The sequence below is a fragment of the Schistocerca piceifrons genome, chromosome 8 (genome assembly GCF_021461385.2).
Source record: "Schistocerca piceifrons isolate TAMUIC-IGC-003096 chromosome 8, iqSchPice1.1, whole genome shotgun sequence".
Lineage (NCBI taxonomy): Eukaryota > Metazoa > Arthropoda > Insecta > Orthoptera > Acrididae > Schistocerca > Schistocerca piceifrons.
Window position 1 is genome coordinate 390,936,350 of NC_060145.1, and position 288,358 is coordinate 391,224,707.

Here is a 288,358-nt window from a genome sequence, read left to right on the forward strand (position 1 = left end):
AATACTAGGCGGGTGCACCAGTTTCTTTAGCTTATCGGTGTATATTGCTGTATGCCTCTCTTTCTCTGAATATTATTGTATTTTTCCTTACATTGATCAATTGAAGTATTTCTTCTGTTACCCATAGTTTCTTTGAGTTATCTTCGATGCATCTATGTCTAGTTGTGCATCATCTGTGATTGTCCTTTCTAGAGATGTCTAATTCTCCAACTGAAGTGCTTACTGTGGTGTTCTTTATCACAGTATCCACGTCCATAGCTAACTACAAACGCATCTCGTCGTTCCGCAGGACTTAAGTATCCCACTTCTTTCCTCACTGATTCTTCCAAGTGATTCTCTTAAACTTTCTTCTACTCTTCATCATTACTAAAGTATGATCTAAGTCTATAACTGCTCCTGGGTATGCCTCACAATCCAGTATCTGATATCAGAATCTCTGTCTGACCATGAAGTAATCCAGGTAGAACGTTTTTTTAATTTTTTTATTTATCATTTTTTATTGGCTGCCTTAACATATCTGTACAGCAATCACAACGCTGGAAACGTTATACCTGGTTTATATGAAATAGAGAATGAGGGAGAAAGGGAATGGATGGGTGGGAAATTGAGTGACTTCCTGTAGTGGCAACTTCAGCCACCGAATGTAACTGCAACACCAGATGTAGCGGGAAGGGGTAATAGGCACCATATTAAGATTCGTCCGAGCTTTCCAAGTGATTTATTGTTTCCAACTACAGTGCCCCTGTTCTTCTCGTTCTGAACCACTGGGTTCCACAATGCTGAGGACACCACTTTGCTGTCTGCGAAACGGCTTGGTGCAGAATGGCTGCCTCACTGACCCATGCAAGCACTGCTGTGTGTCGGCCTTGTGCGGCAATGGAGTTGCGGCGTCATCAGGATGCTGGCAGTTTACTCAGCGGTCTGCGTCCCTGCCGACTCAGCACTGGTCGGTGCGAGCTGTAGGTGGCCAGATGCGTGCTTCTCGCCGGTGTGGCTAAGACCACAGCAACAACAAGCACCCGCGATCTGGAGTCCTAATATGCAGCCCTCGCCTCAGGATGCCTCCGGCGTGTGTTGGAAGCCAAGACAACTGCCTGCGGTTGCGAGCCGTGGAGTGCCCCACCACTGGCTGGCTACGGACCCCACGTCAGACTCAAGAGGGTCAAACCAGCAACCCGCCGTGGACTGGAACGCTGGCGCCCCATCTGCTGCTGCACGTAGCTGGAAGTGTGATACCCCCACCATCCAGAAGAGCTGCCACACTTGAATGAATCTCGTTAGAAACCAGCACCTATTTATATGTGGCTGTGCGCCTCTGTTTTGCCATACGTGCTGCTTCGCATCACGTACTCATGACATGCTAGGTTGGCCAGTGGGCCCCTTCTGCCTGTGATTTGCAACATTTAAAACCGCTATGTATACTCTTTCAGAAATTTGACAGCCCTGTGGCCTCTATTCTACTTCGTAACTGTTGGTATGCGTAACTCACTGCAATCCGGCCCACACCTGGCTGTAACTTGCGCTCAGAATATTGCACAAAACCAACTTTCCCTATCCTAAACGATGGTGCCGCTACACTTCCAGTCACAGACGGCATTGTGATAAGGCTATGGCGAAAATAAAAATTTGTTCTGTACCAGGACTCAAACCCAGATTTACCACTTGTGATGTGCAGTTGCCTTTAATGCTTAGGCCATCCAGGATGGCCCCCTGATCGACTCAAGTTTCCAGCTTAACACATGCTGCAATGCAGTGTGCCTCATTTATTAAGCTCCTGCTTGCACATTATTGATTCTCCTATGGGTTTGGACGATATTAGTGCATCCGCACTGAAACAAACATCAAGGAGCCAAGGCGCAAGTAGTTTCTACTCCGTCAGTCATTGCTGCTGCACTGCAGCGTGTGATAAGCTGAAAACTTGAGTTACTCGGGAAGTGTGTCCTAACAGCTGAAGCTGCTATGGCAACTGCTCATGAGGAATGATAAATCCGGGTTCGGGCCCTGGTACGATACAAATTTTCAACTTTTGCCATTATGCATTATGTTACTACAATGCCCTGTGTGGATGGAAGTCACAAATTAAATTCCCACCCATGCCTTCTCTTTCTTTCCCATTCTCTGGATGCACCAGTCATGTCATCATGAGTGGTGTCTGTCCTCTCGGGCGTGTCCAAAGGAACAGGTACCACGCAAATACATACATTTGTTGTACTACACTTTGTTTTGACAACTTAGACTGTACATTAGTTTAAGTCATACCCTGGTACGAAGTTACAAAGGCTTAACAAAGGACAAATTGCGACATGAAACAAATTTTACATCCACATTACACTGAAATGAGTAAACAAGAAAAACATAACAAAGGCTACACAGACGTAATGTGCTATATATCTGTAACCTCCTGGTGCCACCCAGTGTTTCCAACTGTACCTCCCCCTCTTCTGATTCATGAACAGGTTATTCGTTGTTACCATCTGAAATTCATTGCAGAACACAATTAGTCTTTATCTTCTCTCATTTCCACTGAAAGTTCATATCCATGCCATGTTCCTTTCTTCTGTTCCTCCTCCTATAACCGCATTCCCATCCCCCATGTCTATTAGATTTTCATCTCCCTTTACACACTGAATTAACTATTCAGTATCATCATTTCCTTACTTTATCTCTTCATCTGCTGCTTGAAACGTTGGAATGTATGCATGACCTTTCACGATCGACGTTGGTTTTCTGTCAGATCTGATGAGAACAACTGTATCGCTGGGCTGTTTACAATAACACACACACTGCTCTACCTTCCCATTCATAACGAAGCCTGCTTCCACTATGCCATTTTCCTTCTGCTGTTGATATTACACTGTATTCGTCTGACCAGAAATCCGTATCTTCTTTCCATTTCACTTGACTGACTCCCACTATATCTAGATTGGGCGTCTGCATTTCCCTTTTCTGTTTCTCTTTGCTACTACGTTCAAATTTCTGACGTTCCATGCTCCGACTCGTAAAGTGTTATCTCTTTGTTGATTATCCCATCTTTTTCTCACAATCACTTCCACTTGTAAGGCCCCTCCCGGAGATCCGAAAGGGAGATTATTCCAGCAGCTTCTGTCAATTGAGAGACAATCATGACACTTTTTCAATTGCAGGCCATATGTCCTATGAATACACATTACGTGTCTTTAACACAGTGGTTTCCATTGCTTTCTGCATCCTTATGCTGTTGATCACTGCTGATTGTATGGAATAAATTATCTTTATTATCTTACTGGGTATTTTCTTTGAACCAATAAAACAGAAAATAAGCACAGTTTCCCTCCCCAAGGGCAAGAGAGCGTCGTGAACCTCTGTCCACTCCTCCGCTCACTTTGACAAGGACGTTGGCAGAGCGAAGGTGACTTCTTATGCTAATAGTCTTCGGCCACCATTGCTGGTGATTTTCACTTGGAATTTAAGCAGTGACTGAGCTAGAGCCCAGAACCCATGACATTTTCATCGCTATCTAAGACGCTGTCCCTACACCACGGCAGTAAAAGACAGAGAGTAAAACATATACACAACTTATACAGAAGCCAGACAACACTTATAATAGAGTCGAAGGGCATGAAAGGGAAACGGCGGCTAAGGGGAGAATAAAATACGGTTGTAGCCTATCCCCGCCATTATTCAACATTCACATTGAGAAAGGAGAAAAAGAAACCAAACAAAAATTTGGAGACGTATCTGTGGTTCAGGAAGAAGTAAAAACTTCGAGGTTTGTCGATGACATTTTAATTGTGTCCGAGACAGAAATGGACTTAAAAGCAGTTGAACGAAACGGACAGTTCCCCGAAAGGTTTAAATAAGACGAACATCAACAAAGTAAAAAAGGGTAATGGGATTTAGTCGAATTAAATCAGGCGATGCCAAGGGAATTAGGTCAGGAAATGAGACGTTAAAAGTAGTACATGAGCTCTGTTATTTGGACAGTAAAATAACTGACGATTGCCGAAATACGGAGGATATAAAATGCAGACTGGAAACAGAAAGAAAGCGTTTTCGAATAAGAGAAATTTATTAACATTGAATATAGAATTAAGAGTTAGGAAGTCTGTTCTGAAGCTATTTGTCTGGAGCGTAGACTTTAGGTAAGCGGTCAGACAAGAAGAGACTCTATAAAGGCAAATTTTCATGCCGAGCGTGAGTTTCCGCGGAAACGCGAAATACTAATTAAATAAATGATCAGTGACAAATAAATAAAGCCTATGGCACACAACTGCAGCGCTGTGTCGCTGATAAAACAAAAGCACAATTACGTTACTCTTATGTTTGATTAAAAAAGGAGAGCTCTGGTAGAAGTGGTGCGAGAAGCACGTATTTTATTTTATTGTCTGGCACACCGCCATATTTCATGTTATAGAAGAATACTGCGAGTTGCAACCACACTAGGCACTCGATTCTGTAAAGAATTTATATTTATAAAAGTAAGTAGGATTATGAACTGTAGGCTTATTCATTGAATATATCTGATTTAACTAACTGTGTAACTTTTTTATGTTTAGTAGACAATCACCTCTGTACGACGTATTGGCATGGCTGGCAAATTATTGTAATATTGAGATTTAGATTATGAGTCCGCACCTACCGCAGCAGTCTTTGGAAACGATTTAATTACGAAGTCCGATTATTCAGTTTTATTTCACGGTCAACTACGAGTAACATTGCCTTTACGAAAAAGCCATTGTCAAGCGTCTGATACCGAATAATTAAACGTCCACGTTCCAGATAAGCAAATACAATTGCAATCACAATCACCATCATACAGATAGAATAATTAATATTTAAATAACAATATATTTTTTTATTTATTTTATATTGGCGACCGTGACAGGACTTGTTATTTTGTCATTTGTTACACTGTTCTCTTTGTTTCATGTAAAAAATCAACTTTCTGGACCTGGACGTCAATGTATGAGAGATAACAAAATCTGAAGATATTTTCCAATTCTGAAATTTTGCCGGAAGACGCAAAGAAGCTTCCAGCAAAATAAGGTAAGACGCAACATCTTTGCATTGGTAGGCTTGACCAGACGTATAATTCAGTGTATTAGCTTTTCAGTAAATTCTGTAGTGTTTCTTTTCTGCATAACAGTTTCAGTGATAAATTTCATTCTCAGTACTTTTCCCTAAACAATAACGTATGCAACAATACCAATACACGAGTGTACAATATGGCCGACTTCTGTACGATATCATGTAACATGGCCAGCAGCCATTACCAATAATCTCAAATTCAGTTTATATTTTTAAATTAACAGACAGCCATTGTTGCTACGAGCGATTCATACTCAACTACATTTTATTTTAAAATCAGTGTCAAAAATTTTCTTGAAACATATATCACGTGTGGCATGGTAATAACTAGAAAACAATACGCAAAAATGGAACAGCAAGGACGTACTATTCAGACGCAATCCGACTCGGACGTGAGACAAGTGTTAGAAAATGACTTTACGACAGCAACCGGTAGTGACGATTCATCAAACATTGACGCAAGTGTTGACGAAAATTTTGACGATAGGCCGTCCACTACAAAAATTTCAAAATCTCAATCAGAGCCCATGTTAATGCATGACGTCACGTCTAATGACGCGGCGGGGGCAGAGACCTTGCAAACGGTAAACATTGCCGACATGTTACAAATGCTAATGAAACAAAACGCCGAAAACATGGCAACCTTAAAGGCACAATTAGAGACACAAAATGAACAGTTAAAAACACAAAATGGCGAAATCAAATCTGATCTCATAGCAATCAAGATAGGTAATGACACTTTATGTAAGCGTGTGGAACTTATAGACGCCACACTGACCAAACAGATGACCGAACTCAGTACTAAATTTTCCCAGCTCAATACGAGACAAGAAAAGACTACAACTGACGTAGCACTTTTACAGACACAAGTAAAAAACCTTAATGTCACGTGTGAAGTTCTTACTGAACAAATTCAAACATATCCTTCAGTACATGACAACCTTGAAAAACGAATTACTGACGTACAGAATAAATTTGACAATGTTGAACAACACCTGACTGACATCTTACAATCAGATGCCACAGCTCATTTTCAAAATATTAATAAAGAATTTCATGATTGGGTTGAGAACAAAGACAAACATTTTGATAGATGCTTACGTGAAAATTCACCAACAATTGTGCACGACTCCGTAGCGCAATACATTACTAATAACAAACAGCTGATCAGTGACGCAGTACAATCCGTCACTGCACCCATGAGACAATTCACCAATCAACTACAGTCTGAATGTAACGAAAATATCGGTCAAAATGTACAGTTCAGAAACCAATATACATTCGAGTATGATACACACATTCCGCACACGACAAATACACAAGAACAAAACACACCACGACTACAACACATACCACGATGTGGAAACACAAACACAAGCTATTATCATGGTAAACCACAGCAACATTATCGTAATTACTCGCCAGCTGAACATACCAGTAATTACAGTGGAACAAATCCATATCACAATGCGAAGGAAGATGAAAGCTTAATGAAACACAGGCAATTTCAGATTTTTATCCCAGAAAAACGAACCATTCATCCGGTGATTTTTCTTAAATCTTTTAGTAACGCATTTCCACGCACTTGGAGTGACCGGAAAAAGATTTCATATATTGTCGGTTACATCCAAGGCGATGCAGCTGTCTGGGCATACAGTCAAGCTGACGTATGTACCACGTACAGTGAGTTTGAGCGTGCTTTTCTGAACAAATTCTGGTCGCAATCCGTCAAGGAGCGACTCAGAAGACAAATTTTAGAACCTGAAACTTTTAACAGTAAAAATGGTAACTTACGCAGATATTTTGAAAAATACTTGAACATGGGACATTTTTTAGACGAACCAGTCGCAACGCGTGATATACTCCGAGCGTTGAAGGCCAAATTGCCTTTCAACATTAAGGAAAAACTTCTACATACCCCGGATGACGATTCAGATTATTTTTTAACAGCCTTAGATTCGGTTGACATGTTACTTGAAGATCAGCGCTTCGCGCGGCAAAACAGCAGCCACAATGTTTACACTAGTGGTATGCAAAACATGCAGGCTTGCCAACACAATTCTGGCGCGCCCACAGTTGGATACGCGGTACAACAAAAACAGCAAACTCACATGCCGTCTCAGTACGGAAATCAAAATCAACACGCGTATTCCAATACAAACAATAGTTACAACAGTAATAACATTTCATGCGGCAATCCATACAAAAGGCACCGCGGTAATAACTACAACGGTAACAACGGATACAAAGGTAATAACAAAAACACAAACAGAAATAGAAATAATAGTAACTACGAGCCAAGACAGCATCAAGGTTGGACTCGTAACGATCAGTACTTTCATTCAAACTCTGCTTTACCACAGCAGCCACCAGGACAAAATTGGAGCATACCTTACGACCGACAGGTAAGTTATAATGCGCAACAGCAACAACAACCGCAAAAGTTTGGAGATCATAATAGGCTATATCCGAATGTGAATATAATAGAAATGACACCTGATGCACAACCTCAATCTGTGTCAGTACCTAGTACAAATGATAATCCAACAAACTAGAAACAGTCACTACTTTGCCCCAGGTCGTGGCTGAAGAATTCTTGGGGGGCGACTTCAATGTTAATCAGTTATTTGACACCACACTTGAACAACAGAATAATGATATGCCGAGTAATTCTAAACAAAAAACTACCTGTTTTATTTATAAGGTACAACCACAATAATAATATATCAGATGAACTTTTACAAGACAGTACACAATGTCGTTTAAACACAAATGAAATTGTTTTAGCATCTACTACTGGTGTAGTAGGTGGGATTCCAACTACTATTATCCTAGATACAGGCGCAGCTGTGAGCGTTTTGTCTTTTAATTTCTATAAAAAGATGTGTGAATTGGAACCTGTGCCTGAGTTTCCTGCCCAAAACTGTAAAATAACTACTGCACTAGGTAATAAGTCATGTAGGGTTACGAAGCAAGTTTTTGTAAACGTTAAAATAGGTAATGGAACCGTACAATGGCCATTCCTGGTTGTACAAAACCTTGTGACAAATTGCATATTAGGAATAGATATTATGAGCGAGAAGGACTGCATTATAGACTTCTCCAAAGGTAAATGTATTTTAAATGATAAAGGCAGTGTAATTATTATTGATTTGGACAGGAGAACTCTAAAGCATGACAAACACTGTACAGGGTACAAGGTTCAGTTAGTACTTGACAATGACATTCAAGACACGCACACACACTCATCTGACACAGAGCTAATGGACTTGAAAACATTGCTTGATCATAAGATAAATGAAGCTACAGCTCTCAGTGTAGATGAACGTATAAAACTACAGGAAGTGTTATCCAAATATTTACAAGTTTTTACCAAACGATTAGGTGTTATCAACACGTATGTGTACAAGATTGAAGTTAAGCCTCACAAGATCTTCTACCATAAGACATATAACGTACCGTTATCTCAACGACCTGCTGTGTGGCAAGAATTAAAACAAATGTTAGACTGGAAGGTCATTGAACCATCCACCTCACCTTATTGTAGTCCTCTACTTGTTGTCAAAAAATCAAATGGAAGCATTAGGTTAGTGTTAGACGCACGAGCTATTAATGAAATAATTTTACCGGTTCACACAAAACCTGAAAATTTAGAAGAGCAATTACAGAAATTTCTAGATGCAAAATATTTTTCCACAATAGATCTCGCTAATTCGTTTTGGCAGGTGAGTATCACTCCTGATTCTCGGAAATATACTGCATTTATGTTCGGGGGGCGAACCTATCAGTTTTGTGTTCTACCCTTCGGACTGAATGTCAGCTCTGGGGTATTCATTACAGCCCTGGATACCGTGCTTGGCGACGATTTAGTTGAGACAGTCACACACTATGTAGATGATATACTGATAGCTACACAATCTTGGAATGAACACGTTGACATTCTTCAAAGAATTTTAGAAAAATTTGCACAAGCTGGAGTCACAGCCAACCTAAGAAAATCAAAATTTGGTTGCAGTGAGATAAAGTATTTAGGACATATCATTAATTCACAGGGCATACGTCTGGATCCCAGTAAATTAGATGCTATCAGAAACTTTCCTAGCCCTCGAACTAAAAAGCAGTTAAAATCATTCCTTGGGCTATGTTCATTTTTCAGACGTTTTTTGCCACAACCACTTTTGAACAGTAAACATCTGCTAAATCTACTCAGAAAGAATCAAGTTTGGATCTGGTCGGAACAGTGCCAGAATGACTTTAATACAATTAAACATGCTTTAGTGAATGCTAACATATTGAGCCATCCAGATTTCAATTTAGATTTTTGTATGACTTGTGACGCTTCACGTACTGGCTTGGGCTGTTGCTTATTTCAAGTTGTAAAGAATAAAGAGGAGGAACAGGTAAGAATTATTGGGTTTGCGAGTCGCACTCTAACTGAATGTGAGCGTACATACTCCACTACTGAGTTAGAAACACTTTCCATAGTATGGGCATTCAAGAAATTCAATTATTATTTATTTGGAAAACATACGGTAATTTACACCGATCACCAGGCCCTGACATTTTTGTTAACTTGTAAACTTGTACATCCTAGACTATCACGATGGGCAGTTACACTTCAGAACTACTCTTTTGAAATTAAGTACATAAGAGGTAAGGACAACACCATTGCAGACACTTTGTCTAGACTTCCACAAGGTATGAATGATACCAACAGTGACTTAGAAAATATAAATGACTACAGGATTCTCTTAATGCAAGACAAGCAGTATCACCAATATTATATTGATATGTGCAGAAACATGGCTGAATTACAAAAATCTGATCCTCACTGGTATAAGATAATAACATTACTGGTAGAAAAACACAATCATCCTTTGACTAAGTATTACAAGTTACACAATGATGTGTTATTTTACCGCCGACATCCAAATACTACTAACTGGTGTGTATGCATTCCCAAAGAGTCTGAACGTAATCTAATTTGGCACACACACTTAGTTTGAGGTCATTATGAGACGAAAAAGTGTTTGGCAAAGCTCAGTACATACTGTTATTTTAGCAATATGAGAAGAAAAATTTACAGGGAACTAAAAACATGTGTCATATGTCAAAAATCAAAACCTCAGAATTTATCCACAAAAACAGATTTACATTCTATTTTACCTAGTAAACCCCTGGAAATTCTGTGTACTGACATCAGTGGACCGCATCCAGCAAGCTCTGGAGGCGTCAAATATATCTAGCTTTTTACGATGTATTTTCTAAACATGTAAAACTTTATGCTTTAAAATCCGCCACTGCAAATGCTATAATACGAAGATTCTCAAGTGATTACCTGACGCACGTGGGAAAACCTAAAGCAATTCTATCAGATAATGCAGCATACTGCTCTGGGTACAAATGGAGAAATTTCTTGAAGGACAATAGCATTAAAAGTATATTTATTTCGAGGTTTAGTCCACAATGTAACGCGACTGAGAGACTTTTCCGAGAATTAAACCGTTTCATGAGGACCTGTATTTCATCAAAACATACTAATTGGGTGTCCTACCTAAGTCTTTTCGAAGACGTACACAATAACTTAAATATTTACGATACGAATTACACACCTAACGAGATCATGTTCAATTGCAAACAGAACGATCAGTAGATAGAACCATTACCTAAGTTGTCAGACAAGGAAATCACACCTGAACAGAAAATAAAAGAAGTATTGACTACATTGACACATCACGCACAAATACGAAACAAACATCACAGAAACATAATAAAAAGAAAACAAAAATTCGAGGTAGGAATGCTTGTACTACTTCGTACTCATCATAAATCTGTAGCACTCAAACGACGCAACGCTAAGTGGCGTCTGCTATATGAAGGACCTTATATAATTGTTAACATACCGCATCCTGGTGCGTATCTGTTACAACATCCTAGAACTAACAAAATTATTGGGCTATATGCACACCGAGATCTTAGAGCATTTCATGCTGAATAATGTCAAAGTCATACCCATCAAAATATTGCTAAGCAACTCGAAAAACTCTGTTGTTACAACACAGATAATAAGTAGTATAGAAATTTTCATTTCAGCGGTTCCAGTGACGCAGTTGAAGACAGAAGAACTCTTCTTTCAGCGCGCGCCTCCACCTGAAAGACGGAATATTAAAGTAAAATTTATGATTACGTAGCAGTGGATGACATATTAATTTTTCACGGAACATTTGTTACTGAAGGTACCACTGACTTGGTGTGACACCTGACGAACTGACAGACGTCATCTGTGAAGAGATCTTTTACTTTGAGAAATAGATTAGACGCACATCTCTCAACACGAAAAGCATCTATCAGTAGTCAAGGCCACACAGACACTCTACACACACGCACAAAACGCGAGGAATCGAACATTTTCTCTCTCTTACTATTTTGAATATTTATTGAGTAGTGAAAACGCCTGGTCTTGCCTACTGATGTAATGAATGTTGTGTCTAACCTATCTTAATTTCAGATGACATCACAAAAAACATCGATAATATCCCAGCAAAACCGCTAAAGAGGATGCAAATATCTGAAATTCATGTAATCAAATGTGACACAATGTAATAACCTATAGCAATGTAATGATGATGTAAACATGTTTATGTGCAACTATATTATGTTTATGCTAAGAAAATATGTGACATGTGTATGTATAATTACTTATTTTTTAACTGATGTATAGTGCAACTGTTACTATGTAAAAATTTGAACAAAACGAGTGCCAAAAAGACATTGCATAGTGAACCACTGTTCACGGACATTAACAAACATTACTAACTCTGCAACTACGCGGAAACCTATGTGAAAGAAACTGTTAATGCCATTCATTATGCAGCGTATCTATGTGAACGCGATGAACGATTTCCTTGATTAATAACTACGAACATTTAGGTGAGCTATATTCAGCTAAAAACTGAAAATGTGAAGTGCATAATTCGTGCATCGTCTAGTGATATTACTACAGTACCCAACTTCAAGATGTTAACTGGATTAAATGGACACAAAGTGCCTGTCCAGAAAACAACACGACGGGTGGAAGAATTTTGGTTGGAACTTCAGGGAATGAAATGTTCTCGAAATGTGACGGACACTCTTACCTGGACTGTCCAAGGATCGACGCCAGCTATGTGCCGTCCGAGGTTCTGCAACCAAGCTTCCACGGAATGTAAAAAACGAACTGCACGTGGACCAATTACTCGACGGGTCACGTCTGATCTGTAATAAGCAATGCTTTTAGTCACAACGAACTGCATCACTACGACTATAATGGAAATGAGAAATGGACACGCTCATGTATTAATCACGTTGTTATACAACGATGTTACTGTGATCAAAAAAACTTTACCACGACGATACTAACCTGTAAAAAATTATTGTGCAGCGGATGAATATGAACTGTAATAACGACACGATGTGTATAGGTCAACGCACCTGAAAAATACGGACATTTTTCTTTGAAGTATTTCAAAACAATACTATGTAACTAAGAACATTCAACAATCTAAGTTGTATTGTGTTATAACAAATATTGTAAATTTAAAACTAAGTTACCTGTCATAGAATGTAGTCTTCACATGAAATCTTGGTTGAATATTTTCTTTGTGCAACGACTGAAAAACGCGCGCACACGAACAATATGATCTGCAATACTGTGCCGCGTGATCTAACTGTACGAGATAACGGCAGTGCCGCAGTTACACAGACGCTTCTGCGCATGCGCGCACTCTATCTGCCAACATTAGAACTTTTACGGCGCACCCGCGTCATTCAAATTTTGTATATAATGTGTATAATGTGTAATGTAAGTCATGTAAATAGTTGTAGATAACTGCAGGTGTGTCCTTTCGCCTCGCAATTCAGGGGGCAATATAAAGGCACATTTGCATGCCGAGCGTGAGTTTCCGCGGAAACGCGAAATACTAATTAAATAAATGATCAGTGACAAATAAATAAAGCCTATGGCACACAACTGCAGCGCTGTGTCGCTGATAAAACAAAAGCACAATTACGTTACTCTTATGTTTGATTAAAAAAGGAGAGCTCTGGTAGAAGTGGTGCGAGAAGCACGTATTTTATTTTATTGTCTGGCACACCGCCATATTTCATGTTATAGAAGAATACTGCGAGTTGCAACCACACTAGGCACTCGATTCTGTAAAGAATTTATATTTATAAAAGTAAGTAGGATTATGAACTGTAGGCTTATTCATTGAATATATCCGATTTAACTAACTGTGTAACTTTTTTATGTTTAGTAGACAATCACCTCTGTACGACGTATTGGCATGGCTGGCAAATTATTGTAATATTGAGATTTAGATTATGAGTCCGCACCTACCGCAGCAGTCTTTGGAAACGATTTAATTACGAAGTCCGATTATTCAGTTTTATTTCACGGTCAACTACGAGTAACATTGCCTTTACGAAAAAGCCATTGTCAAGCGTCTGATACCGAATAATTAAACGTCCACGTTCCAGATAAGCAAATACAATTGCAATCACAATCACCATCATACAGATAGAATAATTAATATTTAAATAACAATATATTTTTTTATTTATTTTATAACTCGAAGCTTTTGAACTGTGGTGCTGCAGCAGAATGCTGAATGTTAAATGGGTAGACCACGTAGCTGAGGGGAAAGTGCTGAAAGGGAATTGGGGAGAAAGGAAATTTATGGCATAACCCGACTAGAAGAAGGAATCAGTTGATAGGGCGCATTCTGAGACATTATGGAATCATCAGTTTAGTACTAGAGACAAATACAGGGGGTAAAAATTGTGGGAAGAGGGGAGGAGAGGGATACGGTAAGCAGTATCAAATGGATTACAGGTTGCATATTGGCTCGGAACTGAAGAGGCTTAGTAGATGTAGGTTAGAACAGCATAGAAAGATACATAAAACCAGTCTTCCGAATGAAGACCATAACAACAACAACAACATGCCCTGATCTGCGTTACCTTTTTTCTTGCGGCATTGTCACAGTGTGGGTATTCTCTGGTGGAGGTTGCTGGATCAGGGTGTCACAAGACGCTCGATAACAGTAGCGACCTTATTTTATTTTTTTTTAGCATAGAGCACAAACTGTAAAGGTCACTAGTAAAGTATATAAATTCGTAAGAAAGAAGAAGAAGACAAATAAAAGTTACAGACAGATCATAAATACGCCACGCTTTACGAATTTGATCAAGTATGCCTGGCACGCAGTGCTATATGCAAAACATTGCCCGGGACCATTTCTGCCTCCATCCCAGTTCTGTCTAAATAAAACTAGTGGTTATTGCGAAGTGCCTGACTGCGTCAATTTTTCCTTTGTCCAGTGTGTCTGGTGCAAGAAAAATGTATGTTTTTGTCTTCAATAGACACTTTGCATTTTTGTTACGACTAGAGGGAATAAACAAAGAACTGTTTCACTGATAATCAAATGTACAACATTGAAATATTATTATAAGGAATGGCCTACAGGAATTGTTATAAAATGTAGTACTCCAAGACACATTTCATTTCAACAAATTATACGCCCTCATTGATAGAAATTGGTGACATCAAACACTGCCATGGTTTCATTTTCTCTGCTAGCCACTTTTACCAGAATTGCATGTGCAAGAAATGAACTGTCTATATGAAGTTATTCAAAAAAAATACTTGCATAGTTTACGCCCGGTTTTCACTGAAGCTAACAAATAATAGAAAAGAGAATTCTGCCTGGTGTACCCGGTAGGCCTCTTGCAGGTCTTTCAACTGAATGCCACTGCAACTACTCACGTGACCCTAACCATCTCCAATTACCTAATCGGAAAATGGAGACCTGCAGTTTAACGTGGAATCCGAACCACATGTCTTGTGGCCACTCCACCATCTGTGAGAAGTGAATGCTCGATTAAAAATCATAGTGAAAAAATTGTGGTATGAACGGGATTTGACCCCGCGCTCTCTGGGTCACGAAGCGCGCGCTTTGCCACTAGACCATTTTTGTTTCATAATAATAATAATAATAATAATAATAATAATAATAATAATACCATCAGACCTTACACGCATAGTGGAAATAATAGCTCTGTCACCTACTGAGATGATGCTCTACGTCGGCAATTAGTGTTGTTTATAAATTTCCCCTCAATGGTGATGAGAAACCAGGGTAAAATGGCAGCCGACATACAAGGAAAACTTTGGACCAGTACTAAGGAGAGATGGAGATGCAATTCCGTGCAAAATGCACGATCTCCACGCACGTCACGCTTGAATACAAATTGACAAACTTAAATTCTTCCTTCCCTGCGCCATATTGCATACTCTCGTCTAGAACAGTGCGCCCGTCATGCAAAATAATCCTCACTGAATAGCAAAGTTTCGCATTGTGGCCCTAAAAAGATAGAGCTGTATCCTGTATGCCGAATATTAGCTCCAAAAACTAAAAATACAGCGTTCATAGGCAATGTTTGCTGCCTCGTGTTCTCTTTCTTTTCCTCAAGTAAAAACGATTCTACCCATATACAAGCGAATGGTAGTGAATTTTCTGCAAATGCTCATACGCACGTGTTCGCTCCCATTCGCTCCATTGTGAACCAGGCTTTAGGTGCTTAAAATTGGTGTCTGCGATCTCCGGATAATTCCGATACGCGGTCCTGCGTGAATGATTCGCCGAGTTGCGCACTAGACGGGCAGAGCTGTACAAATCGTTGTTGTAAGCTGTTCTTCGCACGGCAAAAATGTGTAACTTCAACATTTTTTACAAAATACTTGCAGTGCCTCTTAGCAGCTAAAATTTTGGCAGTGCATTTCTTTCGTTTTCTTCCTGTGTAAAAAATTTCATGGTAGGTTTCGACATGTCTTATTGGTCCATTCCCTTGTCAGACTCACACTCGCGGAACTACAGCGGGAACGACGGAAGCGCGTTAGCACTGACAAGCAAAAATCCCAGTCGTACCCCTCTCAGATGTCCATCCTTTTGACTGGGGACCACGGCCGTTCACTATTGTAAGAAAATGAAACGCATAAAGCCGCCCTTATAATCTTATTCATTGTGTAGTTACCAGTTTCGGCGCTTCAGTGGTCAGCATAACTGGTTTACGCATACTATTTGTAAATTTTGATTTCAGCACTCCAACAATCAACTGAGTTTTGGCATCCTCGGTGATCCAAGTGTTGCCCTTCTTTTATATCTTCACGGTGAATAAGCTGTGGATACGCTCATCTCCGAGATGACAGCCCTGCCCACAGGGCTGCGCGCACACGCTCATGATTAAACAAAGGCTCAGCCAGCCAATCGCATTTCGAATGGCCCACTAAATCACTTGACCTCAACGCCAAAGGAAATGTCTAGGAATATTTGCAACAGTGGATAAAACGTACGGGCTGGCACACGAGAAACTTGCCACGAGCACTACACAGCTCATTGTCGCCCGCCAATTGTCATCTATTGTTTCGAAGATGTTGCGACTACGTCTTGTATTGTCAGCAGCCTTTCCAACTTGGTTAAAACTTGTGAAGTAAATATCTCAGCGAGATGTATCCTCTTCAAGAATGAATCACAGTAGTGGCCCACCTGTTCAGGAAACGCGAGACATTCTTGCAAAGAAGTTTCCTGGCGTTTACATACCAGCAAAGAGCAGTATACAAGACCTGGTGACAAAGTGGCGCAATACAGGGTCAGTCGCTAACACAAAAAATAATCAAGCCCCGTCCGTTCGTACACCTGCTGTAATCGCGGATATTCGAGCACGAATATTAAAGAGTCCAAAGAAACGGACACGTAAATTGTCGCAAAAAGTGATGGTTTCGCGTAAGTGCTTTCAACCATATATGGATGAAGCCCTACGAAATGACGTGTGTCCAAGAACTGAAGGAGGAAGACAAGGCAGGGCGTGTGAATTATTGTACCTGGCTGTGTCAAACAGTTAGTGGAATGCTGGATTTCATGAGTGATGAAGCCTGATCCCATCTGACAGTACATGTGAACCCACAGAACAGCAGATATTGGTCAACAAAAGATTAATGACGAACCTCTTCACAGTGAAAAAGTCAGAGTGCTGTGTGCCGGGTCAGCAAGAAGGGACTCTCGTCCCATTTTTATTGAGTAAACACTGTTTGTTACGTGTATGCGAATCTCTGAGGAAATTTACGCACAACCCCCTCCCCATTGAACGTAAGTACGCTGTATTCCCATAGGATTGGCGACCAGTCACATTTCACATGAAAGATCCACAGGAAAAAGCAGTGTCAGCAAAAAAATTGCGGCCACTCCGTTCGCCGAATCTAATAACCACTTGCAGCTTTTATTTGTGACACAGTCTAAAGGGAAAAATATATGCAAATATCGCAGTAACGTTAGAAGACTTGAAGAAGAATATTCGTAACGAAATTTTGAGAAATGTTGCGGTAAAATTGCGCAAAGCGCATATTAACATGTTAGGACGCACGCAGAAGTGCATCGAAGCACAAGGCCGTCTTCAGCATTTAATGCCAATAGCGGTTTTATTAATTGCAAAGATCAAAATGTGACTTCAAAAAATTTGCAATATTGTTGGGTGTGGTTTTTTTTTAACTACCTCAGTTTTTATGTTATGAGAGCAACTGAAATGAAAGAAATTGCTGGCATTTTTTCACGAATTTTTTAAAAATTGCTTCTGTCTTCCGAAGCTGAGAACGTCTTTTCTAAAAATGTATTTTTATTTAAATAATTATTTTCTGCATGAAATATTACAACAGACATGTGGCGGTTTATTTCAGTTTCTTTTCATTTGAGTCAATCAGTATATTGCAGGTAAAAATTAGAGATGTTCGAGGTCACACCTGCAACTGTCCTCCTCGTGAACCATTCGCGACTGGAACAGGGTACTCTAAAAGTATTCCCCACCACACAACAGACAACAGAGCCACCTCCCTAGTGGTGTACCTACCAGTTAACAGCAAGTGACAGCCTTTTCTCTTAGCAAATAACCTCCGACAGGTACTGACTAAGAAAGGAGAACTCAGCTTGCCAGGTCCGCGGCCTGCGTGTATGTTTTCAGCAATCCACTCTTTCTCCATTAGGTTTACCTATTGCCTTGATAGCCGAATTCCGAAAGTTTTCACTAAATTTTTGTTACTTTTTCAGTCCACATTGAAGATCTCAATAAAGAGCTTATTTTCTGCGAAAGTCAGACGCATATACTTCTTTGAAGCCATTTTTACAATTTATTGGAGCCTATATGATGTAATCGGTATACAATCGAACAAACAAAGGAATGACGCAAAGAGTTAAATGATGAAACAATTCGAATTATCAAGCGTTAAACAGCTGCTGATTTCGAATTATAGTGTTTGCGGATGGTCTCATGGCAATCGCTTTGATTTATGGAGTGTACCAGAATAGTTGGATTTCCTCGATCTATCGAGGTTTTTCGTAAGGACCAGCAGACTAGTTCGTTTTGTCAAGATATTCGATTTATCGAGGTTTGTATTAGCGAGAGCTGACTGTGTAATTTTAAGGGCCCTGCAATGGAAGGTCACGAAACAACTCAGAGTGACCTCGACAGAGACAAATACATGAATTTTGTTACAGAATGCACTATATATGCATATAAATATCACAAAATATATATATTTAAAGATGCACTTGGGAGTGCACACACTCTTCAATAAATGTAAAAAAACTGTGGATTTCTTTTCTCATCAAAATATCAGTCCACTCCAGCCACTAGGCAGCTTCAGGCAGATTTCACAAGGTCTTCCTTGTGAGTGAAGTTAAAACTTGATTCCATTGTTGAAAAAATACCATTCTGCAAAAAATAAGGACCTGTACTCTTAACATCATGAAGAGCTGCCAATCAAAGGCAAAATGATATTGGTGTGGACATGCTTCACGACACCTGAAGCCAACCAAAATCCTCATGGTGATGTCCAGATTTCAGTTATCCCGTAATACAGCCAGGATGCGACAAAAGCTTTTTAAAAGCAATCACACTTTCCCAGTCTGCTCCTGAGGACTTGAGACAAAAAGACTTCTAGGTATTGCTTTAGATCAGGCTGATTTCATACATCGGTGTGGAAATCCGGATAGCACATAATCAAATACGAAGTCCAGAAATTTACACCTGCATCTATACTCCACAAATCATAATAACAAATTAAGAACTATGTTCACCTTTTTGCACGTACACAGATTATTGTTTTGTTTTATCACCCAAACATGTTTCACCACAGTTGGGGCACACTCAGTGGTTTTATTATTATTTCCCTGAAATAAATAAATACATACAGGTTATTTTCAAGTTAAGGAACATGCCATCAAATTTTGTGGTCACTTAAACTATATGTGCACTTAACCTTTGATTTTATATTGCATGTATCCTGTGACTGCCAACCAAATGACAAGTCTAAATTAGTATGCCATATCATTTGCAAACATGAGAGATGTTAGAAAATCGTCTGCATAGAATTTTTTGTTTATTATCCCTCAATTTTGCAAATGACATAGCATACTAATTTATATCTGTGGCTGATTTTGGTCGGCAGCCACCGGATACACGCAATGCAAAATAAAAGATAAAGTGCACATACAATTTAAATGACAATAAAATCTGATGTGTCATGTTCCTTAACCTGAAAATAATGTGAATGTATTTATTTCAGGAAAATAGTTAAAAAAATCCACTGAGGATGCAACAACTGTGGTGAAACGTGTTTGGGTGATAAAACAAAACAATAATATGTGTAATTGCGAAAAGGCAGGCCCACACTTAATTCATTATTATTTTTCTGCAAGCACGAGAACCGATCTAATAACTCCAATACGATACGCTACATAATATAGGTCACCTTCCAGTATGTAGGAGAGTGAACTTTGCATATCATTATCATTTACCTCTTTCCAAGAACAACTGTCTAAAACATCCTTATGAGTTCAAATATGTCTAACTCTCTCGTTCTGGTCGTTTCACGAAAGGTATATGGGAGGAAATAATTTTCTGACTCTTTTTGGAATGTGCACTCTTAGAATTTACACAATAAAACGTCTTCATGGTGGTTAACTTCAGTGGAAAATGCTCCTCGTCCAGGTCAGGCACAATGAGTTGTGACTCCACAGAACGATGCAGCAGTTGGAGCCATAGTGAAGGAAAGAGTCAGCACACACCATTGTGCATGTGTGCTCCAGTTTCACAAAGTGTCTGCAAGATGGGTGCCATGGCAGCTGACTCCTGAAATGAGAGAACGATGTGTTGATTCTTGTGACGAACTTCTTTGGCACTTTGAACGAGGTGATGGCTTCCTTGCAAGAATCATTACTGGGGACGAAACCTGGGTTCACTTCCACCAACCGGAAACGAAGAGAGTAAGCAAGGAATGGCGCCATTGATCATCACCAAAACAAAATAAGTTTCGAACAGAACCATCAGCACGGAAGGCTACACTGACTCCTTTGGGACGAAAAAGGCGTCATTTTGGAGCATTACATGCCTAGAGGGACATCATACACAGATCTCCTAAAAAATCATATGCGGCCTGCAATCAAATGAAAGTGATGTGGACTGCTGTCAGTAGGTGTCCTTTTGCAACATGACAAGGCAAGGCCCCACACTGTCCGTACAACAGTTGCAACAATCACACACCTGTATTTTGAGTGTCTTCCTCATCCACCGTACTCACTAGACCTTGCCCCAAGTGATTTCCACATGTTTGGACCACTCAAAGACGCAATGAGAGGAAAGAAGTTCCGTTCTGATGAAGAGGTACGCCACACTGTGCATGAGTGGTTGCGTGGACTACCAAAAAAATTTTTTTCTAAAGGAATTTATGCACTTTGTAAGCGCTGGAGGGCTTGCATTGAGTGTGGGAGAGATTATGTTGAAAAGTGATACAGCTTTGCACCACTTCTGCACAATAAATAATATTTTTAAAAATATTTAAGGTTTTCATTTGACTCGCCCTTGTAATATGTACTCCAACTCTTCCCCAGAAGTGATCTCTTGAAATTTCAATTTTAACCTTGACCATGATCCAAAACGCGTCTCTTGTAACGTCTGGCAATTGAGTTTGTTTACAACTTAGGTACTGCTCCTGCATTGACTACACGCTCTAACGAAGTAATGCGCCGCTCTTCGTTGGATCTGGATTCCCCCCCCCCCCCCCCCCCGCCCCCTCTCTCAAACCCCCACCCATCAGTATTCCCCCTCCCCCCAGTAAGAACCCCATATGATGAACAATATTCATGAATTAAAACTAAAGAATTAAGTAATAAGATATCGCCAGTTGGTATTTTTTTGCGATGTTCCAAAGTCTTTGAATGTGTATATCAGGGTTGGCCAACCTTTTTGACAGGTGGGCCAAATTTTGGAAAAGGGATGTCCCAGTGGGCCACGTTACCAAATTTTGTTTTGATAACCAAAACACGCAAGTATGGTTTGAACCATACTTAACAAACAGAATGCATAAATAATGGAAGGTGTGAAAATTTTAGTGACGAGAGAAATCACGACAGAGTCCCTCATGTTCCAATTCTGGGTCCACTTCTATTCCTCATCAATGTGAATTACCCACCCAACATTGATCAAGCAGATTTGTTACTCTTTGCAGATAATAGTATTATTATAATAAATGTCATTAGAGAGAAAGCAACAAATGAGACTGTTAATGATTTTCACAGAATTGTTGTGGGTTCTCTGAAAACAGATGCCTCCTAAATTTTGAGAAAACACACACTATTCAGTTCTCTACAACAAACAAAAGTCAAACTACTAACTGGTGCACCATGTGAACAGGAGTCCATGAACAGGGCAGAATGCTCCAGGATTTTAGGTGTAAATATTATGAACATTTGAACTGTAAGAAGCACATTGATCAGCTTCTCAAACAGTTAAGGTCAGCTACTTTTGCTCTTCATATTACAACAACTCTTGGAAACAAACAAACAAACATCCTGTCATATTTTGCATATCTCCTCTCAATAAGGTCTTCCAGAATAATTTTCTGGGTTCACTCATCACTTAGAAACAAAGTACTCATTGTACAAAAGCGAGGAGTAAGAATAATATGAGGCATTCACACCCTTGGTCGTCATGTAGGCACCTCTTCAGCAAGTTAGGCATTTTTACTGTGGTAGCATAGTACATATAGCTGCTACTGAAATTCATCATAAAGAATCCACCACAATTTGAGAAGAATAATGACGTCCATACGTACAATGCTAGAGGAAGAAAAGTCTTTTATTACCTGTTATTAAAGCAGTTAAATATGTAGCAACTAAAATTTTTGATCTATTGTCCAGTAACCCAAAATGGCTGACAGGTAGCAATGTAAGTTTTAAACGTTCACTACAATAAATTCTGAAATTACAATTAAATGAATAACTCTAGCTGCATACAGGCGTTGAAGTATATCAACGCCTGTATGCAGCTAGGGGTATTCCACATCATGACTAAATGTGCTACTGCTGCTGCTGCTTCTCTCTCTCTCTCTCTCTCTCTCTCTCTCTCTCTCTCTCTCTCTCTCTCTCCCCCCCCCCCCCCCCCCTTCCTCCTATTAAACAATAGTTTAGAAATGATCAAACAAGTGTTTTAAGGCACTTTTTATTGATAGATATTATCTGATTGTTACCGTTTGCAACTATGTATTGTCAACAGCTTAACTGAATTGGAATGGCTCTCTGCCTATTTATGGGCAATACATTATACTTACTGAAGTTTACAGTCAACTCCTAGTCCCAGCACCAATCGTCGATCAAGGCAGGTCTTTCCACATTTTACTACTATCTTCTGGCAGTGCAACCTTCATATTAGCAGCTGTATCATTTGCAAACAGTCTCAGGGGGCTCTTGACGTTATCAACTATATCATCTATACTATTATATAGAGCCAAGTCTTAGTTTAACGTTACCAAAAATCTCGAAAATTCTTGGCCAATTTACTAAAAATATTTGCACAATCATTAACAAACATTCATATGGACATGGGCGACATTTTTTAATACGTGTATCTATGGTATATACAGTAAGTATTATACCTTATATAAGCAGGAAAGGTTGTTAGCAAAAATCTCTTAAAAGTTTTTCACAAATTTACTAAATTATACAATAAAGTGCAGAGAACCATCGAAGTTGCAATAAAAAAATGGTTCAAATGGCTCTGAGCACTATGGGACTTAACACCTATGGTCATCAGTCCCCTAGAACTTAGAACTACTTAAGCCTAACTAACCTAAGGACATCACACAACACCCAGCCATCACGAGGCAGAGAAAATCCCTGACCCCGCCGGGAATCGAACCCGGGAACCCGGGCGTGGGAAGCGAGAACGCTACCGCACGACCACGAGATGCGGGCGAAGTTGCAATACTAATTGTCTTTATTACTCGAGGACTAGTTTTGGGCCTAAGCTCATTATCAAAGCATTTACTTCAGATCTGTACACAATACATCTAATAAATATTCAGATGGACACATGCTACAAAAGACAACTGTTGTTGGCAAAAATCTTGTGCGTGTGATTTACTTCATTTCTTACACAATGCTCAAATAAAATTTGGATGGCTATAAATTATGTTTTTAAATGTGTATATAATTTATGAATATAGTAAGATATAATAGGCAAATGTTGTTAACAAAAGTCTCTTCACCGATTTACTTCAAAGTTTCGAACAATCTCTAATAAACATTCAGGCAGTCAACACCTAAACAATACACTAGTTTTCTGTTAAATCCGACTGTGAGAAAGAAAATGTTGTGCTGTGAGAATGTACGGTTTAGTTCTCTTATTTACAGTCAGTTTTAACTACGACATCAGTCTATCTAAACCATCAGACAAACTGTTTCTCTCTCTCTTATCCACTTTTGTGGTATTTCCCCACATTTGCGGTCCCATATGGCTTACATTCAATTACTTACCTCAACGTCGTCTTGAGGATTTTATGAACATTAATAAGAATCTCTTTGTATATATTCTTCCTCCACATACATAATTTTAGCAATATGTGTATACATATCAATGAGCTGTTTTGTTTTATTATTTGTTTGAAACCATTTACATTCTCGATTTCGCGAATAGCTTCTAACTTATCACGTCATTACTGAAAAACTATTGGTGTCAAAGCAAAATATTTTTTTCCATTAATTACCAAAATAATGCACTCGGCAAAGAATCCTTAAAAGTTTTCATAGTGCATTAAGTTTCCTGTATATAAATTTCTGAAAACAGCATTTTTAAGCAACCCTATCAGTACTGAACTCGAAACAAGTACGACGTTTAAAATCTCCTATAAATATTATGTAAATATTTTGAAATTTACATACAGTATCGGTCTCAGTGGTATCTACAAGCACATCAAATATCTTTTCTTAATTTTAATTAGGGCCTTTGTTACATTAACTATTGAAGTGTGAGAAATTTTCGCGTCCGGAAAAGTTTTCTTCTTTAAATTGCAAATCTCGAAAACTATTACACACATTGAATAACATCTTGGTGTATATACAAAATGAAATAGAATTAAAATTCAGTCTAACTTACTGTAAGGAGATGACGAGAGCTGGCCAAACAGTATTTCTTAGTCTCACAACAAGAATAAGAATTAATCGAAATAAATTCACAAACACAATATTTAATGGCAGTAAGTACACTACACACTAATCAGACAATGCGAAAACACCGCTTAATTCAGATTCAGAGTCAGTGGAACAATCCATGTTGCTGCTCGTATTGACAGATATAATCAAGTCTTCGACACTTTGTTGTAAGACACCTTCATTGTTCCATGCGTCCTGTATCACTCCTTTCACGTGATGCACTACCTTCTGCCAGTCTTCCGATGTCACAATTTCAACGGCCTCTTTCAAAAGGTGTTCCACTTCGGTTAATGTGAATTTCTTATTTTCTGCAGCAATATGCCGTTTAACCTGAGCCCAAATAAGCTCTATTGCGTTGAAATCGCATTGCTAAAGAGCCCACAATGTAAATCGGGTTCTTTGGATTGTGTTGCGATACAAGTTCTAATAATTCTGCCCTTGTCAAATTACTGTCAAACTGTACCTTATGTTTCTGTAACCAGCTAACAATGTCGTTTTTCCTCGTTGCCTTTGTGGGTGCATTATGTTGTATTACTGAGTGATAAGGAGTGTCATCCATAACAATGATAATGTTTTTTCTTAAGTTCTGGAGCACACAGTCTTCAAACCATTTCACAAAAGTATTGTGGTTCATGTCTTCGTGGTAGTCGGAGGTCTTACTTGAACTGAATACCAGCAGACAATTTGGAATCAAAACTTTTGAATTTCCGGCATGTGCTACAATTATCCTTTTTCCTCTGGCGATCGGAGTTGCCATACTACTGCTGATGGTACCGTCTGTCCAGCCTTTTTTAAACTGTGTCCGGCATTCACCCACATTTCATCAAGCTAAACGATATCATCAAAATTTGTCCCCACTAATTCTTTAAGAAAGCGGCATCGCCAGGCTAAAATATCTTGGCGTTCCATTAGTAACTTTCTGCCAGAGATGGATTTATAGCGGAATCCTAACATTTTCGCGACTCGCAACAAAGACGATTTACTACCCTGAAACAGGTCAGCCGTTGTGAGGGTAGCATGTAGTTCTTTGAGTGTTCTTCTTCGAATAAAATACGTATATTTGACGATGAATGGCAGCTTCCTGAAAAGAGTCAAGTTTTGTGGCCCTCTTCTCTAGTCTCCTCTTTTTCCCAGGTGTCTCCAATTTAGATGATTCACTTGAGCCTCCTTTCGTGAATTTCTCCTTGCAGATTCTTATTACTGATTGTTCCCTAACTTGCAGAGCAGCTGAAGTTCGCTCCACCACCTTATCCAAAGGAACTAGAGGCCCTCCTGCATCCTTCTCTTTCTCAAAATACTCCCTTAAGGAACGCACGTATTCATGCGCCTGACTGCGTATAACGACGCCATGTCCGCCACTATTTGGAGATTTCCGAGGAGTGTGAAGCCTCGGCCTCCCTCTCTTGTGACTACTTTCATCAGACATCGTAAAGACGCTAAGCTACAAGTCACTCAAATCTCTCATCCGCACGTCTACAACAGCTCGCTGAGGACTGGCTGGCACAATGCCTTAGTCATCTCAGCAGAGCGAAGTGGCAACACAGTGGTAGCCGACAGCGCCGGCTGCCATTGGTTTATCGGTGGCGGGAGCCCTGCAGCCCATTGCCTGTCAAGTGACAACTAGTTTAAATAATAGTATAGTAATCAGTGATGCTTTAACAGCTGTATGATCACTGATGTGACTTCCTGTATTTTAATCGGTTTGAAAGGTTCAAGCCTGTCAGCTAGCAGCATGTCCAAGATTTTGTCCTCGTGTCTTTTCCCTATCTGCTCACAGCAATTTTGCGAACATACATCCAAAACACTCTCACCAAGTCTTTGGCTCTCATACCAGTTTTAATCCAACGACTCCCACCATTCTATAGCTGGCAAACCCGTATTACAATATCACAATCAGTACCCATAACATTCTCAAGTTTTTCTTTGAAGCTCTCTGCCATTACTGATCAGGAGGCAGGTGGTCTATAGAAGCATCCTATTACTATCTTAGACAAAACTTTGATGCTTACCTTCGCCTAGATTATTACACATTGAGATAACCCATATAGATATTACCAAGTTCTTTATGACAATATTCATGAAGCAATACTAGTGTCTGGCCTATACTTGGAAAATATAGTGTTTTTCACAATTCCTATTGCAGGCTTCTAAGGATTGTGTAGAGGGGATTTGCAGGTAAAGTAATGAAAAAGTACTCATGTCCAGCAATGTACCACCTGAATATAAAACAAGTTTGGAGATCAGATCACTTTCAAACCCCTACTTCACAGTACACATACAAACTATGAGTGCGCCATTGTCAGTCCGTGTGGTACTTACAACACCACAATACATTTTTACTCAACTGCAAGAAACTGGTACAATTATAACTAGGAGGATTGACAGTAGTGTTCAATGCATGCATTGTACTCTCAACTTTGAAGAACATACCCTTCATCACGTGCGAAGTAACTCTATGACAAGTCTTGAAACACTGCCCATGCCAAAGGCTGATGTAGAGCATACAGGTCAGAGCTGTCTTCACTGTGTGCATACCGTGAAGTGGGAGATTTAGAAGTGATTCAATCTTCAATCTCATTTTACATTCAAATGGCACATTTCTCAACACAGGTTTCTTATGAAACCTTTATATACTAAATGCTCTCTACAACATCTAGAAGCCTATAACAAGAACTGTGAAACTCCCTATATAATCTAATCTCACTTTAATATTTCAGTGCTCTTAACTTTCATTTTCAGCCTGCTTTGTCTTTAACACTACGTGGGTACTATTACCTTTAATATTTGATGCTAATTCTGATACCTTACCATGGATGTGCCTGTAGTTACCACATTAATTTTTTCCTCTTTTTTACCTACAAGGACATAATACTCCTCTGAGAGTGACACGGATGATTTTTCTCCAGTTACTGAAGGTAACTCAACATTTATTCTATGGAGGGGTTCCTCCAACCTAAATATGACAATGTTCACAAAACATGTACTACACAAACAATCACTTCCTTTGTATAGTACATGCCTGATCTACTGAGAGCAGGTGCTAAAATTCTCCACTTGATAGCAAATGTTCACAATGTAGCATCTGAGACTGACTGAAACATCTGCATCTTTGGGTTAAGCCCTCCATTAAACCCTCCACTTGGTTCTCTAATCACTAAGTAAGTATTCTATATGACACAAAAAAGTTTCAAGAGAGAAAGATTAGTCCCTTAGACTAATCATCCAGAAAATACACACTTCATTATATGCCACAATTACTGAAGTTCACATGTGACTGTTTTGTCATTCCCTTATCTTTTGTAAGAATTAATTTGGTCATTTGAATGACTCCAATTTACAATGTTATATAAAAAAATTCAATGCATGTATTTCAGTCATCATATGTATACAGTTATTAACAGCTACTGGAAACAGTATATCAACAAAAATACTTATCTCACATACATACAAAAATGTACAATATCACATACTGCTGCTTTTCAAACAGTAACAACCACATACAACAGTAAACATTGCTGAAACAAATAACAAGAATTTCTTTAGGTATGGCAATTTCTCCATACACGCTGAATGACTATTCAGCATTTCCCCTCTAATTCCAACTTCCTCAAAATGTGAGAACAAATCATGAAAATTACTGATGTAGTAATAACGACAAATAGTTGCACTAAAACAATTTATGATGTCCTCAGATAACCAGCAATTAAAACCATCAGTCTGTTATTCCAGAATGAGATTTGAACTAAGTTTACAGAATCGGGAAAGTATGGAATGGAAATTGGCGATTGATACGGTCTTTGTGAATGCCACACTATGTTTTTTAGTCATTTATTACACCTTCTGTTATTCATTAGGAGTATATATTCACAATTCAGTCACATCAATTTTCTTCTTTTTTCTGTTCACAGATTCACTTACACTCTTTTCTTTGTGTTTTCGTTTCTTTATGCTTAGCTCAACATTATCTAGTGAAGAATCCATGCCATCCACATGCCCATTTTGGATGATCTTGTAACTGCCCTTCACTAAAATGTTCTTCGCTTCATCGTCGTCAGTTTTAATTTCTGCAATGTCAATGCCAGAAAATGTAACATTGTCCATCCCTTCTGACACTGCATTTAAACGTAACTGCTTTGACTCCTTTTTCATTAATGCTTTATTTTTTGAATGTTTCCTTTTCTTCTTTTCTTTCTTTTTTGACAGTTTCACAGCACTTCCAGCTTCATCATCTTCACTGCTTCCTCCTTGATTACTGTCATTTTCTGAGGGTTCATCAACATCATCTTTGTTTACGTAATCAAGTTCTTGTGTATGCTTTTCAACTTCCTCCTTGATTTTATCCACAAAAACTCCATTTGGCTTTTCTTCTTTCTGTTTAGTAGCTTTTTTCGCACTGGAAATAAGATGAAAAGATAATTAAAATTTTTAAGATGATATTATCATCTTCAACTGTTAGCAACCAAAAATGGATGGCTTTTAGAAAACTGTATGACTGCAAAACCCTGCCAAGAAAAGATTAAAACATTAAAATCTCTTTTGAATAGTATCTCTAAACAACAAAACTGTGTCAAATGAGGAAACTACTACAGCCTTACTGAACCCATATCCAAGATATGGCAATGAACCAGAGAAAAATGGATATTGTGCAAATATTTAGCGTAATCTGTCTTTTTACTACCATAAGATGGTCTGCTGTTTGACTAAACCTAAAAACCTATAGTGACATACATATATTGTGCCAAATCATCCATTTTCAGTAAGTCATTCTTTATTCAGTTAGTAATGAAAATTTTGAACATGGCTACAGCTTTAACAGCAATGAAAATTTTGAAAATTTTAAGCATAATCAGAGCAAGATAATCAATAACCACTTTAAAGGTTCATAGCACATGCTGTTATGTTTAGGAATAGGTGGTTATGAAAGTTCACTAATAACAATGTTTTTCTGTTTGATGCGCCCGACTCTAATGGAATAAAAAATTAATAGAGGTGTGGATGTCATAAGGTGGCAAGATGTGAGGTACAAGTTAGAAAGCAGGTGTGTGAACTGCAGAGAAAGACAGAGAATAGTTCGCCATGGAGTGAAGTCTGGTGCATGCATTTGCAGACAGCAGCACACACGAAGGTGAAGGGGCATGAATTGGGAGTGGGTGATAGGACAGAAGGGCAAAAATTGTTTGGTGGAGGGTGTGGGGACAGGAAGTTACCATAGGTCGAGGTTGTGGTGATTTCAAGAGCAGGGAATGTGTTCTAAGGATAACTCCCACCTCCACAGTTCAGAAAAGCTTATGGAGGAGGGAAGACTTCAGGTTGCACAGGTTATGCAGTAGACATTGAAATCCCCAATGTAATGTTCAACTGCATGTTGTGCCTCAGAGTGGTCCACTTTGCTTCAGGCCACAGTTTGGCGATGGCCATTATCGTAGTGGGTAGCTTGTTGGTAGTCATACCAATATAAAAAGCTATGCAGCATGCTGATATACAACATATACGAACACACAAAAACTTCTTTGAAGTACATATGTGGCACAGCCCACGTCACCCTACTATGTCAACTTGTTTATGGTCCATCTACAGTAACCCAAACAACCCAGGACTGAAACAACTGAACCACATCTTCGTCAGGGCTTTAATTATTTTTCATCATGCCCTGAAATGAGGACCAGCTTAATCACGATCCTTTCCACCCCTCCTAAAGTGGTTTCCCATCGACCAACCAACTTCCACAACATCGAAGTCCATCCCTATGCTACCCTCAACCCGTTGCCACAAGGATCATATCCTGTGAAGCACCCATGTACAAAACCTGCCCAGTTCATACACCTAGGACTTCTCATTCCAGTCTATTCACTGCTTTATCTTACCCCATCAGAGGCGGGGTCATCGGTGAATGCATCCGTGCAATATGAGGGCTGTTCAAATAATTTTGGAACTTTGTCCAAAAAATGTTTCTACACTTAACTTTTACTTATTGTATACTGTCTCCTTCAAAATACTCTCCTCCACAATTGCTAAACTGCTCCCGATGCTGCTTCCTCTTCCTGATGCAATCTTGGTACGCCTTTTGCTATACCCCGTGAAGCCCTCATTTGCAAATTTTATTTTCTCACATCTATGATTGCAAATTTTCATCTTTTCAATGGGGTTTTCAACTTCGGACACAATAAAATGTCTGCAGGGGCCAGGTCTGGAATGTCCGGAGGATGAAGCATCACAGTGATTTCGTTTCTCATGCAATAATCATTCACATACAGGGATGAATGTGCACATTCGTTATCATGTTGGAAGAGCCATGAATTGTCTCACCACATTTCAAGTCATTTCCTTCTCACATTTTCTCACAGGCATGGCAGCATGTCCCGAAAGTACCATCGATTAACAGTTTGTCCCTGTGGTACGAGTTCATGATGAACTAATCCTTCAACGTCAAAGAAAACTATCAGCATGACTTTGATATCTGACCTGAAGAGCTTTCTTTGCTCTTGGAGAACCATTCCCAACCCATCATGAAGATGGAATCTTGGTTTCAATATCGTAACTGTAGATCCAAGTCTCATCACCAGTTACAATTCTCTTAAGGAACATCTCATTCTCATTTGCATGATCCAAATGTTCTCCGCAGAATGCAAGGCAGAGGTCTTTCTGGTCTTAAGTTATTAGCCTTGGGGTGAACTTGGCTGGAACACAATGCATTCCACGATGCTGTGTCAAGATTTCATGACATGATCCAACTGAAATGTAACATCCTTTTGCCATCTCTTTAGTCAGTCTTCAATTAGCATGCACAATTCCACTGACGTTCCTGACATGAGCATAACTGGTAGGACTGCTGATATTTTTTAAAATACCGGAAATCTGATACATCGACATTTAAAAAAATATCATTATTGGCTCTCAATATATAGAAAAAAGTATCGAGAAATCGCCGGAAGAAATATAGACGTACAGCCTATAAAAATATCTGCTGCACATTGTAAATATACTGCCGGTTTTAGAGCTGTATATTGATTTATTATGAGATATTATGTACATCAACAAGCTAGCAGCCTGCCTATCCCCCTCAGAGCAAGAACTGAAAGGAAAATGATGCACGTTCACGCTTGGCGATAAACACTTTGCTAACAATTCAAAAATTCATATGTATTCAAGTGCAAATCAAAAATGTACAAGCTTTATACCAATGAAAAGAGGAAATTTCAATTTTTTTCATAACATTTGACATCAATTAAAAAAAATTATTAACTTTTAATAATTTGTAATTAATTAATTTTTAATACTTATTTAATAATTAGAAATGTAATAAACGTTCAATGTGGCCATTGACTGCATGGCAAACAACAATATGGTAGCCAAACTCATCTCACATGTGCGAAAGTGTATCTGCTGCTACTGAGTGGACAGCACCAGTGATCCGGTTCTACAGATCATTCAGATTAATTACAAGTTATTAAATTTATTACACTGATATCAAACATTATGAAAAAAAACTCTGAAACTTCCTCTTTTCATTGGTATAAATCTTCTTCATTTTGGATTTGTTCTTGACCTGACCGAGGGTCTTCTTTAACTTCCGGCCATTTCTATACCGTGTCAACTATTCGTAACACCGAGTACGGCTTAAGCACTCATCACTGTAGGCTTCCTGCACTCTGTAAAGGTTTTCTTGAGTTTCAAGCAAAATCTAATGCACGCACATTACTCCTCTACCATCTCAAAATTCACAAACTGTGCAACACAACATTCTACTCAATACAGTACTGAACAGTAACTAACAGACGTGCAACAATAAAATTTCCGGCAGTTGCACATTAAACGCAGGCGTTTGCAGGGACTCCAACCACATTTTGCTCGAACACACTGCTAGCGCAAAATTACGAATGTTGTAGAACTTTTTTAATTGACCTCATATACTAGCAGCTATGCTGCAGTCACTTCACAGTTTTTTATATAGGTACGACTACCAACCACCTGTTCACTAGGATTTTTTTTTCTTTTTTTTTGTGGTTTTAGGGCGCACAACTTCAACGGTCATTAGCGCCCAGACTACGTTAGGAATGCACCGCGAGTCACAAGTTTAAAACAGCAACGAAACGGAAAACACGATAAAAGACAGACTGACAGGCATAGGATTAAAAAAAAAAAAAAAAAAAAACAGCATAATCAAATGTCCTTAGAGAGGGTTGTCAAGTTGATAAAATGAAGAATGCGAGCAGCTGCTCGTGGGTCATCCGCTAAAATGGCATCTAGAGTACATGGCAGGCCAAGATCAAGACGCAGTGTGTTAAAATCCGGACAGGATGTTAAAATGTGGCAGACCGTCAACAATTGCCCACATGGGCAGAACGGCGTCGGCGCAGCCGTCAGCAGATGGCGATGGCTGAACCGGCAGTGTCCAATTCGTAACCGGGCCAAAACTACCTCCTCCCGCCGAGAAGGGCGTGAGGAGGACGTCCAAGCCGCGGGAAGAGGTTTCAAGGCCCGAAGCTTGTGGTCTGTAAGTGCAGCCCAATCGGCATGCCACAGCGATAAAATGCGCCGACAAATGACCCTGCTACAATCTGACGAAGGGACACAACAAGAAGCTGTCCGAGGCTGGAGGACCGCAGCCTTGGCCGCGGCATCTGCAGCTTCGTTCCCAGGGATACCGACATGGCCAGGAACCCACATAAAGCTAACCGGAGAACCGACGTCCACCAGCTGCTGAAGAGAGCGTTGGATCCGGTGCACGAAAGGGTGAACCGGGTACGGATCACTGAGGCTCTGGATGGCGCTCAGGGAATCGGAGCAGATGACATATGCAGAATGTCGGTGGCGGCAGACGTAAAGAACAGCTTGTTAGAGGGCAAAGAGCTCAGCTGTGAAGACCGAACAATGGCCATGGAGCCGGTATTTGAAACTTTGTGCCCCGACAATAAAAGAACACCTGACCCCGTCATTGGTCTTAGAGCCATCTGTATAAATGAAGGTCATATTAATGAACTTCGAACGAAGTTCGACAAAACGGGAGTGGTAGACTGAACCGGGGGTAACCTCCGCTGGGAGCGAGCTGAGGTCAAGGTGAACGCGAACCTGAGCCTGGAGCCAAGGTGGCGTGTGGCTCTCACCCACTCGAAAGGTTGCAGGGAATGAAAAATTAAGGTGTTGAAGGAGGCGACGAAAGCAAACTCCAGGGGGTAGCAGGGCAGAGACATACAACCCGTATTGACGGTCGAGAGAGTCGTCAAAAAAGGAACGATAAGACGGGTGGTCGGGCATTGCCAGTAGCCGACAGGCATACCGACAAAGCAGTATATCGCGCCGGTAGAGGAGTGGCAATTCACCAGTGTCAGCATGAAGACTCTCGGCAGGACTAGTATAAAACGCTCCAAGCGCAAGTCGTAAACCCAGTTGTTGTCTGGAGTTGAGGTGGCATAAGATGGATGGCCGTGCAGAGGAGTATACGAAGCTCCCATAATCCAGCTTGGAGCGGACGATCGACCGATATAGGCGAGGTAGGACGGTTCGATCCGCTCCCCACGACATACCACTGAGATCACGGAGGACATTTAGAGAACGGGTACAACGGGCAGCCAAATATGACACATGTGGAAGCCAGCTAAGTTTCCTGTCAAATGTAAGACCTAAAAATTTTGTTGTCTCCACGAATGGGAGAGCAACGGGACTGAGTCGTAAGGACGGTGGGAGAAACTCTTTGTAGCGCCAGAAGTTAATACAGACCGTCTTCTTGGCAGAAAAACGGAGGCCATTGGCGACACTCCAGGAGTAAAGACGGTCAAGAGAACGCTGAAGACAGCGCTCCAGGAAACATGTACGCTGCGCGCTGCAATAGATGGTAAAATCGTCCACGAAAAGTGAGCCTGATACATCAGCTGGGAGGCAATCCATTATTGGATTGATCGCTATGGCGAAGAGAGCGACGCTCAAAACTGAGCCCTGTGGCACCCCATTCTCCTGGCGAAAGGTGTCTGACAGGACAGAACCCACACGTACCCTGAACTGTCGATCCATTAAAAAGAAACGAATAAAAAGAGGGATGTGACCGCGAAGGCCCCATGTATGCATGGTGCGGAGAATGCCCGCCCTCCAACAGGTGTCGTAAGCCTTCTCCAAATCAAAGAACACAGCCGCGGTCGGGCGCTTCCGCAAGAAGTTATTCATAATGAAGGTCGACAAAGTAACCAGATGGTCAACAGCAGAGCAGCGCCTACGAAATCCACATTGTACATTGGTAAGTAGGCGTCGAGACTCGAGCAGCCAAACCAAACGGGAGTTAACCATTCGCTCCATCACTTTACAGACACAGCTGGTAAGCGAGATGGGTCGATAACTGGAAGGCAAGTGCTTGTCCTTCCCCGGCTTAGGGATCGGGACAACAATAGACTCGCGCCAGCATGCGGAAACATGTCCCTCAATCCAGATGCGATTGTAAGTACGAAGAAGAAAACCTTTACCCGCAGGAGAAAGGTTCTTCAGCATCTGAATATGAATAGAATCAGGCCCTGGAGCGGAGGACCACGATCGGCCAAGTGCGTTTTCGAGTTCCCTCATGGTGAATGGGGCATTATAACGTTCACGATTCAAGGAGCGGAAGTTAGGTGGCCTAGCCTCCTCTGCCTGTTTGCGGGAGAGGAAGGCAGGGTGGTAATGAGCGGAGCTCGAAACCTCTGCGAAAAAGCGGCCGAAGGCATTGGAGACAGCCTCAGGGGCCACAAGGACGTCATTCGCGACTGTCAAGCCAGAAACTGGTGAGTGGACCTTAGTGCCAGACAGCCGGCGCAGGCTACCCCAGACAACAGAAGAAGGAGTAAAACTGTTGAAGGTGCTTGTGAAAGTAGCCCAGCTGGCTTTCTTGCTTTCTTTAATAATACGACGACACTGTGCACGTAATCGTTTATAATTGATACAATTCGCTACAGTAGGGTGGCGTTTAAAGGTGCGTAAAGCACGTCGACGAGCACGTAAAGCGTCTCTACATGCTGCAGTCCACCAGGGGACCGGTACGCGACGTGGAGAAGAAGTAGGGTGAGGGATGGAATATTCAGCAGCAGTGAGAATGACTTCCGTGAGGTGTGCGACCTGACGATCGCAGCTTGTGAAGGTTTGATCCTGAAAGGTCGCCCTGGAAGAGAAGAGCCCCCAGTCTGCTTTGGAGATGGTCCAACTAGATGAGCACGGAGAGGGGGTATGCTGCAGGAGATGGATAACACACGGGAAGTGTGTCGCTCGAATATGTATCAGAAAGTGCATACCACTCAAACCAGCATGCAAGTTGGGGAGTACATATAGAGAGGTCTAAATGGGAATAGGTGTGAGATGTGTCCGAAAGAAAAGTAGGGTCGCCAGTATTGAGGCAGAAAAGGTCTGCTAACAGGGAGCCCCTCGGACAGGATGCTGGAGAGCTCCAAAGGGGATGGTGGGCATTGAAGTCTCCAGTTAACAAAAATGGTGCAGGTAGCTGAGCAATAAGTTGCATCATGTCTGCCCTGGTAACGGCAGACAACGATGGAGTGTAAACGGTACAAATGGAAAATGTAAAAGTGGGGAGAGTAATTCGGATGGCAACTGCCTGCAGGCCGGTGTGCAACGTGATGGGATCATAGTAAATATCATCCCGGACCAGCAACATAACCCCTCCATGAGCCGGGATACCTACCACAGGGGGTAGGTCAAAACGCACAGAGGTGTAGTGTGCCAAGGCAATTTGATCGCATGGGCGTAGCTTCGTTTCCTGGAGGGCTACGACGAGCGGACGGTGCAAGCGCAGCAGCAACTTCAAGTCCTCTCGGTTGGAGCGAATGCTGCGAATATTCCAGTGAATAAGTGCCATCGTAAGAAGAAAAGGAAGATGAAAGCAGGGGTCACCTCGAAGGCCGCTGAGGGCCTGGCTTCGAGCGAGCACTGCCGCCGCTATCAGTAGGCGGACAGTCATCGTCCATTGGTTCTATAGGTTCATCGGCCATCTTGGTAAGATGGTCGGGAGGGGGAGCTTCCTCCGCCGGTGAACGGCCAGATGTTCGGCTACCAGTGGTGCGGCCAGGCGAAACAGATGACAGCCTGGGGCGGCAACCGCTGGATGGCGCAGGAGAAGAAATGCGCCGTGGCGGAGAAGGAGAACTGTGCTTCCTATGAGCCTTCTTGGAAGGTCGTTTGGTGGAAGTACCGGTCGATGGCTGGGAGGTCGAGGTACGTAGGAAGTCTGCACGGGACGGTTCCTTCTTGAAGGTCCGTGCATCTGACATCTGGGTCTTCGTCTTAGCAGAAGCTGATGAAGGGGCTGGTGTCTGTGGGGTGATGGGAGGAAGAGGAGACGTCGACCGCGCGATCTTAGCACTGGCCGAACGGACGACTGTGGTGCTGAAGGTCAGATCGCATGTCTGGGTTGCCACCTCCCTGGTAGTCCGAGGAGAGGCGAGGACAGTACTGTATTTCCCCGTTGGGAGCAGTGTGGGCTTCCTACTAGCCAATAGCTTGCGAGCAGCCGAGGTGGACACTTTCTCTCTGACCCAAATTTCTTGGATACAGCGTTCTTCCTTATAGACAGGACAGTCGCGGGAGGATGCTGCATGGTCACCCTGACAGTTCACACAACAAGGAGACGGAGGTGGACAGTCACCCTCATGGGCATCCCTGCCACAAGTGACACATTTAGCCGCAATGGAACAAGACTGTCGAGAGTGATTGAGACGCTGACACTGGTAGCAGCGCATATGTGTCGGGACATAGGGGCGAACAGAAATAACCTCGTAGCCCACCTTGATGCGCGATGGCAGCTTAACACTATCAAAGGTCAAGAAAAGTGTCCGGGTCGGTACAAGGTCATTGTTGACCTTTTTCATGACCCTATGGACAGCCGTCACGCAATGCTCAGCGAAGAAAGATTGAATCTCCTCGTCAGTCAATCCGTTGAGGCATCTAGTATAGACCACACCACGAGACGAATTCAAAGTTTGGTGAGCCTCCATCCGGACAGGGAACGTGTACAGGAGTGTGGCTCGAAGCAGTTTCTGTGCCTGAAAGGCGCTCTCAGTTTCTAGTAACAAGGTACCATTACGCAACCTCGTACAAGACTTAACAGTACCGGCTATGGCATCTACGCCCTTCTGGATAACGAAAGGGTTGACAGGGGAAAAATCCTTTCAGTCCTCAGATCGAGAAATGACGAGGAACTGTGGGGTAGGCAGTAGTACTTTTGTCACTGGGGGCTGGTCATGTTTCCGTTTGTGGGCAGAAGTCGAGAGAGAAGAAGAGAAATCCATTGTGGAGGAATCCCGCCAGAGATTGCCAGCGTCTCCGATGGCGCGCTCCTTCCTTATGGGGACCCTCTCAGAGGGCACTCCTGCCTTAGGTGAATGTTTACACCTCAGGTCACACCTCCTGAGAAAAAGACGGAGGTACTAATCGGCATGGTCAGAAAGTATTAGCTCAGGCAATCACCCCTCCCTGGGCCTGGCCTTTACCAGGGGGTACGTGCGTGCCTTACTTGTCTACCCAGGGCGGGGAATTACGCGTTACCCCGTCACCGGCTACGCATGGGTCGGCCTTCAGGCGCGCACAGGGAGGAAGGAAGAAGAAGAAAAAGAAGAGAGAGAGGGAGAGAGAGGACAGACTCTCTCAAATGCCGAGGCGGAGACCAGAGAAGGCAAGGAGAAGAAGGCAAGGGAAAGAGTAAGGAAGACAGTGAGATGGAGAAGAACAAAGAAAGGAACCAACCAAAGAAGGAAGAAACGAGAAGTGAAAAACCAAAAAGACCACAAATATAGGTCGTGGGACCGTCCGTCTCTGGACGCAGGCGCTAACTACCCCCTTGAGGGGGATGGACTCCTTTTAGTCGCCTCTTACGACAGGCAGGAAGACCTCGGGCCTATTCTAACCCCCGGACCTGCAGGGGGGTGTTCACTAGGATGAAAGGCCACAGTTTGGCAGAGCAAAGCAGACCACCCTGTGGCACAACATACAGCTGAACATAACATACTTGATTTCAATGGGTGCTTCACAACCCAGGCCATCTGTATTACTCCCCTGCACCACCAGCTTTTCTTGGTTGCATGGATGAGAGCCATCCTTACTACATATTCTCCACTTCCAAAATCATCCTGGCCTCAACAAACAGTATCTTACTGTTCCTACAACAGTAGTTCACTCCTCTGTCCCATCACCTCCTCCCAATTTACGTCCCCTCACCCTCACATGTGCTGCTCTCTGCCAAAACACCCACCATTCTTTTCCCTTTCTCTGCTCCTCTCCTTTTCTGCCCCACACTCCTTCCAAAGCCTCCCAGCACTGCATCTGGCAGTCTTGTTCTATCACCTAGTCCCTGCATGGTCCACCAGGCAACACTGACAACTCTGCCTCCTAACTGTACCCTGCTATCCCTATCCCTAGCCCAACCCACTCTAGATTGCTGCTGCCCCTCGATGCGACACAAGTTACATTCAGTCATAAATTTCATGTGATATCCCACGTGATTGTACTTCTGTTAGAAAGTGTTAGTGTGGTAGTGAGACATATGCTTTTTGGAGATCAAGGAATACTGCATTACATTCAACCCACACAGATCAGCTACTGGGCAGTGGCCTCTGTTCTGTGCTGCGTCTCAACCCTATGGCACAAGTCTAGGAAGTCACAGCTTAGCTTGTCACAGAACTTCTAAGTCTCTAGCTCAGACCTTCTAGATTCAGAACTAGGGACACCACCATCAGTTCTGGGGACAACGCTGCAGATGGCAAATTTCATTTAAATCCCATGAGCAATGCTGGCATTCTCAACTTCTTCTGTAACAGCAGAAATGATCCAAGCAGGACTTCAGAACCCACACAAGAAGCGTTGCTCATTCAACAAGCATCACAATGTTGAGCTAGTTGTACCATATTCTCTCAATTGTTGCTGGAACAGCCTCCGAGATCAAATGTCTTCACATGAGAAACTAGATTTTGTTTCACTTTAATTTTACACAGTATGCACCCGTCAGTGAGACTGTAGTCAATACAAGAATACACGAGTTGAACTAATCATCATATGAAGTTATCAGTGCAGTTATCTGATAGAACCAATCAACGGCTAGGCCCCGTTGATACAATACACACATGTAAACTTCAATATTATATTCAAATTAAGCTGTCTATTCAGCCTTTTGGCACGGTGTCGAATTCTCTGCCATTATTAAAAACTTCAACCTCAAGATAACCAAAGGTTTTAGTGTTAAACTGTCTGAAGTGGAACGAGGTGACAATACAGGTGCTAACTTGTCACTCAGATAACTTCAGTATTTATTATAGGAAGATTGGCATTACTGCCACAGAGTCATTCCCAACAACAGGGAACAACTTCTGCTTGTCTTCCACAGTGAGAGTTTTAATATCATTCAGCTCAGGTACTAGAAGATGAAATCTTACCTGATATTCAAAACATGGCATAATTTGTTGAATGCGGCTTTTGTATTTGTAGACATTTCTGCAGCCTCCTTGTACAATGTGAGAGCTGAGGCAACTGCCTGCCAATCAACACTATTCTTGACTTTGCACCTTTCATGCGTGTGTCTGATCAACAGCAATAATTTCAGCAATTCACACACAAATTTTTGTTTCACTCCCTGAGCTGTTAAGGCATCTTTGGCATCCCCTGCCGCATTTATCAGTGATGATGATTTTGCGAGCTGTATTAACATCTGAAAAGATATGTGTCAAAATTTTACAAACATTTGCAAAATATGAGGAGATTATAAAGTTTACACAATATAACTGAAAATGTCAAAGGCATGTAAATGTACTTAATAAGGGAACACAACTACTCTTTGTACAGAAGCACTATTGAATAGTGACCAATTCATAAAATTATCCTCATATACCTTTATACTACTACTCCTGTGTCAATTTACAAGGGTGTCCCTATACAACCATTGTTCAATGTTACATTCGTACGTGAATTGTTGTTTTTCCTCTTACAATCACTGTTATTCCACTATCATATTAAATACAACATAGATCAACATGAATTAACAATCACAGACTATCTTTTGTTTTTTGACCTATATAAATATTTTAATAACAAGTTTGTTTGCGTGGTCATCCTCCACAGCAAGCATAGAACTACTACTTGTTCTGTAAATAAAACTTCCTTTACCTGCCGCCACTTGATTTATGTATCCCAGATGCATTTCGCCTTCTTCTTGTTCTAAGGTGGCATCAGTGGGATGATTTGCTGATCTGCATTTCCTCTCATCTGGTCTAGAGGAAATGCATATCACCATATCATCCCACTGTTGATGCCTTAGAACAAGAAGATGGCGAAACGCACGTGGGATAAATAAAGTCACAGCAGGAAAAGGTGGTTTCACTTACAAAATAAGTAGTAATATTTTAATAATTGCACCATGAAATTGCTTTTGTGTAATGAACAGATAAGATACATGAAGTATTTGTGTGCTTTCATGTGGGAATCAACTGTGTTGGAAAAACCATTCTTTGGGCAACTGAACTATTCTCAGAAGTACTTGTTCTCACAACAGGCAGACTATTCTGTCACAACATGTGGTCCGCCTCTGATATACAGGGTGTCTCACGTAACTCTGTCACCTCAGATATCTCTGGAACAATAGATACTCAAAAATGGTTTTCACAAGCATGAACATATGGCATGGGCTTAGGAAACCAAATACTATGCAAAATTTTAAAATGTAAACAAATACTATTTTCAACAAAAACTTGTGTATTTTTAAATGGACACCCCCTATTTTTTCGTATGCAATGAAAAATCACAAAAATAATGGCATTGGTTGCATCACAATACATCAATTAAGTTGACACTTGAAAGAAATCAAGCGCACACAGGGTGTATACGTGGACAAGAAAAAAAAAATTCCCGGATTTTTCCCGGATCTCCCGGTTAAAAATACATTTTCTTCCGGGTGAAAATACACTTTTTCCATGTTAAGTGACAGTATACTTTCCGTCGGAACTGTAAAACTTACCAATCCTTTGAAAAGATACGGTTTTATACAGCAGTGTAGAATTTCTCGGCACTTTAGAAAGATCTTTGATAAGCAGCAACATGTACGCTGCAAATTTTCGTATTACGGAAGTATGAATTCTAATTTCGCCAACAGGAAAAGTTAATGGTTTAAGTTACTATACATAGTGTTGCTACAAGAAGAGCAAAGCTTTCGCATATAATATTTGTCTCTAAGATTAATAAGCTACAAGAGAAGCTAAGCTTTCACATATAATGTTGATCCATTTAGCGCATGTTACACTTTAAGATACATCATACAAATACGTCAGCAAAATTTTTAATACCGACATAAATCTCCGATCTTCCGGGCTCAAAAATCCTCTACATGGCTCGTCACCAAAGAGTTGATTTTTAAATGAGAGCAAACACTCTGCAATTTAAGAAATTCATCGTACATTCGCGCACATAGTTCATCTTGCGTAAAAGAAAATCTACTTTGAAAATAACGCTTTTCGAACGACAATTCGCAATATTTTCCTGCGACCTGTTAGAAATAGATTCATTTCAGAGAGCGCCAGATAAGAGGCATCATGCGCTTGCGCAGCTACGATGACGTAGGAAGCCAGTATGTTCATACATGTAAAACATTAAAAGATCTTTCTTACATTATGTCATTAAAAAAAAAAAAAAGACATCAGAGGATACTCCAAGAGCGCCGGAATTTCGTGAACCATACTAAAATGCATAGTTTGCCTTAAAGCGCACATTCGTATGTCCAGATTCACAATGACTTAGGCCTCGACCTGATATTAAGCTTTTCGGTATGGTTTTCGGGACGTAAATTTTCTTGGAGTACCAGTACTGTATTATCTCATGTTTGGTACTTTATTATGGCATAATGTCATACGTGCTAGAAGATGAAAACGTGCACTTGAAATGCAGCGAACAGTTAAAACTAGCCAATAGTGTGGAATTAAACACTTCATTTCAAATAAATTTACTGTCTCAGAGGAAATCTTAATAAAGGCCAAATTTCTTTAGCAAACCGACAAAAATAACTTTATTGTTCTGCAAGGCAATTGATACTTGACTGTCATAAAGGTGGAAATAAAGTAAAATCTAAAACTAGTAACATATTTAAGCCTTCCGTATTTATGTGAATGTATTTTAATTCACTTGATAGCTCCCAGCCACAGAAATCCGTCTCGTTTTCATTTGACGTGAGAGCAGTAAACGAAGAGGAAACAGAAAAATCACTAAATGTAAACACGGGTCATGTGGAGACTACCCCCCACCCCATCCCACTACAACTCAGACTGCTCTGCGCACGTCTTTCTGAAGAGTCTGATACATAAAACATATATCTTCGAGGAAATGTAAGACATGTTATTTGGTCTTTAGTGAGCTGAAGTGCAAAGCCACGCCTCTTCAAACAATATTCTTATACCGCACGTCACTGTATTGCACTCTGTGGAACTCAAATGTGTTTGCAATGTATGCCATCAAACTATTTCAGGACAATGGAAATTAAAATGTCCTGTAGTGCCTCTCCCGCTCACAGTCGGCCGGTTTGACATCCTGTCCCTCTAAAAAATAAAAATAAATGCAATTAATACTGGATGGGATTATTTGTAACTGGGAGAACAAGAACTCTTCAGAAAGTCTGGCCTTTTTATTGCCTATTAGCTAATAACTTGCTCTTCTGTGTCATATAGAATTAAATGTAGGATACCTAAAACCAGTAAAGACAAGAGACAGGCAAGACAGAACACATTTCTTCAGTCCTTAGGTCCTAACGATTTTTCTCTCTAATCTTGCTGCAGCTTTACATGGCGTGCTTTCCTTTCTGCGAAAGAACTATTACCTCATCAAAGTTCGTCAAACTTTTGCAACATGAAAAATCGAAATGTCATCGTCTAATACTGGAAAAGATGTTAATACATATAATACCCAAGACTGGTGTGGTTTCTCGATCTGATTACGTCTATTTTGTCACTGTGTGCTGGAAAAATCAAAATAGGCCTTTCTAATATTGCAGCAATTGTGACACGCGCAAAATAAGCGAGACTGTTTTGGCAATAATGATCATTTTTATAGTACGACAATATAATTCACGAAGTACCAATACGAAATACCTATTTGGCCTACTACAATCAAAAAGCTTTATGTTTGAAAATAGTTTCACATTTCATTCGTACGCTCCAATTTCTCATGAACGAGGCTGACGAGGATTCCCCTGGCAGAGACATCACGTACACTATGCATGCATTCAAAAGTCAACTTATAATTCTTTCAGAAATCAACTTAGAATGTGTTAAAAAGTGTCCAAAAACCAGCAGGGGTGCGTTTCAAAATCGTAGGAATAATCAATAGACTGACGTGCACTGGATGCTAGGTGCTTTGTGAAACAAAGTTTTTTTCCTCAAGAATATAAATTTGTCCCCTCCCCCTGAAACTGCCACCCGGTTCAGATACCCCAGTTTGCAGCCCCGTATTTTCTATGCTGGATGTAATGCACAACAACAATTTCTGTGGGCAACACGGCACTGGTAAATGTGTTTAGCAAATTGAATTCAAGTGTGTTATCCCTAATTGTAGCTCTAGTTGTTGTTTTGCTAGAATAAACATACATTTACAATTTGAAAAATGTAACTTTGCATTGGACGTTTTACTTGTTTATTTTTGTGGATTGTGCATACCTTCCCATAGTGAGAGACCCTGACACAGGCAGCGTGACGTGCACGCTTGAGTCTCAGGACATCTGCTAGCTGTGAGCTTCATTTATTTCAAGTGTCAACTTCACTTTGCAATTTCTCTGGTTGTAATTGACATATTGCGATTCAACGAATGCCATTATTTTTGTGATTTTTCATGCTATTGATCGCATACGAAATAATAGGAGGTGGCCATTTAAAAATACACAAGTTTGTTTTGGCAATAGTATTTGTTTAAGTTTTAAAATTTTGCATAGTATTTGGTTTCCCAAGCCCCTGCTGTACGTTCATGCTGGTGAAAGCCATTTTTTTAATATCTATTGTTCTTCCATAGATATTTGAGGTGGCAGAGTTAGGTGAGACACCCTGTATAATACATTTATTTTGCATGTACAGAATAAACATTCTCTCTCAATCACAAGAGATACATCATTTATCAACTGTGTTATTTTATCATCATTTAACATTTCCTCCCACAATTATCACTCACGAAATGAGGAACTGGAAAAAAATAAAAAGAGCAAATGTAATGAGACACCATATACAGGATTCGGTCACATTAATGTGACCACTGCCTATGTTTGAGGTCAACCTTGAATAAACACTTACAAATGGCAGGTGGCAACATTCACACTGGAGGGTATACAAGGCATGTCGGGAGATGCAGAAAACAGTGCAGTCGTTGTCATCATACAGAGAAGGGGCAATTTATATGATGTCCAAAATGGCATGATCACTGGCTTTCAGGCCATAGGTGGAAGCATTTCCAATAATCCTCAGTCTGTAAACTGTGTGTGTGTTCTACCATGATTAAAGTATTCTGTGCATGGCAAAATGACGCTATTCAAAACCGGCGTCAAAGTGGCTGTGCTGCACCGTGGGCCTTAGATGACAGGGCTGAATGAAGGCTGCAGAAATTTGTAAGGGTGACTAGATATGCAACTGTTGACCACCAGACCATCCAGATGAACCAAGTGGCTCCCAACAGTCTTTCTTCAATGACCATTCAGTGAAAGTTGCTGTGCACAAGCCCCCACAGCAGGTGCTTGGTTTATGCATCCATGATGACCACTGTTCATCGGCAACGGAGGATGGAATTTGCACACCAATAACGCAACTTTATGTCCACTGAGTGGTGACAGGCGGCCTTTTCAGACAAATCTAGCTTTATTCTCCGTCAGCATAAAATGTCTGAAAGCTAACTCTCTTCAACAATTATCAGAACGGTACAAGATGGAGAAGGGAGTGTTATGGTCTGGTGTTCCCTAGGTGATACCATCATTCTGTAAGGCTTAATGTGTCAACATAAGTATGCACCTATCCTTGGGGACCATGTCCATCATTCCATGCAGTTTGTTTTTCCTTGGAAGATGGCATCTACCAGAAGGACAATGCAATGTGTCACACAGTTCACAGTGTAGGGTATGGATCAAAGAGCACCAGGATGAGTTTACTATCTTCCCTGGCCACTTTACTCCTCATATTAACATTCAATTGAGAATCTATGGGACCACCACAATTGGGCTGTTCTTGTCATGGATCCTCATCCGAGAAAGCACTGGACTCGGCATGGCTCCCAATCCCTGCCAGTACCTTCCAGAATCTCATTGACAGTCTTCCCGCACCCACGCAGCTGTCACCTATGCAGAAGGTGGGTATTCAGGCTTTTGACATGTGGTCACATTAATGTGAATGGCAGTGTAATTGAGGCATTTTGTTGTCGACAGGCACATAAAGAAGACTGCGAATGTCATCAGTTAGTTACTTTCAAATACATTGTAACATAGCAAATTATTACGAGGTGTCATCTTGCATTGAAAGTGTAGCTTACCGTTGAGCTGGGAGGAGAGCAGATTTTGGTTCTCACTCTGGCACAGCTGACACTGGCTACTGGGCCAAGCGAGATGTGTACTTACATAATGCTGAGTGCAATACGTTACACATACTCTCTATGAATCTGGAGTACTATTAAATATTAATAGATATTTTTCATACTTAGAATACAAAAATCTACAAATAACACAACCAAACTGTTAACATTTCAAATCAATTAATTTCAATATCTTCGGATATATAAATTTTGATCTAAAACACACAATAACCATGCTGGCATTGTGAAACTGAGTTAGAGACTGTAACGTGTTGATCTATAGAATCTATCAAAAATAAACCAAGAGGATAGGTTCATATAATTTTCTTTAGCCTCATAACCACAGATTTCTGACACAATTCCAAGTACATTGGAAAATTATCATTTTATCGTGTTTTGGCCGTGTCAGTGTTTTGGAGAGACAGAGGGTGAATGGAGGACATACATAAATACAGAATGTGATATTTCATTAAAACTATGTCAATGTAAGCGTGAGAAAGCAGTTGTACCATAGTGAAATTTGAGACGTATCCAAGTGAGTTTGATTTTGTAAAAGGCAGCCAAGAAGGGGGATTGAGTATTAAATTTATTGGTAATTTATCTTGTGCAAAGGAATCGTATTTTGTTTTCATTAAATTTTATTTAGTTTCAGAATTATAAGATTTCTAACCTAATTTTCTTGTGGTAATCTGATTGCCTGACATTAGAAATAACGCGAGTATAGAAGTGCTTGAGATGATCTGATTAGCTGCTAGTCAATAGGGATTCAGCATTTTCCATGCGTTTGAGTAGGGCTTTGTGCCTCAGATCTATGAGTTGAGAGAGTTGCTCAGGAGCCATCTTCTGGTAAACACCTATGTTAAACCGCACTGACCAAATTTGTACCAAAATAAATAAATTTGCATCTTTGATCAGTTCTAGTGTCATTGACAAAAAGTGACTACAATAATGAGTATTTTGTGAAAGTTTGGGCTATGTGTGTGCTTTATTTTAGAAGATATTCGTCTGTGAAAATTTCATGTTGTACACAAACTCTGTGTGTTGTGTTGTGTGCAGCTTACGAGACATTACGATGAGCACTTCTTTAGAAGAAGCCCAATGAATGACTGAATAAGTTAGCTTGCAAGCAGTCATGAATCAATAACTGTTTAGAATGTTTAAAATATCGCGCTGGACTAAATATCTTCTGGCTGCTTTTAGGTATCAACTTGTTATACAGACAGTCAGTAACATTGCATAATTGATGCTGGGATGTTAGATACGGACTTGATAGCCATTTTCTGTGCTTTAAAGCCAATAAACAAACTTAAAGCAAATTTTAGACATTTTTTCAAACAAGTCATGAAAGAATACCGAACACTTGATAGTATAACTAACTATCAGCTACTGCCCATGGACTGGAGTTACCGATTTACTCGAATCTAAGCCGCACTTTTTTCCAGGTTTTGTGATCCAAAAAACTGTCTGCGGCTTAGAATCGAGTGCAAAGTAAGCAGAAGTTCTGAAAAATGTTGGTAGGTGCCGCCACAACTAACTTCTGCCGTCGAATATATGTAGCGCTACACAGGCATGCTTTGCAGGTACAAAGATAAATACTGGTGCCAAAACCTCTGAGTCAGTAAATAAATTAAAAAAGAAAGGTGGAAGACGAGCTTTTTTTCTCAGCCCCGAGTTTCGACCACTGCATTTTCATACATTATCCAACGAAGTAAATACAAATTCTGTATTGTTCATCTTCGAATGTAGCAGCATTTCAATGTACTATGAAAATCCGACTTGCAAGGCTGTTTGGGGTGTTTGTCAATAGGGTCAACTCTACGTTCTGATTTTTTTCCTACCTGTGAGAAGAGATGGTTGCTAATAGGAACTTTTATGAATTGTGAATCACATGCAGTATTCTCTTCACAATAAGAATAGTACGATTATAAACATATTGCCATGTATTGTTTCGTGTTTGCTGCTATCTCATTTAAATCCTGTCTGCCCAATAAACTACAAAACTAGAGTGAGAAACAGCAAACGTGATACAGTCAGAAATGAAGCACGGCAATTGACTAATTTCTAAATCTAAGATGACTCTAATTTCTGTGCAGAATGTAAGGCGTCTGCAAAGATTTTCAAACAGAGAAAAATTTTCGCTAAACTCTCGTTCAGAACATCTTCTCTCTATTATTTCGTTCTTGTTGATCATTATCAAAGAAAGCAGCAGTGTAAGTAACAACAAATAGCAGTCGCTTGCCACTGTTACGCTAATGAGACGATTCCTCTTTTTTTTTTTTTTTTAAATTGTAGGCGGAGGTAGCGTGCACAAAAGAAAGCCATGCCGCGAGCGGCAACAGGCTGTAAACATTCATTATCAGAATGCGTCAAACAATTAATGACAGTACAGTAATGGTATTTCAGCTTAGAGTGACGTAGACACCTATAACAAAGAGAACGGCACTTATCAGATCAAAGAAAAATAAGCAATCAATTCAAACCAGACGGAGCGCCTGACGCGTAGCAATGGCTACCTGGTAAAACTTAACTGATAAGCTTAAGACTCGAACCAAACTACTGTAACTGTATTGTCATTCATTAGACCTAAATTGTGTCTCATATTACAATGGACCAACTTCGTTTCGATTTGGAAGTGCGGCCTAAAACTTTTCTTCCCCCTTGAATTTTGAGTCTCAAATTTCAGGTGTGGCTTAGATTCACGAAATTTTTTTTCCTTGATTGTGAGTCTCATTTTTCAGATGCGGCTTAGATTTGAGTAAATACAGTATGCAGCCTTTGCAGGGTGGGTATTTAGTCGAATTTTCGTCAGTGAAGCTTTTGTCGGCTAAACCAGTATCTATCATTGCAGGGTGAAGGGGCAGACAACCTGGAAGCTATACTGGTAGCTGGACCGATTGTTTAAAGGATAGTGCAATCCGCCCTGCCGCAGAATCCTTCTTCAGAGTTAATGGAAACACACACACACACACACACACACACACACACACACACACACAGAGAGAGAGAGAGAGAGAGAGAGAGAGAGAGCTGCATTGCTAGATTGCAGAGCCAAAGCAACTCAACTGAAGTTTTGTCGAGAGGGCTGGGCTACGGTAGAAATGAGGCTAGCTGGAGGAAAGGTTGGCGAAGGGTGGCTGGGAGACAGAGACAGCAGACACATTGGACATGTGCGCAACACTAATGCGTTCATTCTGGCAGCACGCGTATGAAGTTTTGTACTGCATATAATGAGTTGCAGTGGGACGGGAGAGAGCATAACATAGTCAGCCCCAGGAAAATGAAGCCACGCGCGTGCTGGTGTGTGTGTGTGTGTGTGTGTGTGTGTGTGTGTGTGTGTGTGTGCGCGCCTTCTTCTAGTATCTCTGAAGAGGGATCACTTGAAAGCTGACAACATTCTCAGTCTGGTTTATAAGCCTGTCAATGTCACAATGCCTAATTATATGGTGAGGTGTTACCTTTACTCTTTCCATTACTTCTTTTCCATCGAAGACTTTTCTTACCAGAATTGAAAGAAATCAGACCAATCATTCCAAGAAATAATTATCCACCAAGTCAACATTACCACTAAAAATTGGCAAACATGTGTCAGTCAAAACAATGTAAATTCTCTCTTTAACAATGCCTGTTAGGATAAACAAGAAAATAGTCATTAAGAATGGAGCCTTCTTAATAACTTAAAAATATTAGAACGGAGGCTTCTGAAATATTCATCAAACCATTCTCTCCATGTATCTTCAGGCAGTTGAAAACATTTATTACTTCATGCTCACAGGTCTTTGATGCAAAACCTTTGACTTTTAATCTCATCTTTACTTTAGGATGGAAGGTAAAGTCTCGTGAGATAATATCAAGACTAAAGGGACATTATTCATGAACTTGGAAGGTGTAGGTACCAAAATTAGGAAGAAAAAAAACTTTCCGTTACCAATCCTCAATCTCGAAGCACTTGGTTTAACTAGCACTGTCTCCTTAAGGCAGTCATTGCTTAATGTCGCTCCTTTCACAGGAAAGTCACTGTGATCACTGGACAGTAACAAAATTAAATTACGACCTGCTGCAAGTAGTCATGATGAAAACCACAAACAAACTTGTCACCACTTAAACGGTAGAAGTCACTGACTACAGAAACTATATTCTGCATCTACATCCATATTTCATAAGCTGGCACGCAGTGTATGGTGGAGGGTACCTTGTACCATTTCCAGCCATTCACTTTCCTGTTCCACTAGCAACTGGAACAAGTTAAAAACAACTATCTATATTCTCCATACAAGCCCAAATTTCTCTTACCTTCTTTTCGTGGTACTTACAAGAAATGTACACTGCTTAGTTAGTAGATACTCATCTTGGTATAAAAAATGACAGTCCGTTGCATGAGACCATAGTTTTAAACATTGCAGAATTGTTAACCATGGGCTGTGATCAGAACTGTGAACCAGAGTGCTGTCCACTTGTGAGGCCCAGTTAATGCAAAATTCTAAAGAGCATTGCAAGGCTGGAGGCTGCTCGCTAGTTAATAAATTTTTCAAAAATGAAAAATGACATGACCAGTGTAAATACCTAATAAAATGGCCAAGACATGACCAGTGTAAATACCTAATAAAATGGCTTTGGCTAAGAACTGATTTAAAATGAATAGAATATATGTACTAGCAACTTTGCAAAGTAAGTGTCAAGTATTTTTTATACGACAATGTGAGCATTGAGATACACTATGTGATCAAAAGTATCTGGGCACCACCAAAAACATATATTTTTCATATTAGGTGCATTGTACTGCCACTTACTGCCAGGTACTTCATATCAGCGACCTCAGTAGTCATTAGACATCATGAGAGAGCAGAATGGGGTACTCCGCAGAACTCATGGACTTCGAACAGGGTCAGATGATTGGGCGTCACTTGTGTCATACGTCTATACGCGAGATTTCCACGCTCCTAAACATTCCTAAGTCCACTGTTTCCAATGTGATAGTGAAGTGGAAATGTGAAGGGACACGTACAGGACAAAAGCATACAGGGTGACCTCATCTGTTGACTGACAGATACCACTGACAATTGAAGAGGGTCGTAATGTGTAATAGGCAGACATTTATCCAGACCATCATACAGGAATTCCAAACTGAATCAGGATCCACTGCAAGTACTATGACATGTTAGGTGGGATGTGTTAAAATTTGTATTTCGTGGTCGAGTGGCTGCTCATAAGCCACACATCATGCTGGTAAATGCCAAACGATGCCTCAATTGGTGTAAGGAGCATAAACATTGGATGACTGAACAGCGGAAAAACATTGTGTGGAATGACGGATCATGGTACACAATGTGGCGACCCAATGGCAGGGTGTGGGTAGGACAAATGCCTGGTGATCATCATCTGCCAGTGTGTGTAGTGCCAACAGTAAAATTTGGAGGCGATGGTGTTATGGTGTGGTCGTGTTTTTCGTGGAGGGGACTTGCACCCTTTGTTGTTTTGTGTGGCACTATCACAGCACAGACCTATACTGATGTTCTAAGCACCATCTTGCTTCCCACTGTCGAAGAGCAGTTCGTGGATGGCGATTGTATGTTTCAACACGATTGAGCACCTGTTCGTAATGCACGGCCTGTGGCGGAGTGGTTACACGACAATAACATGCATGTAATGGACTGGCTTGCACAGAGTCCTGACCTGAATCCTACAGAATACCTTTGGGATGTTTTGGAACACCGACTTGGTGCCAGTCCTCACAGACCGACATCGATACCTCTCCTCAGTGCAGCACTCCATGAAGAATGGGCTGCCATTCTTCAAGAAACTTCCAGCACCTGACTAAACATATACCTGTGAGAGTGCAGCTGTCGTAAAGACAAAGGGTTGGCCAAAACCATATTGAATTCCAGCATTACTGATGGAGGGCACTACAAACTTGTAGTCATTTTCAGGCAGGTGTCTGGATATTTTTCATCACATAGTGTACAACAGGGTGGGGGGTATAGTAGTCTTAAAACAGAAAAGTAATCTATTCCAGTACTAACCTAACCTAACCTAACCTAACCTAACCAACGTCTGCTTCAACATAGCAATATCACAAGATAGGAGTCCCGGGAATCGTTCAAAGAAACACAACTAAAAACTTGTCGGACTTACAAGAGGCAATGCTACTTGTAACCAATTTTTTTGCACATTTGTCCCAAGAAATAGTATCAGGCACAAGTTTAAATCAACAACATTCCTCATGAGAAAAATTATTTTTAATATACAAGATCAGGTGTGACCCACATCTCATATGACTTTCAATCAGTTCACTTACCAGGCAGCCCAACAGTGTGTTTCCCAATAACTTAATGAAATATTTTGTCATCTAATCTGACTTGTACATCAATCAATCAAGAAGATTTTCACCGTCCCTACATCACAGGATGTTTGTAAGATAGTTTAGACTCCACTTGCCCTTTTCCGTCCCACTCTTCTCTAATTGGCTGCAACAATTTGTTTCCTCCTGTAGGTCATTAGTAACTAATATGGCTTACAAGCTTTGGCAATAGTGTTTCCACCTACACTGATGGGAAAAATTGTGTCACCAAGAAGGAGTTGTGCAACATAAATAAAAGTTGGTAGACATGTTTCTGCATCTGACAGATGTTTTCCATTCAAATTTCACACCAATTGCATAAGAGTGGAGCTACTACCACCACTATGAGGATGCAAATCAGGTTTGCTTTAAATACACACTGTAACAGTCATGAGTTTTATTTATGTGAGATTGTACGGGGAGAGTTTGTGTTAGTCAAGAATGTCTTTAAGGTAACAAAGATGGCATTATCAACACCTCATTAAGTTTGAACAAGTTTGTGTAATGGGGCTATGAGAAGCTGGATGTTCCTTCTGCAATACTGCAGGAAGACTTAGCAGGAATGTAGTCACTTACATGATTGCTGGCAGGAGTGGTCATGGGAAGGTATGGTCTCAAGAAGACCATGCTCTGAACAGCCACATGGTACTAACAAGATGAAAGATCGCCATGTTCGACGTATGGCTGTGATGCACTGTACTGTGTCTACTGCAGCAATTCGAGCAGCAGTTGCCACCAAACAGATACAATGAACTGTTAAAAATGGATTACTTCGATGACAATTGCGAGCCAGACACCCTGTAGCGTACCTTCCACTAACCCCAAACCACTGCCATTTGAGACTTCAGTGGATTCAAGTGAGAGATCAAAAGAATGGTTCTGTCTCAGTGCCAGTGATGACCATTTTTTGGTTAGGAGGAAACCAGTTGAGGGCTTGCAACCAACTTTTATGTATGCTAGACTCATTGGGCCTACACCTGGAGTTATGGCCTAGGGTGCGGTTTCGTCTGACAGCAGGAGCACTCTCTTAGTTATCGTATGCACCATGAATGCACATTTGTACGTCAATCTGATGATTCGACCTGCTGTGCTGCCATTCATGAACAACGTTCCTGGGGGTGTTTTCCAATTGAACAACGCTCACCCACATACCGCTGTAGTAACTTTACATTCTTTACAGGGTGTTGACAGAGCCTTGGCCTGCTCAATACCAGATCTGTCTCCAATCAAGCACATAAGGATCATCATTGGACAACAACTTCAGCATCAATCACAAACAGCATTAACCCTTCTTGTATTGACCAACAAGTGCAACAGGCATGGAACTCCACCCCACAAATCAACATCTGACTCCTGTTCAACACAATGCATGGATGTATACATGCTTGCATTCAACATTCTAGCAGTTACGCCAGTTATTAATGTACCAGCATTTCACATTTGCAATGGCTTATTCCGCACTTACTTAACTTATGATCTTGGATTAAGCACTTAAATATGTTACCCAGACAAAAATGTATTCATTACTCTACATTAATTATCTTTTAGTGTTGATTTTTTGTCAATGTATTTGGTTTTAGACTTAATCTGCTACTTTAGCTTTTCTCCCTCACTCTTGCAACCTTTTGTAGATAACTCGTCCAATGTAGCATTTTATCCACAGCTGAAAGCAACAATGCTAAAACTAATCTATTTAATCTGATCAGTTTTATCTGTTTTCAAAGCATATCTCATCACGATGACCACCTTACACATGCTAACTCAGAGCTGTGAGTTAGGTGTAATCCCTATGCAGGAATCTGGAAAGAAGTAAGTGGTAGAGATCAATATTCGAAGAGAAACGAGGTACCAGACATTAAATAGCCTAATGCCTAGAGGTCTCCTATGGTTTCATTTAGGGAGGAAATATTGATTATTATGGAAACATGGTTAGTTTGGGAATCATGGCACCTGTCTGACTCCCGTGCGGATATCACTCCTAAGAGCTACTATGCATAGATACTCAAGCTGGTGCCACTAATGTGCACTTCGAACAACTGTTCAACATCATGCTCAGCCTCATCTTACAGCTGCTGTTAGGCATGTCAACATGGGGTGCCTTACTGATGGCGAAGGGCATGGCTAACATTGCAGTGATGCCAGCTGAGTCTATCAGCAGATCAGGGTTCACTAGGCACGGCCTGAACCTCATTAGGTGTGGGAAGGGGAGGCTGGCAAAGCTTATTGGTGACAATGTATTGTGCACTGGTGGGATCACTCGTGGAAAAATTCCTGTAGTTTTTCGTCTTAGAGCTGCACCTATTTTAGATTAAAGTCAGCTGATAGGTATTCCCATTTAAAGAAAGTCCCCTAACAAAGGAATCACCTTCAGAGATGGTCAAGTATCCAAATAGAGAAGGAATTAGCATATTTCATCAAAATATAAGAGGTATTACAGATAAAGTTAGTGAACTGCTTATAGATGTTGACTCTGGCATTACTGATATATCAGAGCAACACTTAAATAATTGGACAATTCAGAGGCTTCCTTTACCAGGATACATATTAGCTGGCTGTTTTTTAAGGATTCTTTGCAGAGTGGGGGAGTGGCCGCCATGTACATGAAAAACAGTATTCCATTTGAATCCGTAGACTTATTACGGAAATGCACTGAACAGGTATTTGAATGTTGTGCAGGGCAGTTGAATTTAGTGAAACTAAACTTGTAACTGTTGTTTATAGGTCACCTAACTGTGACATCAGAGAATTTCTGCTCACGCTCAAAGGGTTCTTGGCTCACTTTATAGGAAGAACCAAAAATTAGTTATATGTAGTGACTTCAATATTAATTTTGTATGTGACTGTGTAAGAGAAAGGACTTTGGAAGATCTCCTAAACTTATATACTCTGACACAGACTGTATTTTTTACAATCATGGTGCAGGGCAACAGTAGCGCAGCTATTGTCAATATTTTTAATCATTCTTCATTACTAAATGTGCATTTTGTTTGTAAAAGGGTGACTGGCTTTCAGACTATAATGCACAAATTTTAACTCTAAAAGGCTTTTTTACTCAAACAAATGTTATATATAATTACCAACTATGTAGAAAAGCTAATCCAATGGCAATAGACAGTTTTTTAAACCTTGTTAAGGAACAAGAGTGGCAGGATGTTTACAATGCTGATAACATAGATTACAAATATAATGCTTTCCTTAACACATTTCTCATGTTCTTTGAAAGTTGCTTACCATTACAACGTTCAAAACAGGGTACTAACAGCAAAAGGCAGCCTGGATCGCTGACTAGTGGGATAAGGGTATCATGTAGAAGAGGGAATTATATCAAAATGTTAGAAATAGTCACAATCAAGCAACAGAAGACCATTGCAACAGTACTGTAAGGTGCTTAAAAATGTTATCAGGAAAGTAAAGAGTATGTGGTACGCAAATAGAATAGCTGATTCACAGGATAAAATCAAAACCATTTTGTCAGTTGTGAAGGAAGTGTCTGGTCAGCAGCACAAGGTGGATGATATGAAGTCAATTGATAGTAAAAACATTTATGTTACTGGTAAGTCAGGTATAAGTGCAGTATTTAACAGTCACTTTCTGAGCATTGCTGGTGAATTAAATAAAAACTTAGTTTCTATTGGGGATCATATAACTCTCTTGGAAAATGCCTTCCGAGATTGATGCCTGAAATACGCATCTGTAATACTGACGAGGGGGAGACTGAAGCACTGAAACTAAGGACTCTGGTGGTTATGATGGAGTGCCCAGCAGAATATTAAAGAACTGTGTTGCACATGTTAGCCCAGTACTTAGCCATATTTGTAACTTTTCCTTTAAGAACGGTCAGTTTTCTGAATGATTAAAATACTCAGTAGTAAAACCACTTTATAAAAAGGCAGAAAGGAACAATGTAGACTATTCTAAACCTATTTCTATGGCATCACCGTTTGCTAAAGTTATCGAAAAGGCTGTGTGTGCAAGGATAATTGATCATTTTATTTCACATAATTTACTATCAAAAGTACAGTTCAGTTTTAGAATTGTTTTAACAACTGAAAATACTATATATTTCTTTTCTCTGTGATGAACTGGATGGATAAACAAAAGGTTTCAAATGCTAGGCATTCTTTTGGATTTAACAAAGGCGTTTGTGTTGATCACAAAATATTGCTCCAAAAGTTGGACCATGACGGAATACAGGGAGTAGCTAATAAATGGTTCACATCTTTCTTTAACAACAGACGGCAAAAGTCATTATTCACAGGGTTGAGAATGGCTATGATGTGATGTCTGAGTGGGGCATGGTTAAATGTGGGGTGCCCCAGGGATCAGTGCAGGGCCACTCCAGTTCCTTATTTATATAACTGATATGCCCTCTAGTATTACAGGTAATTCTAAAATATTTCTGTTTGTTGATGAGTCTAGTTTGGTACCAAAGAATGTTGTGTGCAACATTGACTCTGTTTCAAATAGTACAGTTCAAGACATAAGTTCATTGCAGCAAGACTCAGTTTTTACAGTTTCTAACACCCAATTCAACAAAACCTGACATTTTAATTTCACAGAATGGGTATATGATTAGTGAAACGGAACAGTCCAAATCTGTGTTCAGATAGATCATAAACTTTCATGGAAAGCCCATCAGGATTTTGTTCAAAGACTTAATGCTGCCATTTTTACTATCAAAACGGTACATCAAGTAAGTGATAGTTTGACATGAAAAGTAGTCTACTTTGCTTATTTTCATTTGCTCATGGCGGACGGGATTATATTTTGGGATAACTCTTATCATGTTCACAGTATATTTCGGGTTCAGAAACAGGCAGTTCAGGCAATAAGTGGTGTAAGTTTGCCAACTTCTTGTCGACCTCTGTTCATTAGTCTGGGTATTCTGACATTGGCCTCCCAATACATACTTTCTTTACTGTCGTTTCTTGCTAACAATACCACCTTATTCCCAAGACTTAGCAGTTTTCACTCAGTTAATACTAAGCAGAAATCCAATCTGCATTTGGATTGCACTTTCTTGACTTTTGTGCAGAAAGGTGTACTGCTGCATCCACTTCCAATAAGCTACCACAAGCATTCAAGAATCTTAGTGGTAATACATGCGCTTTCAAAACGAAATTGAAGGTTTTCCTCATGGGTCACTCCTCCTATTCTGTCGAGGAGTTCCTTGAAAAATTAAAGTGATTCTCATGTTATATTTTTGATTGTGTTTACATGAACTTATGGTTTGTCTTTTTTTAGGTTCATACACATTTTATCTCTTATTACTTTCATTTTGTAATTTCATGTACTGACATGGTCCATGACCTTTGAGTTTTGATCCTCAATTTGGTCCTACAGAACAAGGCGTGTAAAATAAAACAAAACAAAATAAAAATGTTGGTGTCGCGCGCGCGCGCGCACACACGCGCACACACACACACACACACACACACACACACACGTTGCAGTTGCTAGTGAAACCAACAGCAACTTAAGACTATGGAGCAATGAAATTGGCAGCTGGAAAACCAACTTTGAAAAACAACCCATCAAGCATTACTGTATGCTTCCCCCACTCTTGTTCTCATATCAGACCCCAATCATTGGAAATCTTTATCCTTCAGGCCTTCACAGGTATCCCGAGGCAAACACAGCAAATTTTGCTATCTAAGAATGCTGCCTGCTAGATCTACATCTACATAAATACTCTGCAAACCACCATTAGGTACCTCGTTCTACAACTGGTCATTTACTTTCCTGTTCTATTCTCAAATGATGTGAGGGAAAAACTACTGCCTAGATGCTTCCATATGTGCCCTGATTTCTCTTCATGCCTTTGCAATCCTTGACACAATACGTATGTTGATACAACACAGCTGCTCTGCAGCTTATCACAAATGCCACTTCTCTAAACTTTCTCAATAGTGTTTCATGAACAGATATTCGTCTTCCCTCCAAGGATGGTACAATACTGGATCTACTAATACGATACTGGATATACTAATTTGATACTGGATCTACTAATTACAATGTGTCTTCCACAGCTGCATCTCATTTATCTGGCAGCCAAAGATTACACAATTCTTACAATTACATGGTGGCTCACTAAGAAATCAATCTTGTAATGTAAGGCACTGCATATTTTTGCTGTGTAAGATACTTGCCCAGATTGTAAAATTCCAATACACAGTGACAAATGTCTTCCAAAAATGTTGAATTCGGTGATACTTATTTTTCCACTAACACTTTTCGTTAGAGACTGGAATTTTGTTTCCACATAATTTGGTACATATTTTCTGTATTTCTGTATTGCTTAGAGTAGAACAGCTTTTCCAGTCTGTGATGTTAACAAGATTTTGTTTCTTATGTGACTGTCTTTACGGTTGCAAAGAAATGTATAGGGCTCCCTTCATTTTCCTCTTTATGTCTTTTAACTAGGACATCATAACTAGCAATCACAAATAACAATATTAAGTGGTGAAAATCAAAGCTCTCTCAGTGAACAAACAACACTCCATTCAGTGAATACACAAATGACTGATCAGTTGCAACAAAGTGACAAATCCATGCTGATGGCAGAATGAATGAAGAGCAGTGCTGTGCCACATAAATCATGTCAATGATAAGAGACATTCTCATTTAGCTGACAGTTTCCTTGCTCTCTAGTTTACTATGCTCATTCAGTGCAACAATATACAGAATGACCGACATAAGAGGAAACCAACAGCTCTAAAATGCATACCTTAAAAGCTGTGGGCTTGTTCAATAGAAGAGATGTGTTTCGCAGTAGCAAAGATTAACAAGTGATTCTAGCTCTTAAGGTATGCATTTTAGAGCCCATGTTTACTACACTTTTTTTCTCAGTTTTGGTCTGAAATTGATAAAGTTTGTTGGTGGAGTTTTGGTGCAGTTTGTGTATAGGGCGAGGTGCCTATCTTTTGCATCTCAAATTACTTTTGACACACTAAAGGCATTTGTAATCTGTTTTCATATAGATGTACAGTTACAATCGACTCGCAGGGGAAGTGGTGGGGGCAATGCTTTCTCACAGTTTCAAAAAAAAAAATCAAGATACAGGCATCATCTTTGTTTCTTCAAATGGAGCTATGTTACTTTTTGCTGCCAGAATAGCAGATATCAATGACACACACTGAATACTCTTAACTGAAACCTGCATTGTCAAGACAAGATTATATCATCAGTTGTGAGTCACTATTTGGAAAAGTTAACTGATATGCAGTGGAACCATTGTCTACATATATCAGGTTTATTACAAGGAACACAATAATTCATTTACATTGTGTTGCTTGAAAACATCCACATAAACAACTAGTAATGCATAAATCATTTTTAGGAATAGAGTGCCATTTACTAGTGAAGTAATTAATTTATGATGGGTATCATCAAAACTCATCAAGAGTTGAACTGTATGCAGAATGATTTCCAGGTAGATACTGTCCAACTCAACCAACCTTCCTAATACCAGCAACTTAGTAAGACTGCAACTCTTGTGCCATGAAAATGCGTATGAAGGAGTATGAGTATGGAGTTTTTCATGACAGCACTGTTATATAAACATTCTCGGACTTCTTGCTGTGTCAGTTCAGGGTGAAACCTTGAACTTTCGATGATGTCCACCATCGCCATAGTCAGGAGCAACTCACTGCCAAAATCGTTACAGTGGCCTTATATAGTACAAAGACAGCTTCTCAGTGGTCGATAGTCACGACATGCTGTTGCAGATGATGTCAATGCCTGCATTGGTGGTGCCACTGCTTCCACCATAGCATAAATATTGTGATGGACATACATGGCTCTTCTCTGCACTGAGGTCTCATTCTCACACATTGCTAAAATTATATCCGCTGGTTTTCTCACAAATTTCTGCAACCTCTTTAATTAAAGAGTCACAGTATGTGGGAACCTGGGACAAAATTTGTTTTGACAAACATTATTTTATGTTTGTTTGTGAGGCTGTGCTCAGCAACTGCAGATTTCTCCAGTTCACAATTTTTAATATGCCACTGATATTCAGCACAGTGGTTGGAAATGGTGTGGATGAACTGACCAACGTAATTGCTTCCATATTTACAAGGGATGTTGTAAATTCTAAGAATCAAATGGCTCTGAGCACTATGCGACTTAACTTCTGAGGTCATCAGTCGCCTAGAACTTAGAACTAATTAAACCTAACTAACCTAAGGACATCACACACATCCATGCCCGAGGCAGGATTCAAACCTGCGACCACAGCGGTCACGCGGTTCCAGACTGAAGCGCCTTTAACCGCACGGCCACACCGGCCGGCCTTCTAAGAATCCTGAGTCCAAGATTGTCCTTAACAGGATATAACATCTGCTTTGTCTTCTTAGAAGGCCAGAAAATAGATCTGATATCTTGTCTTCCCAGGGCTCTGCCTATTTTACTGGATGTAAAGTCACAGAAGGGAAGGATGTAATCGGTGACTCGTCATGCGAGTGTTCAACATGTTCATGTTTCCTTTTCTTGAAGAATGCTGATATAATATCACGTGAGCCACAGCCGTTCTTTAGGAACACATACTTCAGGTGATTGACTTCAGAATCCAAATGGTGTTCATTACGAACAGTTTTGCTCTTTATACCAGTGTTTTTAAAGCCATTCTCTTCTGGACTGTGCACTCAGATATATATCAGTGAGGATTACCTAGTGGTACACTGAGTGGCCAAAATGTCCATCCAACTCTTTGTATCAGAACATCTAAAAACGTCAGCCTTCCCTCTTTCTCTGTCTTGATGGTGAACTGGATGTTTGGATGCATGCTATTCGTATGTTCCTGGAAGTGCTGAGAGTTTCTACGCCATGAAGCCAGACCCTAAATATGTCATCAATAATAAAATGATTGATGAAGATGAGCTGAATTTAATGCATGTTCCTCAAAATATTTCACAAAAAAGTTGGCCATTGTTGGAGAAAACAGAAGACCCATAACTATTCCGTCCATCATTTCATAAAATTTACTGCCCCACAATTAGTAGGTGGTTGTCATAACATGTCGGAACAACTTTATTTTTCCAGGAGGAAAATGCTCTGCCAACAGTTTCAATGTGTTCTACACAGGAACTTTTGAAAATAATGAAACCACATCCATGCTGACTAAAATATTATTTGGGCCAATGCTAATCTGTTTAATTTTCTCAATGAACATGTGAGAGTTTTTTATGTTACGTCCACAACGGCAAACTATCTGAGTCATTGACTTATTTAAATACTTGACCAGCCGGTAGTTCGAAAAACCAAAGGCGCTAACAATTGGCCTTGATGGAATACCTTCCTTGTGGGCTTTAGGTAATCTGTACAGCCTAGGAAATCTATGAGCCATGCTCCGAGATTTTTGATGACATCCTCCAACATACTAGAATTTTTCAGGAGCTGCACAGTTTTTCTGTTGTATGACAGAATTGGGTTTTATTTTAGGCATTTGTACATATGAGGGAATACTGCTACCAACGAAACTGCTAAAGAAGCAGTTCTTCCAATAAATCTACATTTCAATTTCCATCAAATACAAAGAAAGGTTGGCATCAGCCGAAGAAACATTCCGTGTATCCTTCATAGATATTAATACTCCATATTTCCCTACAACAAGAGTTACACGTCAGTGATTTTCAAATTTGATTTTGAATACTGTTAGCTGGTTGTCTGGTAAGACAGTAAGTATTCTTGACTGGTTGACACAAAAGAAGAAAAGGTAAATTTTAGAAGCACTAACTACAGGTCAACAGGAAACACACTGGCTTTGTCAAACGTTTAATCAAGACGGCAGAATGTGAATGTGTGATACGGCATAATAAGACAGCACATGATCAGTCCTTATTTTATTGATGGTACATTGAACGGGGAAAACTAACATAAACATTTTTTGATAAATACTTTGTCGTTGTTAGAAAATGTGCCCTTGAGAGCTCATAAAATGATGATGATCCAACATGACTGATGCCGTGCCCGTAAGTCTTTCAGTAGCAAGAGATTCTTTAGACTGCTTATTTCCAAACTAGAGGGTGTGAAGAGGCAGTCTTATTCAGAGATATGATTTTCTGACTGACCTACTACCTTCAGCCTCATGTAAAGAATGTGGTCTACAAAGAGATCCCAACTGCTGAGGAAGAAAGGATTAGAGTTTAATGTCTTGTTGACTGTGTGGTCATTAGAGTCAGAGCACAAGTTCGGATTATGAAAGGATGGGGAAAGAACTTACTTGCGCCCCTTCCAGGCCTCCCTGGCATTTTCCTGGAGCAATTTACGGAGATCTCAGAAAACCAGCCCAATGAGGATTTGAACCAATGTCCTCCCGAACGCAAGTCATGTGTGCTAAGCACTGTGCCAGCTTGCTCGGCCTAATGACTGTGGAGGACATGAGAGAGTGAATTACTGCTGCATTTAGCAATTACTCCACATATGCTGACAGCTGTGAGTTCTTCAATAGTTGCAGTGTTGTACGAAGTGTCATGATGCAAATAGTTCTCACTTTGAATGTACTCCCTGGAAAATTTAGGAACAGAAATATGAGAGCACATTATAATGTCATCAGTGCTTTTGTCAGAATGTTTGATTTCATTTATTTCATGAATTATTTCAATGTATGACTTGCTGGTGCTGTGCAAATGATATAACACACGTAAAACAAATGGAAGAAAGAATTTAATTTAGAAGCACTAACTACAGGTCAACAGGAAACACACTGGCTTTGTCAAACGTTTAATCAAGACGGCATTCAAAATAATAAATTCATCCCACATACACTAATAATTTTGCCACTGACAAATATGCCTTTGTGAGCATCAGGTATTCTCATGGATATCTGATCATTTGTTGAATACTGTGAAAAGTAAAAATTTATTGATTTTTTGACACTGCAACAACAGCACAAAATTAGCCAACGATTTTTTTGTCAGATCAGGTCTGCTACTCAGATGGCAAAAAACACAATACCACTAAAAAAATTAAATTTGATTGTTAATGAAATTGCAACAATGCATTGCTGTTTGTTTCACGAGCCTTGTGTCACAGTTTGTCTAAGCGAAAACAGATTGCAAATGTCTTTAACGGGTCAAAAATAATGTGAGATGAAAAGGTGCCCCCCCCCCCCCCATCTCTCTCTCTCTCTCTCTCTCTCTCTCTCTCTCTCTCTCTCTCTCTCTGTGTGTGTGTGTGTGTGTGTGTGTGTGTGTGTGTGTGTGTGTGTGTGTGTGTGTGTGTGAGCCTGATCTAATTGTGGGAAAAGAAAAATTTGCAACAGTGAACTGCAATCTTGAAAGAAAGGAAGTGAGACAGGAAACACACACATTTTATTGTTATATAATCGGATAGATAAAGAAAACCTATCTGCCAAGCAGCAAGAAGAGAAAACACACATAAAAGTTATAGAAATGCAGAAGCTTTCAGAGCCAGTGGCCCCTTCTTCTGGTGGAAGGGTTGAAGGAAAAGGAAGAGGGATAAAAGAAATGAACTAGCGAGATTTAAGAAATGGGGACAGTTAACGGAAAAGTCCCCCAGAACCCAGGGGAGACTTACTGGACAGGATAAGAAGGAAAGACAGATTAGTTGGGGGTTGCAATGGGCGAGATTTAAAAACCAGAGACCTTGAAGGTGGAAGACAGGTAATAAGCAAAACTGAGATTGTTGACAAAATATTGTGCAAGAATTAATTTGAACTTTTCTTTATGTGTGGACGACATGATAAAGAAAACCAAAATGGAGTGTAGAAAAGGAATGGTTACTGAAGAGAAACTTTGAGCCCGAAGAAATAAACACGATTTAAACAAGGTGGGTGGCAAGAACTCAGCACATGGTGCAATGCCAGTTCCCACCTGTAGATTTATGATAAACTGGTGTTGGAGGTGTTGGTGTTAACAATGGCAGATGGGTGAAACAGGCACTGATGTCACAATTGTCATGTTGTAGAGCATACTCTGAACGGGATATCATGCTTTACCACTATAAACTGCCTGTCTAAATCCATTCATTCTAAATGCTAATTTACTGGTAGTCAAACCAACGTAAAAGGCCAAAAAGTGTTCACATAACAGCTGGTATATGACATGTTGTTCCTTTGATGGTATATGTTTAGCCAGTTAAGTGACTGTTATAGGTGGCGGTGGTGGGAGAGTGCATAAGCCAAATCTTACAGCAGGGACAGTCGAAGAGGCAGGCACAACAGAGTATGGAAATGGGTGCAGAAGTAGTACACGATCTGACAAAATGGAACTCATTTCATGGTATGATTTTAGGAAGTCGGTGATGGGCCAGGAAATCTGCTTTTAAACTAGGCTGGTGAGATAAGTATGTCTAGTGCAAGGCTGAGGTGAGAATAGTGGTGTATTGCTGTAAAGAGTCTTCATCTGAACAAATAATTTTTCCCCAATACTAAAGCTGTATGGGAGGGAATGTCCGACATGGAAAGCATGGCAACTGTCAAAATGTAAGTGTAGTTGGTTGTTTGCAGATTTCATGTGAAAAGAAGTATTTAGCTGACCATCAGTGAGCATGAGGTGAATTCTGAATAGAATCATGTGGAACTTAAATGGGAGAATGTATTTACTGATTCCAAAATTTAATGCTTCAATCTCACCTTGAGTCCATATGGCATACATGTCATCAATGTATTTAAAACCACATTAGAGGCTTAAGGCTTATGGACCCATGTAAAGGCTGGCACAGAAAGGAGCCATCCTGGCTCCTATGACCACGACCCTGATCTGTTTGTGTGTCTGCCTCTGAAAGTTAAAGTATTCAGTTGTGTAAGATGAGCAGGAAAATGACAGGTTTGGAATCATGTGAGTACTGGTCGAGGTAATGTTCAGCAGCAGGCAGGCCATATACACAGGGGATTTTAATATAGAGGGAGGTGGCATCAATGACGAAAAGCAAGTTGTATGGTGGGAGTGGGACAGGCACAGATTTTAGACAATCTAAGGAATGACTGGTGTCTTTGATATAGTAGAGGAGTCTTTGTATTATAGGCTGCAGATGCTGATCAATCAAGGGAGATACATGTTCGGAGGGTGCTTTGAAACCAGCAACTATGGGGTAACCAGGGTGACTGGTTTAATAACTATGAAGCAATAGGCAGTGCCATACTGTTTTCAACTAGTCAAAAAAACAGCGATTAGGATATCTTTTACTTATAACAAAAGAAAGATCTGCACCAATGCTAATGTCAACAGGAAATAGCATTTCAGTGACAATAAATGTCAAAAGTATGAAATGTTGTTTCATCTATGCCTCATTAAATTATTGAGAAAGACTATAGGGTCTAATTTTTCCAATATATGTGGACATAATAGAAAGAGAGTAAATGCCAAATTTGCTCTTCAATTCAAATAATATTTCCACTTACCTTAATAGAGTTTTCTGATATAGATTTTTCTATTTCTGCTAGTATTTTCATTTGGTGTTCACTGGCTGCTGAAAGAAGCCTGTGATTTTTGTAAAATGCCATCAACAGGTCTATTGCTTGATTCCTCCTAAAAGGACGCACTTCAGGACTGAATGCAGCAGACACAAGAAATGGTACCAATGTCCAGTTCCCTTCCCATAATATTTTCAAGGCCGTATCAAATAAGTTAACTTGCAGCAAACAGTCCCTGAAAATCAGGGAGTTTAAGTTAAACAAAATTTGTTTCGTAAGTGTAACAGGCACACAAAAATCTGGAGTTACAAAAACAAATCAGCAAAAGTGGAAAAATTACTAACTCAAAACATGTCCATACAGAGACTGAAACAAGACAATGCAACCACTTTATTTAATTTCTCTGATGAACTTATGGCATATGCCCATGCAAATTTAAAGAAACAGAACATGGGGAAAGGATGGTAGCTGTGATTTTTCTCCACTTATTGACAATAGCTCCGTTTGAAATGTATGAATACATTTTCCCACAGTAATATGGCTGAATAAAAAGCTCTCGGGCTTCTAGCTGTATCAAGTGGTTACACATCATTGTGAGACTGCCATTTAAATACTGCATTTATTGGTATCATCACTACTACATGTGAGTTTCACATATGCTACAATGTGTTTAAAAAAGATCTGTCTATCCTATTTGAATTTGAGAATATGTGAATATCTTCTGATAAACGTTAGTAGGACACAACAAAACAAAATTATTTCCTGAGAAACTCTTTGTCACACCATTCAAGTGATGTAGATGAAAAGTGCAAAATTTCACCAACGGTCTGAATGTTCATTTTATCATGTTTGAGCAAATAAAGGCCACATGGCCAAAATTGGTTGCACCTCAACTTTTATCACAAGATTAAAGTAAAAAGTAAATCTCAAATATAGGCCACACTACTAAATTTACCGTAGATTATTAAGTATCACTACTATGTACATGATACAGACACTAAATTATGTTGGCAACCTTACATAACAATTGAGCAACTCCAAGCCATCAGCTATGCACTCTGCAGACAAACTTAACTATTTTTTCTCCAGAATAAAGCAATGTATAGTGCCATATTGTGTGCAGCTAGTCAGAAAACAGCCATCAGGATATCTTTTACTTATAGACAGACAGCTAGATAGGCAGATATTCAGTGATCACAGGCCCTGCAGACCACACTCTGCTTCCACAAACTTGCCACCATTCCTTCCTGTTTTGGGCCCAGTTCCTCCAGGTGTCTTCAATTCCCAGGGCTGCTACCGTATTTACTCGAATCTAAGCCGCAATTTTTTTCCGGTTTTTGTAATCCAAAAAACCGCCTGCGGCCTAGAATCGAGTGCAAAGTAAGCGGAAGTTCTGAAAAATGTTGGTAGGTGCCGCCACAACTAACTTCTGCCGTCGAATATATGTAGCGCTACACAGGCATGCTTTGCAGGCACAAAGATAAATACTGGCGCCAAAACCTCTGCGTCAGTAAATAAATTAAAAAAAAAAAAAAGTTGGAAGGCGAGCTTTTTTCTCAGCCCCGAGTTTCGACCACTGCATTTTCATACATTATCCAACAAAGTAAATACAAATTCTGTATTGTTCATCTTCGAATGTAGCAACATTTCAATGTACTACGAAAATCCGACTGGCAAGACTGTTTGTCAATATGGCCAACTTTACGTTCTGATTTTTTTCCTACCTGTGAGAAGAGATGGCTGCTAATAGGAACTTGATGAATTGTGAATCACATGCAGCATTCTCTTCACCATAAGAATAATACGAATTTAAACATTTTGCCATGTATTCTTTCGTGTTTGCTGCTATCTCATTTAAATCCTGTCTGCCTAATAAACTATGAAACTAGAGTGAGACAACAGCAAACGCGGAAGAATATGCATATCATGTCATGTTTATACTCGTATTATTCTTATGCCTAATAGTGATACAGTCAGAAATGAAGCACGGCAATTGACTAGATTTTTAAATCTAAGATGACTCTAATTTCTGTGCAGAATGTAATGTACAGAGACGTCTGCAAAGATTTTCAAACGGAGAAAAATTTTTGCTAAACTCTCGTTCAGAGCATCATCTATCATACGCAGTCTGTTATTTGGTTCTTGTTTATCATTATCGAAGAAAGCAGCAGTGTAAGTAACAACAAATAGCAGTCTCTTGCCATTGTTTCGCTAATGAGACGATTCCTATCTCTTTTTCTTTTTTTTTAAAATTGTAAGGGGAGGTAGCGTGCACAAAAGCAAGCCATGCCGCGAGCGGCGACAGGCCGTAAACACTCATTATCAGAATGCGACAAACAATTAATGACACAGTACAGTAATGCATTTTCAGCTTAGAGTGACGTAAACACCTATAACAAAGAGAACGGCACTTATAAGAGCAAAGAAAACTAAACAATCAATTCAATTTTCAAACGAATGAAGCACGTGAAAAAGGAAGGGTACCCTTATATATACGGACGGAGCGCCTGACACATAGCAATGGCTACCTGGTAAAGCTTAACTGCTAAGCTTAAGACTCGAACCAAACTACTGTAGCTGTGTCGTCATTCATTCGACCTAAATTGTGTCTCATATTACAATGGACCAACTTTGTTTTGGAGATGCGGCCTAAAACTTTTCTTCCCCCTTGAATTTCGAGTCTCAAATTTCATGTGCGGCTTAGATTCGGGAAATTATTTTTCCTTGATTTCGAGTCTCATTTTTCAGATGCGGCTTAGATTCGAGTGCGGCTTAGATTCGAGTAAATACGGTAGGTCCTTCGCCAGGTCGTCCATCCAGCGTGACCTTGGTCGTCCAATGGGGCATTTGTTGTTTGGTTTCCCTGCTAGTGCCATCTCCGCCTGTCTTCCATCTGGCATACGGGCTACATGGCCGACTCATTGTATTCTTTTGTTCTTTATCTTCTGTAGGATAGCTGGTTGTCACATCAGAAGGTAGATTTCGTTTTTCCTCCTACTCCATTGTCAGTTATCTAAAACTGGTCCCCATATCTTGCTCATTACTCTTCTTTCAAATATTAATAGTTTTCCCCTCCTCACTTAGTCATGCTCCACATTTCTGAACTGTACATTACTGCTGGGCGTATCACTGTGTTGTAGATTTTTATCTTTGCGTTCACTGAGATCGATTTACAGCCGAGTGTCTCTCTGAGGAAATGCATGCATTTCATTCCTACTACTATTCTCTCCTTGATGTCCATTTTTATGTTGTTGTCTGTGGTAAACAAAGATCCCAAGTATTTGAACTGGTGTACTCTCTTGAACCTCTTGCCATCTATCTCAAGGAATTCTTCCTGCTCTTGTCTTCTTCCTAACTGCATGAACTCTGTTTTGCCTCGATTCACTTTGAGCCCCACCTTCTGTGCATAACTGTCCATTTTCTGGCACATTTCTTTCAACTCGTTCTTTGATTCTCTTAGTAGTACTATGTCATCTGCATATGCAAGACAATTGAAGTTACCGTCCATCTCTACTCCAGCCCACTCCTGTTGCCTACACTCTTATTACTTTCTCTAAGAGGACACTGAACAGAACACATGAGAGAGCATCCCATTGTCTGAGGCCTATCTCAATCTCAAATATTTCTGATGTGGCTCCTTGGAAATGTACTGCTGCCTTTGACCCTCCCATACAAGCTTGCACCATTCTCACTAGCTTCTCAGGGATTCTGAAGTCATGCATTGCACTGTAGAGGCTATTCCTGTCGACGCTGTCATTTGCATGTTGAAAATCGACAAACAGGCTGTAGGTATCTTTATCATATTGCCAGTGTATTTCAAACAATTGTCTTAGTGTGAAAATGTGATCTGCTGTCGATTGGTTTGGTCGAAAGCCACCTTGGTCCTCCTGTATGTTGTTCTCTATGAATGGTTGCAATTTTCTGAGGACAACGATGGACAGCACCTTATACATTACATTCAACGAGCTGATTCCTCTGTAGTTACCGCATTCCATTTTGCTTCCCTTCTTGTATATTGGGCATATTATAGCGTATTTCCATTCTTCTGGCAGCGTCTCCTTCTCCTATATCAACTGGATCAGTTTACATACCTCTAAGTGTAAGCTCTCACCTCCCTCCTTGATTAATTCTGATGTTATTCTGTCCTCCCCTGGGGCTGTGTTGTTTCCGAGTCCTTTGATTGCCATCTTCACGTCTTCTTCACCTTTCCTTTCCTTCGTAGTGTGTGCAGGGAATATCTCATCTTGGTCTGGGCGATTCAACAGTTCTGAGAAGTATCCTTTCCATCTTTCTACAACTCTTTCCTTGTCATTCATCAAGTTGCCTTTCTTACCTCTAATGTAAAAAGTTGGGCTCTGAAATCCACATTTCTGATTTTTTATGTACTGAAAGAATTGCCTTGAGTTCTTGTTTTGGCTCTCTGTCTCAACTTGTTCTAGCAAACTGGTTAGATATATTCTGTTCTCTGCTATTAGGATTTGCTTTGTCTCCCTTCTGATGTTGATAAAATGTGCCCTTTTCTGCTCATATTCTCTGTCAGCTAGCCACTTCTCCCTCGTCTTCCTTCTCTTTTCTGTAGCCTTCTGGCATGTTTTATTGAACCATTTCCTCTTCTTCATTATCTTCTTTCTTCCTGATATATCCTCCACTACACTTAGTACCGTGGACTTTATTTCTTTCCCCCTTTCCTCCACATTCTCTCTTGGGTCCAGGATCTCTAGGACCTCAAAACAGTTTTTGATTTCTATAGCATATTGTTCTTTAATGGCACTTTCTCGTAGTTTCTCAACATTCAAAGCAGGTTCTAGTGCCCCCTTCTTCTTATGCATGTAGGTGAACATGAGTCTAAGCCTGCACGCAATGAGGAAGTCGTCTCCCACACAGTCGGCTCCTCTATACGACCTGACATCCATGACTCTATGGCTATAGCACTGGTCCACCAAGATGTGATTTATCTAGTTGGTGATTCTTCCATCCAGTGAACACCATGTTCCCTTATGGATTCTCTTGTGTTCAAAGTAAGTCGAACTTACTCTCAGGTTCTTTGAGATGGCTAAGTTGATCATACTCTGACCATTCTCATTGTTCTCATCGTGCAAACTGTGCCTTCCTATAGTTGGTATGCAGAATTCCTCCTATAGTTGGTATGCAGAATTCCTGCTTTCCCATTAAAATCTCCCAGCACTATCCCGATATTTCTAGTTGGTGTGCTCTCATTTGTTTGTTCTAGTTGGTCATACAACTCTTTTTTTCCCCTCATCTGTTTTATCCTCAGTTGGGGCACCAACATTTTACTTATAATGAAAGAAAAATCTGCAGCAATGCTAATGTCAATAGCAACAGAATTTTAGGGTGACACTGGACGTAGATTTCATGTATATGGAAATTGATGTAAAACTTTTTATTTACATTACCAAAAAGGAAATGCAGACCAAACACGAGTCTATTTCGATATGTCAAACAGCACTAAAGTAAATAATGTAGGGTAACAAAGAGTACAATTATGTACTTGTAGTGCTGAAAAGCAGAGGTGCAATGGTTTCTTTCTTCAAATACAGCTACTGTGTTTGTGAACAAGGCATAAGTTTTTCCGCTTTTTCTTCGTAAGTCTTTAATGGTTTACAAGAGTAACTGCATCGATTTCAATCCACAAGATATGTGAACATATCATTTTGAAACTGACGATTTATAGTCATAAAGGAAAAATCTCTATTATAGGCTGCATCATGATTTTATATTTGTGCAAATACAGTATACAACAGGTCTAGTTACCAATTTCTTACTTCCAATTTTCTGACTAACCCTTGACGTTGCACGTTCTACTTTTTAGCCACCCATTGACCTAGTCTGCTCACAACTACTGTCACTTCTTTCTATACAGCAACACTCGTTAATCCAAAAGAAGATTTGAACAGTCCTGTACCTCATATCTTCTGACCATAAATCACTACCCAGTCAAATGTGAAAAGGACTGGCAGCTTAAAGATGACTCTGAACAAATGGTGCTGCTTGACATTTTTGAGACACAATAAAGTTTGCATATGACAAAAGTCACATTATGTGCCAGAAAAATTGCAGAACCTATGTGAAATGAACCCATGAGCTTTGGCTGCAAGCTTGGGATTAATACCACTAAGCCAACAGAACCTATGTGAAATAAACCCATGAGCTTTGGCTGCAAGCTTGGGATTAATACCACTAAGCCAATAAGCCACACAAAATATTCCTCCAAAATGACAATACAATGACATGTAGAACAGAGAGAGAGAGAGAGAGAGAGAGAGAGAATGTTTGGGAGAAAAATTAAATGTTGGCCAATTCCATAATACAAAACTCATGCTGGTACATGGTATTACGAAGAAAAAGTATAACTCTTTGCGCCCAAGATATTCCTTCTGTACACCATCTGCCATTTGTTTTAAAATTACTTCTCTGCATTTAGTTACATTCAAGCTTACATCTTGCAGTAAATTACAAGAACCATAAACTGTTACGATCTAAGACAGTAAAAAAACCAAGACCAACTTCAATAAAAGTTGCAGCTGAATTTTGTTATTACACTAATAAATCTTTATGAGGTTTTTATCACATACCTTTTATTGAAAAATTTTTCTAGAGCTGTTCTGTAAATATCAACTATTTCCTGTGAACCACTCTGTAATTTATTTTTCTTTTTTGAGGAGCTTTCACTGGAAGCATTCTTCAGGTACTCTGAACACCTCAAAAGGAAAATGCAACACACAGTAATTTTTGGGCTCATATCAATGTAAACGGCTGCTTTTCTTTCTCCTTTGTCCAGCAGTTTTGTTAATATTTCTGCCAACAGTTTCTGGTTTACATCGGACACAGTAGAAAACTTCTTCACATTTGAGAGCTTTCTCAAACAGCTCCTGGAAAAAAATAAAATAAAATTACCACACACATTAATTCATCATCCTTATTGGTAAGAATTTATTCTGCGTCAACTCACAATATAAAGTTTTTGGACAATATTCATCATAGGAGCTAGCGTGTGTGTGTGTGTGTGTGTGTGTGTGTGTGTGAGAGAGAGAGAGAGAGAGAGAGAGAGAGAGAGAGAGAGAGAGAGAGAGAGAGAGAGGGGGGGGGGGGGGGGGTTTGAATAGTGAAGTTATCAACATCACAGTAACTATAGTAACTGTGATGCCTTCAGTATCACTAACATACCCAATACGCATTTCCAGAGGTTTTTGATGTACATCACGAATACAGAACTCCAGTAACTCAAACAACGGTAAAAGCATGTCCATACACAGGGCCATATCAGGTTCAGTGGCAAGGTATACTTCCAGCAAATCAATAACACGAATACGAAAATGGGTCAACGCACGTTCGTCACGGGACTGCTTTTTGCTCTCTTTGGCTTTTTTGTTTTGTTTCAACAAACTGAATGCCTGTGATAAGGCAGCATCCAAACGCTTGCCTTCTTCTTCATCCATTTCATCCAAGTCAACTGACTCCTGCAACCAAAGATATCAAAGTTTAAAAATGTTGAACATTATGACAGATTTAAAACTCCTTTTGAGTTTCATGTTCTAATACAGCTGTTTTGAAAAGCACAAGGAGTAGAAATTAAGTATTATGCATTTGCAAAAACAGCAGCAATTAGGTAATTTTTAGGTCTGCAAGTATTAACCCTATCTACATGCATTTTCAATAATGCAGATTACCAGTGGGAGGGTACTTTACGACCAGTACAAAAAGTTTAAAAATAACAAATGCCATTAATTTGTGCTGACTCATTAACAACATTTTTTAAAGAGATAATGATATGTAAGTAGGATCCATAAGCTGAAAATACTGAATGCATCTGTTGTGAAAAGTTACATCTACTACTAAGACGTACATTTTTGGTTAAGTTTTACTGACAAATCTAAAAAAAAATTATGGAACCTGGTAGAAGAATTAATTAACAGAAATTACTACTTTTTTTGTAATTTTAAAATGTTAAGTACATGACAATACTTTCACAAGGTCGGGGTAAAGTGATGTCCCCCACTCCCCAATGGTACTGCTACAGTTAAAGCAACCAGTAATTACCAAAAATGCCTCATATTATTTTTGAGTGGAAGTTAACTTGGGTTAGTAAATCCTATATTCAGTATACTGCGACAAGGAGAGCCACAATTCTCCACATAAATATTCTCTGCCTACAGTACTCACCGTGTCAGTTAGAGGTGCTGAAGAACCCAGTGCCTGTTGTACAGCCATGCGTACTTTATCATTAACTTTCATATCCTCTTCATCCATTTCTTCATCCAAAAATGTACCCTCAGAATCACTGTCAGATTCGCTGTTGGAATTTTCATTTGCATCTGCACCAGAATGGGCTTCATTTGGCATTACAGAGCTACTTGTGGTCATTTTTTTATTTTTTCTCTGTTTATTTGTATTATTTTTGGCACTGCTGTCACTATCTTCACTCTCATCGTCTCCTTCATTCTCACTACTGTCTTCACTGTCACTATAATCTTTACGTCCAGTCAGTGGATTCTCTTCAGCATTTGGATTCAAAACCTATAACAACAATAACACATTTACTTCTGTCCTCCAGTTGCTCAAAATATATTGCAAAAGTATTAAAATACATATTTTTCATGGTGTATTGTTTTCAAACATTAGTGACAATACAATTTTTTCCATTTGTGAAAATCTATTTAGGCAGAGGATTTAGCCTCAAAATCATCTTATCAAAAATGTACATTATAGCATACTTACATCTAATATCTGATGAAGTGCTGTAGGTGTAAGATGCATACAAAGATGTGGGAACACACAGCCAGCAAGACTGCGTAAGAGGTGAGAATTATGAGATAACAAAGAAAGCAGCAAGTCAACTGCCACTTCCACCCAATGTGGTTCCCCATTTTCCATCTGTGATTCTCGTAGCCTTCGTGATTTATGAGTGCCACTTGATACATGTGCCAAACAGCTGTGGAGTTCCTATGGGCCATCGGTGTAACAAAGAAAGAAATAATTTTGTTGAACATTATGAAATAGAATTCAACGAAAATTGAATCTCTCTCTCTCTCTCTCTCTCACACACACACACACACACACACACACACACACACACACACACACACACGAGGGGAGCGGGGAGAGGGAGATGGAGAGAGCAGCCTGGTTGGGATGAGCATTTGGTCGGTTGGATTGAATGAGAGAAATTACTGACTTACCTGACAACCTACATTTCACCAATGCATAGTGTGCCTGAACTAGCATTTTTCACATTATTTAGACTAATTACAACACTGATAAGCTTTATTTTATGTAGTCAGCTGAACTGGTCTCCTCTGTGTGCTTCAAAAGCTGTGAACCAGCAAGTACATCAACAGCCAAGACAGTAACAACCTTTATTCCATTTTAGATACTATTATGAAGAAATACAAACCTGCAGTGCCTCCTCTGCCATAGACGGATCTGCAAAAAGTTGTAATCCCATGTGAAGGAACATTGTATGGAAAACTGGGATCACCGATGCTTTTTGTTCTTTGCTGGTGTCACTGCCATCTCCCACTTTTTGTTCAAGTTCCTGCACTACATTTATCATCTCCTTCCATGCTTGTAATGACTGCAAGTATAAAAAATACACCAATAAATTTATTTTTCTACTTCCAATGAATGAACTCAATACCCTGTTTTAGGAACAATTGTTACCCAGATAATTAGTACAACACAAAGACAAACACAAATTCTGGCCTTACATTTTCTCTCACCAGTTTGAATTTTCTATTGTTCTATTGTCATTTTGCTCACGTGTAGTGGGTCAACAACATAATTACTAATTTTTCAAAGAATTTGAGGCCAATTTTCTGTGTTACTTCCTGTAGTTTCCTGAAAGTTTTAGGAGATCAAAGTCATTTGCAAATCCCAGACTGTTTAAATTTACACAGCTTCCTATTAAAATTTTATCACCATGAAGACTGCATGCAAGAGATGTTAAATTGCTGTGACAATATTATGAAAAGGATAGTTGCTCCTCACCATTTAACGGAGATGCTGAGTTACAGATGGCACAACAGAAAGACTGTCGGAAACTGAGCTTTCAGCCAACAAGGCCTTTGTCGAAAGTAAACAACGTACATACAAACACTCACACAAACCCAACTCTCACACACATAACCACAGTCTCTGGCAGCTGGAGCCAATGTCTGGCTTCAGCTGCCAGAGACTGTGGTCTCGTGTGTGTGTGTGTGTGTGTGTGTGTGTGTGTGTGTGTGTGTGTGTGTGTGTGTATTTTCGACGAAGGCCTTGTGGACCAAAAGCTCACTTTCCAACAGTCTTGCTGTTGTGCCTATTTGCAACTCAACATCTCCACTATACAGTGAGTAGCAACTATTCTTTTCGTAACACTGTTACAGTCCATCATGGATTTTCCATTGTTTAAATTGCTGAAAAAAGTACTACTTGTTTGGATGCAAAATAGGTAGGAATAATGCCATCTACATTCTGTATACAAGGAAAGATTACGTGACAGGTTCCTCACTCAGAAATTATATTTGTTTGTGAGGAGATTGTGTTATCCACCTATAAGAAGGAGAAACATGTATCAACAAGTGTCGGAATTTGGCAGCAGCAGGATCATGCCTCTTCCCAAGACTGTAGTTTATTGTTCTGCGATATTGGTGATTGCATCGGCTAAGATGCCACAATCATCATGTAAGTATGGAATCAATGGATTGAGAAGAGCCATAGTGAATGTCACAGTCTCCATGTGACTAGTGCCTGAAAGGGTAAACATACTGTCTACTTTACCGTGCAGGATTGTACAGCCACATCACATCAGGAAATGGGCTGGTTAGCAGCAATAAAAGTTTCACACAGAGAGTGTAACAATATTTGGAACATTATTGACTGTCAGCAAAGGAACCATTGTTGCGGCTACCCTTTAACCACCAGAGAGAATGGCATGGCAATAGTGGTTCACCCAATGATGACACTACACACAGAAGTGGCACCACACCATCTTCCCAGACATGTTCCAGTTATGTGTACAGCATCACTACAGACAAAAGCAAATGTGGACACTCAGAGGAGACTGAACGTGGGTGTTGTACATCTGTGATAGTAATGGGGTGTGTCATTAGGTATGCAAAACGATAACAGCAAGCATTACATTTCTGCCATGCTAAGAATGGTGGCCGTTCCATATCTTTAGTGTTCTCCATCTCATTATCGTTCACCAAGATCACGAAAGATCAAATATTGCCCCTGCTGTCTCATCCTACGTCAAAACTGCTTTCCTGGCCAGTAGTCTTCACCAAATCTTTCACCACTGAAAACATCTGGTCATGGGTTGCCAAGAGGCACATGCCACCATTTCCCAGTCACTATGATTGATGAACTCTGGCATAGAGTTGTAGCAGCACTGAACAAAATACCCAAATCTGTCATCCAAGCTTGGTTTGATTTTATGTCTAGCCAGGTTAAAGACACTTGTCGTCGGAGTTGGCAGCTGCATATGCCAAATCCTGGACCCTGTATACCCCCAAATTGCCTACAAATTTAATTTGTATTGTATCTCCTATACCCGGGCCGCTGAAACATTGCACTTGACGTTTGCGTATGTAGTTGGCAGCATAACAAGTGAAGAACAATAGGCGCTAGGCGTTCAGCGTGGGGCGACATCCAATCACAGCGCAGTGAGCACTGCTGTTACTCACGTGCTGTGACGTCAAAGTTCCCGTGTTGCCGGCTTTGTTTAGTGAATGTGTATACAACGTGAATTGTATGTTGTTTACCGCGTGTTTTCGTTGTACTATGTGCTATATCGTTGTGACTTTTGTTACGTTGTGAGTTTACATACTTGGAAAATGCCACCAAAAAGACTTCGTTCACCTGGTGACAATCCTTTGCGTCGAGGGGTGCCGCTAAACAGCCAGGCACTGGAGTTGCTTCGCAGAACTCTTGAGTTTTACGAGCAGGAGAAAAACTACGTAAGCATTCATGGACAGCCATCAATTCCTACCGACAAAGTGGTGGAATGTACGTCGAAAACTCTTGGTATTAGTGCAAGAACCGTAATAAGTAAGGAAGTATTACTACAAAACTTGGAAGATACTAAAGTGAGCCGTAATGATTCCGAGCTGTCTGGATCAAATAATACATTTTTATCAACCCCGGGAAAGAAGAAAAAGCGGCCTAGTCCAATCACAGATTTAGATTCTTTCCAGACTGATGCAGTTCGTAGGCATGTTTATGCTTACTACAGCAGAAAAGAGTATCCGACTGTAGCTAATTTATTAATCTCTTTAAAAGAAAGTGAACTCTTCAGGGGTGGTAAAACATCACTAAAAATTGTGCTAAAAAATTGTACCGCTCGTAGCGTTTTCTTGGACAAAATTGTGGGCAGAGACATTCATTCCATAATTTGGCTATACGAAACGTGGGTTAATGCTGGGGAAGCTGTCAGTAAATGTTGGACGGATAACACACCCAGCAGTAGCGGCCATCAGCTGACGGGAAGAGGAGCTAGATTAACTGTGGTCCATGCAGGCTCCTCCAGTGGTTTTGTCCCTGACGCACTTTTAGTTTTTAGATCAAAAAAGACTGGTGATTACCATGAAGATATGGACCACACAAGATTTGTTGAGTGGTTCAGGGAACTTTTAAAACAATTTCCTGTCCCTACAACAATTGTAATGGACAATGCTCCATATCATTCGGTGATACAGAACAAAGCCCCAACTGACCTTAGCTGTTTAGCCCCCCTTAAACATCCCAACAACCACCACCACCACAAATGATCGGAAAGAAGTTAGGGTGCAGTGGTTACAGGCTCGAAATATTGCAGCGGATATGAGTATGACAAAGGTTCTGTTATATTCTCTTGTTAAAGAAAATAAGCCTACGACACCTACATATGTAGTAGACGAAATTGCCAAGGAGCAGGGTCATACTGTAATAAGGCTGCCACCATATCACTGCCATTTCAACCCTATTGAGTTAATATGGAGTGATGTAAAAATGTATGTAAGGAAAAACAACAAGTCCTTTACAATAACAGAGGTGGAAAAGCTGTTGCGTGAAGCTCTTGTGACTGTGGATGCAGCCTCATGGAGAAAAAAAGTAGAGCACGTCGAGAAGAGTATACGAGCAGCACAGACAATAGAAGGCATTATCACTGGCCATGAACAATTAATGATTTGTCTTGCTGATGACGACGATGAAGACGGTTTTAGCGATGAATCGGACAACAGTGACGATGGCGAGCTGGATGGAATTGCACCATTATCGCTGTAAATTGGTGTGTGAAAAATTACTAATATTGGTTATTTATTGCAATCTCGGTTATTATTTATTTTGTAAACTACGTAAATTATTGATTTTAAAGTACCAGTCGTCAGATGCTTGTTTTTTGTATTTCTTTGCTCCGTTATCGAAAGGGTGCGCATTGTTAAGCTTTTACATGCATTATTATACGGTTGTTTACTTCCTGTCATTGTAGTACAACTAAAAACGCGTTTTTATATCTGTAATTGCTCAATCGCTTGTATTTACGAGACGGGACGGAAAACTGTATCGCCTGCTGTGTGTATAGAGGCTGCTGTTGCAACATCGCTATTACAGTATAGCCAACCTCACTAGACAAAAAGCGAACTGTCAAGTGCAATGTTTCGCCGGCGGGGGTATATACTGGATACGAGCAACACATAAAACTCCGTTAGCAGCTAACCATCTTGGTGTTGCAATTTTAATGACCAGCAGTGTTTATGTAGTCTTTGAGTCTTCTTAACATTCTTCAGGTTAACCTTGTATCATTCTCTCTCATAATGTATACCAATGCACCACTGAACAGCAGTGGTGAAAAGCAATCTCCCTTTCAAACATAGGAATTATATAGCCAACTGGTTGACTGTATAAATCCTATGTTTGATAATGATACACTGAAGAGCCAAAGAAACTGGTACACCTGCCTAATATCGTGAAAGGCCCCCACGAGCACGCAGATGTGGCATGGACTCGACTAATGTCTGAAGTAGTTCTGGAGGGAATTGGCACCATGAATCTTGCAGGGCTGTCTATAAATCCATAGGAGTATGAGGGGGTGGAGATCTCTTCTACAGAGTGCATTGCAAGGAATCCCAGATATGCTCAACAACGTTGATGTCTGGGGAGTTTGGTGGCCAGCAGAAAAGTTTACATCTACATTTATCCTCCGTAAGCCGCCCAACGGTGTGTGGCGGAGGGCACTTTACGTGCCACTGTCATTACCTCCCTTTTCTGTTCCAGTCGCGTATGGTTCGCGGGAAGAACGACTGTCTGAAAGCCTCCGTGCGGGCTCGAATCTCTCTAATTTTACATTTGTGACCTCCTCGGGAGGTATAAGTAGAGGGAAGCAATACATTCGATACCTCATCCAGAAACGCACCCTCTCGAAACCTGGCGAGCAAGCTACACTGCGATGCAGAGCGCCTCTCTTGCAGAGTCTGCCACTCGAGCCTGCTAAACATCTCCGTAACGCTATCACGGTTACCAAATAACCCTGTGACGAAACGCGCCGCTCTTCTTTGGATCTTCTCTATCTCCTCCGTCAACCCGATCTGGTACGAATCCCACACTGATTAGCAATACTCCAGTATAGGTCGAACGAGTGTTTTGTAAGCCGCCACCTTTGTTGATGGACTACATTTGATGCACTTCAGGGAGCTACATGCTTGTGTGCAGTGGAATATTCAAAGAGCCTGTACTTGAAAATGGTAAACTTCTTATTATCAGCACACAGACGTAAATAGATTTTTTTGGATATGACAGGCAGTCTAAAAATAGATGTCATTTCACTTAAGCTACAGTTAAGTTCTTGGCAGTATTTCACATGCCAGAATACGATTACCGTTTGGTACAATAACAAAGCAAGCCCTGGACAGGTCTGTATCTTGACCCCAACGCCTGACACTGACGAGTTCATTCCCTATGTTATTGTGAGTTGGTGTCACTGTTAGGTCTCATTCTTGCACAGCACAATACAGCAGTTTTCAAACTATGCAGTGTTAATAAAGTGGCCATATTTCATTACTGCACCAATTCCTTCAACTGATTTATGTATTTACAATTAGCGTACTGTTAGTTATCATTATCCGTTGCAGCATGGCATCATATTAAGGGATCATATTTATGCGCGTTACTGCTTGAGGAATTTTCCAAAGGTCTATTCAGTTTGGAGCAACGGGATCGAAAACCTAGATCCTACAGAGACTGACCTTGCTTTCCGTAGCACATTGTAGACTACACCGTCAATCTATGTGCTATCAAATAATTTTGATAAATAAATTACTCAGCACAACTGATGCCAGAAAGGGTAACTATTTCATGCTCCTGACACGCTAACTTCAGGTAACTTTCCCAAACTTTATGAGGCACAACTTGTGAGAAATGAGCCTGATTACTTGTTTCATTTAGAAAATGTAGCATCTTCGCATTTCATTTCTTCTAGCGTTTTTAATTTAGTGTTTCATGTAGACGACAAGTCACGTTGTTACAAGGTTTTAAACATGTGAATCGAGCTTAATTAAGCATTGTTTACGAAACAAGAGCAAATTTAGCGTCGCCGTGTCACTTCCACTTCCAAGACGGGAAATGGACTTTTGTTTTCTCTCTGTGCATTCTGCAAGAAATTTAATTAAACCAAGAGAGTTACATGAGCGCTCTGTTTGCCAATTTTCTGAAAAACTGGAGACGACAGTGAGAGCCCGAACCTAGCAGCTAGAAATTAATCTACTACGAGATGGATGGAAGGATATTGTTTTTCTCAGAGATGCTGAACCATACTATATGTTTTAGAGCTTTGTGTTAAGACTTTTGCAATACTGAAATAAACCTTAATTTCTCTTATATCAAGTACGATCCTCCAACTTATTGAAAACATGATTTGATTGATAAACCACAGTAGAAACTTAGCGCCAGAAAGAAAGACCACATATTTTCTATATTTTACGTTTAAAGGGATGTAAGTTTTAGTGACATGTTCACCAAGACACCACAACTACACCAACTGAAATGGTTCCTTATCAACTTATTTGTGATTCTGAATTATATACCTGGGAGTTACAGTATTCTTCGAAAGATATAAATCATATACTGATCATACATTGAGGTCACGGCCATACTATTCGGGAGTTTGCGGTTTATTACGTCTACATATTTCTCATATTAGTTCCATCTCTCACTCCAGCACAGACCTTCCTAAGATACTGTTACAATAATTAATGCGAAGGATTCATGAAAAGAAAATATTAATTAAAATACTTCGATTTGTTTTATAGAGGTTATATAGAATTATGGCAGTGAAGTTTTATTGTCTCCGAAGAGATAACTATTAACACTGTAGACTCCGTTCAGTTTTAACAGAAACGTACATTGTAGTACTCGTTATTAAATAGTACGTGCATCATGTTTAGAGTTCAGTGCAAGCCGACGTCTAAGAGGAATCTCTTTTGGATTACGTCTTTAGGACAGGTTTTCAATACAGCTTACATGTAATAATTAACGAGTAAAGAATTCTCTAAGAGCATTCACAATGGTCAAGTTATTGTCCAATCGCTGATAGCTGATAACTCAGAAGAATGTTCCTGGAGCCACTCTGTAGCAATTCTGTACGTGTGGGGTGTCGCATTGTCCTGCTGGAATTGCCCAATTCTGTCAGATTGCACAATGGACATGAATGGATGCAGGTGATCAGACACGATGCTTATATTCATCTCACTTGTCAATAGTTGTATCTAGACGCATTAGGTTCCCACTTCGCTCCAACTGCACACACACCCACAACATTACAGATCCTCCATCCAGCTTGAACAGCCCCTTGTGAAATGCAGGGTCCATGGATTCATGAGGTTGTCTCCATATCCATACACACCCATACATTCACTACAATTTGAAACGAGACTCGTCTGAGCAGCCAACATGTTTCCAGTCATCAACAGTCCAATGTTGGAGTTAACAGGCTCACGCGAGGCATAAAGCTTTATGTTGTGCAGTCGTCAAGGGTATATGAGCGGGCCTTTGGCTCTGAAAGCCCATATCAATGATATTTCATTGAATGGTTTGCATGCTGGCACTTGTTGATGGCCAGCATTGAAATCTCCAGCAATTTGCAGGATTGCCCTACTTTCACATTGAACAATTCTCTTCAGCTGTCATTGGTCCCGTTCTTGCACGATCTTTTCCCGGCCGCAGTGATGTCAGAGATTCGATGTTTTACCTGATTCCTGATATTCACAGTACACTCGTGAAATGGTTGTATGGGAAAAATCCCCACTTCATCACTACCTCAGAGATGCTGTGTCCCATCACTCATCTGCTGACAACAACACCAAGTTCAAACTCACTTAAATCTTGATAATCTGTCATTGTAGCAGCACTAACCTATCAAACAACTGCGCCAGATACTTGTTGGCTTACATAGACGCTGCCAACAGCAGCACCGTATTCTGCCTGTTTACATATCTCTGTATTTGAATACACGTTGATACCTGTTCCTTTGGAAACAGCCATGTTTAGAACTGCAATCTCCTTTCTTAAATCTGTTTTTATGGGGTATGACTCAGAAATGTTCGTCTGAACTTAGATTTTGTGATGGTTAACTTGAGCTCTACCATTTTCACTCATTTTGGATGGTGTTCCACATTTCAAAGTGCTGCCAATTTCTTTTGTGCAACAACCCATGGTCTTCAGCTACTTCTTGACTTAGTTGTTGATTCCTACCATACAAAATTCGGAGAGTGTCTTGCGTGTTCAGTCCGAGACAGGTAAAACACCTGTAGTTATCTGAATTGCAATTAGCTCCTTTTTAGTGGAGGGGTACGTTAAGCAACAGGTGAATGTTAATGTAATTTTTTGTTCGTCAAAATTTGTGACATAGTTACACGAAGAAAGGTCCAAACCATGTCACTGGCCTATTTCCCACAAACTAAAACTGCGTCTCCTCCACGTACTACTCGTCTGTTTTTGAGGAGTGGGGGTGTCCAGGGTTGATCTATACTGGGATGTTTGTGTTAGCTTATCAGAGTTTCCATGCTTCTTCATAGTTCAAAACTTTATTGAATACTTTTGTCATGATTTCAGCAGTAACAAAGGAAGGCTGTATTTTTGTACTTGTCTTTCGAAGGTTTTGTATATAGTTTCTGGAACTGCTTTTGCAGTAATTTTGTTGTATTGAATTTATCACTAATTTCTGATATTATTTTTCGATTTGTCAGATAATTTGTATGAACTTTTCTGATATTTTAAGGCTGATGGTATTTTATTCTCCACTGTGGATTTGAAATTTCAATCAAGCATGGCATCTTTCTTCATGAATTTTACCACATGTTGAAGTACACCCGATATGTCTTTGACTTGAGAATATGAAGGCTACGTTTCCACCTCGTTGTTTGACACTTAATATTTCTTCTTTTAAATTGTTCGTTAACCTTCTGGTTCTATTACACAAAGGATATTTGCTACTCACAATACAGCGTGGAGGCTGGGACGCGGATAGACACAACAAAAAGCTTCCACGCTCTTCACTTTGGGCATAGGTATACAAACAAAACTGTTTGAGCTGTTCTTTCATTTGATGTACTATTCATAATTTTAAGTTGAGTGTAGTAAATTCTGCACAGCCTAAAAACCTGTATATTCATTTTGAACACCCTGTACTATAATTAAACTTTTATAAACATGCAACAAAACTAAATTTGTTTTTACACATTAATTGGTTGCTTTTCCTATGTAATATAAGACTGAGATTAAACATGCAACAAAACTAAATTTGTATTTACACATTAACTGGTTGCTTTTCCTATGTAATATAAGACTGAGATTTAAAAAAAAGTGACCATAGAACACCAAGTAATTAGTTAGTAATTAGTTAGCTACAGTGGCAGCTGCATGACATATCATAACACACTGTGATATGTCCACTTGACAGCTCGCGGCTTAGATTCGAGTAAATACGGTATTAAGTAGCATGAACACATAAATAAGAAAAATTAATGCTTTAAATCGATATGAATACAGTATAGCTCCAATAAAAGCTAACCTTTCACATATAATATTGGTCACCAAATATTTTTGCTGTTTTTTCCAAGGGTGTGGTTACGCACAATGGTAAGCGCACAGCTTGAAATCTCAACAGCTGAATATTTCTGACAAACATGATTATAAATTCCACTGCTGACAAGGGAAATTCCCCACCGCACCCCACCTCAGATTTTGTGGTAAGAGGAGCCAGTGGACAGCTCACCTAAACCTGAATACAGGTCAAGCATGAAAACAGGAATAAACTGTACTGGACGGTGGGGAAAAACAAAGCAAAATAGATACAGTGAACCGTCAAAGAACAAGAACTGCAATATAGAGCAGGCTGAAAGAGCAACAGCATCATGGTGAAGTGGTCATGATGCTGGACTGTCAAGCAGGTGAGCCATGATCAAACTTCCCTGGCGGCAATTTTTTACTATTATTATTACTATTCTATCACTGATCACTGTATTCAAATTTGTGTCTGTGCCATGGTGTAACATCCGTTTGCATCAGCGAGGTGTAAGGAAGGGACCTATAAGGACAAGCTGATTCTGTGCAAGTACTCTATTAGTAGCCGAAAGTGTGAACTGCAAATGCTAGATGATAAGGCAACAAGACAACCAGAATACACGTCTGTTGTGTCATACACGGCATAGTGACAGTATGTGTGTCAAATGATAAGAATCTCTAACCAATGCATCTAATTTGTACAGCTTCATCTGCATTCAGTTTTTGATGGACTATCAACTGAGCCATCTTACCACTAAGTGCGGTGGGGAGTTTCCCTTGTAAGCACCAACATTTTGTGGGTTACCTGGCTGAATGCATGTTCCACTAAGCAGTTAGACTTTTCCATGGAAAGGCCAATTAAGTGTGAAACTGCTTTAGAACTCACACCACACTGTTTTTTGAAGCATAATTATACTTTTTGTCATTGCTGATGCAGAACCTGTAATGTATGAAAGAATGAAAATGAATCTGAAAAACTAACCTCGAAGTTTAGTCTTTTTTAGCGTGTGCTGCCCTTTAAGATACATGAAACACAAATGTGGCAGTAATATTTTAGATAATGGCATAAATGGCTGGTCTTTTGGGCTCAAAATGTTTCAAGTTGCTGTTTCTGAAATGTCAAGTTTTTAACGAGAATAAAATGCTCTGTAATTTAAGAAATTCACTGCACATTTTCACACACAACATAATTCATCTTGTATAAAAGGAAATTTACTTTGAAAGTAATGCTTCTCAAACCAGCATTCACAATACTTTCCCACAACCTGTTACAAATGTAAACAGTTGTGAGGTCACACTCATTGAAAGCAGTCTGTTATTACGAGGTATTGCATAGACTTCTTCCTAAGGCCACTGACACATTTAGCTGTCGGCAAACACTTGTGCGTGTGCACTATGTTTTATTGTTATAAATGGTGCATTTTCTTTGCAACTGAAAGTTTATTTTGGTGGAATTCTCTTGTTTATGTTTTATTGCTGCAGTATTCGTCTATAGTAGTGGGCTAAAGTAAAATTCTTTATTAGAGTATAAGTTTTTATTAGTTAAAATTGCAAAAACATTCCCTCACCTTTCCCCACATTTCCCTGGGAATAAAACACCTGTGTTTCATTAGGCTGTGTACAGTTTAACACAATCCTCTGCAGACAATTGCATCTTATTACTAAGAGATTAATATGTGCAAAATTGTGTAACAATAACATGCTACTCCAACACCACAAATGGCGTAACGCTCTATCACAACTTGCTTATTGAACAGGAAGAAAATTATTTCATTCAGCGTGATACAGATGATAAATTCTGCCAAAGGCCACATAATAGATGTTTTACAATCACATCAGGATAAAAAAAATGTCACACATTAAAGTAAACAATGGATAATCCAGGATGGAATAGTGACAATTTTATGAAACGGACTAATGCTAGTCACAATATACCAGAGATGCTAAGTCGCAGATAGGCACAACAAAAAGATTGTCAAACATCAAGGCCTAAAAGGCCTTCATTGGAATTAGACAACATACACGAACCCACCCGTTCAGATTGCCCCCCCCCCCCTCCCCACCACACACTCAAGTCACACACACATGACCACAGTCTGGCTGATGCGGCCTTAGCCGAATGATATCCATTTTTCTAAACCAGATGCTATAGCAATTAATAATAATAATAATAATAATAATGTTGAACTCGAGAAATGCAGTTAAATCTCACAACTATGAGAAACATCCTCTAAAATCTATGTATAGTAAGGATGTGAAGCCCACACTTGTTAACTGAACAACATTTTCCATTACCATTGGAATGAGCACAGTATCAGTGATACTGGACCATGGATCAACAGAAACATGTTACCTGGTCAGATGAATCACATTTTCTGCTCAACAGGTCGATGGTCATAACCGGATACGTGAATGGCCGCTCGAAACATTAATCATGCCACAGAAACAGGCCGATGGGGGCAGTGTTATGCTTTGGGGACATTCATCTGGCCTTCCATGCCATAATGCTTTTGGAAGGCATTAAGACAGCTGCAGACTACATGAAAACTACTGCGGACCACCTGCATCCCTTCGCACTTGATATCTTTCTCGACAGCAATGGCATCTTCCAGTAGAATAACTGTCAAGTTCACAGGGACAGAATCATGCTATAGCAGTTTGAGGAGCATCACAGTGAACTTGTCATTTTGGGCAACAGATTTACCTCATCTGAACACAATGGAACACATCTGGAATGGTGTTGGGCACCAGCTCCAACATCCACTGACCACAAGCCCGCAATATATGGGAACTGCATGACCTGTACTTAGAAACAGGTGTCACAAATCACCAAAAACCTATGAAGGATTTAAATGCATGCTACGCAGAATAGCTTCTGCGCTGTGTTCCAGAAGTGGAGCAACATGTATTAAGCAGGTGGTCACAACAATTTGGCTCATTGGTGTATCTGCAATTCATGAGAGCTGTTGGATTTCTGACATTCATTAACTACACAAACAATTTATGAACTGTGAGAAATATAACATTATTAGACTCCTAATCGAAATACTCATTACTGCTGAATACATTAAATGAGTTTTACATGGAACCATTATATTTCAGACGTAAGAGGAACTATTAGGAATAACTTAGAAAATAATACCTTGTCTGAAAGTGGCTGCCTCAGCACTGCAGGTACTTCATTGTCAAACATTTGTGCATTGATGTAATGCGTAACACGGCTCAACAGAGTCCGGAGGTCATCAAGTTTTGGCATGCGCTGATCCAGAGCTCGGAAGAAACACCCCTTCACACCAGCTTGGAACAAACAAACAGTTCCGTAATTAACTTACTACTTCTACAAAATAAAAAGGGTTGTCTAACAGATATGATTCTAATTTGTTTGTTAAATTATTTTATAATATTTTATATTCTTCAGCTTGTTTATTTCATTAATGTCTTTTTGAGTATTGTTTATCCTAAGTAATTTTCCACAAAAATAATACAATTATGAAAGTTGTTATTTATTTTGAACTGTGACTGATAGTTGACAATAAATGTGAACATACTCTGATATAATAGGGTAGATAAAAAAATCTTCTAAACACATGGCAGCAGGAGGAAAGATACACGAGAATTTAGAACATGTGCAAGGTTTAGGAGCCAGTGGCTCCTTTCAGCTAAAGGCAAAGGAGGAGGGGCGAAAGAAAAGGACTACTCTCCCCATTTTCTCAACTGTGCCAGTCCTTTTCATTCATCCCTCTTCCTTCCCTTACAACCCTTTTACCTGAAGAAGGGTCACTGACTCCAAAAGCTTGCACATTTTCTTAATTTTTAAATGTTTTTTCTCCTGCCACTGCTTGGTGTGTTGGTTTTTTTTTTTTATCAATCTAATTACATGATATTGTCAAGAACTGATTATTTTCATTGCATTATGTGACAATCAATGTTTCTCACAGTTTATCACAAAGTGTGTATATTTATTTGGTATCTGATGCTAGGATAGTCAACAAATTCATTCAATGGGAAACATTATGTGTGTGGTTAAATAGTTATAAATATAACTTGTCAATATGAATTGCCAGCATTCCAACCAGAAGATAAAACCATTGCCCAATACTGAAGTTGACTGTGACCTAGATTCAATTAATTACAACCAGAAAGGAACCTGTAAAAATTCAACAGAGTGGAATGTCATCGTTAAGCATTTTCCCCTATAGTTAAAAGTGCAGCATTACTTCTCACCATCAATAGAATGGAATGCCAACTTCAAGCACACTGAGAATTCATGGATCAATACAATGTTCTCAGTTTACAAATACTTCAAATAAAACGCCCGAGCATTTGATAGTTATCTCCACCGTCGTCAGCAGGAGACAGACAATGGAAGAGACAGCTACTTAAAGCTGAAGTGTTTTATTCAAAGTGACACAGCTTGTAAAGTGAGAAGCTATTATTGTAGAATGCCACAATGAAAGACTCCAAAGATACAGAACATTCTAAAGTTGACAATGGCAGTATGTGACAACTGGTAATCATAAGAGCCTCCCAATCAGTCTGGACTTGTTCTTAGTCACATTAGTTTCACACAATTCAGTTGAAAAGAAGCTATCCATCAGCAAATGTTGACAAAGTGAAAAGTCTGCACGCAACAAAACTGTTCAAGTTCCAATTGACTTTTATGGCAATGAAGGTAGCCTGTCTTCCATGAAATAATACAGAAAGGGAGTGGCTGTTTCCCCAATACAGTGAAGTGATGGCAGAGTAGTGGCACAAGGGCTCAGAAAGACCTTAGAAATTACAAGCATGCTTTTAATGGAAAACTGGTCAGTATGTTCAGTTAGAGAAGTACTTGGCATGAAAAACTCAAGTTTTTCTTTAGCTATTTTGATATAGCTGTTTGCTTCTCAGTGTAACATGAACGAATGCCATGCATTATTGTCAACAACATTAATTTGAGTGCTAAGTATATTTTCATTTCAATACAACAAACACAAGTACTCAAATTAGGGAAAAATGAAAAGCAATGACGAAACACAAGCTTGCAAGAAATAACACTGAAACAGGAAAAAATAGCCATAAGATAAAATGCTTTTTTTCTGCCTGTGCATATCACACATTTCTCAGTGATCTACACTTCTCCCCAGTGGAGACTTGGCCCAGAACATTAAGAGGTAAGAATACTGAAAATGGGCTAAATAAGTTTTTTGAACAGTTTAATGTCCGATGTTCATACTGAATGACATGTGCAAGACACAGAAATTTAGAGAGACCTGGAACACATAGTCTGTAGATCAAGTTTTCAACATGTTATGAAAGGTGATTTCAGCTGTCACTTTTCCCGCACATATTATAGTTAAAGGGGAGTCAGGTCTTTGCTGTACAGAACTGTACAATTTGCATTTTATCCCAGGTATATCACTATCAATTTACACAAAGCTAATAAATAACTTGAAAATTTCAATTTCTCATTACATATGTTACTTTATCTCTTAACAGACTTACAATAATTCTACCATCATCAGCATAGTATACCTGTTCAATTCCTTGAATATGTAACTGTAGATTATCTAAATGTAACGACAAAAGCACCCAACATTGACTCCTTTGCACATATATAATGATTTCTCTTCACGTTGAAGATAGTGACTCATACTTACTCTCAATTAATGCAACTCTCTTCATTCTTTTACTTTGGCAAGATACATAATAACTACTTCCCATACACCTAACACCACAGTATTTAAATTTCTCAAACAATATTGCTGGCTCAAGAAAATGTTTTGAAAAAGTCACAGAAAAATCGTATTTGCTGCACTACGGTATTATCTGATTGATCAATTGAAAAGTGCCATTTTTTATGAGGGTACAATTGTGAAAACAAACTGATAATGTGGAAGTGCTGGATTTTGACAGATGTCAAAAGATACAAATTCCAAACAAAACTGCAAGCTAGATTGTAGTTTATACCAGGATCCTCATACTATTGGCAATGTTATTAGTGATATAGCTACCGTACATGTGCAAATGTTTTCAAGCACATCAGACAAAGAATAGGTTCAGAATTGGATACTCTGAGATGTAACAGCCTGTATTTTCCACTGTTGGATACTCTGAGATGTGAATTTCTCATATTGCTAGAATTTTCCTCTATTTAAGGACCATGTGGTAAAAGGCAAAAGATTTCTCTCCCCCCCCCCCCCCCCCCCCCACCACCACCACCACCACCACACACAATATATTTACTACCTGTTGCTGTTGTGCTCTTGGCGTCTCTTTCTCTGAAAAGTGTCTACTGAATACATTTAACTTCATAAACTTGCCATGATGGATGCCCTTTATGATATAATAAATGGAACATTTAAAATACCTGCCAAGGGTGTCCTTATAGCAATTTCATTTTCAGATGAAGACTTGTGGAATAATCCTATATTAATAAAAAACTGTAGCTGTTTCACCTTCCAGTCCATCTCTTCTTGAACGGCTTGATGACCCATTAGTCTGAAAAAACAACAGCTGACAGGTACAAAACTGCAAAGAGGCAACAATGCTACAAACTGAACACAGTCAATAAAAATTATATGAGTTATTTGAATCTGAAAATGCTCAACAAATGCCTAACGACAGTGAATTAAAAAAAAAAAAATTAAAATAAAAAAAAAAAAAATTACTTGAATTTACATAAAATTTCTAGGTTAAATTTGAGAACCAACAATGCAGAAAGCATACAACAATCACAAAATGCAATGTAATATTTCCAACTGATACACTTTCTCAAATGCTGTTTTTATTTAATTGCACATGGAAATTCAAAATATACTTTAAGCCTTTTTATTTCTACAAGCCCAGAACAGAGATGATTTTTTTTTAATTTTTTGCCCATTTAATATTACTCAGGATCTGCTGGGCTAATAATTTAGTCTCCTACTGGTTAACTATTGATGACGAGACATGCATATTGTACATTTTTATTTCACTCTCTGTGAAAATTTAGTACTGCTGTTTTATTGATCAGTTGGTTTAAGCGGAACCAGTTAATGAGTAACTCTGCGACAGAGTTTATTTTTTCTTACAGATGCTAATTTTTTCAGCTTCTGTTATAACTGTCGTGTCAGCAAATAATACAGTTTTGGACAAAGACTCACTATAAACAGCACAAGTATTTATGTGAATGACAGTGGCCCTAGCTGGAAAAGAGTTGGGACAGTAAATGAAGAAACTATCCAGGTTTCTAAATCATATCTCCAAGCCACAGACTGGGCACCTATGTATAATTTAGAAAATGCCAATTCAAAGTACAACTTTTTCAGTAATGAAGTGGCACTGAGATTTGAAAGCAACTTCCCAAAAAGGATATACAAGATCCAAACCACAAAACATACCAAAAAGCCCTGGATAACCACTGGTATTAAGATTTCATGCAAAAGGAAACGAGAACTGTACATTGCCACAAAAAATTCAGACTACCACACCCAGCTAAATCACTATAAAAAAATATTGAAAAGTACTAAGCAAAATTATTCAGAGTCAAAGAGTTTGTACCTGTGCTCCAAAATTAATAAATCTAGTAACAAAATCAAAACTGTATGGGAAGAGAGAAAAAGTGAGACTGGTGCAAATTGCCCCAGTAGGTCCCAAAACATTGTTCTCAATAATGAAGATAGACAGGTACAAAATCAAAATACTGTGGCAAAAATTTTCAATGAGCTTTTTCTAAGTGTTGCTGGGAAAGCAGGTCACAATGGCTCCTTAGAAGAAGCATTAAAAATACTGAAATGTCATTTTCCAAACTCCATAGAGCAGACAGGTATAGCCCCTATAACAGTACGGGAAGTAAGAAAAACCATTATTTATTTAAAAGCACAAAATTCAACTGGTGTTGATGACATCTCTAGCAAATTGCTAAAAACCTGCTGCAATTAGTTCAGTGAAGTCCTAGCTCATATATTCAATGCCTCTCTCAAACAAGGTATCTTCTCTGAAAGGACGAAATATGCTATTGTAAAGCCCCTCTACAAAAGAGGAAATGCCTCATATGTTAAAACTATCAGCCTATCTCTCTCTTGCAAAAATACATTGATTTTGCGATCTGTCTAAAGTCTTTGTGCCTACCTACAGTGCAAACAACAGAAAACAGTGCTAGATGGTAACAATAGTCACATAGAAGCGTTAGAGTCTGACTGGGAACAGTAAAATATGGAGTTCTACAAGGTTCTGTCCTTGGTCCCTGCTATTCCTCATATATATCAATGACCTACCATTGTCCTCAAACAAAGGAAGCAATTTTACAATGTAAGCTGATGACACAAGTATTGTGATGGACAGTAAGATACCCTCTGATCTAGAATTAAATGCCAACTGTTTACTTGCGGATGTTCTGAAATGGTTCACAGTAAATTCTCTATCAATAAACCTCAGCAAAACTAATTACATTCATTTCCATTCTGGTCACGAAAGTCCACAGGAAATAAACATTATATGTGAGAGCCAGCAGATAGAGAGCACAGATTGTTTGAAATTCTTGGGCAAATATATAGATAGTAGGCATAACTGGGAACAGCCCATCAACCAAACCCTGAAAAGGCTCAGCTCCGTAACATTTGCCATTCGGATAATCGCCAAAATCGGAGACATCAATGTCTCAAAATCTGTTTACTTTGGCTACTTTCATTCATTTATGTGTTATGGAATAATCTTATGGGGCAATTCACCACTATCGAAAAAGGTTTTTTACAAATCAGAAAAAGGTTGTCCAAATTTTGTATGGAGTGCCTCCAAGAATCTCATGTCACAATCTTTTTAAACAAATAGGGATCCTAACCACTACTTCACAATATATACTTTCAATCATGACATTCATGCTTCACAATCCTTCTCAATATGAAACTACCGAAATGTACCATCACCATAATGCAAAGAGGAAATGTGACATACAATGTGACCTGAAAAATCTGTCCCTTGTGCAAAAAGGTGTGACATACACATGCACAAAAATCTTCAATGCACTTCCAAGTAATATAAAGCGTCTATGAGACAAAAACGTACTGTTTAAAAATAAGCTAAAGGAGTTGTTGCTTGAAAAAAGTTTCTATTCTCTCGAAGTGGTCTATAGCAGAAATAGCTAATTTCTTTCCCAAATACTATTTTATATTCCTACCCCAATATATCTTGTTGTGTTAATCTGATTAATTGGTAACCTGTAAAAAGTTGTTTGGACAAAACCAGAATGATATATCTGGAACTCTGCTTGTGTGTGTAATTTTATCTTACCGACTGTGTTTCCAACTTATATTATTAATCTTTGTTTATTGTCGTTATGGAAACTAATGTAATAATGAATTAAATGTTTTTTACTCGTTCCACATCCATGTATTAACATCTACAGAATACGTATTGCAATAAATAAACAAACATAAATAAATAAAAATAAATAAATTCTTTGTTAATTCTGGAGATATGTCTATTAGCTGCCTTTTATCGTCAATGTGTATTAGAACCCCTGCACTGAAAGACCCAAGTCGAAACAAGGCCCCTGGGATAGACAACATTCCATCAGAACTACTGAGAGCCTTGAGAAAGCCAACCATCAAAAAACTCTTTCATCTGATGAGCAAGATGTACGAGACAGGCGAAATACACTCAGACTTCAAGAAAGCAGGTGTTGACAGGGGTGAAAATTACCAAACTATCAGTTTAATAACTTATGGCTGCAAAATAAAACAAGAATTCTTTATAGATGAATGGAAAAACTGGTAGAAGCCAATCTCAGGGAAGATCAGTTTGGAATCCATATAAATGTCGGAACACATGAGACTTGTAGACTTAGAGAAAGCTTTTCACAATTTTGACTGGAATATTCTCTTTCAAATTCTGAATGTGGCAGGGGTCAGATACAGGGAGCAAAAGGCTATTTACAAATTCTATAAACTATTGCCATGAACCTAGAGCTTTCTAGTTCTAATACTATATGTAAGGCAAGCTATCTATTATATGTAGTGCTTTCATGATGTGGCTAAGTATACTAGTGGGCCATATTGGTAAATGTAATAGCTAGGCACTGGGTGTTGCTTGAGTGACTGGTATAATTGATTCTCTGTTTATCTGTGCTGACATGTGTATGTTACGTTATGGTGCCTGGTATGTGTCATTGTGGCTAATGCTGACCAGATGTACAAAGTTCTGATCTATTATTAACTCTGTTTACTTGTCATGCCTTAAGAAATTTAAAGTAATTAAAATCATTTGGAGATCTGGTTATTTACACCTTCAAACCAAAGAGTTCCCTTTTTTTTAAATTATCAAAACATTTTTAGACATGGAGTTCAGTTTGAAGCAACAAACTTTTTGAGACCAAAAATTAAGATTTAAATATTTCACTCAGTTCAGAATTCTGAAGGTTCATAATTATAGTAGTGAGTTGTTTTGAGCTGAAGAGAGAATCATTGCTATATAATTGAGAGTTTGTAAATCACACCAGCTTTTGTAGACAACTTTAGCCTGCCTTTTGTGGTGCTGCCAATTAAGGACCTGCAACCAATATGGTTTGCAGTTCCAGACTATGTTGCTGATCCTTGTTGCAAGAGTCTGTTACAGCTGACTTCACATGGTGTAATTATGCCTTCATTGCTAGGCAGAAGATGAGCTGTTCTTATGAAATTTGAATGAAGTTCCACTCAACTGTATCAATCGAATAAATCCAGCCCTCCACTCCTTAACCGTATATTTGCCACAGAGAATAAGGCTGGTTCAAAACTCAGTACAAGTGTATCTAAAAATGACGTGAACTTATTTACAGTCTAGAGCTACATAGCTGACCAATGTTCATTTGCCAATGCATTCCTTGCATCCTTAAAAAAACCAAACATAAGGAGAGAGAGTTTTGAAAATCAGAAGGTACGAACTGATGTGATTCTTTTTCTATGATGTCACAATGATATACAAAATCTAAAAATAAATAAATAAAAACAATTTAACTATCAAACACATTGATTCCGCATCGCTTACCTGTAGCGTAATCTTGTATATTCAGTTGGGATGTTTTCTTGTTTTAAATAAAGTACAGTTGCCATAAAACACTGTCTGCCATATCATTTTATAGCATACACTAATTTTGTATCATTTTGAAAAACAAAACACCAAATCAAAATATTACAAATGTGATGGAAATTCAATGCACTTACTTTGTATAAAAACACTGCAATTTTTTAAAATACTTTTCCCAGTTTCCCAATGGGAAATGATACATAGCTGCAACTATTAGATTTACTTTTGAGGCAAAAGTTGCAGTCCTGAAGTCCTTGTTAATATAAAGTGAGGGAAGTAAGACCACGTTCAGGTTAAAGATACTTCAACTCTTAAAATTTTATCAGAAAATTGTAGAAGTACTCTTAACAAAGTTCTTGAATTTACTACGCTCCAGAAACATGCTCGTGTGCAAATTATTCTGTGACAGTGAAGTTATCACATCGCATGTAACAGGTGTAGGTGACATCAAGTTGATTGTTAGATGTTTTAACCAGCTACCCGATTTTGCTGTGACAGTTCTAGAGTCATTCAAAGAAAATCTACAGCCAGTAACACACAAATAAACAGATCATGCAAAACTAGTTGGAGGTGACTAACCTACTGATGACAGACTGGAATATACAGGGTGAGTCACCTAACGTTACCACGGGATATATTTCGTAAACCACATCAAATACTGACAAACCGATTCCACAGACCGGACGTGAGGAGAGGGGCTAGTGTAATTGTTTAATACAAACCATACAAAAATGCACTGAAGTATGTTTTTAACACAAGCCTACGTTTTTTTAAAATGGAACCACGTAATCAGTGCCGTTTGTTGCATTGTAAAATGTTAATTACATCCGGAGATATTGTAACCTAAAGTTGACGCTTGAAACCTCCGACGTTCAGTTGCGTGTTGTAACAAACACGGGCCACGGTCGGCGAGCAGCATCTGCAGGGACATGTTTACGATGACGACCGTGTTTACGAGTGTGGCTGTAGTGCACTGTTGTGGTTTGGTCTAGCTGTCGCAGTGTCCGCATATAGCGCTTGCTGCTATTGTTATTCTGCACTCATCTCCACACGCAGACCAACTGCAGTACACCGTGTTACCAGACGTCTGTGATAGTGTAGCGTTGTAGGAACTGTGACCAAGGTGCATTCGAACTCTGAAAAGGCGGAGATGATACTCATCTATGGCGAGTGTCGACGAAATGCAGTTGAAGCCTGCAGGGTGTATGCAGAACGGTACCCGGACAGAGAGCATCGAACGTGCCGCACATTGCAAAACATCTGCCGCCAACTGCATGCAACAGGTATGGTCGTAGCACGCAAACGGGCCCGTAACAGGCCCGTCACAGGAGAAGCAGGTGCAGTTGGTGTGTTAGCTGCTGTTGCCATGAACCCACACGAGTACACGGGACATTGCGAGAGCCGGTGGACTGAGTCAAAGTAGTGTCATGCGCATACTGCATCGTCACCGCTTTCACCCGTTTCATGTGTCGCTACATCAGCAATTACATGGTGATGACTTTAATCATTGAGTGCAATTCTGTCAATGGGCATTAACAGAATGCATTGCAGTTCTACCTGTTTACCGATGAAGCGGGTTTCACAAACCACGGGGCAGTGAATCTACGGAACATGCATTACTGGTCCGTGGACAATCCTCGTTGGCTCAGACAGGTAGAGCGACAGCGACCGTGGACTGTAAATGTATGGTGCGGAATCATTGGCGACCACCTCATTGGTCCTCACTTCATTGCAGGGGCCCAAACAGCTGCAACACACATCGCATTTCTACAGAATGATCTGCCAACGTTGCTCGAAAATGTCCCACTGGAAACGCGTCGATGTATGTGGTATAGCATGATGGTGCACCTGCACATTTCGCAATTAACACTAGGCTGACCCTTGACCCTTGACAGGATGTTCGACGGGCGTTTCATAGGACATGGAGGACGCATAAATTGGCCAGCCCGTTCTCCTGATCTTACACCTCTGGACTTCTTTCTGTGGGGTACATTAAAGGAGAATGTGTACCGTGATGTGCCTACAACTTCAGAGGATGTGAAACAACGTATTGTGGCAGCCTGCGGCGACGTTACACCAGATGTACTGCGGCGTGTACAATATTCATTACGCCAGAGATTGCAATTGTGTGCAGCAAATGGTGGCCACCACATTGAACATCCATTGGCCTGACATGTCGGGACACACTATATTCCACTCCGTAATTCAAAACGGAAACCACGTGTGTACGTGTACCTCACCCCTCATGGTAATGTACATGTGCGTCAGTGAAAAAGACCAATAAAAAGGTGTTAGCATGTGGACGTAATGTGCTGTTCCAGTCTCTTCTGTACCTAAGGTCCATCACCGTTCCCTTTGGATCCCTACGTAATTCGGTGCTCTCCGATACACACGATCGAACAGCGGAGGAGTGGTACTCACGCGTAAACTTTAGGTTACTATATCTCCGGATGTAATTAACATTTTATAATGCAACAAACGGCACTGATTACGTATCTGTGCTAACAAAACAAACGGGGTTCCATTAAAAAAAACGTAGGTTTGTGTTAAAAAACATACTTCCGTGCATTTTTTAATGGTTTGTATTAACCAATTACACTAGCCCCTCTCCTCACGCTCGGTCTGTGGAATCGATTCGTCAGTATTTGATGTGGTTTACGAAATATATCCAGCAGTAATGTTAGGTGACTCACCCTGTATATGGATTCACTGCAGGGGGTACAGACAGTCATGCAAAGTACTTCTAACACGTTTCCTGGGAACTATCTTTAACAACTAGTTCAGCAGCCTACATATAACGGAAATATCTTAGATCTTGTAGCTACAAACAGACCAGACCTAATTGACAACGTCAGTATTGGAAAGGGGATTAGTAATCATGATGTCATTATAGCAACTATAGTTACAAAAGTTAATAAATCAGTTAAGAAGACTAGGCGAGTGCCCTTGAAGCATACACAACACATTTTCTTCATAAGAACACTTAGATCCTCCAAGCCTCTTAATGGTGTGTGTTGGAGGCCTCATTATGTATCAAAATAATTTGAATCACCTCTATGTGCCATTCATAAATGATATGTGGGGATGTAGAAAATCAGTAAGTATCAGTATAGATTTAATTTTTCCAATTTTACAGTAACGAGCAATTTGTGAGTATTACATTTCTCAAAATCTAGGAAATTGTACTCTATCAATCTGAACAGTAAGAATCTCTGTGGTGCAAAACACCTCTCTTCTAACATATGTCACTCGAGTTGGTTGCCCATTTCCACAATGCTATCATGCCGATTAAGTATTTCCATTCTGTACTATTAATCCCATCCTTACAGGTTCAAGACTGACTAGTAATGTTCAAGAACCTGTCAAATGAAGTTTTACAGCTATCTTTGTAAACCATTTACATTTCCTTGCACTTCTTAAAATAAATCTCAGTAAGGCACCAAACTCTCCTACAAACAGTTTTATGTAATCGATCCACATTAAATTACACAAACAATGAAAAACTCTTTCCATGTAGTTTTAAAAACTGTTAATTGCTCCATTCAGAAATTATCATAGCTTCTTCAATATCTCAACAGCTCAGTTAGAAGTGTTAACAAATACAGGAAAGTACGTGCTTATTTGTAAAAAGCTATGTGTAAAATATCACGAATGTTTTAAAATCAATAACAATATTGCCTGGAACCAACTGTAGCAGTAAGAGGACACATTTGTATCAATCAATAATAAATATGAGAGTCTTATGTTGTGATTCCAACAATATGGACATGAATGTGCAATGAAACAAAATCATGTAGCAATTCCAATATATATTATCACGGTATCAATTGATTCTGATCTTATATATGGCCACAACAATAAACCTGTTAAATTAGTTTTCCCTTTAAAACTCAATCCCATATTGTAGTTTAATAGGTGCTTACTGTGTATATTTGTTGTTGTTGTTGTTGTTGTGGTCTTCAGTCCTCAGACTGGTTTGATACAGCTCTCCATGTTACTCTATCCTGTGCAAGCTTCTTCTTCTCCCAGTAGCTACTGCAACCTACACCCTTCTGTATCTGTTTGGTGTATTCATCTCTTGGTCTCCCTCTACGATTTTTACCTTCCACGCTGTCCTCCAATACCAAATTGGTGATCCCTTGATGCCTCAGAACATGCCGTACCAACCGATCCCTTCTTCTAGTATCCCTTCTTCTAGTCAAGTTGTGCCACAAACTTCTCGTCTCCCCAATCCTATTCAATACTTCCTCATTAGTTATGTGATCTACCCATCTAATCTTCAGCATTCTTCTGTAGCACCACATCTCGAAAGCTTCTATTCTCTTCTTGTCCAAACTATTTATCGTCCATATTTCACTTTCATACATGGGTACACTCCATACAAATACTTTCAGAAACGACTTCCTGACACTTAAATCTATACCTGATGTTAACAAATTTATCTTCTAGAGAAATGCTTTCCTAGCCATTGCCAGTCTACATTTTATATCCTCTCTACTTCGACCATCATCAGTTTTTTTGTTCCCCAAATAGCAAAACTACGTAATTACTTTAAGTGTCTCATTCCCTAATCTAATTCCCTCAGCATCACCTGACTTAATTCGACTACATTCCATTATCCTCATTTTGCTTTTGTTGATGTTCATCTTATACCCTCCTCTCAAGACACTGTCCATTCCATTCAGCTGCTCTTCCAAGTCCTTTGCCGTCTCTGGTAGAATTACAATGTCATCGGCGAACCTCAAAGTTTTTATTTCTTCTCCATGGATTTTAATACCTACTCCAAATTTTACTTTTGTTTCCTTTACTGCTTGCTCAATATACAGATTGAATAACATCGGAGAGAGGCTACAACCCTGTCTCACTCCCTTCCCAACCACTGCTTCCCTTACATGTCCCTCGACTCTTATAACTGCCATCTGGTTTCTGTACAAATTGTAAATGGCTTTTCGCTCCTGTATTTTACCCCTGCCACCTTCAGAATTTGGAAGAGTATTCCAGTCAACATTATCAAAAGCTTTTTCTAAGTCTACAAATGCTAGAAACGTAGGTTTGCCTTTTCTTAATCTTTCTTCTAAGATAAGTCGTAGGGTCAGTATTGCCTCACGTGTTCCGATTTCTACGGAATCCAAACTGATCTTCCACGAGGTCGGCTTCTACCAGTTTTTCCATTCGCCTGTAAAGAATTCGCGTTAGTATTTTGCAGCCCAGACTTATTAAACTGATAGTTCGGTAATTTTCACATCTGTCAACACCTGCTTTCTTTGGGATTGGAATTATTATATTCTTCTTGAAGTCTGAGGGTATTTCACCTGTCTCATACATCTTGCTCACCAGATGGTAGAGTTTTGTCAGGGCTGGCTCTCCCAAGGCTGTCAGTAGTTCTAATGGAATGTTGTCTACTCCCGGGGCCTTGTTTCAACCCAGGTCTTTCAGTGCTCTGTCAAACTCTTCATGCAGTTTTCAACCCAGGTCTTTCAGTGCTCTGTCAAACTCTTCATGCAGTATCATATCTCCCATTTCATCTTCATCTACATCCTCTTCCATTTCCATAATATTGTCCTCAAGTACATCGCCCTTGTATAGACCCTCTATATACTCCTTCCACCTTTCTGCTTTCCCTTCTTTGCTTAGAACTCGGTTTCCATCTGAGCTCTTGATATTCATACAAGTGGTTCTCTTTTCTCTAAAGGTCTCTCTAATTTTCCTGTAGGCAGTATCTATCTTACCCCTAGTGAGATAAGCCTCAACATCCTTACATTTGTCCTCTAGCCATCCCTGCACTTTCTGTCGATCTCATTTTTGAGACGTTTGTATTCCTTTTTGCCTGCTTCATTTACTGCATTTTTATATTTTCTCCTTTCATCAATTAAAATCAATATTTCCTCTGTTACCCAAGGATTTCTACTACCCCTCATCTTTTTACCTACTTGATCCTCTGCTGCCTTCAGTACTTCATCCCTCAAAGCTACCCATTCTTCTTCTACTGTATTTCTTTCCCCCATTCTTGTCAATTGTTCCCTTATGCTCTCCCTGAAACTCTGTACAACCTCTGGTTTAGTCAGTTTATCCAGGTCCCATCTCCTTAAATTACCACCTTTTTGTAGTTTCTTCAGTTTTTATCTACAGTTCATAACCAACAGATTGTGGTCGGAGTCCACATCTGCCCCTGGAAATGTCATACAATTTAAAACCTGGTTCCTAAATCTCCGTCTTACCATTATATAATCTATCTGAAACCTGTCAGTATCTCCAGGCTTCTTCCATGTATACAAACTTCTTTCATGATTCTTGAACGAAGTGTTAGCTATGATTAAGTTATGCTCTGTGCAAAATTCTACCAGGCGGCTTCCCTTTTCACTTCTTAGCCCCAATCAATATTCACCTACTACGTTTCCTTCTCTCCCTTTTCCTACTGACGAATTCCAGTCACCCATGACTATTAAATTTTCGTCTCCCTTCACTACCTGAATAATTTCTTTTATCTCGTCATACATTTCATCAATTTCTTCATCATCTGCAGAGCTAGTCGGCATATAAACTTGTACTACTGTCGTAGGCGTGGGCTTTGTATCTATCTTGGCCACAATAATGCGTTCACTAAGCTGTTTGTAGTAGCTTACCCGCATTCCTATTTTCCTATTCATTATTAAACCTACGCCTGCATTACCCCTATTTGATTTTGTATTTATAACCCTGTATTCACCTGACCAGAAGTCTTGCTCCTCCTGCCACCGAACTTCACTAATTCCCACTATATCTAACTTTAACCTATCCATTTCCCTTTTTAAATTTTCTAACCTACCTGCCTGCCCGATTAAGAGACCTGACATCCCACACTCCGATCCGTAGAATGCCAGTTTTCTTTCTCCTGATAATGACATCCTCCTGAGTAGTCCCCACCTGGAGATCCGAATGGGGGACTATTTTACCTCCGGAATATTTTACCCAAGAGGACACCATCATCATTTAACCGTACTATAAAGATGCATGCCCTCGGGAAAAATTACGGCTGTAGTTTCCCCTTGCTTTCAGTCGTTCGCAGTACCAGCACAGCAAGACCGTTTTGGTTAGTGTTACAAGGCCAGATCAGTCAATCATCCAGACTGTTGCCCCTGCAACTACTGAAAAGGCTGCTGCCCCTCTTCAGGAACCACACGTTTGTCTGGCCTCTCAACAGATACCCCTCTGTTGTGGTTGCACCTACAGTACGGCTATCTGTATCGCTGAGACATGCAAGCCTCCCCACCAACGGCAAGGTCCATGGATCATGGGGGGGGGGGGGGGGGGACTGTGTATTTATGATTTACTTATTCCACACTGAAATTGTTTAGATACCACAAGTACAACAAGTATATTTGTTAAGTTCCCATCATACACCTTACAAACTGATGAAGGTTCAAATGTATCAGTAATTTTCCTCCACAAATTTGAAGTTCCATAGCGGTTTTCCTCTCATACTGCTGGGATAGAAGAAAGGATACTTACACCCAGGCTCTGAAGTAACACCAAGCTGAAGTTTTCTTACAATTTAATGGAGTATTCTTTATGATAAACATCTCTGACAAATTGAAAATGACAATCACGTGTTTTTGGAGTGATCATGTTTCTAGTTTTAATAGTATTTTATGTTTTTTCTTCATCAGTGAGCCTCTGAGTAACTTCAAATTTATTTTAAGAATTTTTTGTGCCATGTTCTCTCAGTTTCTAACAATCTGTTTCATAAAACAGCACGAGAACTGTCAATGTTGCTGATCTCCACAAGAAACCATGACTGGTCAAATGCATATAATGTACAAGATAGACTATTAACCAATATTCTCCTACCTGGTCATTAGCTGTGCAGCATAAAGACGTTCCCAACCCGTCCACGATTGTTGATCAGCTTCATTTGGTCCAGTTTTCCGGCTTGATGATCCATTCAAAATGTGGCGATACATTTTGGCAAGTTTCTTTACCCCTTCAGTATTTAATTGTTTTGAAATCAACTGTACAGTCTTAGTACCTGAAACAACACACACCCTTAAAAATAATGTGAAATTGCACACACCAGCATTAAACACATTCATATTGTAGTTGAAAAGTACACATGTGGAATAATACGAAAACACAGCCTTCAGCTGAAAACTGGTCTGAAACAACAACGCTATACTGGTCATCACTCCACTGAGAGTTCTATGCCATCTCCATCCTGTCTGTGAAATTACTGAAAGTTTTGATTTGGAATATACTGTTAGGCTTTGTATTTTAAGTAACATTCCTTTGTCACCTATTCCCCAACCGGATGCATGCCAGGTGCCTAATAGGGGGGCTAGTGGACGTAACTGGAGGTTTGAAGGAAATTAAACAACTCTTCAGCAGAGAAGAAAACCTTTGGTAGGGTGCAGATAGCAGAGGAAGCAGCCTCTGCTTTCTGAAGGCTAAAGAAGAGAGGAAGTACTGCCTTGTGACAAAGAGAGATCTTCAAAGGCTGAGGGGGTAAACCCTTACAGATAAATGTCAGATGCATTAGGCTTAGTAGGCCAGCAGAAGAGTAAAATATGTTATTGCAAGAACCACTGACAAAAGGACGAAAAACTGGAACTCAACAACAAGATAAAAACAAGTTCAGAGTGGGAATATTAAATGTAATGTAACAGCAAACAGTGAAGAGATTGCAGACATAAGGGAGAGGAGAAAGATTCACATCATGGAAATGGGTGAGACCAAATCAAATGGAAAGAACTTACAACTGCTAAGATACAGGTACAAATTATACTGATATGGCGACAATAAAGCGGCAAGGAATGGAGTGGGTCTTGTGTTTCACAAAGCCACTGATCCTATTACAAATGTAAGTTTTATAAGTGAAAGGATAATTAAAGCCAGAGTGAATGTAGGAAAAGGAGGAGGAGGAGATTAGTGTTTAACGTCCCGTCGACAACGAGGTCATTAGAGACGGAGCGCAAGCTCGGGTGAGGACAAAGTAAGAGAGTATTTGAATGCTCAGATCGGCATTGACAGAAATGGATCCAAGGAAGTGGACGTTTTGGATGTGGAAAAAGAAATGTTGAGGGTAAAGAAAATCTAAATCTGTGCACAAGGAATTCACTCTTAGGAAAGAATATATTCGTCAAAAAACAAGATAGCCATAAGATTACTGGATATGGCATGGTTGGTAAATCTAAGACAGTTATCTACATCTTAACACACAAATTAATTGGAGAAAAAGCGAGGGACACCAAAGTTACATCAAGTGAATGTTTGGATAGTGAACACAGCTTACTAGTAGCTGATCTAAATTATAAGATTAAAAGAGGGACTGCTGTACAAAAGAATGCCTAAAATTAAGGAATGGAAGCTGAATAGACAAGTAAAGAAGAAAAATAAGAACGTTTCCACCAGTTAGTCGCACAAAAATTGCCAGAAATAGACTGGTAGTGTGGACAAAGATTGGAACCTATTTAGAACATTAATAGCCAGTAGGGCTGTGCAAATATACGGCACAACGAACGCTTTTTTTAAAAAAAAAGGAGAAGAAGAAGAAGAAGAGAGAGAGAGGCTGAAAAAAGAGAGATGAGAACAACTGGCTGATGCCAAAAGATGAGCACAGGGTGACAACACTGGAGCAGGAATATCACCAGAAGATATGCCAAGCAAAGAGAGTACTGAAAGAATAAAAGGAGGAGAGTTGGGAAATATTCAACCAGAAACTAGAGGACGACAGCAAGGGGAACCAAAAACAGTTATATAGGGTGTTGACAAGTAACAGATCTGACAGAGAAGATATAAAAGTGAGTGAAACAGATGATGGGAGTATTAGGGATGTGGAAGACATCAGAGAAGTGATGAAGAATTGGTTTGAAATCTTGCTGAATGGGGGAAACGAACAAGAAAGTGACACCGAAGTCATCGCAGTAGAGGAAGAACAGCATCCAAGTTCTTGGCAGAAACTGAAAAGGCCCTGAAACAGTTGAAAGTTGGAAAGGCGGCAGGAGTAGATGAGGCTGACAGCAGATATGATAAAGGAAGCTGGAATCCAAGGTATACAGTGGTTCCATCAGATGTTGGGGTTGATTCAGAAAGAGAACGAAGTGTCAAATGACTGCAAAAAGAGAATTATAGTACCACTGTTTAAGAAAGGAAGTAGAAAGAAGTGCACCAACTACCGAGGAATCAAACTGCCTTAAGGTAAGAAAAATAGCAATGGAACAGAGACTGGAAAAAACGCTAGAACAATGGTTGCCGACTGGCGGACTGCGGTCTAGGTCTGGACCGAAGACGGTCAAATACTGGGGTGCCAAAAATATCTGAAAGTATAAATTACATAATCAAATTATTTTAAAAAGTGTATTTTTCTGTGGATAACAATTTGTTTGAGCGCCACCCTTATAATCTTTTCTAGTAGGATACAATTAAATGCTGAATAATTAGAATTCTTAATGATTAGTTATAGATAGATTAAATACTAGTTCCTAAGCAGTGCAGTGCAGGAGAGTGCACTGAAGAGCAGGGAGGAAGGGAGCAAGCTGGCTGGCCGGCACAGCATGTTATGGCAATCCACATAAAAGCTCTGTACATATGAATGAAGACAAGAATTTTATTTAATGAACAAGGAAATTTCATAAATTGATTTCAGACTCCGGAAACCTCTGAAAGCTTTACTAAATTGGAGAAGGAATATTTATTTAAACACCATTTTTGTCCTCTTTGTTGGAACAACAGCTTAAAGCTACTTACTGGGCTACCTCTCTTGGTGGCGGGGATATTTGACAACGAAGTGCCTCCTTTGCAATGCTGCTCCTATATGGTATGGCCCTTTTGCGGTGCGTTGGCACCTGCTGTGTGCCAAGCACTGTCATTCTTATAAAGAATGAATCTAAATGCCATTCTTATAAAGAATGAATCTAAGTAAAGTACACAACTTTTACCGTCACTTTGTTAGTAGTCGTCGAATCTCATAGGGAGCGCTTCATTATTATAAAGATTTATAACATTTCTTTCACACCAAAATGGATCCTACGAAGCATAAAGTTGATAATGTAAATAGGAAGTTTTTGACTGAACAGTGTTGTTTTACACTGCCTTATAGGCCGAGATCTATTACAATTTGCCTCATATAGAACTGTGACTCTTGTTAAAAGTGCCAACTTAAAGCAACACTACAAAATAACTTGTCAGCAGTTCAATAAAAATTTTTGTCTGGGTAGCAGAGCTTGTCAAGAAAAATTCCAGACATATCAAGCTTCTTAAAAAAATACATAATAATAACAACAATAATAAAAAAAGAAGCACCACCTTCCTAGTTCCCTCTATAAGCAAGAAAGAAAAATCTGCAAAAGCAGCAATGTGTTAGTGTCGATCGCTTAATAAACACCAAAGCAATTTTCAGACTCTGATATAGTAATAGGAATGTGTGCTGGAAGTGGCCATGGCACGTTCTGAAGAGAAAAACATATTGTTGCCGCAATTGAAGGTTTTCCACCGTCGAAAAGAAGTAATACAAGAACTATAATTTTGACTGCTGATAATAAAAATAGTTTACTCGAACTTCTGCAGAAGGAGTCTTGCTACGCCATAGCACTAGACAAACCATGCAACATTGTTGATGAAGAACAAATGTCCATTTTTGATATTGGAAGTAAAGAATTTTGGGAAGAATTGCTAACAATATTGCCACTGAAAGGCAACACTCGCAGAGAAGATCTATTCAAGACTGTTAATGATTTCATGACAAAATCAAACATTAGTTATGATAAAATGATATCTCTTAACAGACAGGGCCCCAGCGACGATTGACAAAGAAAAAGGACTAGTAAAGAGAATCAAGGATAAGAACGCTGTGCTACTACTATCGTATCAGCACATAATATACATTCTGAAACTTTTAAATGCACGCAGTACCGAGCTACTAGAAGACGGGAAATTAATGTCTGATGTGATACAAAGTGTATCTTCTTTCCACCGAAAGCTGGATATCTTTGAAAAAGACATTGCAAGTCAAAACTCTTTTTGCTTTCCAACAATTTTTGAATATAAAAATAATTCTGAAATTGACATTTCAGTATTCTCAAATTTTAAGTCAGACCTTAAGAAGGAATTTGTAGCAAGATTCCAAGACTTTTCAGGGATAGAGAAGCTGTTATGATTCTTAAGATCGTCTTTTGAAGTATTTCCAGTGGCAGAATGGACAGACATGGTTGCGAAGTTGTTCTGCCTTTGAAAGCCTTTACTCCAAATGGAGATAACAGACTTGTAGGAAGGCATTTCTTTGCAAATGTTTAAAACTGCATCTGCTGAAGAATTTTGGAGTAAACATGTCCCAAAAATATATGAAAATTGCAAAAAGTTATCCATATACCTGGATACTATGTTTAGCTCCACATATATCTGTGAAATTTCAGTTTCAAAAATGAAGTTTTCTGAAGAACAAACGTTGCTCAAGATTAAAGGTCACCCACCTTGAAGATAGTATTAGCATAAGCTGCTCCCCACATGAAACTAACTTTAAGAAACTGGCGCAAGACCGCAATTGTAATTTCTCTGATTGATTTTATAATACACTATTGTATTTCAGATTAGTTTGTGAGCAAAAATTAAAATTGAAAATTGGTAAGGAATATGAGCTTTTGCTAGATTTTTGAATACCAATATGCCTATCTATGGTATTTCATATTTTTTGCGATTGGAAATTAAAATAAAAAATTAGCAAGAAATGTGAGGTTTTTTCCTCTGGACGTCAACAAAAATTTTCAAAAGTATCATGATGCCATCTAAAATTACTTAATAACCCCTGCCCTAAAACATCAATTCGAGGAACAGGGGTAATGTGGGAACGGTAGACATCATTTTTTCCCCCTCTGTAACTAAGTGAAGTACTGGGAAAAAGGAAAGGATTTGATAACAGTATTCCCAGACTTGGAAAAGCATACAACAGTGTGCCAAGGGGTAAAATAAGGGAGTGCTTGAGAAAACAATGTCCCTGATTTATTAATTTGAAACGTACAGATACTGAAGTCAAATATACAAGCGGAAAACAAGAGAGCATCTTTTCCAAGCTGGCAAACAGCAAAGCTGCGAATATGTCACGTAACACAAAATAATCACCAGAAATCAGTGGTCTTGAAATCACAAGGTAGGACTGACAGACCTCCAGTTGGCCATGACAGGGAGAAAAACTGAGCACACCATTTTGGGAAACTGGTAAGTTAACATGGTTAGAACTGGAGTATAAGAACACGCAATACATAATTTTAAAGAGGATGCCCTGTAAAATATTTTAAGATAATACAAAAAAATTCGCTACTTTCATCAAAAATACGATTCCTTGTCCTCATAAGGATGGTTGGTTTTGGGGTTTGATGGGGGCCAAACATCGTCATCAGTCCCCTGTTCCAAACAGATATACTTGTAAAAGGCCTATACAGTAAAAGCATAACCTCTGCACCCAGAGGGAGGGAACACCAAGGGGTACAGAGCTAAAATGAACACTGCAATAACACAAAATAGAGGACACTTAAAAGGAAAAGAGCAAATAGTGGGCTAGAGTAAAGCAGACTACAGTGGTTGATGGATCAGGTAAAAGGTCAACCACTCAACTACAAATGAAGAACCTCCAGCTGGAAAGCGTTGATTGAGGTACCAACACAACTTGTTACCACAAAAGACACTATTTTGGTACCCATGTCACAATTAAAAGTCACTGGAGTGGGTGTAGCCTCAGAAATCATGTGAGAGCGCCCACACTAGAGTGAGTTATAAAACCCAGCTGCACCGATAAAACGTAGAATTAAAGGAATTGCAGCTGGTAAATTAAAGAACTGCCGCAAGGGGTTAAAAGGGGGCAGTCCATCAGAAGATGGACCACTGTCAGCCCTGCTTCACAGCGACACTTGGGCGGGTTCTCACGGTGAAGGAGATAGCTGTGGGTCAACCGCGTATGTCCAATTCGGAGACGGCAGAGAACAACTGAGTCCCTACGCGTGCTCCTCAAGGATGAGTTCCATACGGCCGTGGACGAATTTACCATGCAGAGCTTATTTGGCACATTCAAGACAGACCATTCAGAGCTCCAGACATCGTGGACCTTGCAATGTATGGCTGACTGGAGGTCTCTTTCCATGAGACCAAGCTCCAGGGGTGGCGAAGTGGTGGCCTGCTTGGCCAACCGATCAACACGTTCGTTTCCTGGAATGCCAATGTGGCCAGGGGTCCACACAAACATCGCTGAACGACCACACTCGGCGAGAGCAAAAACAGCATCTTGAATACCGCGCACCAAAGGGTAACGAGAAAAACACTGGTTGAGTTCTTGCAATCCACTCAGGGAGTCACTGCATGTGACAAATGACTCCCCAGGGCAGGAGGAAAGGTGAGCAAGTGCACAATAAAGAGCAACCAGCTCCACAGTGAAAACACTGCTCCCACAAGGCAGCGAATGCTGCTCAACGTAGTCACCATGGATGAAAGCAAATCCAGTGCGTCCATCAAACACAGAACCATCGGTGTAGACTACACCTGCATCGCAAAACGAGGCAAGAAGAGCCAGGAATTGTTGACGAAGACTGGCCGGTGGAACGGAGGACTTGGAGTCGCAGGACAAATCCACGCAAAGCCGCAAGCGAGGGAGGGACCAAGGAGGGGTAGAAGAAGAGGACCGGAAGGGCTGATAGGGCGATAGCTATCAACCACCAACAGATCTGCACCAGGTTTCAGCACCAGGATGGTAACGCTATCCTGCCAACGAGTTGGGAAAACGCCCTCCGTCCAGATGGGATTAAACAGGGCGAGTAATTCACCCTGACAGTGAGCCGAAAGATGGCGAAGAAACTGGTTGTGAATTCGGTCTGGACCTGGAGAGGTATCGGGGCAAGCTGTAAGGGCACTCTGGAACTCCGATTCACTAAACGGAGCATTGTATTGTTCCCAAAGGTGCGTGTGAAATGACAACTGCATACGCTCAGCCTGCTCTTTAATGGCGCGGAATTCTGCGCTGTAGCCTGCTGTCGCGGAACTACGAGCAAAGTACTCTGCCAGATGTTAGGCGATGGCGATTGGATCAGTACAAAGTGTACCCCGAAGAGAAAGGCAAGGGACAGACGCATGAGGGCGAAAGCCAAAAATGCACCAAACCCGTGACCACACCTGACATGGGGAGGTGCGAGAACCTATGGTGGCAACATATCATTCCCAGCAGGCCTGCTTGCTCCGCCGGATTAACCGCCAATCCCGGGCGTGCAGCCATTTAAAGGCAACCAGATTCACTAGGGAAGGATGGCGCCGGTGTCGTTGCAGGGCTCGCTGGCGGTCCCGGATAGCTTCTGTAATCTCTGGTGTCCACCAAGGGACTGACTTACGCCTTAGGGTACTTGAAGAACAGGGGCAGTGGCCTCGGCAGCAGAAACAATGGCCATAGTGACCTCGTCCACTGCCAAATCAATGTCACCAGGAAGCGGAGCAATGGCCATAGTAGCTGAGGTGTAGGCTGCCCAATCAGCTCCACGAAGAGACCATCGTGGCAGCTGGTCAGGGGGTTGGGATTGAAGAAGAGAAACCAGGATAGGAAAGTGGTCGCTACCACAGAGATCGTTGTGGGCCCTCCAACTGAGGTATGGAAGAAGACCTGGGCTACTAAGAGAGAGGTCAATGGCCAAGACACCACCAGACACCCTGTCATATTCTACACGGTTCTTATAGTAACCCCAGTAGCCACAGAGGGAAGGGGGTCCACCGAACATGAAACCAGGTTTCCTGTAGGGCCAGACAAGTGGCAGGGAAGCGGCACAAAAGCTGTTTCAACTCAACAAGGTGGTGGAAAAAACCACGGCAATTCCATTGAAGGATAATGGTATCAGACTGTGAAGACATGAAAGAACCTGGGAGGGGATAAGTCACGATTTAGAAGTGCTCGCCGCCACCGATTGCGAAATAGCCTGATCAACTTCCATAGGAGCTACGGGTCGAGCAAAATCTAACTCCTCAGCGGATGCTAGATGCTCCACATCATCTTCAGGTGCAGAGGTGAGTTCCTTTTCCGTCTCTATGTCCTTCTCCTTTAGCTTTTTCTTCTTTTTGGTAGGGTCCCGTTTGTCCTTCGGTTTATCAGGCTGGGTGGGCTTTTCCGACCCAGTCTCATGGCCCGAGGAAGACCTGGAAGCCCTACGGTGCTCAGGTGGTGGCTTTTTCAGCTACTGGCTGACATCCGGAGGGGCAGTAACCGTGGAAGGGAGGGCACCAAGCGATCCCTTCCGCACAAGGGGAGCCGGAGGAGGCGGGCACTTCTCCGGTGAAGAGGTGGGGACTGAAGTCCCCAAAGAAGGAGGGGTTGTTACTCCCAATGTTGACAGCAGGGGAGCAACAGAAGAGAGTGTTCCCCCAACTACCAGAGGGCAGGAATAGACGGCCGGGCTGGAAGGCCCACAAAAAGTAGTTGAGCTTGGGGGCTCGTCGCCAGGGATGGTGACGTCGAAGCTACTGCAGCATACGGCAATGAAATGTGCACAGTGTGAAGTCGACGGTACTTGCATTTAGCTTCTGTGAAAGTAAGCCTGTCCAAGGTCTTATGCTCCATAATCTTCCGTTCTTTTTGATAAACCGTGCAGTCTGATGAGCTAGGTGAATGTTTCTGTCCGCAGTTGACACGAACAGGGGGTGGCGAACATGGGACGTAGGGGTGGGAGGCACGTCCACAATCCCGACAGGTAGGGTTGGCGTCACATCTCGATGACATATGCCCAAACCTCCAGCACTTAAAGAAGCGCATGGGAGGAGGGACGTAAGGCTTAACATCACATCGATGTATCATCACCTTGTCCTACTCGTGCAGGGTGTCACCCTCGAAAGCCAAGATGAAGGCGCCGGTGGAGACCCTACTATCTTTAGGTCCTCTGAAGACACGTCGTACAAAGTGGACATCGCGGCATTCCAGATTTGCACGGAGCTCGTCGTCAGACTGCAACAACAGGTCACGATGAAAAATAATTCCCTGAACCATATTTAGGCTCTTATGAGGCATAATGGAGACTGCAACATCACCGAGCTTGTCACAAGCAAGCAATGCCCATGACTGTGCTGGGGATGCCGTCTGTGTGAGGACTGCTCCAGACCTCATTTTAGACATGCCCTCAAATTCTCCAAGCTTGTCCTCTAAATTTTCCACAAAAAACTGAGGCTTTGTGGTCAGAAATGAGTCCCCATCTGTTCGGCTGCAAACCAAAAATCGAGGAGAATATGTCTCACCAGGTAATTTACACCGCCGTTCCTCCCCTAGTGTGGGCAGAGAAGGGACCAATGGGGGGTCATACTGTAAAGCATTGAACTTTCCTTTCTTAGGGACTCATGCTTGCGCACTATTCATATTTCTTTTCATGATGGTCCCACGAGCAGCTAGGGAAAGGAATGTCCACCCAGACAGAGCCCCGCTTGCCTGGGTAAGCCTAATACAACCAGGGGGGCAGGTTCCTTTTTTTTTTTTAGAAATAGAATTAAGCCAAGATCCCCAGGCTCTGTACCATACAACGTTCCACTGTCGCACCTTACAGTGGTCGTTGAAGCACGCTCAGAGCTTACAGTATTGAGGACTGGTGGCACTTCCCAGTCCCCAGCTCAGGGACCTCGGGGTCGCCAAGCCCGTACCCAGCAACTAAATGCTGAGCCCCCTGAGGGCATCCTCATAAGAATGGTCATGAATATTACAACTAAAATATGTATTAGAGAACTGAAGATTGCATCATATGTGTATAACACACACAAAGACTACCTTCGTTCCGGAATTACAATTGTCAATTTTTTTAAACAAATGTATGACTTCTGAAACCAATGGTGTCACCCAGTTAATGTATTCTAATGATAAATGAGGAGCTGAAGAACATATCACCACGCAAAGGACAAAAATGTTTTTGAAAACACAATACTTCAGTAAGAAAGTCAGTAGTGACTTGCATCAATCATCTGATTCAAATAATCTTTAAACATTGAACAAACGTATTGACAAAACACACTTGGGTGCTACAATTGTGAACAACACATTATTAGCAATTTTAATTTATCAGATCTTTCAGTATATAAAAGCGTTAACATCTGGATTTCATCTTGGATATTTTCAAATTTAAATAATGAAATAGTTCAGCATGATGTGACAACATTCACATCAAAAAGCAAGCACACATTACTCATCGTTCTTCAAATTCATGTTTCCTTTTCGTTTCATCACATTTATCACACAATCTCTAATATATGAAAATAAATATTTTAGAACATGTTGTCTATAAATGATGAAATAGTTATTCCACATAAAAAATTAAGCAGAATTAAATTACATAAATACAAGTCAAATAATAACTATGATATTATAGTACCATACCTGAATGCTTTTCAAAAAATAGATCACCAGGATAAAACAGTATTTTCTTAATAACTGCAATACGACACTTATCAGAGGCACCTTCAAGTAATTTTATCATTATATCCAGGAAATGCTGCATTTTCTCCAACAACAGATTCTCTGTTTTCTTCCCACTGAAAGATTTTACGACTGACATCATAAAATTGGAAGTAAGTAATTGTGGTATCTATAAAGAGGAATAAAACATTATATAATCATCTACATCCGTTATAGAAAATAGAGATAAATATAAATTGGATAACAAAGATTATATGCATGATCGCCCCCCCACCCCCACCCCCCCGCCGCAAATCACACACACATTTCAAAGGAATGAATTATAAAGGCAATTAAAGGCAGAGCTAGAAATTGCATGAAATTAATGTTTTGCAGGAAACAACAGTCATTAGTGAAAATAAATTTCCACTTAGTTGGAATAAGCTCAAAAAACAATACTCATTCACAGCCCAGTGAAGCTGTTCATAGATTAACCTGGAAAAATTTACAGAAACTGCATATTATAATCACACTGTTGCCATCCTGAACCAAAATTTGCCTCTATGCATGTGTCTTGTCCTCTATAATTAGCAATAATAATCAATATTAGTCTGTCCATACACATTTTCTCTTCTCCAGCTCTTGTAAGTGCCAAGTTAACTATTCACAGATAAGTTTTTATAAGAGTAAATTATCAAAGGTTCTAAACCAACCAAGGACCGTTAATTGATATACAAGTTACAACACAATTGAAGAAACCATGGAACTAAAGGAAGGTATTTTACAAAAATGTAGTACTTATTTCATAAACATAACCCCTTTTTTTAGGTAGCATTTCTCCATCTATTTCTTTTGTTCTATATTCTTTTTAATACTTCTTCATTTAGTGCCATTATGTGTCCAGCTACTGTTCCTACAGTTTAACCATCACTTACATTTCACTGTACTCCAGACACCAGTTTAAAAACTGCTTCTTCAGTCCATGTCATTACTTAGTGCCAGTAAACTAAACCCTGTTGATAAAGCTCTCTCTCCCACTTAATAAAAAAGTCAAATTTGTTTCCTTTCATCTTGTTTATTTCCTAATTTAAATGTTTACTAAGTCCACAATTTATTCTTAATTTTTTTTAAAAATTCTGTCTTCTTTTCAGCCACAAGGACTATGTCATCTGCAAACCTGAGCATCCATATTTTTGCCTTTCCTTAATCTAAGATAACTTGTATGGTCAGTATTGCCTCATGTGTTCCAACATCTCCATGGACTCCAAACACACCTTCCCCGAGGTTGGCTTCTACCTGTTTTTCCATTCATGTATAAAGAATTCGTGTTAGTATTTTGCAGCCATGATTTATTAAACTGATAATGTAATTATCGCACCTGTCAAAAACTGCCCTCTTTGGGATTGGAATTATTATATTCTTCTTGAAGTCTGAGGGTATTTCACCTGTCTCATACAGCTTGCTCACCAGATGGTAAAGTTTTGTCAGGGCTGGCTCTCCCAAGGCTGTCAGTAGTTCTAATGGAATGTTGTCTACTCCGGGGCCTTGTTTCAACTCAGGTCTTTCAGTGCTCTGTTAAACTCTTCACGCAGTATCATATCTCCCATTTCATCTTCATCTACATCCTCTTCCATTTCCATAATATTGTCCTCAAGTACATCGCCCTTGTATAGACCCTCTATGTACTCCTTCCACCTTTCTCCTTTCCCTTCTTTGCTTAGAACTGGGTTTCCATCTGAGCTCTTGACATTCATACAAGTGGTTCTCTTTTCTCCAAAGGTCTCTTTAATTTTCCTGTAGGCAGTATCTATCTTACCCCTAGTGAGATAAGCCTCAACATCCTTACATTTGTCCTCTAGCCATCCCTGCTTAGCTGTTTTGCACTTCCTGTCGATCTCATTTTTGAGACGTTTGTATTCCTTTTTGTCTGTTGTGGTATAAGGGTCTCAAAGGAGGTCATCAAGACTGTGATAATGGCAAGTGTCCTGGATACTCCAGCACCAACACCAGCTGATGAATCTCGGAAGGGGGGGGGGGGGGGGGTGGGGGGCAGGGCACCAACACCTAGATTTATGGCAAAACTTTTGCACCCACCAGATATCACACTCGCTCTTGCACCAATATAACACACCCGCTCAAACTTCAGTACTGGTGCAAGAAGTTTTGGCCAAAACAAATACCGTAATGATGCTTCAGCCTCATGTTCACCAGTCATGGCCTCATGTGACTTTTTGTATTCCCAAAAGTAAATTAAGGGCTCTCATTTTAAAAGCAAGGATTAAATTAAAAATGCATGGCTGAGAGAGCTAAAACCTAATCCAAAGTGTTTCTCAGATTGGAAAAAGCACTGTTTAATATGTAATGGGGACTACGTTGAAGGGAACAAGATCGACATACACCATTTTTCCCCAAAATACCTTATTTTTTAACACAACTCATAATATGAGCAGTAGTCACTCAGAACATTCCACTGGGGTACACTCGAATCTATTTTTACAAGTGAAGATTTCGCTCCATTATAAATGACACGCTGTGTAACATTCACTGCGAAAACTTCAACGTAATCACAAAGCTGGTCTGATACTTCATACATTTGTATTTTCTTCATTGAAGAATAGTGTAGAACTGCATCAAATGCCTGCTGTAAGTCAATCAACAGGGCAGTGCTACAACCGCCTTCTGGGTCTTGTGGATGACCATTATATATACATTTGCTGTGTCAATGTTTGTCTAATGACGTGCAAACAACACATAACAATTTCCCATGCAATACAGGTAAAGCATCTCGCCACAACGTGCCTTATTTTTTAACACTGTACTACTCTGCTGTACACTACGGCTCATATGTTGTTTGTTTCTTTATTAATGTAATCTCCCTCATGATAATGCTAAACTAGGCCACGACAAAACTTCTCAATTGCAAATTGTGAACTACGCTGCTAGAGCATTCACTACAGAGTAAATTCAGTTTGTTATTTCGATAACTGTTATGCATGAGTGTTCCTCATAACTTACCAAAGTGGTGTCCTTTAAATGCTTCAAAATGTATATCAGCATGTCCACAGCTAGTGTCATCCTTTTGTTAGTTGGTTTGGATAATTGTGCATCGACTCCAGTCTCCCAAAATAATATTAAATGCTCAGATTCTGTCAACTGCCGGCAAAATTCTTCATACACAGGATGCTGGTCTGCAGTATGAACTGGTGATTCCTTTAAAAAAAAAAGGGGGGGGGGGGGGAGTGGAGATAGAGAGAGAGAGAGAGAGAGAGAGAGAGAGGGGGGGGGGGGGGGGGGGTAGGTCATTACCTGAACAGAAGAAAAATCACTTTTCTTTCAATGTTTAGCAAAATAAACCTATCTTTATCAAGTATCTAAAATCTTTTATGGATCATTCTAGTGTCTCAATTTTAAGAAAGGTTCAATGATGTGATATCTTCATCCAGTAACATACAAAATTTAAATAAACACACAAATATTATTACTTCATTAATGAAGTCCATCAGCTGTTATAAAACCTTGGTCTAAAAATATTGCATTAATTCATGTTACACACAGCTGTAATTACCATAAGCAGTTTGCCACAGGCTTTCAGCGAGTCTTCAACAATAAGTCCTGGTGTGCCAAGATGTTTCATCATAAATTTCTTTTTAACCACTGATGGATACTGCCTGCTTGCTAAGAGCAGAATATACAGTGTTTCCATAGACTGATTTTCCCATGGTTTGCCAACCTCATCCTTTAAGACTGGCCACAATACATTGTGAAATAAGGTTTCATCAATCTGAGAAAGACCAAAACAAAATATCACATTGGTTTGCTCAGCAATCAGAAACAAAAGAGTTTTTACAGTTTACACTAATGTAATATGTACACGTTTACTAAATCTCTGGACAGACACTCAAAGATAAAAAGGGTCTTCACCCACACTCTCAGAAAGTGAAAACTTTTCCTCTTGTTATAAAAAGATGACTATCAAAGCAATGAGTGGAAATAATGTAACTTACTAAGGTGACCAGAATGATAAGCTAAACCACACATCGCCGTACATGAAATTCCAACATAATGATGAAATGTGAAGAACCAGCTTTCTCTGAAATACAATTAAGTGACAATAAGTAGCCCTACTAACAGCTAAAACCTGGTTCTGTCTTAAACGATACATTCCTGACAACCAACTGAACTTTTTTTATTAATTATGTTTTATATCTTCTTTGGGAACTAGTTAAATGTTTTCAGGGCTTAAATGAAGGAACCCGATTTTCACTGGACTCCCAAATACTTTTTCCACTAGAGTGGCACGTAAACATGTTTGAATCCACAAACAAATACAGGTATTTGTAATAACAAACATCAAGAAAGAAAGAGTGTTTTCAAAGCAAGCAGCACTGTCCAAAAGTAGTTTCACACCAGCAACTTCCATTAAGAAACTAAACATGTTTATCTACCACATCAACATAAACTTTCTGTGTTACACACATTTCTGATTTCCTTCTCTCCCCTCTGACATGCTTGCCTCGAGAACAGTGTTGCCTCCTTAGTCAAGAGGAAAAGTAAACACAGAACAGAATTCACAAAAGTTTTTCTCCTATCTCCCATTATGTCACAGTTGTGGTAAAGGTGCAGCGGAATCCACATTTTCTTCTGATACTGCCCACGTACTTTTTCTAATCTTCCTATAGAAAGAACATATGCTTCAAATTTTGCTACTCTAGCATTAGTTTTTGAATGTTTTTAGCCAACATATGAATCTTTGTGGTGTATGCCATTTTCACAACCTAATACTACTCACTTGTTTCTTTTCAAATTGAGCATCATTTCTGGACAGTAGTGTCACCAACAAGTAAACTTACCTGATTCATATCTGAATGTAGACTTTCCCATCATATGCATATGATATCACACACACACACACACACACACACACACACACACACACACACACACACACGTGACGGCCAGCTCTCCCCACCCCTACCCCAAGTGCGGGGTCCAGCAACCTGAAGTGGAAGGAGTGGACTTCTGTTCGACTTTCTGTCCATTCAGACTTGCTAAGTGTCAACTACTTGGTGCATTCTCGGTGTACAGCTGCTAGTGTGGGGGGTCCACGCTGAACTCAGCTTATAGCGCTCATCCCTGTCGACGAGATGTTATGGAGCCTTGTCACAATACACTATTTAATGGTACTCTCCCAAAAGCCCTTAGGTTGGCACAATATTTTTATTTTCTCAGATTTCAGTGTATATCCCTCTTTTGAGGCTTTGTTCCTCCACAGCTGATTTAACTTTATGTCCCAGACGTAGAGCTGCGTTTGACTGATGTCCTGGCAGCCACACTTGTGAGGAATGCTGAATGTACTCGGTATTTGCAGTTGTAGTTTGTCCTTTGCTGTGACTAGCAAAGCTTTCATTTTTTGTGTGATCGAAAGATGCCCTTGATGATGTTTTTTCTGAGGATTCTCATAGTTTGGCTGAGGGAAGGAAGCCCAGTAGAGGGAATGAAGGGGAGTTCCCCTTCCTTTTTCTCTTCCTCTTTGCACATGGCAGCATCATTCATTGTCTTTAGCACACATTCAATCTGTAATGCACATTCAATCTGAATTTTGCTGTAAAAATTTGGGAGAAACACATCTCTAAGGTGTTGCAGCTCAGCTCAGCTGGAAGGCTGTCACTGTCACAAATGGCAAGTGCCTGTGTACTAGAGATGTTGAGACAGCTTACCACTGAGCCACAAGGTGACAGGTTGTTGCATTAAAGTGTAAATCTGTGTGAGTCTTCTTTCTGTAAACTGCATCTCCTAGAATATCGTTGCTTTTCTTCTTGTTATAATGTCTGAAGAAGGAAGACATCCATTGTGTTCCAGATCAATCATGAACTGCATGTTTTGATGGATGCTGTTCAGGTGATCCAGGAACTCAATCAGGGCCACTCTGCTGTTTTTCCACACGACAAAGCTGCCATCTACTGTAACGGAGGAAGTGTTTAGGTTTCAGCAATGCAGTTTTTAGTGTTGTTATCTCAAAGTGCTTCATATAGAGATTGGCAATTCTGGGTGCAAGTAGCGAGCCAATGGCTAGTCCATCAACTTGTTCATAGAATTGCTCACTACATTTGAAGTAGGTTATGGTGACTACATGTTCAAACAGCTTTACCGTTTGAAGCTTAAAGTGATCTGCTCAGCGTACCAAGGCATCTTGAAATGGTACTCGCAAAAAGAAAGATGTTACATCAAAGCTCACCAACAGATCGTCCTTCTGCAGCTGCGGCTCTTTCAATAAGGCAATGAAATTGGCCAGGTTCTTCACATTGGACTCTAGTGTCCCAATACGGGTTTTGAAAGTGAGGCTAGATACTTGGCCAGTCCACTTACGGGTGCAGTAATGGTGTTTATTATATGACCCAATGGTATACTTTCTCTGTGAATTTCCTGCAGTCCACAAAACCAGAGAGGTGCTGGAGACTTTGGACAGCTGCTTCATATCTTCTTTCATTAGACCTGGCTCGAGAAGCAATGCTAATGCTTTCTTTGTCATCTTCATTTTTGGGTCCTCCTTCAACTTTCTGTAGGCTGGATCCTGCATCAGAATACGTATTTCCTGTTGGTATTCATCGGCACACAATACAGATGTCACATTTCCATTGCCAGCAGATAAGTCTATCATGTTTTCATCTTCTTTTAGCGTGCTGTCTGTTCTGCTGTTGTCACTTCTGGTTTCAGCAGGTGGGATTTGTGGATGTTACTGCATGTTTTCTGCCCAATTTCCTCTGCCTTTTTCACTGGCACGCCAAAGACTGTTTCTTCAACACTACTAATAATGTCCTTTTTTCATACTGTGCCTGGAACAGGAATGAAGGTCAGCCCTTTCGAGAGGACCTAGGTTGTTGTGGCATCCAGTTCTTTCTCCTTCATACTTACAGTTCTTGTATCACTGACACTCTCCAACTTTACCCGAGCTCCCACCAACCTCTCAAATTTTCTGTATGACACATCACACCGTTGACTTGCAAGTCGCGGAAGTGGTGTCAACTAAAAAGGACTTGCAATATGGCGGCCAAACTCCCCCGAATGGGGCCTCCTGGCCAACAATGCCATAAGATCATTCCATTTTTTCAGTGGTGTTAAAAAAGCAATCCATGGCTTCCCAGCAGAAAAGGTAGAGGAAATACAGGGTCAACAGCAAACCTCAACTTCTGAAACCAAATATGACATCAGAATGGAAAGCACTACGAGTACTGCGAGAAGATGAAAACACAATAGTCCTATCTGCTAATAAAGGAAATGACAGTTCTACTGTGTGCTGATGACTAGCACCGTAAAATAAGCTCTCTGCTACAGGATCCATCCCGCATGACGCTGAAGAAGGACCCAACATCGAAGAAAAAAAAAAAGGAGAGATATAGAGTGAATCTATACAAAGGCTGCAGCGTCTCCATGCTTGAGTGGATTGTAAGATTTCTAGCTATTTTTGGTATTGGTATGAAGTGATGTGAGCGCTCTTTTTATTCGATGTATCATACTTCATAGTTGTACGCTGGATATTGTTCAAACAGAAGTCTTCAACAGATTATATGATATGCCACAGAGGTTCTGAGGACAAGCAATGTGACTTTGGTTGTTAATAGCATTGTCGTTGCCAGTGGAGAATTCTGTGAGAAATAAATGAGTGTGTGGCAGGTGTTGGTCAAACTGCTGAGTATCTGGAAATAACTTGCAGTACACAAGGGATGTAAAAGCAGAGGACGTTACTTTTTGGAAATTTGATTTTGTAAAGACTGAGATATGTGAAAATATCTGGTAACACTGTCACTCCATTGCTTGCTCACACATAATTTATGTTGAGTTTGAAAGAGGCAAATTTTTATCTCGATTTCTCTTTACAGGTTAAGGTCAATTAATCTGATTGTCGATATGAAATTAAGCAAAATTATTTGCTCACACAACTTGCACTCAGTAATGTATCATAAGACAGGGCAATATCATTTTAATAAGAAATTAATTTTGTACAGAATGTTGTAACTGTTAAGGAACAAGTTTAATAGTTTACATTACAGTTTTTGTATGCTAATCTCTTCTACATCTTTCAGTAAATCCAGTTTCCACCACCATATCCTCACTAAAGTTTTATTTTCTAACTGTGTGTTGCCACACTGCACTTCACGGAACACAGCTGCACAAAAACTAAGGCATACCTGCTTTTTCTTGCATTGCACTTTAGCTGGTTTGCTGCTGTGTTGCATTTAAATTTTCATCACTTTCGAAGGCTACGAACTAAGCGAAACAAGGAACGTTGCACCAGCAGCTTTACAAAAAGAGCTCATCCCATAGGTAAGGGGTGAGATGGCCCCCTATTTAGGTGTACGGTACTCATTCTATCTTGATGCTTTGGCAGAAGATGTGACACTCATCAAATAAATGTCAGAATTCTGATGCAGCCAACTGGAGGGAAGCTCGATCCTGTGATTTGTGCATCTGATTCATTCAGCAAGTAAACACCCTCCACCCCCCCCCCCCCCAATGAAACACAATTTTTCAAATAATTTACACACACACCTGCACATTTATCCTCACGTGCACAATGGTTACACTGGTATATGAGCATAGTGTATATGTAAGTGAATGTGAAGGAAACTGAATGAAAATGGGTTATTATTTATAAGGTACACAACTGTTCTCCAAACACACTGCCTTATTTTAGTATTACCCCATTTGTTAATGAATGTATCACGGCTTTAGAGAGGAAAATAATTTATCTAGTACACAAGTTTTGTTTGTTGTGATTTTTACGGGACTAATAATAATAATTTCGTGTGGTTCACTGACCTGGTGTCAATTTGATGTCATTTTGGCAACTTGTGCGTCCCTAACCTACCACAGTCATCCAACTCGGGAAAGAGGATTTACAGTTTAGTGAGGAATCAGAACAAAGTGTCATTTCTGGCACACCACTGAGAGATGACAGCAAGGTTAAGGGCACACTGAAAAATCTGTGGTCCAGCCATGATTCAATCCCATGACCCTTTGCCTTCCAGGCACTGACTTTAAAGCACTAACCATCACAGAAGCATCTACTGAGTGAAAGAGGTAATAATGATGAAAAATGCGCCGCAGAAATGTGTACCACTCAAAGTAGTCTGCTGGCACAAACAAAATAATTACTACAATACACAAGGAATGATAAATCACAGCTAAATATCAAAGGTCCTAAATACCATAGCAAAACAAACTTACACTACTCAAAATTTTGATGATAAAGGAGGCTGCTGCAAGTGGCAAATAACTCTTTTTCGATCCAGCATCCAATAAGTTCTTCACTATTTCTTTTTGTTGCTCGGCAGTTCCTTTCAGAAATAAACCAGATTCAATAAATGAGCCATATGCAAGAACACGTCCACTGTATATTTCACCAGTCTCCTAAAAAAAAAAAGAAATATGTACAATGACTACCACCTATTTCCACAAATATACTAAGTATAAACACACATTTATCATAGCACATAACTGTGAAATAATGATCCCCAACTGATCTACACACATAAAACAGCAATGTAAACTATGTTACATTCTATAGACGATTTGAAAAATATTCCAATAATGTGGAATGAGCACTTTCCAGTAACATATTGGACATAATTGGTTTTTATATGAGAAAACAAATGAGCACTTTCCAGTAATGTATTGGACATAATTGGTTTTTATATGTGAATACAAGCTGCTCACACACTGATGAATAAATATAAAAGTAAAAAATACTTCAACAAGAATAATAATGACCTGTTTCATTATCACCACTTGCGCTAAAATTTCTGAATTATTAATGTGCCTATGGAGGGGGGGGGGGGGGGGGAGGCTTTACAGGCACTCAGCGTCGAGGTCTGACTATGGAGCATGAAGAGTTGCAAAAAAGAAATTTACAATTTACTCTTTAAGCTAACAATTTATCTAACTTGACAAGTGAATGTAAATTCTTCTGGCAACACCATTCACCTCTTTCTAAGCCAACATCAAATTTCAGTTATTGGTCATGATGGTCATTTTAAATGGTACTGTAATTGTCAAGGCATTGTTTTCTTCTTGAACTTTATGTAGATTATTTATCACTGCATTACAAAATATCTGTACTGTAAGTCTAACTAGCTATTTAAAGGAATGTGATCAAGACAATCATGGCAGAGTCCCAAACTGTTTTATCACTAGAATCAACTTTTCCTCCCAGAAACTGATCACTCCACAAAATTACTTCAAAAAGTAACATCAAATGAAAACAGTCAAACCAAGCTTATCAACTGACTGAAACATCTTGCTTAATGCAAATACTGGGACTGAAACATCTTGCTTAATGCAAATACTGGAACTGGCTGTGCAAGCTGTTAAAGGTCAGGGGGTCATGTGGCCCCCTGCAAGCTGCAGGTACAGGGGTTATTCACAATTACCTTTTTAGATGTACCTCGGGGTTTCAGAAAATGACTGCGCAGAAACTACGAGACATACAGAAAAGAGGCACTTATTAGTGGAAAGTGCATCTCTCCAAGTTTCAATTCTTCAAACTCATGACAAACAATTCCCATATACGCTCCACCTTCTCTGCTGATGGTCCTGACTGGCCTGTTTTACTCGCACTGCATAACCAGCCAGTTTCACGGAGTGTTTTGTACCACCCATAGACTGTTTTGTTTGTTGTTGCTTTTACCTGATATCTGATACAAAATCACTGAACCATTGCAACTTAGTTCTCTACAACTATACCACGGCATGCATTACAAATCAAAACTTTGATGAAATGTTCTATGCAATGATGTGTGTCATTTTTCTGTATTTTTGCACAGTAATGTTCTGAAACCTCTTACATATTTATGAATAACCTTGTGTAGTCTGTATTTGAGAAGTGCAACTGTTCATGTGCACTACCGAAAACCTACTGTATTTTTTACTAAACATGTAGAATGGCATCACCTGTAAAGCAATCAGCAAATTTCATAATCTAAGAGTATAAACTTGTTAACAATACTCTAAATTCTGTCAAACACATAAACAGTAAAACATAATTTTATTACAGAAAGCTGATGAAATGAATAGTACAAATGAACTTATTGCAGGAATGACTTGCTGTAGATCAAACAGACAGATGCACTGGTCTACTTGAGACTAGTAAACATCCCATACATATCATGTATCAAGACAGTTAAGATCCCACCCTTGCTTCCTAGCAAAGAAAATATTTTGCAATGATCGAGAAGAACAGTATCTCAATAAGAGTATATGAGAGTGGGCAATGCCTACAACAAATTGCTGTGCAAATAAACTTAGGATTGTGTACACCATGGTCAAGATTTTAAAATTTTGAAAGATAATCATATTTCTTGTTGTACGAAGATCTCCCCGCCACTTTGACTTAAATTCAATCGAACAGATCTATAACATATTCCCATCAAAAATCAGCAAGAGAAGTTAAGAATATTCTGTTAAGTTGAAAGGATTGACACTGCTGATGCACTCATGCTATGAAGAATGGCTGCAAAGGACAGTGACAGCCTGAGGTATGGAAATACAAATCAGTACGAGTGACTTTCCTGCACACATTTTGTCCTACAGTGCTGCCTGCTTGCACTTCACTAGGACATGCAAAAATGGGAGTTCGCCATGCTCTTCCACCCCCATGGTGAATTTTATGCTAGGATACAGAGAATTTCAAATGTTGGAGAAACTTTTGAAGCTTTTCATTCCTGTGTGACTACACCACCATTAGGTTCAACAGGGTATCTGAAAAAGCATGTGCGCTTCAGTTCAGATTTTCCCAGCGGTTTCTCTTTGAAATCCTCCATGAATACGTTTGCCATAACCAGTGGCAGATGGCAACCCACAGCAACACCTACCATTTGTTCACAACACAGTAAAGCTTCATTTGTACCTTTTTCTCACTTGTACGTTTTCGTTCTCTCTCACAAGTTATGATGCAGTGTTTCGGAGTAGACTGCCAGGACATGGATTGGTAAAGCCGATATTAGACTATAATAAAATTTGATAGTGTAATAAGGAACTTTGTCAAAGTCAGACATTGATCAATTTTCTTTGATCATATCTAGCACCTTGCCTTAGATTTCATCACAAGAACCGTTCACCTTACATTTACTGCATGGAGAAATCAAGTGCTGGGAGCACTAGCATCGTTGCAGCTGTCTGACACACAATGTTTGTCAATATGACTCCCAAATTTAAACGGTGCATCACATATATAATGAAATTGATAGAAATATTCGCGGCAGATGAAACACTGTGTAGCTTACAACATCCTGAATACAAAAACAGAACAAAAAGTAAGAGCTATAAAAAAAATTGTGGATGCTATTAGCCGTGAAGTAGGGCCAGGATATACCCCGAGAATATAAAGGAGAAAATCCACAACTTCTGTGGAAATAAAAAATTTTCATGACTGCAGTACACATTAAATTTATTTGCTTTTACATATTCCTCCTTCAGTGCATTTAAATAATTTCAAACACGTATGGTATTATTTTTGTCAATGTGCACTGCAGCATTAGAGCGCTAGTATGCCTATATAATGTTTTGTCGAATGTAACTTTTTATTTACTGGTTTTTCATTTGTGTTTACCAATTAATTTGATACTATATTTCATATATATGTCTCTCACACTTATACTTTTTTCCTATAGTCCCTTGAAAAATGTATAAACGAAGTCTTACTGTAGTCACCATTCAAGAGAAACTATGTAGATGTGAAGATGAATATGAAGTGGTTATTCAGTGTAGCAATAAATTCCTCCATAATCAGCCTGAGGGAGACAGAAAGCTTCACTCTGGTGATGCGGAGACCACATTCAAGCTCATCATAAGGTCCTGCTTATGAAGGCATAGTTCTTGCAGCCATCGAATGAAATGTGTAGAGTTCCCGGAGTGGTGCTGACATTTGCTGACATAGGGGATTAATAAAGCCATTAAGTGGCCCTCACATGTTCAATATTTATTGAGCAACAATACTGTGTCAATATACTGTGCGAAAGTGCAAGACCAAGAAAGACGCTATACAACTGTGCTATATTTATGCCCGGGATGCGTCAGGTAAAATTCTGCCTTTGGAGTGAACATGTCAGCACTCAATGATGTAAAACTCGCACATACTGCAATTACAGTAACTACATGCTCCAAGACGACAAGCAAAAGGAACCAGTGATGAGCGAAAAAGTGGCTTGGAAGGCAGTCAGATCACTGCCATCCTAACATGTTCAGAGAACTTGCCACTATTGTTCATATATTCACATTCAATAATGCTGGAAGTGATCTATAAATCTGTAAAGAGTAAGATGCATTATTGTACAACAGTGATACTCCAAGTGTGTTCCACAGAGCTCTGGGGCTCTGCTAGCCCTCTTGAGCACTTCGCTAAAATAATATCAACCTGAAGAACTATGCATTTCAAGTCTTTTCACAAACTAAGAGAAAGAACTCTTATAAATATAATTGGTTTTATAAAGTTATTTTCTCTCTCCGAGTACAATAGCTGACAATGAGGTGACAAGCAGCACAATAAATCTACAATCAAAAACCACAAACCAAAGAATTTAACTTGTATGAGTAAGTATGTGGCAACTCAATACTCATCACTACACAAGTATAAAGCAGTCATGCTGATGCTCTCTCTCTCTCTCTCTCATCTAAACACGCCATGAAAATTCCACTGTTTTCTTTCCTTCTCTTCATCTCTCTCTCACCCACAAGCACACTAAACTGCCTCCAATGATTTTGCTGCTTTGCTACCTATGCAGCGTATTCTGTGAGTGATACAATAAAAATTTTTGGTCACGTGAAGGTTAGTGGAACTAAAGCAAGTTTATCATGCAAATGTGGTGTTCCTGAAGGAACAGTCAGCAGATGGGTGAAAGAAGAGAATAAATTTAGAAGTTTTGTAGACATAGCTGAAAGTGATGTGGGAATGGACACGAAAAGAACTAAACTGGAAAAAGACAGGGAACTTCCAAGTGCCTTTATGGACGGTTATTAATACAGAGTAGTGATGGTGTGGCACTTTCTGGGCGACTTATTAAAGCCCAAGCTCATAAATTCCACTTTGATTTACATGGCAACAAAGAGAACTTGTACCTTCCCAAGGATAGTTTTCAAGATGGAAATGTCGGCACAGAATTTGCCAATCAATCACTGAAGGAGAAGCACAGTCTTGAGAATGAATCTGCTTCACAGTTCCCTGAAATTCTACACAAAGTGATGTTAAATGAAAATTTGATCATAATGCGTATAACTGATGAAACAGTGCTTTGTTACGGATTGCTTCCAACCAGAACACTCAATTAAAATAATAATAATAATAAAACAGGAAACAAAGCGGGTTTGAAAAATGAATCTAAACAAAATAACACTCCTCTCTGCCACAAATTAATCTGGCAGGCATAAAATGAAACCTCTATGTATATGTAAAAATAAAAGCTCGAGATGCTTCAAGCACGTAAATGTGTCGTCATCACAATTCATTTACAGGCATTCAAAGAATGCCTGGATGACAAGTGACACTTTCACCAACTGGTTTCAGTTAGAGTTTGTTCTATCAGTGAGAAAGAACCTACAGTCACTTGAGCAGAGAGAGGACACTCTACAATCCTTGACACACAGCCACACAGGATACTTCAATACACCAAAGTCTTGATAATTTTTATCAAAGCCAGCTTAGAGTTTTGAAACTACATTTATCTTCTAATAGAATGCTACAATATGTCCTTGCTACAACTCCAAACATATAAATCATTAATGAATCATGCTGACACACTCACCAATCACATATTTTGGCCCCACTCACAGTACCAAACTAATTCTGTGATTAATCCTAATCTTGGTAAAAAAAAAAAAAAAAAAAAAAAAAAAAAAAAAAAAAAAAAAAAAAAAAAAAAAAATATAATTTAAATTGGAAATACGGAAGCGTCCGATCCCACCCGTCTGCTTTGACCCATGACGTCACAAATATGGCGGAAACAAAAACAAACACACACACTTTCCACAAGAAGCCTAATGACACTATCAGGACAAGCGCGGGAAATGGGGTGTTTTGGGTGGGGGGCAAACTATATTTTAAATATAAACAAATTTAGACGCCTTGTGTAGCTACAACGTGTAAGTGAAGACAGCCACGCATGAATACCCACCCACCTCCCCAGGGTCGTAACCCCTGCAACCCATAGAAGATGAAGATGCTTCAGTAGCTGATTAGTGTTTTTGTCTTTTAAAAAAAAAAAAAAAATCTCATGGGATAGAACGAACAGATCAGAAAGATAAATATAATAAACTAAAACAGAAATTGGAGGAAACAGATAATTAAAATAAGTAATAAGAGTTTTTAAATTTAAAAAAAAAAAAAAAAAAAAAAAATCTCATGAGATAGAACGAACAGATCAGAAAAGTAAATAAAATAAGATAAAACAGAACTGGAGACAGCCACACTCAAACCAAACTACGCGCCGTCATGACGTCACACACGACAACACCCTTACGTCACGGGTCAAAGCCGACGCGTGGGATCGGACGCTTCTGTCGACCCAAAAAATTAAGCAGAATTGTGGCCAATGTATTTACATGCACATCACTCAGGTCATCCGTACCATTGGCACAGACAAATCTATACCTACAAACGAACAACAAACATCTCAAAATTGTCCATAATGAAAAATAACTCTACCCAAATTTCTGAAAATTGCTCAGAATTAAATATAAAATTTATAGAGGCTTACAACACCTAACAGACTACAAACACTCATTACCAGATCTCATGATGACAAATAAACTGAAATGTTAACAAGTCTGTTTGCATTGCCACCATCTGTAGCATACAGAGAAATATTCATTTTGAAAATAAAAGCAGCTTTTTGTTGTTGTAATGTATCATTTATTCCAATGCTTTTTGCCTTTTACTTTATAGCCTCCTCAGTGGCATCTAGAACAACAGTTTTGTTTTGACATGTGATATTTGTAGATTACAAAACAATGTCTCATTTTTTATGTAAATAAGTGATTACTTACAGTTCTTCGGATTTTTAGCTGGTATCTGCCTTTCCTCTCATCTGGTCACATGCTGGAGGCCACACTATAACTTCACTTATGAAACATAAGCATATTTCCATGTTCTGAATTTACTTCCATTTTCATGTTGTGGTATGGGCAAACAATATGAAAATTGTGAAACAAAAGTTTGGAACATGAAAATGTGCTTATGTGAAGTCATTGTGTGAGCTCCGGCATGAACAACCTGAGGAAAAAATGCCATCGAAAAATGCAACAAACTATAATTAATAACTTGTTTATAAGAAAAACAAGATGTGAACTGTTTCATAATTTACAAATATCATATGAAAACAAAACGGTATCATTTCATATCCCACTGAAGGTGCCTTAAAGTGAAAGACAAAATGCATCTGGAAGAAATAAAATACATTGCACGAAGAAAATCAGTTTTTATTTACGAAAGGGAATTCTTTAAAATGACACAATGAAATGTGTACACCATTTATTTCTTTTTATGCTACAGTTCTTAATTTAAATTTATGTTTTTATGTCTCATCCCCAAGATAACCCATTTATTATCTGTGGCTCAGAAATACACAAAATATCATTTACAAACTAAATAAGATGCCATTGGTCAAAACCATTAAACTGTAACCCATTCTACATTTGATCTGGGAGGGTGGGAGGGGGAGGACTTGAGAAATCGTTGAGTATCTGACCTTAACCAGTAACACTGAGGAAACTGAGTAAAATTTGAGTACATGGGTATTGCAATGTAGGCCAACTATATTTTGTAATTCTTATTTCAAAAACTTAGCTTAATATTTCTTGATATTTCCGATATTTATTGTGTTCTCTACATCTCATGAAGAAGTAGAATTTTCATCGATGTGGCACGAGACAAAGCATTCATTAACAAAAGACAAGTACCTTGTTAAATGCTTGCTCTGCTCAAGTATTCACAATTAACTACCACTATAGCCGACTGCTTAACACTATTTGTGCTTACACAAGATAAATTTAGCCCAGTAAATTTAAGGCACTCTAGCACTTCGCATCAAGTTATATGAAATAGCTGCTGTTTATCTGTTATCAGCAACTTAACCTTTACTTGACTACATTAGTATTTTTCCAAGAAAATAGTACCAATATCTATAATAATTGAGGGCTGTTAAACAACACATTACTAACTGTGAAACTTTACAATTAGTCTACCTTTGGTGGGGACTTCCCATGTATCTGCCATGAATGTTCAGAATTTGCCTCTATCTAATAAATTTGCAATGAAATGGCTAACAATCCAAAATTTAGACAATGGCTAATGGTTCACAGTCATATTTCTTTGGCCCATAAGGGTTACAGTACTAATTTTACTTACGCCTTTCGTTTTGCTGCCTGTTGACTGCAGTTCTTTATCAATGGCTGCGAAAACATCATCAATCTTTATTGAACTAAATGATGACAACAGACCCACTAATGTGGAAAAGAAGCCAGCTCGACTGTCAAGTCTGGGCGAAGCCAGTCCACGAACGAGCCGATTCAATGTGTACGAGGTCTCCAAACAGATTCCTTCCTTCTGAAATTGAAGCAGCCAACAAATTTTGTTGGGTGTTTTTCATTTGCATTTCACAACAGTAAGGCAGAATAAACAAAATGATGTTGTTGTGATCCTCATTTCGAATATTGGATTCAAGCAGTTCTCTATGCTAAAGTAAAATACATACCTCGAATTCTGATTCTTTAAGATGCAGATAATTTAAAATGTAAACAGCACCAGATATTCTTTGTTTCTCAACACTTGACGTTAGTTTTGAAAATGAATCCAACACCGAACCTTCAATTTTTGAAACTATGGACTGCATCTGTTTTGATTTTTCACCCATGTGCTCTTCCACAACACCGCTCGACGCCATTTTGCGGTGCAACTGAATCCAATGGCTTTACTATTTGCGACTTTTGTGTGGCAATCGAATTCCGAAATTTTGAAGTTCATTGACTAAACCAAAGAAGAAACGTTATCAACAAACAAAGTTTAGTAAGGATATTATACTTTTATGAAGTTCTCTCGGAACTTTATGTAGTCAAAATTATCAGTATCTCCTAACATATTCAATAGTACTCTCGGCGCATTCAACATGGCTGGGCGAAGTGATGATCAGAGGCAAGTAAACAGTTTCAGATTAAGTATTATTTTTCCGAACGTTTCAGTGTACATATGCAGGCATTTTCATCTGCTTAGTGCTACTTTGACGATCAGATGATGTGTTTGTAGTGAATATGTGAAATAGTAATCAAGTGAGCATGTGAGGTTAAGAGCGTGGAAAGCCATTCAGTTTTCGTAATGCCCTAAAAGGACATCCAATGATTTTATCTTATTACTGTCTCAATATTAGTGTTAATTAAACATTTTACAGAGATTATGGGCGAAGAAAACCTCTACCGACGGAACCACCTTATAAGGCATATGTTGGTAATTTGCCTCAAGGAACCGTTCAAGGAGATGTCAACCACATATTTGGTGAATTAGACGTAAGAAAATAGATTATTTTTTTCTAGATTATTTGAACAATTATTTGCAAGCATCCCATGTAATATTGTTTCATTTCCTGAAGGTAAAATCAGTACAGTTAATTAAGGACAGAGATACTGATGAATTCAAAGGATTTGGCTATGTCGAGTTTGGGGATCTCGAAAGCTTGAGACGTGCTTTAGATCTAGACGGCAGAGTACGTGTAAACGATTGTATGCTCAGGATTGATGTAGCGGAAGCTAAAAGGAGTGAACGAGGTGGAGGATTTGACAGAGGAAGAGGAGGCGGTGGTGGCGGCGGTCGAGGTATGAAGAATCTATTTACCAGAAAAATGTAACTTAGAGTAGTTTATCGTAATGTGTAATTTACAGTAGATTTTGTAGATACCTTCTGAAGTGAAGGTGGTTGTTGTAGTGTACCATTTGATTTATTTGCATTCTGACTGTGCTACTCACAACTTGTCTTTTAGCACTTAAGGAGAACATGTGAAATGGTAGTTTTTGTGTAGTTTTCTTTTGAGGGAGCAGTAAACTTGCCTTCTGTGGCTTTTATTGGCATGAACTCTGCTAAAATTGTGATACGAGAGGTAATGCCCATCTAGACTAAAGTGTACACAGATTTATTCAATGGATATTAAATTAGGCTTTGTTAATGAAGGACTGTAGGTTCTGATTAGTATGGTTTAGATCATGTGACTCCTATAGATCCATTTTTAGTGTTCTTCTTTAATAGTTCTGGGATTAAGGCTTGGGTACTAAATTTAGCTGCCGCTTATAAGTTGTAATACAGCTTTCTTTTCCTTCAGTTACAGATTAAAATACATTATTACCTATATTGTGTAGACTGTTGTTTGCATCAATCTATTTTAAACTCATACTGGTGTGATATGTTATAGCTAGTATGGTGTGATATGCTATAAATCTTTGTTGCCTACCACCTTTGCTGTTTTCTAGGTGGATCTGAGAATAGTCACATTTACTTCATAAATAAGCCCAGCTAATTTGATTTGTATTTAATTCTATGGATCATTGTTAAATATTTATAGTAAAACAGTTTATTTATTACAACAGAACACAATTTTTTCTCTGCAGTACATATTGATTTTACACCATTGATATCCCTTGTTAAAACATCTAAAGGGAAATATTGAACCTGTTGATACCTCCTGTCTGTGTTGACATCACCTTAATGGTGGACAGAAACTACTCTTCCAAAGCCAATGTATCAAATGTGTGAAGTAACTAAATTATAGAGATTTCACAAGTTTCGGCATCACAGACGCAAACTAGTCTTATCAGCTTTCTACTTACGTGGACCATCAGCTGTGTTACGTATTAGTAAGTCACATTGTGACACACAATTGTGTATTCTTAGTTGTTGTTTTCACCAGCTCTAAACCAAACTGTTAGTTAAGATACAGATCAGTCTATCAACATACTCTAGTTCCAAAAAAAAAGTAGAACCAGAATAACTTGTGTAATTTATGTTGCATTGAATATCTGATGTATGTTTGGGGGGGGAGGGGGAGTGTTTGTTTCTGTATCAAACAGAGAAGTCGGAACATGTGAATAACTATCTCTCTGAGTACACACTCTTATGTTCCATATTACAGGTCAGATCCAATGTCTGGTATGAGCAGGGTCAAAACATGTTTAAAAAAATAGCAAAATGTATTGGGAAGCAGGCACTATTTGTTTCTTATTATTGCCATAACATTGTTTTTCTAAATTGGCTACAAACATAGATATGTCATTCTAATTTGTATTTGATGTCAGTTATGTGAAAATGGGAAAAAAACTAATAATAGTGTTTTCATATCTAGAGTGCTGCTTTTTCTAGCTCATCAAAAAATCTAGATTTAAGTTCTCTGTTGTTTCTCTAAATTTGAGATGAATATGTGAATAATACTTAAATGTATCATTGGACAGTGTCTTCTTCTCAAATAGTTTTCGACTTATTTGGTCCTCTCCCTCGTCCTAAAGGTTTCAGTTCACAGTTGTCAAACTGTCTTATCCCCCTCCCCCCCCCCCCCCACGCTATTCTAGGTGGAAGCTGTGGCTGTCAAGTTGTTTATTATACTGCTTATATATTTGTTGTTTGTTTTGCAAGTTTGTCGTATGTAACATAATATGTCATCAGATTTACAGGCTCGTAATCAATCTCTGGTGTGTACAATGTTAACATTTACAAGTATAGAGTGAAACAGTCAGCATCCTGTCTTGTAGTAGTTACTGTGAATGGTTAGGAAAACTACTTCCATTAAAAAATTTTATGAACATACTGTTGTTTGTAGAAAGTTATATGGTCACCCTAATTAGGTTTAGTGGGTATTGCATATCAGAGGCAGCTACCCAGGTAGCTGACTGTTTATTGTGTGCACAAAAGTTTTTTTTTTATTAGGCAACTTTCCATCCAATCCAAATAATGGTAGCTACAGAAAAACCAGAAGTATCAGTTTAAGAGAACAGAAATTCCCTCCGCAGGTGAGAGTATTAAAATATGTGTTTAACCGTCGCAGCATTCACAGTGAAGTAGTAGAGTTTGAAGTGCTCTTGAAAAGCACTGAAACCCACATAATACTTGGCATAGAAAGCTGGTTAAAACCATAAGTTGACAATATTGAGTCATTGGTGGGAAAAGGTAAGTTTATACCGAAATTTGCCAGTCATTAGGGGCTATCTGAAAGCTATATTATTCTTTGAAATAAAGTTTGCCAAGTTTGCTAGTAATTCTTTTTATTAGTATTACTGGTCTTGACAGATCTATACTGTTACAACATAAGATGATGACAGCAGAGATCTGTCAAAACAATTTATAGTAATAAAAAGAATTACTAGCAAACTTGGCAAACTTGATTTTTCAAGAATAATGTATACTGAAAGGATAGGGAAATGGAGGTGCTGTATTTGTTGCAGTACACAAGAAACTAAAATCCACCAAAATAGAAATTGAAGCTGCCTGTAAGATTGTTTGAGCAAGACTGGGCATTGAGGGTGGACATAAAAGTAATGTGGTTCTTCAGTTGACCACTAGACTCAAATCCTGATGTAATCAAAAACTGTAGAGAAGACTCAACTCCACTTAACTTCAGTGCATATTCCCTGGTCAGATTGTAATTGTTGGAGGAGACTTCAATAAGGCAACAATCAATTGGGATGGTTATAGTTCTGTTAGTCACGGGCTTGTCAAGACATCCTGTGAAACATTACTAAATGACTTCTCTGAAAAGTGCTTGGAACAGGTAGTTCGGAACCCCTTCATGATGGAAATATATTAGATCTGATCGCAAGAAACAGACCTGACTTATTTGAGGATGTCCACACTGAAACTGGTATCAATGGCCATGAGGCGGTTATAACAACAATGAATATTGAAGTACAAAGAGCTTTATATGTTCAGCAAATTAGATAAAGAAGCGGTAGCAGTATATCTCAGGGAGGAACTTAAAACCCTTCGCTCATGGCAGGAGCATGTAGAGGAACTATGGCTCAAAGAATAGTTGACCATGCACTAGACAGATATGTATCCAGTATGACAGTTCATAATGGGAGTGATCCTCCATGGTATAGACACTATAAAGAAATCTATAAACAGACTACTACATAATCTATATAAATCGAAGCTTCCTGCAATGGGTGTTGTACCACATATGAGACCCTTTTGGTGTATTGTTATTGAACTACAGTTGGTAGGGATGTGGGTCTTTTGTGGTGTCACTATCTTCAAATGTATTTCCAAGTGTTGCTGCATGGAAGCAATAATTTGAACTTTTTTTAAATATGGGCCACGCAGGGTAGCTGCACGGTCCGAGACGCCTTGCCACGGTTCGCGTGGCTTCCCCCATCAGAGGTTTGATTCCTCCCTCGGGCATGGGTGTGTGTGTGTGTGTTGTCTTTAGCATAAGCTAAAGTTAGACTAAGTAGTGTGTAAGTCTAGGAACCGATGACCTCAGCAGTTTGGTCCCACAGGAACTTCTCACAAATTTCCAAATTTGAATATGACAAATATCTTACAGCTGTTTCAGACTTTGGAGGCTTATCAGGCTTCTCATACAAAGAAAAGCATAGGCAGAAACTTAATTATTGTGTCCAACAATACATAATAAGCAAGTGGTGTCGACAGGTACTAACAACATCTCTATGCCATCTCAAAATCTTTGACTCTTTAGCCTAGCAGCCCGCTCAATCTTGCTTCTGTAGTTCGCTGTATGACTTGCTGTAATGTGGACGTTTGTACGTACCGATATGAAACATATCGAGTCTTACAGTATTAAGTGTGTGTTACTTGGGCTACAACTCACCTGAATTCCCACAAGCATTTCTGTAGGAACTTACAGGGCAGAAAGATATTGTTCCCTTATTATTGACATCTTTGGGAAAATTAATTTGCAACAGCCCATAATCATTCATAGTCTCTCTTTGGCCACCAAAAAATTGTTGAAATCTTCATAAACATTGTTCTTAATATTGAACATATGTACTCAGTAGTTTATTATGTAACCAACTCATAATAAATTTTCCTCAAACCAACATGGATGTAACTGTTATGGAGAATAGAAGTGCCTGACAATACATGCACTCTATTATGAAATTAGTACACACAATTAGTTTTTTTTACATCAGTCCTCATGACCCACACTCACAGCTTCAGTACACCTGTAACACTTCTCCTCCCTTTCAAACTTAAAAAAAGTTCTGCTGTGTACATTTTCATCAGTTTTCTGACAGATCCACTGTGAAATCTTCTCTTGTGTCAGCCTTTTCATGTCAGTGTAGCACTTGCACCCTACATCCTCAGTTATTTACTGAATATGTTCAAGTCTCTGTCTTCCCTTACAATTTTTATCCTCTACAGCTCCATTTAGTACTGTGGAAGTTACTCCCTGATATCTTATACATTTCCTATCATCCAGGCCACATTTCTAATCAGTGTTCTCTTGTATGTTCTTTCTTTGCCGGTTCTGTGGAGAACCTCATTCCTTTCTCGAGTATTTGCACGGCATGAGAACAATACTAAACAACAGTCTGCACAATGTACTGTAAAGGCCGATGGTGGCTCAACAACAAGCCAAAGAACAGAATCCTGCAAGAGAAAATGAAAACTCTGCATGAAAGTCAATCTATGTGGCAGCAGAAAGTCCGAAACTGTGTAGAGATGTGCATGTGATAAACACATCACAATGTATGGCAGGTTCAGGTGGTTGAAGACTGAGCATACGGAAATGGAATGACATGAGATGCAAGGTAAGGTCTGCAGTCGATGAACGCTGCATTAGAACGGCCCCTTTTGGCTTACTGCGACTGGCAGGTACACTTGTCAGTGGGTCCACCAATACCGTGCATCATGTATACCCCCATGGCAATTGTCAGCACTATTCCGTCGCAATAACCACGCCATCTCATATGTTTCCCTCACAGTCTCCACTGGTGTGGATACTTACTTACCTTATCAGTCCAACTAATTTTCAGCGTCCTTGTACAGCACCACACCTGAAACTCTTAGATTCTTTTCATTAATGGTTTCCTTGCAGACCAGTGCTGTGCTCCAAATATACATTTTCAAAAATTTCTTCCTCAAATTATAGCCGATGTTTGAAACTAGCACATATCTCTTGGCCAGCAATTCCCTCTGTGCCTACACAAATCTGCTTTTTATATTGTCCTTCCTCCGTCCTTCTTGTGTTATTGTCCTTTGAAGGTAGCAGAATTCCTTAACTTAGTCTACTTCGTGGTCCCCAGTTTTGATGAAAAGTTTATTGCTAATCTCAGTTCTGCTACACCTGATTATTTCTCTCTCTCTTCAGTTTACTCTCAATCCATAGTTTGTACCTATTAGACTTCATTTCATTCAACATGTTCTGTAGTTCTTTGTTTTCATGAATATAACAGTATCTGCAAACCTTATCGCTGCAATTTTTAACCCTGAATTTTAAACCCACTTATTTATTCTCTTTGAGCCATTTGGTGTGTAGATTGAAAAGTAGGGGTGGAGGAATGCATCCTTTTCCCACACCATTTTTAGTCCAAGCAAATTGTTCTTGGTTTTCCATTTTTACTGCTGCCTCTTGATTCTTATGTATATGTAATCTCAAAAAACAAAGATGCTGTAACTTACCAAACGAAAGCATTGGTATGTTGATAGACAATAAACGCACACTCACACAAACACACACACACACGCATACACACAGATTTCAAGCTTTCGCAACCCAATGTGGTTTCGTCAGGAAAGAGGGAAGGAGAGGGAAAGACGAGAGGATGTGGGTTTTAAGGGAGAGGGTAAGGAGTCATTCCAATCCCGGGAGCGGAAAGACTTACCTTAGGTGGGGGGGGGGGGGGAGAGAGAAAGGACGGACGGACACACACACACACACACACACACACACACACACACACACACACACACACACAGATATATGCAGACACAGGCAGACATGTGTAAATGCCAACCTTGGGTTGTGAAAGCTTGAAGTGTGTGTGTGTGTGTGTGTGTGTGTGTGTGTGTGTGTGTGTGTGTTTATTGTCTCTATCAACATACCAACGCTTTCGTTTGGTAAGTTACAGCATCTTTGTTTTTTGATATATTTTTCCCACGTGGAATGTTTCCCTCTATTATATATATTTTACCCTATAGCTTACTGTAGTTTTGTCAGATTTTTAAACACTCTAATGCAACTACTAACTACTTTTTCAAACACCTGAGTGAGTGTCATCTAACGGACCCTCAATTTTTTCCCATCCAATACAACATTTTTGTCAGCAACTTAGATGCATGAGCTGTTAAGCTCATTGTAGAATAGTTCATGCATATATCTGCTGTTGCTGTTAGCGGAATAGTACAGAAGTTCTGTTAATCTTGGACTCGAATAGTGGATCCTCTGTCTTCCATATTGCCTCCTGTTTCATCCTCAGTCATATCATCATACAAGTCCTCACCCTCATAGAGGCCTTCAGTGTACTCTTCCCACCTATCCGCTCTCTCCTCTCTGCTTAATGGCAGAATCCCCGTTACATTGTTAATTTTGGTTGTCTTGCTTTTAATTTCACCAAAAGTTTTTTAGATTTTTCTATATGCAGAATCAGTCCTTCCAACGACCATTTCTTTTTAGATTTCTTAACATTTTTCCTGCATTCATTTCACCTTGGCTCACCTGCACATACTGTTTGTTTTGTTCACAGGTGACTTTAAAACATTTTTGTGCTTCTTTCTTTCTTCGATTAATTGAAGTATTTCTTCTTTACAAAAGTTTCTCTGTCCTTGTACCTATGTTTTCCAGTCCGACTTCTGAAACTGTCATTTTTAGAGATGTCCATTCCTCATCGTCTGAACTTCACACTATGGTATGCATTATGGCAGTGTGTACAGCCTTAGACACACATCATTATTTCTCAGTACTTCAGTATACCGTTTTGTTTTGCACATTGATTCTTCTGGAAGAGTGTCTTGAACTTCAGCCTTCTGTTCATCATTACTAAATTTTGATCTGTTTGTAACTGCTGCTAAATATGCCTTACAATCCAGTATTGGAACCTCTGTCTGACCATGGTAATCTATATTAAATCTTCTACAGCTCTGGATCTTTTCCAAGTGTACCCACAGCTCTTGTGATTTTTAGCAGTGTATTTGTTGTCATCAGCTGAAATATATTGCAGAACTCAATTATATTTTTTCTCTACTATTCCTACTACCAAGCCCCTATTCTCCTGTAATGCTTTTTTTCTCTTCCTTTGCCTACTACCATATTCCACTCACTCATGAGAATTAGATTATGGTCATCTTTTACATATTGAAAGACCCATTTAGTATCCTCATACTTTTTCTACCTCTTCATCTTGTGCTTGTGATCTTGCCATGTATACCTGAACTATTGAAAACAGTGACATTGAAAGGACAAATGGCTGAACAATATCACTCAGATTAGTGTTTTTTTTAACATAAAGGAGTGAATAACAACAATGGAAATTTGTGATGAAATAAGATGTAAAACAAAGGACTAGCAACCACCCACCTGTAGCTGACTTGTGGCGCATAGACACACACAGCAGAAAACTGGCTTTCGAACTTCTGCTCTTTCTATAGATGAAGTATACATACACTCATACCCAAATGAGTGCACCCGTGGTCACATGAGACTCGCCACATATTACATAAAGAAGTGAGGTATTAACTCATAAGTCTTTGACCTCCTGCTCATTTGCATTTTCAACCATTTAACGGGGAAATCACATTAGGAGGCTGTTTGACACTGATTTTTTGGGATTTTTTTGTGGGAAGAATTAATTAGAATATAATCAGATTTTGCTATCATTTCAGTCATATTTCAAACAGTTTTTGTGAATTTTCTGGAATAATTTCAGCCAAAAATAACAAAGTTACACAGTGATGTCTGCCGAAGGTTGTGTATATAGTTCACCAATTGTGTGCAGTGTAGCCCTTCCGATTTTCATCTGAAATCAAAAATGTTTTTATCTTACATTAATAACTTATTTTCTAAGAACATGAACCTCAGTGCGTCTGAAAATAATGAAAATTAAAAATTTTGCAGGCATTGGCGCAATTTGCTTAGATTTTCACATTTTTTATTTTTTTCTCTAATTGTGCAAAGAAAAATACCCTTAAAATCATGATATCATCTCACAAGTTGGTTCTTCATACAACTTCATAAAGAGTCATACTATCAGTTTTCATAATGATCGGTTCTACACTTTTTGAGTTAGACTGCATGCAAATGTGAAAAGTCATTTCGAGAGAAACGCATTTGAAAAATAAATTCTCTGGAACTAAAAATTCTAGGAAGTTAGCAATAATGTAGAATGCTTACCAATTAATCTCTGATTCCAGCATCATATAGTAATCCTTCTTCTTCCTCATAGGCTTCAGTTTGCACTTGCAGCAGTGCTTTCAGAGATTTCCGACCTTCCTTAGATTCCAATGAACTAAGTTGATTCTGCTGGCTTGCCTGCTGGTTAACCATTTGTTTGGCATAATTGAAGCTTTGTGTGCCTACTAAAATTCCTGCCTTGTTCATGACCCTCAGAAGGGATGAATTTCCTTCATTGAATAAGCCTGCTGCTAAATATGATGCCAATTCAACGACTTTTAGTCCAGAGTGCAAGTATTTAGGAGCTAATTGCCAAATAGCAGAATTAAAACTTTCATTTGTGTTTTGTGTGTGACCACCAAAACATCTCTCCATTAATTCGTCCCTTGATAAATCTTCATGTATTGGAAGAATTTCATTTTGTACATAGGGGTAAAATGGAGTAGGGTGCAGTTGATGTTCCATCCCAAGAACTGTTCATTTCTGCCACTCACACCACCTGTCTTCTCCCTCTGGGCAATACTCATGTTAAGGAGTTCCATCCATGGAAATCATATGATAGTATGTCACCATAATTGCTTTTTCCGTGTCGTGTGCACTATGTCTTCAAATGCTAGTGCATAATAAGTGCTGAGCTTTTTCGCTAATGACTCTGAGTTTGCCTTTTCCACCAAGCTTTTTAGTTTTTCGAATGTTTGAGTCAAGTCCCCATTTTCTTCTGGATGTGACCAATAAATTCGCTTTTGAAAACTTTTTATGCTCATAAAATCTAAAGGAACGCGAATTTCGCTTTGAAATATTGACAGCGTAGTCTTGGATAGTTGAGCTTATGATTTATGAAATAAAAAAATCGGACATTTTGAACCTCCTAATGTGGTTTTCCACCTTAATTTTAATATTAACTTAAAGTATAAAGTTAAATCTCATCCTCAAAGATTGAAAATAGTTATGTACAAATCATTTTATGAGAATCAAAGATAGCTAAGACAACCATGCAAATTGGAAGTGTGAAAACACACACACACACACACACACACACACACACACACACACACACACACACACACACAAAGAAAGAAATTGCATCATGCTGTTAAAATCAAAGAATACGGTGAGTGTAACCGAGTTACCTTCAAATGAGGCTTTTTCCAGTCTTGGCAATCCAGAGTGCTTTCTCTGGGACAATTGAGCCTTAGTTTTGGCTGGCACACTTTGACTAGAAGAAGGGATCGGTTGGTAGGACATGTTTTGAGGCATCAAGGGATCACCAATTTAGTATTGGAGGGCAGCGTGGAGGGTAAAAATTGTAGAGGGAGACCAAGAGATGATTACACTAAGCAGATTCAGAAGGATGTAGGTTGCAGTAGGTACTGGGAGGTGAAGAAGCTTGCACAGGATAGATTAGCATGGAGAGCTGCATCAAACCAGTATCTGGACTGAAGACGACAACTTACAATATCATGTTTCATCACGTGTTAGGACATTTCAGTAGTTCTGTATCATTATTGACTTCATTTAGCAAATCCTGAGCAATTAGCATTCACCACTGTTCTGCTCAAAATTTAATAATTTTGGAACAAATTTTCCTGTCAAACATTTGATTGCCAAAACTGCCAGAAAAAATTTCGTGGCATTAACCAGTTGATGTGCCAACATTTTCAGCTATTTCTGTGATAGTGACTTGGCAATCATTCATAATCATTTCCTTCACTTTCCCACAATTTCATTAGTTAATGATATGTTGGGGCATTTAGCACACTGATCATCTTCAGGGCCTTCATCAAAATGCTTATACTGGTTCAGATAATAGCTAAACAGACCTAGAAACTAATGGTTTAAGACTTAATCTCACAAAACTCATATTATCCCATTTTTAAAAAGCAGTAATGACTGTTGAGCACCAGAAATATACGTCAGTGACCACATGCTGACGGAAACAGTGTGTGGTATTGCATAATGCAGATAACCGTACATCTTGCAAAAGCCATTTTGAGGACCCTAAACGCAGTGGTTAGCACACTGGGCTCGCATTCGGGAGGACGACGGTTCAATCTCGCGTCCAGCCATCGTGATTTAGGTTTTCCGTGATTTCCCTGAATGATATTTTAAAGAAGTATGTGGAAATGCATATGAATTTGTCCTACATCCAAGCTAATAATATATTTATTATATTATAATGATCGTCAGGGCCACATGAGTGATTGAATTCACAGTAGTATTAAAAAGTTTTGTATATGTAAAAAGGTGTTTAATGTATAAATATTGTGTACTTAGAAATGAAGTATAAAAATTATTACTTCTTTAAAATATGATTTGTTCCAATAAAATCCGTCTTAATAATATTAGTGAAAGGATGTGTTGTGAAATTGTATGTGTTGGGAGGGTGTCATCAGGAGGAAAAGTTTGGAAAGCTCCGCTTTATGTAAACTGTACTTCCTAACACTGACTGTACCTCTGTTAGATATTCACCTGTTAATGTATCGACTCATTCTACACCTTGAAGATTCCCCTTCATGAGATGTACAGAACTGGATTGGTGAACCACTTGTAATCTCTTGGTTTTTCTACAGTAGATTCACCAAAAGCAATATTTAACATTTCTAAAGCTTTGTGAAGTGAAACATGTATGATAAACAGTTTCAACTACAATAGAATAGAAGCTTTTGAAATGTGGTGCTGGAGAAGAATGCTCAACATTATATGGGTAGATCACGTAACTAATGAGGTACTGAAAATAATTGGAGAGACAGGAATTTGTGGCACAGCTTGACTAAAAGAAGGGATCAATTGATGGGGGGGGGGGGGGGGATGTAAAGGGAGACGGAGGAGAATACAGTAAGCAGATTCAGAAGGATGTAGGTTCCAGTGGTTATTCAGAGATGAGAAGACTTGCACAGGATAGAGTAACATGGAGAGCTGTATCATACCAGTTTTTGGACTGAATATGACAGCAACAAAGCTTTGTTCCATTTTATTCTGTTATTACAGAAAAATTTAATAGAAATTCTGTGATCTGTTTTCATACAAATTAAATAATCACCAAAATTACCAAAATACATTTAACCTTTTTCATAGCTAACTGACTAAATATTAAGAGTGTACAGGTACTTTTCATACATGTTCACCAATGCAACAACACATCTGACTAATGCTACACACAAAACTATGAAATACTCATAATTTTGAAGACACCACACTGGTCTTCATATTTTATCAGTGCAACATGTTAGCTGGTGAAAGAAGTGCAAGGGGTTGTCATAATGTTAATTACCACTTAATAAAAATATTTCATAAATTTTTGTTTGCCGGTACATAATTACATTCCTGTTACATACTGAAATCCGGGTGCCGTAGTATCATGGCAACTCACTGGAGGAGCCAAAACAAATTAACGCAATCCACTTATAAACTGGAGATAGGCTGTGCGATGTTGTTTCGGCCCCTCCAGTGGTATGGTAGGTTACGTGTACGTGCAAGCAAACAAAACAAATTATCTAACTTTATTTTTTGGGGTGAGGATTAAAACTTCGGCTACCCCCCATGTTGATTCTCATAAATGTAAAGAAATTATGTGTGCTAAATACTTAAGTGTCAGCCTTACTATCACTCTAAGAGAAATCTGGTTAACTTTCGTGAATCGTTGTGGACATGCCCCTAGTAAATAAGACATTTTGCTGTTTGTGTGTATTAAAAATGTTCATAAACATAAAATACAAAGTGCAGATCAATAAAATCTACTACTTCTTTTACTAGGTGGCTTTCGAGGAGGGAGGCCAAGTGATCGTGACAGATTCAATGACTTTGGAGGTATGCTTTTCCGATTGATTTTTATTTTTTATGTTCTTTCCTTCCTTACACAGAGCAAAATATCCGTGTGACTAACGTACAGGTTTAAATTATCGGTTTTTCCCAATGTTGCAGGTGAGAAATCAATTCACAGAGGAATGTCTCTTGCCAATACAGTACATCAAAAATGTAGCTTATCTCCATCAGGTACTACTGAATTGTCAAGAGGCTTCATCAAGCTTATATGTCCTCAACGGAACAAACTGTATTAAGTACGCTCCGAATCTCATATGAACAGTCTGTAGGTAGTTAGTTGCTGTTGAAAGTTTGAGACCTGTTGGTTTACATATTTTTCTTTAAACGGCAACAGACCTAATAGGGAGCACTCACTAGCTACTGGGAGTAGGCACAGTACAGATGGCAGAGACGAGTTAGCGAACCTTCTTGGCAGTTCAGTTGTACGTATGGGACTTGGGGGGGGGGGGGAGGCAAGTTACTACTTTGAAGTATTGTGCCAGCAATGTGAACTGGGTCGCTTCCAGATGTTTCCTAACAGTCACACTGGCATAGAGATTGTTAACAGGATGTCTTGGAGTCCTTCACCATGTAAGAAATAACATATATATGAACCAAAGCACTGTGTTGCTGAACCTGTGGTCTGTAATAGAGCAAAGGGGGTGCAAGACGAGGTGAACAGAGAATTGGTTAGAGTTGTCATGAGAGCTAGGATGAGCGCCTAGGTAGCTTGTTGGGCTCTTACTTCACTACAAAAAGTTATGTCTCCCATGAACTTCTTTTGAAGACTTGGAAGTGAAATTTTCAACAAAAGCAGGTCTTTATAGCATATTACTACTGTGAATGTGATCGTTAAAGAATAGTGAAATAGTGAAGCACACACAGTACTGCAAATGGTATTAGATGAAGCCAATGAGTGGTCTAGAAATCCCATTGATTAGATATTTTTCCTTACACCAGAAGACTACAAAAGTGTCTTAGTTTCATGGTATGGCAGTGAACTCAATAGTATGGAAGGAGGGATGATGCACAAACAAACGAAACCCACTCTTCATTATTGAGTACCCAGTGTTATTCTTTCTAACAAAGAGGGTGTTATTCTTCTCATCACAAATTGAAATTTCTGTGCAATTATTGTCCAACCCATCTTCCATTCACACTAAAGTGTAATGAAAGTTTCAGATGGGCTTTTAGCATATGTCGGAGCCCCTCGCAGCAGAGTGCACCTAAGGCAAAGAACCCCGGCCCTCCCCGCTATAGTTAGGCGTGGTGACTGTTTGAGACGGTACCGAGAAAAATGGAATTATTTTTTAAAACCTATATATTTTCAAATTGCTTACACAACAACCTTATCCCCTTCAAAATACTCTGTTATAACTAATACATTTGTCCCACTGGTGCTTCTACTGCTCGTTTTTTGAAATCATCTTTAGAAATGGCAGACAACTCTTCCCACATGTTTTTCTTGACTACTTCAGTGTTGTCAAATTAGTGTCCTTTCATCTACATATACATCTTCATGTCCCTTTCCATGCTTGGAGATAAGATAGCACAGAGACAGATCAGGCAAATAAAGTGCATGGAGCAGCAGAACAATGCCATTTTTAGCCATGAACTGTCTAACAGAGATGGCTGTGTGTGCAGGTGCATTGTAGTAGTGGAAGAACCAGTCTCCTGTCTGCCACAAATCAGAGCTTTTTTGGCAAACATTGTTGTGCAATCTTCCGAAAACTTCGAAATAAAAGGTTTGATTGACAATATGACATGGGGAACAAACTCTGAATGAACTACATCCTTGACGTCAGAAAAGCAGATCAGCATCGTTTTGATATTTGATTTGATGACATTTTTTTGGACGGGTTGATGATGATGTCTTCCATTGATTTGACTGGTGCTTTGTTTCTGGATCATAACCATAACACCATGACTCATCACCAGTAGTGACCTTTGACAGAAAATCTAGATCAGTTTCATGCTATTGTTTCAAAGCACAAGGTGTTTCAACTCTGTGCTTTTTATTGTTAGTCAGAACCTGAAGAACTTGGCAGCAACCCTTTTCTTTCCCAAATCTTCCATGAAAATTTGCTTAACTGAGCTCCAAGATAATCCACTAATCTGTGATAGTTGATCAATTGTCTGTCAATGGTCTGTGAGCACAAGCGCTCGAATTTTTTTCGATATTTTTGTTGATTCAGGCAGTTGAAAGACGTCCAGAATGAGGTTTGTTATCAATCGACATATCACCAATTTTAAATCGAGCAAACCACTGGTACACTCAAATTTTTTCCCATAACCTTAACTTTTTACGCTGTTTTCAACATTAAAACTGTTTCAGCCGCATTTTTGCTGAGTAGAAAACAAAGGTTCACAGCTGCAGATTGTTGACTTGAACTTGCAGTCATAAAAAGTGAAACATGAATGAAACAGTGCTAGCAAAAATAGTCATTGCAGATGAACAGAACAAAAGGTCGACAACACAGGGGGCACTGAACTGGCAATGAGTTTCACTATACATCGCTAGCGGCAGAAATGCGTACTACAAAAGCTTAGTTTCTTGGGTAGCCCCCGTATAGTAGGTTCGATTGACCTCATTAATTTGAAGGTGTGTGGAAAATTGAGCCTTGACAGAAGTTGATAAAGCATACCAGCCCACACTGTGCATACTGTTTTCTGAAATATAGAAGTAATAATGTAAATAAATGTTTGTCTATACCGTAAGAGTGTGTAAAATGAAGTAAATTTTACCAGTTGAACTTGTCAAATTTTTCTTCATCAGGTGCTGACTTTTGTCACTCACATTAATGAAAGGTGTAACTACAGAAACGATCCAGAAAGTAGTGTCTTGACAGTTACATCCAATTTCAACTTGCCCTGTAAAATAATAGTGAATTTTCAGAAATAGGCGCTTTTGCTTCAAAATGGGTTTGAGAAAATTGCTTTATCGTAATTATATCGAGAGAATATCATTTAGTATTTTTTCGGTAAATCAAGAGGTTTGTAAGGTCCACTAGCCATTTTTCCTGTAAATATAGAATTAAATTGATTAATGGTGGGAGTAGAAACAGTTACATCTTTGATTTTACGCATATAGGGTGTTTGGAAATCACTATTGCAGACTTGTGGGATTTGTAGAGGGGACTGAGTAGATAATGTTTTGAATTGGAACCCATGTCTAGAAATGTTCTGTTTCTGTACTACAACCTTGTGAAAACATGTTGGTAATGCGACTGCTTTTACAAGTAAATTATGAGGCATGAACCAGTACATCACTTGTTTTATAATTCCACTCACTAATAACCAAAGCAACAAAAAGGAAACAGAATCAGTTTTCACAAACACTGTTGTTTACAGAAACTTCTCTCCTTGGTGCACCACAGTCATGCCTATTGATGGTGAAAGTACCACTTTCTCCAAGTTCTGGCATAATTGTGGCGAAAAGGATATGCAGTGGCATCAGACATTGTGTATAACAATCTTGATAAAGGTAACGAGCTGCTGTTCCATTACTGTGAGCTTTGCCACACACAAGGAATACGTCGGTGTATTCTGCAAATGTGTACTTGACCTTGTTGCTCTCACACACACTTGAATGAGGCTGGAACCAGGTCAGACAGGTTGGATAGATGTCAAATGACATCAGCCAATCTGGCATAATCCCCCCCCCCCCCCCACACACACACACACACACACACACACACACACACACACAACCACGATTGCCCTGTTATTTACCAACCTAGCAAATATGTTTTCAGATGGAAATGATACTTTTCCGGGCATGGGTTCCTATTCAAAATATTATTTACTCACTTCCCTCTACAAGTCTGTAATGGGAATTTCCAAAGACACTGTCTAAGGCTAATTATTACTTTACTGTTATTCCTCAGTAACAAAGTGTATAAAATAGCGCATATAATGAAGCAGTAACAGGAAAAAATATTGTGCCTGCAACATTTCTTGTGCACATGTTGTGCTCCTTTAAAATGAGAAAGAATAAACATCACAATGCAGGATATGACTGAGTACCTGTATTAATCCTGGTAAATGTACTATTGGCCTCATTATGATTGACAAGCTAGTGTGACATTGCAGATATTTCCATGTTATCACAGCAGTTGACTACAATGCACATACATGTAACCTCTGTTAAATGCCAGTGGCAAAAAAGAATTTCACACATACTTAATGTTTCAAGGTGGTGGCGGCGGTGGCGGAGGCAGAGATTGGAACAGGGGTCCACCTGGTGGCAGAAGTGGACCACCACCACCCCCTCCAAGTGGAAGTTTCGGTGGTAGACCACGGCAAGAGGAGAGAAGAGGACCACCACCTGTGGAAGAGATACGACCCAATCCAGGTGAACTAGTTGCAGAATATTATTGTTTGCATGGTGTATTAGAAATATTGTTCACAAAACATTCCTAAAAGATTTTTACAGAATTCAGTAAATTCACATTGATACTTGATTGCTATCCACTGATTACAATTGAATGAGTAGATCTGCAATAAGCTATTTTTACCATTGCTAGTGATATACGGTATAACACGTTTCTTGTAGTACCCATTTTCACAGCAGCTGTATATAAATTGCAGTTGTTGCAAAACAGGCATTTTCTTTGAGACAACTGCAATTTATATACGGTACAGTTCACTTTCTGCATATTCTAATCACTAGGGGCCAGATCGTTCAGTATGCCCATGCTACATCATCTGCGCTCTGGAGCCAAAGACAAGATCCTATCTTGTTTCAGTTAGATCTGGTTTTCGTGGACAGAACTCCACCGCGTGGAAGGAGATAATATCACTTCTCGTATGGAATCCAGGGAATGATTGTTCCAACCCTGTTACCAAGTATAGCTCCTACCAGCTGTATGCATAAGACTCTGGAACAAATGGTAAACCTTCACATTGTATGCACTCTCGAATCCCAGGATAGCCTGTGCCACTCCCAGTGCATGTTCAACTATTAGTGTTCTACCTTTGACAACTTAATTCTACTGGAGACAGTGATACAGGGTTCTTTGTTATGATGAAACCATTTAGTCAATATGTTTCTCCTTTCCTAGGAAAAAGCGTAAAACACTACTTGGGAGACAGAACATCCTTCGCCGGGGGGGGGGGGGGGGGGGGGAGGAGGTCAGCATGCTCTGAAGGGTAACTTGTCCAGGCAATTCAGCATTTTTATTTATACATTTCTGGTGTCATAGTTTAGTGAATCATAGCGACAGTTGATTGTGGATTTTTAATACATTAAAAGCAGCTTTGCATGTGGAGACATCCGTTATCACCCTCCAAAGATTGTGATGACACAACATTGTAAGGGTGTTGTGACTTTGCTGTTGAATGCCCCACATACATCATAATCATCTCACTAATATGATTATTGATCAGAATATGTGGTAAAAAGTTGCATGTCTTAAAAGAAGCTGCATCCTAAAGCACTGCCAAAACTGGAATACTGTAATGTACCAACAGATGCAGTGACAATCTCATTGTTCAAAACTAAACTTCCAATTTGTCTTTAACAGAACATTTACATTCCGCATGTGTTACCTGCAATGCCAGTGAGACATAGGCTTTTAATGCAAAAGACATTCCAAGAACTGATGGGTGCTTGGTGGACAATGGAGAGATGGGTGATGGAATTACTGGGAGAGACAGGGAGACAAACAAATTGGGCATAAAGCAGACAGGAGTGGAACAAATAATGAAAGTTACGTAGGGGTTGGCAGGACATATGGAAACATACAGCATTTGCTACGCACATCTGGAAATGGAAACAAAGGAATATCTATGGTGGGCTCAAAAAGATAAGATTGCTAATGAAAGGTTGGTAAATGACATGAAAATACACAGGTACAACATGGATGTGTACATTGAAGACAACCCACATTGGAGTCATTCTACTCAGTTCAACCAGTTTGAGAAAATGTTCAACTCATAGTCTTAGATATGGCTGAAATTTGGCATACCACTGCTGCCATGTCTGGAACACTCATGTACGAAGTATTATGTTCTCCTGGGAATTAGTTCCGGGATTATAGCTTGTGAAAGAAGTTGGTGCAACCCAGAAGTAGCAATGCACATTTGGCAATCAGTCGTCAGAGCCAACTTCAGGCCCTAATAACTTTGGGACTATTCTTCGTAGTCCAGTGAAATTTTTACCACTGAGTAACATCAGCAACATGTTTCTGAGGGAAAGTAAAAAATGTCAATGTGGTGAAAATATGTAACGTATTAAAAGATACATATCATAGGTGTGCACCATGCCACATATAATTCACACAGGAAGAGATAATATTTTCACACACACACACACACACACACACACACACACACACACACACACAGTGTGTCCACATCTTTTACCACCGGAAAAAATGTGGATTTTCAAAGTAGCACAAAAGGAATGAGTAATTTCCAAGCCAAATTTCATAAATTGCACGAGTAAACGTGTTATTGCATTGTGTACAATGAAAGTTGACAGATGTATTTATTTACATTTGTTTTAACAAGATTTAGCAATTAATAGTATGATGCAGACCGTTGTGGTGTCTGTTATCTGATGAGATTTGTTTCTTGTTTCAAATAATGCTACAGCAAGTGTTGGGAACCATTTGACAACTGAAAGTTAACCAGAAGTGTTCAAGAACAGGATGAGTCAGTGTGTGACAGGAAGAATAAGGGAAACAAGCGAGCATCACAGGGTACTCATGCTTTCAAGATTCTGGTTCAGACTGGTCAGTGCTGTTGTGATAAAGGCAGTGTGCAGGCAGAATAATGTGCAGGTGGTACTTTTATTCAAACAAATTTTAGTATTGGTAGAGAAGAAGAATCTCAGTGTCATAAAACACAAGGAACTAAATGTGGCACTCATTTTATTCACGATCTGAATGATTGAGACTACGAGTTGTTGCTACGGAGATCTGGGATGCGCCCTGTGGGTGTGAGAAGTACAGTCCTAGGGAACATGAGTGTTTATCAACCTATGGAAATGGTTCTGGATAAGTGTTCTTTCCTGTAGAGAAGTTGTTTTGACCCATTTCAGGTCCATAAGAAGACAGTGGGGTGTAGGCTTCGAGAAGTTGATATAAAGTTAGTATTGAAAGTGAATCAGTGCACAGGATTTAACATGAAACCAGGATAAAAGTTATGTCTCATGTGTGTCACACTACTAAAAAGAGAAGAATATCCTGATAATATACAGGATGGTGACAAAAAGTACAACTGCCTTCAGCAACAGTAGCAGTGCAATTAAATATTTCAGTGACTGCTCTTGGTTTGTCTCCCATAAAGAGACAGAGTTGCGAAAAAAAAAATCAGACCCAATTATAGTGAAAGAAAACTACAAGAAACTTACATGGATATGAAACACACAATGGCAGTGACGCTAATGATGAAAGAGGAAGAACTATCTGTTCCAAAAAAACAGAAATCGTGCCAGAAATGCTGCAATTTGGACAAAATTGTGCGTCATTTGCAAGAAAAAGAGTTGTATCACATGCAAGAAAAAAGTGGCTATCCTTACTCTTGTACCTTCTAACAATCCAATTGGTTTATTGAGTGAACTGCAAAAGAAATTAGTGTTTTCCCATATATGGTAAAGCAAGCCAGGAAAATTAAAGCAAGCCAAAGAGTGCTGCCAGAACTTCAACGGGCTTTGGGTAACAATTTAGTTCAGAAATAAAGATGTTAGTGTCAGAGTTTTACAAAAATGATGACTACAGCAAAATAATGCCTGGCAATAAAAAATAGGTTATGTTAAAAATGGGAAACGTACATGTGCAGGTGCAAAAAGACACTTGCTTGTAACGTTTATGAACTATACAGGTTGAAGCGAAATTTGCGCACTTGCCTCACAGGCCAACGGTAAGAAAATGTCTCTCACAAAATTTCGTCTGGCAAGTACATCTGGCAGAAAAAGAATGTTAAAGAGTGGCAATCTGGCAACACTGCAACCACAAGTATGGTAAGTATCTCTGTCAGCATATATTAGTTGTGCTGCACAAGTGGTTCAGTGGACAGAGTTTTGTGTTAGCATGCAGGAGGTCGAGGGTTCGAGCCTGCGTTGGGGTGCATTTTTTTATTTGCTAATTTCATTCTAACATCTGCTGTAATATACACCGTTTCTTAGGTCACATTTATCCTAAATTTATCCTAAATTTATGACATTTTGTGCCGCTGAACATAACAAATACATGGTTAGACAAATAAAAAATAGACAGTTGAAACAAATAACCTGTCATACGACAGAATAACTACAAAATCGATACCAGTTTCAACATGTTAAAAGATGGTAGCACAATACAGTAACACATCTACTTGTCATTTATACTACATGTAATATGAGTGCTCAGATGTGGTACATTAGCAACCAGTGACAATAATAATATCCATATGAATGATCGGATGACCTTCACAACAGAATACGTTGTCCTCAGAACATCAGATGCTCAAAGCGAGCTCCCTGTACATCCAAACATTGCGCAACCCGCCGGATCGTAAAGCTCTGGACCCTTTGCAGCAAAGCTGTGTCCACAGTAACAAGAACAGCATAAACACGCCCTAGCAATTCTTCCACATTTGTAGGCGGAGTAGAGTACATGTGCTCATTCAGGTGCCCCCCAGGAAGAAACCCAGGGGATTTAGGTCAGGTGAACGTGGTGGTCATACAACTGGACCTCCACGTCAACCATTTCGCTGGAAATGTTCTGTCCAAGTACTGTCGTACATTAATTCCAGAGTGTGGAGGTGCACCATCATGTTGGAACCATATCCTGTGCCAAACATGTAGTGTAACATCTTCCAGTGCATCAGACAGGTAGTTTGCGATGAATGCATGATACCTTCATGCAAGCAACATGTGGGGGCCCAAACACCTATCGCCCAATATTCCAGCCCAGATGTTGGTAACAAATCAAACTTGATATCCACGGCCATGGGTGACATGCAGGTTAACCTCACACCAATGCTGGGCATTGTGCAAATTGAAGAAACCCTCACGAGTGAATGCTGCTTCATCTGACCATATTACGGTGTTCACAAAGTCATCATTGGCTTCCTGTTGTTGGAACCATTCACAGAATTGCATCCACTGATGGTGATCTGCAGGATGCAGGTGTTGCATGAAACCATAATGATAGGGGTGCAGCACATTAACGACCGCGCATTGCGAGACACGCAGCCGCCTTGCTATGCTACGTGTACTTCACTGAGGTTTTTGGTGTATGACCTCCAGAATAGCTTCCTCAGTAGCTGGAGTATTGTGAGACCATGGATGACCTCTGTCACACGATAGTGGAAGGAGAGAACCTGACACCCGAAGGCACGGCTCCAGATGACAAAATACTTTTTTATCTGGATAGGGTCAACGAGAATATCTAGCAGCATATTCACGAGTGGCAACACCAGATGCACCAAGAACCAGAAGCATATCCATGTATTCATCGTTTGTGTATGCCACACTGGTTTATAGGTTTACAATGAGAAAATTTGATACCCCTACGCATGTACATTGCAATCTGTCATGGGGTGTTACTTCACTAACAACTAGCATACAGTATAAACACGCTGTTGATCTGCACGTTGTTCCATCTAATGACATTGCCCCTCTGACAGATATTGTCTGGTATGATTCATCCCGACACCGCTAATTGTGAAACGTTCAGTTTCGAATTACACTGTTTCCCTAATGGTAATAGATACGATGTTTCCCCAATGACATTGGTAGGATGATGATGATGCATTGAGAAATGTACTAAACAGCTTGCTGTTACCACATTCATTGTTGAAAACCCTGGTGATAACACATACAAATAGTAACAGAGTTTGGACATTATTCTCAAAGCACATTGCTAGTCGTACTGGTAACACAAGGCCCTAAAAAATGTACTGTACCTGAAAGAGTCAAGAATAATAGTTGGTACTAATCCATGGGACCAATGGAGGAGGGTACAAAGAAAACAGGTTTCACATCTAGTAGATGTTTCAAAGCTGACCAATCTTCCATTTCTACGATTGTAGTATGCAAGTGCAAATGTTTTCTAGAGGAACCACTGCAATCACTTAACAATTGAGATGCCAGATACCATACCACCTGGACTACATTCACCAAATAAACATATACCTCGGCCCAGGATCGAACCATCAACATCCTGCATGCTAACCCAAACTCTATCCACTTCACCAACTGTAGTGCACAACCAAAATGTGCTGTCAGAGGTATACCCGGGCCAGTGAAACATGTCACTTGACAGCTCGTGTGTGGTTGGCTACACTGCGATTGCGAGGTTGCAATAGCTGCCACCGCACAAACCCACAACTCCGAAGTACGTTTTGTAAATGTAAGCTACAATCAACATTTATACGTAAGTGCAACAAAGTACATTTTTCTAGGACGACGGCGGAGACTACGTGTTTGATAGTATATTAAATCGAGAAATAAAAACACCCGAAGTTTATGACGGTATCTACGAAAAGTTGTTCCAAATTGTTACAGTAATAGCTGCATTTAAAATGTCATATAATAATGTAATCTAAGCACACCAAATAACGTGCTATCCACACTCGTAGAAGAAAATAAAGGAAAACATGCATAGGCTACCCAATTGCAGAGAGAAAATAATTAATTCTGTATACATTTACACTCACCAATGTAAGATGTCAATGGCGCAATTCCATCCAGTTCTCCTTCACTGTCATCGGAATCGGCGCCAAAACCATTGTCTTCGTCATCATCATTATTAAGAGAAATCATGAATTGTTCGTTTTCATTTATAATGCCATCTATAGTCTGTGCTTCTCTAACTAGTTTAGCAATGTAGTCTACCTTTTCCTCCTTGAGGTAGTCTGCAGTAGCAAGACCTTCACGTAGCAGTCATTCCACTTCCATTATAGTAAGTCTTGTTACTTCAAATGTACACTTTGACTTCACAGCAAACCAGTTCAATTGGATTAAAATGACAGCTTGATAAGGTGGTAGCCTAATTACCAAGTGACCCTGTTTGCTTGTAATTTCATCTACAACGTATTTAGGCATCACAGGCTTATTTTGTTCCACAAACGAGTATAACAGCAGCTTTGTCATGCTGATGTCCACAGCAATGTCTTTTGCCTGCAACCGCTGCACCATAGTTCCTTTATGGTCACTAGAGGTGGGAGTTTTATCTAAAATCACAGAATGGTATGGTGCATTGTCCATCACAAAAACTGTCAGAACACTAAACTGGTGGAACAAATTTTTAAACCACTGTAGAAACCATGGGTGGTCCATATCCTCATGGTAGTCACTGGTTTTTGTTGATCGATAAACTAGAAGTCCTTCAGGCACAAAGCCGTTTGAAGATCCTGCATGGGCCACAATCGGGATCCTCTTCCCGTTGGCTGATGACCGCTGCTGTTCGGAGTATCATCTGTCCAGCATTTCTCAACTGATCCTCCAGCGGTGACCCAGGTTTCGTCTAACCATATGACTGAGTGTATGTCCTTTCCTACAGGTACGAGCTTCAACGACGGGTAAGTTTTTGTCCATCTAACTTTTTAAAACAGAAGCCCATACTTTTTAATATCATCTTAAGTGACATTTTCCCCCCTGAGAAAACTTCACTTTCTTTTAAAGAAATTAGCAACTTCGCTATTGTGTGGTATTCTTTCCTTTTATAGTATCCGTATATGTGCCGAAGAATTGCATCCGATTGGAAAGAATCTATATCTGTAACAGGAAAAGGCTGCTTTTTTTCTCCCACAGGGGCTTTCTTTCACACTGTTTACTTCACTGTAAGGTTTGAAGTAGCACACCTTTTCTTATAACTGTTCTTTGACCGAGTCCTAGAGTTCTCAAGGTACACTCTAAAACTTTATTGACAGGAATCGATGCATGCCCATGAACAGAAACAAATGCTTTTTCTTGCTCATAAAACTCATGCGTCCTCTGTTGCAATTCCAAAGCCTGACTATTTAATGGCACTCCACGGTGCAACAGATTGTCGCTTGGTGTACATCATTTTGGTGACATTGTTTAACAAACAGAAACTGTAGTCGTTGCAGAAACGCAACACAACAGCAGGCGTTCGTGCACTAACATACAATGTCTACATGGAAGCTGGCAACATGGTAGTGTCGACACCGGAACCGGCTTTTTTTTTTCAGTGCTGTTATTGATTCAGAAGACGCGGCACCTCCCGTTCCTCACTTGTTTGTTAGTTATACTACCAACTCTATGGTGCTTGGGGAGTGACCTTGAAGTGACATGTTTCAGTCTTGCCAGATTGTCACTCTTTAATGTCCTTTTTCTGCCAGATCAACTCACCAGACAAAATTTTGTGAGCAATTCTTTTGTTGCTGGCATGTGAGGAGTGCGCGAACTTCGCTTCACCCTGTATGTAGTATTCAAGGAAAAGTATTCCAATGCCAGAGTGGGTTTATGGTGTATTATCTTTTTTTTAATTCTTGGCTGAAATGGGTTATGACAGTAAGTGCAAGGAACACACACAATGTGTGTGTGCGTGAGACCCATCAAAATGCTAAGTTGTTGTTTGCTGCTATAAAGGATTGTGGTCTGGATTACAAAGATGCAATGAAACTGCTAGTGTGTGATATCAGTTCCTCCCAGTGCATGATGCAAAGGTGTGAAAAGTGTCTGTCAAGGCAAAACTTGCCAAACACCTGAATAATAAATTGCAGGGTGACATCCTTTTGAATGACAAACTTGTCGCTTATAAATAATGGATAAACATGGCTCACTCAACTCTTGAAACAAAGTAAAGTACAGTGGAAGAGTTTGTTTAATTGTGTTGTGGAAAAAAAAAAGACAAACTGACTGCACATAGCTTTACAACAACAGTGCAATCTGCATATCCCCAGTTTTGTAAACATTTGAAACAAGAAGAAATTATAATAATATTGTACTTTTCTGAAAATTATGCATTTATAGAGCAAGGTGCTTTCTCAAGGATATTGTTGGGGTGACAGCCAACCAAATCTCCAACCATTTTCGATTATTATAGAGATGAATCATGTGGTGTCTGTCATGAATTTGTGTGTTTTTAGTGACTGCTTAACTCATTATGCTATTGAAGTTCATGCCCACATCCACACTGTCATCGCATATTTTTAGAAACAAGCTGCCTCACGTACATCTCTGCAAAATACTTTAGTGATTGGGCAACTAGCCAGGACAAAAACTGTAAAATCTCAAAAATTTGTGAATGCATTACTGTGATTTTCAAATTCATGCAGAATGGTATGTTTTTGCAATGGTAAAAATGAATAGGGCGGTATTGGTGCTACCATTAAACACATGGCATCATAAGCCAGCCTGTAGCATCATACAAAAGGCCACATTCTAACAACTCTTCAATTGTTTACCTGGGTACAGAAAAATATCTCCAGTATACAGTCATTTTACATTCTGAAAGGTGTGAATAATGGCTAAAAAGCAGACTAAAGGATGTTAAAACTATTGCAGGAACAAGGAGCAATATCACTTTTCTCCGGTAGACTCTGATAATGTGCAGATGAACACACTGTCCGGTTATAATTATAGGTTCATGCACATGTCTTCAGTGTGTCTGACCCTGGATTCCGAAGCAAAGTGGCAACACACAACGAGGTTGCTTGTTGCTGTTAATGGTGATGGCACATTAGTATGTTGCCGAATGCTGCGAAGCAGGTGAACTTAATGACACCAGCAGGACCAGCAAGATAATTTCAGTTGACACATTTAACAGACATTTGTTGGATTCCTTTTGAAAATTTTATGACGACAGTTACAGGTCCTACTTTTGTGTCAGGAAGACAGTACAATTTGATGCTCAGTGTACAGAGAACAACAGCTACAGCAAGGGAATATCATTGGTCCCTTTTATGGTGACACACTATAGGTGTTTCAATTTTTTGTACTGTCCTGTGTGTGTGATTTATGTGTGAAAGATGTGGACATGGGGTGTGTGTGTGTGTGTGTGTGTGTGTGTGTGTGTGTGTGTGTGTGTGTGTGTGTGGGTGGGTGGGTGGGTGCGCACGCACACGCATTTTGCCTGCATTACCTTTCTAGGGGGAAAAAATCATCCCATCCCTGAGTGAATTGTATTTGGCAGGGCACCTCACATTTTTTTATTTTCCCTCAGAAAGAAGTTGCTGATGTTTTGATAAATTGCACGTGTTCCCTAAATGGATCTTACTTTGTGGTAAAAAAATTTCACCTGACTCTGAGGAATAGTTCCAAAGTTAATAATTTCTGAAGTTGGCCAAATGTGCGTTGCGTTTTCCATGCCACGCCACCATCTTTCGCAAACTATAATTCTAGAACTAATTCTCAGGGGAACATAATACTTTGTACATGATTGTTCCACACATGGCAGCTTTGGTGTCCTAAACTTCAGCCAAAGTTGAGATTATGAGCTGGAACCCCTGCTTGAATTGAAAAGGAATGACTCATTGGGATGTCTTGAGGGGCCTTTATGCGGTAGCTGTCGAATTGCTGATAACAAATATTTTCACTGAAAGTTACTATGAATTCAACTAGTGGCTAATCTGATCTGGATTTAAGGCTCTATTCATTCTCAGTTAAGAAACTTCCCACGGGGGCTAAATACATTGAACTTATATTCAGAAAAATGAGATTGGAAACCTATTGAGCCATCCAGATTTAGATTTTTCTTTGGTCTCACTTAATCACTTTAGTTTAACGTCAAGACTGTTCATTCAAAATGGCAATTACCAGTTTCTTAGAACTATTCCCTATCCAGCCACAGTTAGCACTCGCCAATCAATGCAATTTCAAAGTAAACAGCCAGGTTGCATTTAGTCAATTTGTAGGATATAGGATGTTCAGTAACCTAATATGATAGAGAACTATTTAAACAATTAAATAATGGACATTTTGGCCAGCTTTGCCCTGATGAGAGGGCCAAATGTCATTTGTATAGTTGTTTTGATGTTTTTAATGATGTGGCCTAACACTAAAGAATTTTACTCAAAATTATGTATTGTTGTGCACAATTTTAGATTCGAGTCAATCATCACAGTTGCCTGTTTTGCTGTGGTACATGCAAGGCGTAGTTGAAAAGTAAATACTTTTCAGCTGTTAAAAAAAATTACAAAAAAGCTTTAATTGATGGTTTTATTAGTTTCTTACAGACTGACTTCACTGTTGCACGTAACTGCTTTCATTTCTAAGCACTTTCCATAATGTTAGACAAACTTATTCAAACCCTCTGTATAGAACTTCGCCTGCAAATTTAATCAGTGAATGATTATGACTTACTTGTTGTCTTCTAACTATTGGCCACTATGTTTAAAATGCTAGAAGAGGTAATAGCTGCTGGGTGCAAAGTGGGCCTGTAGGACGAGTAGTCAAAAAGTTGCCATTGAAAATGGTGGACCTTATCCTTGGTGCAGTAAAGTGTGTGTGTGTGTGTGTGTGTGTGTGTGTGTGTGTGTGTGTGTGTGTGTTCATTGTCATGGACTGCTATCCCAGGTACAGGTACCCATGCCATTGAATTTCAGTAGTATATCTGTCTGGTGAGCATTCCACAGTACACATCTGCTGCAATTGTTGACCCATATTACATGAAATTGACCAAAAGAAAGCTCTTTTTTTGTCCCAGAAAATGATAGCCTTAATTTTTCGAATCAAGTAAGGAAATTGCTTGAATTTTTGGTAAGTTGGTGCAGTTGGATTTCGTCACTCTTTTGATTCTGTGTTGGTGTAGGTAGCCATGTCTTCTTGCCCATAACAAATTGGGAGGAAACAAATCATCTTCATCTTGTCAATAGCAGTCCAAACTAGCTCGTCCACTTGACATTCTTTGCTCTTTGTACTGGTTAGTAAGCACTTTCGGTACTCATCTTGCACAAATTGTGGCCTATCTTGGTTTTTCTGCATCATTTGTGTGAATAGTGGTGAGTAGAGCATTGGGATTTGATAAGCCAAAGCACTAAACACCGACCAGATCAGAGTTTTTCCTCCACTTGCTGCAATGATTTCATAATTTTGGGTACTGATCCTTCCACCGTGCTCATCATCCTGTTCATTTGTAAAGCCACTTTTAAATACTCTTCACTCTTATATAACTGTTCCTTCACTCATTACTGTAGACCCACCCCCCACCCACACCCCCTGCAGGTCTAGGGGTTAGAATAGGCCCAAGGTATTCCTGCCTGTCATAGGAGGCGATTAAAAGGAGTTTCACATGTTTCGGCCTTTATGTGATGGTCCTAGGGTTTGACGTCCATTCTTCAAAATTTTCCCAAAGAGCGAGCCAATTGGGGAAGGGCGCCTTACAAGGCGCATCGTGTCCAACGTGCAGTGAGATCTTTAGCCCACTTTCTTGTCGTCGGATTGCAGCCCTGCTGATTCTCCATTTCTTTGGCGAGGACACCTTCCTGGGTGCGTTTTCCACCATGCACTACGTAATGCCGATTTCTGCATTGACGATGACCATGGACTTCTATGCACCTGATATCCAGCACGGTAGCCAGTCCATTGTGGTGGGGGTGCCATGAACCCTGTCGGTTGTAGCCTGCTGACCACACAGGTATCGCTCTGCTGATGTCTGCGCCGTTAACTCCCCACGTATGCCAATGGGTAGATGACCATCCTCCTGGGGCATCGGGACTCTCAGCAATGGCCATCCTGCCAGGTGGCCTTTGCTGCGGCTGGGTGGTGCCCGTGGGGAGGGCCACTGGTTCGAGGGGGTAGCATCAGGGTGGATGTCACGCAATGAAGTGTAGGCCATCATCTCTTGCTGGTGGCGAAACACCAGCAGTCTCTAAGCGATCACGTGTTCAATTCAACACACAGTACGACCCCAAATCGTTCCCCTCCCTGGCCACACCATGGGAGGAACGTCAGGCTAAGGATGGCAGCAGATCTTATTCACCTCGGTGCCTTGTATGTTAGAGAGCTGATGGGGAATCTTTCATGACAATGAAGTCTCAGTTTTTTGTTGAGCATTTAGAGGACAAGTTCGGGGAGGTGAAGGGCTTGTCCATAATGAGATCTGGGTCAGTCTTGATCAAAACATCATCCTCTGCCCAGTCACGGGAGTTACTCACTTGGGACAAGCTGGGGGATATTTCTGTAACCATCACACCCCATAATAGCTTAAATAGGGTCCAGGGTATTGTATTTCACAGAGAACTTCTTTTGCAGTCCGATGATGAGCTACGCGCCAATTTAGTGGTGAGGTGCATTTCGTCTGGTGTGTCCACCGGGGTCCAACGGATAATCAGGTTGCCACCGGTGCCTTCATCTTGGCCTTTGAGGGTGATACATTGCCTGAGAAGGTCAAGGTGATAGGCTACCGGTGTGATGTAAAGCGCTTTATCCCTCCCCCGATGCAGGGCTTCAAGTGCTGGAAGTTAGCCCATATGTCTTCCCACTGTACTTTCTGCTTCATGTGCCGAGATTGTGGATGCCCATCACATCCTAATACTCCATGTGCCCCTCCTCCCATCTGTGTCAGCTGTGGAGAGCACCATTCGCCTTGCTTGCCTGACTGCAAGATTCTCCAGAAAGAAAGGATAATCATTGAGTACAAGACCCTGGGCAGATTGACTGACACTGAGGCTAAAAGAAAATTTGAATTCCTGCATCGTGTGTGTATGACATCGTCTTACGCCACCACGACAACAGTTCTGGCGCCATCAGCTCCGCCAACCCAGGTTACCTCTCAGAGCCTGAAGACTACAGCTGCCCCCCCCCCCCCCCTTTGAATGGTAGGGGGCATTTCCCTCCCTGTTGTTGCTCCTGCACCACCTACTTTGGGAGCAACAACACCGCTGCCCCCCCCCCCCCCTCCCTCCCCGCCCCAACCAACGAGGACATGCGTCCCCCACTTCTAAGCCAGAGAAGTGTAAGTCTTCTTCGACTTCTCTCGCTAGGAAGGGTTCCCTTGTGTCACTCCCTTCCCAGGTTTCTTCTAGTGGGAAAGACGACACCCACAAGTGGCTGAAGAACCCAAAAGCAGCTGTTCGTATGGCTTCACGCTCATCCTCAGTCCCCGAGACTGAGCCAGTGAAGTCTTCCCAGCCAGGGAAACCCAAGGAGCAGCGAGAGAAATCCAAAAAGAAAACCCTTCAGACCAAGGAAATTGCGGCGGCACCCACACCACCGCTACCTACAAGCTCTGCGGCTGAGGGTGGGGTGGAGATTTTGGCGTCTGCTGAGGACCTAGGTCCTGCCAGACCCTCAGACATAATGGATAGAGATCGCTCAGGCAATAAATCGGTGGCAGCAGGTGACTGAGATGTAAACTGCGTCATTGAATGCTCCATGCTTTCCCAGTCTCACGATGTCATCCTCCAGTAGAATTGCGGCAGTTTTTTCCACCGCCTGGTTGAGCTACAGCAGTTGTTAAGCTTTACACCTGCTATTTGCATTGCCCTCCAGGAAACCTGGTTCCCAGCAATGCGCACCCCTGCCCTCTGTAGTTGTAAGGGATATTACAGGAACCATAGTGCCTATAATAGTGTCAGGTGGAGTTTGCGTTTATGTCCTAAACTCGGTCTGTAGGGAACATGTGCCCCATCAAACCCCTCTTGAAGCTGCGGCTGTCAGAATAAGGACGACACAGTAAATAACTGTCTGCAATGTGTATCTTCCTCCAGATAGTGCAGTACCCCTGAATGTATTAGCTGCACTGATTGATGGACTCCCTAAACCGTTCCTACTTCTGGGAGATTTTAATGCCCATAACCCCTTGTGGGGTGGTACCATGCTTACTGGCTGGGGCAGAGATGTCGAAACTTTACTGACGCAATTTGACCTCTGCCTATTAAATACTGGGGCTGCCACACATTTCATTGTGGCTCATTGTAGTTACTCGGTCATTGCTTTATCAATTTGCAGCCCAGGACTTCTCCCATATATCCACTGGAGAGCACATGACGACCTGTGTGGTAGTGACCACTTCCCCATCTTCCTGTCACTGCCCCAGCGTCAGGCACAAGGACACCTGCTCAGATGGGCTTTGAACAAGACGGACCAGGGAACTTTCACCTCTGCTGTCACCGCTGAATCTCCCACACACGGTAACATCGATGTGATGGTTGAGCAGGTAGCTAGCACAATTGTTTCTGCGGCAGAAAACGCGATCCCTCACTCTTTAGGGTGCCCGTGGCGTATGGCAGTCCCTTGCTGGTCACCGAAAGTCGCTGAAGCCATTAAGGAGCGTCGGCGAGCTCTACAGTGGCATAAGCGGCACCCTTCCCTGGAGCACCTCATAGCTATTAAACGGCTCTCTGCCTATGTTTGGTAGCTTATCAAACAACGGAAGAAGGAGTGTTGGGAGAGATATGTCTCCACCATTGGTTGCCACACATCACCTTCCCAAGTCTGATCAAATGTTTTTTCGGGTACCAAGCCCCAACAGCTGTCCCTGGTGTTACCATAAATGGCGAGTTATCTACTGACACAAAGGCGATTGCCGAGCACTTTGCTCAAGCCTCTGTGTCGGAGAATTACCCCTCAGCCTTTCGCACACTCAAACAGCGGCTGGAAGGGAACGTCCTCTCATTCACTACATGCTGCAGTGAATCCTATAACGCCCCATTTACAGAGTGGGAGCTCCTCAGTGCCCTTGCATATTGCCCCAACACAGCTCCTGGGCCTGATCGCATCCACAGCCAGATGATTAAACATCTCTCATCTGACTACAAGCGACTTCTTCTCATCATCTTTAACCGGATCTGGTGTGATGGCGTCTTTCCATCACAATGGCAGGAGAGCACCATCATTCCGGTACTCAAACCCGGTAAAAACTCGCTTGATGTGGATAGGTATCGGCCCATCAGCCTCACAAACGTTCTTTGTAAGCTGCTGGAACGTATGGTATGTCGACGGTTGGGTTGGGTCCTGGAGTCACGTGGCTTGCTGGCTCCACGTCAGGGCGGCTTCCGCCAGGGTAGCTGTACCACTGATAATCTTGTCTCCATAGAGTCTGCCATCCGAACAGCGTTTTCCAGACGGTAACACCTGATTGCTGTCTTTTTTTACTTATGTAAAGCATACAACATGACTTAGCGACGTCATATCCTTGCCACATGTTACGAGTGGGGTCTCTGGGGACCACTCCTGATTTTTATCCAAAACTTCCTGTCGCTCCGTACTTTCTATGTCCAAGTTTGTGACTCCCATAGTGCCATACATATCCAGGAGAATGGAGTCCCGCAGGGCTCTGTATTGAGTGTCTCTCTGTTTTTAGTGGCCATTAACGGTCTAGCAGCGGCTGTCGGGGCCCTGTGTCTCACCGTCTCTCTATGCAGACGCCTTTTGCATGTCTTACTGCTGCTCCAGTACTGTTGTTGCTGAGCGGCGCCTCCAGGGAGCCATCCACAAGGCACAGTCATGGGCTCTAGCCCACGGCTTCCAGTTTTCAGCCGCAAAGTTGTGTGTCAAGCACTTCTGTTGCCGTCGTACCATTCATCTGGAACCGACACTTTATCTTAATGACGATCCCCTCACTGTAGTGGAGACATATCAGTTCCCATGACTGGTTTTCAATGCTCGATTGACTTGGCTCCCTCATCTTCGTCAGCTTAAGCAGAAGTGCCCTCCGTTGCTTGAGCAACACCATTTGGGGTGCAGATCGCTGTACACTGCTGCAGCTCTACAGAGCCCTTGTCCAATCCCGAATTGACTATGGGAGTGTGGTTTATGATTCAGCAGCACATTCAGCATTGCATTTACTTGACCCTGTGCACCACTGTAGGGTTACATTAGAGACGGGAGCTTTTAGGGTGAATCCGGTGACCAGCATACTGCTGGAGGCTGGTGTCCCTCCACTGCAGATAAGACGTGAACAACTACTCACCAGTTACGCAGCACACATTCATAGTTCTCCTGAACATCCGAATTACCGTCTCCTTTTTCTGACCACGGCAGTCCATCTCCCGCATCAGCAACCCAGATCAGGGCTAACGATTGCTGTTCACGTGCGGTCCCTTCTCTCCGCACTGGAGTCCTTCTCTTTACCACATCTACTAGCGGTCCGTTCACGTACATCTTCGTGGTGTACACCTCGGCCGCACCTTCATCTGGACCTTTTGCATGGTCCTAAGGACTCGGTTAACCCCGTTAACTTGATATAATCAGTGATAGTATGAAATAGTTGGTTTGTAGTTGACTTAAAGTGTACACAAAGGAAGTGGTGGTTGGTTCTTGGGATGGGTGTGAGAATCATTTTTGTGTGATGATATGGCATGGGAGATCTCTGTGAATTAGGTTTGGAGGGTAATGCCTGTCTGCGAAGGCCTTTGTGAGGCCTTCAGCGTACTGAGTGCTCATCACTGAAGATGCATCTATCACAGGTAGGTTGTGCAGGAGGGAATTTTAGGTGTGAAGGAGGTTTCAGCTGTTAAAGTGCAGGTACTGTTGGTGATTGGCAAGTTTAATGTGAACTGAGGTGTGGATGGAGTCATCTGAGAGGAGGAGGAGATGGGGAAATTGGTATGATTGGGGGGGGGGGGGGATCAGGTGAAGTGGATGGGAGAGGTGTTGAGGTTGTGGAGAAATGAGGATAAGGTGTCCTATGATAAAGACATCATCAATAAACCTGAAACAGACCAGGGGTTTGGGTTTTGGGAAGCTGGGAATGTTTCCTCCAGGTGACCAATGTAGAGTTTTGCATAGGAGGGTGCCATGTGGTTGCCCGTGGTTGTGCCACGAATTTGTTTGTATACCTTCCCTTCAAAGATGTAGTTACGGGTTAGAATGTAGTTGGTTAAGTGTAAGAACAGTGAAGTGGTGGATTTGTAATCAGCTGGACTTTGGGAGAGGTTGTGCTCAATCACGGCAAGGCCATTGGCATGAGGGATGTTGGTGTACAAGGAGGTTGCATCAATTGTGACAAGGCACATCCAGCTTCTACACGCTCCCCAAAATCCACTAACCTAACAATCCTGGGCTCCCCATTGTAGCTGGTTACAGTGTCACCCCCCCCCCCCCCCGCCACCCCACCTCTCCCAAAAGAATCCCGGTTCTTGTTGACCATCATCTGCAATCAATTATCCAAAACCTAGCCTCCCACATTAAAGATACCAACCACTTCCTGCACCAACTCTGTCATCCCCACACCCTTACTTTCCACTTCCCTACTCATCATTGTTGGTGCAATCTCTTCATAGACCAACGTCCCTCATGCCCATGGCCTTGCCACAATTGAATACCTCTCCCAATGCCCTTCAGATTCAAAATCCACCAATTCATTCCTCATACACCCATTACTATTTCACTTTTCAAGCGGAGGTATACATGGCACCCCTCTATGCCAACCTCTTCATGGGCCACCTAGAGTAAACATCCCTAGCTTCTCAAAACACCAAACACCTGCTCTAGTTCAGATTTATTGATGACATCTTTATGATCTGGACCCAAGGCCAGTATGCCTTACCCTCATTCCCCCTCCACCTAACACCTTCTCTCCCATCCACGTCACCTGATCCTCTTCTACTCATCATGCCACCTCCTAGATGTCCATCTCCTCTCAGATGGGTCCATCCACATCTCGTTCCACATCAAACCCATCAATCACCAACAGTACTTGCACTTCGACAGCTGCCACCCCTTCCACACCAAAAATTCCCTTACAAGCTGGCCACCTGTAGTAGATGCATCTGCAGTGATGAGAACTCTCTTGATCAGTACTTCATGAAGGCATCACAAAGGGCTTTGAGGACAGGCAATACCCTCCAAACCTAATTCACAAACAGATCTCCGTACAAAACTGATCCCTACATCCATCCCAAGAACTGACCACAAAGAAGTGCCTCCATTGTTACCCAATACCACCTGGTACTGGTACAACTGAACCACATCCTTCATCAGGGCTCTGATTATTTATCATTTTTGATGCTTTGAAATGAGGGACATCCTACCACAGATACTTCCATCCCCTCCCAAAGTGATGTACCGCCACTCACCGAACCTCCACATCATCCTAATTGGTCACTATGCCACTCCCAGGCCCAATACTCTGCCACAGGGATCATAGCCTTGTGGAAGACCAATATGCAAAACCTGTGCAATCAACCCATCCAGCACCACCTACTCCAGTCCTGTCACAGACTTATCCTACCTCAACAGAGGCTAGGCCACCTGTAAAGCTGCTGTGTTATATACCAGCTCTGTTGCAACCTTTGCACAACATTTTACATTGGTATGACAACCAATGAACCAGCTGTCAATTAGAATGAATGGAAAATCCCAAACTGTTGCAAAAAGCAAGGTAGACCACCCAGTGGCACACATGCAGCAGAGCACAACAAGTGAGATTTCAGTGGCTGTTTCACAACCCATGCCATGTGGATCTACCCCACCACAAGCAGTTTTTTTTGAGCTGCGCAGGTGGGAGCTATCCTTACAGCACATTCTGTACTCTTGTCACCTGTCTGGCCTAAACCTAAGATAACTCACTGTCCCCCCACTCAATAGGGAGAGGGGGTGGAATATATATATATATATATATATGGGGGTGCACGCACGTTTTTTTTTTTCTACAAGATTGAAAAAGGAAGTTCATTCCGTAAGCTAGCAAAGCTCTCTACCTTTCGTTTGTGTACCTATTGATGATTTAGCAGTTCTGCCTTCCGGTGAGTCATTTAGTATATCCAGTTCTTCCTTTAAAAAATAATAAGGAACTGCAAAATTTAATAACCTTACTGCCAGTTCAATGTTAAACACTGCAAAGAGAGAATACACTTAGTGATGTCTAAAATATCTCTAATGTGTTTTGACCCTGTTGGTAGCTACTTAGCTATTGGTTCATTTAATTTGTTGTGAAACTAGCCAGTTGGTAGCCTGTTTATTGTTTGACAAGTCTGCAGTTGCAAATGTGACATCAAATAAAATTATTAAACACAGAAGGTTGTTTACCTCTCTGGAGAGTGTGTTCATTAATTATTTAACATCTTTCTGCAGTAATTTAGTTAGCTGCACAACATATTTGGAGATGTCTAAAATAATAACTGTTGTTTACTTCTTGTTGCAGAAGACGCTGCTCGTCGACCAAAGTTAATGCTGAAGCCAAGAACTGTAAAAGATCCGCCCAATCAATTAGCAGAGACTAGTCAGGCATCAAAAATATTTGGTGGTGCGAAACCACGAGAAGAAAAAATTCTTAAGTAATAAAAGTTAATGTAAATTAAGTCAAATGCATCTCTAAATGTAAATGGCTGAGCTGTATGCAGCAGGTGAGATTACAACTTAGTCATTTTGTTATGATTTAGTGACCCTTCCCATTCTGATGTAGTGTTCGAAAGCCATTTTTATTCTAAGTAATAGTTTCCTTTCTGTGCAGTCTTTTAATTTTTGATGACTTTATTTAACTTCAGCTAAGGTAATTAAGGCAGATATTGAAATTTGAATGCTTTGTTCGCAAAAAAACATGGTAAGATAACTATATTTGAAACGTGAATGTTGTATCCCAGATTTTGCTCTTGGTTGGTCTACATTTTGCTAAATGTAACAATTACTCCCCACCCTGTTGTTTGAAGCACTGAGTAACATGATTTTAATTTTGCCATTTTTTAAGAGAATTTTGTGATTTCTTACTGAGTGTAAATAAGTAGCTAATAAATTCCATGTCGGATTGCATTTGAAAATTAATTTGTTGCTGCACATTAGTAAAAAATATATATAATAGAGCATGCCATTTCATCTCTTTATTGAAACTGAGTCTTGTTTTACTAAAATTAGTTGCTGCCTGTGCACTAAAGAACTGTGATTTACGTTGTGGAGCTGGTTGGAAGATAGTTTCTTGTTTGAAATTGCAGTTTTAGAACATTTGCGTGTTCTCTTCTAATGTAGAACATTACATTAAAATTTTTACGAGATGTTTGTATATAACCAGTGTTAAAACTACAGAATGAAGAAAAATATATTGCTTGTAAAAAAAATTAAACAGTGCCACGATATATTGATAATGAAAAATAATTTTTTAATATTATGATTGGGCTGTGAGTATTTCTTCCAAAAAGCCTCCTATATTGCAAGCTAAGTACAACCCTTTAATGAACTATCTTGCTGTTATGTTTGTGGAGCTGCAATGATGCTGAATGAGGTTTTCATGTGTGGTTGATGTCAGAATTTTCTGTATTTAAGTCTTCATTTTCTGGAACTGCTTTCAGTAAATTAACCTCCCACAAAAACATATGGTTTTTATGTGGTTTATTTACCTTTCTGATAATTTTACCAGTGACTTTTCTGCTTTCTCAGCTGCAGACTGAGTTAGTCATATGGTATGAACTTCAGAAATTATGGAAGATACATTTTATTTTAATGGTTCAGTGTATCTCTTGGTTAAGTGATTGTCATTTTTGTATTGTCAGTTTTATGGCATTAAATGAGTAGTTCCCAAGATAACTGTATTATTTTTAATCTGTGTATACCCATCCCCAACCAATCCATGATTTTAAAGAAATATTGTTGATTTTTTTATGGGACTTTGCAAGATACTTTAGCATGTAATTACAGTGCAATATCAAAACAGAACTGTGTTGTGCTGATCATTGGACAGAATCATTCACTGAACAGATTCTCTGCCTTCAAATTGTTCACGGTTAGCATGAATCCACATATTTATCCTTGTTCTCTTCTACAATGAGCCCCACATTGTTGTGCTAGTGCATTTTTACAAGCCTCTTCACAAATTATTTGTATGATGTACACTGCATTCAATGACATGAGGTAGTCTTCAAGAAGTGGAGTATCACAGCAATCTGAATGTAGTCTTTTTGAAATACAGTTAGCCCCCTACACAACAGTGATGACAAAAATTTTTGTTGTTCATGCTTCCGTTCTGAGATATTGCATCAGAAGTCAGTGTGTATACACTCCAGGACATCCGGGAAAAACCTGGAAATCTTTTCATCCAAGAGAAAACTGGGAAAAACCAGGTAATTTTTTAGAATTGCGGCAATTTTTCATTGTTTTAGTCTTCAGTTAAATGTTCGTAATTTTGAATGATAAGAACTGTTTAAGAGCAAAATGTGTCGGAGGCTTTAGGCCGAAGACTATGGAATACTTCATAACAGTAAACTGCTGCCGACGAGCATGATGTCACTACTGTTGTAAGTTCATTTTATTTCAGCAGTTGCCCACAGGCTCACGCGCATGCACAGTTGAGTTTGGTATGGGCAGTACCTTCTCCTGCTTCTGCCTACTTGAATTGTTGCTGTTAGCTGTATCAGCAGTAGCAACAAGCAGCCAGATGCTACCTGAAAGATTTTTCTGGTGCACTCAAGCTGCCAAATTCGCACATGCACTTAGCAGTCTGGGTTGTAGTGGGGAGGGGGTTAGTCTCCACGTAAGCCATGTTTACTTTTAGTGATTTTGCTATTTCCTCTTCATTTACACTTCTCATATCAAATGAAAACAAAACGGATTTCTATGGTTGGGAGCTGTCAAGTGAATTAAAATACATTCATATAATTGTGGAAGGTTAACACGTTATTAGTTTTTCTGATTTTATTTTATTTCCACATTTTTGGCAGTCAATCCCCTTGCAAAACAATGAAGCTATTTTTGTCAGTTTGCTAAATAATGTGTCTTTTACCAATCTTCTCCCCAGAGGCACTCAATTTATTAGAAGCGAAGTGTTTCGTTCCACACTATAGGCTAGTTTCAACTGTTCGCTGTATTTAAAGTGCACATTTTCATCTCCTGGCATTATGCCATAATAGAGAACCAAACATGAGATAATACAGCAGTGGTACTCCAAGAAAATTTTCATTCCGAAAACCGCACTGAAGAGCTTAATATCAGGTTGGGGCGTACTTCAGTGTGAATCTGGACATAGGAATTTGTACTTTAAGCCAAATTATGCATTTAGTATGCTTTACAAAATTCCGATGCTCGTGGAGTATCCTGTTTCTTTTATGACATCATGTAAGATTCTTAATAGTACATATGTACAAATACATAGGCTTCCTACATAACCGTAGCTGCCCATGTGCAGTAAAGCCTGTTTTCTGGTGCTCTCTGGCAACTGCTGAAATGAAGCTGTTTCTAGCAGGTCGCGGGAAAATGTTGCGAATGGTGCTTCAAAAAGCATTAGTTTCAAAGTAAATTTCCTTTTACGCAATATGAATTATGTTACATGTGTGAATATGCAGTAATTTCTTAAATCGCAGAGCGTTTGACTCTCATTTAAAACTGAACACATTGAGGACTAACTACTTAGAAGAATTTCGAGGCCAGAAGACCAGACATTAATGTCATTATTTAAAATTTTACTGGCACATTTGTGTGGTGCATCTTCAAGCGTAACATACACAAAAAAGACCACTATTATATGTGGAAGCTTAGCTTTTCTTGTTACGTAACTTACTAATCTTCAGGACCAATATTGTATGTGAAAGCTTAACTTTTCTTGTAGATTCATTAGTACATTAATTTAAACCATTAACTTTTCCTATTTGTATGTGCATACTACATAACAGTGATGTTGCTATTGGCTAATTGTTACATGTCCTATGCTCCGAATACTTGCTGTCATTGGCTGGTGAGAGCCTGTGACATGAGCTGTGATTGGCTTTGGCTTAAAAAACTGCGTTTTAATATCAGAAACTAACGGTCTGTATTGAATCTATATTTTCGTAACACCAATACAAAGATATGCAGCGTAAATGTTGTTGCACATCACAGATCAACCAAAAAAACTTTTTTGATGAGTTTTTTCGTTCTCTGAAGTTCCGTGCTGGTGTATAAAACCTTTGCCATACTGTCACTTATAATGGAAAAAGTGTATTTTTCACCTTGGAAGAAGTATATTTTCACGTGGGAAAAGTACATTTTTAACCAGGGAATCTGGGATTTTTTTTTTTCTCGCCCGCATGTACACCTTGGAAGTGATAGAACCTATATGCATAGCGACATGTGAATTACAGCGAAGCGTATAGTTGCCAGTAAAGCTATGTAATAAAGTAATAAGCTTAAATTCATTTAGTCACTCATCACTGTAATTAGCAGAAGTAATGGAAGCCTTGCCTCCCTGGCTCCTATCCATGTACTCTGAAAGTTTCCATTTGGGCACCATCAATTTGGCTGCTAGTGCCTCAGAATTCTAAACATCCACCAAAGGTTGCCTTCCATCAGCTGACAAGAATTAGTTCCAGGGAGCCACAAACTTGACTTTAAAGTACAAAAGTGACCATTCTCACAACCCAAGCTTTGTGGTGTAAGAGTGCTGTTGAGTGTCAATGGAAAATATTATGAAAAGGATAGTTGCTATTCACTATATAGTGGAGATTCTTAGTCGCAAATAGACTGTGAGAAGTGAACATTTGACCAACAAGGCCTTCAACAGAAATAGACAAAAAACACAAATACACACTAATGCAACTTGTACACACATGACCTGTCTCTGGCTGCTGAGACTAGACAACATATACACAGTCACACAAATGAAACCCATACAAACATGACTACTATCCTGAATCCTGACTCTGGCCACAGCAACCAGAGACTGACTGCCACTGATCATTGAGAAGTTAAAACACCAAGGATGGAATAATGACAGTATCATGAAAAGGATAGAATGCTTTCCATCGTATAGTGGAAATCCTGAGTCGCAGATATGCACAACAAAGATACCGCTAGACAAGTAAGATTTTGATCAAAAGGCCTCCTTCTGAATTAGACACCACACACACACACACAACCATTGTTCCGGGCTGCCGAGGCCAGACTGCTAGCAACAGCGCATGATGAGGCTGGGGAGGGACAGCAAGGTATGGATGGGGGCAGTAAAGTGCCGTTTGTGGGAGCATACAGGGATGAGGTGAGGAGAGGATAGGGCAGCTAGGTGCAGTTAGGTTATAGGGGGAAGTGGATAAGGAGAGAAGTAAAGACAGTGGATGCATTGATTGAATAGAAGGCCGTGTAGTGCTGGTGTGGGAACAGGGAAGGGTATAGGTGGGTGGAGGACAGTCACTAATGAAGGTTCAGGCCATGAGGATTATGGGTATGTAGGACACATTGGAAGGAGAGTTCCCTCTTAGACAGTTCGGAAAAGCTGGTGCTGGTAGGAAGGAAAGCTTATTTGCCTAGCAGACTTTGTTGTTCCTATCTATGACTCACCATCTCTGCTAAATGGTGAGTAGCAATTGATTGTTTTCACAATATTGCTAAAAGAAAATTTTAAACATTTTTGGTATGTGCACACAGTGCATTCACTAGCTTGTTGCTGTCTTAGTTTGGGGTTCTGTTTGACTCCCGTGTGGATATGTCATTTTTCTTTATCCCATCTTGTGCGAGGTCTGGTCTTCCTCCCCCTCTCTAACCCCCCCCCCCCCCCCCCCCCCCCGCCCCTCCTCAGGATTTGACAAATTTTATTTTATTATTTAACTTCAGTGTCAGGAATGGCATCATGCTGCAAAGTTATCAAGGTAATCTAAAGCTGGCAAGTTAACGCCATATGCCTGCGCATCCTGTAACTCTGTTCTGTATGTTATTGTACTTCTTTGTATATTGTATTCGTGAAGATGAACTTTCGGGACCAGCCCAGCATTTGCGTAATGAATGTGGGAGCCTGCAGCCATTTCTGACAGCAAGTCCTGTGTTTAAGTGGCCAGTGTAGCCAACTGTGGCTGCTAGCATGTTGCAGTCACAGATCAATTAATGATCATAGTCTATGTAATAATTTTTGAGTGCTTGTCAATCACACTGGAAACCATGTTCACATTTGTTTTCATGTTTTGGGTAAGGATGACTTAACTGGCGGAGTATGGTCATTAAATCATAACTCTTTGTATCCACTGTCCCTGTTATGGAGCAGTCTAGCACAGACATAAACATCTGCTGGTTTGTGGCATTCTAAAGATTGTCAGTCATCTCCTTGTCAAACCCTACTGTGTTATCCTGTCACAATATTACATGCTGATCACTGCTTTACTAAAATCTAGTTTCAAGCATTCATCTTGGGTATTATTTGATAATTTTTTCTCAAAGATATCATCTTTAATCACTGTTGTGTGTTTGTTCTGTGGTGGTACTCTATGGGACATATGTGTTTATAGTGAATGTTATGTGAAACAGGTGTACCACTTTTTAATTTACTACTACTAGTAGGGAGGAAGTGTGTGATATATACGAATTGTGCAGATAGAAACTAGATTGTAGACACAGTGCAAGGGAAGGACACTAAAAGAAATACTGAATTAAACTTATAAGGTCTGATTTTATAAAACAGGTGACCATAATTAACACAGAAAATGACTCCAGATCAAGCTGAATTCTGAAATCTGGATTGTATAAACATTAATGCCAGGTCACATTGCTGTAAATTAGGATTGCTTGTGACCGGCGAAATTTTGGAGATCGAGTCAAGTTCAACTTCAGTTTTCAATTCACAACCTAGTGACGTTAAAAAATATTAGATATTATCATGTACATAACTAGTTACTGCAGATGACTGATATCATAACAAATCTTGGAGATGACTCATAATTAATATGATTAATTTAAGGCATTTTAAACACACTTAGTGACAGAGTAAGAAAGGCTCAAAGTACTTGTGATCAAAAGTTAAGTACACTGAGTTTGACAGCAGCCGATAACAATTGAATATCTTTTAGAGAAATGTTCCCTTTTTAATAGCAGTAAGTACAGCATTTTAAACTATGAAACAAGTGCTTAAACTGCTATGACAGTCTGTGCACATGTTGAACAAAACTAGTAGTAAGCATATGTAAGTCAATTAGTAATGATCATGCAGTGGCTTAGTGGTTGCATCCTGCAGTTAGCTTCTGTCCATTTTCCATAACAGAAGACCAGACAAAATTACCGCTTCCAGTTTTATGCATTTCAACTTTGAAAAGTTTTAACTCTGAAACTTCCCGGCAGATTAAAACTGTGTGCCGGACCGAGACTCAAACTCGGGACCTTTGCCTTTCGTGGGCAAGTGCTCTACCATCTGAGCTATCCAAGCATGAGTCACGCCCCTTCCTCACAGCCTTACTTCTGCCAGTACCTCGTCTCCTACTTTCCAAACTTCACAGAAGCTCTCCTGTGAACCTTACCTTACAGTACTCTGTGTCTTCTATGTACAGTTAATATCTGTGGTCAAAGTGCAATGATTTTGTCAATAGCTGATTTTAGCAGTGTTGGTAAGTGTGTTTCATGCCAAGTTAGATAAATGCTGAACCTCCTGCAGTAGATCAAAGTTCAATGTTATACAATTGAAGAGTTCAGTTTCTGAAACAAGCTCAAGACTGACTTCCAGTCAGCGATGTTTATACAATTGGCCATCATGTCAGATTCTGGTTTGTTTGTGATGAGCTCTGACGTGGCACCTGAACGCTCTCCCAGGAAAAGGGTGCTTATGGTAAGCTAGGAAAGATGTAGGAAGTGCTTGCACTCGTACATCCCAACCAAGATTTGCGGAAGACTCATTTTGAATCTAGAGTCAGAAATAGGAAAACTCTATCTAATGAAGAAGACATCCATATGAATGAAATGAAATTTGCTAACTTTTGGAGCAAAAGCTTTCTTCGTCCTGCAAAAGAAAGGAAAGCTTTGAGAGAAATAATCTATTGGTAATGACATGTAATTGTTCAGTATTCCATATCAAGAAAGAAATAGAATAGAATTAGGGAAATTAATATTAAAAAACTCGTGCCATAGACATGTTAGTGATTTTAAATTGGTCTGTCATGAGTCATGGCATGTGGGGGCAGTAAATGTACTAAATGACTTAAGGAATCTACTCTGTTACATAATTCAAACAGCAGTCAAAAACAGATTTGTTCTTTTGCCCTGTTTTTTCGAGGGTAGGTGATGAATGAAGCAAAACTTAATTTTCCTGGGTGTTTCATAAGTACTGTAGCTGTATCTTTCATCAACTCTTTATTATTTCGAGGAGGCGGTCACAGAAAGGGAATATTCAGTAAAATTGCAATAATTATATGATGTATCAACATGATGCTCTTTAGATCAGACACCAACCCAAACACATCTGATGTGATAATGATTTTCTGAGCACCCAAAACAGATCAGGAAATGTCTCAAAGTCTAGTGTTATGTTAAGAGATACCCCATGTCCTCTGTACCAGTGTAGAGCCACATTTGGAACAATATTCAGTTGCTGGAAGCATATGATTAAAAATATTCCAGTAAAGAGAGTAGTGCTGCTTGTTTCTTTCTTAACAAAAAATATCTCATTGACAAGGCGTCACTATAACTAGTTTCCAACTATTCATTGACAGACATCGACCATATCTGTAGTATTATTTGTGTATACATCTGTAACCTCCCCTCTCAAAAGATTACTGTTTCATGATAAATTACCAGATTGTTCAAAAAATTCATTTTTGAATCTTTCTGGCAGGTTAAAACTGTGTGCTGGACTGCGAACCGGGACGCAAACCTGGGACCTTTGCCTTTTGCAGGCAAGTGCTCTACCAAATGAACTATCCCAGCATGACCTGCATTAACTGCTTTAGTTCTGCCAGTACCTCATCTATTTTCTAATCTTCGGAAGGTCTACTGCAGTAGCCTTTCTTCCAGGAGAGCTATATATATATATAAACAAAGATGAGGTGACTTACCGAACGAAAGCGCTGGCAGGTCGATAGACACACAAACAAACACAAACATACACACAAAATTCAAGCTTTCGCAACAAACTGTTGCCTCATCAGGAAAGAGGGAGAGATGAAAGGATGTGGGTTTTAAGGGAGATGAGGCAACAGTTTGTTGGGAAAGCTTGAATTTTGTGTGTATGTTTGTGTTTGTTTGTGTGTCTATCGACCTGCCAGCGCTTTCGTTCGGTAAGTCACCTCATCTTTGTTTTTATATATAATTTTTCCCACGTGGAATGTTTCCTTCTATTATATATATATATATATATATATATATATATATACACACACACACACACACACACAAAGATGATGTGACTTGTCATTCGAAAGCGCTGGCAGGTCGATAGAAACATAAACAGACACATACATACACACAAAATTCAAGCTTTCGCAACAAACTGTTGCCTCATCAGGAAAGAGAGAGAGATGAAAGGATGTGGGTTTTAAGGGAAAGGGTAAGGAGTCATTCCAATCCCGGGAGCGGAAAGACTTATCTTAGGGAGGAAAAAAGGACAGGTATACACTTGCGCGCGCACACACACACACACACACACACATCCATCCGCACATACACAGACACAAGCAGACATTTTTGTGGGGGTAACAGCTGTCCATGGCAACAGAGTGATATAATGAAAGTTATTTCAATATTGTTTAACTCAACAGTGCTTCACTTCATATTATGTAAGTTTATTTTATTGTAGCTGATTTTGCTCTTACATGTTTACATAAAAACAGCCAGTCTTTACATGTGTACAAAGTAGGCCTTGCACCCGCTCATGTTATGAAAATTGGCATGCCTGCAGAAAGTTTAATCAGAAAAAGATTTCCTGTAATATAGTAGTGTTGCTGTCAGAGACTGCAAATTGTCCTCAGCAGAATCCAGTTGGGCTCATGCAAATGATCAGTCTTTTTCACACTAAATGTTGCTTCTGGCTGCTCTGTATAATTCACAGGAGCAAGAAAATGTGCATACAGAATCCGTGGTCCACAGTGTCCATTCTGCTGAGAATCTTAAGTAGGAAACAAGAGCTGCTCTTGTAAATCTTTCAGAACTGAAATGGCACAAGTGTTCTTAAAATCATCTGTGACAAAATGGATGATGACAGCTTCTTATGTGAAGATAGACCAGTGTGCAAGGGCTCCCAGTAAACTTTGTCACCCATGGAACGGTATTCTTTTCTTCTTTCTAGTATATAAAGGTATTCTTCTTCACATCCATAATTGTCATTACTTCGTGCCATGTTTGTGCTGATCATACTGAAATCAAATTGACTACAAAGGATGATGCATCATGAAAAGTAGGGGAGGGCAGGGAACAGCACTGTGCAGATTTGGCAGCTGATTTTCACTCGTAGTGTGCTGTTACCTGGCTGTTGAAGGTGAAAATCATTTATTAGCAAAGAACACTTGTTTCGCTACTGTTAACACTGATCTTCCACGTAGAGTTGGCATCGTTACTTGAAGGTGGCCAGCAGATACTTTTTTAAAAACATTGCAAATTTCTAGTGATCTCATGTGCTGTGTGGATATCTAATGAATCTGAAAGTCAGAATATACACTGGAACACATCACTGCACCATGCAAAACATTTTAATATGATCCTGGCTTTGATAGATACACAATGCTCTGCTGGAAAATGGCTTGTCATTTCAAGAAAATGTCACCCAAGATGGAATGTGTGCGCTGACCAGTAGAGTTTGCAGAATCCACCCCTTTTATGACAGGTTCTGTAGACCTCAGGAAGACAGAACACTGATACATATGTCATAGCAAAATGTAGCTACCATTAATCCCTTAACTGACCACTTCTAAGATAGAGCTGTTCAAAAATATTCAGATCTCTTCATAGTGTTACAGATAAACATCAATCCCCTTTTTTTTTTTCAAATTTTGGTTTATTGTTATCTTTATATACAGGGTGACAGTTGTTTAACTATATGAACTAAAATCATCGTAACATACGAAAGGTTCATGTTAAGATTCAAACTGCACTGTTGGCTGCAAGACATGATGAGAATTGGTGTGGTTTGGTTTAGTGATGAATGGCACTTTGATTTGGATGGATTCATCAGTAAGAAAATTTGACACGTTTGGGGGACTGAGAATCTGCATTTCGCGATCAAGAAGTCTCGTTACCCTCTTTGGGTGACTGTGGTGCACAGAATAATCAGTGCGATATTCCTTGATGGTACTTTGACTACCGAACGGTACATGAAGATGATTTCATCCCCATTATCCAAAGTGACCCTGATTTCGACAAAATGTGGTTCGTGCAAGACGGAGCTCGACCCCATTAAAGTCCTGAAGGAGCACTTTGGGGACCACATTCTGACTCTGCAATACCCAGGAGCCACTGACATGGGCCTCAATTGGCTGCCCTATTCTCTGGATCTGAACACATGCCACTCCTTTTTGTGGGGCTCTATTAAAGACAAGGTGTTCAGCAATATCCCCAAAACCACTGCTGAGCTGAAAACAGCCATTCAGCATTTCATTGACAGCGTCGGTGTTCCAACACTTCAGCAAGGCATGCAGAAATTCGCTATTTGCCTGCGCCGCATCATTCGATATGAACATGTTATAACCTAAATCCGAATATCTGTCGTTACATTTACATGTTGTATAAAGTGTGTGCATGCCGTGGTTTGTAACTAGTTTACGTTTCTTTTCATATAGTTTGATAATTGTCACTCTGTATTAATGGCAATGCCCTGACTGACAGACTGGCTGACTGGCTCATCATCACCCACACCAAACTGCTAAGGTTAGAAACTTGGAAAATGTGTGGTTCTTATACTGTAGGCATTGTATAAGAAGGAATTTTTTGAAATTCTGATCCTAAGGGGGTGAAAGCTATTTTTGACAAATGTTGCCATTATGGTAATTTTGAAGCTAGACCTACAAAAATTGGTATTTGATTCCTCAGTCAGAAATAAAGGAGTATGTGTTTCAGCATGTGGGTAAAATAGTGGCTGAAAGCTTTATTTGAAAATATATCGTTATTAAAGAACTACTAAAGTGTTTTTTTAAAGCTATGTCAATGAACATTGTATTTGACTTCTTGGTTACAAATAAAAAACATGTTTCCATTTTTTAGAAGTTGAACCCCTAAGTGGTTGGAATAGGGTATGAGATTTTTTTATGAAAATATTTTATTATGAAAACATTTTTAATGCTAAATCTATGAAAATTTAAATTTGACTTCTCAGTTAGAAATAAATCAGATGCACGCATGTCACTGTTTATGGAAATTCAACCCCTAAGAGGTGTGAAATAGGAGGCGAAATGTTTTATGAAAAGATTTCATTGTGAATGTATTTTTGAAAATTGGTGTTTAGCTTTTTGGTTGGGGATGAGAAAATTTTTGTTCTACTGTTTTTGGAAATTCAACCCCTAAGTGGGTAAATAGAGTCAGACTGATTCATTGACTCGTCGTCACCCAGCTCAGACTACTAAGGATAGAAACTTGAGTTTTAGAGAGGGTGTGGATCTTATACTTTAAGCATCACTTAAAAATGGATTGTCTGAAATTCCACTCCTAAGGTGTTAAATAGGGGATGAAAGAATATTTGATAGTATGTCACTATTAAGGAAATTTTGAAGCTGGAGCTATGAAAACTAGTATTTGGTTTGTCAATCAGAAAATACATGTTTCAGCATTTTTGGAAATTCAGACACTAAAGGGGTAAAATAGAGGGTGACAGTTTTTTGAAAATAAATAATTACTACAGAACTACTAAATGATTATTAAGTCTACAACTATGACAACTGGTATTTGTCTTCTCAGTCCTTTTTGATAGAGTTAGACATTGCACAGCCTGTCATGTTGGATTTCTTCTTTGTTTGCAGAAAGTTTTCTGGGAAATGCTGTACTGATAGCCAAAGCAGTCCCTACATGTGGGAGGGATGCCCAGAAGTTGAAGAGAGAACACTTGCTTTGTATTTCATCACAGATTCTGTGGTCATGCTTATCACAAAGTCTGTACTGGTCTTGCTTCCTCCAGAAGATTTTTATTTTACAAACGAATTCCAGAAGCTAGTTCAGACAAACGAACAATTTTTTTTTTTTTAAGTATGTTTACCTTCGTTATTGGTATTAGGTACATTGACATTCATCAGTCTGGTTAATCTGTATCTCCAATTATATTGTTGTAATCTGCAATTACTGCATGTTTCTTGATTGTTTTCCTCCTGTGCAGTCTTTTTCATCTTGTTGTTGTGGATGGTTGATAAATATGTGACGTCCATGTCCTTTTTGCCATTCTGCGTACAGTCATTTTTCCCATTCTGAATGTTGTATGTTTGAGATGAGGTGACATGTTCTTTCTTGTCAATTTACAGTACCATATGTATCCATCGGATAGAGGAAAGGCAATCACTAACCACAGCTGATTGAGTTGTGGTGCTTACAAGGGGAGGCCGCCAATTGTGAAATTCAGATTCGATTCATACTGCGCATAATAAAAGCTCATGGTCAGAGGTGTAATGTGGCAAAGCACCAAGATGCACTTCTCAGCCGCTGTCGAGAAAATCGTTTGTCCGTTTGTTTAACAGGGTGTACCAAAGCTCTCACGTCCGCACTGATTTTCGACGATGTTATAAGTTGCGCTAGGGACCGCATCTACCTTCTTTCGAAGTTAGCAGGCAACTACGCTTTTATGCGGCGGCTCGTTTTGGCCCATTCAACATCTGTCCACAGCAAATTTGTGTTCGTGGGGTCTCTGTTCTAATTCGAACGTTTGACTTACGCTATACGTATTCGTTTCGGAATATCATTTCTACGTCTTCCGTTAACTATACGTGGTTAACATTATGAAGACAATTAATAACATTTGTGAAATACAACTTTGTTTGCGGAAAACATAATGATGTTCGAAGTCGCCAGTTTTTCCATGACAAATGACTGTCAACAACTTATTATATGCATAATTGTTGCAACTGATTGCCGGGAAATGTGTGTGTGTGTGTGTGTGTGTGTGTGTGTGTGTGTGTGTGTGTGTGTTTACACCTCTGGCCATGAGCTTTTATCATGCGCAGTATGAATTGAATCTGAATTTCACAATTGGCGGCCTCCCCTTGTTAGAGACACACAACAGAAACAGTATTTTACTAGCTTTTGAGCTCTTGCTCTCTTTCTAGTAAAAGTACACACATTCATGTTTACAACCACATACAGCCAAATGCCACACGCCCATGGCCGCAGCAGGCTACAGGTATGTTCATTTGGGTGTCTGTGTGGTGATTGTGTATACTTCCACTAGAGAAAGAGCAAAAGCTAATGTAATAGGTTTATGTTGTGTGTTTCTACACACCATATCTGTTAATTATAGATGAGTGGTTGCCTTTCTTTTATTTTATGTATTATCCATCAGGAATTACCATTCTTTTTGTACAAATGTATCAGTAGATTTTATGAATAGAAGATCTGCAGGCTGGGGAGATACTAGAAATACTCTATTTTCAAACACTGGTTTCATTAGTCTGACCACCTGACAAGATACCGAAAAGTTCTCAGATTTACAGTCCAGCTTTGTTCTGTTCCTGTGCAGAGTCTAAAGGACCAGACATAACCACTTTTTAATTTACTTTTACGACGAAACATGGCTTTGTTAATGGCATGAATTTTACCCAACCAAAGTGTCCTTTGGACAGAAGTAGACATTCGTTCAAAGTATAAGTAATGTATCTCATCTTGCACATAAAAGTTTCTGAACTTTTCTTCCAGAAATGTAAATCCAACAAATTTTATTCAGTTTTAGGTATAGATGATTTTCTAGGTCAGACTTGGGGTTGCCAGAAAAGAAATTTCTTTTTGAAATAAATGACTGGAATTCCTTTGAAAGTCACATTGAGAAGTATCCTTTATTTATTAGTAGTGACTAGTTTCAAACAATTTCTTTTTAATTTTGTAAAACCTTCTATGGTATATGCCATAAACAGGAGTTGGAATAGAATCTCTTTTTAGAGCAGTTACATCTTAATTTCATAGTTTTGTACCGCACTCTTCTGTGTCACGGTGTCAAGAAATATACCTAGTTGTTCAGCTGACAAAGGGAGAAAAACATCACCATCACCATACTGTTTCACATACCAGATACTGTCCAGATAAGCTTACAACTTTTCTGTAGCAGTTTACATTGATGCAATGGGTGGTAGCGAATGGTAAGCGACATAAATGCATCGTTTCCATGAAGTCAACATCGTTCCACATTTGAATATCTTTTGATATTAACTCATTCTCAGTTCCACTGTACAGTGATGAATACATTGGTGAACCACTAGTGAATTGAGAAACAGATATATTCACTGTCCCAGTCAAACTAACTATGCTACGCACAGCATAACAGCAACTATGATCATGCTAAGCACTTGTGAATAAGAATATCTCAAAAATGTTTCTACAGCAATTGCTTACTTGCACTGTTAACATGTTTCCCAATATTTTGTCAAACAGGGTAGCGATACAATCAACACAGGCCTGCCGAGTTGGTGTGAAACAATAGTTCACTAAATTGCACAGAAAATGATGCAAATGGCATCAACATGTGTCATAAGGATCTAAGAACTCTTAAGAACTGCAGATGAAGTAGTGCCCAATAGACTGCAAGAAATGAGAAGCAAGAGACACAAGTTAATTAGAAATAGTACTTGCAAACAAATTTTCCTGTTAAACATAATTTGGAATAGTCAGTCATGGCTTAAATTGTGTACATCTTGTGATGGATGCTGAACAGGTGTTTTTCTGATAGGTGATGTATAACAACACAGCCATGCACATGTTTAAACAGAAACATTTCTCAATTTTCAGTGACCCAATAATGATCATGCTGTGCTCACTTTAATGGCAAATGACGGCCAGTCAAATAATGATGGTAATAGAAGTACATAGTAGAAACAAATTAGAGAAATGTGAATAGGCAACCACCTATCCACATCGAGCATAGATGGTGCAAAGACACCAGAGATTATTAATCTTCTGTTTTTGTGTGCCACCTGTGATTAAGCCATGAGTAATTGCCTGTCTTCACTTTTGTAATGATGAGGTTGGGTCAATAAGGTCACACTTGCAGGAAATTTTGCAACCTTGTCTATATTTGTACTCTCTTGTAATTTATCAATTTTTGATCACGTAGCGGGGTATCAATAAAAACATGTAAATATCTCATGAGCCTTACAGCTTGCATTATGCTCCTTGTCATATGCCAAGCCATTGCAACAAGCCATTATCAAGATAATTTCAGTCAGTCCTGGACACAGTACAAAAATAATTTGGCCGTCTCTCCTGTACATTTTGACTATGCTATGGACCTTTCACATGTGGACCTTCCACATGTGTAGATGTTCCCCATGTACGTATTGGGGGGGGGGGGGGGGGGGGGGGGGTTAAACACTGAATAAAAAAGCTTTTCAGAACACAGAGCTTTGGGGTTGTATGTGTTAGCTGCAATACTTGAAATCTCGAACTTGGTTCCTATATAGGTCTTATTGTGGAGCCAATACCATTTGGTTTAATTCTCTTCTTCCTCCTCCTCCTCCTCCTCCTCCTCCTGTAGCTCTTAAAGAAAACTATGTGTAGCAACTATGTTCAGTGTTTCAAATTCTCATTCCTTGTCAGAATGAATGAAAACAGACGGCTAATCTGAACTATATATTTTTTATATTCGTTTAAACTGATTAAGCCCATCAGGCCCTCTCTTTCACTGGACCAGGGTTTCACTCATACAGTACCTTTTTTACATCATAGTTCTGTAAGAAATAACAATTTTTATACGACAAATAGTATTAAAATAATTTGAGTACCTAAAGTAGCAATGTGAGTAAATAATACTCTGAACTAATATATTTAACACTGGCAGCACTTGGACTACTGTAGCTGCTGCCACTAATAGTAATAATAATAATGATAATGAAAATGACAATGATGATGGTGTTGATGATAATGATAATGACAATAATAACAATAATGATAGTGACAGATATAAAAAGAAGTTTTTGGTGTAAAAGATAGATGTTTCTGGTTATAGTGAGTTCTGGGGAAGGGAAACTTAAGGAGCCTGCACCTATTAGGAATCTTGGTAAATGAGGAAGATCTGGTTAGAAAGAAGGATGCACAAGGATAATAAGTGCATACAGGGACAGTGTTAATCATTATTGTTGCTTTAAAAGATAGGTCATTAACTGTCTTCTGAAGCTGGCGATGTTATTCAGTTCTGTAATATAATGTGGGATGTTATTCCAGAGTCAGTTTCCTGCTACTGAGGAGGATTTTGAGAAAGTGATTGAATGATGGGGGGTGGAACAGAAAGGATTTTGCTCTGAAAGAAATGGGTGTTTCTGCCAAGACAAGAGCATTAAGGCTGAAAAAAGATATGAGAGAGAGTGTTTGTTGATAAGACAGTAAGGAAGACAGAGTGTATGGAACACTGTGTGTGGGGGGGGGGGGGGGGGGTTTGCACGCACCCAGGATAGTTGTATATATGAATGTGAAATGTGATCAAAGAGTTGAACATCACACATTTATAACCAGTTCCAGGTGCCGTGAGTTTTCCTGAGAAAGACCTTGCAGAATAACATAGCTGTAATCACTAATTGGAAGTATAATTGTGTGTGCAAGTTTCTTTGTCAGGTCAAGAAGGAAGAGGTTTTTGTATTTTTGTAGGACATGGAGAGATGCTGGTGCCTACTTGCACGTTGCTGTTACATGCTTACAAGGCCCCAGCAGTGTGATAGACTTTTTGAAACAAAATATACAGTGGTGAAAGTTAAGATCCCAGGTATCACACCCTGCGGCCATTCACCGTGGTGGGCCCTCATTTGCGAGTAACTGACCAAAAAAAAAAAAAAAAATTTATGGAATTTTGTTTGACAGTAATGTTAAAAAGTTTTGTTAAAATCTGATCGCTTAGTGTGATGGATAGGGTAACACCTTCACATATTAGAGGTTGTGGATTCAAATCTCACCAGGTGCCGTAATTTTTATTTCCATTTCTTTATCACATCATTTTAATCATAATATCAACTTCTTCCTTTGCTGTCACTTCACTTTCTATCATTCTTTTTTCCACTTGAAATCTTTGTTTATGTGTTTTTAATTTCCTTTGTTCTTTCGTCCAGGTTGTTGTGATCATTATATCTATTTCCCACTTTACTCGAATTTTGTTTTACTTGTCAACCCATCTTTCATTTACATCTTCATGTGCATAATTTTGTACATAGTGCATTAGGAATTTAGGCTATGTTTTAAATGTTTATATGGTGAATACCATGCAAAAAAAAAACTGCACATCTGGTAACGAAACATATTTTTCATACCATTGCACGGTCAGTATAAATAGATTATTTTATGTTTTGTTGTTTAATTGGTAGATTGGAATTTTCAAGTAATTGAATATTATAATAAATAAATATAGTTAAATTCACATTCACAAAAATTCCAATTGGAAAAAGAATGAAGTAACAAAATGAAACAAATGAAAAAGTTCGATGGTGATTAAAATGATGTGACAAAGGGATAGAAACAAAAAATTACATTTAAACCTACTAATTGAATAAAATTAATAATCGAAGCCATTTCAATAAAGACAAAAAAAAATAAAAAAATGTTTTTGCACTTGATAAGATTTTAACCACAACCTTCTGCCTGTGAAGCTACTGTCCTATCCATTACACCATGCTTAGCTCACATGTATCTGTGTATCACTAATGTGCACTGTAATGCTGCAGTTACTGTATTATTGACACTGTCTGTGTTCTTCAAATAACGTATTCAAGTCATCAGTATCGAGCACACACTGGCCCTATGGGTTTTTTGAATTTGTTGTAGTGTTTGATATTTGTTAACACTCTTTATAACCCCCTCCCCCCCCCCCCCCCCCCCTCCTCCTGCCACTAGTTTTTCAATTTTCCCATCCTCTGTCTCAATTTTTCCCCCATTTTCAATTTGTGATGATATTTTCATGTTCTTTGTAAAATTGTAATGTATCAATCACCTGTGAACAACTGCTTTTGCATTACACTTTTGAGTTATTTTTCTGTAGTATCAGTCTGCATTTGTAGTATCATAGGACTGTGGCCATTCAACTGTAGAAATCTCTGGCTGATGGTTTCCAGCGTTGTTGGAATCATAATTTCCATTCAAGTTGTCCCACTTTGCACAACCATTGTAGATCACATGCACAGTTTTGTAATAGAAGTATTTTCTTGTTATGAGTCATTTTTCACATTTGATGTATGCAGGTAAACGTGAGCTGTGGTTGTTAAATTTAGTATTAGATTTGTGTGGTTATAAATAAAAAGCCTTACAGGAAATGGGGAATAGAGTACAATGTTATGTCTTCCTGTAATTAACTCATGTCAAGATTATCTAAGGACCACATATGTTTCACGATGTGATGTATGCATCACTCACTTTGAGAGACAGTGTAGAGTGGTAAAGGTGTGGAGTGCAATTGATGGTGTGCAGCCTGAAAATTTAATGCTATAAGCTGCAACCTCATATCCATGTTATGCTGATGCACTGAAGGGGGAAAAATTATATCATTTCATGTCAGAATACCTCTCCAATTATTGATGTAGGTCCTAGTAATAGCAGAAAGAAAATGCAGACAGTGCAATACTATGGAATTTATGCATACTGTGTATGCATTTTAATGTGTTGATGAAACATACTGCTGTAAAAAAGGAATTTTGAGAAAAAAGTATGTTTTCTTGAATCTGGTTAATAATGGCTTGCTACTATCCAGCAGGAAGTTATCTACCAGTTATACCTTTTTTCTTCACAAATTATGTGGAGATATATTTAATATGTTCTCAATGGAAAATATTGTTTAAAAAACTTTGGCAGCAGTGTAGATACTGGCAGTGGTAGCATTGGAACACACAAACAATATGCATGAACATTTATGTGGTTATAAAATGTGTAAGTAATATGTGAAGTTAAAAGTGTCTATTGTCCTGACTCATCCTCTAGTGTAAACAGATACCAGTCTGCTGCACCAATGAGCATGACAGGAAAAGATAGAAACTGACAGTGAAACGGCATATGTAGAAGATATTTGAAATGAAGTAGTTGCACACCTCTATCGAAATATTCTCTGTGCACCACACACAGTAACTTTACTCAAGTCTCCCCGTCTTTACTACATCCACCAAGACGCTTCTCTTGCTGTGTGATTTATCTGTTTTCACTGTTACTGATGTAGAATTCAATCTAGACTCTGTCAGGCAACTGCCTTTTCCAGCCACGTCACTAGTGACACAATATATCATCGTGTAACAGTCAGATTTAGATTCGTCCTGTACCAGCTTAACAGAATTTCACAGGTTTAACTGTCTTTTCAGTTCTGTTTGCTCCAGGTTCTTTCCTCTCCCTTTTTGCAGACAAATGAACCTCAGGCTGCCAAAAGTTTCTGAGTTTTTCACCTCTTGCTTTTATGTAACCTTTTGTTCTGTGTAAGTAGACTAGGTAGTACAGGTATATCAAAATCTAAGAATATATATATATATATATATATATATATATATATATATATATATATATAAATATAAAAAAAAGAAGAAGAAGAACTGCTGTAGGTAAGGCTAACAAACATAATAAGATAGATACAAAGTCTGTTCACCATTAAGGAGAACACCCATCTAAAGGTATTTAAATGTGTGAGTAAATTTTTTAACTAACCAGTTCCATTACATTTTCAAAAAATTGGGTATCTTCATTAGAAAATTATAAAATGCATGTTCTTGGAGAGGTTAAGGCCTCTAATAACTATATGTGTCTGTTCCTACAGATACTCTATCGTAGACTACAATAATTACACGACTGGCCATTAAAATTGCTACACCAAGAAGAAATGCAGATTATAAACGGGTATTCATTGGACAAATATATTATACTAGGACTGACATGTGATTACATTTTCACACAATTTGGGTGCATAGATCCTGAGAAATCAGTACCCAGAACAACCACCTCTGGCCGTAATAACGGCCTTGATACGCCGGGGCATTGAGTCATACAGAGCTTGTACGGCGTGTACAGGTACAGCTGCCCATGCAGCTTCAACACGCAACCACAGTTCATCAAGAGTAGTGACTGGCATATTGTGATGAGCCAGTTGCTCGGCCACCATTTACCAGACGTTTTCAGTTGGTGAGAGATCTAGAGAATGTGCTGGCCAGGGCAGCAGTCGAACATTTTCTGTATCCAGAAAGGCCCGTACTGGACCTGCAACATGTGGTCGTGCATTATCCTGCTGAAATGTAGGCTTTCGCAGGGATCGAATGAAGGGTAGAGCCACGGGTCATAACACATCTAAAATGTAACGTCCACTGTTCAAAGTGCCGTCATGCAAACAAGAGGTGACCGAGACATGTAACTAATGGCACCCCATACCATCACACCAGGTGATACGCCAGTACGGCGATGACAAATACACACTTCCAATGTGCGATCACCGCGATGTTACCAAACACGGATGGTACCATCATGATGCTGTAAACAGAACATGGATTCATCCGAAAAAATGTCATTTTGCCATTTGTGCACCCAGGTTCATCGCAGGGGCTCCTGTCTGTGATGCAGCATCAAGGGTAACTGCAGCCATGGTCTCCGAGCTGATAATCCATGCTGCTGCAAACGTCCAACTGTTCATGCAGATGGTTGTTGTCTTGCAAATGTCCCCATCTGTTGACTCAGGGATCGAGACGTGGCTGCACGATCCGTTACAGCCATGTGGATAAGATGCCTGTCATCTCGACTGCTAGTGATATGAGACCGTTAGGATCAAGCACGGCGTTCCGTATTACCCTCCTGACCCCACCGATTCCATATTCTGCTAACAGTCATTGGAGCTTGACCAACGCAAGCACCAATGTCGCGATAGAATAAACCGCAGTCGCAATAGGCTACAATCCGACCTTTATCAAAGTCTGAAATGTGATGGTACGCATTTCTCCTCCTTACACGAGGCATCACAACAACGTTTCACCAGGCAACGCCAGTCAACTGCTGTTTGTGTATGAGAAATCGGTTGGAAACTTTCCTCATGTCAGCACGTTATAGGTGACTCCACCGGCGCCAACCTTCTGTGAATGCTCTGAAAACCTAATCATTTGCATATCACAGCATCTTCTTCCTGTCGGTTAAATTTCGCGTCTGTAGCACGTCATCTTCATGGTGTAGCAATTTTAATGGCCAGTAGTGTATTTTGAATGCTCTTTAGTTCCTACATCACAGTTTCTGCCTGCTTTGTACCTACTATTCAGAAGTTGACTGTCATTTTTTCTGAGTTTTATATTTTTAAGCCTACTTCCATTTTTTGCTCGTGTATCTGATGTTTTATAAATTTGTCTAAGTTCAATAATTTCGTGTTTACTGTAATTGTCTTTAAAATTTACATTAAGCTTATCATATATTTGTTTCACAGTCTGTTTTTCCTGTCTATTCCATTACCTCATAGTATTCTATGGCTTTCACTCTGCATGTTACTTGGAGATCTCTCTTTTATCTCATTCAATAGTTTAAAATTTGTTAATTCAATACTAGAAATAAATTAAGGCTATTGAGGAGATAACATTGCTGCCAGTGAGGTAGTACATCAAATGTGAATATGAAACCTTACATTAATTTCATTAAAATCCTAATGTAACATTTCTGTAGTTCAGTTATTATGTGGATCACATTTGATAATTTTCTATTAGTAATTTCCATCACAGATATTATTTTATTTTTAAAGTATACTCTGCTATGTAACCAAGGGTGCAAAGGTGCACTTTTATATTGGAGTCATATGAAATATTAACAACAATTAATATTATAAAGTTTTACATCACTAAAAATACTGTAGGGGTATTGGAGCGCAAATTATAATGTTTATTCCCCAATTGTGCCTGTCTGCAACTTAAATGTGTCTTCTTTAAGATGAGTAGCAATATATCTTTTCTTTACATTGTTTATATAATTTGTATTACTGATAGCAGTCAAATTAGAAACATTTTTGTATGTCTTTTTTTTATTGCATAGAAATGCACAGTTCAACACTCTCCTGGGTGTTGCTTTTCTTTGTATAGCCATCTATGATAAACTTTGTGTAAGGAAGGATTGTAAAATTTTCGTATCTCCTTGAACATACAGTACTATTTTCTCACTGATCAAATGTTAACAAGAAACTATAACTGCCATAATTATCCTGAGAGATTTAGCAACTGGTTAGATGTTAATGTAATTAACATCTATTGTTCTGTCTCAGTTGCACATTTTTAATTAGATTACTTGTTTTGTTCACTCTGGATCATCTTCAGATATAAGTAGTTGTGTCAGCAACCCATCTTGTCTACTCAGAACCACATATCAGAGTACTGTTTGTTGTGAGATTGTACTCCTATAAGTGGTTCTGAGGAGACAACACTGGTTACTGATGCAACTACTTAGATCTGAAGATGATCCAGAATGGTCAAAACATGTAATCTAATTTTAAAATGTGCAGCTGAGATGGAACAATACATGTGAATCATTTTAATTGTCAAGAAAGTAACACCATACTGCTGTTCATTTTTGCAGCCCCATAATTACAAAAAGTTTCAAGGCAATACAAAAATAGGTTTCCAAACAAAATTCCATTCAGTGTATGGAATGGAGTGGTTAGTGACATAAACTATTAAAACATATTCTGAGCAATGCTATGCTGTATGTGGACGCAACACAATGAAATTCTGGAATATTATATCATGGGACCTCCTCAGAACTGAAATAGCATGTTTGGTTGTTTCGGGGAAGGAGACCAGACGGCGAGGTCATCAGTCTCATCGGATTAGGGAAGGACGGGGAAGGAAGTTGGCCATGCCCTTTGAAAGGAACCATCCCGGCATTTGCCTGGAGCGATTTAGGGAAATCACGGAAAACCTAAATCAGGATGGCCGGACGCGGGATTGAACCGTCGTCCTCTCGAATAGCATATTTCCCAAACAGTAAATTGTTCTTGGCAGTCCCAATCTGCAACCAAAATTGTCACTGCAATGAACACTCTAATATATCTGTTTGTGAAGCTGACTTAAAAGCAAGTTTTATCACTTTAAAGTGAATACTCATGATAAAGTGAAAACACATAGTGTGCACTGTTATGCAAAGAAACTTAAAAAAGAATTCTGCAAATGACTTCGTTTAACACTACAATCTGTTTAAGTCAAAGATCATGGTCCAACACCAGTTGTACAAATGTCATGAATACAGAAAACTTTTAGCTGAAAAGGATTTTCAAACTTGTAGTAAAAAATACAAACAATACACAGTTTGCATTAGACAAATTCACAATTGCAAATAATGATTACCGTCAGCTGTAGAATGGAATGATGACAATGAAAATTTGAGCTGGACCGGGACTCGAACCCGGTTTCCCCGCTTATCGCAAATGGTCGCCTTACCATTTGGTTGTCCGTGCACGACTCATGGCCAGACCCAAACTTCCATATGTCGTCAGCTATGTGTCTACAATCTGTACTCACACATCCATTATGTGTATTCCCCTACAGATCAGACACTGCACTTGAAAGTCGCATGCCCGATATCTCCCAATAATTATTTATATGCCACTACTGGGCATTCGACTTTTAAGCACTGTGTCTGATCTGTATGGATGTGCAAGTTCAGATCATAGACGCATGGTGATGACATATGGATGTTTGGGTCTGGCCGTGAGTTGTGCATGAATAGGCAAATGGTAAGGCAACTGCTCACGATAAGTGGGAAATCCGGGTTCGAATCCCAGTCTGGCACAAATTTTCATTGTCATCATTCCAGTTTACGGTTGGTGGTAGTCATTATTCGCAATTGCGAATTTGTCTGATTTGTTTCATAACAGCTGTGGTTGACGCAGTGCATCATCATCAGAATAACACAGGCACTGCAATACCATATACACAGTTTGGGTTAACAGCAACTTCAAAACAGAACACAGTGTCAGAAACTTAATATTTATAAATGATTATGTTTAGGCATGTATGGTTAGGTGCATGGAGTACCAATTAGAGACAGCCTTGCAAGAGAAACACAAAATAAAACAGCAAAGAATCGTTAACAACCATTTGTGTAAATATTCGCCTGTAAATACCATAGACGTAATTCGAAACATTTGGTATTCGTAACTAATGTTACCTTTTTAACATGATTATCTATGTAGGCTGTTCTACTATTCGCTTCAACTGAGGTGCACTACTCATAATTGCTGCCTTATTGTCAATGATTTTTTCCTTCATGAGTTGTAACGTAGTTAAAGATTAGAAATATCCAAAATAAGGGAAGGCAAACACTCACCTATAGCAGATCAATCAGTGGAACATTTTAACACATAACAGAAAACATCATTCTCAGTAGCTTTCAAGTGGTAGATCTTTTTCCAACAATTGTACACACATAGACACTCAAACATACATTCCCACGGCCATGGCAAGACTAATTATTGATACTTGAATACTGAAAGCAGTTGCCTGAGCTGATGGAGGTTGGAAGAGGGTAGGGAAGGATGCAACGAGAGGGCAGCGAGAAAGAGGCAGGGAGAAGGCAGTGCATGATCCAGACAGAGGAGTGGTATGGACAAAAGAAAGAAGGGAAAAGGCAAAATGATATAGTGGGAGCAGGTTAGCAGAGATGTTTAGGCCAGGGAGGCTGCAAGACCATAGGACGTGTTAGAGAGAGAATTCCCATCTGCATTGTACAGAGTAACTTGTGCCAGAAAGGAATATCCAGATGCCGTGCTTAGTGAAGCAGCTGTTGAAGTCATTTGTGTTGTGGAGTGCAGCATATTTGGCAACTGGATGGTGAAGTTAGCAGTTTGCCACAGTTTGGCAGTGGCCATTCATGTGAGTAGGCAGTTTGTTACTTGCCATGCCCACATAGAATTCTACACAGTAATTGCAGCATAGCTGATATATAACAGTGCTGCTCTCACATGTGGCACTGATTTCACACGTGGCCCTGCCTTTTATTGTATAGGAAATGCCTGTGACTGGACTGTGGTAAGTGTTAGTGAATGGGTGCATGGGACAGGTCTTGCAAGTGACCCAGCAATAAGGGAACAATCCATGGGGTGCAAGTTTGAGATAGGATTGGGGTAGGTATGGACAAGGATATTCTGTAGGTTGGGTGGGTCGTTGAATACTACTTTGGGGAATGTAGACAGGATTTTGGATAGGATATTCCTCATGTCAGGGTATGATGCGAGTTAGTTAAAGCACTCATGGAGAATGTGGCTGAGCTTTTCAAGGCCAGGTTGATACTAGGTGATCAGAGGAGTGTGAGTGCTGGCCAGTGGCTTGTTAACAGTTTCACTGGTGTCCGAGAAGCGGTTGACACAGGAGGCTTGTTTATAGATGAGATGGAAACAATGTCTGTCTGTAAAGGCTTTGGTAAAGTTATCACTATATTTCAACAACTCCTGCTTTCCACTGCAGATGTGGCATCCACAGATAGCTGGGCTGTAAAGAAGACACTTTTTGACATGGAATGTGTGACAGCTGTCAGAGTGTACTGTCGGTGGTTGATGCACACAATATGGACAGACATATCTACAGATCCACCGGAGAGGTGGAGATCGACATCTAGGAAGGTGGCTCAGTGAGTTGTGAAGGACCAAGTGAAGTGGATTAGGGAGGAGGAGGAGATTAGTGTTTAACGTCCCGTCGACAACGAGGTCATTAGAGACGGAGCGCACTCTCGGGTTAGGGAAGGATGGGGAAGGAAATCGGCCGTGCCCTTTCAAAGGAACCATCCCGGCGTTTGCCTGAAGCGATTTAGGGAAATCACGGAAAACCTAAATCAGGTTGGCCGGAGACGGGATTGAACCATCGTCCTCCCGAATGCGAGTCCAGTGTGCTAACCACTGCGCCACCTCGCTCGGTGTGGATTAGGGAATAAGTGTTGAGGTTACGGAAGAAAGAGCAAAGGTTGCCCTTGCCATGACACGAGAAGAAGAAAACTTCGTCAATGAATCTACAGACAGGAGATTTTAGGTATTGACTGGATAGGAAGAAGTGCTCCAGATGGCCCAGAAATAAGTTGGAGTAGGACGTTACCACACAGTACCATAGATTTGTCGGTGGATTTGGCTGTCAAAAGTGAAATAATTGTGGATCAGGTTGGGGTTGGCTAGGAGGATTAAGAAAGAATGGGGATTTGATATCAGGAGGATGTTGGGAAAGGTAGTGTTCCATAGTTGAAAGGCCATGGACACAGGGGATGTTGGTGTATAAGGGTGTAACATCCACAGTGACCAATGAGGAGTCTTGTGGTAGAGGGACAGGAATTGTGGAGAAGCAGTGAAGGAAGTGAGCAGTGTCTTGAATGTAGGATGGGAGGTTATGGACAATGGTGTGGAGGTGTTGCTCAATAAAGGTAGAGGTCTGTACTGGTTGGAGCATTGTGTACAGTCATAGTGGTATGACCAGTAGGAAGAGTTTTGTGGAGTTTAGGGAGTAGGTTAAAGGTAGGAGTGCATGGGGTTGCTGGTGTGGGGAGAGAGATAGATTCAGGTGTCAGGTTTTGAGATTGAACTAAGGCCTTCAAAAGCTGCTTGAGGTCATGTTGCACTTCTGTGGTGATGGGATCATGGTCATAAAGTTTGTATGCGAAGGTGTCAGAAAGTTGCCAGAAGCTCTGCCACGTAGTCACCATGATTCATGACCACTGTGGTGGAGCCTTTGTCTGCAGGAAAAATGAGAAGGTCTGGATTGTTGTTCAGTTTACAGATAGCAATGTGTTCCACAGGAGTGATGTTGGACTCACCAGGGAGGGATTTAGGAAAGGAAGGTGAGGCCAGGTTTGAAGTGATGAATTCATGAAAGATCATACGAGGTGACTGGATGGAAGGGAAGAAGGGTCATAATCAGACGGACGCCTTCCTTACATTTCTGTCATCTGGGGACTCCGAATGTGCAGTGGAAAACAGGAGGTGTCAAAATGTACTGATACCAATACTAGAGCCTTTACTGGCAGACAATATCCTATCCAGATCATCCATAATTAAATCTCCCATTCTGTCTGCTCCTCTGGCTCCAGTAAACTTGTTAACCAGCCACCATCAAATATTCCTCTGATCACCCAGTATTATTGTGATTTTGAAAAGCTCAACTGTATCTTCCACCAGGGGTTTGACAACCTCGTGTCGTGCCCTGACATGAGGGATATCATAGTCAAAATATTGCTCACATCCTCCATAGTGTTCAGCCGCCGACCCAACCTGCAGAATATCCTTTTCCATCCCTACTCCAATCCTGCACCCCATAAGTCATTCCCTTGTAGCTGGCCCAGATGCAATACCTGTCCCATACACTCATCCACCACCTCCTGCCACAGGTATTTCGTACTCAATAAAAGGCAGGGCCATGTGTGAAAGCAGACCTGTTATGTCTCTGCTATGCTGCAATTACTGAGCAGCATTCTATGTGGGCATGACAAATAACTGTCTATTCACATAAATGGTCACTGCCAAATTGTAGCAAACTGCAAACTTGACCATCCACCTGCTGAGCATGCTGCCTCACTAAGCTCGGCATTTGGATACTCCATTCCAGCACGAGTTTCTCTGTACTATGCATATGGAAATTGTCTATCTAACACATGCTATACTCTCACAATCCTCTTGGCCTAAACATCTCTGCTAACTTGTTCCCACTGCCTCGCCTTGCCTTTCCCTTCTCTGTTCTGTTAATACCACTATGTGTCTATCCATATCATGCACTGTCTTCTCCCGCTGCTGTTCCTCTTCCCCTCCATCATGTGGGCATTCTCTCTCTCTCTCTCTCTCTCTCTCTCTCTCTCTCTCTCTATCTATCTATCTATCTATCTATCTATGACGGTTATTTGGAAAGTAAGGAATGATCGGTCGCGAAATGGAAACCATAGTGGAAATCCGATGACGTTTTGCACAGGTGTTGTGGGCAGTGTCTCTAGTGTGCCCATCGATTGCATTACATCGTCCTTTTTAGTTCTGAGCACACAGAGAGCACATAAAGATACCTAGAACAATAGTGTCTCCCATCAAGTACAAGGGCCTTGTGAGAAATTTTGCCTGAAGCTATGCTGCCAACGTTACATAACTGTTGTGCATTTTCCTCTTCAAGAAAATTCTCAGCTGCATTCTGCAGGGGCAATGAAGTTTCTCCTGCATCGTTTTAAATTGGAAATGTTTGATTACCCACAATACAGCCCGTAATTGTCTCCCTCTGAGTTTCATCTCACATGAACTGCTGGCTATGAAGACAGTATTTTGGCATAGACAACGAGCTGTAGGCCAGCATAGAGAACTGGCAGAAAGCCCTGGCGGCGGCCTTCTATAACAAGGATGTTGGAAAGTTGGTACAATACTACGGAAACATCGAAGTCGGATCGGCGACTATGGAGATAAGTAGCTGGAAGTTGCAGCTAACTGTTGCAAATAAAACAGTTTTGATTTTCACTGTGGTTTCCATTTCGTGACCTATCATTCCTTACTTTCCGAATAGCCCTCATATCTATCTATCTCTTCAACTTCTCTCCCTTCTCTCTCTCCCCTCCCTTTCTCATTCTTCATCTTCACTTTTCTTGCTTTCCCCCTCCCCTTTTTACCACTCTCATTTCTCTCCCTCTTTCTACATCTCCTGTTGTATCCTCTGTACTTTTTTTGCCTTGTCATGCGCGTGGGAAGTCATATGTCCCAGTACCTGTCTCTTATCTCACTGCCCTCTCCTTGCGTCCTTCTATACCCCCTCCTCACCTCCATCAGCTCAGGCAAGTGCTTTCAGTAATCGAGTGTCAATAATTAGTCTTATCATGGCCACAGGAGTATGTGTTTGCATGACTGTGTTTGCAAATGTGTGTACTGTTGTCAGAAAAAAGTTACTACTGGGATGCTAGTATGAATGGTGTTTTCTCGGGTGAGTAATTGCCTCTCGCTTATTTTACATATTGCTCCATCCAAGAATTTTGATTATTATTAAAGATTAGAAAGGCAGAGGCGAATACAGTGGACCATTCATGTTAGCTTTTTAGTTTCTGAATTGACCGTAGTTTTCTCAGTTCGTAAGTAATGCAGTTTGTTTGCAGCTCCTTTTTTCAGGTTCATATAGCCACTCTCTGTGGCGTATGAACCCTTTTTTTATTATGTTAATGTCAGTATTTATAAATTTTCTGTTATCTTTCCATTTTGTATTTCTTGTAGTAGTATGATGTTTTCTAAGGATTTCATTTGCAAGTAGCTCATTGAAAATTATAAGTTTTGTATGTTGCAGAAGCTGCTTGTTTTAATACATTGATCATAAACAAAATATTTCTGACTTGGGTATTTGTGCTATTTTTGTTTCAGTTTTGAATAAATTGAATGCTCCTTGCATCCAGCAAAAAGGACATTTTTTTCTCTGAAATACAAGGTGAGCCTCATTGATAATGAAAAAGTGAAGTACAAGGGCCTCTTTCAGAGATGCAAAGCATAAAAACAAAAAAATGATGCCAGTTTGCAACCCTGGACAATAGTGAAGAAATTTGTGAAAGATGTTAAATCATCAGTTAACTTGTTCATTGAGTACCATACATTGTTGCAGTTTATATTGCATTGCAGAAGAAAGTGCATGATCAGCTTTCACAGCAGTGAACTTACAGGATAGTTGTTAACATTGTGTGACATTTTAATTACTCGTGTTCTTCATATTATTGTACCGCAACTGTTTGGTATGTTTTTGTAAGTGAAAATAATGTTTCTGGTAACAGCGAGAAGACTTTATGGAAATGTCCATGCTGACTGTGTAAAGAACTGTGCATAATTTTGTGTAAATAGTACAGTTTATTTTAAAAATGTAATATTCTTTTGAAAATATTTACGTGTTTGCACGTTGAGTGTGAATGTGGAACTAACTTAAGTCCAGGATTCAGAACATGAAATGGGTTACTTTTGCTTCAGTAGAATAGGGATGCATAATGGGTGTTTTACAATAAAAGAAAATTATATTTAAAATATTAAATTGCGTATTTGTTGTTATTTAGTAAGATAAATGATGATATATTAATATGTGTATGTTACTTGCAATTTCATTACATCGTTACATGATATTGTTAATTATTTCTATTACAGTATACATTGTGTTCTTTTTTAAGAACACTTTTCTGATAACAAACATTGAAATTTTCCTTCTGTCTCATCCTTGGAGCTTCTGTAGTGTCGCACATTGTCCCAGTTGAAATTACAGCTGGAATCAATGTACTCTTTTTTGTGTTCTGTGGTTAACAAGACAGTTCACAAGGTATATTGCTCCACAGATTTACTCAGAAACATTTATTGGTGGACACGGATTAATCATCAGCATTGCTGCACTGTTAAATCAGTCTAAATAAGGGTTGCCAGTCTCACTTTGACCCATGAGAGAGGGTTCAGTTTGTCAGTACTCCTCTACCATGAATAAATCTGCTGTACAAATCCAACTACTTTCAGAAGATATCAGCTCTGACCATTAAATCTGAAAATGGACGCTACAGTCACTATACTGTCTCCAACTGGCTTCCAGCAACTCCTGCCTGTAATTTGCTCCATAAACTAATAAGATCAACAGTTTTAAGTCAGAAAGGAAGAGGACCCACACAAAAACACTAACCTGAAGTTTCATGGAAACAAATGGAATTTATTGTCTTGTATGAGATATTGCCAGGTCCATTTCATTCATTCATTAAGCACCACCTCCAGCTAGCTAATGTCTCTACATTCTGTTGCATGATACCTTCCTATTAATTACACGTATGCCCACTACACTGCAATGTTCACCAAGAAAATTGGCAAAAAAGCGAGCCGAAATCCACACCCTTCACCTGAGAACATATTGCAACTCTTTCGAAGCTGTCCACACAGTTGAAACAGCTTTATTGCTGAGGATCACTCACTCCATACTTGTTTCTCTCAACAGTCTTGAAACATTACTTTCACTCTATAGAGATCATGATTTCCTGCCCACATCCCCGAAGGCTGCCCACCAATTGTTAGATACCACCTCTGCTTCAGAAGGCACAAAACTTGCTTTCTGCTCCCTTTTAGGGCTGCTGACTGAGAGCTGATTTCCCAAGCTCTAAAACTGCTATGCAAAAATGATTTTAGAGCCAGGATATTCTGCCGACCAATCTCAGGAGCTAAATGCAGGCACTTCAGTTGGCCATTTTCTACTGCATAAATTGCTCCCTCCTGCTAGGACTTTATAAAGTTTTGATCTAACAGCTGCTTGAAAACACGTGCCATCAGGGAACATCACAAGGCCTTAAGCCATGATCACAAGACATTTAGATGGGTTTTTGGAACATTGGCCCACCAGTCTTAAAGCTGAATGAAACCCCACTCCCCAAGATACCAGAAACCAACTCTAATGTCGATAAAAGCAAATGGGACAGGCACACATGCCCTCCATTTTTCAGCAAGAGATGAAATTATTCCTGATCAGAATAAAGAGAATATTGGAGCTGTAAAATTTATGTAACATGCTGGACCAGTGGCTAATTGGTTGCCCGTGGGAGGCTACATACCTTGTGAGGGTTTCTGCTATCTTAAGTATGCTTTTACCTTATATGAGACAGAACCTCCACATCTTCCAGCTGTTCTTCCCACAAAACTACTTTTATTATGAAGAACAACAGACTATGTGCCCTGGACACCGTCTGGTTTATTGGCCAGACTACAACTTAAACTCTATTTACAACTCAGATTACGATGTAGTCATTTCATAAGAACATCATGTCTGACAGATTTCTGTCTCTGAAAGGCTACTTGCGATTATACGAATGTGATGCAATTGGCAGCAATGACCCACTCCCTTTCCTTTCCTTTTTTTTTTCTCTCTTTCCCACCTTGAATTTACATATACCACTTACAATAATTGAAACTCATCAAAAGGGTAGCGTTCACTGCTGCATGATGCCCCAGAAGCACCTCAACCATAAAAGTCCAACCCCAATAAATCGAGAACTGTCTCGGTACCATTACTGCTGATGATAATGCTGCTTAAACTTAGCTGAACGTCAGTTATGAACAGTTACTCAAGTATACTAACTGCCAAAGGTACAGATGTTTCACAAAATTACTGAAATCTTAACAGACTTCTCTACTCTGACAGCCACTCTAAAAATATTGTCCTTAAATTAAATCTTTGCATACAGCTATAAACTGCATACCATATTTACCTGGTTATAAGACGATTTTTCCCCCCAAATTTGTCATTCAGAAAATACAGGGTCATCTTACGTTTGCATGTCAAACTGCTGCTGATTTGACATTTTTACATTGTGTAATCGATTAGGTAAAGATTTTGTGTAATGGAGTAGCAATTCCTGAGAGTTCAGCTCAAGAAACTATACTAAAAACAGTGTGTTCTGGTGTGATCTTTAATGTGGAATAACGTTGAAACTGCATGCTTTGGTAATACGTAAATATAAATACAAAAATCTTGAAGTATGCATGTTAGATTCTGCTGCCTTGCTTCTGTCAACCAATTACATGACATGTGATCTTGTCAGCCAGTCATGTCATAGAACCTTACTCCTTCAGCATGAATAGAATAAGGATGCTCAATGTCTCATTGAAGGTATTTTACACCTATCTCTGCACCCACAAGAAAATATAAAAATTATTCTATTCCATTGTGGTAGGATGGCACAGCAACCAGTTTTGATTGTATTTCTGAATAAAAACAGTCTTGCTTTTGCAACCAAGGCTGTTTTCATTCTGAAATACAAAAAAATCCATATTTTGTCACCAAACACATTTCATTTTATTGAAATAAAACATCATCAGTTGTCTGTAATGAAAGATATTTACAATGTGGCTTGCTTTCTAGATCAATAAACAGTTTCTTATAAAAGATGTTGATTTCGCTTGTGATATTTTATGACTGATTTTCGTCCACATCAGGAAATGATGTAAAGGGCATTAAAAGTGTTCCTGTAAGGGACTTGTGGCAATTAAACGGCCAGAATAACAGTAATGCTGGGTACACTAGTACATCGAAGGAAGCTTCCTTCATATGTGACTCTTCACAAGAAAACAATACCGAAGGAAAAGCTGGCATATCTTTAGATGCCAAGAAAAGGATTGGTTGATAAATGACCTGGTGCTAGATTAATTGAAGGTTGTTCATCACTCTTTGCTTAACAGAAGGAAAATGTTGGTGCTGGATTCTTTCAGGAGACACACCTCCCAGGAAGTTAAGGATCTGATAGCAGACATGGTAATAATACCTGGTAACATGATTCACAAGTTAAAGTAATGGATGTTGTCACAAATAGACCTGTGGGCACGTGTAAGAAACCAGTGATGTGTGGGATGTTTACTCCATGCAAGTGCAGCAGACATTAGAAAGTTAAGTTTTTATTCTTTGATTCATGTCTATTGGGTATTCTGTTCTGAGTTGGACAAATAAAATATCATACATAACTTTATGTGTGGGCTTTTTTGTGGCGGCGTTCGTAGCGACAAACAATTCGCTGTAGAAACGGCTTACGAAGTCACCGCCACACTTTTAATAGCGGGCCGACCGGTCCGCTGGAACAGTGAACAGAAAGATGAAAACCCAAACACTCTGATTAAATAAAAGTCGGTACTTATCTTTATTAACGAAGATACAGAAACACAGTAGTGAACTCCGTGTCTACAGAACTCTGTCTAGTTCGAGTCGGAGCGGCTAGGTCAGTGTCGGCTGACGACAAACAACAACTCTGCTGCGATGAACACACAACTGACTAGCAAGTACACAATTCGGTGGCGAGTATACAACTGAGCGGCGAATACAGAACTGTCCTAGCGCTCGCGACTCCAGCGCTTAAGAAGCCAGAAGCCAGCGGTGGCGCGCGCAGACTTGCGGCGATTTCCTGTATCGCTGGCGCTGCTTATGCGGACGGCGTCCGGACTTTGATGCTGCCAACCTTTTGGCAGCGGGCTCGGTTGGCATTACTGGCTAGGATATAACACTCCTCCCCCCCAAATCGCCGCACCGTTGTTGAATAATGACATGGCGAGCGCCGACGGCGGGGGAGGGGTCTGGCCGCAGGCGTAGCAGAAGAGACCGGGGCGGAGACTGTTGTTGGTGGCAGTCCCCGGTCCGCACCCCAGCATTGGCTGCGCGGGGCCTCGGGAAACACCGACTGAAAACCGAGGTCAGGGTGCACGCCTGTGACCACGGGCGCAGCTTCTGGTACTGGACGCGACGGGGCGTCGGGACCCACGAAGAGAGGCAGCGTCTCCGGACGCTGCGTCGACAGCTGCTGAGTGGGCGCCGGACAAGGCGCTGCGGTGTCATACTCCTTGGGGGTGCCCAAGGAAAGCGGCTGCAGGACAGGCTGCACAGCCACCGCTTGGGATGGCGGCCCGGCTGAGGGGTCGACGTCCATCAGCTCCGAAGGCGGTGGCGACTGAAGAGGGACCGCAGGCGCCGGAGCGACCACCTGGGGCGCTCCCGGATGAAGCTGCGCGGGAGGCATCAATGGGACGGGCTGTCGGCGTGGTAGCGGCAACGGCTGCTGCTGCTGCCCTGGGGGCGGCAGCGAAGTCGGAAGGCGCGGCTGGAACCCGCCACGGACCAAATCTGTGGACAAAGAACGAGCGGCAGAATCCGGGCGGCCAGCGCGGCTCAACTGGTTCTGATGCCTCCTGTGCACCCCAGTAGCACCGTGAACAGTATAAAAACCGCGCCCCTGGACACTTATCACGCACGGTACCACGTTCCCAACGACGGCGACTGTGATAAACTCTGAAAAAAAAAAACGGCGTCGTTGCGCTGAAAACGCGTGCGATGCTCAGAAGCGGCAGGTCGATCCGGGGGGTGCAACAACCGTAGTAGGGTGCGATGACGACGGCCATGGAGAAGCTCCGCAGGCGAAGGGCCGTCGCGTGGCGTGGTCCGGTACGACGACAGGAACGTGATGAGGGCCTGCTGACGAGAGTGCGTAGCACGAAGGCGGTCCATATGATCCTTGAATGTGCGTACAAAACGTTCCGCTGCACCATTCGATTGAGGGTGGAACGGCGGAGTAAGAACATAGCGAATGCCATTGGCAGAACAAAAACTTTCGAATTCAGCAGAGGTGAATTGTGGACCATTGTCAGACACTAAAACTTCTGGAAGACCCTCAATACAAAAAAGTGAAGTCAACGCCTGTATAGTTTGTGCAGACGTTGTAGACTGCATGGGCACAACAAACGGAAAATTACTAAATGCATCTATCACGATGAGCCAACGAGAATTCCAATATGGACCAGCGAAATCAATATGTACTCGCTGCCAGGGACTGGCAGGGCGTGCCCACTCAAAATAGCGTTGAGGCGGAGCAGCTTGGTGTTCGGCACACGTCGAACAATCTGTAGACATCTGCGTAATCTGCTTATCAATGCCGATCCATGTACAATGACGGCGGGCAAGCTGCTTGGTGCGGACCACTCCCCAATGACCTTGATGCAACAAGTCGAGGACCTTGGATTGGAGCACTTGGGGAACCACTACACGAAGCTGGTCATTCTCGGTGCGTAACAGCAAAACTCCGTGCGAAACAGACAACAGATGACATTGCGGATAATAGCGACGAACCACAGGATCTGATATGTCCTTTGCCTTGGACGGCCAACCACGTTGAACAAAACGTAATAGTAAACTCAGATGAGGATCCGTAGCTGTCTCACGTGCCACCTGACGATAATCAATCGGAAAATCCCGGAGGGATTGATGCTCATCGGCGTCAATCTGATGGCAAGAGTCGTCAGAGGAATCGAAGACATCATCCGCAGCAATCGGCAATCTAGAAAGCGCGTCAGCGTTTGCATGCTGAGCTGTAGGGCGATACAGTATCTCATACTGGTATTGTGATAACAAAAGAGCCCAACGTTGTAGTCTCTGAGCTGTCCGCTGAGGAACTGGTTTAGACGAATAAAACAGTGACGTCAGGGGCTTGTGATCTGTTACTAAATAGAATGGTCTACCATAGAGGTAGTGATGGAATTTTGTGACACCGAACACAATAGCCAATGCTTCCTTGTCCAATTGGCTATAATTACACTGAGCTTTGTTTAGCAATTTAGATGCGAACGCAATAGGACGTTCGGTGTTACCGACTCGGTGAGACAACACAGCACCGAGACCGAAAGAAGAGGCATCACAAGCTAACACCAGAGGCTTGTTAGGGTCGTAATGGACCAGACAATGATCATTCAATAAAGCCTCTTTAAGCTGCTGAAAGGCTGATTGGCAATCAGCTGACCACACAAACGGAACATTCTTACGGCGGAGACGATGCAACGGTGCAGCAATCTGTGATGCATTAGGTATAAACCTAATATAATATGTCAATTTGCCAAGAACTGCTTGCAATTCATGCAGATTGCGAGGGGCGGGCAAATCACGAATAGCTGCTAAATGTGACTGGGAGGGATGAATGCCTTGAGCATTAATAACATGTCCCAGATACTCCATCTCCGTAAGGAAAAATGAACATTTATCGATGTTGCAACGTAGGCCTGCCTGAGACAACACTTTAAACAAACACTCCAAATTACGGAAATGTTCAGCAGGCGTCCGACCGGACACAACAATATCGTCTAAATAGTTGCAACACGATGGCACATTAGCCAGAAGTTGTGACAAAAAACGCTAAAAAACAGCTGGAGCTGACGCACAACCAAAAGGCAAACACAGAATACGGAACAACCCCAACGACGTGTTTATGACAAAATACTGTTGTGATTGCTCGTCGAGGGGCAATTGCAAATATGCTTCACGGAGATCAATTTTGGAAAAGAAACGAGCTTCCCCTAACTTATCCATCAGCTCGTCCGGTCTAGGCAAAGGAAAAGAATCAATGACAGTCTGAGGATTAACTGTCGACTTAAAATCAGCACACAAACGTAACTTGCCAGACAGTTTCTTTATAATAACTAAGGGAGAAGCCCACTGGCTCGCTGAAACGGGTTGAATAACACTGTTGTTTTGCCAACGACGAAGTTCATCTGCTACAGGTGCCCGGAGGGCGTGAGGCACTGGACGAGCACGAAAAAATCGAGGCTGAGCATCATCTTTTAACGTAATATGAGCGGCAAAGTTCGCAGCACAACCTAGTTCGTCTTTAAATATGTCACTGTATCGTTTACACAACTCGGTTATGCTGTCTTGAGGAACAACAACAGAATTAATTTGCAACACATTGTCGTGGATAGACAGGCCAAACAAGTCAAAACAGTCTAATCCAAAAATGTTTACACTGTCTGTAGCGCGGAGCACTGTGAATGAAACTGTTTTTGTATTGCCACGGAATGTGGCTGGCACGCTACATACACCTAACACAGGAATTTGTTCTCCACTATAAGTAGCCAAAGAATGTTTTGCCGCTGAAAGTTTAGGGTGGCCGATAGCCGCACTAATGATTAGAGTCACAGACGCACCAGTGTCTAATTTAAAATTGAAGGTCTTATCCTGGATGCGTAGCTTCACAAATAGTTTATTACACTGTCTCTGGATCGGTGCAGTGGAGGCGGAAGACACAAAATCAGCGCGTTTAGCGCGTGTTCGCTGCTTACGACAACTCGTGGGTTGGGCGGGTGGAACAACAACTCCCGCTTCACTTGCAGTCTGTACATTACTTTCTACAGCGTTGGAATTACACTTGGGTCGCATAGCAGAGGGCTGGGTGGGTGGCTTATTGCGAACAAGTTTATTACCCACACGAACCGTGGAAGAGTCTTTAAACGCGACCTTCTGGGCGGGCTGGCTTTGAAGAACATGAATATCCATGGGCTGGGCAGCACTAGAATTGTTCTTGCGTTTACGCAAACAAACAGTCTGGATGTGTCCTTTCCTTTGACAAAAGTGACAAACCGCGTTTCTTAACGGGCAATGTTCACGAGGATGAGCAAGAACACACTTAGGGCAAGACTTAACTCTATCATTTTGCACACGCGGCTGACGAATGTGTTTAACATGACGCGGCCGGCTAGTGTTTACAGTCTGACTCTGCCAGTGGGGCCGCGGGCTGACGTAACTTGCTTAGCACAGGCAATTTGAGAAATACATGGCTGATCTAACTCACACTCAGCATAGTCAAAAGTATCTTGGGCTTCAATGATGTTCATCACAGTCTCTAATGACGGGTCAGGCAACTTTAAGATAGCAGCACGAATACGAGAATCTGCAATGTTTTGAGTAATAGCGTCTCGTAGCATGACATCACTGTAGGAAGCTCCACACACACAATTAAATCGGCACTGACGGGTGAGGCCCCGTAAATCTGTTAACCACTGTTTATTAGATTGATGTGGCAGTTTCTTTAATCTGAAGAACTTGAATCTGGCTGCTGCCACATGAACTCGCGACTCGAAATACTCAGCAAGCTTGTTAACAACAACGTCATAGTCTAAAGCTTCTGGCTGGGATTCCGGGAACAACTTACAAAGTAGTCGATAGACTTCCATGCCTGCAGTGGAAATTAAATAAAGCTGCCGCTCAGTACCTGTGATTTTGTAGACTGTCATGTGCGCCTGCAACTGCGCGAAATATTCTCGCCATTCTTCTCTCGATGCATCAAAAGCACGGAAAGGTGGTGCTGCCTGTGCTTGTTCCTTTTGTGTTGGAGGATTAGCCGCGTGTTTGGTGATAGCTTCCACCAGACTTTGTATTTGCTGACTCTGTAACAAGATCAACTGTTGTAATTCGGCAGACATAGTGAACACAAATTAAACCAGCCCCCAAAATTTTATCGCTATAATTAGTATAACCAGAAACAAGTTGAACCAGCCCTGCACACGCGTTCGGAAGCCCTCGTTGCCAGTTTTGTGGCGGCGTTCGTAGCGACAAACAATTTGCTGCAGAAACGGCTTACGAAGTCACCGCCACACTTTTAATAGCGGGCCGACCGGTCCGCTGGAACAGTGAACAGAAAGATGAAAACCCAAACACTCTGATTAAATAAAAGTCGGTACTTATCTTTATTAACGAAGATACAGAAACACAGTAGTGAACTCCGTGTCTACAGAACTCTGTCTAGTTCGAGTCGGAGCGGCTAGGTCAGCGTCGGCTGACGACAAACAACAACTCTGCTGCGATGAACACACAACTGACTAGCAAGTACACAATTCGGTGGCGAGTATACAACTGAGCGGCGAATACAGAACTGTCCTAGCGCTCGCGACTCCAGCGCTTAAGAAGCCAGAAGCCAGCGGTGGCGCGCGCAGACTTGTGGCGATTTCCTGTATCGCTGGCGCTGCTTATGCGGACGGCGTCCGGACTTTGATGCTGCCAACCTTTTGGCAGCGGGCTCGGTTGGCATTACTGGCTAGGATATAACAGGCTTAATTTGTTGCCTACATAAGTGGTTCCCCAAAAGAAACAATAACAGTTTTCTCAACAATAATGTTGAGCAGCAGATATGTTAAATATGGAAGAGGCTAACAAACTTTTTCAACCCACAAACAAAGAGATGCAATGGCTAAAGCAAGATAACGAGGTTTTATAGCTTACAACACTGAAGGATGATAGTAGAACATATTCCTGGAATTTACAGGTCCTGGTACTAGCAGTGAAGCCACGAGCATACACACTTGCTGAAGATTTTTTGTGTACGAACACATCATTATCAACCCCACTGTGGTTGCAGTCAAAAGCATCTATATTCACAACTATGCAGCCAAACATATGGTTTGCAATACTAGAGAATATCCTCAAGCAACAACACATAACCGAAGACTGTGAAAAATTCACTCTAGCAATTAGCAACCTGGATCAAAGGGTAAAAGCGACAGTCACCGATGTGATCCTACGCCCACCGTTCCAACAAGCATACACATTGGACTTAAAACATGCTCACTGCATGAAACTACAGGAGCAGCGACTTTCCCAGATGTTGTACCAGGAGAAACGTGGAGACAGAGTTCCATCTGAAACATTTACATGCTATAGTCAATGCAAGAAAAATATCTGATGAATTATTATTACACATTGCTGGTGACAACAGCTTCCTCATCTAGTTCAGCTGACATTGACAGCGTACAAAGGACAGACTCTTGACAAGCTGCTGCAAATAGGTGACAGAGGTTTTGCTACCCTGCAGTTGGCCAAAGTGTCTGTAGTAACATCATCGGTCACCTCTGCAACGGAGAGGTTAGAAGAATCAAAGTTAACCTGTGCAGTCACAAGTTACAGGCAAAAACAAGGGATCACTTAGGAGATCAGACAGCTGCAAGCCACAATGGAAAGGATGGCTACTCGGCTACTTAACTTGGAATGACAAACTTCCACTGTAAAGAGACGCAGTCACACTCCAAACAGGATCAGGGTCACAACAATTTTTGCTGCCACCACAGGCAGTTTGGCCCTTGAATTACAAGATGCACAAAACATTGTGGAGTCCAAAATGGCAAGGGCAACCCACTGTAGTCATCACAGGTTCTGGCACTCATGAACGATGCCGTAAAAGAACGAAGAACCAGATGACAGTCATAGCCAGCAACACGCACATTCCAGTTAAGGCCCATGGAAGTGTCCTTTACACTATTCCTTTACGCCATTCTGCGACATCCTGGAAGAATAAGCTAACACTGCACTGCTTTCAAGTGGTTAATAGACCTTCTCACCTCAAGTTTCTGATATACACAGGTTCGGAAGTGAGTACTCTGCCGGCCTCTAGCTCCTTTACAAAGGACATGAGCAAACCTTTGAAATTGCTAGCAGTTAACAATTCAATCATAAATGCATATGGTTATAAAGAATTCTCAATTGATAATGGTTTATCTGACCATTAAAAGATGAACTTTGTAGTGGCAGATATTTTACAACCTGTCTTAGGTGCAGATTTCTTCTCTCAGTAGCTCTGGTGTACAGTCTCCAAAAGCAATAAGCCATCAAGATTCCAGTAGTGAAGCACAATACAGTGCATTATATAGGCACCACATCAGGCCCGCCATTATTACGATGCATCTACAGATTAGCTCCAGAGCCATTAACAGAGACAAAAGTGATTTTTGAGGAGATGCTCCGGACTGGAGTAATCAGATCATCAGGCAGCCCTCCCCCTTTAGTATGAAAGAAAGATGCCACATCCCGTCCCTGTGGAAACTACTGCCTATTAAACAAGAGAACGATCCTGAATAAGTACCCCATACCAAACATTCAAGAGTTTACCTATGCTGTAGCAGGTGCAAAAAAGTTCTCAGTACTGGATTGTCATTAGGCATGCAACCAGATTCCAGTGACTCCAGTTGATGTGGCAAAGATAGTATTGATTACAAGCTTTGGGCTACTGTTTATGCCATTCAGATTCAAAAGTGCAGCCCAATCCTGGCAAAGATTTGTTGTTGATGCACTCCAGGGATTACCTTTCTGTTACACATACTTGAATGATATTTTGATATTCTCGGAGGACGCGAAATCACATATTCAGGAGATACAACAGAGATTGTGTATGTACAGAGTAGTTTTAAATGAATGCAAGTGCACCATGTGCAAAAGTCAAGCAACATAGTCTCAACTAACGTCGTACAGCCATTACCAGAAGAGAATGACAAGCTGTACAGCCTACCCGAGCCTACAGACTGTAAATGACTTAGGCATTTCCTGGCTGTGGTAAACTTTTACCATTGTTATTTGCCAATTACCACCGCAACACAGGCATCACTTATGAATGCACTGGCTGGCCAGGACGCCAAAGGAAGTTGAAAGCTACGATGGACATAAGAAATGAATAAAGCTTTTAGTGACTTACATATAAGCTTAGGGGAGGCAGTGTTGTTTGCACACCCATACCTGCAGCACAGATGAGTATTTTAGTGGACACAAGCCAGGTCACAATTAGAGTAGCCTTGCAACAACAGGTAGATGAACACTGGAGTGCATACAATAGTGTGTTGTTGGCAATGTATAAAAGTAGTATCATCTTCCAGCAACATTAGTGATAAGTACTCACCAAGGCAGTTTTGGCAGACAGAGTTTGTCATTCAATTCACCGTGTATATAAGGCACATCAGAGGCGCAGAGAATCTGGTTACAGAGTGCTTCTCTCATGTCTGCAGTGTAGCCAGCACTCCGAATGAAGAACTGGCAGCATCACAGGAAGCGGATCTGGAGCTACAAAAATTCTTGATGGATCACACAGCAGGGTTATAGTTACAGCCAATACCATTGCCAGGAAGAAGGGTTAACTTATGGTGTGATGTGTCACTGCGGAAGCTGCACCTAAACATCACACAACAATTTTGCAAGGCAGCATTTGACAATGTACTTGGCCTGGCATGCCCAGGGGCAAATGCCTTGAGCAAGTTACTGACACCATATTTAGTGTCACAGTCAATTAAAAAGAAAGCCAGGAAATGGACTTGCACATGAGTACAATGTTAGTACTACAAGGCAGAACGACACTTCCATGCGGAAATTGGGAATTTTGCAGGATTACTAGCAAGATTTGCCCATGTGTTCCTGGACTTGGTGGATCCATTCACAGTTTCTGATGGCTATAAACACTTGTTAGCTGCGGTGGACAGATGCACGAGACAGGCACAGGCCATTCTGATCACTAACCTAACAGTGGAAACATTGGAAAAGATGTTTGTCTCTCAATGATTAGCTTGCTTTGGATGTCTCCTTCATACCACAACATATCAAGGTGCCAGTTCTGATCACTAACCTAACAGTGGAAACGTTGGAAAAGATTTTTGTCTCTCAATGATTAGCTTGCTTTGGATGTCTCCTTCATACCACAACATATCAAGGTACCAGTTCAAGTCCAGCTTGTTCAGTGAGTTTCAGCACCACCACACAACCAGCTACCACCTAGTTAACAATGGTATAGTGGAGAGGTGGCATAGGATGTTGAAGGCAGCTCTCGTGTGTAATCAGGAAACTGGACAGAAGCTTTATCACTGGTTCTCCATGGGTTACAGATCACATACAAGACAGGAATTGGTGCTTCGGTGGCAGAATTGTTTTATGGAGAACTGTTGAGAATCTCGGCTGACTATCTAACCACTGCCTCATCAGCAATGGTAAGAAATCTCTCAATGCTGATATGTGAAATCCACAGTCATATGGAAAAAAAGAGAAGACCAACAGTATCTACGCACAGTGAAAACCCATTTTTCATGCATAAGGTGTCGGTGGACTGTGCATGTCATGCTACATGCAGATGCAGTCAGAGCACCACTACAACGTCCGTATACCAGACCTTATTGAGTAATATGATGCAGCACACATGCTGTGGACATCTTGCAGAATGACAAAACCGTTAGAGTGTCCATAGAGAGGATAAAGCCAGCATGGGTCTTACTGGAACCCAAGTACGATGGCACTCAACCAGGAGAGAAGGGTGAAAGTTTGGAGTACACTTTGCATAATGTAGCAGAAGATTCCACATTGAGATGGCATAAAACCACAGTGCAGCAATCCATGTTGGCCCCCACAGAGCAAGAAGACAAGTCAGATTTAAGTACCTGTTCATCTAGGTGCTCCGCACGTTAAGGGGAGACCTATGTGGGAACATGGCAGTAACCAGTGATGTGTGCTATGTTTACTCTGTGCAAGTGCAGCAGACATTAGAAAGTTAAGTTTTATTCTGTTATTATAGGTTATCTGTCTTGAGCTGACTGCAATCTAAATAGAAAGAATCACACCAGGTGTGTTTCACTTTTATTTACAAAGCATCTTCTGTGGTATTCTGTAAATTGGATACACACGTTTAAACAGTTTTTTGATTGTTTGAGGTTAAAAATAGTGTTCTCTTTATAAAGTTGGTCTGCAAGCTACTTATGGTGTTTCTTTACGTAATCTACTCCTTCCCTTCTTGCTAGCAGTGGTTGGTGTCGACAGGCTTTATTGCATAGTGCAGATGTGCAGTGAAGCCTGTTGACACGAACCACTACTAGCAAGAAGGGAAGGAGCAGATTATGTAAAGAAACACTGTAAGTTGCTGGCAGACTAACTTTATAAAGAAAATGCTGTTTTTAACCTAAAGCAATAACAAAATGTACAAACGTATGTATCCAATTTACAGAATACCACTGAAGATGCTTCGTAAATAAAAGCAAAATGCATTTGGTGTAGTTCTTTTTAATTATTTTAATTAGATTGCAATCAACTCTAGACAGGTAACCTTTAATAACTGATGTTAACAGCTGCTGTAGAAGATGGCCACACAAACAAACATGTTAAGTTTTATTCTTTGATTCACATTCTACTGAGTATGAAAAAACAAAATATCCTACAAAACTTTCTGTGTGGGTTTAATTTGTTGCCTATGGACCTTACAAGATTCACCTTGAACAGCTGTACCGCGAGCGGCTTCTTCAAGAAGACCATGCCCTCACTCCGGGGGGAAAGTTAAAAGAAACGCTCACAATCCGTGCTGAGCCAGTGGATGCTTACTGCCTGGGGCAAATCTCAAGTGAATCTATTATGGAAGGATTAGAAAATGATGTATAGCCAATGCTATGGATGGATGAGAAGACAACATACTATGGGAGAGTGTGATGAAGGAGGAAATGCCAGTAGATTTACAAATGAAGATAGTGATACCAGTTATGAAAAAGATTTAAAAGTATTAATATCACAGAGATAGTAAGCACAAAAAGAAGTGAAAATAAAAATCAAGGTAAACCATTTCTTTTTGGTTGTTTTATTTCCTCTTTTATCGTCAAAATGTAGACAATCAATAAATAGCATAAGCTCAAAATAGGTGTAATGTTAACTCTTTGTGTGAATATACTTTATAGCAATACAACAGTTTGTAATTTTGATTAATCAGGTAATGCTTGTGTCTGTATGTGTGGATGGATATGTGCGTGTGTGCGAGTGAATACCTGTCCTTTTTTCCCCCTAAGGTAAGTCTTTCCGCTCCCGGGATTGGAATGACTCCTTACCCTCTCCCTTAAAACCCACTTCCTTTCGTCTTCCCCTCTCCTTCCCTCTTTCCTGATGAGGCAACAGTTTGTTGCGAAAGCTTGAATTTTGTGTGTATGTTTGTGTTTGTTTGTGTGTCTATCGACCTGCCAGCGCTTTCGTTCGGTAAGTCACCTCATCTTTGTTTTTATATATAATTTTTCCCACGTGGAATGTTTCCTTCTATTATATTGATATCATTAATTCAATAGTTAAGTAGACATACATATATAATGAAGGCAATGCCCAAATGAAAGTTATTGAAACTTTTGGAAGTGTTAAGCATAGTCTACACGGAGACACTGAGTTGCAAAAATCATTTCTTGAAAACAATGTTGTGAAACTAGTTTCTTAAATAGCTCTCTATATAATGACATCAGTGTGGACTTCAGTTTATATACAGGATGTTTCAAAAACAATATACGTATTACAAAGTATTATTTTGTCGAAACTATCGATCACTGCTTGTTGGCTCGACTATTGGAGAAACGAATACATGTTGTTGTTGTTGTTGTGGTCTTCAGTCCTGAGACTGGTTTGATGCAGCTCTCCATGCTACTCTATCCTGTGCAAGCTTTTTCATCTCCCAGTACCTACTGCAACCTACATCCTTCTGAATCTGCTTAGTGTATTCATCTCTTGGTCTCCCCCTACGATTTTTACCCTCCACGCTGCCCTCCAATACTAAATTGGTGATCCCTTGATGCCTCAGAACATGTCCTACCAACCGATCCCTTCTTCTGGTCAGGTTGTGCCACAAACTTCTCTTCTCCCCAATCCTATTCAATACTTCCTCATTAGTTATGTGATCTACCCATCTAATCTTCAGCATTCTTCTGTAGCACCACATTTCGAAAGCTTCTATTCTCTTCTTGTCCAAACTATTTATCGTCCATGTTTCACTTCCATACATGGCTACACTCCATACGAATACTTTCAGAAATGACTTCCTGACACTTAAATCAATACTGGATGTTAACAAATTTCTCTTCTTCAGAAACGATTTCCTTGCCATTGCCAGCCTACATTTTATATCCTCTCTACTTCGACCATCATCAGTTATTTTGCTCCCCAAATAGCAAAACTCCTTTACTACTTTAAGTGTCTCATTTCCTAATCTAATTCCCTCAGCATCAGCCGACTTAATTAGACTACATTCCATTATCCTTGTTTTGCTTTTGTTGATGTTCATCTTATATCCTCCTTTCAAGACACTGTCCATTCCATTCAACTGCTCTTCCAAGTCCTTTGCTGTCTCTGACAGAATTACAATGTCATCGGCGAACCTCAAAGTTTTTATTTCTTCTCCATGAATTTTAATACCTACTCCGAATTTTTCTTTTGTTTCCTTTACTGCTTGCTCAATATACAGATTGAACAACATCGGGGAGAGGCTACAACCCTGTCTTACTCCCTTCCCAACCACTGCTTCCCTTTCATGTCCCTCGACTCTTATAACTGCCATCTGGTTTCTGTACAAATTGTAAATAGCCTTTCGCTCCCTGTATTTTACCCCTGCCACCTTTAGAATTTGAAAGAGAGTATTCCAGTCAACATTGTCAAAAGCTTTCTCTAAGTCCACAAATGCTAGAAACGTAGGTTTGCCTTTCCTTAATCTTTCTTCTAAGATAAGTCGTAAGGTCAGTATTGCCTCACGTGTTCCAGTGTTTCTACGGAATCCAAACTGATCTTCCCCGAGGTTGGCTTCTACTAGTTTTTCCATTCGTCTGTAAAGAATTCGTGTTAGTATTTTGCAGCTGTGACTTATTAAGCTGATAGTTCGGTAATTTTCACATCTGTCAACACCTGCTTTCTTTGGGATTGGAATTATTATATTCTTCTTGAAGTCTGAGGGTATTTCGCCTCTTTCATACATCTTGCTCACCAGATGGTAGAGTTTTGTCAGCACTGGCTCTCCCACGGCCGTCAGTAGTTCCAATGGAATATTGTCTACTCCGGGGGCCTTGTTTCGACTCAGGTCTTTCAGTGCTCTGTCAAACTCTTCACGCAGTATCATATCTCCCATTTCATCTTCATCTACATCCTCTTCCATTTCCATAATATTTTCCTCAAGTACATCGCCCTTGTATAGACCCTCTATATACTCCTTCCACCTTTCTGCTTTCCCTTCTTTGCTTAGAACTGGGTTTCCATCTGAGCTCTTGATATTCATACAAGTGGTTCTCTTATCTCCAAAGGTCTCTTTAATTTTCCTGTAGGCGGTATCTATCTTACCCCTAGTGAGATAGGCCTCTACATCCTTACATTTGTCCTCTAGCCATCCCTGCTTAGCCATTTTGCACTTCCTGTCGATCTCATTTTTGAGACGTTTGTATTCCTTTTCGCCTGTTTCACTTACTGCATTTTTATATTTTCTCCTTTCATCAATTAAATTCAATATTTCTTCTGTTACCCAAGGATTTCTACAAGCCCTCGTCTTTTTACCTACTTGATCCTCTGCTGCCTTCACTACTTCATCCCTCAAAGCTACCCATTCTTCTTCTACTGTATCTATTTCCACCATTCCTGTCAATTGCTCCCTTATGCTCTCCCTGAATCTCTGTACAACCTCTGGTTCTTTTAGTTTATCCAGGTCCCATCTCCTTAAATTCCCACCTTTTTGCAGTTTCTTCAGTTTTAATCTACAGGTCATAACCAATAGATTGTGGTCAGAGTCCACATCTGCCCCTGGAAATGTCTTACAATTTAAAACCTGGTTCCTAAATCTCTGTCTTACCATTATATAATCTATCTGATACCTTTAAGTATCTCCAGGGTTCTTCCATGTATACAACCTTCTTTCATGATTCTTAAACCAAGTGTTAGTTATGATTATGTTGTACTCTGTGCAAAATTCGACCAGGCGGCTTCCTCTTTCATTTCTGTCCCCCAATCCATATTCACCTACTATGTTTCCGTCTCTCCCTTTTCCTACACTCGAATTCCAGTCACCCATGACTATTAAATTTTCGTCTCCCTTCACAATCTGAATAATTTCTTTTATTTCATCATACATTTCTTCAATTTCTTCGTCATCTGCAGAGCTAGTTGGCATATAAACTTGTAGTACTGTAGTAGGCGTGGGCTTCGTATCTATCTTGGCCACAATAATGCGTTCACTATGCTGTTTGTAGTAGCTTACCCGCATTCCTATTTTCCTATTCATTATTAAACCTACTCCTGCATTACCCCTATTTGATTTTGTGTTTATAACCCTGTAGTCACCTGACCAGAAGTCTTGTTCCTCCTGCCACCGAACTTCACTAATTCCCACTATATCTAACTTCAACCTATCCATTTCCCTTTTTAAATTTTCTAACCTACCTGCCCGATTAAGGGATCTGACATTCCACGCTCCGATCCGTAGAACGCCAGTTTTCTTTCTCCTGATAACGACATCCTCTTGAGTAGTCCCCGCCCGGAGATCCGAATGGGGGACTATTTTACCTCCGGAATATTTTACCCAAGAGGACGCCATCATCATGTAATCATACAGTAAAGCTGCATGCCCTCGGGAAAAATTACGGCTGTAGTTTCCCCTTGCTTTCAGCCGTTCGCAGTACCAGCACAGCAAGGCCGTTTTGGTTATTGTTACAAGGCCAGATCAGTCGATCATCCAGACTGTTGCCCTTGCAACTACTGAAAAGGCTGCTGCCCCTCTTCAGGAACCACACGTTTGTCTGGCCTCTCAACAGATACCCCTCCGTTGTGGTTGCACCTACGGAACGGCTATCTGTATCGCTGAGGCACGCAAGCCTCCCCACCAACGGCAAGGTCCATGGTTCATGGGGGGGAACGAATACATAGTCTAGTTTATATTAACAGCAGCTAGATGTCAGTTGTCTTCTGTTTTGCTTGGTAACTGTCATATGTTTAAAATGGCTACTCTGCAGCAGAAATCATTTCATGTTCTCGAGTTCACAAAGTGCAATTCCATGATTACAGTGCAGAGACATTTCAGGTCGAGGTACCAAATTGATCCTCTGAATGGGTGGAACATTCGAAGATGGTATCGACACGGTAAGAGTCCTGGCTGCCCTCGTGTTCCTGAAGAAAACTTAGCATGTCTCAGCTGGGCTCCACAGTCACTAGATTTGACACCCTCTGACTTCTTCCTGTGGGATTTCGTTAAAGACACTGTTAATGTACCACCACTCCCACAGAACATGGAAGAGTTGAAGAACCAGATCTGTACTGCCATAACATCAGTGACGAAGGACACACTTGCCCGAGTATGGGAGGAATTAGAGTATCAATGCGATATCATTTGTGTCGCTGATGGAGGACATATTGAACATCTGTAGTCTGAACTTGAGAGGTTTGTAAATATGTGTGTCAAGTTTCATATTTGTATGTGTTAATGTTTAATGAAATACTTTCGAAATACATATATTCTTTTTGAAACACCCTGTATTTTAGAGTTCTGAAATACCATTTTCATCCCCAAGATGAATGTTGTGGCAGTTACGTTGGTAGCAGCGGAGTTCAGGCTTGTCTGCTTGAAGTCAGTACAAAAGAAAGAGAACAAACAGGTTTTAAGCCAGGAATGGGTAAAGAGTTGATGTCACTTTGGGTGCCAAAATTTTGGTATGTTATTCTAGAAGCTAATTCTATCATCTGAGAATGACCTCAGAACAACTCACAGATCTTAACAGAGTTCAAAATGCTATAAGGAAAGAAGATATAGTATAGTAATTAATGTGTGAAGCATTATCATCAGCAGAACATAACCCCCCCCCCCCCCCTCTCTCTCTCTCTCTCTCTCTCTCTCTCTCTCTCTCTCTCTCTCTCTTCCCCCCCCCCCCCCCCCCCCATCCCCTCCACCACTTTTATCGTTTGAAGTGGAGATTTTTATTTCTCATCTCAATACAATTGACATGATGTTCCAAAGGCCACAATTGCCAAATTTGGTCCAGATGTTTGTGAAGCCACTTTTTTCGGACATCAATATTTTTGCTATGTCCATATTAAATTTTCTATTTCCGCCACTAGCTTCACATTGTATTCTTTGGGTAGCTTTGGCATTTGCACAGCTGTACTTTTTGTACAGTCAGTCACTTCTAAATGGATTCTTATTGGCATAAGATCGTCAATAGAAGTGTCTAAATGCCAGAAAGGGAATCTTCGTTAATCTTGGTTGTCTTATTATTTATTACATAATGTATTATAGTCAATACCTCTGACATCATTAGTCCTTCAAACAATGGAAAATCTGGAATGGAATAATGACAGTATTATGAAAAGTAACTACTCATCATATAGTGGAGGTGCTGAGTCACAGAGAGATAGGTACAACTAAAAGACTGTCACAAATATAGCTGTCGGCCAGTAAGGCCTTTGATAAAATTAGATGACAAACACACACATACACGCTCATGCAAACCAACTCACATGCACTCGACTGCAGTCTCAGGCAACCGAGGCCACACTGTGAGCAGCAGCGCCAGTGCATGATGGAAGTGGTGGCTAGGTTGGGGTAAGGAGGTGGCTGGGGCAGGGAGGGGGAAGGATAGTAGAGTAGGGGCGGCGGACAGTGACATGCTGTTGGGGAGCCCACAGGTGGGAGGTGGAAAGAGGGTAGGGCAGCTATTTGCAGTTGGGAGATTATGCGGTCAGTGGAGAGGTGGAGGAGGGGGGGGGGGGGGGGGTGGGAAAGGGTGAAGTAAAACGACTGGATATGATGGAGGGATTAGGGCTGCGTAGTGCTGGAAGGGGACAGAGAAGGGGCTGAATGGGAGAGGGCAATGTTACATTCCATCCTAGATTTTCCATTGTTTGAGTATTATGAAAAGGATAGATTGCTACTCACCATATAGTGGGGATGCTGAGTCACTGACAGACACAACAAAAAAAAAAAAAAAAAAAACAAGCTTTGGCCTTCTTCTAAAGTACACACACACACACACACACACACACACACACACACACACACACACACACACACACGCAAACACAACACTGTGTGTGTGTGTGTGTGTGTGTGTGTTGTCTACTTCAGAAGAAGGTCTTTTGGCTGTAAGCTTACTCATTCAGCAGCCATTTTGTTCTGCCGTCAGCAACTTAACATCTCCACTATATATTAAGTAGCACTCTTTCCTTTTCACAGTAGTGTCAATCCTTCAGTGTTCATACTATGAATAATTGTCTCATATGCAACACTGGGTCACACTTTCTTCTTGTAATGATTATCATTGCTGTGTGTGGTGTAACTGCCTAGGTAGTTTCATATCATAAAAAATTACAATGCCATGAAACTGAGTATTTTTGCCAGTGACTTTCGTCAATGTGAGATATTCATGGGCAGTGGCTAGAAGAACAATTTTGAAACTTAGTTTCACAACAGAGTAACTCGTGGTAAATTAGGTTTTACTTGTCAACCTTACAAAGAGTGTTAGTCATGTTTGATTAATATTTTCACAAACGTAATATCAAAGGGCTTAGCTACGATGACGTGATCACACAAAGAGAATACTTTCGAAAAACAGCATTCTGTGATCCAGTTTTTATTTTCGGAAAGCATAGAACCTTCACATATATAGTCAACGGCAATGAAGAGGTAAAGAAAAAGTACAAAACTGGCTTCAAGATTAAGGTAAAAAATTCTTTGCTGAGGGGAAGAACTGTAAGAAGACTGTACAAGTGCATAGAAGTTGATGAGGATTTAAATGAAAAACTACAAAAAATTTATTCTTAATAAACAGTGGTGACTTGTGAGTATACATTCTGGGTGTTCCATTTGTGAACACTTAGATTCAGATAAATATGAGATAAATAAGATATTCAGATAAATATGAGATAAAGATGAGAGTGTGAAATTAATAGTATCTGCTGTATAACAGTTATGTTTATCAGCAAGTTTATACAACTGCAGCCAGTGCCAATTATAACAACAACAGTAATAATAGTAATAATAAAGTTGTATATCTTATATGACAAAAGGAAGAATTGTTTTTGTGGAATTTTGTTGTTTTGTGCATATTTAAGTACATTTTAGGGCAATAATGAAGTAATGTTAAGCTTTCACAAACCTCCATTTTGTGTAAGTGGAAGTTTTTGTGCTTTTTCACTTTTTCGGACAAATATACAATACACTGAAGATATCCAGTGGGAAAGTTAGAAGATACATAGGTTTAATAATCTCTGCCGAGAAAACCAAGTTTACTACTAACATAAAAATGGTCAAATAGAAAAGGCCAAAAAAGTTCAAATATCTGATGGAGCTAATTTAAGAAAGTGGATTAGAAAAATCTGCCACAAATGAAGAGATTCACAAAATGGAAACAACATATGGGACACAAAAAAACATTTAAAACAAAAAGTGCATATATTCTGTGGTGACAAAAGTCATGAGACAGCAATGTGCACATATACTGATGGTGGTAGTATTGTGTACACAAGTTGTGTAAAAGCAGTGCATTGGTGGAACTGTCATTTGTACTCAGGTGAAAAGGTTTGCAACATGATTACAGTTGCACGAGAGGAATTAACAGACTTTTATCGCGGAATGGTAGTTGAAACTAGATGCGTAGGGCATTCCATTTTTGAAATCTTTAGGGAATTCGATATTCAGAGATCCACAGTATCAAGAGCATCCTGAGAATACCAGATTTTGTGTATTACCTCAGCACGGACAACACCGTGGCTGACAGCCTCCTCTTAACGACTGAGAACAGTGACATTTGCATAGAGTTGTCAGTGCTGACAGACAGGCAACAATGTGTGTAATCCTGCAGAAATCAATGTGGGACATATGACAAACATATCCACTTGGACAGGACAGCAAAATTTGGTGTTATGGGCTATGGCAGCAGACAGCCGACGCCAGTGCCTTTGTTAAAAGCATGACATCACCTGCAGTGCCTCTCTTGGGCTCGTGACCATGTTGGGTGGACCCCAGGTGACTGGAAAACCATGGCATGCTCAGATGAGTCCCGATTTCAGATGGTAAGAGCTGATGGTAGCATTCAAGTGTTCACCCTACAAAGCCATGGACGTAAGTTGTCAACAAGACACTGTGCACACTGGTGGTGGGTCCATAATGGTGTGCTGTGTTTACATGGAACAGACTGGGTCCTCTGGTCCAAGTGAAATGATTATTGACTGTAAATGGTTATGTTCAGCTACTTGGAGACCATTTTCAGCCGTTCATGTGCCCAAACAACGATGGAATGACAATGCATCATATCGCCGGGCCACAGTTGTCTGCGACTGGTTTGAAGCACATTCTGGACAATTTGAGCAAATGATTTGGCCACCCAGATTGCCCAACATGAATCCTGTCGAACATTTATGGGACATAATTGAGGTTTCAGTTCATGCACAAAGCCCTGCACAGGCAATGCTTTCACAAATGTGGGCTATAGAGGCAACATGGCTCAGTATTTCCGCAGAGACTTTCAGTGACTTATTGAGTCTATGCCATGTTGGGTTGCTGCATTACGCTGAGCAAAAGAAGGTACGACACAATATGAGGATGAGGAGGTTTCCCCTGACTTGTCAGTTCAGTGTAAAGAAATACAAAAAAAAATGTGTTACAATGGAGTTGTGAAACCAGAATACGTCCCTGCATAGCACTCAATTATAAAGTCAGAAGTATTAGAGAGAAAAATCATGATGAAAAGTTGAGTTCTAATAAGATACACACAAGTCAGGAAATTAAGAAGGTATGATAAAGTACATAAAAAATATAGAATAAATTAAAGTACAGAAAAGAAGATTAATATTTCTTAGATAATGATACAGTATGAGTGACAACAGGCTGACAAAACAAATCTTAAAGCATATCTGGGAAAAGGAATAAGGAAGCCAGATTTGAGAAGTCAAAAACAATTTGGAAATCTACAACATAAAAGTAGAAACAGCAGCTGAAGTAGATATTTTCAGAAGGAAAGTTTCAGATTTAAGATGCTAGACAGGCATGAAATGATCTATACAAAGAAAATAGAGAAATTATGAAAAAATGTTGGAGGATAAGAAAAGAATGTGGTCCCTAGTTGGCCAAAATGAAAGTTAGAAAAGCAAAAAATGTATAAATTTCCCCAAAGCTTCCATTTACTTGCCAAAATTTTAAAAATATTGTAAGAAATGTAATTCAAACCCATGCACGTAGAAGTTAACTGCTCTCTTAACACAGACCTTATAGCACTTAGCCACTCCTCCACTTAACAAACATTTTCCTCATCAAGTATTTCTGCAAAGGATCTAAGTCAGTGTACTTCAGTTTCTAAAAACTGTTAAATTTTGGGTATGATGTGTATAAATAAGATTTCCTTTTATTTAAATGTTATAACAATGCCATCGATTTCCAAAATTGGTCCTGCGTCATGGCCTTTGACCTTGATGTTTATGAAAATGGAAGCGTGTTGACCAAACCCTTTCATAGGAGTCTCTCTTGAATGGCTCAGATTAGTATGCTGAACTTAATTGAAATCAGTGGGTCACAGATTCTGATCTCTCTGTGTTAGAGCAGATATCCAGCTGTGTGTTTGCGACATGTGGTACTCTGGGGAAGAACGCATTTATTGTGATTTTAGCAATATCAGATAGGATGATATATAAATGTAGGAATGTGTTCATTTGTCTGTGAGGAATGGGAGAAGGTTGAGGGTGGGGGTGGGGGGAGTGGCACCGTTCAGCTCCAGTAACACCACAAAAAGAGGAAAGTTTAGTGGTAGCTAGGTCTAGATGTGGGAAAGCTTATGTTTGATGGACATTCAAAGCTTCAAATCACCATTAGTGGTTGGCGGAATATTGTCAATGCCCAGAGTTACCTAGCCGAGGTACTATGACCTCAGGTGCAACTTTCTAAAGGTACGATTGATCTACATTTCATTTTCATGGGCTTCAATATCCACACACACTGTGCCATTCTTTTGGATTATGTATTTCTTGTAGGTGAAGATATCAACCAAGTTGTTTGGCCAGTAAGGTCTCTGAATCTGAGTTATGTGATACATGTTACGGTTGGAATGGACTCGAGAGAGGAATAGAAGCCCTTCAGCTGTCCCCAAGGATTCTTCAGGCTTACACGTGGCTCTTTCTCAGAAACAAATTTGACAGCTCTTGACCCGCCTTACAGTAAGCATGCTGCTGCTGTGGTGCTAACCATTTGTGAGAGTAATGTGCATCCACAAAATGCCCTTTTTCTGTTCAACTTTCCACATGGGCCTATATTTCCAATGGCACAACTACTCGTGCGCCTTTGTGAATGTTTAATTTCCTCGAAATGAAGGTCGTGCGTAAGTGCATTGTTTTCTGGGTTCAATGGGAATCTCTTGCGCTGTTCAGCAGACGACAGACAACGGGGTCCAATGTGTGTTTGTTGTGTAGGGTGTTGAAATTATCTTGTAAGGCAATTTATGTGCAGCAATGTCTGTCGATTGCAAAGAGAACACTGATATTTCTAGGCGATTACAGACAAAGAGAAATCATTTGGAGCGCAACTTCTGAAGATTATTTGAATAAAAATTTGAGATTTGATGCCCTGAGCATTAAGTATTATCTTGATAAAAAGTCTCTGATCATACTACTGTAAAGAATAAACAAGTCTCAAAATAGAAAAACACATCAAATGTGAATACGAAAACTGTGGATGAATATTTACATTATTATGATCTAATAGCACAACACTTGGGGAGTCTGACATCTGAACAGAGAAAAGGTGAGGGTATGTGTAGCTCCTCAACAGACTACTAGAAACTGAAACAGTGATAGTGCAAAAAATGAAATATCCTTTCTAGTGGTTTCTGAGGTTTGTGACATTCCCAAATTTGTCGAGTCCGAGATCGTTAATCTATGGGCTATATAATCTTTTATAATGTAAGTTGCGTAAACACCTCTCATAAAATTTAATATAAATGATGTATTGAAAGCCAATCAATCTTCACATAATGACTAAGAACCTCCGTTAAGTATTTTTCAGTTTCAGGTACAACCACTGAAATACTTTTTCTTTTAGATACGAAATAATAGTTCAGACTAGTACATACATTGTTGATTACCAGTGAACGGAATGTTATTTCCAGCCTTACTACTGCGTTTCCCAGTAAGAAAACAAAAATATCGCTGTGACCTCCTGAAATTTGCAAACAAAACTTCGCTGTCACTTTATCTTTCTCGTACCTCTGTTATGTAGATACTTCATTTTTTTTCCACAGTCGCATTTGTCTTTTCCTTCCCTGTTGCCTTTTGATCACAATAAGTGCAGCACAATGTCCTGAGCAAAGAAGAATTGCGTAACAAATCGTCATCAGAGCTCCATGTATTTAAAGGAGCAATCACTAATGCAAGCTTGCTTCGACTTTGTGGAGGGGAATGGGATTTGTTCGCATCTGCATAAAGCACTTGCACATGCTTGCATTTTAGCCTTGTACGCTTTTGAAGAAAATCTTCGCTCCAATAAGGCCTATGAACCGTGCGGATATGAGGGGGGGGGGGGGGGGGTGTTGAAAATTGTTTTCTAGTTGCCTTGTTTGTATTTCAAAATAGTGAAAAAATATTTATTGTTCTTAATGAATTCTTCTGCCAGATTCCATAATTGCTTTAAATGTTTCAGTTACTCTTGACCCAAATGTGTAAGGTTTAGTAGCAGATGTGACTGTCACATCTGTTCATATTTTCAGATTCTGGACCCTACTTACCCATCACTATTTCTGAAAAGTACCCATGTTGCTAATAAAAAATCAGTAACAGTTATCGAAATTTGTTTTTATTTATTTTTTGTGGTGGTCATAATGTGCCCTTCATTGGCAATACGTGTTATTGAAAAGCCGTTGGTATTGGTGGGGTTAATATAGAAAGGCAGATGCCTCTTAAAGTAATGTTTTGCTAATCTTTGTAGTGTTTTTAAATTAGTAAATTGGTATTATGACATCACAGTTCCCTCAGTTTTTTCTTCTTACGATCATCCATTGCAGTTCGAGAATTAGAGTCCTTCTCAAAATAAACTGTGTGAGGTGTCAAAAGTATGGAAGAACTTACAATTTCCTAAGCACTACCTAGTGATTAGCCTTACCTTACTTTGCCTGTAGACATTCTATATCCTGTTTACAAAGTATCCCTTCATTTTTTATTATGATTAACACTTGGCCACTACTGTAACTAGTGAATATTACATGTGATAGGTTTTGAACAAAACAACACAAATTTACAGGATGTTCGTGCACAACCCACACAAAGGAGTCAAAACATCATGCTTGCTTCCTAATGCCAGATTTACATGGTGATGCTGCGGATATCGGGGAGTGGAGACGAATGGGAAATCACTCTAGCAACATTTGTTCTTGGGTGTATTCCATTCTGTGTTCCCCTACAGTTTGTACCCTTTACAGCTCCCTCCCTCTGGTATCATGGATGACTTGACACAAGTCCTATCATCCTGTCCATTCTTCTTGTCAGTGTTTTTGATATGTTCTTTTCTTTGCCGATCCTACGGATAACCTCCTCAGTCCTCATCTTATCAGTCACCTTATTTTCAACTCTTTACAAAGCACCACTTCTCAAACTCTTCGATTCTCTTGTTTTCCAGTTTCCTCACAATCCATGATTAGCTACCATGCAATGTTGTGCTCAGAATGTACGTTATCAGAACTTTCTTCTTCAGATTAAGGGCTATGTTTAATACTGGCCGACTTCTCTTGGCTAGAAATGCCTTCTTTACCAATAGTAGTCTGATTTCCATGTCCTCTTTGCTTAATTTGTTTCGTGTTACTTTGCTTCCAAGACACCAGACTTGTTAACTTTGTACACTTTGTGCTTACCAATTTCAATGTTAAGTTTACCAGGAATCTCAGTTCTGCAACTCTCCATCAGTTATTTTTCTTCAGTTTACTCTCACTCCATAGTATGTGCTTATTAGACTGATCGTTCCATTTTTACCATAGATATCCTTTCACCCTAAATTCTAATCCTTTTCCTGAACTATTCTTTAATGTCAACCATTGCTTCTCCAGGATATATACAGAACAGTAAGGGCAAAAACCTACATACCTTGTCTGATCAAAAGTATCTGCCCATCTTTTAGTGGACTTTAATATCATTCACCTTTGGGATGGCTTGAACACTGTGGGAACATTTTCAAGGAGATGTCTGAATGACCATGGAGGAATGGCACCCCTTTCTTCCTCAAAAGTAAGGTATTGCTGTTATACACTAGGGTCTGGAGTTACCGTAAGTCGATGTTTTGATTCATTCCGAAGTTCTTCCATTGGGTTCGAGTTGGGTCTCTGGGCAGGCAAGGCCATTTCAGGAACATCACTATCCACAAACAATATACTCGCATATGCTACTTTAAGACAGGGTACATTTTCATTGCTTCTGAACTGTTCCTCTGCTGTTCTTAGTACAGAATGCTACAAAATGTGTTCATGTACTTCCACATTTGTGGTTCAAATGGCTCTGAGCACTATGGGACTTAACATCTATGGTCATCAGTCCCCTAGAACTTAGTACTACTTAAACGTAACGAACCTACGGACAGCACACAACACTTCCACATTTAGCATTTCTTAAGTTCAGTAGAGGAACCACACCCTAAATATGCAATTCACTGCCATACTGTAACACAAGCTCCTCCCTATTTTACTGTAGGGACTACACATGATGGCAGGTAATGTACTCCAGGCATTCGCAAAATCCAGACCCTTACATCAGAGTTCCACAGTGTATAGCATGATTCATCACTCACATTGTATAGCATGATTTATCACTCCAAATCATTTGTTTCCAGTCATCCAATGCCCAGTGGCATTCCTCTTTACACCAGCTCAGGTGTCACTTGGCACTGACCACAGAAATGTGTGGTTTATGAGGAGCTGCTTTTTAACTCCCTACACACATTCATTGTGCTAGTTGGACTGCTGGTAGCACCCTGGAACTGGCGAGTGATTCCTTCTGCTGATTTAAAGCGGTTTTTTACAACCACCCACCACAATGCCTGATGGTCCCTGTCCATCAGTACCCAAGGTCTGCCTGGTCTTGGTTTAGATGAGGTTGTTCCTTTGCATTTTCATTTCACAGTCATATCACCAACAGTCGATTAGGGCAGTTTAAGAAGGGTTGAAATGTCCCTGATGGATTTGTTACTCAGGTGACTGTAATAGATCAGTAGGCATATGAATGCAATGGCCTCATTGTTCTCCTTTTGTAAACAAACCAGCCATTTAGTCTAGTGTTCTTATGAAAACAAATCACTCACTTGTGTTTTTGAGTTATGTTTATGCAAGTGTAATTTATGACCGTAACACAAGGAAATTGCTTATGTAAGAGATAGACTTGTCATTCATTCTCTGTACATCACTCGATCAGCAACATGAAGGGTCAGCAGCAGCAGCAGTAGATATCAGTCACAGCCTCCATACAGAACAAAAAGAAGAGATTTACTCTCACATTCAAATGTAAGTATTATTATTAACCATTTCCTCTCTTTGCTCATTATCATTCATCAGATGTGTTTTTTTTTTAATTGATCCCACAACACAATTTGTCCCTGATGATGCAGTGGAGTGGCAACTGACTATACCATTGCAGCAGTGCACAGTAAGCATACCTGATTAATGGGATCATGGTAGACAGCAACTAATCCTGGACTTTTAATTTCCATTATCTACACCACCACAACTGCAGCAGTGCACCAATGGCCTATCTGATTTATTAGCTAAGACTTTATCCAGCACTGAGTTTCTGGCATCTGCGCCACAAAAGCAGCAACACACTGATGATAATCAGAGCAGCTGCAGCAGCGATAGCAGGACGACATACAAGAACTCTTCTTGCTGGACCTTGTGTTCCTACTGTCACCATTTTTGACACTTCTTGTAGAGCTATTACTGTGGTGTAGCTCACCTATTAGAGTGATGTTAATCTCTGTAATGTACAGTTTGAATGTGAGTGGGTGTAAACATGTAGTTGTGGCCATGACCTCTAATGGTGAGTTCAAGATAGTGCTAGTGACTGAGTATTCCCAGTTTAGTGGCATTAAAGTAGTGCTTTCAGGCTATGAATGGTACGAATGTTGTCATAATTCTGCAAAGACAGCTGCAATGTTCAATGCTCAACCATCTCTGGTGTCAGTGGGCTGCCATACAGAACTTGCATATGTTGAGAACTACACAAGGACAATTAAAATATACAGCAGCAAGACTACCACACTGTGCACTCACTTTCAGGAATCAACTTTCAGAAACATGGTGTTTGCTAGCTCAGGCATGAGTGTGCTGCGAATGCGTGCCTCAGATGGTGGAAGCATGTGAATGAAATTTTTTGAAAATGTAGGTATCCTCTTACAAAAGCTCACCCATCAGAACACTTCAGAGGACGTTTTTTTAATAATTTTGATGTATGTTGTGCTTCTGTACATAACATGTATGATGTATTCGTATTGTAGATACCTGATACTATTTAAGAAATGTGCATATTCGTATACCATACCAAGTGAGGTGACGCAGTGGTTAGCACACTGGACTCGCATTCGGGAGGACGACGGTTCAATCCCGTCTCCAGCCATCCTGATTTAGGTTTTCCGTGATTTCCCTAAATCGTTTCAGGCGAATGCCGAGATGGTTCCTTTGAAAGGGCACGGCCGATTTCCTTCCCAATCCTTCCCTAACCCGAGCTTGCGCTCCGTCTCTAATGACCTCGTTGTCGACGGGACGTTAAACACTAACCACCACCACCACCATCGTATACCATACAATGTTAACTCAAACAAAAAAATGAATGTTTATTTCTCTAAAGTGTGTTTCATTTCATCTAGAACGGTATGTAACAACAAAAATTTCACATGGCTCAGTGATCTGGTGCAAGTCTTTCTATTGGATATCGCTTCAGTGACATGCATGTCTCTAAGCTACCCCAGTTATTCACCCAGGGAAAGCGGCCTACAATGTAACATGGAATCTAAACTCACTTCCATCTTACTCACATTGACACACACAATCAGTTCATCACACATGTCGTAAGGCAATGAAGAAAGGGTGAAAGGTGCTAAATCTTGGATTAAAACAGAAAGAAAATGGAAGAGGAGCTAAACTAACAGCGCAGGAAAGTGTGACCGATTGACCAATTACAGACAATATGGGTGAGCCAGTCATACTGTTAATACATTAACATCTCCATAAAATTCTAGGAAACAAGTTCAAAATAATACCAAACCTTAAAAGTCTAACCACATTAATTTGAATGTTACTTAAAATAGGGGGCAGATCTGTTGGCAAATTTCCCGCATACCTCTGTTCTGAAAATAAAACACAGTGTAGTAAAATGTGGAGCCCAGTAATCTGTACACCACAAGCACCACACATTGGGGTGTTCTTCTGCTGGAGCAAGAAGCCACGCATCATATGGCTGTGACAATGTGAAGACAAGTAAGGTGGATCTTATCCTACTTGCATGGCTGGAAGGAGGTACACCATGGCTATGTTGTGGACTTTACTAAATACAGCTTGCTTTCTGTCACTTCCAGCCACCTTTCTTCCCATTGATCCCACAACCTCTCAATTTTCAGGCATGAGCTTTCTGCTAGACCACCAGCCCCAACATAGAGTGATACAATTACCATCCATAATAGGTAAAGATTCCCAGTCATTTTAACTTAGTGAGGAGATACTTGCACTAAAATGCGAGGCACATCCAGGAAGTAAGTTTCTCTATTTTTTTAAAACAAACATAGTTACACGTGTCACTGGCAACAGGTACAGCAATGTTTGAGCTGTTTTTCGACATAGTCACCAAAAGAACTGAGACACTTGTCATATCTTGCGATTAACTTATGTATTCCTGCGTCATACAAGTCTGCCACCTGTGAACGGAATCAACATGTGACAGTCATCTTCAGCTCTTTGTCGTTGTCAAAATGCTGGCTGGAAGACAGGAATTTCTTGAGGTGCAAGAAAAGATGGAAATAACTGGGAGCAAGGTTAGAGCTGAATGCTGGATGATCAAACAGCTCCCAGCCAAACTTCTGCAAAACAGTTGCTGCATGCTGAGCCATATCATGATGAGTATTGTCATGGAGCAACACAATATCTGCAGTAAGCATTCCATGCCTCTTGCTCTGAAGGGCACATCACAGTTTCCACGTTGTTTCATAGTAACTGTCAGTATTTCACTGTTTCACCTCTGGGAAGGAAATTAATGAGCAGAAAGCCTTCCTGTCCCAGAACTCTGTGCACATCACTTTCTGCACCAACACAGTCCATTCAAATTTCATCTTGACAGAAGATCCACTGTGATGCCAGTACATTGATTGCTGCTTGGTTTCCAGAGTCAAATGAGTGATCTATGCCTCATAGCCCATTACAGTCCTGTAGAGGAACTCATTACTGTCATTATGATACTGCTGCAGAAATCTCGCTGCTCCAAAGAGTTCTGTTTTGTGATCAATGTCAGTTTTTGACACACACCTGATACAGAATTTCTTGAAGAGCAGCTGCTTAGTTACAATTTCATGCAACAAGGATCACAGTTGTTGTTGTTGTTGTGGTCTTCAGTCCTGAGACTGGTTTGATGCAGCTCTCCATGCTACTCTATCCTGTGCAAGCTTCTTCATCTCCCAGTACCTACTGCAACCTACATCCTTCTGAATCTGCTTAGTGTATTGATCTCTTGGTCTCCCTCTACGATTTTTACCCTCCACGCTGCCCTCCAATGCTAAATTTGTGATCCCTTGATGCCTCAAAACATGTCCTACCAACCGATCCCTTCTTCTAGTCAAGTTGTGCCACAAACTTCTCTTCTCCCCAATCCTATTCAATACCTCCTCATTAGTTACGTGATCTACCCACCTTATCTTCAGCATTCTACTGTAGCACCACATTTCGAAAGCTCCTATTCTCTTCTTGTCCAAACTGGTTATTGTCCATGTTTCACTTCCATACATGGCTACACTCCATACAAATACTTTCAGAAATGACTTCCTGACACTTAAATCTATACTCAATGTTAACAAATTTCTCTTCTTCAGAAACGATTTCCTTGCCATTGCCAGTCTACATTTTATATCCTCTCTACTTCGACCATCATCAGTTATTTTACTCCCTAAATAGCAAAACTCCTTTACTACTTCAAGTGTCTCATTTCCTAATCTAATCCCCTCAGCATCACCCGATTTAATTTGACTACATTCCATTATCCTCGTTTTGGTTTTGTTGATGTTCATCTTATATCCTCCTTTCAAGACACTGTCCATTCCGTTCAACTGCTCTTCTAAGTCCTTTGCTGCCTCTGACAGAATTACAATGTCATCGGCGAACCTCAAAGTTTTTATTTCTTCTCCATGGATTTTAATACCTACTCCGAATTTTTCTTTTGTTTCCTTTACTGATTGCTCAATATACAGATTGAATAACATTGGGGAGAGGCTACAACCCTGTCTCACTCCCTTCCCAACCACTGCTTCCCTTTCATGCCCCTCGACTCTTATAACTGCCATCTGGTTTCTGTACAAATTGTAAATAGCCTTTCGCTCCCTGTATTTTACCCCTGCCACCTTCAGAATTTGAAAGAGAGTATTCCAGTTAACGTTGTCAAAAGCTTTCTCTAAGTCTACAAATGCTAGAAATGTATGTTTGCCTTTTCTTAATCTTTCTTCTAAGATAAGTCGTAAGGTTAGTATTGCCTCACGTGTTCCAACATTTCTACGGAATCCAAACTGATCTTCCCCGAGGTCCGCTTCTACCAGTTTTTCCATTCGTCTGTAAAGAATTCGCGTTAGTATTTTGCAGCTGTGACTTATTAAACTGATAGTTCGGTAATTTTCACATCTGTCAACACCTGGTTTCTTTGGGATTGGAATTATTATATTCTTCTTTAACTCTGTGGGTATTTCACCTGTCTCATACATCTTGCTCACCAGATGGTAGAGTTTTGTCATGACTGGCTCTCCCAAGGCCATCAGTAGTTCTAATGGAATGTTGTCTACTCCCGGGGCCTTGTTTCGACTCAGGTCTTTCAGTGCTCTGTCAAACTCTTCACGCAGTATCTTATCTCCCATTTCATCTTCATCTACATCCTCTTCCATTTCCATAATATTGTCTTCAAGTACATCGCCCTTGTATAAACCCTCTATATACTCCTTCCACCTTTCTGCCTTCCCTTCTTTGCTTAGAACTGGGTTGCCATCTGAGCTCTTGATATTCATACAAGTGGTTCTCTTCTCTCCAAAGGTCTCTTTAATTTTCCTGTAGGCAGTATCTATCTTACCCCTAGTGAGACAAGCCTCTACATCCTTACATTTGTCCTCTAGCCATCCCTGCTTAGCCATTTTGCACTTCCTGTCGATCTCATTTTTGAGACGTTTGTATTCCTTTTTGCCTGCTTCATTTACTGCATTTTTATATTTTCTCCTTTCATCAATTAAATTCAATATTTCTTCTGTTACCCAAGGATTTCTATTAGCCCTCGTCTTTTTACCTACTTGATCCTCTCCTGCCTTCACTACTTCATCCCTCAGAGCTACCCATTCTTCATCTACTGTATCTCTTTCCCCCATTCCTGTCAATTGTTCCCTTATGCTCTCCCTGAAACTCTCTACAACCTCTGGTTCTTTCAGTTTATCCAGGTCCCATCTCCTTAAATTCCCGCCTTTTTGCAGTTTCTTCAGTTTCAATCTGCAGTTCATAACCAATAGATTGTGGTCAGAATCCACATCTGCCCCTGGAAATGTCTTACAATTTAAAACCTGGTTCCTAAATCTCCGTCTTACCATTATGTAATCTATCTGATACCTTTTAGTATCTCCAGGATTCTTCCAGGTATACAACCTTCTTTCATGATTCTTGAACCAAGTGTTAGCTATGATTAAGTTATGCTCTGTGCAAAATTCTACAAGGCGGCTTCCTCTTTCATTTCTTCCCCCCAATCCATATTCACCTACTATGTTTCCTTCTCTCCCTTTTCCTACTGACGAATTCCAGTCACCCATGACTATTAAATTTTCGTCTCCCTTCACTACCTGAATAATTTCTTTTATCTCGTCATACATTTCATCAATTTCTTCATCATCTGCAGAGCTAGTTGGCATATATACTTGTACTACTGTAGTAGGCATGGGCTTTGTGTCTATCTTGGCCACAATAATGTGTTCACTATGCTGTTTGTAGTAGCTAACCCGCACTCCTATTTTTTTATTCATTATTAAACCTACTCCTGCATTACCCCTATTTGATTTTGTATTTATAACCCTGTAATCACCTGACCAAAAGTCTTGTTCCTCCTGCCACCGAATTTCACTAATTCCCACTATATCTAACTTTAACCTATCCATTTCCCTTTTTAAATTTTCTAACCTACCTGCCCGATTAAGGGATCTGACATTCCACGCTCCGATCCGTAGAATGCCAGTTTTCTTTCTCCTGATAACGACGTCCTCTTGAGTAGTCCCCGCCCGGAGATCCGAATGGGGGACTATTTTACCTCCGGAATATTTTACCCAAGAGGACGCCATCATCATTTAATCATACAGTAAAGCTGCATGTCCTCGGGAAAAATTACGGCTGTAGTTTCCCCTTGCTTTCAGCCGTTTGCAGTACCAGCACAGCAAGGCAATTTTGGTTAATGTTACAAGGCCAGATCAGTCAATCATCCAGACTGCTGCCCCTGCAACTACTGAAAAGGCTGCTGCCCCTCTTCAGGAACCACACGTTTGTCTGGCCTCTCAACAGATACCCCTCCATTGTGGTTGCACCTACGGTACGGCCATCTGTATCACTGAGGCACGCAAGCCTCCCCACGAATGGCAAGGTCCATGGTTCATGGGGGGGAAGGATCACAGTATCTGTGACAATTGGCTGGATCACAGTATCTGTGACAAATGGCTGCTGAGCTCCATAACCATGAAGCGATGGTTCTCCAGCATGCGCTCCTGCACTAGCTCAACCAGGCGATTATTGATGAGGGCAGTCACCCACTGCACTCTTCATCATGGACACTTTGACTAACTTTGGAAAAAAGCCTACACCAGCAACGCACCATCTCTTTGATCATGATGTTCTACCTGTAGACCTGTCAGAGCTGATGATGAATTTTGGTGGATGCTATGTTTTGTGCATTAAGGAACCTTATCACTGACCGAACCACGCAGACAGTGGGAAAATGAATAAGAGATGCCATTTTGGTACTGGCACCAGATGGGACCTGTCTGACCCACATTTGATGGTCTCATCATAGGTCTGTTGCACATGCACAATTTTCCCGGTTAAATACATCTACTTTAAAGGAAACAACATTGGGAAACTCAACTTTCTAGATGCGCCTCGTAAAATGGAGTGGCCCTGTTACTGCCATGCCCCCAGCTGATTGAGCTATAATGACTGCAAGTTTTACGAGAAATAAAAAACATGTATAATTATTTGGAATTTTTTTCCCTTTTGCAACCTCCACAGCAGAGATTAATAAGAGGAGGTCCATCATGTTGATGTTCTCCATCCAAATGAAAATGTGTATCACAATACTCACATTTAGAATTAAATGCATCACTCTGAAACATTTGAGGTAATTTGTCAAATCTGTGTGAAGCATTACATAAAACAGATACTAGTTGTTTGGGAAACAAATAACAGTCAATTGTGTTTAAATTATGGCACTCTTCTATAAGAGCCTTATAAATTTCAAGAAGCAGCTTAAACACATTTTTTGATTTAAACCACTCAAACATGTAATAAGCAGTGACACTCTCCTCCTCATCCTTCTCGCTGAATCCACAGCATTCCAGCTGCAGCAATGTAACATATTTGGGAATAATTTGTTCCATAAATTTTGAGTGATCAAGCTTAGTACATTTCTTGAAGCAGCTTAAACACATTTTTTGATTTAAACCACTCAAACATGTAATAAGCAGTGACACTCTCCTCCTCATCCTTCTCGCTGAATCCACAGCATTCCAGCTGCAGCAATGTAACATATTTGGGAATAATTTGTTCCATAAATTTTGAGTGATCAAGCTTAGTACATTTCTTGAAAACACCACCGTCCTGCCATCATGATTTTCCTTTAGCAGTGACTGAATTGATGATTTCAGATTCCTGAATGATGCTTCAGTGTTCAAAACTTGCAACATACAGTCCTACTATCACTTAAATTAACAAGTAATATGATGGTTTTGCATTTATTACATTTAGTGTTGAGTATCATAACCTTATTCATTTTTTAAAAGCAGTAACTGTGGTAGCAGTGGTGATGAGCTGACTGTAGAGCTCACTGCATGCTTCTTTTATACCTGAAAGCAATGGAGACATACATTTTTTTCTTGTTTTAAAGTTGCATACACTGCTGTGAATGTTATATTTAACAGTGGCCTGCAAAACTATTCTCTCAGGTATGTAAGAAAGAGTGACCATATCGAAATGTGCAGTGCAGCTCTTGTCTTCCACTTCAATGCAGCCTGCAAGTAAGTACCAGCAGTGATGATGGTGGTAGTAGAATGTATGTATAACTCTTTTTGTGTGTGTGTGTAGGTGATGCAAAGCCGTTACAGCCGCATGATGTGAAAATAAAGCTGTTTAATTGAGCATACTATTTAAACAACAGTGATAGTAAATGCATAAGTGTGGAAATTATGTCAGATCATAAATTCTACCCAATGGTGGCTTCAAAGTTCTTGATATAGTTATATGAAAGTCATATTACCCCCGGATGAATGGATTCACATATGTGATACTTCAATTCTAATTGCTGCCATGTTCCACAGAAGTGCTCTAGCTCTGTCAGTGATATTAGATGATCATACAATCTCTGCAGGGGACTTCCTGTGAACTGTTATACTTTTTAATGAGTGAGAGTGAACTCATCTGCTGAAACAAACATTTAAAATTATAACATATGTCCATCATGCTCTAGACCAGTGGTTCTCAAAATTTTTTTCCTCTGAGCCACCCTTCACATGCATTTTATTAATAAAAATAGTCATTTTTATATTATCTTTGCCTTGCTCTATGTTTCCACCCCCCATGAACCATGGACCTTGCCATTTCTGGGGAGGCTTGCGCGCCTCAGCGATACAGATAGCTGTACCATACGTGCAACCATAACGGAGGGGTATCTGTTGAGTGGCCAGACAAACATATGGTTCCTGAAGAGGGGCAGCAGCCTTTCCAGTAGTTGCAGCAGCAACGGTCTGAATGACTGACTGATCTGGCCTTGTAACATTAACCAAAACAGCCTTGCTGTGTTGGTACTGCGAACGGCTGAAAGCAAGGGGAAACTACAGCTGAATTTTTCCCGAGGGCATTCAGCCTTACTGTATGGTTAAATGGTCATAGCGTCCTCCTGGGTAAAATATTCCAAAGGTAAAATAGCCCTCCATTCAGACCTCTGGGTGAGGACTATATAGGAGGATGTCATTATCAGGACCGAGCGAGGTGGCGCAGTGGTTAGACACTGGACTCGCATTCGGGAGGACGACGGTTCAATCCCGCGTCCGGCCATCCTGATTTAGGTTTTCCGTGATTTCCCTAAATCACTCCAGGCAAATGCCGGGATGGTTCCTTTCAAAGGGCACGGCCGACTTCCTTCCCCGTCCTTCCCTAATCCGATGAGACCGATGACCTCGCTGTCTGGTCTCCTTCCCCAAAACAACCAACCAACCATTATCAGGAGAAAAAAACTGGCATTCTATGGATTGGAGCGTGGAATGTCAGATCCCTTAATCGGGCAGGTAGCTTAGAAAATTTAAAAAGGGAAATGGATAGGTTAATGTTAGATACAGTGGGAATTAGTGAAGTTTGGTGGCAGGAGGAACAAGACTTCTGCCCAGGTGAATACAGAGTTATAAATACAAAATCAAATAGGGGTAATGCAGGAGTAGCTTTCATAATGAATAAAAAAAAATAGGAGTGTGGATAAGCTACTATGAACAGCATAGTGAACGCATTATTGTAGCCAGGATGGACATAAAATCCACACCTACCACTGTAGTACAAGTTTATGTGCCAACTAGCTCCACAGATGATGAAGAGATTGAAGAAATGCATGATGCGGTAAAAGAAATTATTCAGATAGTGAGGGAAGATGAAAATTTAATAGTCATTGGGGACTGGAATTCGATAGTAGGAAATGGAAGAGAAGGAAAAGTAGTAGATGAATATGGACTCGGGGTAAGGAACGAAAGAGGAAGCTACCTGGCAGAATTTTGCACAGAGCATAACTTAATCATAGCTAACACTTGGTTTAAGAATCATGAAAGAAGGTTGTATATGTGGAAGAGGCCTGGAGATGCTGGAAGGTTTCTGACAGATTATATAATGGTAAGACGGAGATTTAGGAACCAGGTTTTAAATTGTAAGACATTTCCAGAGGCAGATGTGGACTCTGACCACAATTTTTTGGTTATGAACTGTAGACTAAAACTGAAGAAACTGCAAAAAGGTAGGAATTTGAGGAGATGGGACCTGGATAAACTGAAAGAACGAGAGGTGATAAAAGATTTCAGAGTGTGCAGGGAACAGTTGACAAAAATAGGGGAAAGAGATGCAGGAGAAGAAGAATGGGTAGCTTTGAGAGATGAAGTAATGAAGGTAGCAGAGGGTCAAGTAGGTAAAAAGACGAGGGCTCATGGACATCTTTGGGTAACAGAAGAGATATTGAATTTAATTGATGAAAGGAGAAAATATAAAAATGCAGTACATGAAGGAAGCAAAAAGTGATACAAATATCTCAAAAATGAGATTGACAGGAAGTGCAAAATGGCTAAGCAAGTATGGCTAGAGGACAAATGTAAGGATGTAGAGGCATATATCACTAGGGGTAAGATAGATACTGCCTACAGGAAAATTAAAGAGACCTTTGGAGAAAAGAGAACCACTTTCATGAATATCAAGAGCTCAGATGGAAAACCAGTCCTAAGCAAAGATGGGAAAGCAAAAGGCGGAAGGAGTATATAGAGGGTCTATACAAGGGTAATGTACTTGAGGGCAATGTTAGGGAAATGGAAGAGGACGTAGATGAAGATGAGATGAGAGATATAATACTGCGTGAAGAATTTGACAGAGCACTGAAAGTTCTAAGCTGAAACAAGGCCCTGGAAGTAGACAACATTCCATTAGACCTACTGAGAGCCTTGGGAGAGCCACCCATGGCAAAACTCTGCCATCTGGTGCGCAAGATGTATGAGACGAGCAAAATGCCCTCAGATTTCAAGAAAAGTATAATAATTCCAATCCCAAAGAAAGCAGGTGTTGATAGGTGTGAAAATTTCTGAACTATTAGTGTAATACGTCATGGCTACAAAATACTACCATGAATTCTTTACAGAAAAATGGAGAAATTGGTAGAAGCAGAGCTCAAGGAAGGCCCGTTTGGATTCTATAGAAAGGGGTATGTGGCAATACTGACCCTCTGACTTATCTTAGAAGATAGATTAAGGAAGGACAAACCTATGTTTATGGCATTTGTAGACTTAGAGAAAGCTTTTGACAATGTTGACTGGAATACTCTCTTTAAAATTCTGAAGGTGGCAGGGGTAAAACACAGGGAGCGAATGGCTATTTACAATTTGCACATAAAGCAAATGGCAGTTACAAGAGTAGAGGGGCATGAAACGGAAGCAATGGTTGAGAAGGTAGTGAGACAGGGTTGTAGCCTATCCCCGATGTTATTCAATCTGTATATTGAGCAAGCAGTAATGGAAAAAAAAGAAAAATTTGGAGCAGGAATTAAAATCCACGAAGAAAAAATAAAAAACTTTGATGTTTGCCAATGACAGTGTAATTCTGTCAGAGACAGCAAAGGACCTGGAAGAGCAGTTGAACAGAATGGATAGTATCTTGAAAGGAGGATATAAGATGAACATCAACAAAAGCAAAATGAGAATAATGGAATGTACTCAAATGAAATCATGCAATGCTGAGGGAATTAGATTAGGAAATGAGACACTTAAAGTAGTAGATGAGGTTTGCTATTTGGGGTGCAAAATAACTGATGATGGTCAAAGTAGAGAGGGTATAAAATGTAGACTGGCTATGGTAAGGAAAGTGTCCCTGAAGAAGATAAGTTTTTTAATATCAAATATAGACTTAAGTGTCAGGAAGTCTTTTCTGAAAGTGTTTGTATGGAGTGTAGCCATGTATGGAAGTGAAACGTGGACGATAAATACTTTAGCCAAGAAGAGAATAGCAGCTTTCAAAATATGGTGCTACAGAAGAATGCTGAAAATTAGATGGGTAGATCACGTAACTAATGAGGTGGTACTGAATAGAATTGGGGAGAAGAGGAAATTGTGGCACAACCTGATTAAAAGAAGCGACCAGTTGGTAGGACATGTTCTGAGGCATCAAGGGATCACCAATTTACTGTTGGAGGGAATTGTGGAGGATAAAAATTGTGAAGGTAGACCAAGAGATGAATACACTAAGCAAATTCAGAAGCATGTAGGTTGCAGTAGGTACTGGGAGGTGAAGAGGCTTGCACAGGATAGAGTAGCATAGAGAGTTGCATCAAACCAGTCTCTGGACTGAAGACTGCAACAACAACAACTCTCTGTTTTACCAAATTCAGTTTAGAAAGATTTTACACAACAGAACCCAAAACTGTGTGAATTGTTACAATGAAAATGCAGAACAAATTTTTATCTGCATCAGATTTTTGTTTATTCAAAAACTAATAAACTAAGAGTACTTATGATTCAGCAAACAAAAGTTACTAAAGCATTAAAATTTTAAACTACAGAGTTCAATGTGATGGATGAGCTTGCTTTTGAGAAGGTTGTAACATCAGAAACAGTCCCTGGAAGTTCTTTGCTTACATTTAGCTCTGAATAGTGGTTCGACCTCTTAGCTGCCAAAGCTGAAAAAACAGTTTTGCACAAGTATGTTGTTGAAAATGGAATCAGGATTTTCACTGCAAGTCCATTAAATTTACTCTTCAGTGAAGAATCACACATGAGATCGATAAGTTGTTGTTCTCTTTTATATTTAGACATGATGGTCCAGGATCATTTATGAATGCAAAAAATTTATCGAAATACTTTTTGAACCGAACTTTTAGTGTTGCAAGATGATGAGGAATGCCAGCTTTCATCTCCATTCGAAGGGTCAGATTATCTGTGTCCTCCAATAGTGACACTAATGTAGTAGTAGTAGTAGTAGTAGTAGTAGACACAGCTCAAACACCAACAGCCGGGACTGGTTGCCCTGCAACCAAAACCAGGCTGCAGTTATCGATCAGTGCCTTGTCAGTTCAGCGGCATTTGACTCTTGTCATATGAGCAACCAACCTACTGATTATGTTACACCAGGTCACTGACATTGCTACAGGAGTTTCGGCATGGCCTCGATACTGGGGGGCCTTCTGAAAGTGTCAGCACATGGAATGCAAACCAGCAGGACCAGCTCATCAGAAGTCGTCACAGCTGTGCTGTGCCTATGTTGGTCATCACTGCATCTATGGCACAGCCTCTGCCAGGTAAGAGCCAATGACTGTTGCCTGAGTGTCCAACCTAGCTTCAAGGATGTCACGCCACTGCAGCATTGTGACTCTGCATCCATCAGCCACCATCTGCCAACATGCAGTGCTAGCTGGGCCGCCACTACCATCCACAAGAAATACCTGCATTGGTATGCCCATACAAGTGCACTGGGTTCTGAGGATCACGTCCCACCAATAGCAGTCTGCCTGTTTCAGATGTGTTGAACCATGTCTTTTCATGTCCATCAATAAACTGTTCTGTCAACTGACTGACTGCCTTCTTCACCTGATCCATCACCAGACTCAAGCAGAGAACCAATCATCCACTCCTACCCTGCAATATACCCTGTTACAATATTAGTTTCAGGAGCTGTAAATTGTCATCCAATGGAACTTTGATGAAGGAAGATTGGGTTTAATGTGCCATTGACATCGTGACCATTAGAGACAGAGCACAAGCTGGATTGTCTCAGAGATGTGGAATAAACTTGGCTGTGCCCTTTCGAAGGAACTATCCTGGCATTTGCCTGGAGCAATTTAGGGGAATCACTGAAAACCCAATTCTGGATGGCTGGGTGTGGGTTTGAACTGAATGTGAATGCAGTGTGCTAATCACTGCACCATCTTACTTGGTGGAGCTCTGAAGAGAGGGAGATGCAACAGTAGTGGTGTTCAGCACATGTTTTCAATTAAGTGCCAGCAGCAAATGTTTTAGTTTGGGCCTGTCTCGTTATCCTTGGGTATATAATATGCTTGTCGAGGTAGCTCTGAGTGAAACGGCTGTCCCTGGGAAAGCAACAAACCATGAGGCAATGCAGCAACTATTAAATGAGATAGCTGAGATTAGTGCTGACAATGACATTTTGTGTAGAGAAGTGAATTGTTTAAAGGGAGAAAGAGGTGAAGGGTCATCTTTGGACACGTCTTCAGCTATCATTGATGTTGGTACAGTCTCACTGGTGACTCCGTTTTCCGGTAAATCTGGGGAAGATATTTTTATAGTCATGGATGGTTTGCTGGTGACACCATTTTCTGGTAAATCTGGGAAAGATATTTTTATATTCATGGATGGTTTGCAAGTGGCTGCAAAATTAGGGAAATGGAATGATGAATAACTGTTAAATGTAGGTTGTTTAAAATTGACAAGGGATGTTAGGATCATGATGTGCAGTGAGATATTGTGGAACACTCAGTACTTTACCGACTTTCGCGAAGTGTTAGTGGATCATTACAGAAAGAAGAATGCCTCCCGGTATTATCGTGAACAACTTAATGGTGTAGCACTGAGGAAGGGAGAGTCAATAGAAGGTTTTGTGGACCCCACCACATAAATCAATGTCAATATATATGAAATAATGAATGATGATTGTTCCAGTAAAGCCATTTTGCAGGAGGCAGAACAATGGATGCCTGATGTGTTTTTGTGGTGCCTGCCATTGGAAATATCACAGAAAGTGTGCATAGAGTTTCCAGGAGCTGTGGACGAGGCAATGCCAACTGTGGTATCGTTGACAGAAATTGATTCTGTAAATAGACCAAGGGAGAGGCAGGTAGTGTTTAATGCAGAGATTGTGTGTTATAGATGTGGCGCCCCGGAACACATTCAACGTTTCTGTACGAAACTGCAATGTTGGAGGTACAAGTAAGTGGGGCACTCTGTTCAAAAATGTCCACAGGCGGATACATTGTGTTATCAGCATAACACTCAAGAACCTGCATTAAACAATACAGGGGGCCAGTGACCACTGTGCGACATTCCCACTAAGTTCAACTATGGTGCACACCAGTGCAAAATCAGTGACAGAAAATTGTCTATTCGGCTATATAAAGGGAAGGTGATGTAAATTCTTGTTGGGTACACGATAACAGGTATCCGTGGCTAGCAAATGTGTGTAGAGTTCAATGAATTTGAACCCGCCATGCTGTAGATTAAGTGGTGTGCATGGTAAAAGTGGGAGGGAGAAACTTCCGAATATGTGTGGAAGTTCTGTTTTCTGTTGACATTATCTACAACACCATTCTGGGCCTGGACTTTGTGAGTAAACATCATGCTAAAGTTGATCTGCAGCAGCGCACGGTAGAGCCGGGTGGGACATTGTTCCGTCTCGATTTTACGACTGAAAGAGCCGAAAAGTCACAAGGAAAACCCAACACGTTGGGCAAGCCTGCTAAACTGTATACACGGTCTCATAGACTCGACTCACGGGCTGTGATGCCGAAAAGTATAGGAAAGTTTGTCTGGATGAATATAGGTGCTGATCTGCCGGTTAATACTGTGTGTGTGGCAGAGTCCTTGCCAGAGAACAAGGTACTAGGTCAAGCACAATGTTTTGTATGATGGAATTTGTCATATGTGCAAGAGTTAGATGGTAGCGAAGTAATACCCGTCAGTGTAGATAATTTTGGTTCAGAGGTGGCGATGCTATCAAAGGGAATGATGATAGCTAATCCAGAGATTTTAGAGGATGAATCAGAAAGGGATTTCAATGCAGCACATCAAAAGGTGGGACTGTCAGTCGATTTAAATGCAACGAGGATAAAAATGTCACATCTGAAAGGATGTGAGAGAGTAGACATGGACAAGCTATTAGAAGAATATGCAGGACTGTTTACCCACCTGTATCACTACCAGCTACACCTGTGGTACAACACAGAATCCCCACTGGGAATGAACTTCCAATATTCAAGTAATTATACCATGACCCCACTATTTACTACTGGTAATGGAGCAGTTCACAGACCAACAGCTTCATGGAGGTATCATGGAAGAAAGTAGTAGCCCTTGGTCAGTCTCAGTAATAATCATGCCCAAAAAGTCCTCAGATAGGAAAAGTGCTTACAGGTCCTGCTGTGATTATGTATTTCTAAATCAGTGAACAGTCACTGATGAATAATCCATGCCTAATATGACAGGGACATTAGACAGTATGGTGCATGGCCTTGACTTCACCAATTACAAGTAGCACCAGAGGATCAGGTGAAGGCAGCATTTTCAGTCCCATTTGGACTCTTCCAGTATTGACACTTCCTGGCAGATTACAACTGTGTGCCAAACCGAGACTCGAACTCGAGACTTTTGCCTTTTGTGGGCAAGTGTTCTACCGACTGAGCTCAGGCAAAGGCCCTGAGTTCGAGCCTCTATCCAACACACATTTTTAATCTGCCAGGAAGTTTCATATCAGCGCATACTCTGCTGCAGAGTGAAAATCTCATTCTAGAATCTTCCAGTATTGTCGGATGCCTCTCGATCTGAAAAATGCGCCGGCTATCTCCATCATTTATTAGATGGGGTTCTATGAGGCCTAAAACCAAAGTAGTACCTAGCATCTCTAGATGACATTTAGTACACTCCAAGGACATCCAGGAGCAAGTGGTACTTCTGTGAGAAGTATTTGAACAGTTGCGTGGTGCATGGCTGACTCTTAGCTTAGAAAAGTGCCACTTCATACTGCAGGATGTCCACTATTTAGGTTACATTAATGACCAGGACAGGGTGTTTACCAACCCTCGGCTTGTGCAAGCAGTAAAAGATTTTCCAACGTCTCATACAGCAAAAGAAGTACACCATATCTTGGGATTACGAATTTCTGTAGAAAATATGTTCCAAAATTTGCAAGGGTACCAAGAGCCCTTATACATTTGTTAAAAATGAGTAAGATTTAATTGGACTCTGGATTGTCAAGAAGCAGTTCAATGGATAAAAGAATTACTAACCACAAGTCTCGTTCTCATTTTTCCAAATTATAAAAAACCGCTTATTTGGTTCTGTGAGTCAAGCAGCCATGCCCTCAGCTGAACCAAGAGATGGATTGGAAGGAACACACCATGGCTTTTTTTTCCTGGCAACTGAATAAAGCAACAAAAAAAACTACGAGTATTCATCTATAGAAAACTAAATGCTGGTGCTAGTTTTTGGTATCATGTATTTTCGTTGCTATCTGTACGAGAAGTGTTTTAAGGTCACAACAGACCACACTGCACTAAAATGACTTCCAAGATTAAAAAATCTAACCAGCACACTTATGTGCTGGGCCTTAAGACTTAATGAATTCAATTTTGAGGTAGTGCATGATTCAGGGAAGTTGTATGGCAATGCCGACGGACTAAGCGGCAAAGTACATGCCGTAGAATGCATCAGAGCAAGCACAGAAGCTTGGCACAGAGCTCAGGCCATTGACCCTGAATGTCAGCAATATGTGAAAAACATACAGTTCAGCATACAATCCGGCCACCCTATCATTGTGTCAGCTGAGTCGTCAGTGAACACCACTGCAAAGACTGCCTGAGGCAGAGAAACCTTTCCAGTTAAGTGACCTCGAAATTCATGGCCCTTTTGCACACACCAGTTGGGAACCAATACGCACTAACCACAACTGGTCATTTTTCACCTTAGTTGGACATGATCGCTATAACAAACCAACAAGCAGACACAGTGACTCATGGTTTTGTTAACCACTGGCTATTGAAATTCGGGACATGAGAAGCAATAATAATAGACTAAGGCACGAACTTTAGGACTGAATTGTTTAAGCAGCTGTGTCGAGAATTGTACATTAAGAAGTTATGTGTTAGCGCCTTTCACCCGCGAGCAAATAGTAGAATAGAGTGGCAGTGGGTAGGACACAGAGAAGATGGAAAGGTATTATGTGAATAGTAGCTATGGTAAGGGGGACAACATATTACAAAATGTCATGAGTGCATATAAATAAAAACTGCATGAAAACATGTTGCCCTGTGAAGTTGTTTTGGGCAGGAAAATGTCCTCATCTTTTGAATTATGTCAACCTTCGCCAGTGGAGGATGTATCCTCTGTTCAGGACCTTATTGAATGGCTATAAGGATATGGCATCAGGTGAAGAAACGAATACAAATGCTCTAGAAAGACAGGAAAACACTCACAATAAAGAAGCGAAGGGGAGAACAAAGAAGTTCATTCCGTGGTATCAAGGGCCCCTTCAGGTAGCCCCAGTGAACATTAAAATACAGCTCCCCACCTGAACACAGTTGTCCGTATGATTAGAATCCGCCTGTTTCAAGATGAATCGGAAGCACTGCCTCAATTGCTGACAGCTCCTCTTGAAGGGGGAAGACAATTGTGTAGGGAAAGCAGAGGAAAGGAAGGAGTAATTTAATGCTGACATGTAACTAACCTGTTGCTGTCATAAACTAGTAGGATGGGCGAGGAAACCGCTGCTAGTCAATGGATGGTTATAACCAGTAGCAGACAGTGATTGCGAAATTGATGGCTGAGGCACGGTGAGTATGATGACAGACTGGACTGATGTGAGTGTGATGGGCTGGTGTTGCAAGCTTGCCTCCTGATGGCCTCAAATTTCCTGCAGGGAAAAAATAACATACATAAGCATCTTCGTGATGATTCCAAAACAAGAATCACAAGTAAGCACCAATAGTTTCTTGCATTTATTTTTAAATTCATCCCCCATCATTTATAGGTACAGTGATCCTTAATATGTCATCAAGCTCAGCACAGGGCTCTATGTCCTCCTGCTCCATGGCTATAACGTTGTTGACACTCCCTAGAAACAAAACAACCATCTCATAAACAGTATGTATAAGTATAAATTATTATTATTCTATAAATGTGAATTACTACTACACATATAACTGAAGCCCATTTATGGGAGCTTATAGCTGAGAATTGGAATGGCAGATACTCGTCAGGCACTTCTCTCTCTCTCTCGTTTAATAATATTGCTTTATGTGTTGTATTGACCAGGACTTTATGGGAGGAGGACAGGGCTGATGTGGGCGAAATTCTGAGTTCGCTAAAATTCCTCATTGGTGGGATAAGTGGCACATGGCCACCCACACGTTTGAGGCTTTCTGTGGTTGAACAGCGGCGTCTCTAGATGTTTCCAGAATTTTTCACTTGGGCAGACTAAACCACAAGAGACAGCCAGACGAAAGGGCTATTCTCTGGCTGGTGGTACCACTGCTTTCTGCTGTGTGCTGGGCTGTTCTTCAGGTGGATACTGAAGCCCTTGAGAAATGCAGTTGGGAGTTTCCTAGAAGTATAACAAAGGGGAAGCAACCGTCATATTTTCGCGCACAGCATGACAAATGAGCGACTTTTGCACAATAAACTTCCAACCAATAAGGAAAGAGAGCACCACCCATTGCCAGCTTCTGGTTAGTCTACGGCAATACAATAGGCACGAACTGGAAAATTTAGGCAACCCTTCCCAGCAAAGTGGCATAGAAAAATAAAATTCAGGCTTGTCATGGTGGCAAATCTAGGGTTTGGTTCTCGTCATGTGTGAGAACAGAGCAAAGTGAGTTGGAGAGGGACCAGGGAGCATGCAGGTTGCTGTGTGGTCCTACCTGGCAACACAGAGCGGCATCTTCTTCGTAGAGGTTATGAGTGGTGTTCGATCCCACTTGGTGCTTCTTGTTGCTGTTACGACTAAGTGTCGCAAAGAGCTCTTGCGCTACTTGTAGACTACAGAGCTCTCAATCTGTGAGTGCTTCCCGCAACTTGTGTTGTTGCTATTTGGTTGAGTCTGTATTAACGAAGCTCATGTTCTGAGCTTCGCCAGTATATTGCTGCATTTGTGAGCTGCTCATGCTTTTACAAGTAGTTTGGCCAAGACGTTAACAGTCTTCTAAATAGTTTCAGGTGCCTTCTGCTTTTAGATATTAATTTTGAAACCAGTCTTTTATTAATTTCCTTGAATAACTGAGGTTCATCATTTTACTTCACGCTCAGTTTAGTTGAGGAAACAGTTGGTGTGTGAATAAAATTGAGTCAATAAATTCACGTTTGTTTTAGTGATTATTTTCATTCAAGCTGACCTACAACTACTTGATGCGAACCTCTTTTAATTTAAAATAAATATCGTCAGGTGGTTTTATATCTCTGAACTGTGTGCACACTGTGTCGGAGTTCCAGAACTAAACAGCTGCCACTACTTGGAACATTACTGAGTAACCAGGGGTAGATGATTGTTTCATATCCATTTTATATAAATGTTTTCATGTGGCAGGCATGTGTCCAGGCGATAGCTGCGTCACCTGGTGAGGAATGACTGCTAGTCAGACACAGCGTGGTGCATGTGGTACCAGTGAGCATGCTGGCAGTGTGTACAGGGTGTTTCCAAAAGGACTTCACAACTTTGTAAACTCATATAAATTAATTCATAGTACCTGCAATGGTGATTATTGTGTCAGATTGTATGGAAATACATCAAGCTTTGTCCCATATAATTCGCTAGTGCTGAATCGCACTGTAAAGAGCGCTAGTGGCAGTTACGTTAAGGATGTCTGCTTTCACTGGACCCAAGGGTGCTAGCTGTGTGTTTTGGTTTGAAAAATCGAAGTCAGCGACGACAATACTGCGTAATTTCTGTACCAAGTACACTAAAGATCCTCCTAGTAGCCCTACAATTTATGAGTGACATAAATGTTTTGTAGAAAAAGGGTACTCGGTAAGACAGGGGAAATCATCAGATTTTCCATGAGAGAACCATGAATGGGATAGTGTACTTGGATATGTTACAACAATTTCTGATACCACAGATCGATGAGGATGACCAAAAACGAAATGTTTACTTCATGCAAGATGGTACACCACCCCACTACCTGGCTAATGTCTGGGATTTTCTCAGTGACCACTTTCCAGGTTAACAGATCGGCCTTGATGCGCCAATTGCATGGCCCCACGTTCCCCAGACCTGACACCATTCAATTTTTTTATGGAGATTCATCAAAGATGTTGTGTTTGTATCTCCTGCACCAGCCTCTCTACCTAAACTTAGAGTAAGAATTTATGCCACCACTGAGCAATTTACCTGCAATGCTACAGCGAGTTTGGGAAGAAATTGACTTCTCATGGGATGTGTGCAGGATAACCAATGGAAGTCACATACAACATCTGTAGTTTAAGATAAAAAAAATTTGATGGGTTTTCCTACAAAATAACACTAAATCCAGCTCTATATCTTCTTTCAATAAATGCAGATGAATTTTTAAACTTGTTAAGTCCTTTTTGAAACACTCTGTAGAATGGAGAAGGCATGCGATCTATCTGAGTTTGACCAATGGTAGATTCTGATGGCTCGGAGGCTTGGCACGAGCATTCTGGAAACTGCACACTTGTTGGGTGCTCATGGAGTGCTGCGGTGACTGTCTTCAACACATGGTGAAACCAAAGTGAAACCACATTCGTGTGATTGGGCACTCACCCCTTATGACAAACGTCAGATGTCACAGACTGGACAGACTGATAAAACAGGACAGGTGCAGAACTGTGGTGGAACTAACATCCGACTTTAATGCTGGGTAGAGTACAAATGTGTCTGAATACACAGTGCACCAAACACTCCTAATGATGGGCCTCCTCAGCCATCAACCCATCCATGTGCCAATGTTAATACCATGACATTGGCAACTATGACTGAAATGAGCACATGAACATCGGCACTGGATGTTGGCACAGCGGCAGTGTGTTGCATGATCTGATGAATCGAATCCATCATATTTTATGGGAATAGTTACTTCACATCTGTACTATGGGATGGTAACAAGCTGGTGGTGGCTCCATTAAGCTGTGGCATTTTTCAGCAAGATAATGCGGCATGTAACAAGGTCAGGAGTGTGATGGAATGGTTCAAGGAACACAATGGCGAGTTACAATGGATGTGCTTGCCCCCAACTTGCCAGATCTGGATCCAGTTGAACACATTTGGGATATGATTGAACCTGGCATGAGAGCTCATTGCCTCTCTCCCCGGAGTTAATGGGAATTAGGTAACTTGTTGTGTGTGTAGATGTGGTGCCTACTCCCTTCAGTGACCTACCAGGGCCTCATTGCATCAATTCCATGATGCACACACACACACACACACACACACACACACACACACACACACACACACACACATTTGATCGTGACCGGGCCAAATATCTCACAAAATAAGCGTCAAACGAAAAAACTACAAAGAATGAAACTTGTCTAGCTTGGTGGGGGAAACCAGATGGCGCTATGGTTGTCCCACTAGATGGCTCTGGCATAGGTCAAACGGATATCAACTGTGTTTTTTTAAATAGGAACCCCCATTTTTTATTACATATTCGTGTAGTATGTAAAGAAATATGAATGTTTTAGTTGGACCCCTTTTTTCACTTTGTGATAGATGGCGCTTAATAGTCACAAACATATGGCTCACAATTTTAGATGAACAGTTGGTAACAGGTAGGTTTTTTAAATTAAAATACAGAACGTAGGTATGTTTGAAAATTTTATTTCGGTTGTTCCAATGTGATACATGTACCTTTGTGAACTTATCATTTCTGAGAATGCATGCTGTTACAGCGTGATTACCTATAAATACCACATTAATGCAATAAATGCTCAAAATGATGTCCGTCAACTTCAATGCATTTGGCAATATGTGTAACGATATTCCTCTCAACAGCGAGTAGTTCGCCTTCCGTAATGTTCGCACATGCATTGACAATGCGCTGATGCATGTTGTCAGGTGTTGTCGGTGGATCACGATAGCAAATATCCTTCAACTTTCCCCACAGAAAGAAATCCGGGGACATCAGATCCGGTGAACATGCGGGTATGGTGCTTCGATGACCAATCCACCTGTCATGAAATATGCTATTCAATACCACTTCAACTGCACACGAGCTATGTGCCGGACATCCATCATGTTGGAAATACATCGCCATTCTGTCATGCAGTGAAACATCTTGTAGTAACATTGGTAGAACATTACGTAGGAAATCAGCATACATTGCACAATTTAGATTGCCATTGATAAAATGGGGATCAATTATCCTTCCTCCCATAATGCTGCACCATACATTAACCCGCCAAGGTCGCTGATTTCTCTTGTGCCCAGTGGTACAACTATACACGACGTTCAAAGTCATCGCCATGCAATTCCTGGTGCATAGAAATAGGGTACGGGTGCAATCGATGTTGATGTAGCATTCTCAACACCGACATTTTTGAGATTCTGGATTCTCGCGCAATTTATCTGCTACTGATGAGCGGATTAGCTGTGACAGCAGCTAAAACACTTGCTTGGGCATCATCATTTGTTGCAGGTTGTGGTTGATGTTTCACATGTGGATGAACTCTTCCTGTTTCCTTAAATAACGTAACTATCTGCCAAACAGTCCGGACACTTGGATGATGTCATCCAGGATACCGAGCAGCATACATAGCACACGCCCGTTGGGCATTTTGATCACAATAGCCATACATCAACATGATATCAACCTTTTCCGCAATTGGTAAACAGTCCATTTTAATAAAGGTAATGTATCACGAAGCAAATACTGTCCGCACTGGCGGAATGTTACGTGATACCACATACTTATTACGTTTGTGACTATTACACAAATCTCACAAAGCAAAAAAAGTGGTCCAACTGAAACATCCATATTTCTTTACGTACTACATGAATATGTAATAAAAATGGGGGTTCCTATTTAAAAAAAACTCAGTTTATATCCGTTTGACCTATGGCAGCACCATCTTGTGGGCCAACCATTGCGCCATCTGGTTTCCCCCTTCAAGCTAGATGAGTTTCGTTCTTAGTCGTTTTTTCGTTTGATGCTTATTTCGTGAGATATTTGGCCCGGTCACTATCAACGGACCACCCTGATGTGCAGTCAGTGGGCCATCCTTGTCTGGGATGGACATTGTGTCCACTCCCCAGGCACTAACCGCATACAGAGCCTGTGGACTGGGTGGAGATTATATTCCCAAGGAGCACACAGTCAGAGGACTGGGCTTGACCATAGTAGCAGAACACTCATTCATACCCGTTTGTGCAACACGCTGAAAAATCTTGCAGGGAAAGAAGCAGCATTACACCAGCCAAAGATTGTAAAAATTATGATTCACACACACATACAGATGGAAAGACATGTACTTGCACTGGAAATCTTAGTTTGTTAACAGCACTGGTTCAGCCATTCCAAACAGCTGACCCCATCCTGAGAACTGAATATTAGAAGATTCAGAGTGCCATCATCCATCAATGGTGATGGAAGGCTGCAATCTGTAACATCAAAGGAAATCATCAGTTCCGAACCAACGAACACAGAGGCATACACACACACACACATACAGTCGGTGGACAAAAATATGGGGACAGCAAAAGCACAACCTATTACCATACACTACCTTGTAAAAAAAGTGCTGGCATTTGAAACAGCTTCCACTCATCTCAGAATGGACAGATACAGGTCCTATATGGTTTTAAACGGTATGTTATATCATTCTTCCTGCAAAATTGTGGTAAGTTCAGATAATGATGTTGGAGATAGATAGCAATCATGCACCATTCTCCCCAAGATTGGCCACAAAGGCTCAACAGTATTCAGATCTGGTAACTGTGGTAGCCAAGGGAGATACAACGATTCATCCCTACGCTAAAAAAATCAGTCCTGGATGATGTGAGCTGCGTGAACAGAGGTCCTGTCATCATCATTGGGGAAGAAACATTGTATCATGGGATATAGCTGATCAGCCAAAACAGACACATACATCTTGGCAGTAATGCGACGTTGCAGGGTAACCACAGTGTCCATAGAACGCCATGATATGGCTCCCCTAACCATCACCAAACCCCCACCATGCTTCACTCTTGGGATGTAAACTTGACCAGAAGTTGGGAGTGGTGTGAACCAAGACTCATCTGACCAAATGACTTTCATATTAAAAAAATGTTCCTCCAAAACCGACGGAGTTCCCTTTGTGTGCTTTTGGTGCTGACAGGGTTCACGAGTGTGACCTTCAGTTTTGCAATGATTTTTGCAGTTGTTGTTCTCTTAGATTTCATTACAATCATCTTCAATAGCCATCTGCCATGATCACACTAGACACACTTTCATCCAAGCTATGACATAATGGATGATGCTTATCCAGTTTCCCTGTCCTCACCGTAAACTTTGATATGGATACTCCCGAAATGCTAAACACTACGGCTACCTTGATAACCGTAGAAATTAATAATGTGACGTTCATAGTAGTACATTTAATTCACTAGTACTTCAGAGTGGTTGTGCAATCGTTTGGCAACTTCATTTCATTGCACTTTCCTAATTCTTTACACTCTTACATAATTGCAGTGCAAGGTTTCGTAAGCCAAAGGCATGATGGTTTCAAATTTTCTGAATGAGCTAAGAAGAACCCTAGTTGCAGGAAGAGAAAGCAATTCTGTAGACAGCATGAGGTATATTGGCTGGATGATTAATGGATATTCCAGAAGACACATTTCTGGTATGTGCCATAGGTGTCTCTTTACAGCTCCTACAGCTGGACAATACATTGTGTCCTGCCCAGCCACTGTATGTGTTTCAAGGTGTGTCAGTCTCGGCAGCCAAACTCACTGTGGTAATTCCGACAAAAGGCCACCGTTCTTGAAAAGCTGGCTGCAGAGGGAGTTACTGGTAATACCTTTCTAAAAGTCGCATGTCGCACACACCAACCTGATTGTTTTTCTGCTGTGTTGAGCAGGAAGGCACCAGTCTTGCTTCCAAACCTGGGTACTGATTTACACGTGCTTTCCATACCCAGAAACGCCAGTGGTTAGTGGTCAAAGGATACCTCTGTAAGCAGAAGTGATGGTGTTTAATATCATGTCAAAGTATATGGTAGGTTTGGCTTTTCTGGCCCAGTCTCTGTGATTGGGGGAGCAGGAAGCATAGTTTGCTGCCTGCCCTCTGATTGGCAGAGGGTGTGAAAAAGTGATTATAGGACAGACGTTTGGTGGATCATGAGAAGACTCTTGAATGGAATCTCGAGTTTAGACTCTCTTAGAGCGAGGACACTTCATTATTTGGTCCTACTGGATTCCAAGATAGGGACTTTTTGATGCTGTGGTGCAGAGACATGGAGCAACTGACCACTACACCATGGGTAACTCAGCAGCAGTGTGCGGGGTCCTGAGGCACCTTGTCACAGTCCGTGTGCCCTCCCTCCCTACCCTCCCCATCAGATGTTTGTGTCCTCCTTCGGGCATGGGCGCGTGTGTTGTCCATAGTGTAAGTTAGTTTAATTAGATTGAGTAGCATATAGGCTTAGGGACTGATGACCTCAAAAGTTTGGTCCCATAAGACCTTGCCACATATTTCAAATTCTCTTTCCACTGATAGCAGTGTTCTCTGCATGACAGCAGTACCAGCACACGAATGATAAGATGTATCTGCAGCAAGCATACTGAGCAATGTGTTGGCAGCACCTCCACCTCTGAGAAGTGCATGTTGTTGGTTGTTCAAGTAGCAGGATGCAGTAAAATAAACGACTCAACTTTCTATAGACTCATGGAGTCCTATTGTCACAAAGTGTGTTGTTAATAACTGCTCCTTTCTGGGTAAACAAACAGCCATGTGTGAGGTGAGAACACTTTTGGCACGTTTATCAGTCACAGCACAGCACGCAAGGGAGGCAGCAGTAGTGAACAGCAATGAGGTGTGGACTGTCCCAGACAGACTTATGACAGGAGCAGGCCAGTATATGTGGCAATCTCGCAATAAACACACATACCTTTCCTATTCCTATTATGATACAAACGACATTAATGTTTGTGTTGGGGCTGCATCATTGAGATATACAGTTTTAAATTAGGGTTATGGATTTTTTACAGGTCCACTGTTCTGCTGACTGTGACATTTGCTTAAACATTCGAATGTTGTGCAGTGCGGTGTATTTTAACACACTGGTAACATGAGAATGAGTTCCTTATGTGTAGCTCAACGTTTTAAAATGTCAGGAAACACAATACAGTGTATTTTGACACACTGATAACACAAGGGTACCTTCCTTACATCTTTTTAAAAAGTTTGCACTCTGCTCTTTCTTAGTAGATGCTTGCTATATCACTGGAAATTCACATATCTGCTGTAATGTCAAAGTGTCTGGGCAGTCATGACTCATTTTTTGTCTCTACTGCTGCTGCTTAAAATTCCCGATCGACCAGTGTGCAGAGCCCATCTCATAATGATGGCTACCACATCCACGTGAGTGACGAGTGTAAGCCACAACTTGGACTACTGGCGGGTTCAAATCCCATCAATGAGATAACTTTCCACAATTGTTTCAACCAATGTGAAAGAGGAGTGAGGAGGAGACAGAATATGGGATGAGGGTGGGTGGGATTGATCATAAATTATTACCATTAAGATTAGGCTAACAGCATATGGTCATAAATTAGACTTACATTAAAATAACTCAAGGGTATGCTTAGGTGGCTAGTTTACATGAGGGTCACAAATTATGCTCATATAAACATAACTTATAAGCACAGGTGAGTGGTTTGTTTACATAAGAACATTAGATCAAGTGGCCAGTTTGTTTACATAAAGAGAACAGTGGGTCCACTACACTAGTATCCAAACTGTTCTACTACTGGTCTCATGCAATGTCTAGTCCACATTCGAAGTCTCTCAGCTCTTCTAACCATCCTATACTGCCATTAATGGTTCTCTACTGTCAACACAATACTCCTTGCCTTCTTTTATGCTGGTGCATCCACCTCTGGTGACATCTAATGATCTGTTGTGTATAGCAGTTCCCGGATAATTTTCTAATTTTCATCTGATAGTGTACCCGCCTAGACACCTTTTAGTTTGAGCACTTTGTTCTTGGTTTTCTATTCTTATTGTTTCCTCTTGGTACATATACATATTGTTTATCAGCCATCTTTCCCCAATAGCTTACTCTTGTTTTTCTCAGAATTTCGAACATCACTGTTTTACATTGTCGAATGCTTTAAGTTGACAAGTTTTGTGAACATTTCTCGATTTTTTGCAAGTCTTGCTTCCCAAATCATCTGTTATGTAGAACTAGCTTTCTGGTTCCTTTCCCTTTCCTAAATCCAAACTAATCATCATGTAACAGATCTTCAATTTTCTTTTCCGGCCTTCCTATATATATTATTCTTGACTGCATCTTGGATGCGTGAACTGTCAAGCTGATTGTGTTATAGGTGTCACAGTTATTTGCCCTTACTGTCTTCAGAATTGCGTGGTTGATTTGTTTCCAAAAGTCTGATAGGAGTCTCATAGGCTCTACACACAACTTGAACAATCCGTTCATTGATGCTCACCTCAATGACTTTAAAAATTTCGAAGCAATGTTATCTATACTATCCTTCTGCCTTATTTGATCATATGTCTTCCAAAGCTTTGTTAAACTCTGATTCTAACACCAGATCCCTTATGTCTTCAATGTTTAAAAAAAAATGGCTCTGAGCACCATGGGACTTAACTCCTGAGGTCATCAGTCCCCTAGAACTTAGAACTACTTAAACCTAACTAACCTAAGGACATCACAAACTTCCATGCCCAAGGCAGGATTCGAACCTGCAACTGTAGCGGTCGTGCAGTTCCAGACTGTAGAGCCTAGAACCGGTAGGCCACCCCGGCTGGCTGTCTTCAATATCGACTTCCATTTCTTGTTCTATCACATCACCAGGCCTCTGAACATATTTTTACTTTCTTCATTTGCCAATCAGTTGAAGTACTTCTGTTACCTTAGTTTCTAAGCCGATGCGTTCTTTGTACCTCTGTCTGTCTGCTCAGCTTCTGTAATTGCCCTTTTTACAGATTTCAATTCATCTTAAGCTCCACTGCCTATTGTGATATTCATTATTGCAAAGTCTACCTCAAATGCATATCATCATATCTCAGTACTTCAGTATTGCAGTTCTTTGCACATTGATTCTTCCAGACAAGTCCCTTAAACTTCAGCCTGCTCTTGATCATTACTAAATGTTATCTGAGTTTGTATCTGCTCCTAGGTATATCTTACAGTCCAATATCTGATTTCAGAAACTGTGTCTGACCATGATGTAATCCTGCTGGAATTTTCCTGTGTCTCTGGGCCTTTTCCAAACTACCTCCTCCAGCTGTAATTTTTGAACACTATATTTACTACTACCAGCTGAAATGTATTCCAGGAATCAGTGATTTGGAATTGCCTGAAGATGGAGATGTTATGTCATTGCTGTCAGGATCAGGCCAGACCGTGGGGGTGAGCTGCAGCTCAGTGGGAGATGGATTGCCTTGGCACCCGAAGGTGCTAACTGAGCAACATTAAGAAACAATCATATATTGTTCCAAAATACAGTATTTGTCGTCATTCATGGTTGCCAGAAGTAGCCAGTAGTGCTAGCCACACTGGCATGCACTGACACCTGCCCGCATCACGCCATCTTGGCTGCTGCAGTTGTGGAGATGTGTACTCAGGGTCATATGATGTCATGGCACATTGGTTGCAGGTAGGTCTGTCTGTGCTGCCTCTAGTGTTAGCAACTCAGGGCAGTGGGTTGCCAGAGTACTCTTTGACATTGCAGGATGCCTCTTGGTAAACACCCACTGGTCCTGCATGGAGTGTGCGTTATTGGGCTGGTCCACACTGTGGAGTCCATAAAGAGTATGGCTCACAGAACTGAAGTGCGTCTACAGGAATGGGAGGTGGGTGATGGCTACAGCACATACCTCACAATGACAGCTGTCGACTCTACCCTGGCTCCACCATTTAGCCCTCCAGAAGGCCTGATGGTGACCCACAGATTCTCATCAGCTTTGACTTCGACAGCAGCACTGCAGCTAGCAGTGGTGAAGCCCTCCCGGGAGGACCCACTGTTCCATTAGAGTTTGAAGATAGTCTCCCTGAACAGAGGATGGACTGACACAGATCTCAGCTCCAGGTTGGTCAGCTGCAAACTGAGTGTAAGTACATCAAGCCACTGCTTAGGAGTAATATTTATACAAGGATTGTCACGTGTTCATTGCTTCAGTGAGATTATAATGACTTCACTTGGCCTGCTTTTCTTAACTTCACTTATCAGAAGCAGTGGCGGACAAATTCTGCAGTGTCAGTGCTTTGAAAAATCGTTCTTCCTTTCGATTTGTGGCTTGTTACTCTGTGTCGTCAACACAACTTCTCTATGATGCCATTCTGCCGTGGCGGAGTTTTGGACACCCAGCTCTTACAGAGTGTAAAAATTAACTATGTCTTGTGGCCATATTGCACATAACACCGTCAGTCCTTTCTTACTGGCCTGCTTTGCTTTATCAAGGGTACCGTTTCCTTTAACAAATGTGCCTCAGATTTGACTTGAGGTATTTCTATAACAATCCTGACAAGCACCTACAAAAAAGATTACGATGTACATTTTAGTCATTGTTCTTTGCTTCATTTGAGCCTGAACCCAAAGTTCCTCTGCTTTGTCACATCATTACTCCTTAGAGTTTAGCTTACTGAGAAACTTATCTTACAGGTACTATGGGTATTTATGTTTTCTAAGTTGTTACCTACAACTAGCATAATTATTTCTCGTAACATAGCCCACACACACTCAAGTTTACAACTTCATTTAGTCCTCACTTACTTAGTGATATACAGTATTACTCTTATGCACCCTTAATTATTCCTTATTCGCTGTTGGTAATCCAGTTAAGAATATCCGATGAACTGCTAATTCCAAATAACGCTCAAGTTTTCGTCTGATGCAGTAAACATATCACAAATAAAACCACTACATTACTGATAACTGTGACACTTATAGTCATGACATCATGAGGCTGTCTATAACGATATTGCTGCACAGGCTGAAGTATTTGTTCTGTTGAAATTCGACCTTTATATGACACTATTAGTTCATCTAATGAATGTAGAAGATCCAGGTTCAAGGTGTCACTCAGGTAAGTAAAATTCTGAGTTGGCAAAGTGTACAACGGTGTGGCCGCGCGGTTCTAGGCACTTCAATCTGGAACCACGCGAGCGCTACGGTCGCAGGTTCGAATCCTGGCTCGGGCATGGATGTGTGTGATGTCCTTAGGTTAGTTAAGTTTAAGTAGTTCTAAGTTCTAGGGAACTAATGACCTCAGATGTTAAGTCCCATAGTGCTCAGAACCCGTTTTTCTTTTTTCCCCCCCAATGGCTTCTCTGGCCAATACAACATTGACTACATCAGTTTGATAATAGTTGTATTAGTGACAATAGCTGGGAGATGAACATCATGTCTGCTATGTCACAGGTTGTACCATTAATCAGTATCCCACTCTCTCACAATTCCGTCCTAGTCATGATCTTCAGCTTTCCCTGTTCATATCAGTTTGCTGTTATCACTTCTGGAAAAGAACAGATTGATTCAATGCATGCCCGGTTTCTGAAGATAAGAGTGTGGGGACAGTAGTTCCCTTTTACACTCAACTGCTTCCATTTTGCCCCAGAACGGTTCTACCCCACATGCCGTTTTCCACAGACAGACAGATAATAACAGTCTCTCTCTCTCTCTTTCTCTTTCTCTCTCTCTCTCTCTCTCTCTCTCTCTCTCGCGTGTCCTCACTTGTATCCATTTTCCCACAGTTCCACATTTCTCCTGGTATGGATGAACTGAGAAGAACTGATAATAATGAACATTCATACCTGCTACTGGAAATTACACCAACAAAAGCATTCTTGCTCCGTCTGTGCTGACTTCAACCACTGGCATATGATAAAACAGTGACAAACTCTTTCCCTTCAGTTGCTCTATGTATTGCAATTCCACAGTTAATTCTCCCCACTCCTTCCATAGCTCAGCTAAAAATTGCTATGATGGTAATAATGTAGCACTTACTTGTCCATGCACCACGTAATGGACTGACTTCTATGATACAGTTATTTCCATCCTTGCATCATTCGCACTGTCCGCCAGCATGCATAGTACTCTCACCATAGTCATTCTTCCATCTAGGGCACGGCCGGCCACGGCGTGCCAAATTTCAAGCGTGCAGTATATGTGGACCACATACAGGTCAAGGCCCAGACTGCCACTCGGTCTTGCTCAGTCCTCTGAAGTTCCTGGAACACCACAACATTTCATTTAGCATTGCGGCGCGGCATTTCGCAGTTGGCACAACTGTCTGTGTTCGACAAAATCGTGGTGTCAGCGCTGTTGACCCTACACTATTTGTTCGTGATATGAAGGACGTTCACAGGTCCAATGGTTGTTTGCACGAAAAGAGGCAGTCTAGCGATCTATCGTCACAATCCTTTGAAATGAATGTGAATGACAGAAGGAGGGGGTGAAAATTCTCAACTCACACAAGACATATACTGCTTATTTACTACAAAACGACATTACAATACCATGCAGGAAGAATTTAAACTTTTAGGTGACCATGAAAAGCAAAAAATTACAACGATCAACAGACGTGATTCGTTGTTCTGCACATCAAGAGGCACCTTGTGCTAAATTTGCAGGCATGGAGCACTTGCAGAAACTGCTGATACGAATAGTAAAGTTTCTGAATTCGACCCCAAAATTCCACTTTCAGTTCCAACAGTTTTCTGTGGAAATGAATGAAGAGTATGGAGATCTCATATATTATTGCAAAGTATGTTGGTGAAGTCAAGGGGCATGCCTCGAACGATTTTTCGATTCAAATTTCGCAATTGTTGAATTTATGAAGGAAAAAGGAAAGCGAGAACGAAAATTAGAATATCTGGAATGGGTTGCAGACTTTGCATTTTAAGTGGACTTGACTGCACACTGCTCACAACATGACATTGCAGGGTAACATCCTCCTGATTTGATGGGGATGCATTTGAAAAGAAAATAGCGTTGTAGAAGGGACACATTCGGACAAAGACAACCTAGTTCCCTAGGCTCACTGGTGTTAACGAAAGCGTAAAATTTGAAGAATTTTTTATGGCTTTGCAAGAATTACAATGGCAGTTTTATAAAGGTTTTGAGGACACTGTCACTCTTACATCTGCTCAGAGTTCTTTTCGAGACCGCTTGCGTTTCAGTTGAAAGCGCCACTCTGCATGTGCACTGACCTGCAAGGTAATTCCAGTTTTAATGACAAATCTTTTTATGTTAAAACTCTCCAGGTCGTCTGTATGTCTTTCCTCAGGTAGAGTTTCCAAGTTTCCATAATGAGGTTACAAAAGTGCTAAAATATTTCGATCGACATAGTGGTGTGAAGGACCTTTTCTTGGTTATAAAACTAAATATACAATTACGTGACAACTCGAATGTGAAACTGTAAAATTGTCTGCGTCTGTCCGTAAGCCGACAGTTTGTACCAGATAAAAATTATATAATGTCTTCAACGCACCAAAAATAATTAATTAATACTGGAAACTTGTTTTGTTTGTGACATATGTTGTTGAGAAATGTGAAATACAAAACCGAGTAGTATGCAGTGTGACTGTACAGCTGTTTAAATGCGGCTCCTTCGCAGCTTCCCCGTCTTCCCCCTCCTCATGCTCAGACAACGTGACGTAGCGGTAGGGGAAACGTGAAGCGAAGCTGAGCGCTTAAGCGGGCACGAGCGGGCACAACATGTGAGCCGAAATCTTGAGTGCCCCTGATTTGCGCGAAGTACACAAAAATGTGAAAGAAGAATTATTTAAAAGATTTAGAACTAATAATAAGAGTCAGTGCACTGTTACTGAGGAAGATCTACGAAACTGGACACTCTGAATTGCAAGTGAGATGAAGATGACTGATTTCCAGGTTTCTTTGACCTGTTTAAACAGATTCAGGAAATTACATAAAAACGAAGTTGCAAAATTATGAAGTTTATCTCAAGTAAACATGTTGAGGAGATGTCATTAACAGGTAATACTATAGAGAAATTCATAGCTGATGTGAAGACGGAACTTTTTGTTATCCCCTAAAAGCTGCATATACACCAGTCAGATTTCTTGCAAACTGCACTTTATAGTTTCGAGTGAAAGAAGACAGAGTCACTTGTGCTGTCGATGATTGCTGCGACACATGCCAGTGACAATTATCAGTGGATTGTTGTCTCCATAGCTTTATCTCGTGTCTTCAGGAAAATCAAGGCAAATTAGGAGCAAAAATTAAAGTAATATTGTAGAACAAAAGCAAACTGGTGCTTTTCATTTATTATAATTTTGTTCTACCAAGAACCGACGGAAGATTCTATTAACATAAGGAAAAAGGCTTGTTTACTGGCAAAAGTCTTGTAACCCACGTAGAAAAATGTGGGAAAACGGGAGAGAGTAATTTTCAGTATTACATCTGAAACCATTTACAGAAAGTACGAGTAATTCTTTGCTCTTGTCGGACTCTTCGCTTGGATATAACGACACCTCTGCCTTTAGAAGGATGACAAAATATAATTTGTATTCCACCCAGAACTAGTTTTTCAACAATGTAAAGCATTTTTCAGAAAATTATTGGACGATACAATTTTCCACAGCTCCTTGCCATTTCAGATTTATCAGGGGAACACTATGGCTAAACTTCAGTAATTTCTGCATTATCAGTTTTCATCACATTTTACGTATTTGATCAATTATACCTGGTGTGCAGCACAATATGCAGTAAAATGCCCACAACTATTTCTTACTCCATTCCAGTTCTCCATAAACAAAACTAATAATTACTGTGAAATGCCTGGATGCATTGGGGTGCCATTGGTTACACGTCTCAGTCACCTCTTGTTCGCATTGACGGCACTTTGAACAGTGGACGGTACATTTCAGATGTGTTACGACCCGTGGCTCTACCCTTCATTCGATCCCTGCGAAACCCTGCATTTCAAAAGGATAATGCACGACCGCATGTTGCAGGTCCTGTACGGGCCTTTCTGGATACAGAAAATGTTCACTGTCTTGATTGGGCCCCATGTTCTTCCACCTACGCTCAATAGATACTCTACCTGTACTGCTAGAACATGTGCCTTTACAAGTACGACACAACATGTGGTTCATGCACGGTGGAGCTCCTGCACATTTCAGTCGAAGTGTTCGTACGCTTCTCAACAATAGATTCAGTGAATGTTGGATTGGTAGAGGCGGACCAATTCTATGGCCTCCACGCTCTCCTGACCTCAACCCTCTTGACTTTCATTCATGGGGGCATTTGAAAGCTCTTGTCTACGCAACCCCAGTACCAAATGTAGAGACTCTCCGTGCTAGTATTGTGGACGGCTGTGATACAATACGCCATTCTCCAGGGCTGCATCAGCGCATCAGGGATTACATGCGACGGAGGGTGGATGCGTGTATCCCCGCTAACGGAGGACATTTTGAACATTTCCTGTAACAAAGTGTTTGAAGTCATGCTGGTACGTTCTGTTGCTGTGTGTTTCCATTCCATGATTAATGTGATTTGAAGAGAATTAATAAAATGAGCTCTAACATGGAAAGTAAGCGTTTCCGGACACATGTCCACAATGTTTCCTGAAAGTTTGGCCGTACCTTTTTGTAACACCCTGTATAAATCGTGTTGGGGAGGGGGGGGGGACACTAAAAATAGTGAAGTTGTTGTCATAATGTAGAAACAGAGTGGTTTATCTGACATCTACATCTACATCTATACTCCGCGAGCCACCTTACGGTGTGTGGCGGAGGGTACTTATTGTACCACTATCTGATCCCCCCTTCCCTGTTCCATTCACGAATTGTGCGTGGGAAGAACGACTGCTTGTAAGTCTCCGTATTTGCTCTAATTTCTCGGATCTTTTCGTTGTGATCATTACGCGAGATATATGTGGGCGGTAGTAATATGTTGCCCATCTCTTCCCGGAATGTGCTCTCTCGTAATTTCGATAATAAACCTCTCCGTATTGCGTAACGCCTTTCTTGAAGTGTCCGCCACTGGAGCTTGTTCAGCATCTCCGTAACGCTCTCGCGCTGACTAAATGTCCCCATGACGGATCGCGCTGCTTTTCGCTGGATCATGTCTATCTCTTCTATTAATCCAACCCGGTAAGGGTCCCATACTGATGAGCAATACTCAAGAATCGGACGAACAAGCGTTTTGTAAGCTACTTCTTTCGTCGATGAGTCACATTTTCTTAGAATTCTTCCTATGAATCTCAACCTGGCGCCTGCTTTTCCCACTATTTGTTTTATGTGATCATTCCACTTCAGATCGCTCCGGATAGTAACTCCTAAGTATTTTACGGTCGTTACCGCTTCCAATGATTTACCACCTATGGCATAATCGTACTGGAATGGATTTCTGCCCCTATGTATGCGCATTATATTACATTTATCTACGTTTAGGGAAAGCTGCCAGCTGTCGCACCATGCATTAATCCTCTGCAGGTCCTCCTGGAGTACGTACGAGTCTTCTGATGTTGCTACTTTCTTGTAGACAACCGTGTCATCTGCAAATAGCCTCACGGAGCTACCGATGTTGTCAACTAAGTCATTTATGTATATTGTAAACAATAAGTTCCTATCACGCTTCCCTGCGGTACTCCCGAAATTACCTCTACATCTGCAGATTTTGAACCGTTAAGAATGACATGTTGTGTTCTTTCTTCTAGGAAATCCTGAATCCAATCACAAACCTGGTCCGATATTCCGTAAGCTCGTATTTTTTTCACTAAACGTAAGTGCGGAACCGTATCAAATGCCTTCCTGAAGTCCAGGAATACGGCATCAATCTGCTCGCCAGTGTCTACGGCACTGTGAATTTCTTGGGCAAATAGGGCGAGCTGAGTTTCACATGATCTCTGTTTGCGGAATCCATGTTGGTTATGATGAAGGAGATTTGTATTATCTAAGAACGTCATAATACGAGAACACAAAACATGTTCCATTATTCTACAACAGATTGACGTAAGCGAAATAGGCCTATAATTATTCGCATCTGATTTATGACCCTTCTTGAAAATAGGAACGACCTGCGCTTTCTTCCAGTCGCTAGGTACTTTACGTTCTTCCAGCGATCTACGATAAATTGCTGATAGAAAGGGGGCAAGTCCTTTAGCATAATCACTGTAGAATCTTAAGGGTATCTCGTCTGGTCCGGATGCTTTTCCGCTACTAAGTGATAGCAGTTGTTTTTCAATTCCGATATCGTTTATTTCAATATTTTCCATTTTGGCGTCCGTGCGACGGCTGAAGTCAGGGACCGTGTTACGATTTTCCGCAGTGAAACAGTTTCGGAACACTGAATTCAGTATTTCTGCCTTTCTTCGGTCGTCCTCTGTTTCGGTGCCATCGTGATCAACGAGTGACTGAATAGGGGATTTAGATCCGCTTACCGATTTTACATATGACCAAAACTTTTTAGGGTTCTTGTTTAGATTATTTGCCAATGTTTTATGTTCGAATTCGTTGAATGCTTCTCTCATTGCTCTCTTTACGCTCTTTTTCGCTTCGTTCAGCTTTTCCTTATCAGCTATGATTCGACTACTCTTAAACCTATGATGAAGCTTTCTTTGTTTCCGTAGTACCTTTCGTACATGATTGTTATACCACGGTGGATCTTTCCCCTCGCTTTGGACCTTAGTCGGTACGAACTTATCTAAGGCGTACTGGACGATGTTTCTGAATTTTTTCCATTTTTGTTCCACATCCTCTTCCTCAGAAATGAACGTTTGATGGTGGTCACTCAGATATTCTGCGATTTGTGCCCTATCACTCTTGTTAAGCAAATATATTTTCCTTCCTTTCTTGGCATTTCTTATTACACTTGTAGTCATTGATGCAACCACTGACTTATGATCACTGATACCCTCTTCTACATTCACGGAGTCGAAAAGTTCCGGTCTATTTGTTGCTATGAGGTCTAAAACGTTAGCTTCACGAGTTGGTTCTCTAACTATCTGCTCGAAGTAATTCTCGGACAAGGCAGTCAGGATAATGTCACAAGAGTCACATCCAAAAGGGCATGATCTTTGGCATTCGAGGAAAGGGTGCTAAGTTTGTAAATTGTTCAGATGACACCCTAAGTAAAAATGGTGCTATCCAAAAACGGCACTGGGGCAACTGTGGTGCCCCATGGGCCATAGATGACAGTGACGAACGATGGCTCCAGAGATGTGTGCAGGTGGATACACATGCAACTGACCACCTAGCTTAACCAAAAAGCTACCAAAAGTGTCTGCTCGAAGACCTCTCAGCAAATTTTGCTGCGCATGGGTCTCTGCAGCAGGCGACTCGTTCTTTCACCCATGCTGACTGCTGTTCACGAACGCCAAAGGCTGGAATGTGCCTGTGAATATCGCAACTGGATGTCCACTGAGTGGCCACATGTAGCCTTTTCAGATGAGTCGCCTTTTATGCTCCAGCAGACAGATGGCTGTTGGCATGTAGAGCTCTGCAACGATCATCGGAAGGATCCAGTCTGGAAGAGAGAGCATTATGGTCTCGGGATCGTTTTTGTGGCATTCCCTGCATGGTCTCACCGTTTTGTAAGGCACAATGGATCAACGCAAATATCGGGTGATCAGAAAGTCAGTATAAATTTGAAAACTTAATAAACCACGGAATAATGTAGATAGAGAGGTAAAAATTGACACACATGCTTGGAATGACATGGGGTTTTATTAGAACAAAAAAGAAAAACAAAGTTCACAAAATGTCCGACAGATGGCGCTGGACAGCAAAACTTCAGTGACTGCGCTAGTTCAGCGTTACGATGCTATCGCCATAGGAAGGGGATTCGAACGGGTAAAGGTCCGTTGACAAATGCAGCTGTGGCGAGAATGATTTCGAAGTTCGAGGCCACAGTTTGTTTAGACGATAGACCCCGTAGTGGCCGACCGAGCACAAGGCGCAATGCTGCTGAGACAGTTCAGGAAGAAATGGAGACTAGCGGATTCGTCTATGCACGGGGAAGTCAGTGCTCGTGCAGTCGCAACGTCGCACCGGCATTCCACACACTACTGTTTGGTTGGCGCTTAGGCGTACCCTCCGATGCTATCAGTACAAAATCCATCGGCATCATGAACTGTTACCTGGCGATTTAGTGAACCGGAGGGCATTTGCGGTGGGGGCGTTTCAAAAGATGCGGAAGATGACGATGCGTTGAGTAACGTGTTGTGGACCGACGAAGCTCATTTCACGCTCCGCGGGTTTGTCAACGCCCACAACTGCAAAATTTGGGCTACCGAAAAATCCTAGAACTGTTGTGGAAACTCCATTGCACGACGAGAAAGTCACGGTATGGGTTGGATTTATCACATCTACCGTTATCGGGCCTTTTTTCTTCGAGGAAAAGCGTGATTCTGGTTTAGTAACTGCTACCGTGATTGGTGAGAGGTACGCCGATATGTTACAGAATCGCATCATCCCCTGCCTGGCTCGTGATGATCGTGTGCTCAGCCGCCACTTTCGTCATGCTTGGCCTCCCAGGCCCCCAGACCTCAGTCCGTATGATTGTTGGCTTTGGGGTTAGCTGAAGTCGCAAGTGTATCGTGATCGACCGACATCTCTAGGGATGCTGAAAGACAACATCCGACGCCAATGCCTCATCATAACTCTGGACATGCTTTACAGTGCTGTTCACAACATTATTCCTCGACTACAGCTATTGTTGAGGAATGATGGTGGACATATTGCGCATTTCCTGTAAAGGACATCATCTTTGCTTTGTCTTACTTTGTTATGCTAATTATTGCCATCCTGATCAGATGAAGCGCCATCTGTCGGACATGTTTTGAACTCTTGTATTTTTTTGGTTCCAATAAAACCCCATGTCATTCCAAGCATGTGTGTCAATTTGTACCTCTCTATCAACATTATTCCGTGATTTATTCAGTTTTCAAACTTATACTGACTTTTTGATCACCAAGTACGCATGTATCCTTGGGGATCAATGTTCACCCCTACGTACAGTTTGTTTTTACCTCAGCACAATGGCAGGACAATGCAATGTGTCACACAGCTCGCAGTGTGGTTTGAAGAGCACCAGGATGAGTGGTCAGCACACTCCCTGGATTTAAACCCAGTCCAGAATCTGAGGTACCCTATCAATCAGGCTGTTCGCACCACGAATCTTCAATCAAGTAACCTTGTACAGCTGGCCGCAATACTGGAGTTGCCATGGCTCCCTGTTGGTAGTTTCCAGAAACTCATTGACTTTCTACGTGCACACCCACACTGCAGAAGGTGCTTAGACAGGGTTTTGCCAGATGGTTACATTAATGTGACTGAACCAAGTAGTTTTGTTCGCCTACGTGAGTGCTATGAATGTTTTTGACACTGAGTCTTTCATCTGCGAAATTCATATGAGGTCAGCAATTTGGGACACTCCATTTCAGGGCTGTTTCAACAGTGAACTGAAGAGAAACAATAAGGCCCTCCACTTTACAGTCACATTGAAACTGCTAATAACAGTCATAAGAACTTTACACCACAGACAAAGCACATTACTATCCGTAATACGTAAGTTTTTCTCAAAACCTACCTCCAGATCGCCGGCCGGAGTGGCCGTGCGTTTCTAGGCGCTACAGTCTGGAACCGAACGACCGCAACGGTCGCAGGTTCGAATCCTGCCTCGGGCATGGATGTGTGTGATGTTCTTAGGTTAGTTAGGTTTAATTAGTTTTAAGTTCGAGGCGACTGATGACCTCAGAAGTTAAGACGCATAGTGCTCAGAGCCATTTGAGCCTACCTCCAGATCAAAACAGCACAGCTACATCTCCTGCTGCAACAAATGACGGTAATGGGTCTGGTACATGAGATGAGGCAGAATTATTTTAAGAAATAAGATATGTGCCTACTTCTTGTCAAAAATATTTGTAAATTGAATTTTAGTAACGTAATTTTCAAATAAAAAGCTGAAAAATCACTTCCATGTATACGTTAATGATCGTGACATATATGTAAAAACGGTCACATCTCACTGATTCACTGCCAGAAGCTATAACTTATTCACGAAGAAATACACTCCTGGAAATTGAAATAAGAACACCGTGAATTCATTGTCCCAGGAAGGGGAAACTTTATTGACTCATTCCTGGGGTCAGATACAGCACATGATCACACTGACAGAACCACAGGCACATAGACACAGGCAACAGAGCATGCACAATGTCGGCACTAGTACAGTGTATATCCACCTTTCGCAGCAATGCAGGCTGCTATTCTCCCATGGAGACGATCGTAGAGACGCTGGATGTAGTCCTGTGGAACGGCTTGCCATGCCATTTCCACCTGGCGCCTCAGTTGGACCAGCGTTCGTGCTGGACGTGCACACCGCGGGAGACGACGCTTCATCCAGTCCCAAACATGCTCAATGGGGGACAGATCCGGAGATCTTGCTGGTCAGGGTAGTTGACTTACACCTTCTAGAGCACGTTGGGTGGCACGGGATACATGCGGACGTGCATTGTCCTGTTGGAACAGCAAGTTCCCTTGCCGGTCTAGGAATGGTAGAACGATGGGTTCGATGACGGTTTGGATGTACCGTGCACTATTCAGTGTCCCCTCGACGATCACCAGTGGTGTACGGCCAGTGTAGGAGATCGCTCCCCACACCATGATGCCGGGTGTTGGCCCTGTGTGTCTCGGTCGTATGCAGTCCTGATTGTGGCGCTCACCTGCACGGCGCCAAACACGCATACGACCATCATTGGCACCAAGCCAGAAGCGACTCTCATCGCTGAAGACGACACGTCTCCATTCGTCCCTCCATTCACGCCTGTCGCGACACCACTGGAGGCGGGCTGCACGATGTTGGGGCGTGAGCGGAAGACGGCCTAACGGTGTGCGGGACCGTAGCCCAGCTTCATGGAGACGGTTGCGAATGGTCCTCGCCGATACCCCAGGAGCAACAGTGTCCCTAATTTGCTGGGAAGTGCCGGTGCGGTCCCCTACGGCACTGCGTAGGATCCTACGGTCTTGGCGTGCATCCGTGCGTCGCTGCGGCCCGGTCCCTGGTCGACGGGCACGTGCACCTTCCGCCGACCACTGGCGACAACATCGATGTACTGTGGAGACCTCACGCCCCACGTGTTGAGCAATTCGGCGGTACGTCCACCCGGCCTCCCGCATGCCCACTATACGCCCTCTCTCAAAGTCCGTCAACTGCACATACGGTTCACGTCCACGCTGTCGCGGCATGCTACCAGTGTTAAAGACTGCGATGGAGCTCCGTATGCCACGGCAAACTGGCTGACACTGACGGCGGCGGTGTACAAATGCTGCGCAGCTAGCGCCATTCGACGGCCAACACCGCGGTTCCTGGTGTGTCCGCTGTGCCGTGCGTGTGATCATTGCTTGTACAGCCCTCTCGCAGTGTCCGGAGCAAGTATGGTGGGTCTGACACACCGGTGTCAATGTGTTCTTTTTTGCATTTCCAGGAGTGTACTTACGAATATATGACACTATCCTCCGTAAGTTCGGAAACAACATGCTGTGTATTACGACGGCGCAAGATGGGACTTACTGCGTGAGTTACTGGTTGAATGCAGTATAGTATGCTCGAATAACAATGAATAATGACACTTATCGCTAGAGACCGAATTATATGCATTTACATATTTGGCCCCTTTTCATCGGTTGTTGCATATTTTAACTAAGAACTAGTGACGATACGTATTTCGTTCTATGTTTACAATACAGGGTGATTCAAAAAGAATACCACAACTTTAGGAATTTAAAACTCTGCAACGACAGAAGGCAGAGCTAAGCACTATCTGTCGGCGAATTAAGGGAGCTATAAAGTTTCATTTAGTTGTACATTTGTTCGCTTGAGGCGCTGTTGACTAGGCGTCAGCATCAGTTGATGCTAAGATGGCGACCGCTCAACAGAAAGCTTTTTGTGTTATTGAATACGGCAGAAGTGAATCGACGACAGTTGTTCAGCGTGCATTTCGAACGAAGTATGGTGTTAAACCTCCTGATAGGTGGTGTATTAAACGTTGGTATAAACAGTTTACAGAGAATGGGTGTTTGTGCAAAGGAAAAAGTTCTGGACGGCCCTTTTTCTTCAAAGGTGCTACTGTAACTGGACTACAGTATCTGGAGATGTTAGAGAATTGGCTGTTCCCTCAGCTCAAACAAGAAGCACAACAATTCATATTTCAGCAGGATGGAGCGCCACCACATTGGCACTTATCTCTCCGTAACTACCTGAACGTCAACTACCCGAGGCGATGGATCGGCCGCCAGGCAGCCCGTGACAGAGCACTTCATCACTGGCCTCCAAGAAGCCCTGATCTTACCCCCTGCGATTTTTTCTTATGGGGGTATGTTAAGGATATGGTGTTTCGGCCACCTCTCCCAGCCACTATTGATGATTTGAAACGAGAAATAACAGCAGCTATCCAAACTGTTACGCCTGATATGCTACAGAGAGTGTGGAACGAGTTGGAGTATCGTGTTGATATTGCTCGAGTGTCTGGAGGGGGCCATATTGAACATCTCTGAACTTGTTTTTGAGTGAAAAAAAACCTTTTTTAACTCTCTTTGTAATGATGTATAACAGAAGGTTATATTATGTTTCTTTCATTAAATACACATTTTTAAAGTTGTGGTATCCTTTTTGAATCACCCTGTATTTTAAAAATTTAGACGGGCGGTTTCTAGCTCGACCTAGCTTTGATGTCCCACAGATTGACCGCAACCTACAACTGTGTGCAATCGCTAACCGAGAGGCCACTGCCTAGCGAAATCATTACAGAAGAGGAACAGGCAGACAGAGTCATTGTTAGGCGATCCGGCTGCTGTGACGGAGCGGTTCTAGGCGCTGCAGTCCGGAACCGCACTGCTGCTACGGTCGTAAGTTCGAATTCTGCCTCGGGTATGGATGTGTGTGATGTCCTTAGGTTAGTTAGGTTTAAGTAGTTCTAGGTCTAGGGGACTGATGACCTCAGATGTTAAGTCCCATAGTGCTTAGAGCCTTTTGAACCATTTGAAACTACGCGAGCTTTTAGTCGCACGTCCATTGTTTCAATTTAGCTTTCTGTTTACTTGCACACAGTTGAACGTCTTTACGACGTGTAGTGTGTAACGTGTAACGTGTTGTGCGTCATTCCGCGCGAAAAAAGAAACGTCGTTTCGTCGATAGCTGATGACCCTGGAACATTTACATATGACGGAATTGTATTATATAGTCGAGTTTGCGAGAAAAATGTTTTGTGCAAAAAAAAAAAAAAAAAAAAAAAAAAAAAAAAAAAAAAAAAGTTTCTAAAAGACCAGCATGTTAAGACAAGTCATCATATCGCAGGAATCCAGAAGAAAGGACCACGACAACAACTTCTGACGACATAAAGTTGCAGTACCAGTGGTTTGTCCAAAGGTAACCAAAAACGGCGTTTTATCATGGATCTATGTGAAGCATTCATTGCAAGCAACATTCCTCTTCACAAACTTACAAACCCTATCCTGAAAGACTTACTGCGCAAATATTGCTTAAATCAAAATATACCAGATGAATCAACATTGCATAAAAATTACATACCGACAGTTTACGTAAATGCTCTTGAAGAAATACGCAATGAACTCAAGGACAACATTATCTGGAGTTAAGTTGACGAAACAACACCCACTTTAAGCTGCTACATTGCAAATTTAGTTGTTCGTACTTTAAAAGAAGAGCCTTCTTCATCCTATTTAGCAGCCTGCAAAGAAAAAAGTAAATCATTCTACGATCGCCAGATTTGTGAATGAGGTTATTAGAAAAATATTCCCAGAATCTTCTGCAGATGAAAGGGTTATTGTGTTTATTTCAGATGCTGCTCCCTGTATGATCAAAGCAGGAGAAGCCCTCCGAGCATTTTATCCCAATTTGGTTCATGCGATTGCTTTGCTCATGGACTACGTCGCCTTGCTGAAGAAGTACGTTCCACGTTTCTGAATGTAAGTAAACTGCATCAAGACCTACGAAGAAAAACAACCAAATGTGCCTTTACCTCCTGAACTAGTGGTCACTCATTTGGGTACGTGGGTCGAAACTGTGTTGTTTTACAATGACCATTTCAAGGTCATTAGAGGGATAGTAAACGACTGCAATAGAGCAGTGGCTTTGGCAGTATGCCAGTGCAAGGAACCTTTTAATGATTCCGTTATTAAAAAAGACATTGCTGTGATTAGTACTCATTTTTCCCATATACTTGCAAGTTTTAAAAATCTTGAAACTCACGGTTTGGCGTAGAATGGACTTATGCCGGAGGTATTTCCAAGAAAAGTTAAAGAAAAGTTTGAAAACATTTTAAACAATAACCCAGACTTTGAACCCTTGTGCCAAATTGATAGTTTTATTAATGGGTCAGGTGAACTTCTACCAGAAATCATAAGTGCTAACGTAGCACCCACATTCAAATACTGCCCAGTTACCTCAGTTTATGCAGAACGGCCCTTTTCTGCTTATAAAAATGTTTTGAGTGATCAAAGACACAATCTTACTACCAAACGTTTGGAATAGTACTTGGTTGTTTATGTTTACAATAGTTTTTTTTAAGTAAAATATTACGAAGTTTTTAAAAAGCCCCCTGCATACGATATATCTCGAAGTTGGCCTGTTCATATCGATTGTTCCACTGCGACTCATTCGCATCGCATCCACTTGCTACCAACAACAATAGCAAGGAAGGAATAATGCTTGAAACACGGTTTGCGTCCACATTTTGCAAATTTTTAGAAAATAATCCCAGAAAGGCCCGCTTCCTAACCTCTTCCAGACAGTTTTTATAAAATAATATCGACGTTCTAAACGTACCCAGTTTTCGCCCGGCCGGCACTCTTCCTCGTAATTGATATGTACAGGCTCGACTTTTTGAGATATAATGTAAGCAGTAACTATCATGTCTTTTTATTATTTGATATTGCATATTTCGTCACTTTTCGTGCATTTTTAAGCATTTCTCATGCCTATTTGAATGCATATTTTAAGGTTTTTATGATTCATATAATCCTGTCCCCCCCATGAACCACGGACCATGCCGTTGGTGGGGAGGCTTGCGTGGCTCAACGATACAGAAAGCCGTACCGTAGGTGCAACCACAACAGAGGGGTATCTGTTGAGAGGGCAGACAAACGTGTGGTTCCTGAAGAGGGGCAGCAGCCTTTTCAGCAGTTGCAGGGGCAACAGTCTGGATGATTGACTGACCTCGCCTTGTTTCACTAACCAAAACGGACTTGCTGTGCTGGTACTGCGAACGGCTGAAAGCAAGGGGAAACTACAGTCGTAATTTTTCCCGAGGGCATCCAGCTTTGCTGTATGCTTAAATGATGATGGCGTCCTCTTGGGTAAAATGTTCCGGAGGTAAAATAGTCCCCCATTCGGATCTCTGGGCGGGGACTACTCAAGAGGACGTTGTTATCAGGAGAAAGAAAACTGGCATTCTATGGATCGGAGCGTGGAATGTCAGATCCCTTAATCGGGCAGGTAGGTTAGAAAATTTAAAAAGGGAAATGGATAGGTTAAAGTTAGATATAGTGGGAATTAGTGAAGTCTGGTGGCAGGAGGAACAAGACTTTTGGTCAGGTGAATACAGGGTTATAAATACAAAATCAAATAGGGGTAATGCAGGAGTAGGTTTAATAATGAATAAAAAAAATAGGAGTGTGGGTAAGCTACTACAAACAGCATAGTGAACGCATTATTGTGGCCAAGATAGACACGAAGCCCACACCTACCACTGTAGTACAAGTTTATATGCCAACTAGCTCTGCAGATGATGAAGAAATTGATGAAATGTATGATGAGATAAAAGAAATTATTCAGTTAGTGAAGGGAGACGAAAATTTAATAGTCATGGGTGACTGGAATTCGACAGTAGGAAAAGGAAGAAAAGGAAACGTAGTAGGTGAATATGGATTGGGGCTAAGAAAACTATCAGTTTATTAAGTTACAGTTGCAAAACACTAACGCGAATTCTTTACAGACGAATGGAAAAACTGGTAGAAGCCGACCTCGGGGAGGATCAGTTTGGATTCTGTAGAAATGTTGAAACACGTGAGGCAATACTGACCCTACGACTTATCTTAGAAGAAAGATTAAGGGAAGGCAAACCTACGTTTCTAGCATTTGTAGACTTAGAGAAAGCTTTTGACAATGTTGACTGGAATACTCTCTTTCAGATTCTGAAGGTGGCAGGGGTAAAATACAGGGAGCGAAAGGCTATTTACAATTTGTACAGAAACCAGATGGCAGTTATAAGAGTGGAGGGACGTGAAAGGGAAGCAGTAGTTGGGAAGGGAGTGAGACAGGGTTGTAGCCTCTCCCCGATGGTATTCAATCTGTATACCGAGCAATCAGTAAAGGAAACAAAAGAAAAGTTCGGAGTAGGTATTAAAATCCATGGAGAAGAAATAAAAAGTTTGAGGTTCGCCGATGACATTGTAATTCTGTCAGAGACAGCAAAGGGCTTGGAAGAGCAATTGAACGGAATGGACAGTGTCTTGAAAGGAGGGTATAAGATGAACATCAACAAAAGCAAAACGAGGATAATGGAATGTAGTAGAATTAAGTTGGGTGTTGCTGAGGGAATTAGATTAGGAAATGAGACACTTAAAGTAGTAAAGGAGTTTTGCTATTTGGGGAGCAAAATAACTGATGATGTTTGAAGTAGAGAGGATATAAAATGCAGACTGGCAATGGGAAGGAAAGCGTTTCTGAAGAAGAGAAATTTGTTAACATCGAGTATAGATTTAAGTGTCAGGAAGTCGTTTCTGAAAGTATTTGTATGGAGTGTAGCCATGTATGGAAGTGAAACATGGACGATAAATAGTTTAGACAAGAAGAGAACAGAAGCTTTCGAAATGTGGTGCTACAGAAGAATGCTGAAGATTGGATGGGTAGATCACATGACTGAGGAGGTATTGAATAGAATTGGGGAGGAGTTTGTGGCACAACTTGACCAGAAGAAGGGATCGGTTGGTAGGACATGTTCTGAGGCATCAAGGGATCACAAATACAGCATTGGAGGGCAGCGTGGAGGGTAAAAATCGTAGAGGGAGACCAAGAGATGAATACACTAAGCAGATTCAGAAGGATGTAGGTTGCAGTAGGTACTGGGAGATGAAGAATCTTGCAGAGCATAGAGTAGCATGAAGAGCTGCATCAAACCAGTCTCAGGACTGAAGACCAAAACAACAACATAATCCTGTCTCTATTTATCACATTATACAGATAATTGTTGTACGTATACATCCGCATCGGTACAACTAAATTTTATATAAACTGACTTTACCTGTTCAAGAAGTTCTAGAAAACACGCTATGGGGCGTCAGTAGACGGCACTAAGTGCACAGGTCACGTTGTTTGCAATTCTGTTCATCTGTAGTTCCATTTGTACGAAGGCAAGACAAGCCGCGAAACAAGGTTGTACAAGCGGCGAAAGTAATTGAAAATTACGTCAAAGTGCCAGAAAGACATTGAAAAATTTCCACCAACAGAGATGTCAAGACTATACAGCAGCACCCAGATCCAGAATCGTTTGATGATCGTCCTAGCTCAGGAGCTCCAAGAAAATATCACAATGCCAGGAAAAGTCTTTAATAGTAACCAGAAAACGTAACAGATTCAAAACTGTCCGGGAATCGACTGTTGAACCAAACACCACTAGGGATGCACCAGTCAACAGTGAGGTGGTGACTGGCAGAAAATAACCTGCAGTGTTATTTAGCAGTAAGGGAACCAATGCTGTGCCCTGATAACAAGAATAAATGGCTACGACACACAAATTTGAACGGCAGGGGGTTGGGAAAGTGTCTTACTCACTGATGAATCCAAGTTCGAAGTATGTGGAAGTAAACACCGGCAATTTGTATGCCGTTTACCACGAGAATGCTTGAATCCTCAGTCCATAATTTCAATTGTGAGGCGTGGAGGATGGCCTACGATGGCCTATGGATATTGTGAAGGGAATAAAGTCGGAGATATGGTGAAAGTAGACGGAAAAATGAACCAAAAGGACTGTCATGCCATTCTCCAGCGGCATCCCAAGACACTTGATTTGTGTCTGATTAGGAAAGGGTTTGTATTGCACCAAGATAACGAACCGAAACATATATAACACTTGCCTCAGAACTACATGAAGTATCCAGAGATTCAGAAAATTTTGAAAGACAAGGATGGCATCCCCAGTCCCCTGACTAACACAATAGAGCTACTATGGGATGAGTTGGACAGGAGGATCGGAAAACAATGAATCAACAGTGGAACACACTTTTGGGAGCTCCTGCAGCAACAATGGAGATTAATTCCAACTGAAACCCTGGCAGCATTGATCTATTGCATGCTGAGAGTGTATAAGGCAGTGATTAAAGAAAGGGTGGGTACTTTGAGGAATCTAAAATGTAATAGTTGCATTTATCTATATATTGTTTGAGCTTAATAACATTTATAAAACAATAAAATGTAATTTTATAATGTATTTCCTTCCGATTGTCCTTAATCGCTTGGTGCTTTCAAAGTTATAGAGGATAGTGTAGGACTGCACCTTATACTGCTGAATCAAAAGAATATAAACATATATTTCATGCATGAAAAACATGTATTCCTGTTGTTGTGTGTTATTATGATGGGCACTTACCTTCACACATAATAATTTTGTATAGCGCCTAATGATTGCAGATCCTCACACTTCTACTTTCCAGTGCTTGAGTATTTTCGTAAGCATAACTACGTTTGCTTCAAAAATGAATGTGGTGAAGTTTCTTGATGTTTGTGGTTCAGATGTGGCAACAATAGTTGCACTGGTTACTTCTGTGCTGGGACACAATTTTCCTGTTTTTGACGTTCTGTTATTGTGGTGTCACCGCCAGACACCACACTTGCTAGGTGGTAGCCTTTAAATCGGCCGCGGTCCGTTAGTATACGTCGGACCCGCGTGTCGCCACTGTCAGTGATTGCAGACCGAGCGCCGCCACACGGCAGGTCTAGAGAGACTTCCTAGCACTCGCCCCAGTTGTACAGCCGACTTTGCTAACGATGGTTCACTAACAAATTACGCTGTCATTTGCCGAGACGATAGTTAGCATAGCCTTCAGCTACGTCATTTGTTACGACCTAACAAGGCGCCATTATCATTTGCTATTTATCTTGTGATGCATGTACAGTCAGACCGATGTTCACCAATTATGGATTAAAGTTAAGTATTCCAGCAGATACATACTTTTCTTGATAGTATAATTACTTTACCTGTTCCAGACCTCACGCCAGCCTGCGTGAGCTTAAACGCGTGCCTTTCGGCTTCCTCCAAACCCCGTGAATTGGCTCCTGCCGATTCACAACAGTTATCAAATCTCATCGGTAACAGTGTTGATGGCTTATTTGGTACGTTACATAATGTAGGTACTGCGTTACATACAAGTTTTCTCTGTTCCACATTTAGGATTGCCAACTTTAACTGGAGCCAAAACCAGATAACTCAATAATGTATTATTATTATTATTATGTTACTTTTATTATTATTATTATATTACTGTTATTATTATTCACAACATATTACACAATACGTACATTATAGCTGCTACAACAGGAAGCATGCATTTATTTAACAGGATACTCACTGTTAATAGTGACAATTCAGACATTTCTGTGAGCCTCTATTTTCTTTGCTAGTCATATTTAGGAGTTATACTTCTTTTCTGACTTTACAGAAAAATGGCTCTGAGCACTATGGGACTCAACTGCTGAGGTCATTAGTCCCCTAGAACGTAGAACTAGTTAAACCTAACGAACCTAAGGACATCACAAACATCCATGCCCGAGGCAGGATTCGAACCTGCGACGTAGCGGTCTTGCGGTTCCAGACTGCAGCGCCTTTAACCGTACGGCCACTTCGGCCGGCTCTGACTTTACAGTTTTAACAAGTTCTTTCCCATTGTCAGATGTGACAAATTTAGCAAATTCATCACATTTTGTATGGTAGTTAAATTCGCAAATAGTTTGTCTTTCACCAGTCTGTTTCTTTCATTACTCCAGATATTTAGTGTCACACTAAAAATCCGCTCTACAAACGCATTGGACGGTAGCACTGCTTAGCACTGCTAGCGCATATTAAACACCTTGCAGCAAATTACATGCTTTGCATCTCTTAAAAAATGTCATGCATTTGTTTGAAATATTTGAGTCTGGTAAGTCATTAATCAATGACAAGACGTCATTTAATGCACATATTTCAGAAAATACACTCCTGGAAATTGAAATAAGAACACCGTGCATTCATTGTCCCAGGAAGGGGAAACTTCATTGACACATTCCTGGGGTCAGATACATCACATGATCACACTGACAGACCCACAGGCACATAGACGCAGGCAACAGAGCATGCACAATGTCGGCACTAGTACAGTGTATATCCACCTTTCGCAGCAATGCAGGCTGCTATTCTCCCATGGAGACGATCGTAGAGATGCTGGATGTAGTCCTGTGGAACGGCTTGCCATGCCATTTCCACCTGGCGCCTCAGTTGGACCAGCGTTCGTGCTGGACGTGCAGACCGCGTGAGACGACGCTTCATCCAGTCCCAAACATGCTCAATGGGGGACAGATCCGGAGATCTTGCTGGTCAGGGTAGTTGACTTACACCTTCTAGAGCACGTTGGGTGGCACGGGATACATGCGGACGTGCATTGTCCTGTTGTAGCAGCAAGTTCCTTTGCCGGTCTAGGAATGGTAGAACGATGGGTTCGATGACGGTTTGGATGTACCGTGCACTATTCAGTGTCCCCTCGACGATCACCAGTGGTGTACGGCCAGTGTAGGAGATCGCTCCCAACACCATGATGCCGGGTGTTGGCCCTGTGTGTCTCGGTCGTATGCAGTCCTGATTGTGGCGCTCACCTGCACGGCGCCGAACACGCATACGACCATCATTGGCACCAAGCCAGAAGCGACTCTCATCGCTGAAGACGACACGTCTCCATTCGTCCCTTCATTCACGCCTGTCGCGACACCACTGGAGGCGGGCTGCACGATGTTGGGGCGTGAGCGGAAGACGGCCTAACGGTGTGCGGGACCGTAGCCTAGCTTCATGGAGACGGTTGCGAATGGTCCTCGCCGATACCCCAGGAGCAACAGTGTCCCTAATTTGCTGGGAAGTGGCGGTGCGGTCCCCTACGGCACTGCGTAGGATCCTACGGTCTTGGCGTGCATCCGTGTGTCGCTGCTGTCCGGTCCCAGGTCGACGGGCACGTGCACCTTCCGCCGACCACTGGCGACAACATCGATGTACTGTGGAGACCTCACGCCCCACGTGTTGAGCAATTCGGCGGTACGTCCACCCGGCCTCCCGCATGCCCACTATACGCCCTCGCTCAAAGTCCGTCAACTGCACATACGGTTCACGTCCACGCTGTCGCGGCATGCTACCAGTGTTAAAGACTGCGATGGAGCTCCGTATGCCACGGCAAACTGGCTGACACTGACGGCGGCGGTGCACAAATGCTGCGCAGCTAGCGCCATTCGACGGCCAACACCGCGGTTCCTGGTGTGTCTGCTTGTACAGCCCTCTCGCAGTGTCCGGAGCAAGTATGGTGGGTCTGACACACCGGTGTCAATGTGTTCTTTTTTCCATTTCCAGGAGTATAGTTCATCATCGTTTATATTTATGTTCAAATAATCTGTAACTTTCATTATGTTCTCTATTTTAAGGGGCTCTGCAAGATTTAACTGAAAGCTGAGCTTGAAAATCTAAACTTCACTGAAGTCAAACCATTTTTCTAAATATTCCAGAAGTATGGTAAAGACTTGCTTAGCATCTCTCAAAAATTTTGCTTATTCATATTGTGGAAATTTTTTCAGCTCTAATATTACCTTGAACCTAACGAAATTATTTCTTTGTCTATTAATAATTTGTGTACACAACCTCAGGAATACTAGATGTATTTCAGTTATCTGTATATAATCGCTTTCCACGTGTTTCATGGTTGTATTGAATAAATGTATAGCATTATGGACCAAACAAATGTAACTCTCTAGAAATACTACTTCATTGTCCACTTCACTGTCATTTCCATGGGTTACGAATGTCCAAATAAGTTTTACAGAATTATCTTCACCTTGGCTTAGAAAATAGACTTCAACATTGGCCAGAATAGTAGGGCAAAGCCGTTATGAGTGCATTTAGTTAGTGTGGGTTGCATACAGTCAGGATCAAACTTGATTGATGTATGACCCACTCACCCACTCCCCCCCCCCCCCCCCCCCCCCCCCTCCATTGGGTCATAAATCACTTAAAGACCAATGTGTTAATATTAAGGAAATATGTTATGGTAATGTTAAGGAAAGGTAAAGACACAAAAGAGGCAATTCTGACATTGCAGTTAATAATGGAAGCAAGACTAAAGAAAAGTCAAGACACATTCATAGGACTAGTTGACCTGGGAAAAGCGTTCAGCAACGTAAAATGGTGCAGCATGGGTCACATACAATATGCACAACAGCCAAGAGGGAATAATAAGAGTGGATGACCAAGAATGAAGTGCTCGTATTAAAAAGGGTGTAAGACAAGGATGTAGCCTTTCGCCCCTACTCTTCAATCTGTACATCGAGGAAGCAATGATGGAAATAAAAGAAAGGTTCAGGAGTGGAATTAAAATACAAGGTGAAAGGATATCAATGATACGATTTGCTGATGACATTGCTATCCTGAGTGAAAGTGAAGAATAATTAAATGATCTGCTGAACGGAATGAACAGTCTAATGAGTACACAGTATGGTTTGAGAGTAAATCGGAGAAAGACGAATGAGAAGTAGTAGAAACGAGAACAGCGAGAAACGTAACATCAGGATTGATGGTCACGAAGTCAATGAAGTTAAGGAATTCTGCTACCTAGGCAGTAAAATAACCAATGACGGACGGAGCAAGGAGGACATCAAAAGCAGACTCGCTATGGCAAAAAAGGCATTTCTGGCCAAGAGAAGTCTACTAATATCAAATACCGGCCTTAATTTGAGGAAGAAATTTCTGAGGATGTATGTCTGGAGTACAGCATTGTATGGTAGTGTAACATGGACTGTGGGAAAACCGGAACAGAAGAGAATTGAAGCATTTGAGATGTGGTGCTATAGACGAATGTTGAAAATTAGGTGGACTGATAAGGAAAAGAATGAGGAGGTTCTACACAGAATCGGAGAGGAAAAGAATATGTGGAAAACACTGATAAGGAGAAGGGACAGGATGATAGGACATCTGCTAAGTCATGAGGGAATGACTTCCATGGTATTAGAGGGAGTGTAAAGTGCAAAAACTGTAGAGGAAGACAGAGATTGGAATACATCCAGGAAATAATTGAGGACATAGGTTGCAAGTGCTACTCTGGGATGAAGAGGTTAGCACAGGAGAGGAATTCGTGGTGGGCTGTACCAAACCAGTTAGAAGACTGATGACCAAAACAAAAGCATTTATGACCCATTGGGGGTTGATTTACGAACCCCTGGGGATAATCTGCCCTTCTGAGAACCCCTCCACCCCTCCCCAAACCCTCCTCCTCCCACCATCCACCTGGAATCCTCAACCCTCCCCCTCCCTCTCACTGATACACAGAAACTTTCAGGTGAGCTATTCGAATGGCCCACTTCCACTCTATCAATTTGATTGACTAATAAACTAAACCGATCAATTAATTAAGTGCTCCCCCTGGTAAATCTCCCTCCCCACCCCTTCTCCACTTGGACATTGGGGGAGGGGGGGTATGCACTGGAGAGGAAGCATCTCACTTTATAATATTCAGTTACATAGAAAAGGGTATACTGTTTAACTTATAAAAATCTTTTGCACTGACCATAGGGCTTTGCACGTCCATGCCCTGACTGCTTTCCTGGGCTGGGTGTTTCACCTATTCCTGCACGTGCAGTCCACATTACTCCCGCTAGGGCCCCGTGACTGCTGTTGACTTCCACACTGTCAGCCGCCTCATGCAATGCACAGACTGGAAGTCGCACTAATCCCTCGAGCAAAATCTTTGATATTTGATACATGACAAATTACCGTTGAAACACGTGCTCTATCTCTCGCTCTCTCTCTCTCTCTGTCTGTCTCAAGTGGGTACTTCCTGTTTGTGAGTGCATGCTGTCCAGACCTGTCGACCAAGGTATCTCGAATACTGCAATCTGATTGGTTACCGCCAAATTTGCAGGCAAAGCTTAAGTCTATATAAACCCTACCCTCTCCAGTCTCGAGCTTATTCTGCCATAGTTCGCAGCTGAATCAGTTTATTAGTTACTTGCGTGCATTATTGGTCTGCTTACTTCATCATTGTTATCGTTTCTGTAGGAATATGAGGTGTTCTGCTGCAGCAACAGCAGCCGTGGTGCCAGTGGTGGCAAACGCCTGCGGCAATGGGAATTAATTACCTGGTAAGTGCGGATTTAAATCAGCAACTGTAACTTTGTCCCTGCAGCCTAAGAACTTCGTAGTACTGAATACATTTCGCCTTATTGTTTCAGTGTACGTCCACCAAATTGTGGGAGAATGGAAGGCAGAGGTCCAACAGCAAGAGCAACAGCAGCAGTACTGTCGTAAGTAATATATATATAATATATATAATCCGCAAGATCGTTACTGATCCGCTGTATCCCACGACTTAATGCGGTGTGGTGCTGAGCATCAAACTGTTGCATCCACCAAAGTGGTCTCTGGAGTTGAAGAGACAAGTCTTCTTCATCTTTGGGAGGGGGGGGGGGATTATAGCGTGATAATCTGGAGTAATTTAATCACTGAATGGTTTCGTGGCCACTTTGAGAGCTGCACTGGCCCAGTTTTCTGAGATGGAAGTTAGGGGGTCGGCTAAAGCACTCAGATGAGTACTACACCTGGATATCCATAAACATGTCTAGATCAAGTAAATGGAGGGCCTAGCTATATCAACAATAACATGCAAAATAAAGAGGATCATGCTTGTTTTGAGTGCTCAATCCTGCCTTGCGAAATAAATATTAAGCAGAATCCAGAGCGCACATCTTGGTATGGTAGTAGATACCTTGATGTTCATAAGTGTTATAACTTTGATGGTATTGAGTTCCCCATTAAACTGCGGGACATAGCTAAATTTGAGACGCAGAATACCAGAATATTGGTTCACGTTTATGACCTCAAGGAACAGATGAGCAAGACAAGCGTATCAGCCCTCTCCATTTCTCAAAATTTGGCAATGAGTGTAAGATGCACGTGAACGTGCTCTTATGCTCTGATGAGAAAAATAAGAAGAAAGGAAATCATCATTATGTTTGGATCAAAGTCATGTCCTGCCATTTCGCCTCCCAGGTGAGTAAACATATTAACATAAGCATATTTGCTTAAGGTGTCTGAATTATTTTTCCTTAGATAAGTTAATAACAGTGCATTTAGTAGACTGAGATTCCAAGGACTTGGCACGTGTTATTATGCTCACTGATGAAGAAAATTCATAAAGTATAAAAATGCTCACTATCTGGAGTGATGCCCATTTGTGGTGTACGCCGACTTTGAATGCCTCCTTCCTCCTGTGACCATATGTGGCTGGTTACCAAATTGTATTGTCCTACACTCCTGGAAATGGAAAAAAGAACACATTGACACCGGTGTGTCAGACCCACCATACTTGCTCCGGACACTGCGAGAGGGCTGTACAAGCAATGATCACACGTACGGCACAGCGGACACACCAGGAACCGCGGTGTTGGCCGTCGAATGGCGCTAGCTGCGCAGCATTTGTGCACCACCGCCGTCAGTGTCAGCCAGTTTGCCGTGGCATACGGAGCTCCATCGCAGTCTTTAACACTGGTAGCATGCCGCGACAGCGTGGACGTGAACCGTATGTGCAGTTGACGGACTTTGAGCGAGGGCGTATAGTGGGCATGCGGGAGGCCGGGTGGACGTATCGCCGAATTGCTCAACACGTGGGGCGTGAGGTCTCCACAGTACATCGATGTTGTCGCCAGTGGTCGGCGGAAGGTGCACGTGCCCGTCGACCAGGGACCGGACCGCAGCGACGCACGGATGCAAGCCAAGACCGTAGGATTCTACGTAGTGCCGTAGGGGACCGCACCGCCACTTCCTAGCAAATTAGGGAGACTGTTGCTCCTGGGGTATCGGCGAGGACCATTCGCAACCGTCTCCATGAAGCTGGGCTACGGTCCCGCACACCGTTAGGCCGTCTTCCGCTCACGCCCCAACATCGTGCAGCCCGCCTCCAGTGGTGTCGCGACAGGAGTGAATGGAGGGACGAATGGAGACGTGTCGTCTTCAGCGATGAGAGTCGCTTCTGGCTTGGTGCCAATGATGGTCGTATGCGTGTTTGGCGCCATGCAGGTGAGCGCCACAATCAGGACTGCATACGACCGAGGCACACAGGGCCAACACCCGGCATCATGGTGTGGGGAGCGATCTCCTACACTGGCCGTACACCACTGGTGATCGTCGAGGGGACACTGAATAGTGCACGGTACATCCAAACCGTCATCGAATCCATCGTTCTACCATTCCTAGCCCGGCAAGGGAACTTGCTGTTCCAACAGGACAATGCACGTCCGCATGTATCCCGTGCCACCCAACGTGCTCTAGAAGGTGTAAGTCAACTACCCTGGCCAGCAAGATCTCCGGATCTGTCCCCCATTGAGCATGTTTGGGACTGGATGAAGCGTCGTCTCACGCGGTCTGCACGTCCAGCACGAACGCTGGTCCAACTGAGGCGCCAGGTGGAAATGGCATGGCAAGCCGTTCCACAGGACTACATCCAGCATCTCTACGATCGTCTCCATGGGAGAATAGCAGCCTGCATTGCTGCGAAAGGTGGATATACACTGTACTAGTGCCGACATTGTGCATGCTCTGTTGCTTGTGTCTATGTGCCTGTGGTTCTGTCAGTGTGATCATGTGATGTATCTGACCCCAGGAATGTGTCAATAAAGTTTCCCCTTCCTGGGACAATGAATTCACGGTGTTCTTATTTCAATTTCCAGGAGTGTATGACTCAAGTCTTAACCATTACAAATCTTATACCGAAAGATAATCCTGTGGTCTGGCTGCTCCCACACCTCGAAAAACTTTCATGGGAGGTTGATAAGCTTTACAGCGACAACATTACCATGACCAAAACAAAGGTGAATGAAGATTTGTACAATAACGCAGTTGACTGTCCCATTTTCGGGCTGCTGTTAGATAGAAAAGCGGAAATTCCCCATAGGGACCACTGTCGTCTTATGAGGAAGTTTTCTGATGTAGCTCAGAATATGCGCAATTTGAAGTACCGGTTACCAAGGCACATACCCGTTTTCTTCCATAATTTAAGAGGGGATGACTCTCGCTTTCATGTTGAGCACGTAACTGATTACGGCTGAGAGAAAAATCAGGTCAGTGTCCTACCTGAGAGCGTTGAGAAAGATCTTTCATTCTCCGCTTCCTTGACACGCTACGTTTTTATGCCGGCACTGCTCCAGAAACTCGTAGAAACCCTACCTCAGCAGGAAATGCATCTCATTCGAACTGCATTTCCTGATAAGGAAAAGATTCAGCTTGTGACAAGGAAGGGGATCTTCCCATAAAAGAATCTGCGTAGTATGACAAAACTCAACGAAACCAGGCTACCCAACATAATTGTATTCTCCAGCAACCTTACAGGTAATGCCATAACGGGTGCAAAGTATGAGCATGCTATAAATGTCTGGCGAGAATTTAACATCTCCACTTTAGGACAGTATGCACAGCTTCACATGGACGTGTGCTTGCTTGCGGGCATTTTCGAGAAATTCCAGAGTCTACGCATGACCACATATTCTCTGGCTCTCACGTATTATTGCTTGGGACCTGGGCTGTCTTGGGACGCAATGCTCAAGAAAAAGAAATGTGCAGCATTGAATTATTGACTGATACTGACATGCTTCTTGTCTTTTTTTTGCAACGGATCTGTGGGGGATTTTGCCAATGTGTCCGTAGACATCCAGAGGCAAATACCCCACGGATGGCTGGCAGGTTCAATGCATCCCCTGATACGAGTTACGTCATGTACCTGGAGGTGAATAACTTATATGGGCACACTATTCAACAGTCACTGCCAATTGGGGAGTTTCGATGGTTGCCTGAAGACGAATGCAAGGGATTAGATGGAAAAATCATGGGGAGGGGGAGTTAGGGGTTACAGCTGCTAATTCTGATGTAGGATATGTGATGGAGGCAGAACTCACATACCCTATTAATTTGCATGATGCACACGCTGATTTGTCACTGTGTCCAAAGCAACTAGTTTCGTGAGGAGGCTCCACCCCAAAACTGATGACAACACTGGGAATACCTGGAGATGTATTATTCATTATCGTAATCTCCAGCAGTTTTCAGTCTCCAGCTTGGGGATAGAGCTGGTTAAAATCACCTGGGATATCTCCTTCAAGCAGTCCCCCTGGTTGAAGG

At 40.7% G+C, this 288,358-nt stretch overlaps 2 protein-coding genes across 3 annotated transcripts; one reads left to right on the forward strand and one right to left on the reverse strand.

The window, feature by feature from the left end:
• Nucleotides 1-27,981: 27,981 nt before the first annotated feature.
• LOC124711977 (myb-binding protein 1A-like) lies at nt 27,982-132,243 on the reverse strand. The gene is made up of 17 exons (XM_047242259.1): nt 132,035-132,243; nt 131,689-131,886; nt 123,522-123,704; nt 117,862-118,077; nt 117,312-117,506; nt 114,279-114,486; nt 103,766-103,943; nt 91,266-91,396; nt 88,059-88,213; nt 75,294-75,473; nt 74,618-74,842; nt 74,063-74,416; nt 73,067-73,359; nt 72,475-72,771; nt 65,870-66,116; nt 40,034-40,305; nt 27,982-29,034 (listed from the first exon to the last, which is right to left on the reverse strand). The coding sequence occupies exons 1-17, from the start codon at nt 132,221-132,223 to the stop codon at nt 28,506-28,508; spliced, it is 4,050 nt and encodes a 1,349-aa protein (XP_047098215.1). The 5' UTR covers nt 132,224-132,243; the 3' UTR covers nt 27,982-28,505.
• On the forward strand, nt 132,232-200,023 carry LOC124711978 (eukaryotic translation initiation factor 4H). 2 transcript variants are annotated; one of them, XR_007005553.1, is made up of 7 exons: nt 132,232-132,471; nt 132,725-132,839; nt 132,923-133,145; nt 145,415-145,468; nt 149,658-149,816; nt 169,447-169,648; nt 199,372-200,023. XR_007005553.1 is itself a non-coding variant. In XM_047242260.1 (6 exons), exons 1-6 carry the CDS (start codon nt 132,446-132,448, stop codon nt 169,581-169,583), a joined length of 714 nt encoding a protein of 237 aa, XP_047098216.1. In that variant the 5' UTR covers nt 132,232-132,445; the 3' UTR covers nt 169,584-170,816. The 2 variants fall into 2 exon arrangements, 1 of the variants encoding a protein (XP_047098216.1); XM_047242260.1 differs by lacking the exon at nt 199,372-200,023 and having other exon boundaries at nt 169,447-170,816.
• The last annotated feature ends 88,335 nt before the right edge of the window (nt 200,024-288,358 follow it).

Excerpts from the sequence above, each read along its gene's own strand:
- LOC124711977 (XM_047242259.1), bottom strand. The coding sequence starts at position 132,223 with ATGGCGTCGAGCGGTGTTGTGGAAGAGCACATGGGTGAAAAATCAAAA. Across the intron at positions 88,214-91,265 it reads TATAAGGACACCCTTGGCAG|CTGGTGTGAAGGGGTGTTTC; the intron begins GTATTTTAAATG and ends GTTTGTTCCAAG. Across the intron at positions 66,117-72,474 it reads GAAAAATTTTTCAATAAAAG|GGACTGTTTGCTGCAAGTTA; the intron begins GTATGTGATAAA and ends CCTGATTTTCAG.
- LOC124711978 (XM_047242260.1), top strand. The coding sequence starts at position 132,446 with ATGGCTGGGCGAAGTGATGATCAGAG. Across the intron at positions 132,472-132,724 it reads GGGCGAAGTGATGATCAGAG|AGATTATGGGCGAAGAAAAC; the intron begins GCAAGTAAACAG and ends AACATTTTACAG. Across the intron at positions 145,469-149,657 it reads CAGATTCAATGACTTTGGAG|GTGGTGGCGGCGGTGGCGGA; the intron begins GTATGCTTTTCC and ends TAATGTTTCAAG.